The sequence below is a fragment of the Lontra canadensis genome, unplaced genomic scaffold (genome assembly GCF_010015895.1).
Source record: "Lontra canadensis isolate GAN:19392208 unplaced genomic scaffold, GSC_riverotter_1.0 scaffold65, whole genome shotgun sequence".
NCBI classification, from domain to species: domain Eukaryota; kingdom Metazoa; phylum Chordata; class Mammalia; order Carnivora; family Mustelidae; genus Lontra; species Lontra canadensis.
The window spans coordinates 1673542-1955184 of record NW_022631059.1 but is presented as its reverse complement, the minus strand read 5'-3'; the positions used below and the strand labels follow the sequence as shown (position 1 = coordinate 1955184).

The following is a 281643-nucleotide window of genomic DNA, read 5'->3' as shown; positions in this document are numbered from 1 at the left end:
CGCGGTTTGCAATTGTGCGAAACTTGATTCCGTGATGCCTTCCCTCGGGGGACAGCCCATAAAGATTGATTAGACGTTTCAGATGATATTAGAGAGCGACACAGCCTGTGTCTCCTCCTGCCTCTGGCTCTGAGTGTAGCCCACACCCCGCACTCAGACGGCCTCCCCGCGTCGGGTTCACCCTCGCTCCCCCGCCCTGAGGGAAACACACGTTCTCCCACCTCTGGGGAGGAACGCGCGTGACCCCGCAGTCCGTGGGGAGGGCTTGAGTTCTGGTGACAGGAATATGTGTCTGGGTATCACAGTGTCTAAAAGCTTTGGATCTCTTCTCTAAACGTGTCCAGAATGATCAGGGCAGACGCCGACTCTGTTCTCTTGGAGGATCCCAGAGTGTGCGCCACCAGGATCCAGAAAGCGGTAGAGAGTCACTCAAACATTCTTAGGATGGATGAGAAAGGACTCGTGGAGGGAGGGGCTCTGGGGGGCAGGGTGCGCCCAGTCCCCTGTGCAGGGACTGTCATGAACACCAGCAGACCCCTGGGCACTCCTCCCACCGACTTAGAAGGAAGACGGGGAGGACCCTTAGGGTGAAATGGCCAGAGTCCAGACATGAGCTTGGGTGTTTTCTTAACTGAGCCCCAGTGGAGGGCAGGTGGGCCCCAGGGAACCTGCTGTCCAGCATGCAGCCCTGCTGTGACCTGAGGTGCCCATCTGGGGAGCATCCCCTCTAAGAACGTGCCGCCAGCTGCTTGCCCATCAGAGCACCGCCGTTCCCAGCCGCCGCGCACTGACTCCCCAGCCTTCCTGCGCCTTCACGGCTGCACGTGCCGTGGGTGCCTGTGCTGGGACGGGTGGCTGTGGGCCTGCTCTGCTCGCCGGGTCACAGATGCGGAGCCGCGGGGCACGGGGAAGCCGTGGCCGCCCTGTCTCCGCAGCGACATCCCACTCTTGCTCTCTGCCTCCATTTGGGACCTGATGAATAGAAATGTCACTGGAAATTGATTTTCCATTTAATCAAAAGAGAAATTTATCTCTGGGTCTTTCCCAGTGTAAGGTCAACCTTTGATGAGTTAGAATTTTATTAAGTTTTAACCTTCCTGTCGTGTGTCTCTGGGTGTTGTGTTCATGGGTGAGCAGGCGCCCTACGAGCTGTAAACGGATATCCGTGAAGGTCAGAGGTGCCCCGCGAAGGCCCAGGACAGGCGGGCGGGCGGGTGGGGCCTGGCACAGGCACATTCGTGCTTCTTTCCTGGCCCCGCCCTCGCCGGGCAGCTCGCTCCATGGTCTCAGACAGAGGAAGAGAAAGGTTTTCTGTAAAAGGCAGCGCCACCTCCAGCCTCGTAGCCCAGAAGCAACGGCACACAGTCAGCACACCGACGGGCATGGCCCCCTTTCCCTGGAGCCACCGGCGGGCCCGGGCAGTGGGTCTGACGCAGCTTGAGGACCACAGCTTGGTGACGTCTGGTCAGAAAGACCCTCAGTCCTGCGCGACTTCAGCAACATGGCCCTGGGTCGCACAAAGCAGGAGCAGCGTCAAGGCTGTCCGCGAACAGGAACAAAGTTCACGTGCTGGGTCCCCGCGGTCTGCTTATGGTAGACTCGGATGGCTGAGCTCCCGGACGTCACAGCTCAGAGGAATGAGCACAGAGGGAGCTCGTGGAAAGCCGTGGCCAGGACGAGTCTCTGCTTCCACGAAATCCCCACACGCTCGGATGCACGTGGATTTCCAGGTGGCAGGAGCCACTGGGCTCTGGTGGCTGGAGCTTCCCGGATGGACGGCGCGGCCAGAAGCCACGAGGTCTTGTTAACAGGAACGTGCACCTGCCTGAGCCCTAATAGCACAAAGACCGACTCGGGCCCTTCTGTTCTGGCGGAGCAGCTCTAATTCCGGCTCTACGATGACCGTGCGGCGCTGAATTTTAGAAATTGGGCCTCCGAGATGCATCAGCTGCCTGCTGTGCCTTTGCTGAGTGAGTGGCTGTATTACTATCAAGGTAATTCAAAACAAATTTCAAGCTGCGACAATAAAACGGCTCTTGTGGTAAGTTGGGGTTTGCACAGAAGTTGACGGTTAGGTGAGAACAGTTAGGTGTTCACGTTGGAATTTGGGGGGACTCATTTTACTTGCTCATTTTCGTCGGATTCGGATCGAAATTTTACCAAAGTGGTGATAGCATTCTGGGGCCAACAGTGTTTGTCGGTTAATGAGGAAATGGTATCTCTTTCACTCCGACAAGCGGCCGGTGGGTTTTGGGGTAAGATTACCCTGTTCTCCTCTGTGTCCCGGATAAGCGGGAATGCTCAGTAATTCCCAGCAGGAGTCCTGTCCCTGGAAAGAGTTGTCCCAAAGACAGGACCCTCTTCTGGAGATGGTCACGCTGGCTGCACCTTGGTCCCAAAGCCCTCTTTCTGTTCCTCTGACCCGTTTGCAACACAAGCAGAGAAGCTAAGGGCAGACCCCCCCTGGGTCCTCTCTTCCTCCAAGACCAAAGGGGTAGGAGCAGGCACGTCACACTCTGGGGCTGTATGGCTGTCCCCTGATCCCTCACGGGCTGCAGCCCCGGTATCTGCCGTCCGTGCCACACGGAGGAAGGCCCCGCGGTGCTCGTGTGCTGGGAAGCCCTGAGCGGGCCGTGGTGCCAGGACCAGAGTCGCGCTCCCCCCGCCCACCTGCCTCACCAGATGTCAGCGCGCGTCGGGATGGAAGTCTGTGCCAGCCCGGTGTCCTCTGCAGTCGCACAGGTGGCGGGAACTCCTCACTCCTCACCTGACCCGGTGGGGCAGATGCTCTTACTGGCCCCCTTTCCAAATGACCCAGCAGAGGCACAACGAGGACGAACCAGTATGAAGAAGCCAGAGCCAGCGCTGGTGTAAAGGTGCTCCGGCAGCCCACACGGATCTGCCACCCTGCAGGTTCCCTTCCCAACCACAGCAGCGTCCCCCTCACCGCAGGCTTGCCTGAGGGCAGGGTCCCCGTGGAGAGCGTGGCTGCAGTCCGGGTGCACGTGCTGCTGCTGGCCCGGCCTCACTGTCCCCTCGCTGATGAGCCACCGGCCGTGCTGAGTGGTTTTAAAAATGAAATCCTTTTCTCCCTGTGAGCACAACAGGGAAACAAAACACGGTTGCTCATCGGGATGCTGACCGTCTGCTCTGAGAGGACGGAGGACGCTTCGCGTCACCAGCAAGAGCCAGCATGCATTGGGGGGTGGTGTCCACGGTCCTGCTGGCCATTATAGACCGCCCATGTTAAAGACACGTAGCTGGCAACCCGGGGTCCTCTCACTCGCCAGGCTCGTGCTGGCAGGCAGATGCTGGCCGTCCCCGGCAGAGCCGTGACCTGCGAACGCCGCACATCTGACCCACGGCCCATGTCATCCCGGGGCGTCAACTCACTCGCTCCCCAGAGAGCATCTCACTCCCGAGGCTGCCGTCCCTGCTTAGCACTGGGGAGCAGCCAAGCCCCAAGCCTCCTGGAAGAGACGCCCTCGCCACACTCCACCCTCACCCCAGTGATCCCGTCGCCCGGGGAACGGAAAGACTGTGTGTCTGCAGCGCCAGGAGCCACGGGCATCAGCTCCGCGGACACGTCCCTTCTCCCGTCACTGCTGGTTCCTTTTACCAAGTCCCGGACAAGGCATTTCAAGGGCAGCTGCCTTCTTAAAAAACGCGGTGTTTTGGAGCCGCTCTTACCTGATGCAGGCACCTTTAGAAGTTGACCGGTGCACGTAACAGTCGTGGTCGAAGCTGTTCTGTAGATGTATCTAGATGTCCTGTGTCCCGTGGTCGGGAGCGGCCACCCCCCTGCCTGGGTCCACGCTGCTGCCCTCCCGGACTAGCAGGCACGGCCCCTCCGTGCCCCCACTTATTCGTTTGGAAGATGAGGACGGCAAGGCCAGCACCTGGGGGACGGGAGGACTTACGGGCACCTGTCTCTGCCCAGACCACCACCCAGAGAGGTCGCCGGAAGCACCCAAGCATTCTGAGACTAGACCGACCCTCTGCGTCTGGACCCACCGCCCTCCACCCTGCGACGCTGGGTGCCTACAGGTCCTTCTCTCCGCCGGAAACACGGGGGCCCGGTGTCCTGGTCCCACCCTGGGAGCATGGCAAGCACACACGGCCCACACCTGATCGGTGGGGGTTGAGCCGGAACCATATGAAGCTCTCCCGGGCTTAGCCCCCTGGGGCCCCCTCTGCAGCCCTGCCAGGATGCCCGTGTTATGCCCATTTTCCAGATGAGAAGCTACAGCACAGGCCTGGTCCGCGGGTACCTCAGGCCCACACGGCCCGCGGGATGCCAGCCCGCGGGTCCCAGCCCCCATGTCAGCGTGTCGTGTGTGCGATAGGATTTCAGAAGGGCGTCCAGGCCTCGGGACCGTCCCACGGAACAGGGAGGGTGGGCAGGTGGTGGGCTCTGACCACTGACTGCGGCCCAGGAGCCAAGCCCGCCCTGCTGCTGATTTTATAAGTAAAATGGTCTCAGAGTGCTCGGCGCCCAGACGATGAGGGCGGCCGGCAGTGGCCTCCAGGCTCTCTGGCCCTTTACAGAGAACGTCTGCAGACCCTGCCCTAGCAGCGTGGGTAGGGACAGAGGGACAAGCAAAGCCCCACAAGCACGAGTGTCCCCCTCCTGTCTTCCAGAATCCACCGTCCCCGGACTCCAGTGGCTGGAGCCCCTCTTTTGGGAAGTGGCGGTGCCGTGTCCTCCAGCCTGGCCCGCCAGCTGCTGGGGGAGGAGACAGTGTGTGGACTGGGTGCAGGCCGTGCTCTGGGGCTTCCCTGCCTCCCAGGGCAGTCGCTGTCCAGTGGGAGCCAGTCTTGTGCGCCTGCGTGGCTGTCGCGTGCGGTGCGATCGGAGCCCAGAACGACCCTCGGGGCGCGGTGTGCAGAGTGGGGAGTGTGCGCACGGCAGGCTGGGGCTCAGACCTCGTGGGGTCGACAGAGGGACCCAGAACCCACCCAGCTGCTCCCACCTTTCCAGGCAACGGTTGTCTGAATTATTATTTTAATTAAGGGCTTTTAAGCTTTCATTTAAAAGGTTAAATAAGCTGTCTTTATACGTAAATGGTGGCTGAGCCAGCGATCTCCCAGGAGTCCACGGGGGCTCCCATCTGACGAGACACCGTCCTGCGGGCCCCTGGTCCTGCATCCCGAGGGCCCGAGGCGGCAGCTCCGTGTGCTATGGGGGTCTCGGCTCCAGGCAGGGACGCCTTCCCCAGGGCGGCCGGGCCAGTCGGCCTCGATGAGAGCAGCTTCCCGCTTGCCCGAGGCACAGCCATGATGGACCCGTGACATCTGGGGGGAACGGGTGGGGCCCGGAGCCTGGCATCGTCCCCGCCAGCTCTTCTCGCCCAACACTCTCTTGCTGCCCCGGGAAAGCGTCCGAGAGAGAGCTGTTCTCCAAGCACCGGAGCTCATCAAGGTGCGTTGTCTACCCGTCCTGCTCCTTGGCGCGCCCAAGGGAGAGGGTCCCCGCGGATGCAGAAGGCCACAGCAGGGACACCTTGGCCCCATGCAGGCTCCAGCGGCTACCTGCTGCCTCTCCTGGACATGCCCCAGATCATGCTGTCGGCCTTTACCCGGCGTCTGCCCCCGGTTGTTCTCTTCTCTGCCTCTCGGGTAGACAGCCAGAGGCTGAGGGTCTGCTCTGGGGCCGTAGGGCAGCTGCTACGCATCGCCCTCTCAGCCATCTCCCCGCGGCTCCCTGCCCTGGCAGGCGGCCCTGTGAGGCTGCGCTGACCTATATGCACACGCAGAGCCTCCAGAAACCCCTGCGTTCGGGGAGCCTTGGCTGTGCGCCCCCCACCCCGACGCACGGCTGTGTGCCAGCCCTGTCACGACCTGCCCCTGAAGTGCTTTGCACCGCAGCATAGCCAGACGGGAAACTAAGGCCCAGCAGGTTCAACACCTGTCCGAGGCCTGCAGGAGCCCAGCCCTGTGAACTGAGCTCTGGGCAACCTCCGCAGCCTCCCTACCTGCCCAAAGCGACGTTCCTTCTGTCCTCCACCCCTCCTTGTGTGGCCACCTGTCCCTGTGGCCTGAGGAGGCGTCTGTGTCCATATCCTGATCTCCCTTCCCCGACACTGGGTGCAGGGCCCCTCTGACCTGAGCGGCCTCACCCCAAGACCGTTGAGTCCGGACCCCGTGAAGACCCTTACCCCAGACAGCTGCACACCCAGTCCGGGACCCTCTTCGCCCCTCACAACCTTGTAGTACAGTGCGTGACCTTCGGTGCACGGCTCCCGCGAGCACACAGACCTTCGAGAGCCTCGGAGCTGCGGTGTGAAGCCTTCAGGAAGGCAGCAAGGGCAGGTCCGGGGCAGACACGGCGTCCCTCTGGGAACTAAGCGGCAGGTGTCCCCAGACAGTCAAGTTCCTGGGGGTAAAGGGGATGGTGGGAAGTTGTAGATCTGTGTGTTTCCTCCACGTGGAGTCACGCTGAGCCTCTCGGGTGTGGGCGTGTGTTAGCATGTGCTGTTCTGGGCACGAAAGAGCAGGGACCTGAGAACAGGCACCTGAGGGTGGGCGCCTGGCTCACGGGGAGATGCTCCTGGGAGTGGACACCTGGGAGCGGGCACTTGGCTCACGGCTGGGGCACACCTGGGAGCAGGGACTGGCGCACAGTGGGTCTCGCCACTTTACTGGGCTCGCCCCTGCGGCCGCTGTGTCCATTCCCGTCGCTCCTGTGTTGGTGCCGCCATGTGCTCTCACACCGAGCGGTGACTCAGCCCTGCAGAGGCCGAGGGGTGCTCAGTCCCCTGCTCGGTGCTGCCGCAGGTGGGCAAGTCTCGAGGCCGCGGGGTGCCCATCTGACCCGCCCGCACCACCGGCCGCGGAGCCCCTCTCAGCAGGGCCTGCCTGTGACCCACAGCCAAGGGGAGGCACACTCACAACAGATACTGCCCCATCGTTCCCACCATATTTGACCCCGAACGTACCCAGCAGAATTCACCATTTCACCTTCCGGTGAGTTTTGCGTCTTCCAAAGAGCTTGAAAGAAGTTGAAAAATAGCCTTATTTGGGGCCGATCATTTTGTAGGTTCTGTACCGACAGAGAAGAATTGGATTAAAAATGGGCTATAAACCAGCAGAGTCAGTATCCACCTGCTTACAGAGAGCGGGCAAACCCTGGCCATCGCCAGCCCGTGACACCGTGTTATTTTTAACCGCGTCGACTTCCGAGCTGCCCTTCATGGAGACGGATGGGTGCTGTGCGAAAGGGTGGGGGAGGGCAGGCTCTGTCTCTCTGGCATGAGGGCTGCAGTGCTCGAGCACGTGGCCCCAAAGACCTGCCAGTGTCCAGAGGGTGCCCATAAAATCGGAGCAGGGGAGCATATCTACCCAGACCTCCCTAAATCACTTGGTAATTTTCCAGTCATTGTGGGAGAGGCCAAGGGACTGAAAGCCCAGGGAATGACTGAGAAAGTCTGGGTCTGCTCAGAGAAGGGGGTTTCTAGGACCCATGACAGCTGCCGTGCTTGCGGACTCTCTGGGCCTGAGGGGCCGGGTGCCCTGTGCACGGGGAGTGGTGTGAACACAGAGAAAGTCTGCTCTGAACCTGTGCCCTTCAGGGACAGGGCCCACCAGTCCCATGAGTCCAGCCGGAAGTGGCATGTTTCAGACATGCAGAAAAGCACAGAAGCCAGCCGCATGCAGTGTGGGCACAGCATCAGGGAACCCCAGCAGCCCCGTAAGCTCCTTTCTGGGGGCAGGTCACCAGCTGACATCAGTGAGCCGTGCCGGGGCTCACCCAGGAAGAGGCAGAAGGAAAGTGGGCTGCAGACAGATGAGACTCTGTGCAAATCTGTATTTTGCATGTAAGTCACAGGACAAATGAAATAACACAATTAGTGATTACTTGTAAATAAATACTTGTTGATGCAAATCGAGGAATTTAAAAAAATCCAGAAGTGGCCAACAGAGTCCCCTTTGAAATGAAATGAGCCTTTCTTGCTGGAATATAGTGTTGTGGTTATGACCAGACACAAGGGTCATCCTCCTTCTAACGCCTTCTGGAGGGTACTGGGACTGACCTGTGTCTTCCCTGGTTTTCAGATGTTTCACCAAGCCCCTGCCTCAGGGCCTTTGCACTTGCTATTCTGGCTGCCAGGATGGCTTTTCTCCACATGGCCTGCTCCCACACTTCCTTCAGGTCTCAGTCCAGGTAATACCTTCCTAATGGGGCCTCCCTGACCCCGTTACTTGTACTTGAACCCCACTGTACCCGTGGACTGAGGTCTCCTTTGTCTGCTCTGTTTCTCTCCAGTGCGGATGCAGCCCACCTGCTCTGTAGTGCCCTGTGTGTTCTGTCCGTTGCTTTCTCCCTCACTGGAACGGAAGAGGCTGATGGTATCTCCGTTTGGTTCACGGTGCATCACCAGTGCCAGGACGGGGCTGGCACGTGGCAGGTCCTCGCTGAAGATGCATGAGACACATGTGCAACCATGAAATGACCCAGTTCACAGGGAAGCAGGGCAGTCATGAGCCCTGGAGCCCCAGAGCCTCAAAGCCTTCAGACGCTGGCTCTGCCATTGGTGTTGCTGGGTGGGGGGGGAGTGCCACAGTTTCCTCGTCTGCACAAGGGGCCGCTTGCCTCCAGGCAGCCGTGGTGACCAAATGCGGCAAGAGATGTGAATTTCAGAACATCCTGTAGTGTGCGGCCCGCGAAAGGCCGTCGTTGGGAGCTCGCACATGGAAACCGTGTCGGACGTGGGAGATGGGAAAGAGTACACAAAACTCTCCCGGTCCTATTTTCCACACTGGGTTTTCACCGCCGTGTGGGCGCTGCTGCCCATCTACCTGCAGATCTCTCGCCTGTTACTCGCCTGCACCTTGTCTATCGAGCCCCCGTCTGCCTGTCGCCTCTCTTCCATGCATTGGCCTGTCACGAGTGTGTTATGTGTCCTTTGTCATCTGTCACTCATCCGTCTGCCATCCCTCTACCTGTCGTCTCTCACCTATACATCGATCTGTCCGTCCATCCGTCCTTCATCTCTGCATGGTTTCATCCGTCATCCCTCTGGATACACACACCGTGTTTTTCCTGAACCGTTTGAAAACCAGTCGCAGACGTCACACCTTCTACCCCCAAATACTTCGGTGTGTGCCAGCCGGGAGTGGGGATGTTGTCTTCACTGACCCCATCCCAGGTGACCCGGATGCAGAGACTTATCGGCGATACTGAAGGCCCGTCTACACTGCACGCTCCCGTTCAGCCAACCGTCCCGGTGGTGTCGCCTGTGGCCCCCGACCTCGCTACGGTGGGGACGCAGCCCGCATCACTCCTGCATGTGGTTTTCCCGCCCGCTGAGGCTGGGACAGCTGCTGGGTCTGCTCTGCCTCTCCTGACGGGGCTTTTCAGCAGCACAGGCTGGCCGTCCTGCGGGCCCCCTTCGGTTTGGGCTCATCTGATGTCACCTGCCGCAGCCGGTGCTATTTTCAGCAACAACAGCACAGACTCGAGGGTCTCCGCACAGCAGAAGCGAAGCTCAGTTTTTCAGGTGACGCAGGAGTCCGTGGGCGCCCGCGTCTGCGTTAGCTCCGTGCGTGTGCACGTGCCGTTGCTCTCCAGCAGGGGCTCGTTTCTGCGGGGCCGGTGCGTGTGGGGAGTTGCTGGAAGAGTAAGGCGCGAACCTCAGGCAAGTGCAGCAAGACACGGCGGAGGGTCTGGGGCCTGCCCCTTGGGGCCGTCGCGGAAAGATCCGGGAGGCAGTGTGGGCCCGGCCCTCTGCTGGAACGAGCTGGGCTCTGTACCGTTACGGTGCAGCAAGAGAGGACGTTCGTACCCACAGTGTGCAAGAGTCTTACTTAAAATTCAGGAAGCGAGTCTGCAGGTGCCGCGATCGCTCGTGAGCCGGTGGACGGCGTCCAGTCAGGCCGCTTCCCAGGCCAACGGGAGACACGGCCCCCGTCGCGTTCACAAGGGCCCCGCGGCAAAGTGGGTCCATGGCCCTAGCAGCCACTTCAGGCTTGACCTGGTGCTCTTCTCCAGAAGCCCAAGTCTCCGGGGTGCTCTCAGGGACGGGACGAGCACATAGACGACGAGAGGTGGCGGAGGGCATCTGGGCGTTGGGTCTTGCGAGCACGGATGCCTTGTCCCGCACAGTGGTCACGGGACAGACGAGTTGGCTTCTAACGACAATGGCGGGTGGTGGATCTGGAGCTCGAGCTCCAGAGGGAAGCAAGGCGGGAATGAAACGGGAACGCTTCGTTGGAGTGGGAGCCGCGTGGGAACACGGTCTCGAGCTGTGGATGGTCGAGAGGCTACGATAATGAGGCCCATTACGGTCTCTGCCGCCCGTGGGACCACGGGGCTCGCATCTTCCTCCGAGGGCATTGTGTTTGTGTGTGCCGTGGCTACGGCTTCCATGAGTTTCTCCGTGGAAAGCGCCAGGTCTGGGTGCTGACGGGTCTGTGCGCGGGCATGGGCACAGAGACACCGGCGTCTCACTGCCAGACGAGCTGCTGCGTGTCTGCACCAGGAGGAAGCAGGGGTGCGGGGCACACGCACGTGGGGCCGGCAGGGCTGGTGCAGGGCTCTGGGCGCCATGTGGACCACTCCTAGGTGTGTGACGGCCCCGCGGACCCCGAGCTGTCCCACGGCAGCCCCTCTCTCCGGGGAGGAAACCTCTGTCGGTGTGTTCGTTGGTAGGTCTCTACCCTGTTGGTGTCGTATGTGGACCGCAGTCCTTCAGCAGGACCCTAGGCCACAAGCGCTGGGACATTCATGGACACCCGCGGGTGTGTAGCCTCTGTCGGCTCAGGATTATCTATCCTGAGCTAAAGGGCGGGGTGTGCTGGCGTTCCTTTGCTTTTTGTTAGCAACTCCTCGATGGCCAGGAAACATGCCCAGCTCGTCTGGGGCGGAAGGGCTGGAGGCTGGCAGGGGTGCCTGGGCAGGGGTGCACACACACCCAGGGTGGGTTTCTCAGGTTCCCAGGGGAGCTGGGATGCAGGGCAGGAGCCCCACCATCCCTCTGCCCAGGGCTCCCGAGGGACTGCAGCCAGTCTAGGTGTGGGAACGGGGCTCAGCAGATGTGTGGGGTCTGGGCAGGCTCACAGAGGCCCGGAGACCCCCACTGTAGCCAAGGAATATGCTTTAGGAGATGAAAGTAAGAACGAAGTACACTGGGGCAAAGGGGCAGACGGTGGTTTCCTGGGCTCCCTCCCCCACCCCCGCCCTCTACAGGGACCTTACGGAGTCACACGCACCCCAGGGACTGCACTGAGGCGTGTCACTGGGTTGCATCCCCGCAACGTGCGTGGGGGCCGGTGTGTCACTTTGTTACAGAGGGGAACGCTGAGGCACGGGTTCCTGCAGACCTGCAGGTTCTCAGAGCAGAAAGGAGACAGAGCAGGCTTTGGACCAGGTAGATCTGCCCGTAGAGCCTGGCCCCTGGGCATGGGCGTCAGAGAGAAACACCTGCTTGACCAGGAGTGTTCACTGTGGGGCATGTGACCTCCGGAAAGCAGGGGTGGGGGAGGAGGATGCAGACTTGGGAGATGTGAGTGGAACCTCCCCAGGCTTGGGGTCAGTCCTGTCAGCTCTGCGATAAGGCTGGTTTCACTTTCAAATGGGGATTTTCCTACGTCCTTGATGCATGCACAGCCCTGAGATCCCCCACGTGTGTGTCGTGTACTGTGAATGCACACGGACTTCTTCAGTTTTCCAGAATAAAGGTCAGAATTGCCGGGTGACCCGGCACAGGGCAAGATGGGCAGGAGTGGGGTAGGGGAGGGAACAGTGCTCACAGCAAAGGGCTGGGCGATGTGGCTGACGGCACGGGCGCTGAGGGGAGCCTGTCCCCCCTCCTCTCCCTGGGCAGGAGGCACCCCAGGACCCACCCGACACCCACAGGAAGTGTCACGACCCACTCCGGGGCCAGTTCCCGGCAGGTACAGCCCCTCCCCCCTCGCCTGGGCCACCTCTGCTTGTGGCTTCTGGCGGCAGCTCTCAGCTGTGAAGGTAGCCAGTGTCCCTCGTCCCGATTCAGCCTGCATCTCACAGCCGAGAAGAATCACTTCTGGACATAACGCGAACGGTGAGCTCCGGGAAGATAGTGCCTAAAACAGGTGTGAACCAGAGGGCTGGATCTGATGAAAAGTCCTGCATAAAAAATATGTCCTGTTCCCGTGTTCACAGCTGAACGGGTCAACAAAACACAATGTGCTCTGACTCAGCCTCAAAAAGGAAGGACTTCCTGAGCCCTGCTGCTGCATCTGCGGGACCCTTGAGGACATCAAGCTCAGTGAGATGAGGCAGACATCATATAGTGCCTGATGCCACTCGTCTGAGGTCCCCAGAGGAGTCTAGACCACAGACACAGAGCGGAGATGGGGTGGGGGAGCTCAGCGGGTACGGAGTCTGGCTTTGCAGGATGAGAAGGTTCTAGAGACAAGTTCTTCCCCAGCGTGCATTCCTTAGCACAATACTGGTCCTATGCTCTTAGACGTGATTAGTACGGCGAGCCCCACAGTGTGGACGCGGTCAGGACAGTGAACCCCACAGTGTGTGGATGTGGCCAGGGCGGTGAACCCCACAGTGTGTGGACGTGGCCAGGGCGGTGAACCCCACAGTGTGTGGACGTGGCCAGGGCGGTGAACCCCATAGTGTGTGTTCTACCAGTTTTAAAAAGCCTGTCATCGGCAGGTGGTTGGCACGTGGGGCAGGTGGCGTGGTGGGAATGCCCATTGCAGGTCCTAGCTTTGCACAAAATCAGGGACAGCGAGCTGGTCCAGGGGAGGGTTTCCCATTTCAGCAGAGCTCTGGGCCCAGGAAGCGAGTAGCCACCCACAGGGAGCCCACGGAACACCCCCCGCTAACTGCCCGGAGGAGGTGAGCGTCCCCGTCGCTGCATAGCCCGTGACCCCGCCAGTGCCCCTGACTCATTTTGGCATCTGCCTCAAGATTTGCTCATTTCAGACAAGAGCTAAACATCTAGACACATTGGGGACATGCCACCTGTTGTGGCACATTTGAGGCCCGACGCCACTGACGAGAGCTGGGGCTCAGGTCTGGAAAGCGTGTCAGCACACTCGAGGGGTCCCCAGATGTGACCTCAACCCCGTGGGCCACACGGTGTGTGGTCCTCCCGTATCACAGAAGGAGGGCGAGACCCCCAGGTCCTGGGAGCCACGTGAGCATCTGCAGGACCAGGCAGGGAGCCGTGAGCACGTGCCGTTCAGGGGGACCCCCCGGCGGCTGGTGTTCCCTGGAGCGGCACGAGCCCGAGTCGGGCCTCGGGAGCCAGGAGCCAGCCCACCACCAGCCCCGCGTCCGTTTGCCCCTGGTACTGCGATCCTTCCGTGAAGAGCAGAGAGGAAGCCACAGCCTGTGTGTTCTCATGTGGCAGAAGCTCCCTCGCGGCGCGGCCGCCTCAGCGGCACACAGACGCAGTCTCGGTGCGCTTGGATCCAGCACAGATGGGAGGGAAGGCTGTGTGCCCAACACACCCCGAGGGCTGCCAGGAGCCCACCCCTCCCCGCGGCTGCTCAGCCCGCCTCCCCGCCTTGCCCTCGCCCTGGAGAAGCAGCAGGCATGGGTTTAATTGCTACAGCTCCTGATGGGTCAGGACACACTGGGGCCCCGGGAGCCGATGGGCTGCAGCTGGCCGTCCTGCTCATCAGTACCACACACCCGGGCCGTGCTCCAGGAGCCACTTCTCACCAGCCTACCCTCACCGGCCGCCCGTGTGCTCCGCACTCGCCTGGCAGCGGCCGCAAAGGTGCTTTCCCTACCTCTCATGGTGGGAGCCCAGCCCGTACATTAGATTCAAAAGAGCATCTCCTCCCTTGTCCCCATGCCAAGGTCAATATTGTCATTGGGGATCTCGTGCCATCACCATCTGAGCCCGCAGATGCCTGCGTGCTTCTCCAAGCAGGGCTGTGCTGGAAGAGGGCCCGTGAGCCCTGTGTAGCCCACGGAAGGAAAAGGGAGGCAGGTATTTTAATGTAATGGGGAGACCACAGGGCACATCAGGAGGGGCAGCCTCAGCCTGTAAGTCACCGCAGGGAGAAAAATTTTTTTTTCTTTTAAGAGCTTATTTATTTATTTGACAGAGAGAGATCACAAGCAGGCAGAGAGGCAGGCAGAGAGAGAGGGAAGCAGCAGGCTCCCCGCCGAGCAGAGAGCCTGATGTGGGACTCGATCCCAGGACCCTGAGATCATGACCCGAGCCGAAGGCAGCAGCTTAACCCACTGAGCCACCCAGGAGCCCAGGAGAAAAATTTTGTCCACATTTCATATTCTCGGGTTCAGCCAGCCCGCTGCCCCTTCCCTTCCCTTCCCTTCTGCCTTTCTTCCCAGCTGTGAATACCATTGAAATCCGTACATCTTACTTAATTATAAAGAAACATAATTTTCAGTTTAAGCAAAAAAATATATATATATATATATTTCCAAGTTTGGGCCATTGAACTAAGTAAGAGCAGAGGTAAGTTCTGGCCTGAGGAAAACATCCCGACAGTCCTGGGTCACAGGGCAATGGATGGGGGAACGAAGCCTTGAATCTTCACTGAGAGGTAGAGTCACGTCTCTGAGAACGAGACTGTGCTCTTCTCTGTGGGCTCTGGCCTCACCATAAAGGTTTGGACCACACCCAGGGTTCTTAGAGATGTGCCAACTGCCAGATGCTCTGGGCCGTGTTCCAGTGAGAGAGACGCTAACGTGGCAGGGCCTCTGCCCAGGAAAGATCTTCTCGGGAAGTGAGAGACACTAATATGGTGGAGCCTCTGCTGGGGAAAGATCTTCTCGGGACATGGTAGGGGAAATCTTAGCAGCTTGTACGCTTAATAATGAACTTGGGGAGTCCTGCATGTTATAAAATGAGGCACTGGGAAAGCACTGAAATTGGGTCAAAGCTCTGTGTTTTATTAATCAGGTTCTTAACTTAGGACTCTTTTCATTGTAAGTGGCCACAATGACCTCAAATGGCTAACCCTAAAACACTGAGAAACAGAGAAATCCAAGGGACAGCTTCAGGGATGGCTTGATCCAGGGGCTGGAGCAGTTACCACATTCTGTCCACCACCTCCAGGTTGCCTCCTTTTGGTCAGGCTCTTGCCTCATGGAAGCAAGCTGGCAAGGGTCAATTCAAGCCTACATGTTCCCAAGTTTAAGTGGAGGGCAAAGGAGGAAGGTATTTCCTGGTGGTGTTAACCAGGAGGCACGCTTCTGTGTTGCCAGGCTCAGTGCCACATGACACAAGCATCTATTGGAGGGGCCATCATGGTCGGAGGAAGACACAAATTTGTACTCCTGGAGCTTAAATTTGTTAGTGAGAGAAGGACATTCATAAAATTGTGGTATGCGGGAAGGGCAGTGAGAAGAGAGAAACGTGATTTTATAGAGCAGAGGTCTGCATACCATGGTCCTCTGCCTGTTTTGTGCAAGTCTCATTGGAACACAGACACGCCATCCATTTGCATCCTGTCTGTACCGCTTTCCACGACAGCAGGGGTCACGGTAGTGACCGTACCAAAGCTACTCTCTGGCCCTTGCAGAAAAAAGCGTTTGCTGATTCCCACAAAGCATGTGATAAGGCCACGGCCCGCGATGATGGGGGATTGGTGCATGCTCCCCTGGGGCTCCTGCCCTGAGCCCTCGGGAACGAGGGAGACTTAGCCCGTGACGAGGTGGGGCAGGGGCGGGCAGGCTGGGAAGGCAGGCAGGGGCACCCCCTTGGGGGACCCACCCTCCCAGGGAGGGGTTTGGCTCTGAGACTTGGTGCCCCTCTCAGGAGAGCAGTCAGGAGTGGAAGGAGCGGGAGGAAGGGGAAGATGAAGGACGGACACAGGACTTGTGTTTCTGGGTCTGACCCCGTGGCTGTGGGCTCTGACTCGCGTTTGCCGGAGGGACTGAAATAGCCTCTGGGAGCCGGGCCTCTCGGTGTGGATTTCACTCATCTGCGTGTGTGAACGGGAAACAGAGCTTCCCAGACTCGTCCTCACTGGTCGAGTCCTGGGGTCCTGGGCCAGTGGTGTTAACCTGGCTCGCCTCAGTCCTTCCAGCCAGTGGTGTTCCTAACTGGCAGGTCAGGGCCAGGATAGAATGGAGAATCCCTTGGTGCTGAGAGAGCTGAGCCCGGAACGGATTAACCAAACCCTAACCCATGTTCTTGGCCTCGCTACTTCCTGTTTGACCATCCAAGCTGCTTGGCTGCCTCGCCAGCCCCCCAGCAGCCCTGTGTGTGGATGGGGGACACAGCGGGGCATCAGCACAGCATCTCCCCTCCCCGCACCTGAGGCCAGCATCAGCCATCCGTCCCCGCGGGCCACCCCAGCACCGGGGCGAGGGAAGCTTCAGGGATGGAAGCGGCAGGAGGGCTGGCGGACTGGGGTCTAACTTCACGGCCGCAGCACGCGTCCCCCAGGCGCTGCGTTTGGAAGATTGAGAACGCAAATCCGCAATTAGCTTCATTAAGCCGGCGGACTCTAGGGTCTTGGGAGATTCATTTATTTTTAATGCCAGATAAGGATGTCATTGCAAGAGCCATCAGGTGAGGTAGGAAATTAGAACTCATCACGGACAACTCCGCACACGCCGCGAGAGGCCGGGCAACGCGACTGCCCGTGCCATGGGCACCGATGTCCTGCCTGCGACGGGTCTGTGCCACGAACGTACTTCCATCACCGTCTGTGGGAGCTGAGCTGACACTCTCGCCTCCTTGGACAAGGCCCTGGGTCTGGGGTCTGGGTCCCAGGGAGGACGGGCGGAGCCGGCGGGCTGCCCATTCTGAAAGCAGCCTATTGTTCTAGCAGCCCTTCCCAGTGGTGGCCCTATTCCAGAAGCCCTTACTGGTGGTGGCCCTGGGCGGCCCCAGGACCAGAAGCTGCTCAAGAGGAGGTCTGTGTCTTGACATAATTAACGTTTCTGATCACCGTCTTCCCTCCTGGCCCCGTCTCGCAGCCGGATAGCCTGAGGCCAAGCTGCAAGAAGGCAAAGCAGGGCCTCATTCCTCTCTCCTCTCATCCCTTATAATTTCCTCTCCTCCCTCTGCTTCTCTCCCTGCCGGCTCCTGTGCTCCCACAGCCTCTCCCGGCACCGGCGCAGCCGGACTGTGGGGCATCCTGCCCAGTTGGGCCTGCCCTGCCCCTCCCGCCCCGAAACTCTGCTCAAACCCGACGCCATCCCCGCTCCCTCTGTCGTGTCGCCCACAAGGGCACGCCGCACGACGGACACCCTGCGCAGGGGAGGATAGAGGCCTCATCCCCAGCCAAACAGACAGTGTCCCCGTGGTGTCCTGGGCACCGGGCCAGGCAGGGCGAGTCTGGACGCAGGGAAGAATCCGGCCTGAGCTGGGTTTTCCGAAACGACGTAATGCTCGGCTCTGTCAGAAGTTCCCTGTGCTACGGCCCGTGTGACTTCCCCGGCGGTGGCCGCGAGCTTTCTCTGCAGATTAATGCAAAAGAGCTGGGGAGGTTCCTGCCCCACTGGCCGAACTTTGAGCAGGGAGGCGGCGCTACAGAAAGACCATTCACAGCTCATCAGAGGGGAGATTTCTGCGGCTCAGAACCCTACCCCCGACCTCAGGAGGCCACACGCTCGCTCGCAGTCCCGGGGGCCCCTCAGGCCCGCGGTTCAGGGAGGCCTGCTGGGAGTCTCGCCGTGGCAGGCCGCCACCCCTCGCCGCGCACCTGGCTTACCTCGCTGTGCAGCTGGAAGGCTGGGGTGTGAGGGACCCGAGCCAAACTCGAAGTCTGTTCAGAATAATATCCCCAAAATGTTGTTTCTTTCCTTCTTCACCTTATCATGCATTTCCAGTCCTCCGTTTGGGGTCCCCCATACGTGTCCCTGGGCAGGTGTCTGCAGGAAGATGGTGGTCGTGCCGCCCAGACACGGGGAGACAGGACACACCTGCAGCAAGCACTTCTCTGTCCCCAAATCTCTGGACCGGGCTCGAGCCCAGTCCCTGAGCCACTCGGTGGCTGCAGGACGGGCCGAGCTCCCCTGTGAGGCCCACCTGCAGCCCTGGGGGTGCCCCCCTCAAAGACGAGCCCTGAGAATGGGGGTGCGGGCTTCCAGAGGGGGTGCGAGGCCACAGATCGACAAACACACGCTCCTTCCACAAATCCTCAGACTCAGGCTTACGGACCCCCTCCCCTCCCCCCACCTCACCCAGGTCCACTGGGCCCCGAGGCAGAGCACGGGGGAGGCTGTGACAAGTGTGCACGAGAGCTGGGCTGAGCCCCAGGCCTCCACGCCGAGCGAGCAACATTTGCCTTCCTATAGGAACTAAAGGGACACTGGGGTACAGGGCTGGGCAGCTCGTCAACGATTGCAAATGGCCCTCCACATTAGGAGTGATTCAGACGCTCTTAGAGCCAAAACGTACTTTTTTTGGTAAAATAAAATGGCTAATTAAATTGCATACACTTTCTGAGTATAAAGAAAGCTGTAAAATAAACCCGTGTGCCCTTGCGGCTCAGGCAGCGCCTTCCGTGCACACGGCGTCTCCATCAGCGAGGAAACGGCTCATCTGCACAAGCACAGCCTTTCGTGTCGTAAGGCAGCCAGGGTAAAGGCCTTGATTGACAGACTCGTGGCGTACGAAAAGGAAAAAGGGGTCTGTGGGAAGTCAAGGCAAACTCCATCTAAAAAAGAAAAAAAAAAGAAAAGGAACCGAACTTGCCACGTTTTCATTAATATTCCACCTGTCCGTGCGCCCCAGACCTCGCGCACCCAAAGGGCACGCGTGTGGCCCTCCGCAGCTGCTTTCACAGGCCCGGCAGGGGACTCACCGACGGTGAGCTTGGTGCTCGGGACGGGAGATCGCCGCCCCGCACCCCGCTCAGTGTCTTCCACCGTCTGAAGCCTCGTGAAGGGAAAGTCGATGTCTGCAGACTCGTGTCTGTGAAAGGCGGCGAGCGCATGAGGCCAGGTCGTGCATAGCAGTGGATGGCACCCATTGGGCACTGAGAAGTGAGCTGTGGCCCCCCGGGCCCCCCACTTTGTTCCGTGCCTCACTGAGCCCCAAACCACATAATGACGGAGACAGCCCATCGGGGACTCCGAGGGCCTAGGGCAGGGATCCTGGCCTCTGGTCTGCGAGAGCATGTCCCCACAGCCACAAGCAAACGGAGGCCCATGTTCCTGCTGCTCTGAGCTGGAATTCCGGGGCAGGCAACCCTGTGTCCATCCTCCTGGCCAGGTTCGCAGAAGAGAAGGTTGGAGCGCCAGGGAGCTGGTTGGAGGCTGCCGCGGGGTCTGGCCCCGCACACCCATGAGCGGGTGGGTGCATCTGTTTCCTGTTGCCGCGGTGACCCAGGAACGCGTCTGGGAGGCTAACGTGACAGGTGGATGACCTTAGAGCCCCCGAGGTCGGCAGGGTCAGTTCCTCCTGGACACTTCAGGGGAGAACCTCCTCCTTGTTTCCCTGACTTCTGGAGGCCGCAGAGTCCTGAGCGCTTGGCCCATCCACCAGCCACCACGTCTTCCAAGCCCTTTCTGCTCCCCCTGGCATGTATCTTCTCTGAGCCTCCTGCTTCCCTCTTATGGGGAGCCCTGTAATGACACTGGGCGCACCTGGACGACCAAGGACACCTGCCCATCTCAGGGTCCCATTCGCCATAGACACTGACATGTCCACACATTCAGGACTGGAACGTGGACGTCTCCGGGCTGTTGTTCAGCCTCGTGCGTTGTGACTTTCCAGAATGTGGCGGGTATTGTCGGGACTGTGCTCGGTCAGGTGTGTCCGGTGGCCCTTCACAGTGGGATGGTTGGCCTGAGCTCCTACGGCGTCACCAGCATGGTGAACCCAGGGAAGAGACCCTGGTGGCCCTCCCCGGCCCGGTCGTTGTCAGAGATACGTATGTACGTAAGTCAGCACGCGTGTGCACACACATGTACACGCACACGTTTCTCAGCCCCGTCCCCAGGCAGGCCCCCACCTCCTGCCAGCCTGCCGAGGGGAACCCAGGTCCCCATTGTGGTTTGCTCACGGCACTTGTCACTGTCCGACTATCCTGCCCACCAACCTCAAGCATTCACCCAGTCATCCCCGACTGGGTGATCCCCGGGGGCTGGGAGCCCGGTGACAGAGCCTGTCTCTGGTCAACCACCCCGGTGTCAGGCACTTAAGTTGGGGCTCGGTGACCATCCCTGGAGGGGGCCCAGGGGCTGGTCACCTGTGGGGAGGGGCCGTCATCGAAGTCAGTCTCTGGGACCCTGGAGTGCTGCTCTGTGAGCACTGACCCTCCGCGGGTGGGACGCGCCCCGGCTGCGGTCAGTGTGAGTCTGTGTTGTGAGTGACGCCAAGCTCCCATCCCCCGTAAGTTATGACGTCGTCGTTGGAGAACCCTACTGGCCCAGTGGGGCTGAATTCAGTTTGGAATCAAAGAGGGAAGGGCTCTTTCCCATGACAAACAGTCCTCCTGCCCTGGAAAACTAGGACGGGTTCCTTCAGCGTTCCCGGGGCGACATTCCTGGCCTTGTCATGGCCTCATGCCCGCCCTGCTCTGCAGAGCTGGTGCCCAGCACTCCGCAGCGGCCTGGACACCTTCCGGGAGGCTGGGCCTCACCCTGGCAGGAGAGGGGCGCGAGTGTGCAGCGGGGCCACGGAACGTGGGCGACTCTTTTCCTCAGGAGCCAGGCTGGGCTCACTGCCATAGCTCGGACACCGTCTGTGCACCTCCGCTGGCTCCTTACAGAAAGCTGAGACCGGCACGTCGCCTAGACTTCCGTGGGCGCATCTGGGGGAGCTCACCGGGGCAGGTGGACCTCCTCCCGTGCCAACTGTGTGAACACAGCGGCTTCCTCCCCCTCCCCGGAGGCCCTCGGGGCTGTGGGTGGACCGTCTCACGAAGAACACGATGTGTGTAGAGCAGTGCAGAGTTTTCCTTTTCCAACAAGGGCATCTCCATTCCTGGCCATCCCGTCTGGCCAGCGATGTGTTCTAGAATCTTCCGGGACCTGGTGTCAACTCTGGGGCTGCTGTTTTCCTTTCTTTAAACCTCTGCCGGTCTCTAGACTTTGTCTCGAGCGCTCTGGGGTTCCTCAGAAATACCGAGTGGCACATGGCCATGCGTGCACCTCAGCTACCCCCAGACTGGCATCTCAGTGCCCAAACCAGGACGGTTCCCCTGACAGAGGCCACGCCCTCCCACCAGGCTGAACCTTCCAGTTTCCTGCCCGTGTCTCTTTTCTGATCCAGCCCCTGCGCCCAGAGCCTCAGCCCAAACACACAGGCAAGCGAGGTTTTGTTTGATGCTTTGCCTCCTTCGTGGCCCGACCCCACGTCGTTCTCGTCTGAGTGCCCTTGCAGGCCCGCCCCCTCCTCGTTCTCCCAGCCCCACATGTGGCACAAAATGACCACAGGACCGTACAGGCCTCGGAAATAATAGAATGACCTTTTAAACATGCATCAGGTCACGACGGACCTCCGCTTAGACCCTTCCAGTGGCTTCCGTGAAGCTCCTAGAATGAAACCTTTACTCTTCTCGAGGCTCTAAATGGCCCTATCCCGGCCAGTCCTTGAGCTAGCCCTCCTGGGCCTGGAACATTCTGTCCTGGCTCCGGGTATCCGTGGCGCACCTGTCCCTGGAGGTCTAGGCTGAGAAGCTGTGCTCAGAATGGCCCCGCTGTCTGCCTCACAAGCCGGAACGCCTGCCCCATCACCCCGTGTCTTCATCTGTCTTCTCCCGTGCTCTGCTCACACCCTGTAATTGTCTGGTCTATTAGCGGATGGATTTAGAGTCTGTTTCTCCTACTCAGAATACACTCAGGGGAGCGACAGGTCCTGTCTCACCCGTGGTCCTGTCCCCAGGGATAGCGCAGCCTGGCCACCGCAGTGGGAAGTTGGTAACACATTGCATTCGAACAGATGCGCTAAGGGGTTTTCATTAAGACAGTAGCAAAGTGTGGACCGAGCAGAAGAGATGCCCTTGGGAATGTGGGTAGAATGGGGGTGGGGTCCTGGGCCTGCAGGAGGCTGCAGGAGGGTGTGGGCACACAAGCCCAAGAGCATGGAAACAGTGACCCAGAGCCAGCACAGGCGACCACCCCAGGTGGCCCCTCTCTGGGCGCCAACACCCTGAGGCAAACGTTCTGCCCAGGACCTCAGGCTCTCGCACTTGCCTGCCACTGGGTCACCGTGAGATTTGATGAGAAGAGTGTAGAGCTGGAATGGCGCTGTCCCATTAGGAGCAACGGCGTTTCCCTGGGAGGTCGCCTCTGAGCACCCTCTGTCCCCTCCACTCACCTGTGGGCAGCCATCCCAGCACGGAGCTCGCCGCGTGCCAGCGCTGGGCTCACTGCTCCTCTGCCTGCACAGCACAGATAAGGAAAATGGCCCAGAGTTCCGCAGTCTTGGCTCAGGGTGGCCAGCGTGGTAAGCGGCGGAGCTGGAGCCCAGCCACGGGTCTGCTCTGAGACAGTGAAACGATTCTGCAGGAAAACACCATCTGCGTGGGCCAGGGCTGTGCAGAGCGGCGAGGCCCACATCGCAGGGTCTGAGTCCCTCCCGCAGGTCCCCTTTGACGTTCCGGAAATGGTCCTCGCCCCCGGTCTTCCCTGCCCACCTGTGCCTCCCCTTCTGTCTTTCTGTCCTGTCAACTGGGAGCCCACCAGCAAAACCACTTCTGGTTTTCAGGCGCTTGTGTTGGTGCGGCCTTCCTGTTTCGTTGAGCTGTGGATGTTTTCCAAAATGTGTGTCATTTAGCTTATTGATTCCCCCTTGGTTGTCAGTCCGCGCGTTCAGAGGATCGTCTATCTTTCTGAGTATTTGGCCAAATTCAATTCAATGGGACTTTCTTAAAGATCAACTATGAGATCCTCCTGGAAATTGGTGGAACATTAGAGATGGTGGTGAGGAAGATGATGGTGGTGATGATGACGGTGATGACGGTGATGATGATGATGGTGATGACAGTGATGGTGGTGATGATGACGGTGGTGGTGGTGATGCTGGAGATGAAGAGGATGGTGATGACGGTGATGGTGGTGGTGGTGGTGGTGGTGATGGCAGTGATGGACATGATGGCAGTGATGAGGACGAAGACCGCAGCCAACACTTTTCAGCACTGATGGATTCCTTGGCCCAGGCTGAAGCCCGTCACGCACATGAATCCATCTGATGCTCACGACAGTGTCCTGAAGCATCATCCTTCCGAGTCAGGGAACCACAGGCATGGAAATTGGAGTGACTTTCCCAGAGTTGCCCAGACACTGAGAGGTCGCTCTGGAATCTGAACCCAGGCTTCCTGGGAGCACAGGTTATGCTCTGTACCTCCATCACCCCCACCATGGCTTAACCCACCAGGTTATGGGAGATAAGACACACACGAAGCAATTCAATAAGAATTCTAAAATAATCGGCTGTGCTGCATAACTTACTTGTTGAGCAAAACTCGGAGCGCCTACCGTGTGCTGATGACCCTGGGGGTGAGAGTGGACAAAGCAGGCATCCTCCACGGAGCTTGAGCAGAGAGAGAATCCATTCTCCCCATGTCCCGGTCACCCCATGGCCAAGGAAGGAAGAGCGGGGAGCGCGGCTGCAGGGACTGGGGACTGCAGACACAGCTTCCGGGCACCAAGGGTCTTCATCTGATTGCCGAAGGAACACTGATAATCAGAGAGAGTGGAGGGGGAGCGGGGAGGGGAGGGGAGGTGACCCAAGGATCCTGGGACGGTGGAGTGAGAAATCCCCAGGGAAGGTGAGGGCAGCTAGGCAGCCTAAGGGGGGGTGCCGAACGACTGGGCCCAACCCAGGCCGGTGCCCCTAACTCTGCCCCTTTTATTTCTGCTCACGTCCTGTCTGCAGAGGCCCAAGGACACCTACCCCACTGGGCGCGGTGCCTACTCTGCTGGATTTTTCTATTGATTTCCAAATCGGTTTAACCAAGATAACATTGACTCTGAGGCCTGGGAAGAGGATCCCATCATCTGATCAGAAGTGAGCTCTGGCAGAGAGCAAGGGAGGCACCGGCCAGGGAGCAAGGCGGTTCTGCTTCTGTCCCATCTCCGGTCCCTTCCCCCAAGCCGCCCCCACTCCGGCCGGCAGGGCCTGCCCAGGTGCCTGGTGCAGGGGACGTGGCCGTAGGGTCCCCAAAGGCGGACAGCCTCCCAGCCCCCCAGTACTTTGCACGTTTTCTGAAGGACGATTAAGCAGCAGAAAGCAGCTGCTTTCACTGATATTTATTGTTTTAAATTCATTTTTAATTGCACAAGGAACACATGAGTGATTTCCCATTGCTGAGCCATCGAACAGCGCCGTTCAGCCCGCCACCCCCGCCGCCCACCCAGTCCGCAATCGATTCTCCCCCAGAGCCCACCGGCGTTTGCCTCTCTGCCGCCTGCTTTCCTCTGCAGTTAAAAATACAGTAAGGCCGTGCAGATTTGGTTTTCGTGTTAGAAAACTAAGTGGTGTAGCAGCGCCGGTATGCAAAGCTTCCTCGTTTGGCAGTTTGCTCTGCGCGTCCTCCTGCAACGCGGAACTGGAGGAGGACGGAGCCGCGCGCGGCTGGACGGAGTCACGGCTGCAGGAGGATGGAGAGCGCGGCGGCTGTTCCGCGGGCCGTGAGCTTTATTCCATTAATTGCAGCCGGAATCTGGGGAGACGCTGAACCAGGAAACTGGGAGAAGTCCAGGTTTTAGACTGGCCTCCGAGGCGGTCTAACCTAGTTCACGTGGACCCACTGGGAGAAGGATGGACGGAGCTCTCCTACAGCTGGCCGCCTTGGCCTCCGGCCCCGCAGTCAGCAGTTCCGGAAGCAGGGTCTGGGCAGAGAGTGAGGGCAGAGGGGCCGCCGGCGTCGGGGGCTCTTTCCCCGGCCCTTTGCACCCACGCAGAGGACCGGACTGTGCGCAGGGCAGCTCCCGACCCTGTGTAGGGGACACCAACAGCAGAGAGCGTGAGTTCAGGAGGGAGCGGCCAGTTCTAGACGTGAGTGGCTGTGCGGTGCACGTTCCCTGCCCGGGAAACTGAGTCATCCCCTTTGACCAGAGGCGGGGGGGTGGTGGTGGGAGAGGTCCTCCCACCCCGCACACAGCTCCAGGGGCTGCGCTCACTCAGCTGTGCCCAGCTTTCAGCCACTTGGCCCCCTTGTGCTGCTGCCTTTCCCAGGAAAAGCCCACACAGCCTTGCACCTCATACATTTTAACAGGCCTTTCAGCTGATGTATTTCATGTCTGAATTGTTTTATCCGTCTCCCTTTGATGGTGTGCCCTGAGGGCTGAGCCCTGTCCCATTTCATCTTTTGTGCGGCTCCGAGCACACTCGACACTCGCCGCACTCGGGGCTAAAACCACACGAGGAGATAAATACTCGCAAACATCTATAATTGTTGTATTTAGAGCGTCTGACAGTAGATCAGAGGTGCGTGCACCCGCGCATCTGAGACTCAAACGTAATTTCTTTGCTCGTCTTAATCTGTTCCTTGGGTATTAGTAATTTGTAAAACATGATTTATTCGCTTAGAATTTTTCTTCTTAACTTTAAATGTGTGCATAATATAAAGAAAAATGTAATCTCCGATTTCCGATTAACTTTTGCCAAACGGGCTTCCCAGAGTTATCTGTGCTCACGAGGGGACATAAATAAGACTCAGAGCATGTCGTAAAGACACAAGCCTTCTTTCCGCTCTAGCCAAGAGTAGTGTTACAGCAAAAGGGTTCAAGTTGGATTTAAGACAGATTCAAGTCCGTCAGCAGTGACTTCTTCATCTGAGTTTTCCAATGTTTGTGGAAGGGAGGTGCTTCAGCAGGTCTTGCTTTATCCCGTTCACTTAACTCCGTTTCTAACGTGTAAACGCTCAGATCCTTTCCCCCCCGGGAAGGTTGTCTGGGTGAGTATCACACGCGGTGGTGTGGGTAATTCAGTACGTAACACACAGAAACGGAGATGAGCCCACCAAAACGAGCCAGAACTCACTTCATTCTTTCAGAGCTGTCCGCAGGATGCCAAGGAAGGTGCCAGACGACGCAAGTTCAGGGAAGACGGGGTTTCCAGCCACAGGGGCTCCAGGCCTCCCGGGGAGAGAGGTGGCGCACGGGCCAGCCCACTCCATGCACGGAAACTGCGGCCCGCGGCCCTCAGGGCTGTCCGGGGACTGGGACGGCCGTGGCGGGGAGGAGGCTCCCTGGAGGGGAGGCCAGACATTCCCACAGCTGGGAGCACTGGCCATGAGAGCTAGGAAAACGGGCCTCGGGCAGGGGAGAGGCGGGTGCCGTGGGGTGGCGGGTAGGAGGGAGCTCAGTGGCTCCTCGGGTGTGGCCCAGGCCCGGGGCCGTTGAACACCAGCAGCTTCAGGCCAAGAGCGCACCTGCTCCAGTGAGTTGATGCCGTGGGTGACTGTGGTCCATCGGCTGCGGCGGGAGGGTGGTGTGGAGAGACCGGAGGGCGTGCGAGACCAGCCCCGTGCACGGAGATTCGCAGACGTGTGGCTGGAGATGGGAGCAGGAAGGGGCTTCTGACCACGTGCCCTAGAGGCTGGTTTACGTCTACGTTGTGTGTGATCACGGGAGCATTGTTGCCCGCGGGCGGGAGGTGCGGGGCGTCCACTCACACCCCTGCACTCTTCAACTGCATCATCCATAGTCGCTCAGACCCATGCCGACTCAGGGCAGCCCCCACCCTCTACCTGAGCAGCTCCGTGCCCTCATTGTTTGAGGGCGGGAAGTGTGTTCCACGTTCCACTCAGTGGGCCGGAGTCGGGGGCAGAAGCTCTGGCTGACACGCCGTCTGCCGTCCGCCGTCCGCCGTCCACCGTCCTGAAGCTGTCAGGTCCAGGTGTTGGGACATGACGCAAATACTTGATCGTTTAAAAAGCACCGTTTTGGGGGCCCCCCGGGTGGTTCAGTCGTTAAGTGTCTGCCTTCGGCTCGGGTCATGATCCCGGGTCCTAGGATCGAGCCCCATACCAGGCTCCCTGCTCTCCAGGAAGCCTGCTTCTCCCTCTCCCACTCCCCCTGCTTGTGTTCCCTCTCTCGCTATCTCTTTCTCTCTTTCTCTCTCTCTGTGTCAAATAAATAAATATATGAATAATATGTGACATTTTAAAATAAATCCATGTGTTCTGAGCCCTGTCCAAGCCCTTATGATGGGGGAGGGAGTGGGGGGTGGGGGTTTCAGGGTCTCCAGCCCCTGTCTGAGGAGCAAAGCTGGTCACGGCTCTGTGACGCGCCATTCACGGTCGGCCCTGCCCATGCTGAGCACAGAAGTGGTCCAGGACAGCATCCTCCAGAGTCCCAGGGACATGCCCTTTTGTCCCAGGGAGGCCATGGCACAGAGAACTCCTATCCCTCCCTTACCCGTGCACGCCCCCACACTCAGCAAACACGGCCTGCTGCCCCTCCAGGATCCCGCGTCCCTCTCCCTCCCCGCCCCACCTTGCCTGTGCCCCTGCTCGCACCTGCCTTCCGCTCTCATCTGCGGCTCCAAGCAGCCGGCTGGGGGTAGTTGCTGGTAAAGCCCGGCTCAGGCCCCACCCCTGCTCTGATCTGGTTTCCCCGTTCCTCCCTCCACTGAGGGCAAAAGGTGCGGCCCTCCCGGACCTCAGGCTCTGTCCACCCGGCACCCCCACCTGCCCGCTGACCACTTACTGCCCCCAGCCTAGTTTTCTCTCCTGTTGCTGTCACCCTCTGAAGGACTAAATGTCCCCCATTTGTTTGCCATCCACCCCTCCTTCTGCAGGAGCGTGTGCTGAGCCTCATGTACTCACACCCCCAGGGACGTGCCCGGCACACAGCGCTTGCTCATCAAAGAACCTGTCAGAGTGCGTGGCCACATGGGGTTCCCCCGCTCTCTGCACTGGTGCTTGGGGTGGGGGGTCACCGTAGCGCCCCCTTGTTCCCTGTCTTCCAGGAGCCTGCAGTTTGTGATGCAAACCGCAGGGAAAATTAGTGCACGGAGGCTGCTGCGGAGGGCCGAGAGGGCTGTCTGTCCTGGGGAAGCGCTCGTAGGAAGCAACAATTAATTTGATATCAGAAGGGATGGGAGACTTTGGCAAAGCAAAGCACATTCCGCGTCAAGGAAAACAGCCTTTAGGGAGGACTGAGGTGGGCATAGGGCATGTTCCAGGAGCAGAAAGAACCAGAAAGGTTTGGGAGAACCCATGGGTGCCAATAGGGAGCTGGCTGGAAACCCAAGACGTGGGTACCCTCTCTAGGGCAGGAGGTGGGAGTTGGGGGCAGGGCCGCAGGGGCTGGGGGAGAGGGAGGGGTAAGGGGCAGGGAAGTGGGATGGGGCAAGGGAAAGGGGAGGGATGGGGGAGGGGGAAGCACCAGGAAAGGGCAGGGCCAGAGGAGGAGGCAGGAGCCCAGAGCCGAGCACTTAGACTCGCTGGAGCTCCGTGGGGAGCTGAGTCTGAGACACCCTCATGATTCGGGGCCCCTGAGTCCCAGTGTCCAGAGCAGACCAGGAGGGAGCAGCAAGTAGCCCGAGCTGGCCAGAACTCAGGATCGGGGCAGAGGAGGGGCGGCCATCAGCGTCCTTGTCTTAGCAGCGGACGGAAAGTGACAGGATCAGGGAATGTTCTGGAAGGATGGTTCTGGCAGCCCAGAGATGAAGTCCTGAGAGGAGCACATGAACTGGACCCCTCCAGGCTTTGCGTGTGTCCAGGCGGCACAGAGCTACAGGCAACGGCGGGCGCCCGGAGGAAGCTGGCCCCGCAGGGCGCTCTCGGACCAAGTGCGGACCTGCCGCCACAGCCCTTCCCTGGGGTCTGTCAGAGTCAGGGCTCCACGGTCGGTGTGGGGGCCTTCGCGCCCGAGCATCCTTTCTACCTGCTCCGTGTAGGTCCGCTTGGGGCATTTGAAGCGTTCTTCATGTGCAGCTGCGGGAGGCCGGCTGTCTCTGGGAACACGCCCGTTTCCCCCAGCGGATCTCTGTCGCCATCGCTGGTGCTCTCCCGTTGCCTTCCCGTTCCTGCAACGCCAGTGCTCATGCCCCTGCCCACTCCTGACTGTAATCATGAGCATCTTTTCTCTCTTCATATTTGGCCCCGCTCAGGTGTGTCACTACAGAAAAATCAGGAAAACACAAAGGAAGGCAGCAAGAGAGGAAAGGAGAGACAAAAAGCTCTAAGGCATTCAGAAAATGGTTAACAAAATGGCGCTGGTCCGTCTTGTCCCATCAGTAGTTACCTCGGGTGTGAAGGGATCAGACTCCCTTATTAGAAGACAGGGATCAGCTGAGAGAGTAAAACTGAAGGAAACACTAGAATCCAGCTGCGTGCCGCCTCTAGGTCACTCCCGTCACGCCAGACACCCTGTTCTTTTGTAGTGACCTATTTAGATCCCCTCCTCATTTCCCTGTTTGCTCTAGAGATATTTTCTGTGTGGCCACTATCTCAGTTACATAAAACTTCACAAAGTTATAACAATCTGCTTGAAACTGTAAGAACTCAACTTCAGTCCCATTAAAAACTCCTTTACTTCTCTGTCCCCCACTTTGTGTGACCGTGGCACAAATTACCTCTTTTTAACAAAGATGTGAGGTCAACTTGTATGCTTTTTTTTTTTTTTTTTAAATAATATACTAGAATTGAAAGGGATTCATGCTCCTACTTTACACTCTGGCGGGTTTTTTCGTTTGTCTATATGTGTACCTCTCCCAGTAGTTCTGTATTTTCATGTGGTTTTGTATTACTGTTGAACTTTTTATTTCAACGTGAAGGACTCCCTTCAGTGTTTCGTGCCAGGCAGGTCTTGTGGAGAGGAATTCCCTCAGCATCTGTGTATCTGGTAAAGTCTAAGTTTTTCTTTCATTTTTTGAAGGAAAGTTTCACCAGATTACAGTTTTCTTGCCCAAACAGGCAAGTTTTTTTTGTTATCATTTTGAATATATCCCACCCCTCCCTTCCAGTCTGCAAGATTTCTACTGAGAAATCACTGATAGTCTTATGGGAGTTCCCTTATGGGCAGAAAATCACTCTTCTCTTGGGACTTCCAAGATTCTTTGTGGCTTTGTGTTAGATTATGATGTGCCTCAGAGTAGGGCTCTTCAGGATTCATCCTTGTTGGAGTTCTTTCAGCTTCTTGAATGTGCCTGTCCATTTTCCCCCTCAGATTTGGGAAGTTTTCAGCCATTGTCTCTTCAGATCAGCTTTCTGCCCCTTTCCCTCTCACTTCTCCCTCTGAGGTTCCCATAACATATCTCTTGTTCCACTTGATGGTGTCCTGCAAGTCCCTTGGGTTCTTTCAATTTTCTGAGTTTTATTTTATTTCCATTCTCCTGATTGATAATTTTAAATATCCTATCTTTAAGTTCATGGATTCTTTCTTCTGCCATTCCCAAGTTTGATGGTGAACTGCTTCACTGAATTTTTCAGTTCGGTTATTGTATTCTTCAGCTCCAGGATTTTTATTTGTTTCTTCTTCAGTGGTCCTGTCTCTTTGTTTATATCTCATCTTGCTTATGCATCATTTTCCTGCTTTCTTTTGTGTTGTCTTCTAGTTCATTGGCTATCCTTGATGATGATGGTTATTTTGCATTCTTTGTCTGGTAATTCATTTATTTGGAATTCTTTATGGGTAATTTCCAGAGATTTAATTTGTTCCTTTTATTGAGCCATATTTCTCTCTCTCTCTCTCTCTCTGTCTGTCTGTCTCTCTATTTTGTTATCATTTGTTGGGACTTGAGCACTTCTGAAAAAAGCCACATTTCCCAGTCTTTAGAGTCTGGCTAATTAAATGGAAGACCTTCATCAGTGTGGGTGGGTAGAGAGATTATGGAGCCCTCTCAGACTTACTCTGGAAGGGCATCTTCTCTGGGCATGTACACATAATTTCCTCGTTGAGGTTTGCCTGTTTCTACTCAGGATCTCCCCTGACTTTCTGTCTGTGGCATTTGAACCTTTCTGGTGCTAGACTGCTGGGAGATCTCTTTTCTTCTCAGTGGCTTCCAGCCTGACTCCTATACTTGTCAACATTTAGATTCAGGTGAGACAGAAACCAGTCTCTCAGTCTCACACACAGTCCAAAAGTCAGAACACTGGACTGTGTTCCATTCTCCTTTTTCCCTCCAAGGGAGAACCAAGAGTTGGCCATTTTCTTCCCATCACATTGCTCTGTGCTAGGAGAGAGACTATGGAGAGTAAATGTCATGGATTTTCCTACCACTTCTGCTGTGGTTCTTCTTGGCTTATCTGAGATGCAGGAACCTCTTATCTTAACTGGTTTCTGGATTTCTCTCAAAGGCAGTTTATCAATATACTGTTGTAAAGTCATTGTCACCTCAGGGAAAGAAGTCTCTGGGGCTTCCCATTTCACCACCTTGCAGAGGTCACTCCCACAAAGCAGAGTTTTGAACACACTATGTATGAGACATAAAATCATCTTCTGACAGATCTCCCAGCCTGCACGCTCATCCCCAGGGTCAATAGTAGCAGCCAGCAGAGTTGTCTTGCCAAAGGCCAGATAATAAATATGTTCAGCTTTGGTACCCATACCACTCTGTTGTAGCTCCTCAGGCAGGTCTGCCATCACAGTGTGACGCACCCATAGACAACATGTAAATGGACTGGAGTGGCTGTGTTCCAGTAAGACTTTTTTTACAAAGTCAGCTGACGGTTGGCCGGCTGAAGTTTGCTGACCCTGGTCCTTGCCCCACAGGGCAGATTGAGGGATCCCACCGAAGCCGAAGCCAGGGTGCCTCACTGGTCATTCTCAATACTGCAGAGTATCCAAGTTTCACTCGAAGCAGAGTGTGGTCTTCGTAGAAGCCTCCTCATATCCTGATATCCTCACCTCATATCCTGCCCCCTGCTCTTGCCCTCACTTTGTACCGTCCACCTGTCTGGAGCTGTGGCTTAGTCGCATGGGCTGCTCCTGCATTGGGATCTTTGCCCTCACTGTAACCACTGCCTGAAGTACCTCTCCTCCTCATATCTACCTGCTTAAATTCTTCATTCCCTTTGAACACTCTGTGTCTCTCCCCATATTACTCTGCTCAGGTCCCCTTAACAGACCAGGGGCTTAACTGACGGAGGTGAGTTCTCTGACCAACAGGAGGCTAGAGGCCTGAGATCAAGGTGTAGGCAGGTTTGTTCCTCTTTAGCATGTAGATGGCCATCTTCTCCCTGTGTCCTCCTGTGGTTGACCCTCTGTGTATACCCATGTCCCAGTCTCCACTTCTTATAAGGACACCAGTCATTTGAATTCGGGCTGACCCATATGACCTTATTTAATCTTAATCATCTCTATAGAGGCCCCATTTCCAAACACAGTCACATGCTGTGGTGCTGGAGGTCAGGGCTTTGGCATACGGACCTGAGGGAACATGGTTCAGCCCACAGTGCTCCCTCTGAGGCCATACTGATGACCCATCTAGTAGACAGCCCGTCTCCTCACCCCAGTGCTCTGGATGCTCTCATTCTTTTCTTCCCCACTTAGCACCGTCTCTATTGAAATCCCACAGGACATACCAACACTTGCACAACATCCTGTTCTCTGGGATCCTTTATATTCTTAAAAATTATAGAAGACCCAAAAAGCTTTTGTGTATATGGGTGAAATTTTTTGGTATTTACCATAGTAGACATTAAAACTAAGACATCTGAGAAATAGTTATTGAGTACTTCATTTAAAAATAAGAATAATAAACCATTTACATGCTAAGTAAGATACATAACATATTTTATGAAACCTAAACACATTTTTTTGAAAAACAAAGCCACGTTAGTGAGAACAGTAGCAGTATTTTACATTTTTGCAAGTCTCTTTAATGTCTGGCTTCTGCATCCACTCTGTTGTGATGTTTTTTGGGTTGAAAAATATGGAAAAAATAATCGGCTTCACTCAGATGTGTAAGTGGAAAAAGAAAGGTATTTTAATGCCTGATCTGATAATGATGAATTCTTTTCTTTGATACTACACCAAAAGTTAACAGGCATTGGTTTCCTAAAGGTCAGTTACAATGTGGGAGCTAAAACCACTTCATTATACTTTCACATGTTGTTAAATTAAAACCCATTGGTTTATCTTGTTCTTTGAATGGATCTTTAAGACACACATATTTTGTAACATCATGGATTAGTCTTCTGAAATCAGTGGTTTTATGAGTTATATATATCTTCCATTTTATAATATTTTAAAAATTCCACTTGTTAAATATCACCACCCATCTCATGAGAAAAATATTTAATTGTTGGGAAGCTGTCAAGCTCACAATGGCAGACACAAGTTTCCAAAACTCTAATTTTTGCTTGAAAGCTCTAATTTTGTCATTGGCAATAAATATTGTCAGTTGTTTTCCTTGAAGTGACAGACTCACTTTGTTAATTTTCAAGCAAATGTCTGCCAAACATTCAAATGTGACTAACTATGGTTTTTCTGTCAGTTGTTCTTATAAGTAAAAATAATTTTCCATGAAAAAAGTGGCTAGTTCAGCTTGCAACTCACAGTCACACAAGTGTTTTGTACCTGGACCTACCTCGCTTTGATATGTGCTTTTTCTCTGCTTCCCCTTTCCTCATGCCAAGTGATGAAAAAGAATGTGTTTGAGTCAGGATTTAATAAAATTAATTTCTGCTGGCTCTGTTTCATCAACGACATGCTTTAGTGGAATGATTTTCCTCCATAGTAAAGACTTGGTGATGAAGAAGTACCGAGTGCTAATTGCTGTTTGGGGCCCCTGGCTTGGGTTTGCAGTGGTGCCCACCATTCTGCAGAGGCACCATGGAGAAAAAAACAAATAACATCTTTTTTATCAGCTTACTACGATAAAATTCACATACCAGAAAATGTGTACTTTCAAAATGTAAAATTCATAGTGTTTAGTGTTTTCAGAGTTGTGCAACAGTCATCATCATCCACTTCAGAACTTTTTATTGCCCCACATAAACCCCATTCCCATTGGCAGCCACTCCCCATTCCCCTTTAACCACCCCCCACCACACATCTACACACATCCACACAGGCACCCTACACAACCACCAGTATATTTTTTTGTCAAAGTGTATTTGCCTATTCTGGATGTTTTATATAAATCGAATCATAAGGTATGTGGTCTTCTATGACTGGCTTCTTTCAGTTAGCATCCCGTTTGCAAGGTTCACGCAGGTGGAAGCGTGTATCCATGCTTCCTTCCTTTCGGCTGAGGAATACTAATTCACAATATGGGGTAGAAGCAGACTAATCGCCCCCCCCAAGGAGGTCTGCACCTCACACCTGGAGCCACGTGTAATGTCCCCTCACATGGGAAAAGGGACTTGGCAGGTGTGATTCCGTTGGGGACCTCGAGATGGGGAGATTACCCTGGATTATCCAGGTGGGTCCAGTGTAACCACAAGGGTCCTCATGTAAGAAGGAGGCTGAAGGTCAGAGTCAGAGAGGGAGACAGGACAGTGGAAGCTGAGGTCAAAGGGATGTGAGCTAATGGATACAGGTGACCTCTAGAAGCTGGAAAGGGAAAGATGGATTCTCCCCTGGAGCCTCCAAAGGAACCAACCCTGCTGACCTATTTCAGACTTCTGATCTACAGAATGAGACTCGGTTTGTGGTCCCTGGTTACAACAGCCAGACAAAACTGATGTGTGTGCATATATCACATCACATCTTGTGTATCCATCAGTGCATGGGCGTTTAGGTTGCTTCTAATTTTGGGCTGTGATGAGTAGTGCTGTTAGGAATGCACAAAGTGTTTGTGTGGACATACGTTTTCAGTTCTCTGCAGTAGACACCTAGGAGCAAAATGGCCGGGTCATATGGTAAGTCCATGTTTAACATTTTGAAGAACTGCCAAATTATCTTTCGAGGCAGCTGTATCATTTTACAAGCCACGAGAACTATATTAGGGTTCAAATTCATCTAGATGTTCACCAGCACTTGTCATTGAGTCTATCATTATTAGCGGTAGTAGATGTTATTCCTCCATCCTTTCCTCCTCGTAGGCATGAAGTAGCATGTTGTGCCTTTGATTTGCCTTGGTTTTGATTAGTCTGTAATGACTAAGGACAATGAGCATCTCTTCATGTCCTTATTGGCCATTGAGATCTGTTCTTTGCAGAAATATTATTCAAGTGCTTGCCCCTTTTTTAATTGAGTTCTTTATCTTTTATAATTGGACTGTAAGAACTCTCTACATTCTAGACACAAGTCCCTTATCAGGTGTGTCATTTGTAGATATATTCTCCCTGGACGTGGCAGGCCTGTGCCCTGCATGGTGGCGAGGAGGACACCCGGGCCTCCAGCCACGCCAGCCTGGAACATCAGGGGGCTAAGAAATGCTGGGGCCCCTCTCACCTGCCACCCTAAACCGGGAGTTGGAATGACGGAGCCCCACCTCCCTGGTCACACCGGAAGTAGACTTTTCCTCTCACTGACTTGGGGGTCGCGGTGGGTGGAGCTGGTCTCAGCGGAAATGCCCAGACTCGCGCCATTCTTACTGAGATTCAGCACGTTTTCCTGAATGAGTGTTTCTCCGCTTGTTCTGTGCTCTTGGGACAATTCCCAGAGATGTTAAAGGGTCGTTTTTTAAATAATCCTTACCAGCTGTGTTTGTCTCACTGGGAAGGGATCCGTGAGCGTCTCAAGCCTCCATCCCACACATCCCTCAGCGCAACGTCTTCCTACGATTGTGAAGTTCTTGGACAGAGCAGAGCCCCTGAGGGGTCTTGGGGCCCCCAGGGTCAGTGGCCCCACCGAGCACTGGTGAGAAGGCGCTGTAACTGGCATGTGGTTTATCGCAGGTCTCGGGTCTGAGCAGAAGCACCTCAAGGGCCTGTGCTGTTGCTAATGTGTCCCCAGCTCACAGCAGACACTCGGGATTCACCTTCAGGGACCCAAAGCCATGGTCAGCCTTAATGCATTCCTGTGTTCTCCGACCCCTACGCATCTGGTGTGCCCCCACCTAGCCATGCCTGCCGCACTAGGCGCGCAGGAGGGATGAGACTCTGGGCAGCCTTCACAGGCGGTCTCAGCCCAGACCCCAGTGTGGACTCTCCCAAAAGCCACGGGAAGTTGCCCGAGCAGACTCACTGGCCCTCCGTGTGCACCGGGCTGCCTTGCCCAAGGCTCCTGGAACCACCTGCCTTCATCCCAGATGCCCTTCCCCACAGAGAAGCCCATAGGAGGGAGGAACGGACCCCGCTGAGCGGTGGGAATGCCGATTGTCCATGTGTGCCCCACAGAGCAACAGTGAGAACTACAGGAGTTAGCCCTTCTTTCTCAGGAAGATGTTTTTATCAATTCTTCTGTAGTGTTTAAAAGCACGTTGGATGAGACGCGTGTAGAAAGAAAGAAGCAGAGGCTCATTTGGATGCCAAGGACGTCCCCGTCTGTCTGACCTGCACGGCGTATTGTACACAGCAGAGCTGTGTCATGTGGATTAATTCTGTGGGCTATATTTGAGGAGGACACTGCTGGGAAAGACCAAGCATTTGCGGGCTCAGCTCAGCCTCTGACTTGAGAAGCCCACCGCGGGCTTATTTGTTATGAATGTCCCCATAATGGCTTCCCATAAAACCCTCCCCCATATAACGTCTGCACATAAAAATCCAATCTCCATTGGCCCAGGGCAAGGAGAGGCCACGCGATCCCAACCTGACTGTGTGAGCCTGCGGGGGAACGGTCCTGGGGGAACACGCATTCGCTCCGTTACAAAGGACAGCCCAGAGCCCGTGCGTCCTGCAGCGAGCAGGGCAAAGTCTGACCGGGTTGGGCTGTTCTCCGGGAAACAGAACAGCTTTAAGCCCTGGTATCGATAAAGTAGTTTTGACCTCAGCCCCTAAAATGTTCTGTGTGTCCCTCCGGACCACTTACTTCCCATGACCACAAGCAGAGGAAGAGAGGGAGAGTGTACGGACGCGCGAGGACATGCTTCTCAGGAGCGGGGCGGAGCTGCTCCGTGCTTGCCAGGGTGTGTGCTGCCCTCGTGGGGCCCAGGAGGGGCCTTCGCTAAGACACCCCCCAAGGCTGAGGCCCCCACTCCTGGCAGCTGGGTGTGCGGGAGGTTAAAGGCTCGTGCGCAGGTGGCAGGGACCCGTCTCTGAGCTGCACACAGGGTCTCTTTCAGGGGAGTTGGCCTGATCGATCGTGTCTGCACCCGAGGGTCAGGAAGCGGGGGGCTGTTGGAGAGGGAGAGGACGTAATTGTGCCAGCTATAATAAAACCAGTGGCTAACATTTAATTAAAGTCATTTAACATTTAACTTGAGAACATTAAAGTCATAAACATTTCCTGGGTCTTGAGCACCGGCTCGGGTCTGGGCTTGGGGACACAGTTGTGAGCAACGTGGGCAAGGTGCCGGGAGCTCCCACACTTGGTAACGATGATACGGAATCACCCTGTCGATGGGGATGGTGACTCCCTGACCCCTGCCCCCGCCGGCCTCCCGGCGTCCTCCCTGATCTCCCACATCGGCCTCTGCGCCGCTGGTCCTGGGGCAGTTTTGTGCCCTTGTCCCTGTGGGACACCTGGTGCAGCCAGCACTCCCTTCAGAGCAGCGCCTTCAAATACGTAAAATTAGATACATCAGGTCATAGAGGTCCACAATCGTATTGGAATGTGGTTATCAAAACATTAAAAAAATCGGTGACGTAGAGTGTGTTTTCATGGATGTGTTATGAGCAGAGATCCTGTGGTGGTCTGAACGCTGAGTGCCCAGGGGCACTGCCTCGGGGTCTTTCAGACTCTCCCCCACCATGGTGAGGGGTGAGGGATCGCAGGCCATGCCTGTGTTCCCCCTACACCCCCATGACAGGTGCCCTCCCGTCACCTCGGGAGTCCCTCTGGAGGTCACGCACCCCCAGAACTCTCCAGCTCAGGACCTCATTTCCCCCATCCTTGGGCTGCCTCCTGTCTGAAGCCTCCGTATCTTCCTCCTGCTGACCCGGACCCCCTCAGAGGGGCAGACGTGGGCCAAGTGGCCATGAGGGGTGGGATGGCCTTGCAGCCACTGGACAGTGAGGCCAGCAGGACCGTCCCACAGAAACTTGGGTGAGGACGGCACCTCCCTCCTGGTACACGTGGTCCATTCCGGGGAGCGTAGAGTGGGCTTTGCTTGTGTAGAGCAGCCCCGAGCCAGTGGCTGGAGAGCTCAGGCGTCTGGGCGGGTTCCCCCACTTCTCCACTTGCCCCAAGTGCCAGCTGTGCTGAGGCCTGGAGCGGACAGACTTGGCTTTCTGAGTGTCGTGGCTCGGGCACTGACCTCTAACGCGAGATGCCTAAGCATGTCATCCATGGCCAGCGTCTTCCTGGCCGGGGATGTGGGCTGTGGGACTACTTGCTAACCACTGCCCCTGGCTCTGGCCATAGGTGGGGGTCCCACACCTGTGGCACCAGGAGCTGCCACCAGGCATCTGATGCCGTCAATAAAGGACCCACTGAGCGCAGCCATCAAAAGAAATGAAATCTTGCCATTTGCGACAACGTGGATGCAACTAGAGGGTATCATGCTTAGCGAAATAAGTCAATCGGAGAAAGACAACTATCATATGATCTCCCTGATATGAGGGAGAGGAGATGCAACATGGGGGGTTAATGGGGTAGGAGAAGAGTAAATGAAGCAAGATGGGATTGGGAGGGAGACAAACCATAAGTGACTCTTAATCTCACAAAACAAACTGAGGGTTGCTGGGGGGGAGGGGGGTTGGGAGAGGGGGGGTGGGGTTATGGACATTGGGTAGGGTATGTGCTATGGTGAATGCTGTGAAGTGTGTAAACCTGGAGATTCACAGACCTGTACCCCTGGGGAAAAAATATATGTTTATAAAAAATAAAAAAAAAGGGGGACCCACTGAGCACATATTTGTAGGCTGCTGGGGACAGGGACAAGTTTAGGGAGGCGTGAGTGCCCCGTGTCCATTTCAGCTGACCTGGCTGTGCTGACCTCTTACTCTGCAAGACCTGGAAGCCCCTTTTTTCTTTTTCTTCTACTCTGCCCCTCCAGGCCAGGGTGACCTGCCCCTGGACACCCGCAAAATTGTTGCATGAGGACCGGCTTCCTGCCCACCTCCTGTTGGAAAAGGCTTTTCGGGGGGGAGGGTGATGGTGCCATTTTTTACACCAGATTCATGCCCAGCAGTAGCCACAGTCCTAGGACCTAGGGATTTGGACATTTCCCAGGTCTAGCAAGAGGGGAAGAGAACGTGGCAGCTTGAGCTCAACGGCAGTGGCTGGGGAAACTGGGGTACGTACCTGTGTGGGGCTCTGGGTTCCCTGTCCACAGGCTGCAGATGGGGCAGGGGCAGGTACATCTGCTAGGCGGGCAGGTATGTGGGCAGGGACACTGGGCCCTGGGCCCTACGGTTCATGCCGGCGCTGTGCAAACCGCTGTGTGAGTTAATCCATCAGCGTCCTGCCCTGTGCACCCAGCAGGTGTGTGATTAGTGCTTTTTAAAGGCCTCCCCTCCTGATTCTTCTGTGGAGAGCAGCAATGTGTCAAATGGAAACTCGGCCAGAGCCAGCAGCCCCCCTTTCCTCCCCGCCGGGGGAAGGGCAGACACACAGCTTGGTGGTGGGAGCTGCTCTCAGAAACCCTCACCAGGGCGCCACGGGGCACGCCGGGCATCACCGCGGACCCTGTGTCCCTCTAAGACAAGGGACTCCTGTGAACACAAGCCCCGTGACAAACACCAGGAGAAGCATCTATAATCTGCTCTGGGCCTCCCTTCCCCCAAAGGTGCTCGCTCTCGTGCGCGCTCTCGCTCTGTGTCTCTCTCTCTCGCCCCCACTGTCTCCCCCTTTTCTCTTGATGACATTTCCTCTCCCCGAAACCTGCCTCGGTTCACCATGCGTAACACCGGAGCGATCTGGCACTGCTGTGCTCATTGCTTAAAAAATAGAGAAGGGAAGCCGTCTTGGCCGCTGGGTAGAGGAGCAGCCTTTCCCAAGAGATGCCGCCGGCCCCTGAGTCGAAGTGACAGGTACACCGTCTTAATGACGGGGAAAGCGTGAAGGGTTTATTATAATCTAAGAACCATTCTGTGTGACCTGACTCCGCGGAGACGCTTCTCAGTGCGGCTGCTGGACGCCGTGAGGAACACGATCCGACAAGCCGTGGATTCAGCCCAGCCCCGGGCCACAGCCGACCAGCACGGTGGAGGGCTTGTGCCCATGGGCCTCGTGTCCTTTAATTTTTGGAAGGGATGTTGTGGTGAAGGAAGGTGGCAGGTCTGACCGTCGGTTCCTGGATTCCAGCCGTCCAGCTGCAAGGGCTCAGGGTGTCTCCGGCCAGGGAGGACCGGGCTGCATTTCTGCACCCGGCTTCCTGCGGCGCACACGCCCGGAGGGGACTTGGGTGCCAGGCGGTTCCTCCACTCCGCAGCTGCAGGGCCCTGGGCTGAGCCTCCGTTTCCCCGTCGCCGCTGTGGGAACCACTGTGGGGCCATGCGGCCGGGCTGCCGTGACACCAGGATGCAGAAACGCCGTAAGGCCTGGGGCGCGGGGCCTCACTCAGAGGAGGTGGGCGGCCACCACCAACTATTAGCCGGTCTAGCGCCCAGACTTTTTTTTTGACCCTGCTTGGTCCCTAGTGATGCGCGACTCACCGTTCCACACCTTGCTTTTGTTCCTCGGGGCTGTCCCCTACTCCTGCTGCTCTCCTGCCCCACGTGCCTGCGCCCCTGACATGGCCCCGATGTCTGTCTTGCGCCCTGAGGCACTTCTGGGGCCCAAGGCCGAGCACACAGCTTGTCCTGACGGTGCAGACGGGGAAATGGCACAGTCATGCTGTGACCCATTCAGAGGCACCCCCACTGCCCCCCGCCTCCGGTTCTGCCCCAGGCAGCACCTCACCGACTGTCCTACAGCCGACCCAGCCAGGCGGGGGGCAGGGTAAGGCTGAGACCGGCCTCCTTCGCTCACCTCCCTGGATTTTCGCCCCGTTGTGGCCTGTGTTCTGCCCGCTGCCATTGAGCTGGCGCAGGAGAAGGTTGACGCGCCGCCTTTTGGTGGCCGTGCGTGGATGTCCGAGTTCAGATGCGTCGTCCCCGGGCCTGCTAGGCCCACAGCAGCCGCAGAACCCGATCTTTGGGGTTGGGAAGGTGAAGTCGTGCGTCCAGCTGGAAACAGCTTTGTAGAAAGCTCAGTCTTCAGTATTGAATACAAGAGGCAACCCAGCACCCCCCAGTTCCCGCCCCAGCCCCGCCCCTCAGGAGATTCTTCTCCACAACCCCCTGTGTCCTCGTACCCCCAGGACGGAGCTCTGAGTGCGGGGTGCAGGGACCGCTGGGAGAGCCCCCAGGAGAGGGGGCGTTTGCGCTGGGCCGGAGGAGTTCAGGTCCCGTACCTACCTGGAGGCTTCAGACGACAGACCACACAGGAGAGCACTGGGTACCCCTAAGCCCCAGGCATGTTCATAGATACGCATGATTGTGCCAGGCACGTGCACAAGCGCACACGGGCGCGTGCGTCCACACACACACGGACGTGCACTCACACGGGTGTCGGGTTCTTCCCTAAAACCAAGGAGAATCGACCCGCGGCCCCCAGTGCCCACCGGACGTGCTCCCTGCTCCCCCACCTGCTAGCAGAGACTGTGGGCTCCCAGGCCGTGCGCTGACGTCATTCCTTTCTTCCCAATGACGTCCGTGTCTGAAGCTGAGAACTCAGTGTGTTTTAGCTGGGGAGGCTTCCTGAGATGCGCCAGCCCAGGAGGGCGGCCCCTGAGCGGAGGAGGACACGCGGAGATAATGGTGGCGTCTGCAGGGACGGCGGCAGACCCTCTCCGCTGCTCCTAGTCTCTGGGAGTTAGACACTGTGCCGCAGCCTCCGTAATTGTGGGGCCTGCCCCGGGCCGAGATGGGGAAGGGTCGGCAGCTGAAGAAGCGCTTTTCTGGCCTCTCCTGTGGACACGTCCTGGAGCAGAAGGCCAGCAGAGAGCAACGAGGGGTCTCGTGGGGCATTTCCAGCTTTGGGTCCCCTGGGAGCAGTGCCCCCCACCGCCCAGGGCTGGGGGCAGGTAGCAGGGGGAGGAGCCCAGGCTGGAGGAGTCTCTGCCCGGTGTCCTCGCCCCCGCCCTGCGCCTAGTGGAGAGCACACGTGCCCACGCACCCCCCCAACACACACGTGTGTGTTTTTATTACCATTTTTTGGATGAGGCATTTCACAAGCGTGCGGCTCCTCAGCCCGGCAGCTTGCGGTAACGGTCTAATTACCAAGCTCCTGGAGAGCGTTGCTGCGGGCATCACTTGGGGAGACACGGAAGTAAACAGGGGGCCTCCCGTGATTTGGGGCAAATGGGCAGTGGGAGTGAGAGCTCCAGCCCTGGAAGGGGGGTTCCTGTCACCGCCGGCTGCAGGCTCGCGGGTTCCCGGTGAAGCTCCAGAGTGCTTTGTGCTGGAAACTCTGGTGCGAGCAGTGCAGAAGGCGGCCGCATGCTTGCTGCCTATTTTCACTTCTCCATGAAATGCAATTCCACACGGCTGGGAAGATGTCAGCCTTCGGGTCAGGTGATGAGCTTGAGTTACTGTTATTGGAAGTAATGAGTCCTGCCTGCCACTGGGCACGGGTAGGCAGTGAGGCGCTTGCCACAGAGCAAAGTCGGCTTTGGATGGAGGCCCCTGGGGCGCAGGCAACCACGGCCCCGCCAGGAGGGCAGGCACAACACTCTGCTGCCACCTCGATGGCGTGAGGTGTCGTCAAATCTCCGTCACTGTCCCCCTCCACCCTCCTCCCTCCCCTCCTCCCTCTGTGCCTCTCCCTCCCTGTCTCTCACACACACACACACACACATACACACACAGAATGTATGTGCATGCATCCATATATGCACATGTCCATGCACCGGCACGAGCACTCATGCACACACACATGCACACGTGCACACACACATGCATGTGCACGTGCACTCACACTTCTCTCCGCCCGTCTTCTCCCTACTCCCTACTAGAACCTATGACCCGGCGGACTCTGCACACGGATACAGGTTTTGCACACAAACAGAGCATTGTGGCAGCCTCTGGGTCCCTGTGCAGAGGGAACCAGCCTGCGCGGTGGAAGCAGATGCCCCGGGAGGGTCCGCACTGTGGGGGTCACGCAGCAGCTGGGGTGGAGGGAGGGAGCTGGTGACACCCAGGACTTGGACACAATCTGCCATCCGGGATGAAAAGGCCCTAGGACCCTGGGACTCTGAGCCCTGGGACTGAACCCACCTCTTGTTAGGGGAGGGGAGTCTGGCCATGGCAGCGCTAGTGGCACCAGGACAGGAGGGCCATTTGGAGCCCACTGAGGCCAGTGCAGCCGTGTGCAACGTGGGAACGGCTGCAGGCCCCCAGCTGAAGGTGAGACCCCGGTGGCTTGGGCCAACCTCACATCCAGGCAGTGCCCCAGGTTTGCGAGGCCTTCTGTGGCTCAGAACCCGGCCACTTGGCGTATCACGTGCAACCCCTTTTTCCGGTGAGCCCGCAGGGGTCCTGCACGGACACTTGGCAAATGAGGAAAGCAACCCAGGAGACACAGCCACAGGGCCGATGGAGACAAGGGGAGCAGAGCTGGGCTGCTTGGGCTGTGTGCTGCCTCAGCAGCCCCGTGAGGCACGTGTGCCAGCGTCCGCCCACTGACAGGCCAGAAGCCTGCAGCACAGAGACATGGAGCAACTCCCCCAGGGTCACACAGTGGCAAAAGTCTGCGGCAGGACCCAAGTCTCTCCACCGAGCTTGCCTCCTCTTGCAAAGCCCCACAGAGTGGAGCCCACAAGCGTCCATTCTGGGTCGGCCCATCTGAGGGGTCTCTGCTGCCTTGAGGCCCCTGTGTGTCTTCATGTTATCATTGAGGAAGAGCCATGATGCACCAGGGGGTGGGCAGACCTGCTGTCTCCCAGGACCACTTCCCCGGAGGAGAGCCCGGCCACAGTCCTCCTCGTCCATGTCGCATGCACACATGTCCAGTGTCACAGCTGTCATGACCCGTGTGTCATGAATGGAGAGAAACTGGTGTTTAACTGACCACGGTTGAGTGACCCCCGGTGACCGTGTGGGGGAGGGGATGTGCCCGGATGCCATCACCTCCGAAGTGGCTGGAAGGTCCCCAGCTGTGATCATGCGGGGCCCGCGGCGTCCAGAAATTGTTCTCTAACAGGCTCGCAAGAAGCTGGGCCAGAGGCTTCCTGAGCAGCGAGAGCAGGACCGGGGCGGACAGAGCTGCAAGTCTGGCCACGACCAGAGACGGTGATTTGTTCATTTCCTGGTCTGTTAACCTTCACGATCTTGTCTGAGCACCGTTGCTGTTTTAATCTACCTTCGCCACGTGGCCTGAACCCCAGATGCTCAGCTCGGTACACGAGCACGATGGAAAACAAACACAGCCTCCACTGAGGGCCGGACGGGTTTTACTACATCCGGAGGTAAAGGTGGGATTTTCTCCTGGGCCCGGGATGCGCTAACTGACACTGCTCCTCTCCTGTGTTTGTTTGCTTTTTTTTCTTTCCTAAAAGCTCTAAGTAATTCCGTGACCTTCTGGGATGCAAAAAGATTTTTTAAAAATCCAAAAAGCTTTTTGATTCCATTTAAGAAGAAAAAGCACTATTTTGAAAATACGTTGGATGGCCTACACCCATTATTTATGATTTCCTCATAAATTATTTTTCTCCCAGACTTTTTCAAAAATGGACATAAAACCCAACAGCAGTGCAAAAACAGGGGAAAAACACGCAACATGGTTGGTAGCCCTGAAGTCAGTGCAGATGCTGTAAGATGAGGCAGAAATGTGTGACTTTTTTAAAGGGTTTTTTCTAGCATGTGGCCTTAGGTCAGCCTCTGTGCAGCCCGAGGTGCAGGACGACCATCTCTGGGGCCAGAGTTCTCCTCACCCGGGCAGGAGGCCCTCAAGCCCGGGCAGCTCCTGGCCGAGCTTTCATTCTGGCCATGGACAGGTCTTTGTAGGGAGATTTTCGTTAGGAGGAAGAAAGCGTTGTCTTTGGCAGGAGGCTGGTGTGATGTGTTCCTCTCGCGGCCAGCGTGGGGACCCAGGACTGGCTGGCTCTGGCTGACGCACTGGTTCTCTCTCCCTCCTCCAACCCCAGCCCCAGATCAACACCTGCTTCTTCCTCCTTACCTCCTACACTCCTCATTCAGGGAGCTCTCCTTCCCCTGAAAGCTTTTGAGTCCCACCTTGAAGCTGAGTTTCCTAAAAACAAGCCTTCACCTCCCGTGTCTCTCCATCCCTGTCCCCTTACTCCAGTCCCACCCCTGGAGTGTGCCGTGTTCCGGGCAGGTCCTGGGCTGCAGGACTGGCGATCCAGCCTGGATGCGTGCGGCTTGCTAGAACCCTGGATGCTCAGGCCAACCAGTGAGTATAAAGGGGGTGGGGGCAGGTTGACAGGGATCTGTCTTGATCATGTCTGGAAGGCGCTAACACCAAATTTCCCCAGGGGTTTCGGTCAAACGGGAAGGTGCTGCTGCCTTTTTGAGAACAAAGAGAAGCCTGTCAGTGGACACAGCCCATGTAGCACCATCCCTGGCAACGCATGGGCCGCTGGCCGTCCAGATGGGGCTGCCGTGAACCCCGGCGTGTGGCCGCCAGCACCTACTGCTGGAGCCTGGGCCGGCAGCACCATGGACAGAGCCCCCTGCAGGCAGAGGCCTCCTCCCTGGGGACAGGAGCTTCTCGACTCCCTCTTCTCACGCTTTTGCTTCGTGGTCTAGGCACGCTGGACACAGCCACAAACATGGCCCATTGCAGCTTTCCTCACTTCTGATTTTATCCAAGAACTGACCTTGCAGACCTGAGTGCCGGACGGCCACTCTCCCAGTCACGGGTCCAGCACCTGCACTCGTCACTGCTCTGTGGCTGCTGCCTGTGGTCAGCAGGTCCCAGGACTACGGAGAGCTCCTGGGGTACCAGCCAATGAGGGCGTCACATACCCAGCCAGACTGGGTGCAGGCATGACCCTCTGGTTCAGGGGGCAGACGCATGCGCCCACGGGGCCTACGCTGTGCAGCCTCCCGTCTCAGGGCAGTGCTGAGCCATGCCCAGCTCCTCGCATCCCTGTCGGTGTCCCGGGCCAGCTCCCCTCCCCAGCTTCAGGGTAAGCCACGCAGAGAATGGCTTATCATGACTCCCGTCAGGCCTTTACTGGGAGGACCGGCGCTCTGTCCTCCTTCATCGTCGCTGTTAAAACAGACACGAGAGAAGCAAGCCGGTGGCGGGCGTGGTCCCTCTGGTGCTCCCGAGTCCCGTGGGCCCATGTCGGTCTCCTTTCGCTTCCTGACTATTCCTGAATCCACTTCTTTTCTCATCCCGTAGCTGACATTCGCGTCACCTGTGAATTCTCTTCACTCACATCCTTTGCAGTCTTTAAAAAAAAAAAAAATTTATCTTCTTGCCTTTTTCTCGTGGTTTTGCAAAGGTTTGTTGTTGTTTGTTCATTGTGGTTTTTGTAATATCAGCCGCATTGCCGATTTTACACGGCGGACTGCCTGCACGGCACTCGCCCGTTGACTTTGCCAATTAAGGACTTTACAGAATAGAGATCCCTCACGCCAGTGCCGTGGTTCAGACCCTTGGGTCTTATTTAACAAGCCTCCCGCTGCCGTCGAGTCACTAAGGGCCCCTCCGTTTTCCGTCAGCGCTGTGCTGTCACAGGTGTCCCTGAGGTCAACCACTTGTGGGGACTCAGGTTTTGCCTGTGGTGTGAGGTAGGGACGGCCACCCCCTGGGTCTGCTTCTGGAGACTCCCTTCCCCCCCCCCCACAGGTCTCTGGCCCTAAACCAAACTCTTCTGCCTCATTTCCACTGCAGAGAACCCCATTCTCAAGGACCTGTCCCACTACCTCTGTCGTGTGCAGAGCAGAAAGTGACCTGGAAACAGCCCGCTCGCCTCAAGGAGGGCAAGAAAAGGTGCAGCCCAGAGAGAGCCTTCCGTCTCGTCTCACCTCCCAGGGCTTCCTTGATAAGAAAATGGGCTTTTCCTTCTCTCCGTCTCCCCCCACCACGCTCTGTCTGCACGGTCTTGCCCCCCTGCTTCAGAAAGCATCCACACCTGTGCAGGGAGCCGGCTTAGAGACACGGGGCTGCCCTCCCGGCACAGGAAGCCGGAGGCTTCACTCCGAGGACCAGAGCAGCTCTTCGAGAGTCGGGGGGACCTTCTCCCCTCCTGACAGATCCTACCAGACAGCCGCTGGCACATGTCGGTCCGGGGAGAAGCCGTGTTCTCAGGCTTTACTATTTCCCCAGGAACATGCTTGCCTCCGTGTGCAACACACATTTCTTTTCCTCGCTTCCACACTGCCGTAAGGAATAGTCATTTATAAACTCTCCTTCTCTGAGCAGAATCCAGGATGTGATGCCAAAAGGAAAAAAAAATCAGAAGGAAAGGGCTTCAAAAGAACATAAATCTAGTGAACTGGGTACCTAAGCCACCAGAAATGATTAGTTCCAAGGGATTAAACGGAGGAGAGGATGGCTTGTACGAGGGCCGCCTCAGCCAGGTCTGCCTCCGTCCCGTCCTGGCCGCACACCCCGGGCTTCACCCTCAGGCTGGCGGTCACCGGGCTCCTGGGAGCAGCAGACTCCGTGGCCGAGCTCTTTGCGCAATCGTGTTTGTTTCTGGCGTCTGCGAAGCTCCGATGCGGCCTTCCGGAGCCCGTTCGTACCCCGAGACAGCAGCGGGCGCCTTTCCAGACGGGCTGCGGCTTCCACGTATGCCCGTTTTGGGGTCCCCATGACAGCTGAGGTGACCTAGCCTCCCGGGCAGCTCCGCATCCCGCTGTGGGAGCGGGTGGGGGAGGGAGGTGAGACGGGAGGCGGGTGGAGGCAGCCAAAGGGGACGGTGGTACAAGAAGAAATGTGCTTGGTCTTTGTTCCCTGTTCCCAGCACAGGCCTCTGCAGCTGCTGGGACAGCCTGTGGGGCTGGAGTGTATGTGAGACTCACCCTGAGCCTTTCCCATCACCCTGAGCTGGGGAGTGGCCTATGGGGTCCCTCGAGGCCTCAGGATGGGGCTGGTCACCGGAAAGACGCAGGGACCCGAGGGTGGGAACTTGTGGTCCCACCTGCCCGCCTGCAGGGAGCAGAGAGGATGGGGCTGGAGAGCAAACGCCAGGCAGACTCTTGGCTGGGAGACCCGGGAGCCTGGGCTGTGAGCAGAGGCGGAGCTGGGAGGACGTGGGCACAGGGAGGGTGGAGAGGCTCCGCCCCGCCCGCCTTTCCCCCTGCTCCCCAGTTACGTCCGTTATCGCGAACCACAAACCTAAGTGACTGTTCTCCTGAGTTCCGTGAGCTGTTCTGGCAAATTATGGAACCGGAGGAGGGGGCGTGGGAACGCCTGATCTGTGGCCAGGTGAGAAGTACGGGGGACACCCTGGACCGGTGACGGGTGTCCGAAGTGGGCGCCGTCTCGTGGGACCGAGCCCTCCACCCGTGGGGCCTGCGTGAACTCCGGTATCAGCGCCGCTCGCGCGGACCTGCACACCCGGTCCGAGGTTGGAGGTTTGGAGAACCGTGGGTGTCAGAGAAAGCGCCCCGGAGGACGTGAGCAAAAAGCAACGGGAAAATGGACTCAGGTGCTTGTGGGTGACCAGAGCTAACGCTGGTTCCTCGCGCGTCGGTGAGGGAGCTCGTGGCGCCGTCCTGCCCCCGGCACCGCGTTACCGCGGGAGCTGCTGCACCTGCTGCTGGCCAGGGACAGGGCCGGGGGGTGGGTGAGTCCACCCGCCCAGAGGGTGCGGAAGTTGGACACACCTGCCCGCGAGACCGCGTTTCTAGCTCCGTTGGAATATATACCCTTGAAATGGAGACGCATAGTGCGCGTGGGTTTTTCTGAGTGAGCAACTTCCATTTCCCCTGATGAAAAACATTTATATTCAGTTAAACCTCAACGTGATTGCGTGTGGGTTATTTACGAACTTTTAAGTCTGGCATTAATGACACGTAGGGAAAAATAAATTAACGGGTAGCGGGTGGTTGGAAACTTCGTGTTAAATACGCTGCCTGTTGGCTCTCGGATGAGTCATCGTTTGGCATTTTCTCTTGTCTCTCTGGAGTGTCTGAGGGAAAACGTGTGTATCTGGCCCAGCTCTGTTTCCCCACAGACCTTGCCGTTATGAATGTAGGGACCGGAGAGCGGGCAGAATTCACGGAATCTGTATGAACCAGCACCCACAAAACGAGGGAGACGGACTCTTGCATGTCTCGGTCTAGGCGGATGGTGAGGACGAGTGCGGGCGGGCGCAGTTGATCCGGCTGGGGAAGTCCTGCTGCCAATGCGGTGTCCACACCTTCACCCTCTCCGCCCGCTGAGTGGCAGCCCATCTCCTCCGCGAGGACCCAGGGGTGCAGCGCTGGTCTCGGGCCCGCCTCCACCACCAGGACGAGGGGAGCACACCTTGTGTCGCCCCCTTGGCTACGGGCCCGCGTGCGTTGCCCTGCCAGGCCTTCGGGGCGGGGACTCGTGGCACCCCCGCTGCTCAGAGAGGAATCCAAGGCGTCACGCCCATGAGGCCGTACCTAATCTCGGAGAAGCTGCAGCAAGAGGGACTGCGGAGTCCAGGAACATCCTTGCTGGCCACCACAGGCCAGTGCCATCATCTCTGATGGGAGAGCCAGGGCCCCGCCGGCTGTAGCACTCCCCAGAATGAGAGCTGGTCACCAGCAGCCTTTCATCAGGGAGCACTGGGAAGCAGCCTGCCTTTGTGGGGCCAGCCAGGGGTTGGGGAAGGGCTTCATCTCTGAAACCCCATCTACAGTCCCTCCATGTCTTGGGATTGGGGACATCTGTCCAGTATGAACCAAGGTGGGGGAAAGACAAGGTACCAGGAGAGCATTTTCTATTCTCAGATCTCCCCAAAAGAAGAAACCCACTTTGCGGGCTTTGGGGAGGGCCTCCCCGTCCAGTGACCGGTGGCCAGATAGTCATCTGGTAAATTTAACTCTTTTTTGCTCCAGCGTAAGAGAAAACACCAGACACACTGGCAGGTTCCGTGGTAGGAATGTCCCTGTTACAGAGGGAGTCAGAGCAGACAGTGGCGTCCGAGCAGAGATGAGGGAGAGCACAGCTGGGCGTTACGGAGCACCAGGCTCTCAACGAGGGTTTCCGTCAGGCGGCTCCAGGCCAGCAGGGCTCCCACGGGAGGCCCCTTCCTCTCTGCTCTTCTCCCACGGGAAGTCGGCACCCCACAACGGCGTTAGCCCTGCGGCCCTGCCTGGACCCGAGCGAGCTCAGTTGAGAGGCTGACCTTTCTTTCGGTAGCGTCTGCGCAAAGACCCAGGCCTGAAATTCGCCTCTGTGGCAGCCTCAGCCAGGCACACGGGGCGAGTAGGGGCCGAGGTTGTACATCCTTGGCATGTCCTCTGGTCCTCCTGGAGCAGCCGGGCTTGGGCAGCTGCTGGAGGGCAGGGAAGAGATCGTGTCAGGTGGCTGAGTGGGGAGGAGACACAAGGTGAAGAAGGCATTTCGATAGGAGGCACAGGTGTGTGTCTGAGCCTGCCCCGCGTCTGTGGGCTGGATAAACCCCCACCTGCGGTTCCAAAGAACCGGCCAATGGAAACTTCTGTCAAGAGCAGAAGAAGTAAACTTCAGGTCTTAACACCTGTCTGCTTCTTCGTTTCCTTCAAACCAAGCCCTCCAGCCGCCCTGAGATGAGGTTTCGGGACTTTGGTGATGTCATCCTGTCCTGTCTCCTCCCCAGTGGAGAGGGGGTTGTCCTGATTCTGTGACTAGGGGTGGACGTCTCTGTCCCCATGCACAGTGTCCACCTTAGTCCTCCGGGAAGGGGGGTCTCTGCACATGTTGGGCACCCGCCGTGGTCTGGGACACGCGTATCACTGGTCGTGCAATGAAGCACCCGCTTGGGGCGGATGAGGCTTTGGGGTGGGAGGAAAGGAATGTCCCGGGGCCTTGGCTGGAGCCTGACAGGACAGCTGGGAACACCGCGAGTGCACGGGGAGGGAGGATACTGCTTTCTCAGTTAAGACCAACGATGCCGGGCGTCTGGAGCCCATCGTCCTTTCTCTCTTGAGGACGGAGACTTCTCCGCACACAGTGAACTGCAGGGAGGTGACGGACACCAGAGGACCCGAGGAGCGCCCCAGCCTTCCTCCATCCATGAGGTCTGGTCCAGGAGTGTGCCCCGGCTCGGACGCACACTCGCCGCTAAGGCGGGGGAGGGGCAGCAGCTCTACACGGGAAAGTGTAGGTTAGGCTGGAGGCCTCAGGTCACATGCCCTCTTCTCTCTGAGCACGCACACAGTGGCCCCTCCTCAGGTTATGACGGGCTTACGCCAGCAGGTCTGGCCCAGCACGTGTGAGATGCCACCATTGTCCCTTTGTCTGGCACACAGACATCTGCGCCCTCATGATGTTGCAGAACAGGGTGCTTACCGGTTTGCCTGCCCCGTCAGACTCGCACGGGACGAGAACTGAGCCCCCACCCCCGTAGTTCCCGTCCCCTCCCCACCCACGTCCACCCCCGACCTCCCCGGCTACGGCGCTTCCTGCTTCAGCCTTTGGTCTCTCCAGAAGCAGGACAGTATATGTTGTTGTATCCGGCTCGTACGATCCACCTTTGTAAAAATTCAAAGTTATTTTTCATGACCGAAACTGTCTCTAAAAACACAGTGACGATTGATTATAACTGTCTGGGTTCACCCCGAAGTGAGAGTGTGACTAACTGCTGATGACTCGTTGTTGGTCCCAGACCACGCTCCACACCTAATCCGCACTCTGCCTTGGTTTCCAGAATGTAGCGGTATCCACGCAAGCCCAGTCGGGCTCGGATCTGTGGGTGGATCTTTGAATCTCAGGGGCAGGGTCCCACGTCAGGTTCGAGTGTTGATGGTGGACGTGCCGCTGTTTGTGATCCGCGCCACAACTGCGGCGCTGCTGCACAGACGGACGTCTTGCAGGCGAGGCTGCAGGTGTGCACTGGACAAGAAGGCACTCAGGGACGTCGAGAGAGCGTGCTTCCCACACAGCCAAGAGAGCGTGGGTGACACTCGCAGACTGCGCCCAAGGAGGACACGGCCGCAGGTGCTGGGTGACGGCAGGCAGTCAGCTGCTGGGGTGAGGGCCAGGGAGCACGCTGGTGCAGCCAAGTGTGGTACACTGACCCCTGGGCTTCTGGGAGATCCTGGTAGAAGGGGGACAGCAGCTGGTGGCGTCTCTGGCTCAGAATTCAGGAGGAGCCAGGCAGGGAATTGCAGCTGCACTCAGTGTGTGTCTTCTTGGGCTTCCTTGTGGCGGAGTCAGCTGAAGAGGCCATCCTCATGGGCATGGGTGTATAGTGCTTTCTGCCATGTTCACGTTAGAACAGAGGGATGGTGGATGGTGAATGGATGGATGATGGATGGATGGATGGATGGATGGATGGAGAGATGGATAGGTGGATGGACAGATGGATGGGGGATAGATGGATGGATGGTCAAACGGATAGATGGATGATGGATGGATGGGTGGCGGATGGGTGGGTGGGTGGATTAATGGGGGATAGATGGTGGATGGATAGATGGATGGACGGGTGGATGGATGGATGGATGGATGGACGGACAGGTGGATGGGTGGACAGATATATAAACCTTCAACATACCGGATCTGTCTATGTGTTGAGGATTAGAACACACACAATGTATAGCTAGAAGAGTACAGATGAGATTGCTGTTTACTGATGTGCTCTATAATTCATTAACAAAAATGTTTAAGTCATTTCAACTTTAGTCCATTTAATTGATACGTCTTTCCTTTCCCATTAGGGCTCCCTGGAGATAAGTGTTTGTTTATCTGTTTGCAGAGAGTGACCTTAAGTGTTATCATAAGGATCAGATACAAAATCAGAGCATCTCCTGGGCATGCCATCCTGGTTTATCAGAGGGGAATCTCAAGCCTGTTTCACCAGTTCTGTCGTGCAGGGAGGCCCTTCCCCACAGAGGGGGGTTCAGCTTCCTTGTGTCTCTGGGTTCATCCCAGCTTGGTGTGGTCCCTCCGTCCCATCCATGGGTTTGTGGAGATTGTGCTGTAAATGTAATTGTTTGCAAGAGTTCAGGGAAGCCTAAGCATCTGCTTCTGTTTTCCAACCACACTGTTAATATTTGTTCTTGTGAGTTTCTTAAAATGGCACCAATGACATTCTCTAGTCAAAGGTCAGTATTGCAAACCCGAGTTTCTGTAGAAAGCCCATCATCAGGTGGTGTTTGAGGGTAAGAAAGGAACTCTCGAGAGGACCACATCCCAGGCTGGGGCGCTTGGATACCAGGTCATCCAGGAACCCACCCGCCTCGGGTCCTCTGGCCCTGCCCTGCCTCCTGGCTGCACGGAACGTGGCTGCCGGGTCTGCTCGGCCTCCCGTAGCTCCTCCTCACACAACAGCCTGTCTCCTCTGCTGACAGGGAACATGCCTCGAATGAAAGTTCATTAGTCTATTGAAACAGTCCAGTTAATTGCAAAGCTGGTACCCAGAATTGTCAAGTTCGTATTTCCATCTGTGTCTGAACACAGTAATAAAGAAATCTTTTTGGACAGGTTAGTTTGCCTAAAATACCATGCAGTCAGTCAGAGTAACAAAGTCGTTGATGCCTGCATCTGTCAGACGGGGCTCCATCACGGCTGTCCCTGACCTCGCACGGCGGCGGAAATACAGAAAGCCAGCGCGGCAGCCGTGTGTGCAGAAACGGTATTCCGGCATCAAACACCCAGCAGCTAGGTGCTGCCCTGGTAAGGCTGGTGATAGTCCACGGCCTTTTTTGGAAGTAATACGTAGTCCTCGGGACACAAGATGGCTCTGAGATTTAATTCGGATTGTAGATACTGTTTACATTTGTTAATTTTATGTTTTACTTAATCTGCCACAGTTGAAAACCCACCTTGAAACAAAATGTGTGTGCTTCTAAGGGTCCCTAACACACAGAGGTGTTTAACTCAAAAATAAGAATAGCTTAAGAGTTTGAACTGTAATTCTTGAAATGGGCTTCCCTCAAAGCTCTTGCCAGCCACGAAGGCAAGCGTGCTCTGCCGGCTGTTGGGCAGCCGTTAAATTTGCGCCCATCTGTGCCACGCGTGGCTCCGGCTCCTGTGTCCCACTCAGGGCTCACACAGTCGCCACACGGTGAAAGCCAGGATTAGACCAAGTGTCAGGCAGGAAGAGGAAAACTTGATTGCGGTGCTCCCTGTCTGGAGGGCTGGGAAGGCACTGCCACCTTTAGGGAGACTCCGACGTGTCACCAGGCCACCTGGGGACCAGCTGTCAACAGCAGACCCCGTTTTAGCAAGTCACTGAGCACAGAGTATTTTTCTGATACTTGCACAAAGCAGTTCTACTCACTGCAGCCAAACAACAGGTGAGATGTGACAGACGTGGAGTATCCGCCTTGAGAAGACGTGAATTCCAGCCCGTGCTAGTGTCCCTAGGCTTCGCGGTGTTGGAGCGCAGAGTGTCTTTGCCAACAGAAAATCAAGTTCCCTCGGAATCTAAGCAGAGAGAGACCGAAAGACCACCCTCTCGGGAGAAACCCGAGCCCGGGGACCAGCCCTGGGGGCCCATCCCCAGCACAGCACGTATGGCCAGAGTTCAAACGGGGACCGCACACCCCTCATTCTGCACTGGGGACAAGCAGCTAACTCTTCCTGGGGCATCTCCTCGTCTGTGAAATGAGGACGAGCAAAGTTCCTCCCTCAGAGGCTGTCGGGAGGGTGAAACCGGCGCCCCAAGCGCCCGGCATATGTTCTGTGAAGCCAGCCCTCTCGGCGGGTGGACGGGGAGCCACGCTCGCTGTGGTGACATCATCTCGGGCAAAGCCCCTTCGGCGGGCAGGGCGCACACAAAGCCAGACGAGGGTTCTGCAGAGGCTGCATGGCCCCCTCCTGGCATCGGCCATGGCCGCGCTTCTGTGGAACCCGCGGGGCTGGGGCCGGGAGGGCCGACCAGGTGGCCGCAGCCCCACGGCTCACAGGCAGATGGGTGGAGTGTAACCACCAGTCATTGCAGATTAGCTGCGAGACTCAGAATCTGAGTGAGGGGAGCTTTCCTTTCTGACTCCATGCAGACCTTGCTGGGCCCCTGGCCTTGTCCCATGAGGTGACACATCACTGGTGGGAAGTATATGAAAGCTGCTAACGAGACCCGCGAGGGCAGGGCCGGGCACGTGTCTCCCCAGAGGGGTGCCTGGAGCCTCTATGGGGTTCTCCCGATGGTGCCGGGGGCCCGGGGGCATCTAAGCCCGGGGTGGTCACATCCTGTTCACCCATGCTGGCGATGGCAGTGCCATTTGGAACACGTTTGTGTCTCTCTGAGTGTTTAATTCATTGCACATTCAAATATTTAATGAGAGCTTTTTCCTCCCCCGTGACATCAGAAATCTCTGACATTTGCTGAACCAACTTGGCATCTTCATTAAGGATTTGTGTGTGAGGCATCCACCGTTTGGAGCAGCCCGTGTGATAGTCTGTTCCAAAAAGACGGCGTGGGAGGAGGAAGCATGAGAAACAAGGCTATATTCGGGTCAGAAATAATGATCAGCTGCTCATTGTGAGAACCAAGTATCAGCAGATCAAGGAAAACAAATCTGAAAGCAGCGAAAACAACATCACTTAAAAGAGGGAAAAAAACAAGGATTTTGTTTGTTTGTTTTTTTAGACTTGGCTGCATGGCCAGCACCGTTGAGGCGTTCAAGACCTTCGTACCGCAGAACCCGTGGCGGGCGGCAGCGTGCCGTTTCCCTCCCGGCCCCGGGCTCACGCTGGAGCAGGAGGCATTAGGATCATCACCCCCACATCTCAGATAAGGAAGTCAGGGCTCGAGGAGATTTGTGACTTACAGGGTCCTGGGGCTGAGCTGTGGCTTGGCCCCGAGTCTTCTGATCACAAGTCACGGGTCCTGACATCTGTTCCCACCTTAGAGGGAGAATCCAACAGGGCTGTGAGCATGGAAAGTACTTGGTCAGAAAGCATCATGCAAATGTTTGTGCCCCTGCTACGTGTGGGTCAGCGCACGGTGGCGTGCTCTCTGGGAACCAGGCAGTCCGCAGCCCCCGTGCCCCAGTGGACGTTCCTTCATTCTGCACGGTTTGGAGCCCTCCCGTGGTGGCACCCAGGCTTCCAGGTGCAGGGGATGGAGCAGGACCCAGAAGAGACAGTGGAAGCGGCCGTTGCCAAGGTGGCAGTGGGAGAGCTGGACGCAATCAGCAAGCCTCAGGGGTCCAGGGACTAGGGCTGTGGGAAACAGTAGGGGGGCCGGGAGGGGCTCGACTGTGACTGGCGTGGTCGGAGCAGAGGAAACAGTGTGACGGGAACTCCTGCTCCCTTTGGGGGCCACCCGGGATTGAAGAGGCCAGTTCTCTGTGTGTCATTGACTTTTTATGTGTTTTTGTTTTGCTTTGACATGAGAGCGTTAGTGACGTTCGATGCGGGCTTGTGGGCTGAGCGTGTACGCAGGTATGTGCACGCGGGTGTGTGAGTTCCAGCGAAGGAAAGGAGAAACCCTTGTGCTCCCAGAGAGCGAAGGGACGCAGAGGCTCTCGGGAGGGGGGCATGTCCCTTGACCACAGCGACAGAAGCAGGGAAGCTCGCGCTCTCTGGGTGGTGGACACGGGACGGACACTCAGCGGGCTCGCAGGTGTCTGGACACGCCCGTCCGTTCTGATTGGCTGAGCCTCCTGCCGGCGCCGCTCTTAGCGCATCTGCTATCACCTCTGGGGTCAGGCCTAGAAGCTCGCGCACCCCCAGGGGGCCTCTACCAGCCACAGTCCGGGAGCTTTTCTTAAGAGAACAGGAAGGAATGTAGAACCTGCTACCCTTCTCCTGGGTATAGAACTAGAGGAAGGCCGATATTTTTAGAGAGTCCTGAATTTTTTTAATTGCACTTAAAGAAAAATTAAAGATTTTCAGAAAAATTAAACTCAGGGCAGGAAATGCAGTGTTGCTGACAAACACGCTGTTTGCACACTTCTGTTCCTGACGGGTGAGCAAGTCGGGTCTGAAGCCTCCTCACGACTCTGTCGGAAGAGAGGCTCTTCCTGCTCCAGGTCACGCCCTTGGCTGCTTGGGGAAGGGGGTCAGCGGGTCCTCAGAAACACCTGACCCTGCGTCGGCTTGGGACAGTGGACAGGGCGGGCGGCCGGGCCAAGATTCCGATCAAGTGTCCATGACAGGGCTGTGCCCTCTCAGGGAGCGGACCATTCAGGGGGTGCAGAGCTCGGAGCGCCCCGGGCTGGAAAACCTGACGGCGGTCCTGGCCCCCGGCTCTGTCGCGATGGCTCCCATACCAGCCACATCTTGCCAATCCCCTTGCTAAAAACTGTCGCCTGCTGGAGGGAATTTTAAAAAGAGACCCAGGTTTCCCTGTAAGGTCATGAAATTCAGTGCACACTGACAGTGGAGATCCACAGGGGTCCCACGTGACCCCAGGCCCCACCGGGTGTCACCTTCTCTGTCCTGTGGGAGCCGGCCTCAGAGCCAGGCCCGGGTCAAGGGTAACCGTCTCGCTACTTGAACCTCCTGTTTTGACTCTGTGTCGAGATACGCAGGGCCCTGGGTTCCTGCTTGGAGTCCCACATGTTCACTTGTTAGCTATTAGCCCTCCCTCCCTCCTCCCTCCCTCCTCACGCATGGTTTGTGACCATGTCTGGGCTCTGGGAGCCCCACGTCTGGCAGGTGACAGGGACGTTTCCCCGTCCCAACAGGGTTCCCTGCTCTGCCCCTCTTGTTTCCTTAGTGTCCGGGGATCCCGGGGCATCAGCTGTCCGACCACCCTTGATGCTGAGACACCCCCTGCCTGGTGCCGTGGCCAGCCCAGGTGTGTGCAGGTGAGGCCGTGCACCTGGTCTGGGGCCTCCCTTCCCCCGACCCTCCCCGCAGACTCTGCTCACGCACGAGGAGACGATGGAGTGTTCCTGAGCCAGGGGCTTCTCAGAACTCGAGTGGGTCCTTGGGGAGCTCGACAGACCCTGACAGTCCTTCAGATGAGCTTAGTGACATGAGAGTACACCAAGGGTGGGGAACATTCCGGAAGCTCACTGAGGCCTGAGTAGATGAAGGAGCCACCGTGAAGGCCAAGGCTGACATGGCCCCTGACAGGGTTTGGGGGCGGCGCGACCACTTGGAGGCGAGCACGGCCTCAGACGTGGGTAAGGAACAAGCCTCGGCCAGCAGAGCCGGGAGCAGGGAAGGCTCTGGGACGGGTCCCCCGCCGGCTGGCCAGGCCAGGTCACCAAGCTGAGGAGCGGCTGCCTCTGTGGCATGGGGTCTGCCTCCCTCAGGACTCACAATGGGGGGCCTTCCCGATGGGGACTCCCTCCAGACAGGGATGTGGCCGTGGTGGTCAGCTCTCACGAGGCTGACATCGGCTTCTCTGTACCACGTCCCCGAGTCCAAGGTGTGGGGTCGCTCCTGTGTCCTGTGCACCTGCTGCTGGCCCCACTCTGGTCCTGGAGACTTCTGTGATGTTAGCAGGTGCACTGGCCCTTGGGGTACACCAAGGCCTCCCAGCCTCGGCCCTGCATCTCTGTCTCTCCTGCGTTGTGCCCTCTGCCTGGGACCCATGACCACCATGTCGGCTTGAAAGTGCCCATAGGTTCTGGGCCCTGTGTCACCCTTCACACACCAGCACCTGTCCCCAGCACTCACCAAATTGGACACCACGGCCCAGGAGCTCTGGAGGTTGCTTAGCTGCATTCTGGCTCCCCCGTGGGCAGAGAGCTCCAGCGAGCACTCCTGCCAGGTGCCGGGCCAGTCCTCAGATACGAACAGCGCCGTCCGAGGAGCAGCAGGCCCAGCCCCGTGCCGTGAGCCTGGACTGCACCCCCCGCCCCCACCAGCTGGTCTGCAGGTCTGCCACGGGCTTCCACACTGAGCGCGCTCATGCTCGAGAAGCAGAGGCAGAGCTGAGACAAGTGAGCCCACTGGGGAGAGGCCTCCCCAACCCTCATGGTGCTGGCCCCATCGCGGCACCCATGGACAGGGGTGCGGTGCAGTCAGGAGCGGATGGCAGGCCCTGCTCCCCTCTCACGGTCCCGTAGGGCAGGGTGGCTTGGGGACTTCTCACATCTCTCCAGGATTGTCTTGGGCGGGTGCACTGTATACAGTGCAGCTTGATAAATGCTTAATGAGTATGTACCTGCACGGGCTTCTCCGCTGTGGCATCTCACAGACAAGTCCAGGCTGTGTCTGGGGCGCCTCTGCTCCTGACCCAGGGAGACAGAGTCCCTGGGGGAGCCCCCAGGCCTCTCTGCAGGGCTTGGGGCACAGGGCTCCTTCGCAGCGACACAGTACCCAGGACAGGAGCACGGGGCGGGAGGGATGCTCGCTCCATGTGGGAAGCGGGAGGTGAGGGGCTCCATGGCTACCGGTCCCCCAGCCTGACCGAGGCTCTGACCTCTGGCGGGAGTTCCTCTGAGCAGGTGCCGGGGGTGCAGGAGTCAGGAGGCTCTGGGCACTCCCCGATGTCAGGCAGGGAATTAAAACAAATAGTTCAGAGCTTGGACTCCAGGGTCTAGGGAGTAAACCCCCCGAGGCAGAATGAGCCGGAACCAAAGGCATGGCAGGCCTTATCTGTCCCCGACACGCGCTGCCACGGCACATGTGGCTGGCTTTAATTATTGATGTTTCTTTTTAAGTTAAAGATGAATTTGAGACAGCTATGAACTTGGAAGGTTTATCTTCCAATTACAGGGAGTCCTGTTAATAAGGATCACGGGAGGTGGCCACAGATGCCAGGGGCGGGGGGGGGCTACTACAGCCTTGCCTGGATGCACACGCTGTCCACCCCGAGTCCTGCCGAGGGACGGTGCTGTGTCCCTGAGTCTCCTTCCTCATCAGAGCCAAATGGGCCCCCCCCAAGCTTCTCCGGTAGATGCTCTCAGGTCTTTGGATGGGACACCGCTCCTCTTGTGGGGCAGACAGAGGCAGGGGTGAGGGTCATGGCCACCTGTGGTTTCCCCATCATGGAATCGGGGACACGAAGACCTGTGGGGCAGGGGCTCCGAGGAGGGTAAAAGGCTCCTGGTGCCCACAGAGCCCCAGGAGGAGGCAGCCCCATCCCCGGGATGTCCTACAGAGCTGAGCTCTGAAGGCGAATTTGCCCCAGACCCTGGGGAACCCTGGCCACCATCCCCAGCCCAGAACTTTCTCCAGCCCCGCCAGGCGCCCACTGGCTACAGCTGCACCTCATGTCTGTGATGTGTGCCCTGGGTTCTCCAAACGTGTCGGGCATCGTGGCCGTGTGTTTGTTTTTCCTCTTCTTTTTTTAACGTCGTATTTCAAAATAGTTATAAATTCGTGGGGAAGTCGCAAGGCTAGTAGGGAGGGGTCCTGTGCGCCCCCAGGCCCCCCAGCGGTTACGTCCTGCAGAACTGTGTGGAGTCACAGCCAGGAGGCTGGCCCAGTTCCCCGCTGCCGGTAGCCACCACCACGGTCGAGTCACAGAGCTGTGGCAAGGCCACCACAACCCAGCCCTCACTGCTCCCGAGAGCCACCGCCCTCTGTCCCGAGGCTGACGTGGGCCGCGCGGGCAAGCTCGGGGACTGCTAGGTCGCGCCTGGATCCCCTGGGCAGCCCCTACTGAGCTCTGTCTCTGCGTCCTGTGCTCTCCCAGGAGCTCCCGTCCCCCTGCCCTGACCGCAAGCGGCTTGCGGTAACTCAGAAGCTGTCCCGCCGCAGCTCCCTGCTGACTTGTCTAGTCTCCCCGTCCCCTGTCTGTTTCCTCCACTTACTTGTCTTGTATCTGAGCTCATCGAAACCTTATAAAACACGAGCTTCGTGCTCCTTCGGCAGAAGTCTTCCGTGGCACTGTAAGAAAGTGACATGAGGGGAACAGCGCCGTGGCTGGGTTAGCGCCGCAGTGGCCCCTGGCTGCCCCGTGCGGGGAGGCACTGGATGGACACTGCAGGGGCGGCCACGCCACGGTACAGACCATGACACCAGCAGTCCGCAGTCCCCTTGGCTGGTTCCTGGACCCCGAGCCTCCCACACTGTCCCTCGCGGCCCCAACCCCCTGAAGTGTGTGCACAGCCTGATGCAGAAGGACGGCTTCAGGCTGGTGACGGTGGATGCTCCCTCTGTAGGGCCAGGCCGTTCCCTGTTGGAATTGGGGATAGTTTTGTCTTGTTGTGTGTTTGTTTTTCCACTTACAGCTGGTTTCTGGGAGTCTGGGTGGCTCACCCTTCCCATCCCTGAGCTCGGGGCCCCCCGACAATGGGACTCTGCTGGAGGCCTTGCCTTGCTCTCTGCCCCCTGTTTGTAACTCCCAGCTTGCTCCGTCCACGCGTGTGTGGGCTTTGTCTGAGGCCCCCCTCGAAGCGTGTTCTGAGTCAAGCCGCTCTGCGCGGCTGGGGAAACGATGTTAGACGTGCTCTCCAGCGTGTCCTCTGTGAGTCCTCGGTGCCCCGGGGCGTGCAAGCTCTGCGGTGGACGCGCAGCTCCTGCGGCTTGGCCCATGCCCTCCTCTGCTCTCCCAGCCCAGTGCCCCAGCTCCCAGGGCAGCTCAGTGCCGAGGAGCGTGCGGTTGCCACAGCCTTGGCCGGCTGAACAGGCGGGTCCCGTTGCCCGAGTAACAGGGCCACACGGCTTGCCGCGTGCAGGACTTACGAAGACAGGGTCCTGGAACGTGTCCCCAGCAGCCCTCACTCCCTCCCGCGGCCGCCAGCCTGCCCCTTCCTACCCCTGCCAACGCCAGTAGAGCTTGGCTTTCCCCCGACCTCCTCATCTCCCTACATGGCTGTCTTGGTCGCGAACAGGAAGGTGGTGCTTGGAGGCCTGACCTCGGACTGGTGTACAGCGCCAGGGTTCCAGAAGCTTCCAGAAGAGGGCTCAGTGTCCCACCTGGGCGTGGGGTGTGTGTGGCTTCCGGGAAAGTGGACTGGAAATCCAATGACAGGGCAGGTGCGCGTGGTAACCCTTGCCTTACGGAGGGCACAGTTAGAGGAACCCATGGAGGGGCATGAGGCCTCATCACCGATGACCTCGAAGAGCCTTCTGTGGAGGCTGGAGAAGGACACATAGGGATGGATGGAAGGAAGGACGGATGGGTGGATGGACGGGTGGGTAGGAAGAGGGGAGGGGCCCCGCCGGAGGCTGGTGTAAGACAGCCAGAGACAGGAGGAGAAAACAGCATCCCTTGGGGGTGAGTGGAGGGGCAAGCCCCCTCTCTGAGGTGTTGGTCCACAGACCTCCTGCCATCCCCCCAGACCCTGCTCCTGCCTCGTGCCGCCCAGCACCGGGCCAGGCGTTTCCTCCCCACCCCTCTCTGGAAGAGACGTTGAGTGAATGAGTCACACGGGGAAGGAGGGCGGTGATGCGGCTTTCTAAGGAGCCTTGTCCACATACACAGGAAGCCTCGTGCTCTGTGGGGCATGGGGTGGGGGGGTCTGCCCGTGGCAAGCAAGCCTGGGGTCAGAAGCAGAGGAGAACCCCTGGGCCGGCAGGAGTGGGAAGCATTCTGAACCCCGAGGGGCATTTGGGAGGGAGGTAGTGACGGGGAGACAGGATCCAGGAGAGCCAGGGAGGGGCATCAGGGGTGATGCCAGCTATCCGGGGACCCATGCAGGGACAATGGCTCCAGAGAGTCCCGGCGGTGATGGCAGGCAGAGCCGCGGCAGCACAGAGAGGCCTCACGCTCATAGAACAGTACGCACCCTGGCAGGGTGGTGGGGGCAGAAGGAAACTCCTCACATAGTTCACGGCTCATGACATGAACCCACGTGCACCGGAGCCAGCCGTGCAGTTTCTCCCGGTGGAATGAACGCAGGTGTGTGCGGCTGACGGTGTGAAGGGAGACGCACATCCCCGGGAGCAGGACTCTGTCCGGGGGGCGGAGGTGCTGCGGTATTTGGCCGCTGCTCCGGAGCTCACGTTAGGCAATGGATGGAACGTACGGGAGAAGCATGAATTCATCCCGTACCTGACCCCCTTCAACTGTGCTCCTCTGTGCGATTACAGTCTGTGCCACTAAGTGCCCACGGCTCATACCAGCCTTCCAGAGCGTTCCCTCTGCCGTCCTCCTCTGGAGGGGTCAAGCGTCGGGCTCCCTCGCCAGGCACGGCGGTTCAGCATGGCGAGGGTCTCTTTCTCCGACGGTATCAGGCTGTCGTTGCCGCTGTATGCCCGCTCACCATCCGGTGCTCTAAGTTCCCAGCCTGACATTAAACCACGCACAACACTAATGTAAACACATGACCTCAAAGACATGGTAAAGGCATTGGGGGACCGGTCATCTCGATTAACACTGGACGTTCCCGTGGCGGTTGGGAGTCAAGGATAAATCAAGGTTGTGCTTGTCCACGAATGGGCCACGACCCCACAAAGTTCTAAAGGGAAGGGTTGTTTTCCGGAAAGATCCATCTCTGTCTCCTCTGGCAATTTATATTCTGAACACAGAGCCGAAGGCGTGAGCTTCTCGGGAGCTCTCCGAGCTGTGAGCAGCATCTTTATTTCTTGGTGGACTTCAGGTCAGCCGGGCAATTATTTTATATCCTTTTTCCTATTAAGAGCACCGTCGTGCGGAGAGAACGGTCTGGTTGTCTGGTGGTGAAAATGCCCCTCTTTGTCATCTCAGAGCAGCTTTGTCAGACGCTGAACCCAAATGCACTTCTGTTTTGGTCACAAATTGCCTTCTGTTGGGTTTTGAAGTAATTACTTTCTCACAGAAGCTTTTGTTGTGTTATCTCCGTGGCTAATCCACTCGGGAGCGCTGATGGGAGAAAGAAGGCTAGAGATCGCGCTTCCCGTGCACTCGCTGCTTTCATGTTTAGTGGTAGATTTGGATGGAAAATCCCAGAGAAAATAGCGGGATCTCTCTCTCTTGCTGTAGGAAGGCACGTGCTCAAAATCATTTACTTTTCTGGGTTTCTATGACATCCGAACAGCACAGACAAGTCAGCCTCCCTGCGTGGAGAAGTGTGCACCGGCTCATCGAGGATGCCGGGAATGAGTTCACGCGCGTCTCTGTGGCCGAGCTCGCCGCGACTCAGGCGGCCCCACCCCCGCCCAGGGTGTGCGGGGTCCTGTCTCAGGGGGCGCGTGGGAGCGTGCTCTGTGCAGATACAACTCAGAAGACACGCGTGCCGTGAGCCAGGTGCTTACCAAGGGTGGGCCCGCGTCCAGCCCAGAGCCGCCACTGTCTGCAGGACCGTCCGTGGGTCCAGGCAAGTGTACCAGGCAGCGTAATGGGGGGCTGCTGCCCCTACCGCGCGATGAAAATCAGTCTCTATATGTGAGTCACACTCACACCCCATGGGAGGAGGCAGGAGAGGCGTCACGAGTGGGGCCATTGGAGACGGATGTTTCCAGGATCGCAGGAATTCGCTAACAGAAAACTAGAGAAGAGCCTTGAATTATACGTGTTTTTCCTACTGATGGGAAGTTCTGCTTTCATCACTGGGCCCGCGCAGCAGGGATTAATTAAACACGAGGCACTGATTAATGTTTGAAGAGAAGTAGGCGTGTGGGCTACCCTGTTGGTCTGTCTCCGGGCGACTCTCGGTCCCGTTCTACCAACAGCCCCTTCGTACCGCAAGATTCCGCTCCGACTCCAGGGAAGCGAGTGGCCGTCCGGGTCGGGGGCTGAGCCGAGCGGTCTGGGGTGTGCCGGCCTGTGTCTGTGTCCGCAGGAAGCCAGCTGGGTGGCCTTGTGTTTGCTATGCTGCCCGGGCCCGGGTCAGAGCTGGGGGATGTCTGGTGCTGTGCTGTCCCTGCTCTTTGCCCATGTCCCGCTCTTCTGGCCCCGTGAGTGCCGTCTGGGCCAGAGACAGGCCCCGGCAGCGGCCGTAGCAGGAGGCAGGGCTCTTCTCCGTCTCCGAGGCCCTGTGTGGGGTCCAGGGGGTTCCGGAGGCTCAAAAGGGATGCCTGAGAAGGAGGGGCAGCTTGACGGGCAGGGCCTGCCACCAGTGGTTTAGGGGGACATTTCTGGCTTCTTCCCATTTCGTGACTGTCTTCTGGTTGTTTCTGACGGCAGCAGTGGCTCTTTCTCTCTTTCAAGCACGCCCGGTCGGCTGTCGGGCAGCGCTGGGGAAGCCCTAGGCAGAGGGAGAAGGAAGCTGTTCGCCCACAGACCTTCCACGAGGTAGGCCTCTTCCCACAGCCGTGTCTCCCCCGGAGGACCCGCTGCCCATCTTCCCTTCAGGACGGCAGAGCGCCGAGCACACTTGGTGGGGTTTGCCCCGAGCAGTCAGCCGCCAGGAAGCTGTCACCCAGCGCAGGCCGTCCCCACCCTGCTGCGCATCATCTGTCCCCATGGGATTTAACTCCCCAGGTACTGGGGTCTCCGGGCCACTCACACGTAGGGCATGTGTGTTCCTTCAACCGCGGGGACTCAGCATCGCGTCTGTGGCCCCCGCCGGCCATACTCACGCGTCAGAGCCGTCCTGTGAGGCCACTATAGGAGGACTGGGGTGTGGCGACAGTGGCGCGGGCGCTGGGCTCAGGCCCCCGGGCTTACCTGGCTCTGCCCACACATAGGGTCGTCCACTCCGTCCGAGCTCCAGAGACAAGGGCTCGCCCTGAGCTCATGCGTCTGAGCCTGGCCACTCACTGCCAGGAGATGGACAAGGGCTGTCCCTGTCCTGTCCCTGTGCCTCCCTCCAAGGCTTGAGAAGCAGCCACCACCTGTCCCTCGGCAGGTCACCATCAGTGCATTAAGGCCCACAGTGCAATAAAAATCGGCGACCGCATTTCAGCCAAGGGCTGTGAGTTACACGAGGGGAGAAAAGTGTTTCTGCAGGTGTGGAGGCGTCTCCAGCCTGAAACTTTGTGCTGGAACGTTCTCCGGCTCGGGACTGCCGGGAGACCTATTGATGCCCGTCGGCTCAAAACCACAGGTGTGGTCACAGAGGCGTCTGTTCCTGGGGAGTGAAGCTGCCGTCCGTGAGCCCCAGCCACATCCTGTTGTTCTTGGCAAGGATGCAAAACTGAGCACAGAGGGGTTCAGAGGGGAGTGGGTGGCACGGCCTTCCGTGGCCGCCCAGTCTGTCCCTGCTGTCCGCTGGGATGTGGAGCAGGAGAGGGACCTCAACCAAGGCCAGCATCTCCTGGGACATGTCCCAGAGCAGGTGTCTCCGATGAACTCCCTGCAGGGGCCCCCAGTGAACTCCCTGCTGGTCCGGCTCAGCCTTGGGGTGCAGGGCCAGGGTTTGGTTCCACATGTGATGAAATCCTGAGCCACCAGGGTCCCCTGCTGATGCCCTTGGCTTCGGCTCCTTGGCCATCCGCCCAGACACACGTCCTTAGGCTGAGCTGTAACACAACATCCCTTCTCTAGAGAGAATGATTTATTCCAAATCCGCTGTGTCCGCCGAGCGAGGGTTCTGAAAACACGACCCCACAGACTGTGAGACGTCAAGTCAAAGGGTCGAATTGCAAAGTGAACTGAAAACTGCCAGAGGCCGGGAGGGCCTGCTCTGTGTTTACCTCCACGTGATGGAGCGAAGGCACGTGACAGGAGCAGGGCGTGCACCCCCATGCACGCACATCTGTGCACACGCATCTGTCCACATGCTCACGTACACGCATGCACGCTCGCACGTACACAGTTGGCGCTGTGTGTTGCTTGGGGCATCACAGGCAATCGGCCTCCAGTTCCTCCCTCACTTGTCACTCCTGCAAAGGGCCTTGCTCAGGACACCTCGCCATCTGGCCAGAACAGCGGACGGTGTCCTGGGACACAGTTAAATGGGACACCAGACCCGTCCCCACCGTGGCCTCGGCCACACTGCTCATTGGGCTTCCCTGCGCTCCCCCACAGAGGGTGCTGGGCCTGCCACCTGCTGAGCGTGTCTGGTGGGGCTCTGGTGGGCCAGCAGGAAGCCTGGTGGTGGCCACCCGGGTACAGAGGACAAGCACCCAGTTAGCCCACGTTCACGCAGTGGGCTCTGCAGGCTCCAGCTGCCGCCATAATCCCTTCTGAGCCTGCGAGGGTAGGCTGCACGGGCCACCTGCACGCCACCACTTCCCCAAGCAGCTCCCATAACCCAGAAGGGCGATGACCCTTCCACATGCTCGCTTGCTGTCCGGGTCTTCCTGACCCTGTGGGAGCGGGAGTGGGCTAGAGGAAGGAGGCGATGTTCCCCCGTGGGCGCTGGGGAAGGAGCAGGGTTGGCGGGCTGCGCTCTGCTGTGCCTGGTCACAGCCCGCTCTGGGGACGCTGGGACATAGGACCCTGTCTGGGCAGACAAGACTCGGCGCTAACCTTAGGGCTTGGGCCTGGGGATGGCTGAGCTGCATTTGAATCCCAGCACCGCCGCTCTGCTCCCTGGTCTGTAAAGCAGGGAAGGGGTGTCCCCACCAGCCCGCTGGGATGCTGGGGGAGGGAATGCGAGAAACTCATGTTTCCCCTTCTTAGTCTCCATTTTGGGGACTATCTTGTGTCCCCTTTACAACTGGGGAGCAAGGGGTGGGGACGAGGGGCGGGGCATGTAGCACCTGTAGAAAAGTAGCTACGGACCACGCTCCCTGGGCTCCAGGTAAGACCACCCGCCTGTGTTAAATTAGCTGTTCCCCGTGTCCAAGAAGGTCATAAGAGTGCCCTCCCCCAGGGCGGTCCCGCAGAGCAGGCGAGTTAATCCGTGACGTGGTTGGGATCGGTGTTTCCATGAAAGGCCTTTAGGAGCGCGGACCCTCTGTCTCGGGTGACCCGATCACAACCAGAGTCGCAGACTTGACTGACCACCCCCTCCACCGCCGTTCACACGCGTCTGTTTGTGGTGAGGACCTGCAGCCCCCCTGCCGCCGCCACCAGATCTTGGCCAGGAAACAGGTGTGCTCACCTTCCACGTAGGTGGAAACAGGTGTGCTCACCTTCCACGTACCTTCCAGGTAGGGAGGGTGGGGAGGGTGGGGGGCTGGACATGTGTGGCCCAGCGGGTGAGGCCGGCTTGTTTAAAAATCTCCCTCCTGTGTGCCAGTTCATCGAACCCGTTTTTGAGCTTCTGGACGTTGCACATCCTGGTCTCAGTGCATAAGCTGTCTTGGGCGCCGCTTCTGAAGCGACGCGCTGACTCTCTTTCCTGCCATGGAACCAGGAACCAAGGCGCTCTGCGTTACGGACGACGTGCTGCTTCCCGCCAGGAGAGACGTGTGGGCTTGGCGCCTGCCAGGAGTGGCTCAGGGTTCGGCTCCCGCCAGGGCCACTGAACAGGGGGCTCGCTGCCCCCTCGGGGAGATGGGGTGTTTGGAAACTGTAGGGTCACTTTTGAAGGAAGGCTCTGGGTTTGTGATTCATCTATAAGGAAATGGGGGATGGGGGACCGCACACAGCGCTGTGATCCGGCGCTCCCAGGACTCCCCTTGTCTCCGGACCTGCTGGTCAGTTATGTCCTGGACGCCCAGGAAAGGAAGGGCCGAGCACCTTGGCTCAGCAGCCTCAGCCCCAGCGTGCGAAGCGAGGGCGTGGAGGGAGGCCACATGGTGTCCCGGGGAAGCTCCTGGCCTTGCATCCCAGCTCTGACCATGTAACTCATGGAGGACCATTTCCTCTTGCCCGTGCAGCCGCAGCGGAATGTCCAAGTGCCTCCCTGTGCTCCGTGGCAACTCCGATCCCAACACCGTCCTGGGCGGCCGGCCCCTTCCTGACACCCCAGCCTCGTACACCACCTCGTCTCACTCCTTCCAGGAGGTTCTGCTCCTGCAGCTGCCCAGCCCAGCCGTACAGATGGATCATGGCACTGCTGGCTTTGCCATGTGTAGGGTAAAGTCCAGTGCTCCCGTATGACCCCCAGGCCCTCTGTCGGCCCTGACTGCTGTGCCCGGGGCTGCGTCTCCCCCTGGACCGCATGTTTGGGCCTCAGGAGCCCTTTTCTGATTCCCCTGGGCACCCACCCATTCTGTTGTTACACGTGTGTCCTGCAAGATGCATTTCCCCAGGAGACTGTGGCCACCAGAGCACAGGGACTGTGTTTGCCTTACAGCTGAATTCCTAAAGCTGACGGGATGCCGTCGCGTAGGCTGCGACCAGGAAATGAGGCATATACTTGCCGAATGAATGCTGTGTTTTTGTGATTAAATGTCGGCTTTTCCTCCCCCAGAAATACTTACTGAGCACATACTATATGGCAGGCACTGTACTAAGCCACGGGCCACAGTCTGGAAAAAGATGTTCTCATCTCGACGCACAAGCCCCTATATGCTGTACTTACACTGTATTTTAAGTGATTTATTTCCATACTCAAAGGTAATAATAATTACAGGTCTCTGGTGCTGCTAATTCGGAAATAAGTAGTACTTTGTTAGTTTTTCCAAGAGCTACCAATTAGCTTAGCCTCTCTCACTAGTGTGAAATGCATTTCATTTAGACTGTGGCAAGGGTTTCATCAACACATGCACACGTAGGTCGTCTGCGTAATTACATTCCAAAGGTCCTCACGTTTATTTCTACCCACAGCTTCCATGATGCCTTCACGAGGGAGGTTTTAAGACCAGTCACACGGACCACAGGCGATGCTTGGTTCTCCCCTTGTGAGTGACTTAGAGTTACGGAGTGCTGTGACAGTCACTCTGACTATAGGGTCTCGGCCTCTGGGGACAGTCAGTGGGACTTTCCCTAATAGAGGTTTGCGTGTGGGTCCCCAAAGGCAAGTGTCCCAGACTGTGTGGAGAATGCAGGGCCTCCCAAGAACAGAGGAAGGTGTCCAGTCCCCATCATTCCCTCAAGGGCCTCCCCCACCACGTCCCTGGTGACCAGCAACTTACTTGTCGGGAGCCCTGCTTACAGTCAGCCCCTCACGGGGCCGTGGCATCCCACTCGGTGTGTGGGTTCAGATCCATATCTGTGCCAGATCTCTGGCCTTATTGCTTAAGAGCCCCGTGACCTTGGCCAGGCCACCCCACCTCGCAGGTGAGCCAAAGGCCATCTTGTCATCCCTGCTGTTCAGGAAAACTGCCAACCTTCTCTTCTCTACATGAAAGCATGCTCCATTCTGTTTTTAATCTGTGCTCATTTATTTTCCAATGATTTAGTGATCTGAGTACCGTTTCCAGGGTTCTCTCTGTTTCGTTAGTGTTAAGCACAATTGTAGAAAACAGTGAGTTTTTCCTTTGAGTTCCTCAGCTTCTAAGATTGCCGGTGGTACATGTCCAGAGCGTCGTGTGCCCAGGGCACAGACCTCGGCTCCAGGGGTGAAGGCAGGCCCCTGTTACTGTCGCTCTGCTAAGATGATGATCTGTGCAGAGAGGCCCCCGTGAGGAGAGCAGGGGGTGCTGGGGGCAAACACAGCTGGTCTGGTACGTTCTTCGTGTCGCTGGTTAGGAGGGACCACAGCCGCCGTCACGGGAGGGAGGGAGAGCGGGCTGGGTCGGACGGGGTTCAAGTCAGTGTCAGCCTCTTTCCAGCCTTTTCTAAGGAGCTAATATACATTCATGGCAGAAAGAGGTAGAAAATGTGGAAAAGAAGTCAAGTCACCCATAACCCCGGCCTCCGCACAGAATTACTACCACTTCCCGCAGCTGCCCCGTTCGGCGTTCCTGCACGTCTATGCGACGCAGGCGAGTGGGCCCTCGCTGCTGGGGACCGCGCTGCCTGTCAAAGGCAAGGCGCTTGGTTCCTTAGAAAGCCACGTGTCTTTGTCTGCACTATAAATTACACCCTGCGAAGTCACTAAATTCACAATTATGGGGAGACCCTAATCTAACCGGTGTTTCCTGACGGGTATTTGGGTCACTGCAGAGTCTCAACGTTGTCAAAACATGGTGGTGAACTCTTAATTATTTCTGCATTCACCTATTACTTCCTTAGGATATATTGTAAATAAAAAAAGATAAAATTACCAAGTCGTGGTGTGTGGTCACCTATGCGGCCTTTGTTAAATACTGCCACAGTCTCCTTCAGAGAAAAAATGGATTGTATGCAGCTCCACCCTAGCACTGGAGAAAAATCCCTTCAAATCCATGGAATCTTGAATTTAATTTTACCTGTTTATTTCCCCAGGGTAATGCTTAGGACATTGATTCATGGCGTGATTTTTCATTTGGGGAAAAAAATTTCCATTTCCTATAATTATGCCAAAGAAAGTTCAAGAATTTTAAGGAAGCCCTGTGAATTAGTTGTGTATTTATTTACATTGTATGGGAAGCCGTGTAAGTTTTTTTAAAAAACGGTCCTGTGCAAGATTATTTGATCTTTTCACTTTGATTTTTCTGACTGACTTGGTTTTATTCGTTGGCTGGGTCCTCACTTCTGAGATTTGTTTGGCATCAAAAACACCACGAATGTTTACAAAGGACAGTGCGATGGCATAAAACAGTATAAAAGTCGGCGACGCCATGAAAGCGGTCCACGAAATCGGGGGATGGGATCTCAGCGTCTGGTGAGCCTGGAGGGGAGCAGCCAGCCAGCGGGAGGACAGGCGTCTGGATGTCCGCGCGGGGAGCTTGTGCAGAGCAGCGACCACCGTGGCGGGGCCGACCCCGCGTGGTCCGCGGAGAGACGCGCCCCTGCCACCCGTGGGAAAGGTGGCTGGTGCGGGGGCACGCGGGGAACCGGGACGCCAGGAGGGACGGTCATTCTCATTCCCGTACTGCAGTTTTGCTTGTTTCCTGGGCAAGAAGACTACGACGGTGGTTGCATGCGGCCCCGTGCGTGTGCAGGTGTGCAGGCGCGTGCACGCTGGCGCAGGGAAGGGGCGGGAAGCGCACGGGAAGCTAGCCAGCGTCCGTCTGCGTCCCAGTTGGCTGTGCCCTTCGGTGCTCAGTACACACGTTCCTTCTGTAACAGGACGTGTGTGCGCTCAGCCGGTTTGAGAAGTACATGCGCAGACGACCCTCGTGCGGGCCTTTTAGAGAATCAATGGCCAATGGGACCCGGTTCAGAGACACGGCGGCCGCCCCAGCACCGCCTGGCCTCCTTGAGCAGCGGAGCATCCCCCTGACTCGGGAGGACAGGCCACATCCCGCTGGCCCAGCATCCACATGAGGGAACACCCCCCAGCCGAGCAGATCGCGGCCCTTGTCCTCAGGCGCCGGTCCATCCGTTAGCCCGTCCGCTGTGAAGGTGGAGCCCGTCTGCTCACTCGCTCTCTCGCCGACTCGCTCCGTCAGGCGCCAGGCCCCGTCCTGGACACCGGAGCGCCTCGACGAACAGCGAGCACCGGTCCCCAGGGCCTGGGCACCCAGCTCGGTCCCCGGTGCACACTGGGCGCGCGGCACGGCCCAGGTGAACACAGTCAGCTGAGAAAGAACCTCCAGGCCCCAAGGACAGCAAGACGCAGCTTCGCGGTGTGCCTGCCGTGGGTGCGTGGAGAGACGAGGATGGAGCATCACCCTCGTGGACAGTCACGGGAGACCGGAAAGCCGCCCCGAAGGCAGGTGGCCCGGAGGAGTGTGCGCTCGGAGCTCTGGCCCGTCGCAGGAGAACACACGTTTGGGGCCGGGGGCACAGGGACAAAGGAAGGACTTGCTGGAGTCGGCCCCCGTGTGCCCTCGGGCCTGCTCCCAGGAGGAGGCTCCCACAACAGGCTGGGGGATGGGGCAGCTGTGGCTTCAGGAATGGTGTCAGGCCGGGCAGAGGGTGACGGGCAAGCGTGGGGAGCGTGTTCCTCTGACCGTGGCCGGGTCTCTGTGCCGGTACATTTCTCCAGACTTGACCTCTGAGGGCTCCGGGGACCCTGCAGCACCCCCACCCTCAAGCACACGGCTAAGGCCACCATGGAGACAGCCCCAAACCTACAATGTTCTCAGGCCAGAGCAGGGCCTGACAAAGGTCTGCATGGATCTGACGGGGCCGGCGTCTCCCGTTCCAGGTTTCCTGCAGGGATGCTCCATGCACAGGCCGCGTCAGGGGAGTGTCTGCACCTCTGACCCGAGGGCTCGGGGTTCTCTATCCGACCCTCTGAAGGTGTCTGGGCAGAAATCCTCACTCCTGGCGACACGGGGCCGGTGAGCACCCGGCTCTGGCTTATCAAGAAGCAGGTTCTGCTCCCCACACAGGCCGCTTCAACGGTCTCCACCAGTCTCCACCAGTGCGCTTTCTGTGGGTGTGTTTCTGAGTGATTTCTGGGGCTTACGGTCTTACGATAAGTCCATAAGACGGTTTTCAGAGCAGCCCCTGAGTGCCCGTCTTCCACCAGTTTTTACGACCGGTTTCCTGCTTACCAGAAAGCCCTTCTCTAGCACTTCCGATGAGGCAGATGAGACAATTTCCAGTTTCCCGGATTTTAGGAGAATGCAGGGCAGAGGTTTCCGTCACTTGTGCAAGTTCACGGACAAGGGAAAACGGAAGCCGCTCTCGAGCAGGAACCACAGAATGACGTCCTTGTCTTGCTTCTGGCTCGGTCCCTCGGCGTTCTGTGTTTTGCTGAAGGAGCATTGATCAGAGTGTCTTGAGATGAAGATATTTGCAGAACGCTTGATAACATACACACGGCGCTCACCTCCAGTGAATCCGGGCACTTCGTGGGATTGGAGGTAGACCAAAAATCAATAGTGGCAAATCCGAGCCGGATCTAACAGCCATGCTGACGAACTCATGGGCAGCCATCCCGGGGCACGGCCGCGGGGCCAACTGCGGGTGGGTCAAGGGGAGAAACGCCTGGCGGCCCACGGGCCTTGGAGTCGGCAGGGACCAGAAATGGACACATGACAGGCTCCTGGAGCCTCTGCTGGTCTCAACCTGTGGCTTTGAGAACCACCCTCTTGAGAAGCAGGAACTGTCTGCGGCTGTGAAAAGTTAGAGACGTGATTCTCGAGGAAGTTAGAGACGTGATTCTCGAGGAAGCTCCTGGCACAGGGCTCGGCTCACAGCTGGGAGGACGCAGTCCCACCAGCATTGAGGGAGACCCTGAGCCACGAGTCTTTAAAGCAAAGGGAGCCTCTCACTCTGAGTGCCGGTTCCGCGTGCCAGGACCTCCCAGCGCAGGGGGCGGTGGAGGCGACAGGGGGCCGGGAGAGGAAAACGGCCTGTAGGGCAGAGACTCAGATCAGACAAGGAACGAATGAAGCAAAAACGCGATCTCATATTTTCTCAGTCTTGATTGGTTTCATAGAAAACTTTGTTCAGAATGTTAGTAGCAACCAGTAACTCTTGCCTGGCAGAGTTGTTTTCTTAACTAGTGGCAGCATTTATAGTCAGGGTTTACATCTGACTACATCCCCCTGCCCTGGGGAAGCAGGGGAGGGGGCAGGGCCCAGCGGGTCTGGTGGTCTGTGGCTTCAGTGACGTCATACTTCCGGTGCCTGAGTACTTAGCAGAGGTGCCCAGTACTCCATACTTCCGGTGCCTGAGTACTTAGCAGAGGTGCTCAACATGCCCATCACACCACTTCCTCCCCCACCACCCCTCCTGTGACGGCCCGTCCATGGGGGCCTGAGCAGGTCCCCATGGACGGGAGCCTGCACCGTCGCCTCCACCAGGTGGGAAGAGCAGAGGGCCCCGTGCAGGGCCCAGCAGGGGCACAGGCAGGGGACGCCCACGGCCTGCACCAGTTCTCCGAGCCTGTAAGAGGGACTTCACATAAATAAAACAGCACCCGCCTCCCACCCAGGGCTGCTTTGATGTTTCATGCAGGAGGCGCCTGCTCAGCGCGGGGCCGTTTTAATTTGTTCCTTCTGCGTGCTTGACTGCCCGTCCCCTGAACACAGGCGTGAAAAGCAGCCATTAGGAACTTAAACACCTTGAGCCTTGAGCCGTCTGTTTCCCATCCAGGCAGCCTTTGTCCCAAGGCTTGGGAGAGGCCGGGTCCTCTGGGCCCCGGGTGTGGAGCTCCCCCAACCCGAGCACCCAGGCCCTCTGGAAGCCAGACGCTGATGACAGCGAGATGGTGGCGTCTCCCGCCTGCCACGGCTGTCCTGTCGGGGACTTGGCTGTGTGTGCCCCAGTCAGGGGCGCCTGCGTCCGAAGCCTCCGTTCACTCCGAGAATTATCATCTGGAGGTAAAATCCCCACCCGCCAGCTCCCAGATCTGCCACGAGGGCTTAGAATGCGAGCCCCACACAGCAGAGAGGTTGGGCCTGCAGGCACCCCGCATGGGGGGTCCCAGCCTCTCCCCGCCCCCGCCCCCGCTCCCGCCCCAGAACAGGTGTTTGCAGACTGTCCCGGGAGTGTCCATCGTGAGGAGCTCAAGGATCCAGAAGTTTGGACCCACCACCCTGCCCTCTGCCTCCAGGCAGATGCCCCTCACTTTCCTAGTGGAGACAAGGACCCTGGGGGGCCGGGGGAGCATGGTGACACAAGGACGGTGTGTTAAAAAGCTAAGTCACACTGGGAAGAAACCACTCGCTGTTTAAGCCTCTTCCATCTGCTCTGACAACCTCAAGGAGAAAATGACCGTTGTCAGCAAATGTGTCCGTGGAGCTTCTCCTTGCTCACTCACGCGCATGGAGACCCGGCCTCCAGCACAGATCTCCTGCCTGCGGAGAGTGACGGCCTCGGTACAGATAACCACAGCACTGCCATGTCCTTCCTCTCTGCCACACGCTGTTCTGAGCCCCTCGGGGATAAACCCACAAATTCCCGTGACTCCGTGACCCAGAGTTTCTTACCTCCACGGAGGCACAGAGAGGTTAAGTAACTTCGCCAAGGTCACACAGCAGAAGATGTCCAGAGTGGAATTCCAGCCGAGGTCTGTCCCCAGAGCTCCAACGTGAACCCATCCTTCTCCGAGCACTCTCCGCCCAGCACAGCAGAACAACCTCGACGTCTACAATGTCTGTACGTTCACACACGCCTATGAACATGCAGACATGTGTAGACACGCGTGTGTGCACGTATGTATTGGGCGGCTTGCATAGACAGGAACAAAGTGAGTCAGTTTAAAGAAAAATAGCAAGCAGGTGGTCACGGGTGTTTTAACTCAGGAAAGAGCTGAGGTGGTAAAAGAAAATACTTAGCCGTCGGAGGGGTCAGGAAATCTTTCGGGAAATTCCCACGGCTGCCTGTGTTCCCGCGGGTCCTTGGGACAGTACAGAGGTGGGGCTTCCGCTGGGTCAGGGGCACAGCCTCCGAGTGAGTCCCTCTAGCCCCCAGGGTGGTGGGCCCCGCAGAAGACTGACGGGCACGCTGCTGACCCCAGCCCCAGGCCACTGTGCTGCATGCCGTCTGCAAGAGGAGGTCCCACAGGCTCCAAGATGTGCACTGACCGGGCTGCCCGGGTGTCTGCCACCCTAGAATTTCTTGTCACCCGTCTTTTGGGAAGTTGTGAAAACAAGATTTCTTCCAAATCAGACCTGATTCAAATTGCATGTTTCGATTGCATGGAAATGACTGGTGGTTAAGGCGTGCACTGGGAACCTTTCAGAGCTCGCCGCTGGCGTCCAAGAGCTGCACAAAGTCACTCCTGTCAGCAGGTGATTGAAAATGTCCAGGCTGTGCTATTCAATTAATTATGAAACAATCTGTTGTCAACATGCCCAGGCTCGCGTGTAGCTCCGCCTCTCTGAGTAGAGGCGGCCGTGGGGCTGCCCAGAGGGCCCGGGAGAGAAGCCAGCAGGGCGCGGGGCAGTGCACACAGAGGGGCCTGGGGCAGGGTCCAGAGGGAAGGGTGCACAGGCAGTCCCGGGGCTGGCCAAGCAGGGCACGAGGAGGGGACAGGCTACCTCTCCTGTGCAGAGTGTCCGTGCAACCACTAGGTTAACTCTGCAGAGGGAGGGGGACCGTGTGCTGATGAAGGCGTGCCCGCGTCCTCTGGGGGCCATCCCAGAGCGCCTCTGGACCCCAGGGAGAGGCTTGGGGTCACACGCTCAGGCAACCCCTCAGGCCTCCTCTCCACGGTCCACGTTCAGGTGGGAACACCTCTATCTCGGGATTCAGCCCATCCTTCAGGGCCCTCCTGTCCTCCTCTTCCAGGAAGCCTGCTGCCATCCAGCCTGCAGGGAAACCCTGACCCCGACTCATCCCCACGTGCCCCCGAGGGCCACGTGCCCGCAGGGGCAGCATAGATGGACAGCAGTTTCCCCACTAAGATGCATGCTCGAGGTAAGGGGCACGAATGCCACCCCCACCCCCGATGCACGGGGTGAGTGTTGTGGTGGGTTCCATCTCCGGGGAGCGAGCGTCCACAGGGGAGGAAACGAAGTTCCACGCACAGGCGTGCAGGGGTGGGGGGTCAGGGGAGCCTCTCCCAGGAGGGACAGTGCAGGGAAAGCTAACAGAGGAGCCGTGTGGAAATGGAAACCGAGGCAGAGAGCCAAGCTGGCCAGAGGAGCGGCTGCCGCGAACGGGGAGCGCGGCTGGCAGAGGCCGGCGGGGCTCAGCGGCGGGCTGACTGTTACTGGAAGTGCGTGGGGATGCCGCTGGCGCCGCTGACCGTGGCTCTGTCTGTAGCGGGCTCTCCTGGCGACCAAGAGGCTGGCGGGGAGACTGGCCGTCCTCCAGGCGGGAGTCGATGGCGGCTTGGATGAGGCTGCTGTCTCTGGAGATGGGGAGGCTGGAGGGACGTCTGGAGCCACCGGCGGCTCAGAGGCAGGGTCAGGACAGGCAGGGGCTCCTCCCCCTGCTCCCCGTGTGCTGGCTGAGCGTCCGGGCGCCCCATGTGCTGCTGAACACAGGAGCAAACAGATCACTCCCGCCCTGCATCCTCTGGCCACACTGCTGCCCGCACGCTGTCCCTGTCCTGTGCCCACCGGTCTGTGGCCCAGTGGCATCCATGCCGCCTCCTCCTAGGCTCCCCTGCAGGACGCGCCATTCCAGAGGGACAACGTCTCAGGACTGTGGGGTCACTGATGCCAGGGAGGCCCCACCACCTGCCCACGGGGCCCTGAGAGGCCAGCCCCCACTCTCCCAGAGCCTCCATTCAGCGATCTAGCACCCACAACAGCCCACCCTGTCTCCGTGGGGCTCCCCCAACTCAACACCCAGGACAAGGCTCTGCAGGGTGACAGCTGACCCAGGAAGTCCCGGCCCCCCCAACCCTTTCTATGAACCGAGCCTGTGAGAGCACAGACCACAGAGGTGCACCAGGCGTGGGATGAGGCAGGATGGAGACGTGGAGCGCTCATGTGGGGGGCACCCCGGGAACCGGCGTGGGCAGGAGGGGCGCTGTCCAGGGGCGAGCAGGGGCCCATCTGGAGCCGGAGCAGACGGCCCGAGCATGTGGCTTCTCCCGCCCCAGCAGCACAGGGCCTGAAGCCAGTGGGGATGCCCTCCCCACCCAGATGCCGTAAACTGGCCGCGAGAACTGCCCCCGGGGGAAGCGCAGGGCCCTCCTCCCCGCGCTGTGCTCCTTCATGCCTCTGACGTCGGCGGACGCTTCAGCCGTAGTGTTATCCCAGGTGCCTGTTCCCGTTTGCTGTGAGTCTGAAGCTGGACGAGAGTGGCCGGGGGACCTCTAGGCCTGGGCATGGTGGGGAGGGGGGCGGGAGCCAGAAACCCTAGCCTGACGCACAGGGGAGCTGACCTGCCGCCCGCGCTGGCTGTATGTCACGTGCCTACAAACCCCCCCAACAAGCTTGTGAAACATGCGGCCCCACAGGAGCACGGAGCTGGGCCCAGGCATCCCCATAAACAGCCTGGGAAGGTGGAGAGTGGCTGGACCTCAGTCCACGTCGGGCAGGAAACCAGAGGGCAGGCCGTGCATCCGACTCCTGCAGCCCCACCGCGAAGCACCCAGGCCGGGATCCACCCCGGTGCACAGGCGGGATAGGGCCGTTCCCTGGGATCCTTCCGTGAGGGCCACGGAGGCCAGGCTGTCTCCGCTCCCTTATCCCGGAGGGCACTGCCCGCCGGGGAAGCAGCAGACGCCCGCACGATCAGAATCGTTTTGTGGAGACCCCAAGTCCTGCGTTCCGCCGTGAAGACGTGTCTGCTCCGAGCTCGGCGTGAAGACACGAACGGTGTCAACCAAACGAAGTTTCTTGAAATTAACAGTCGCCATCGCCTCTGAACAAAAGCACAGAAAACAAGCTCAATAATCAGAATCATTTCCGCAGGCCCCTCAGTCCGGGGTTGAGTAAATAAGGTCTCTGGTTGCTGAGAGACGGAGACCGCCGGGCAGAGACTCCACCATCAGGAGCGGCTGCTCCTCCGGGGCGCGGCGCCATCGGGACAGTCCTGGCCAGCCGAGTGCTGGGGTGAGCGCGTGGGAGGGCGCGGACGGCGTGTGCTCTGTCGAGCTGGTAGAAACGTCTCGGTCACACGTCCTAAAGGAGACGGCGAGAGCCGTCCCTGCAGGTTTGTGGTGGCGGTGGCTTGCCCACCCAGCAGTACCCCGCAGCTGGTCCTGCTCCTCGCTAGCCTGGCCGGAACCATCATGTCCCCCCTGAAGCGGCACACGCAACTATTCGATCTGTGACCAGCGAAATGACAGCAAAGGAGAAAACAAAAAGCAGCCTGGATTTCCCACTGTGGGTTTGCACGTGGGCCGGGGTGGTTTCCCCATGGGGTCCACTTGTGCGCGTCCGGACAGCGGGTCCGTACCCCCGCTTCTGCCTCCGCCTCCTCCGAGATGCAGGACCCCTGTTGGACCCGCATCCTGAGTGATAAACGCCCCCCGAAGTGCGCATTCCCAGGGCTGAGGGGGCTGGGAAAGTCCAGCGAGCAGTACTTCAGGTGACCGGGGAGTGGGCGTGCCCAGGCAGGCTCCGGTTTATTCGTCTGTGACGGGACGCAGGGAGCCGAGGGCAGCTAAGCTGTCGGATGGCGCCCCCGGGTCCCATAACATCAGATTTAGCTCTGACCTTTGAGTGTCCGCTGTGCAGGCCGGAGCCGGCTCCGCGTGGCTCACCCAGCCCTTTGATACGGACACAGCCCGGCTCCCCTGGAGGGTCTCGGTGTCTGCTTGGTCTCAGCCGGTGATGGGGAGCACAGACCATGCCTGTGGCGGGAGGGAGGGAACCCCAGTGGCCGCATCTTGAGGTCCATGCTGGAAGGCCGGTTGCTAGAGTTGTGTGTTTTTTCCCGTGTGTGTTTTCCCGAACCGGGCAGATGGGACACAGAAGCCTTATCCTAACCTTGTGTGGCTGGCCAGCCTCCAGGCAGGGTGACTGCTCCCGTCCTTCTAGGTCCCCTCTGCCAGAAAGTAGGTAGTCTCCGTGGCATGTTGTCCCCAGAGGCAGGTGCCCCAGCGAGGACCACGGGCTGGGAGCTGGGGGCTGCTTCACGGAACGACCCGACATCCATCCTAAGGAGGCCCATACCTGAGCAGCTGTGGCCGCCACCAGTGCACCCAAGGGGCCTCACCCCACGGGCCCCAAGAAACTCGAGTCTGCCCTTGGAGGCAGAGACGATCATGTTTGTACTATGACTTCCCCCCAAAGGCCCATAAGCTCCAGTGAGCACTTGAAAGGGGATGGAGCACGGGTTGGCCGCCACAGCAGCTGGGGGACATGGTCAGGGGATCATGGGAGACGCGGGGCTGACTCCAGGTCCCCACACCCCTGCTCTCAGCCCGCTGACCTCACACCCCAGGCCCTGAGCATGTTTGCTGGCCAAGCAGGTGCTCCAAAGAGCATGTGAGCAGAGCAGGAGTGGGGGAAGGGGCGTGGGAGGACAGCACACATCTCCGGAGGGAGACCTCAGGCAGGAGTGGGGAGAGCAGGACTGGGAGGGACGCCCCGGCAGGGCGGCTGCATGCCCAGTGTGCTGTTGGGAGCCTGCCCCCAGGGCCCCGCCACCCCCTGCCAGCCCACCCATCAGCTTCACGCTGAGCCGAGCCGCCTTCCTGGGGCCTTAGCTCTGCATTCTGCGGTGCTGAGACGAGAACGGCCCTATCTTCTCTAGGTCTTCGGGTGTCATCCTGGGGAAGCCCGGCGTCTGTGCTGGAGGGGCTGTGCGCGTGTAGAAAGAGCCTCAGTCAGCGTGAGTGTGCAAATGGCCTCACACTATCGATGGGTGTGTGTCCCAGTGTCGACAGCAAGCCCCACACACACGCGTGTGCCAGCATGGGGATCTCTAGCCTGGAAAGAAAAGTACGTGGTCCTCTGAAAGGGGCTGTGGGAAGTAGGGTGAACCTTTGGGTTCTGGAAGCAGAAGCACTGAGTGGGGCACGCCCCCCCCAGAGGTTGTCAGGAAGCCAGGCTCTAGCCTGGCACGTGCATGTCCCGCGGCAATCATGTTAGGGCTCCTGGGGCCACCATGTTCAGGGGAAGCTCCCACAAAGCCATGTGCGATCTCTCCACCCCGTGGGGGGAGGAAGAGCCTTAGGTCAGAGAGGCCAAGTGGTGTCACTGCCACGATTAGAGCCCGGGGCTTTGAAGAAGCTTCCGCCGCCTCCTCCAGCAGTCCCGGGAGGAGGCTGGTCTCCAGGCCGACTCGGCCCTCACTAGACCCCCCTTCCAGAGAGAAAGTAAAGGACTCGGGGAGAACCTAATCCTGATTACATGTGCCTAGGGACAGGGCGGCCCACCCGGGACCTTCCACCTGCAGCCCCTCGTGGACTTGTCAGCACTGCTCGCCAGCCCCTCTCCCCAGCCTGCTCCCAGGGCCACGCTGGGAAGCCATGGAGGCGTTCCAGGGAGACCCCTGTCCTGCGAGACCCCGGGCGGCCCCGTGCTCCCCAGAGCCAGCAGCAGGTTTGGGCGGGCCATTCCTTCACTCTCGGGTAGTGATTACACACCTGCCACAGGCCTTGCCTCGTGGAGCTCACGTTCTCGGGCAACACAGAGTGAGCACGGAGACACCCCCTGACCGCAGCACTGGGACAGCCTCCCTGGGACATGTGGCCGGAGAGCAGAAAATGAGCCAGTCATGTGGCTCACTGCCGAGCTGGCGGCTCACGCAGAAGGCACAGCAAGTGCAAAGGCCCGGTGCAGGACGAGGCCTGGCGTGTCCCCGTGCTGAGAGGTCTGGGCGGTGACACGAGAGGTTCAGCAAGAATCACACTTGAGCCACAGGACGCGGCAAGCATCAGAGGCCAGGGTGCGAACTGTGGGTTTACTTGAAGACTCCAGGAGCTGCTGAGGGTTCTAGCAGGAGGATGGGGCATGGATTCCACTGAACTAGAATGTCCTGTGCTGCTCGAGCCCAGAGGAACTGATGAGCATGAGAAAGCCTAGAGCAGATGCCCCCGACGCTCCCCCGCCCCCGCCCAGAAAGTTACCCTCTGCATCATGTTCCCAGAATTCAAATCTACTGCTAGCCAAAGTGATCATTTTCCCATTAAATGCCCTTCCTTTTGCATGGCCAAGAGTATCCTCCCTCTCTCTCCTCCCCCCCTCAGCCACAAAAGGCTTTAATGAAAATAACTTCTGGCAGCTGTGTTTATAAGAGCCTGCTGCAAGATGGATGTGACATTTTAGTATAAATAAAATGTACAAATCCATATAGGACACGGCTTGAGCCACAGAAGAGGGGCGCCCAGTCCCCACTCAGGCGAGGCCATGGGTGCATCTTGGCAGAGGGGCCTGAGCCGGTCGCCTGGAGAGGCCAGCGCCGCTCTGAGTGGGGGGCTCAAGGAGACCCTGCCCAGCCCACACAGCATCAGAGCCTCTTCTAGGAGGAACTGGCCGCACGGTCATGATGGGCGCACGGCTGCCGAGCGTGGCACGGTCCGGAAGGAGGGCTTCTCTACCACAGACAGTGAAGCAGCTCAAAGAAACTACCCCTGAGACTCCCCAGCGGCATTGGGGAAATCCGGCGGCAGGCATGGCTGGCCCGTGTCCAGGTGGCACCTCCAGAAGCTCGCGGCTTCCCTCCCTATAATCTCCATCCCCACCCAGCCCCTGTCCAGGCTGCTTCCCACCCTCCTGGCTTCCATCCCTACAGTTCGGGATGGACGCTTTCAGCGTAGAGACAGACTCCTTTCCTCTGTAATCCAGGACAACAGCGGGAGTGCCTGTCCCTGACTCAGCCTTTGTGCTGCGTCATCCCTGAGCTGGGTCACAACCACCTGGGCAGTGGGGTCAGGGCAGGACCCTCTGCCCCCTCGGAGCTGTGGGTGAGGAGGTGGATCAGGAGAGGGAAGGGCTGGTTCCTTGCACAACAAGGAACTGTTACCAGAAGGGGGGAACCGTCAAGAACGTTTATCCAAGAAAAGCTAGAAAACACTTGCTTTGGTATTGGAGGCTGATAAACCCATTCAGGAAGAGCAAAGCCAGTGGCCGGCCAGGAACCCTGGACTTGCCAGCCACCCCCGATGGGTGGGCCCAGGGCGTCAGTGAAGACTAAGAAAGTGGACAGGAGACCCGTGAGAAAGTCTGCAGACATTGTCCTCGACTGATATAAATAGAAAGTGAACAGCTGATGAGGGTGGGCCGCATAAGGACCTGTAAAGTTTTGTTGCAGCTCTGCTCTGGGACCCTCTCCAGCAAACAAGGGCCTCCAGAAGTATGACTGAAGACAAGGGGCTTCGATTTAAAATCCTGTGATAATCCATATTTAAGCTGTTGTCCTTGCCCCCAGAGAGTTACAGACCCTGTCAAAGCCTGACTCACAGTCATACTCAGTTACATTCAGTGTAGAAAGGAATCGGTATATGTGTGGATGGAAGGATGGATGGACAGACGGACAGGTGCGTGGATGGATGAGGATGGATGGATGGATGGAAGGATGGATGGATGGATGGATGGACAGATGGGTGGATGGATGGATGGACAGATGGGTGGGTGGGTGGATGAGGATGGATAGATGGATGGACAGACGGGTGGATGGATGGATGGACGGACAGACGGGTGGGTGGGTGGATGAAGGGATGGATGAGTGAATAAATGGTTGGGTGACTGGGTCAATGGATGAATGAGTGGATAATGGAGGGATGGGTGTATAGATAAGTAGATGGCTGGATGGGTGATGATGGATACAGTGATGGATGAGTGTATGGTTGAGTGCGTGGATGGTGGGTGGGTGGATGGAAAGAAGGAAGGAAGGTAGGTCCATCCAAGTGCTCTGTGTATGGCCTGCCTGTGTCTGAACTGGGATTCCAAGAGGAATGAAACAAGGCCTGTTCCTTTATGGCACCATTCTCCAAGTCAGACGCACCGACCCCGGTCAGGGGTTCATACTTGGCCCGAGGGCGAGGACATCTGTCTAGGTACTGTCCTCGTGCATGTCACTTAAGCATCCAGCACCGCACTCACCCCAGTAGGGGCTCTATAAAGAAATGAGTCATGGCTCGGTGATAAAATGGGGAAACAGCCACAGTCAAGGCAGCACATGAGACCATGAGAGGGGTGAGAGCTTGGAGCTGATGGTCTCTGGAGTGGACAACAAGGCCATCTAGCAAGGATGAGGGTGGCTCTGAGCAGGTCGTTGGGGTCAGTGGTGAAGACGAATATTTGTTGAGAGAAACAGGAGGGGTTCAGTGGAGAAGAAGCAAGAAGACGGCAGAGCGCCCGAGAACCCAGCAGGCTCAGAGACCGAGCCCCGGTCCCTGCTGAGCCGGCTGTCTTTCCTGGCTGTGCCCAGCAACCCCTGTGGGGGCTGAGAAAGGAAATGAGGAGGCTCAGGTGTGGTGGGAGGTGAGCGGGGCCAAGGAGGTGGCGTGCAGCCAGCCACCAGTCCCGGCAGAGGAAGGAGGAGCTCAGGAAGCACGGGGCTCTGAGTGAACGGGGCGTTAAGGTCGCCCACTTTGCAGAGGGAATGGGCTTCTGTGTCGTGGCATCTGCTTGAAATTAGACGTGACCAAATGCCGCCTCAGTGTGGCATCCAGACTCTGCACATCTGAGAAGCCACACGTGGACAGAAGAGTGGCGCTCAGCGATGTCCACGTCCCACTCCCCAGCAGCTGCAAAGATGTCACCTTCCGTGGTCAAAGGGACTTTGCAGATATGAGCAAGTTAAGGAGCGGAGTGGGGACGACGGCGGTGTCTGGGCGGGCCCTAAACGCAACCTCTTCCTGTGCGGGCAGAGGGAGGCAGGAGGGTCTAGGCGGGAGGAGGAGGCAGCGGAGGCCAGAGAGGCAGGTGCTGTGCCACCGGCCTTGAAAACGGAGGGAGGCACCGCGAGCCGAGGAAAGCGGGTGGCCTCTGGCGGGGACGCAGCCCTGCCCACACCTTGAATGCAGCCCAGTGAGGCCGGCCGGGCCTCCGACCTGCAGAACTTCGAGGTGATGCATCCGCATGGCCGTGGGCCCCCAGCCTGTAGCCATCTGTCCCAGCACCCCTGGGGCCCTCCGCACCGGTCAGCCACGGCCTGCAGCTCCGGGGGGGTCTCTAACCTTGAGGAAGTGGGGACGAACAGCTCAAAACTGGCCTCGCTTTCTCCAGCGTCTTTCCACTGTGCTCCGAGGGAAGGTGGGTGGGGGGTCCCTGATCGCTGCCGCGCAAACGGGGGCTTGAGCTCCGGGGTCTGTTCCCCCCGCGCCACTGGAGAGAAGCAGCCGCGGGGAAGCTGGACGACTGGTCAGCTCCCAGCAGCCGTGGGGACAGCCACATCTTCATTTCAGTCTCATTATCTCAGGGGCACGTGGCCGGGGCACGGAAGAACCCCAGTTTTTCGTATTTCTCCGTCTTTTCCCAGCCTCTCGCAGGAGGGGGCGTCTGTCCGTCCGCACCGAGCTCATTAGCTGGATTCCGGTGTCTTGGGGCCGCGGTGCTTTCAGGAGACACCATGAAGTAAATTCAGAACAGGTCACGGAGAGGCCCGCAGAGGGAGTAACGCGCAGACCACCTGCCGCTAAAGTCATGAGTCTCTTCTGATGGTGTGACCGAATGGGACAGGAGTCGGGGCCGATGTCCTTCAAGAAGCTGAGGGGCCCGCGTTCTGCTTCCCGTGACGATCCCCCTTTGAACTGGCACAGGTTCAGGCCACAGTTTTCAAACTTCACAAAAGGACGATCTCAGAGGGGCTTGACCAGGGGACAGACCTGTGTCTCGTGCCCCTCGAAAGGACTGTCGCGTGGGTGGGCATGTGAGCACTGCCTGGTTGTATCGCTTCGTCTACGCCGACAAATCTCCCACAGACATTCCCCAAGCTTTCTAGGCGCGGTGCAGGGAAAGAAGGAGGTCCCCACCCCCGGGACAGAGAGAGGTGACCCCACAGAAGCAGACGGGCTGCGGAAGGGAGGGGTGCGGTGTAAGGGTCAGGCGTGGCGGGTCTCTGTGCTGGCCGGTGGGCAGCACATGGCTTCCCTGCAGGGGTGGGAGCTGAGCTCAGGAGAGTGGGTGTCCAGCAGGGCTGGGGGCTCAGTGCACACACGCATCCGGCCAGAAGGAGCAGGCGGCAATCACGGGAGCGGGAGAAGCAGGCCCCCTGCCGGGGTCCACACGGGGAGCAACCCTCCAGCAGAGCTGACCCCCTGAGGCCTCCTAGGCCAGCGCCGTCCAGTGGAAACAGAATTGGAGCCCACAGGCAGGATTTTAACTTCCGAGCAGCTACGTTTAAAAAATGAAAATAAGCAAATGAAGTTAATTGTCACCCGTTTTATTTAACGCAATATGCCCCAAATAGCGTTTCCAAGTGTGGGCAATACAAAAGTTTATTAACAAGAAGCTTTTCATTCTTTTTTCTCATGCTAATTTGTTAGTTCTATGCTGATTGCTCAGCTCAGCTCAGACTGGCCACGTTCCAAGTGCTCCGTGGCCACATGTGGCCAGTGGCCGTCACACTTAACAGTGCAGCCAAGTCCCCTAGGCCGGGGTCAGCACGCTGCGGTCCTTAAGCCAAACCTGGCCCTCCATCTGTTTTTATAAATAAAGTTTTATTGGCACACGTGCCCATCACAGACTGCTGCTGGGGCCCCTGCGGTGGGGAGGGCCCAGGTGTTTGAACATCATCCATCAAGTTCGGGGGAAGGGGGGCTGGTGCTACGGCCAGAAGGGAAGCGCTGGGGCGGCGGGGGCCTAGGTGCCCAATGCAGTCTGCAGCCCCAGGGGCCCTAAAAGGGCAGGAAGGAAAGATGCTGAGGAGCTCCCTCATGCCTGGGGTACTAGACAGTGTGTGGTGGCCACCTGAGAGCCAGAGGGAGGAAGGAGACAGAAGACAGGACCCCTGCCCTTGAGGGCTGCGCAAGAGTGAGCAGGTGCCCAGCTGTAGCACCACACCAAGCTGGCCCCCAGGGAGCTCAGCGCCACCTCCCTGGAGTCTCCTGCCACCCCCCAACCTTGCCTGAGGCTAGAGAAGGGGCCTCCCCATCCCAGCTCGGTCATGGCCCCTCCTGGGCACACAGGATGTCAGGTGGCGGCGGTATGTGGGCCTGGCCAGGCTGAGGGACGTTGATGCCAAACAGGGTCTAGAGGCCTCCTTCTGCAGGGGACAGGGTTCCCGTCCCCGTCAAGGCCGGTGCTCGGTCCTGCATGGAGCTGAGTCAGGGCCTCCTCTGACCGAGAGGAGGGATGGGAGGAAAACGCCACCAGGATACCTCTCCCAGGTGTGGGGAGTAGTAACAGACCAGCCCGGGGGAAGCCCTCCCTGAAGGCAGAGGCCATGAAACCAGGAGGAAAGTGGCAGAGAGGGAGGACAGGCAGGCAGCCGAAGGGGTGGAGCAGGGACAGCGGCGTCCACACTGCGTCTGCTCCTGCCGGTAAGAGTCAGGGCACCAGAAGTCGTGTTGCTGTGTCGTTTCTGACGTGCTGGTCGAACCCAGACTCTGAAAGCCCCCGTGATCTCAGTCTGGATGCATCCCTGCTGGGGACCGCAGGACGTAGCGGCTCAGCTGACGTCGTCCTCCCGTGACGCACAGCGCGGTGTACGGCGCCCACAACGGCCCTCGCACCCCTGCCCCGTGTCGGAGTCCTCTGACGGCTTCTTCTCATCCCAGGTCCGTCCTCCAAGGGCCGGCGGGAGGGGAGTCACCTCCCTGCCAGGGAGACTCAGCACAGGGCTCTGTCCCCTGGAAAGTGAGGAGTGGGGGGACAGCGTTCCCTCTCCTGCCCCCTGTGTCTGACCCCACTGCTTTGGGAGGACACGTGGGTCACTTCCCAGAAAGAACAGTGTGTTCGCTGCGAAGCGGCCTCCCTGATTCCCACGCAGTCTGTACCTCTGCGAGCCGGTGACGGACGGCGCCACCGGAGGGAGGGAACGCGGGTCCTCTAATATCATCCAGGACTTGGCAGCGACGGGGAGATACCCGCCCACACTCCCGCACTCCTTTCTTCCCTCTTTCCGTCACGCACAGGCGAATGTGAGACATAATTTGATGTGAATTATCTACAAATTGTGTACAGCACTTCACAAATAAGTAGCTTTTCTCAGGGCTCGGTATGAATTTTCTCTTTTGTCCAAATCATACAAAATACGCTTTGTGAACTGTTCAGGTTCTCTGCCGTGCATAAAATAAGGCTTAAGTCACCCAAAAGGTGACAAGAATGCGTTAGGCCATTCTCAGGACTTGATAACTGCGATTACCCTTGAGGGAATCTGTTGTTTCCCCGGCCTCGTTCCCAGAGAGCGGTGAGATAACGGGGTAACCGCCCGCAACCCCCGCAGGGGTCAGGAGGAAAATGCAAGTCCTCCCAGAGAGAGCCCAGGACACGCTTGGACCAGGCGCTGGGCTGTGGTTCGCAGACCCCCAAAAGAGCTTCCAGGGTATTAGGAAATCGGGGTGCCCTCTGCAGCCAGGGATGGGGTGCATTCGGAGCTCCTGCCGTAGGAAGCTCTGTGTCTGCGTTCGCAGACCGTTTCTCAGTTAGCATGCCTTCGGTTTCCTGGCTAGGGAGCGGGCAGAGGGCGGCTCCGTGTGTCTTTGGAGGGTGTATGCCGGGTGCGTTGGGGCAGGTGGACGGAGTAGGAGATAATGTGCTGCTTAAGCTTGGGGCCGCGACTCTGCACACACCACCAGTGACCCCAGGGTGTCAGGCGTCCATTTGTGTCCCTGCTACAAGGGGCTGCACGTCCCAGGATCCGCTGGGCGTGTGCTGTGACCTGCACAGAGGGACTACGCACCAGGCCTGCAAATCCCCACCGACACCCACCCCCAAGGGCCCAGACCTTAGGTAAGCAAGAGAGAGGGCCAGCGTTCCTGCCTAAACCATCGGGCCAGCCACACCTTGGTGGGGCTGTGGGACAAAGGAAATGAAGGTCACCTTGTCTTGGAGGAATTAGGACCGTGGCCCCTCACTGGGCATCCATCAGTCTCCCCTGGGGCTTGTTGGAACGTGGATTTGAGGGCACCGTCCCTAGTTTCTGATTCAGCTACAGCCTGGGAGTTCTCCCCATAAGCGGTTCCGAGCGTGTCGGGCGTCTACGGCTGCCGTAGCAAGCGTAGGGACTGAAGACCCGGTCATCTCACAGTGCTGGAGTCAGGCGTCCACAGCGGGTCTCCCGGGGCTGAGATCAATGTGCTCCTTCCGGAGGCTCCTGGCAGAACCTTTCTCAGCCTCTTCCAGCTCTGGAGGCGACCGCAGTCCATGGCTCCTGTCCCTTCCTCCACTTCCAAACCCAGGATCTTGGCATCCACTGACCTTCTCTGACCCTCACGACCTCCTTCCACTTGGAAGAACCCTCGATGACATCGGGCCACCTGATAATTCAGGATCATCCTGCCCTCTCAAGACCCTTAAAGGTCACCTCCCCAAAGTCCCCTCGGCCGTGGGCAGGGGTCTGCTTGCGGGGTTGGGGGTCAGAACATGGACATTCCTTAGGTCTTCTGGATTCTGCCCCCACACCCATCGCTGCTGCTGCTGCTGCTGCTGGTCTGGGACCACGCTGAGCACCGGGGTCTCTGGGTGCCACCCAGACAATGTGATGCGGGTCCCATCCTGGTTTTGTTTCTGGCCATCCGTCCCGTTCACTGGTCAGGTCACCACGCAAATGGGGCACCCAGACGAGTCCCTGCCTCACCCCATGGCCAGTGTGGTTCCCCCAAGAGCAAGTGCAACCCTTATCTGAAGCAGGGGCTCCGCAGGTGCATCTCCCTGCGTGCCGTCCTCTCCGGGGCTGCCTGCGTTTGCTTGGGACACAGAATGTGCAGCCTTGAGGCGTAGGGCCGTGCGTCCTGGTCTGGTACATCAAGACAGTCTCGGTGAGCCTCTGCTCTGGCGTGCTTATCTAACAGCTGCAGCATTGCACCGCCCGATTACGAGGACAGCCCCAGCAATGCTCTCTGAGCTCCAAGCCGCCATGTGGCAGCAAAGCCAGGATGCCTGAGCCCCAGTAAGACGCAGGCAGGGCAAGGGGTGTGGAATGGCAAAGTGTCCATCGTGTCCGCAACCCCGTGCTCCTGCAGCGCCACACACTGCCCTTCCCAGTTTGAGGAAGTCCCCAAGGCAACCCGACCCTCCTGGGCTTTTGTCACTTGAAGGGCCCAGTGGCAGTTCAACTCAGCAAACACCCCGTCTGCCCAGCTTCGCTGCTGACTCCTGGAGGCCCGAAGAAATGAGGAAGCAGAGCATGAAAGGCACATCGGCACAGAGAGGCAGGAGAAGAACCAGTGGGTGTCAGTGGCTGGTGGAGGGCCGGGGATTTAACACCTCTGGTCAACAGACAGCGGCTGGGCATCTGCCTCCATTCTGACATCTGGGCGGTTCCCTGCCTTTACAACACTCACCTTCAGTGGGTGTAAGAAGGTGGATGGATGGATGGATGGACGGACGGACAGACAGGTGGATGGATGGATGGGTGGATGGATGGACAGGCAGATGGATGGACGGACAGACAGATGGATGGATGGGTGGATGGATGGATGGACAGACAGATGGACAAATGGATAGACGGATGGATGGGTAGATGGATGGACAGGCAGATGGATGGACGGACAGACAGGTGGATGGGTAGATGGGTGGATGGATGGACAGGTGGATGGGCAGGTGGGTGGGTGGAGAGACAGAAGGAAAAGAAGGGGAGAACCAGGCATTAAAGTGTCCCTAAGAATAAAACAATAGCTGAGAGCAGTGTGGGTTTTAGCCCCGGAGGGAATGGCTGATGTTTCCCGTGTGGTGAAGAGGAACCTCGCACATTTCCAGATGATACTGATCTGTGTGACACCGTATCCCTCTCAAGTCTGTACGTTTATGGCATTTGTTATGGGAACATTCTTCACTTGTGGGTCCGTGTGCCCGTACACAAATATACCGGAAGGAGGTGTTAGCGGCTCCCTCGTCCAGCCTGTGATGTGACCCTTCCTGTAGGAAAATGCATTGAGAGAAAAGATGCGAAGGAACCAATCGCGAATGTTCTCTCTTGGCTGGTTTTCCAAAAATTCAGCATCTCTTTAGAAAGACGGAAATGACAGACCGAGTCTGTTCGAGTAAGCGTGAAGTCACCACGCCGTTCAGGGCTGGCAGCGGGACGTCCGTGATTCTAAGACCCTGTTTCCTCCCCGGTGTGCGTTTGTGTGAGTTCATTCGCTGAGTCTGAGCGCAGGACGGGAAAGAGCACACGCAGCTGCATTTCCCGCGTCTATGTGGGGCCGGGCGTGCGATAAATCCTGAGATCCGTATGTTTGTCTTACAAAATCCTGATCGCTGAACATAGAGGGTAGTCGCATCAGGACGGCAGAGGGGAGCAGCCGTCCAAGAGAAAGTGCCCCGTCCTGGACCGCTCCTGCCACGCAGAAGACGTGTCTGGCCAAATCTTCTCTCCTGTCCCTCTGTGAGCTGCCTGCGCTGGCTTTCTTGGAGCTGTCCCCACACACCGCTGGTGCCCCACCCTGGGGACCCTGGAGGCCAGCGGGCAGGTGCCCCGAGGCGTGTGGCCGCCGCAGGGACGGATGCCTGCCCGCCAGCAGCGGGAGGAGCGGCCGCACGGCGAGCTTGGTGAGCGTTCTCTGCGGGAGGCCGGCCCTCCTGAGCCTTCCGTGCAGCCTCTCCCTTAACGGCGTCGCAAAACACGTACTTTCTGTAATAAAATTCAATCTTCAGATCAAATATTTAAATGTGTTTGCTCGCGCACAGTGAATCTGTCTGTGGAAGACTGAGCTCGTGGGACCAGCCCCAGCCACGGGCCGCTTGCTCGAGCCAGGCCCTGCGCTGATGAACGACCCTGATTTAAAGCCCTGTTGTCAGGAGGAGCCTGTCTCGGTTCAGCCGGGCCTCCTGCCCACAGCGCCCGCCGGGTTCCATCACGGTGGAGACAGACAGCCAGGAGACGGGCGCTTCCGGAGGGCACCTGGGGAGGCGGGGGCGTCTGGGGACGTTGGCCAGAGTGGGGCATGCGTGCGGTTCGTGCCCTGGCTGTGGGTTGTTTAACAAGCGGGAGTGACACCCACCGTCGGCAGAGATGGAGAGTCCTTCCAGAGGAGGCCCTGCCCTGAAGCCTCAGGACGTTCCAGAAACCACCAAACAAATGAATGCATAATTTTGGAAAAAAGCAAACCGTCAGGAACGCGGCTGGTGCGGGTGGGGACTGCTGGGAGGGGCGGGGGCACCAGGGAGGGACACCCCCGGAGGTGGCCGTGGGGCTCTGCCTGGTGGAACTTCCTCGTTAGGGAAAGAGCAAGCCCGCAGCCTGTGGCCCTGAGCCCCGTCGTGCTCACTCGGATCGAGCGCGTGTGGGCCGGGGTGCAGCTGGTAGGGAAGGGGCGTCTCGGACCCTCTCGTACAACATGTTTTTTACAAGCCGTTTCCTCACCCGAGAAGGGATCAGACCCGCGCTAATACGGCCCCCGTCCCTCCGTCCCTGCAGGCTCGCCGGCTCCGGACAGTTCACGGGAATGCCGTCCTGCCCGCACGGCGGCCACCACGGGCTTCTTGTGCCGTTTCATGTATTTTTCAGTTCACGTCGTTTCTTGAGAGCCGGCCGTAGAGGTCCCGGCATCCTGTGTGTGTCCACTGATCTGTCGGACCTTCAGCTGTCCACGTATGGGAGGGGCCACAGTACAGGGACTGAACAGGACAGCTGTACACCGCCCTCCTCACTGGACGCCTCGTGACAACGCGCGGGACACGGGGGTTTTCCTGGCAAAGGGGCCTCTTCGGTCGGGCCCAGACACCTGAGCCCCGACTCCGCTGAGCCCTGCCCCCGTGCTTCCCACCATCTGCTTCCCTTTCCAGCGGGGGCTCTCCAGCCTTGGACGCCGTGGGGCCAGCCAGCCGCTGGAGCCCCCTTCCACTGTCCCGAAGAGGACCAAGGTCCCAGCCCTCAAAGGGGTCCCTACCCTCGTCCTATACCCACCCCAGCCACCTTCAGAAGCCTGGAAAGTGCCCGGTACATGAACCTACGTTACCGCAGGCAGGACCAAGCAGCCCACAGACCCCTCCCCGGTGGCGCCCACATGCCTTGACATTCGGGTGGAAAATCCTCTCCTCCCTGACCCCCTCCTTTATCAGAGGACGTTTTGCAGTTCTTGAAGATTCCAATAAATACAGACGACAAAAATAAGATCCGTTCTCGCACTAGCCGAGGTGGTGGGACTTTTCCCAGTGAAAATAGACCAGTGGCATCTGCACCGATCATTTTACATATTTTCCTGCCAAGAGAATGGGGTCTTGCCAGCTTTTCCTAAAAGAATCCGAATTTCCGTGAAAGTCCTGGAGCAGCACACACTGTTCACAAATTTGATGGCCGTGGGTGGCTGCCGAACGGCGTCCCCCGCTCAGGCCTCGCCCGTCCCACATCTGCTCGGCTAACGAGACCTGTGGGCACAGTCCAGACAAACGTCCCAGAAAAGGCAATGCTGCGTCCCACCCCCAGGGTGATGGTGTGAGGAGGGGGCCCTGGGAGGTGCTGGGGTCCGTAGAATGAGGCCCCCATGGAAAGAGACCCCAGCGAGCTCCCGCACCCTCTCTGCCCTGTGAGGGCTCAGCAGGAAGAGGCCGTGTCACCAGACCCCAGTCTCGATGTCAGACTTCAGCCTCAGAGCCGTGGCGACAGCCCGCCGGCCGGAGACGTGGCTTGCAGCACCAGAACAGAGCAAGCAAAGGGCGAGCTCCGGCCGTCCCAGGAGACGCGGCAGCCCCGTGCGCACGCGCGTCAGCGTGCACGTGCGGGTGTGGGCACCATGGGGGTGACTAACTCCTTACCTCCCCCCTCGAGTCCACCCACAGCTCCCTCGGAGCCCACCAGACACCCCACCCGACACCAGCCTCCCTCGAAGCCCACCAGACCCCTCCCAGACAAGGGGTCCCTCGCTCCTACCATCCTCGCACCCCAAGAGCACGGTGGACTGCGCCATCCCTGGGAGCCCCTGTTCAGGGGGTTCACTGCAGGGGTAGATGAACAGGGTCACCCCCGCCTGCCCCAGCCAGCCCTGTCCCCTGCAGCGTGCGAAACCGAAGGGAGGCCCTCCTTTCCCGAGAGCCACTCTCTCCGCCAGGCTCCTCTCCCCACGCTTCCGCTGACACCACACAGGACCCGCTGGGCGGGACTGGTCAGTGTCCTTTCCCCTGCGGATGCGATGCGCTCAAAACGGGGCCCCTGTGGGTAACCGTCCCCACGCGGACATGGCGGGGTGCCACGAGAAACGTGGGCGTGGCCTCCAGGCGCACAGCAGCATCCCCACGGCACCCCCACTCCTGTGGTCAGGGAGCTGGTTCCCGATTTTCCAAACCAGCCGGAGCCATTTCTAGGAACCGTTCTAGGCACAGAGAAGAGCCCTCCCTAAAGATCACTTCGACAGTGGAGCAGGCGGGGACTTCTTCGGGGCAAACAAACTCCCTTAAGGTCTCTCAGGCTCCCACGTCCGTGATCGGGAAATGCTCGCTCCCTCCAGGCCTGAGCCGAGGGAGGTCTGGGCAGGAGCGTTTATCTCGGGAGGCCCTGATGACGCCCGCAGTTCTTCAGAGATGGGAATGTGGCCCGTGGTTACCGTGGGCCCAGAGCATGAAGTGTCTTCTAGTGAGAGAACGTGGCAGCTCGTGGCCACGGGGGGCGGCGGTGGGGGTTCGGGTCCCGTCTTACACGGAAATCAGTCCCGTTAGTGAAGCTGCTCATGGGGCCACCACTTCGTTCTGACATTGTCAATGCTTCACTGAGATAATGTTGACGTTCACCACCCCTTCCCGGGGGCCGCCCTCCACGTGCCCTGCACCCTCCCTCCACCCACCCTGCACCTGCTCCGCACCCTCCTCCCTGCACCCGCCCTCTACTGCCCTGCACCCGCCCTGCACCCACCCTCTACCCTCCCTGCACCCGCCCTCTACTGCCCTGCACCCGCCCTCCACCCTCCCTGCACCCACCCTCCACTGCCCTGCACCCTCCCTGCACCCACCCTGCACCTGCTCTGCACCCTCCTCCCTGCACCTACCCTCCACTGCCCTCCACCTGCCTTCCACTCTTCCTGCACCCGCCCTCCACTGCCCTGCACCCTCTCTCTCCTCTCCCTGCACCCACCCTCTACTTTCCTGCACCCACCCTCCACCCTCCCTGCACCCACCCTCCACTGCCCTGCACCCTCTCTCCACTCTCCCTGCACCCACCCTCTACCCTCCCTGCACCCGCCCTCTACTGCCCTGCACCCGCCCTCCACCCTCCCTGCACCCACCCTCCACTGCCCTGCACCCTCCCTGCACCCACCCTGCACCTGCTCTGCACCCTCCTCCCTGCACCTACCCTCCACTGCCCTCCACCCGCCTTCCACTCTTCCTGCACCCGCCCTCCACTGCCCTGCACCCTCTCTCTACTCTCCCTGCACCCACCCTCTACTTTCCTGCACCCACCCTCTACCCTCCCTGCACCCACCCTTTACTGCCCTGCACCCGCCCTCCACCCTCCTTGCACCCACCCTCCACTGCCCTGCACCCTCCCTCCACCCTCCCTGCACCCACGCTCCACTGCCCTCCATCCACCCTACAGCCCCCGGAGAGCTGTGTCACCCTCTACTAAGCGGGACTGTTGCTTTAACCTGTCAGCGTGACCTGGAGTGTCTTATTCTCAGGGATTGTCTCTCCACCGCACCAGAGGAAGCTTTCATTGTTGTGCAAAGAGTCACCAAATCAAGTCAAACTGACTTGGGGTCCTCCTCTCTTCTCTCCACTCTCTCCATTCTTCCCCGACCCCCCTCTGCCCTGCCTTGCCCCCACCACCCCGCCACACTGCATGGCTTCAGGCCTGCATCCCAGCGACTGCACGGCTCCGCGTCACCCCAAAATGCCTTCGAGGGCCTCCACGGGGCGTTCCCGGGTAAGCCCCGCACTAGCATCCGCAGGACCCGGGGCTCCCGAGGAATCAGTTAGCGCTTTCACTCGGGTCTCCCTTGACTTGCGTTTCCTGGTGCAGGCCTGGGCGTGGGTGGCGTCCGTGGGGAAGGGCTCCCGTAACCTTTGCACTGAGGATGGCTGCCGCGAGCTAAGTGGTGCTCCTCGGGGACCTCACCTCGCGTGGGGAGAAACCATACCTAACTGTGATGCTTTCGTTTTTTCGAAATTAAAATCCCACCGGGCGTCCCCTGCCACATGCTGCTCCCCGCTCCCAGGGAGTCTAGGGCCGACACCCACGCTCTGTGTTTGCCGAGCCACCCTCGTGCGGGGCCCACGTGTGGGTGGCCGTGACCGGCTCGCACAGCCTCGTCAGGGCCCCGGGGCATTGCACTACCTCCGCCGGACGAGGATGGAGGCTGGTGGCTGGGTGAGCCGCGTGAGCGCAGATGGGTCCGTGCCGGGGCCAGGTGACGGCCGCGGCGGATTCCTGGGAGGCTTCCTGGAGGTGGTGCTGCTGCACGTGATCAGGCTGGCCAGGCCGTGGTGTGCTTGAGACCGGTTCCTGGCCCGCGGACGGAGGGGAGCGGAGCAGAGGGCGAAGGAGCGACCATTGCCGCCGGCGGCCGCTCATGTTCCCTTGCCCCAGCCGCTGTTCTGCGCGGCTCACTGCATCGCGTCGTCGAACTTGTCTCGTGCGGTTCCCTGTACTTGCTGCGGCCGCGGGACCGGAGCCTGGCCGGGGTTCCCTGGTGCACAGAGAGAGGGGCCGAGTCACCGCCACTGAGGGCCCGTCCCTGGGGCCCCACTCCCACGACGGACAGTGACAGCTCAAGCCCTGGGGTTTGCTCTCAGTGGGTCCCTCCTGGCGGAAGAGCCCAGAGAAGCGGCTGCAGGTCTCCCAGGGCCTGTGAGGTTTTCGGGACCGGCCGGGGCCCAGGGGCAACGTCTGCCCAGATTCTGGGAGTGGACAGGGTCCCGGGGCCTTACACACAGGCTCCACAGTGCACGGTGGGCCCAGCCCTCCCTCCCAGACATGGACTTCCCGAGTGACACGGTTGCTGGTGACCCTCCTCCCGAGAATGACTCCAGCGGCAACAGTCGCTGACCGGCAGGCTTGGTCTCCCTCCTCACCTCTGCCCTCTGCCCTACGACCTCACGAGTGTGTGCCCTGCCACCAGTCTAGGTCAGAGAGAGCAAAGAATAAGTGTGTGTGTGTATAAATACACAAATTCTTGAACCATTACAGGCTTCCTAGCATTTCTAAATAGTATGAGAATCTGCAAAGAAATGAACCCCTTTGTTCCTGCCAAGGAAAATTCTTCTCCTTGTCTTGGTGCAAAGAAATTTCTGGGCATGACAGAAAGTGAGGTGGATGGCGGGGGCGGGAGGTGAAGGCGTGCGTGTGCACACATGTGTGTGACTTCCCAGGTTCTCACCACCTGTGGCCCCAAGTTTAATCACGGAATTCATCAGAGGAATATTTGTTTATTTCCGAAGCATCAAAGGCATTTTATTTTCCTTCTGGCCCACGTATTCCTGAAAAGATCTGTTTTAAATAGACAGACCGACCTCACGCTAATCTCCCCTCAGGCTTAAAAGAGAAATAAGAAAAGACTCAGCATCTGCGTGACATCACACGCGTTGCTTAGCGTGGCTATGTTTTATGCCGCATTCCCTAATAAACATTTATTGATTGAACCAGGAAATTTCCTCAGATGTGCACCCGCCCCAGCAAATCCCCGAGCACGGGAGTGTGCGGGGTCAGGGGGCAGATTTATAACAACTTCGCACCATCGCAAAAACCCATCTGTGCTCCACAGGACTCAATTTGCTGCCACTTATGCACATTTCTGCTGCAATTGATCAGAAAAATTGATTTAGGTTCTATTTTAATGCGCTGTTTTCTACCAGCAAGGTAGTGGTTTGATTTATTTATTTATTTATTTATTTTTTACAAACACCAGCTAGGGCCTCAGAAATGCCCATGTGGATATTGGTCAAAAGGTAGCACATGTTCCTGAAAGCCGTTACGCTAATAGTGTCGGGAGGATATGAAGGAAGATTTCTTTTTTCAGTTATCCAATTAAAATGATCCATGAGGACAGCCAGCCCCAGGATGGAGACTAGGAGAAATGGCCTTTGGGGTTTTGAAAGGCAAGTTTGGGATCCAGAAGAACTCGATTAACCCTTCACCAGATCGACCGGCCACAACTTACCTGCTGACCCCCCGATGGACAGGCCACGTGCTGACACAGCTGAGGTTCCTGGGATGTTTCCTGCAGGGAAGGCGGGTCAGGCGGGCCCAGCAGGGCCTGTCACCTGGTCATTGTTTTGTTCCCAGATTTTGTGGATTTCCTGCTGCGTGCTGGATGCCGTGTTGGAAACTCGCCAGGAGCCCAGGGAGTGGGCAGGAGGGGTGGCCAGAAGAGCTGGGCTCGTCCGCACGCGGGGGAAGCTTTTCCTGATGGAACTGCTTAGCCCTCGGCTGGGGCAGCCGTGCTGGGGGCTCGGGCAGCCACGCGCACACTCGCCAGGCTCCCTGTGCGTGAAAGCATCTGGCACGTTCCTTCTCTGCCCGTCGGGGTACCTACCCCATGGCAGCCCTAGCCCAGCCACACCTGTGCACTCACCTGTGTCGTCTCCCAGCCCGTCGCTCTCCGAGCTGTGTGCGAACACTCAGTTACTTGGGATGTCGGCTTCCCGACTAGAATGCTCCGGAGTGTCGGTACCCCCACAGCTAGAACCGAACCGGTGAGCCGCAGGTGCCCCTGGTCAAGTGTAGGGTCAGGGATGGGCTTCCTGGCTGCACGTGGACAGCAGAGCTCTGTGCCATCGGTGAGTAACTAATACTGTCCCTCGTAGCCGCTCGATGTCCCCCTCCAGCTCAAAACCGTCTCGGACACGCATCAGGGCTTTCCTCTGTAAACCTGCGAACCCTCGGGAAGACCCGTGGGGCTGGCGGAGACGGGAGGGACTGCCTCATCTGCTAGGCGTTTTGTAGGGCCGACGTGCTATGCCGTGCTCTGTGCTTCCGCCAAGGGAGCCAGACGTGTTCATTCTGTGTCGGTCCTGGCGGCATGTTTGCCTCCCGGACCCGAACAGGGGATCCACTTCTCATCCAGGGCAGGTGGAAATACAGGAGTGTGCCTGTGGGGGAGATGAGGCCACACGTTCAGATAGTCCTTCCCGGGGAGACTGGACTGGGATTTCCAAGGGGAGTGTGGGCATGTTCCCTGAAGGATGTGCTCCTGGTGAGGGGTGCGCCGAGGGCCCGCGGGATAGTGAGCTCAGGAGGGGGGGACTCGGCGGGGACACTGGGTGTGGGCGGCCGCTCATGGAGGGGGCGCTCCTGGGAGCCCCACAGATACGCACCTGGAAGGGCCCCACCGCCTCCATCTTTGCAATCGTCCGCAGCCTTTGCCGACCACGAACCAGCGCCGCCCCCTCCCCGACTCCGTGAAGAGATTAGCTCACGGTTTCCTCCTCTGCGTGGGAGCCCCCGTCAGACGTCCCCGCCGCGCACGGCCACACGCCGCGAGAGCGCTGACAGAAGCCAAGGTGACATGTCGTACTCTCAGACCCGCCGCGCGGCGGAGGACGGGAGAGCGGCCGGTCGTGCTTCCGAGACTGACAGCTAAATCCTTCGTTCTTTCCGCTCCCAGCATATGGCATGAAGCAGGGTGTGAAAGATAGATTTCTTCGGAAAGGTGCAGAAAATACGCGCAGCGTTTCCCCTGCTTGGCTGCGCAGGAAGATCAAAACAGCCGTGCTTTCGGAGAGCAGAATGCGAAGGCGCGAAGCCTCCAGGTTGGCGATGTGGATGCAGAACCAACACCGACGTACAGTAATTAGCGCGGGATGCGGCGACGCGGGCCGCGGGCAGGGGGAGGCGCAGCGCGCCCCAACCCGGACAGCCGCTCGCGCGGGCGGCACCGTGACCCTGGGTTTTCCCTGCGGCCCTACTCAGGGCGCTCCCGCCAGCGCGCTCAGGCCGGGGCTGCTGGCCTTGCCCGGGGCTTCCAAGGTCTGGGAGACGTGGGTCGTGGGTGGCCGCCCGGCCCTCCCGCCCAGCCCCTCGTGTCCCCGGGGTCGGAGAGCACCGTGACGCGGGGTGGGGTCACGCGTTCCGGCTCTGGCCACAGAGGAAATGTGGGGGAAGCAGGAGCCGCAGCTGTGGCCCCAGAGAGCAGCGCTGGGGAAACAACCAACCCACCCTGTTTAGGCCCCGCGAAAGCTCGCCTCCCCCCACCGTGTGCTGACCTCGTCCGCGGTTCCGCAGAGGGAGGGAGGTGGCCGTCCCCGACCCCCGACCCTGTGGGCTTCTCCTCCTTGTTCTGACCTCGCCAGCTCTGCCTGCACCCTGGCCTCAGGCTGGCCTGCCTGGCACTCGTCTCTGGGCCAGTCGGCAAACCCGGCCCTGGGCTCCGTGCAAGGATAGGTTTCAGGAGGAAGGCGGCACTGCCTGAGACAAGGCTTCCATGGCCCTCCAGCTGCGGAGCGTGCTTGACAGAGACAGAGGAAAAGCTCACACCCATCCCCAGAATAAGACAGGTGCAGAGCAGAAGGATAGCTTGTACGACCTGCACGGGGTGAGGCCACGGGCCCGTGGCTGCCACGTCGGATGGGTGCAGGTCAGTGGGTCCCCACCGTCACACACAGTTCCTGGCAGGTTCCTCGGGGCCCTCCCTGCAGGCCAGGCACAGGGCCAAGGGAGCCCCTGCAGGTGCCCCGCCGGGCCAGCTTCTGTCCCAGGCCTCGTGGGTACCACCAACGACGCGGACTGAGACTTCAACCCTGTACTCTCACATGGTTCAGCTTATCCAAAAATGTTTTTCTGTGGTCTTTCTGGCGTCTTGGAGACCCTGCCCATGGAATCCCAGCCCACAGGAAGAGTGTCTCGTCTCTCCATAGCGGGAGCGGCCTGAGTCGGCAAGCCCGCGAGCCCGGAAGGAGGGAGGGCCTCTGAGACCCGACAGCCGGTCCCTTGACCGCCAGGATGCTGGAGCGGAGACCGAACCGTGGGGTTTTCACTGTCGTGTTAGGGGAACACACGGAGCACGTTTCTCAGCCTCGACGCCACTGACGTGTGGGCCAAGCGACAGAGGGCGGAGGTGGGGCACCTTGGCCACCGGGGGCTGCCTAGAGGAGGGGCCCCTCAGGCAGATGGAACAAGGATGTTCGGCCTGTCTTGTTCAAGGTGACGGGGCCCAGGAGGTCCCACAGTGTCCGTCCCAATCCCGAGCAGGTCGGGATTCCGTGGGCTCCGTGGGCAGCTCCGTGGGTGGGCCTAGGCCTCGAGAAGCTCCAGAGGTGGGGGGTGAGGCCGCCGTCTTCTCTCAGTCATTTAGGCCGATGTCCTCACGCCGCCAGCCGCTGCCTGGACTCCTCTCTGTGGCCCCTGTTTGCCGAATGCAGAGCCGTGTGGACGTGGGGTTGCCGAGGGTCCATGCCAGGCCTGTGGCCACAGCGCTTCACTCCACAAGACCACGCAGGAAGCAGGGGGCTGTGTGCACCTGGGCGGCAGCTCTGCTGACTGCAGTGTTTGGGGAGAGAGGGAAACGTCTGTCCTTGCATCATCCAACAGCTCCCACCTAAGCAGCCAGACCCTCGAGGGGGTGGTCCGTAGCCCTGGCAGTGCCCTACGGGGAGCCCAAGGAAGCCACCCCATCACCCTGTGTTCCTGAGAGCTTTGCCTTGAGAATCATTTTCCAGGCTTTTGTTCTCTCCCAGGGCTCCCGCTGTCCCCTCAGCTCTGTCCAGCCATCGCCAGTCTGGGAGTTCACCCAAGAGCTCCTACGGAGGCTCTGCTACCTCCCACGAAACCCCAGGCCGCCTCGTGGAACCCTTTCTGGAAACCCAGGTGTTACCGAGAAGCGTGCAAAGATGGCTTGTGACGGCCATTCTCCCCACCTTGCGGGAGCCACAGCGCAGGGAAGGAGCGGTTCGGAGGCGGGTGCGGGGTCCGGCCGTGCAGGAAGGAAGCACGCAGATTGCCCTCCAGGAGTGTTCTAGACAGAACCCCGCAGGAGCTCGCTTCATGGAAGCAAGGCAAGGCCCAGCGCCCCCTGCGCGGCCGAGGTGGCTCATTCTGCGAGAGGGTTTCTGCGTTCTGTGTTGTTGCAAATGCTTGTGGGCACCTTGGGGACGCAGCTAATTGCCCGGCTGCCCACAGACCGATTGTGACCCGGATTCAGGGCCGGAGCTGAAGTGGGCAGGACGGCGGCCATGAAAACACTCCTGCTATGTCTCTGATTGTGCGTCTTGAAGTCACAGCGACCTTGAGTCGGAGCTGCAGTTCCAGGGGCTCTGGGGACCTGGGCCGCGCAGTGCCGCCCGCGGGAAGGGCTCGGGGTGTGGGTCTGGTTTAGGAGGGGTTTGCAAAGCAGTTGGAAGGACTTTGCGACTGACCTGCTGTCCCGTTCGATAGAAATTTAGATTTCTTGACCGACGCCTGTCACCTGCCTACAAAGCAAACCGGGCCTGCTGTGCCGGACAACGCACTCGCTGCATGAGGGGGGCCCGCGGGCGTGTGCAGGGCGGGAAAGCGTGTGGGCGTGTTGCACGCGGACGATGTCCAGAGTCTTCTCGGCTGACCCGTGTTGGTCAGGTTCCTCTTCCCGCGGACGGTGCCGTGTCTGGGGCGGAGCATGAACACGCTGGAGGTCACCCCCCCCGCCGTGGAGTTTACAGTCAGGGAGCGCGGGGGGAGCGCGGGGGCCGCACCGAGCTCCCATTCGTGAAGGCGGCAGAGGCCACGCCGACACTCAGAAGCGGGGCCCCCCGAGCGTGCTGGCACCTCAGCCCTTGGCCATCGTCTCCGCCTTCCCCGCGTGGGCGTGAGCCCCTCTGGCATGCAGGTGCCACTCGGCGCGGGGAGTGGGTGGAGGAGTCCGCAGACACAAGTGCGTCGGCCCCATGGGAGGCCACGGCAGTGTTGGAGCGCGATCGCCATGGGCATGGAGGCGGTTGCTGTCTGAGCACCAGCGGAGGCGCGGGGAGGTGGGGAGTTCCATAAGGGGGGCTGGGGGCGGCGGGAGGGCACTGGCCTTGCAAAACACCAGCCTCGTCCTGAAAAGGTGTCATCTGTCCACACCCAGGAATTGGTGGGGAAGGAGGGAGGTTAGGGCATGGGAATCAAAGCCCCTGTGTCCTCTCCGTGGGTCCCCTCCCCACGCCACCCCTTCCCGGTGCCTCCGGAAACCGGCCACAAGCCCAGCGGGCTCATGCATGCAGCCATCTGGTCTCCCTAGAGAGGGCAGGTGTGTCCCCTCTGGACCCTGCGTAGGGCTCCTCTGGGTGCTGGGGGGGGACACTCTCCATTCCCACCAGCCTGGGGCCTGGTTGGCCACCCTCCCCCTGATCTTGTCCTTTTTGTTTTAGTCTGAAGCACCCTGGACAGGCTCTGGACTTCAACAGTATTTACTCAGAGCTCTTCACTTTGTATTTTTCATTTGGAAATATTAATTGTGACCTTTCAGAACTCCCAATTAAACTTTTCCAATAAAAGGAAAGGTTTGAAAGGCAGGAGCAGGGCGGGGTAGGGCGGATGTGTGCAGTGGAGACAGAAGGACAGAGTCCTTGCGTCTGCCAGCAGCCGGGCAGGCAGCCACCCCTCTGAGCTCCGGGGAGCCTGGTCTCAGGCACAGGTGCGGAGAAAAGACACCCCTTGGTTGGCCAGGCTGGGGTAAGGGCCAGTCCTCCAGGTCTGTTGCAAAACCAGGCTGTGAGCCTTCTTGGCTCAGCCCATCAGAGGCAAGAAAATTAACCAGCTGGGATCAGGAGTCAGTGGCTGAAATTAATTTTCATGGGGTCAGAAGCATTTTAAGTGTGTCCTGGAGCCTCTGGTTCTCCCTGTGTGGCCGCTTTGGTGCCCGGTCTCAACGGGCACCAGGAGGGATATTAACCCCATGGGGTCCCCGTCTTTTTTCCAACGGGAATCTCCGTGGGGGCACGGTCCCTTACTCCTGGCGGTGTTTGGAATGAAGGGACCCGGTGTCTGCCAGCAGCACAGGATGCCTGTCTGCTTTGTTTCCAGAACACTGCCAACTTTCTTGGACACCCAGCTCGTGTGTCCTCACGAGAGGACCGCCGCCTGCTCCCAGGTACAGCCACCTGAACACCCGGCCAGGGCCAGGTGGTATCCAGCAGCCTCGGGTTCAGGGCAGTGAGGTCAAGCCCGGACGCAGGCAGGAGGGAGCAATGGGCATGGCCGTCCACGGAGGGGTGATCGCGTCTCACGGCTGATGGCTGCTATGAAGAGGGCTGCCTGTCCCCAGATCTTTTGAATTTTCCTGACAAGCTGAAAATCTGGATTTCTATGAATGTGGAATTTCCCAATATCTGGTATCTGTCGCCTAGACTGGGGTCCTGAGTCTCAGGACATCCCCGCCGTGAACCTGTCGGTTGTTCAAGGCTTTGAAGGATGGTCAGCAGGGTCCCTAGCCTCTGCCCCCAAATGTTGTGAGTAGCTCTTCTCCCAGCTTGTGACCCTGAGACATCTCCAGACACTGCCAAAGGTCCCCAGGGGGTCAGAACCACCCCCGGCTGCGAAGTCGGACCGGACTGGGAGCCTCCGTGGGTGAGCCCTGTGACAGACGGACCCAGAAGGCCCCTAGATAAGTGAACGGCCAGGCCAGACGAGCGCGGGGGTCTCCCAGGCCCCCTCACGCACCCGGGGCTCCTGCCTCATCCCCGTTGCCTTGGCCACACCTCAGCCACCCGAAGGTGCCTCCCCTCTTCGGGGCCACGTGGGCCTGCCTGAAGCTGGCCTGCTCCCCGCAGCCACACTTGCTGGCCAGCTCTGAGAAGCGGCCTCACGGGGAAGCGTTCGCTCCCAGTCTGTGAAGGCGCCCACATGGGGCTCACCGCACGTCCGCTCGGGGGCTGCTGGGACGAGTTATCTGAAAGGAGCAGTGTCATTCGCCCCTGCCCTGATGAGGCCAGTGGGGGACGTGGTGGGGGACGGCCTGTTTGTGGGACTGGCCCTCCCACCCCACACTTTGAACGTTCAGTCCTGAAGCTCCAGCTTCGGCATTTGGGTTTATGTGTGGCCCTGGGGCGGCCGCTGCGGCGTGGCAGGACCCTCAGAGACATCCCCGACCCCGTCTCCACCAGTCTGGGTGCCCGTGGCCCACGGCCATTCATAGAAGCCACGGCAAGTCCTTTCCCCGCCGCTCCGGAGAGACCCTCCGACACAGACACCCTCGCGGGTGTGCTCCGGGCCCCACAGGCCTGCTGGGGCCGTGAGGAGCAGGAGGACGGCTGTGTGCCGGGCCATCCGCCCCAGCTGCTCCCGCGCCCGCCCCTGCTCTTCTCTGACAGCAGACGCCTCGGTGAGGCTCTGAATTAGGCAGAAGCCTGCAGAGTGTCCCGAAGGCTCCGTTCGCGAGGGACTTGCTGGGCTCGTCTGCACACACATGTGTCAACAGTGAAAAATTGCATCACTAACAGTCAAATCAAATACCCCCATTGTGTCAAGTTTCCCCCGATGGGATGTGCAGAGCCCAGAGCTCCTTGTAAACGCGTGTCACTTCCTCTCCTTAAAGGCCCCAGGCGCCCAACACCCCCCCACCCCCCACTCTGGTCAGCCACTGAGCTTTGGGACGTGCTCTCCCCTGGGGCAGAGAGCACAGGGCCACACCGGCCCACACCTGGGGGTGATGGGGAGGGAGGGAGGCCCACCTCTACCTCCCAGTTCTCGTGGGGGCCCGGGCACCCATCTCAGGGATCCGGGCAGACTGCTCTTGAAGGAGGCAGGCGGGCCGGCTGCCATGGGACTTTGAGTGTCCTGAAGGGGCTCCACCCAGCCCAGGGGCGCCATGAGGGGCCCAAAGACCCGGCCCAGCCGCCAGGGCTCCAAGCCGGAAACCCCGACAGTTGGCAAAAGGTGCAGAGATCCACTTCTCTCAACAGGACCACACACGAACACTGTTTCTATCGCTAGGACAAAGGGGACGGTTTCTCAGGGTCAAAGCGCAGCCACCCGCAGACTCCAAGAGAGGAAGGACGGACAGAAAGAGAGGCTCCACCTGAAGGGGGTTTGCGAGGACGAAGACCTGGTTGTTGAACCTGCCGGACAGATCATCTCCCCCAGACTGCCCCGTGCCCTGACATTTGGAAACGCGCGGCCAGCTTCCCCATGCCCTCTGCTTGCCGTGGGGCTGGAGCGCTTGGCTTCGGCACAAGGCTTCCGGCGGGCGGCGTGTGAGCGGTGAGGCAGCGTCGGACAGAGACCTCGGCCCTCAGCCTCTGACTAACCCTGGAGCCCCACGACGGTGGCCGCGGGAACCTGGGCCTTTGACAGAGAGAAAGGATATCCTGACCCAGATGCGGGCTGCGCACGGCTCTCGCAGCCCTGCGCCCGGGCACCGCGTAGAGAGACATGAAAACAAATCAGAGGAGGACAGACTGGTGTCCCCTCCCCGTCACTCACAGCATCCTGTGCTGATAGGTCGTGAGAAGATAGCTCCGTAAAAGGGGGGACACAAGGCAAGGGTCAGTGACATCCCCTGGGGCTCTCGAAGCTCGGCGCTGGAAGGGGTCAGAACCCTCCAAACAGAGCAGATGGTGGTCCAGCAGCAGGGCCTGCTGGGCTGGGGGCTTTGCAGGAGGTGGTCCCCCTCCCTGGGCGACCACCTGGAAGGGTGGTGGGCAGCACGGCTCTGAGAACCCTGCGGCCCCAGGTCCAGGCAGAGAGTCCGCCTTCCCTGGGAAGCGCCTGCCGTGGAGAGGGAGCCAAGTCGTGTGCGCTCCCCCACCCCCCAGGAGGCAGCGACGGGATCCAGAAATAGCGGCCCATTCCCGTCAGCGTCTGTGGAGCCTGCTTCACACCCACACCCACGCCCGCCCGCAGGCCCGCCTCGCTCTGACAGCAACACCAGCCCAGGCGGCTTGCTCAGGGTGCTGGGGTGGCCCCGGGAGGGGGACAGAGCCCAGGCCGAGCCCGCACCCTGGGTGTCCAACTCTGCGGCCGCAGACGGCGGACCGCAGACACGGTCTGCGTGAGTGTGACTCTCCTGCCCCGCGGACGCTCAGCCAGGCCCTGGGAAAGGGACGCCGGACGTCACCTGCCTCTGCTTCGAAGGCTGTGAGCTTGGATCACAGATAAGGCTGGGGAGAAGGCAGCGCCAGCTGGTCAGAGCCCCTGACTCCCAGAGACCCCCAGGCTGGCCTCCGGAACCCTTGGGGCCTTCCAGCTCCTGGACCCCCGTGGCCCCCAGCCAGCCCTCCTCCCACCCCCCTGACTCCTACCAAGAATGGACAGACCTCTTCCTTCTCAGGCAGCTCCCTTGGAGAAGCTGAGGCCTTCCCTGATGGCACCTGCTGCTGCCACTCTGTGTGTGGGCACGCTGGAGGGCCTGGGGGGACGGGCAGTCACCGCCCAGGGCCCCCCAGTTCCCGAGAGCTGGAGGAGTCACAGGTCATGGGGGTGGGGCAGGGCTGGCTCCCTCTGCGGTGACGGGTGTGGCTGTGTCTGAAACTCCTATGGGTCAGGCACTGGCGGGCTCCCGGACGCGGTCTGGGCTGTCCTCCACAGCACCCACCTCCAGACCCGCGCCCCGATGGCCCCCAGCCTCGTCCCAGGCGCACTGCTCCCCTCCACTGCTCTGAGCTCCTGCACACTCTTCTCCCCCAATGTCTCTTCTCTTTTCCGAACGTCCTGTCTTCAGCGCAGCCAACCGCCCCCAAGGAAATCACAGCAGTGAATAAGTCGGCCATGCCCGGCACACCCCTCCGTTGCTCCCTGGCTCCGCCGCGTCCACAGGGGTGCTCCCGATGGCTGGGCACTCCTCGGGAGCAGGTGAGCAGGGGCGGTCCCTCCCCTCCCTAGCCCTTTTCTATAGGAGAGTCAGAAGTTAAACTTGGAATTCTGAGTCCACAGGAAGCTAGAAAGAAGGCAAAACAGTGAATTTGAGTTGCGTACAATAGAAAGTCCTGACCTTGTCCGGGACGCTGCGTTTGTACGCTGTACAGCCTCATCAGAGTGATGATTTTATTCATCTGCAAAACTAACTCTCACTAAGATGTTAGTGGTTGATAGAGGGCATGTATCCTCCAGGACACATTGTTACACCTGAAATAGTATCACCCTAAGTCCAAGGGTCTGCCCACCACGATAAGCTCCCGGATAAGTTAGTTTGGCAGTGGCTACACTTGTGTCCAAACGCTGGGAACATGCGGATGTGGGTGAGTGCCAGTGGCCTGCCTGGCAGGAGGTGGTCTGTGAAGGCGCGTGGTGGGAGTCGGGAATGGGGCCAGGGTCCAGGAGACCCTAGTGTCCGTCCGGGGGCTGGCCTCCATGGTGGTCCCATGAGGGGAGGAGGTTAGGGAAAGCGTTGAGCTTGCCTGGCCTGGATGGACTTCTCTGCCTGGCTTGTCCTTGGGGACACTCCCCTTCTTCCTCTGAGGGTCCAAATGGCTAGATCCATGCCCGGGGCCGCCAGCTCTTGCCGTGATGCCCACAGCACCCCCACCCCCAGCTCTGCCAACTTTCCCCTAAACATGATTGGAAAACTATTTAAGCAGAGATGCTTTCCAGGGAGAAGCCCTGAAGGCGCTGTGCTTTCTTGAGGCCGCGGCTCTGGGGCTGTCAGGGATCATGTCAGGGGCTGGTTGTCCCCTAGATTGCTACTGGTAGGGGCTGCCTTTCTCAGATGAGACCCCTGGTCTTAGTCAACCACCTCATCACACTGTTCTGTGGAAGCCTCCCACCTGCCGGCCCCACAGCACAGCCCGCAGGGATGGGCAGACCAGAGGCAGGAGGCATGCAGCCGGGGTGGTAGAGAGGAGGTCCTGGAGGGGAGTATTTGCCTCGTCTCAGAGGAGAATGGAAGCTTCGTTGGGGGGGAGTGGAGTGGTGGGATCTTACCCTCTCCCACTCGGAGCCTGAGACCTTTTTGCAGCCAGCAACGCCCCCATCTCATGGCACGTACCCCTGGGGGTAGTGCTGTGCAGCCATATAACCCAAGTAAAACATCACCCCCAAATCTGGTGGCTTCCGACAATGAGCACAGGCCCCACACAGTTCCGTGGCTCGTGAGAGCAGCTTACTTGGGTGCTGGCTCAGGGTCCCCGTCGGGGTGGAGCCCAGCTGGTCCCAAGGGCTAGACACAGCTCGGGGATCCACTTCCAACATGGCTGGCCGTTGGCAGGAGACCCCGGTTTCCTGCCAGGTGGACTGTCTTCGGGGCTGCTTCAGTGTCCCCACAGCATGGTGGCTGTTCCCCAGACCGACCCCAGGGGAGAGGGCAAGGTGGAAACCCCAGCATGCCCATGGCCCAGCCTCAGAAGTCACGTGTGTTCGTTTCTGCCATGTGTCTAGTGGCTACACGGGGCAGCCCTATTCAGTGTGAGTGGAGAGTCACAAGGACTGGCCACCGTGCTGGGGTTGGTCACCATCCATGGCTGGTCAGTGGAGTCAGGACGGAGCAGCTGTGGATGTGCCGCCAGCACGGTCTTGGGGCTGCTCAGGAGGAAATGCTCTTCTGCTGTCATGTCTCCTCTTCGGTTCCACCCATGCCCCTCAGTGCCCCCACCCCAACACCTCGCCCCCATGTCAGAAGGCCCCGTGCATGCCCTGAGCTCGGCTCCAGGACGTTTGCTGGGTTTACTCCCACTGTGGTGACCCCTGACATTATGCAGGAGGATGCCCGGGCAGGGTTCTAGCCCAGAAGCTGGCTTTGTGAAGGGACCCGGCTCCGGATGAGGGGCCTGAACTGGGGAGTGGACAGTGGAGTTTGCACCGGCTGCTGCCCAGGGAGTCTGTCCACTCCGCGTGGATCACTGTAGCTTTCTAGCAGGTTTGAAGTCAGGTAGTGTCGGTCCTCCAACTTGGTTCTTCTCCATTACCGTGGTGGCTATGCTCGCTCTTCTGTCTCCTCTCCATGTAAACTTTTTTTTAAAGATTTTATTTATTTATTTGACAGAGAGAGAGATCACAAGCGGGCAGAGAGGCAGGCGGGGGAGGGGGGAGAGCAGGCTCCCTGCGGAGCAGAGAGCCCGATGCGGAGCTCCATCCCAGGACCTGAGATCCTGCCCTGAGCCAGAGCCAGAGGTTTAATCCACTGAGCCACCCAGGCGCCCTTCCATGTAAACGTTATATCAGGTTGTGCACGTCCACAGAAGAGCTTCCTGGGGCTTTTATTGGGACTGCGGTGAAACTCGTTTGAAAGAGCTGACATCTTGACAATAACGAGTCCTTCTATCCATGAGCACGGACTCTCCGTCCATCTATTCTGTTCTTCTGTGGTTTAATTCATCAGCGTTTTGGAGTTTTTCTCATACAGATTTTATGTACGTTTTGTTAGATCTATGCTTAAAGTGTTTCATTTTGGTGGGTGCTAAAGTGAATGGTATCGTTCTTAATTTCACGTTCTTCTCGTCCCTTGCTTGTGCATAGAAAAGCAATAAGCTCTCGTGTATGAAGCTTGTGTCCTGGAACTTTGCTGTAATCCCTTGTCCCAGGTTTGCAAAGACAGTCTTACTTCTTCCTTCCCAAGCAGCATATCTTTTGCTTCGTTTTCTTGCCTTAGCGCATTAGCAAGGACTTGACGTGTGTCGTTGAGAAGCATTGGTGTGAGGGGCCCTCCCTGCCTAGTTCCTTATCTTAGTTAGGAAGTTTCGAGTTTCTCACCATGAAGTGTGACGTTAGCTGTAGGGTTTCTGTGGACTGTCTTGATCAGTTGAGAATGTGACCCCTATTCCCAGTCTACGGAGTGTTTTTATCATGAGCAGGTACTGGATTTTGTCAAATGCTCTTTCTGCATGTGTTGACAGTGACCCTGTGATTTTCCTTTTCAGTCTGTTGATGCAGTGGGCTACGTCATCAATTCCCAGATGTTGAACCAGCCGTGCACACGTGGGATAATCCCACTTAGTAATTGTGGCATACATTTTTTTATACATTGCTGGATTTTATTTGCTAATATTTTGTTGAAGATTTTTGCATCCGTGTTCAGGAGTGCTGATTTTTTACCCCAAATCAGACGTGCCAAACACCCAGCTGACCCAGATGTCCCCTCCCCACCCAGCTGACCCAGATGTCCCCTACCCATCCAGCCTCCCCACTCCCAGTCCAGTAGAAGCTCAGTCCACTGGCCTCCTCAGCAGGTTGAAATGATACTACCCTGTTTCCTGTGCCCCCACCTGGGCTGAAGCCACCATCATCCCCCACCTGGTTGACAGCAGTGCCCAGAGCCCTTCTGCAATCAGGGGGCCTGTCTGTCCCTATCTGACACCCTGGGCACCCACAGCCCCCCAGCTCCTTGCCTGGATACCCTGGTCCTAGCTCCCATTCTGGCTTTGCACAGCCTTCGAAGACGCTCCTCTGCCTGGAGCTAATGCCCTGGGTGTTTGCAACCTGCTCCTTCCCATCCTTCAGGTCTCGTTGAAATCTTGCCTCCTTCAGGAAGCCCCCCAGGATCTCCTGGCCAAGGGCCCCTTGTTCTTGCCCCTGGCTGCATGGCTCTGTTCTCCCAGCCCTCACGTGGGGCATGCCACCTTCACTGTGGGCACTTCGCAGAGTGGGATCGTAGTCGGACCCCGGACTGGGCTGCTTGGTACCAGTCAGGGCCAGACACGCACAGAAATCAAGCATGAGCTTTTGGAAACTTGCAGCAATGCCTTGCCTGCTGTTGTTTCCTGGTAACTCATTTTTGTTGTATTTTACAAAAGCATCAGTGCGTGATGGAGATTTGATTGAAAAGCAAACTGTTGGTCTTTCTGCAGATGGACTGGACAGCTGGACGGGTCCCTGCCTCAGCGCCTTCCTTCTCCCTCTGAACACAGGCTCCACGCACGCGGCAGGCAGGCCTAGGCCAGCACCACTCCCAGGACCGTACCTGCCCAGTGGTTGGGGCACAGAGAGCGAGTGGCGCTCACGGAGAATCCCAGGCCCTGGTCCCCATCCCCCGCCACCCTTGCCCCAGACCAAGGGCCAGCTGCCCAAGCCACGCACCCAGAGCGCAGCTGCCCCTCCCTCCAGGAGCGTGTGAGCCCCTGTGTGACACCAGCCGGCCCGCAGGGCCTCTTCTAGAAGGTGGCAGAGCTGCTGTGTCTTGGGTAGAGGAGAGCACAGGAGCGCCACCGATCGCGACGTCCTTGGCCGCACTCCCCCAGACCGCAAGGCAGCTCTCCGTGTCCCCAGAGCCGGGAGCAGCGAATGCTGCAGGCAGGAAGGGTGCTTCCCCTTTTCCCTCCTCCACAGATGGTACAAGCTAATCGTTCTCATCTGTGTGGCACCTTACACCTCTGTAGATCTTCTTCAAAATGTTGGAAAACAGATGATCACGTCTGTTTTTGTAGCCGCGTGAGAGATTTTCATTAACAGGATCGGGCAGGACCATCTGTGTATTTAGTGGCAAGTTTGCCACCAGCCGAGAGTTTAGAACTTTGAGATGGTAGTTGAGGGGGGGTGGGTCTCACCTGTCTGCAGGCTGCCTGGGAGGGCTGGGGGGCACTGAGTCTAGAAGGCAGGGCTGGCTGGGCCTCCAGCGGCCCTCAGAGCTGCTCAGCCGGCTCCCCTCCCCTCTGCGGTTTCCACAGCCCAGATTAAATGGTAACCAAGACAGAGAACTTTCCAGAAAAATTGGTAGCCAGAAATCTCTACTGCCAGCTGGCTGTGCATCCTCAGACAAGTCAGTCCACTGCTCTGAGCCCCAGCATTCTGGAGAAGCTGCAGCTGGCGAGCTCCCGGGGCACCCGGTCCTCCAGGGCATTTAGCCAGGATGGAAGGTTCCGGAGGATGAACCGAAGTATGGTAAACCCGCAACCAGGACAGGCCCTGCGTCCTCACGCTGCGTCTGAGTCAGCTGTCCTGTGGCGGAACCCCCTCCTGGCAAGCTTCAAGTGGTATTTTTGCACGGTGTAATTAAAGCAAGTCGATGAGCAGGGACGTCACCAAGTGAGCTGCACAGCCCCGGCCTCTGGGGCTCTCCTGCTCCTAAGGTGGCAGCCTGCGGAAAGGCTGGGGGGCCCTGGTGAGGCCGGGCGGGGGCCGGGGGGAGCCAGGGCAGGCGGAGAGCCTCGTGCATCCGACAGACATGTGCTCGGCACGGCCGACGCAGTGAGCCGCCGGGTGCACGCTCATTCACTCGCTCAACAAACACACGCCGTGAGCCACCTACTTGCTGGGCTGTGTGTAGGGCTCTGGGGCTCGGGGGTCCTGGACGGCAGGCCCACCCTCCCAGAGCGTGCTTGCAGGGGGAGGCATCCTGGGCCTGCTGTAATGCACACACGCCTCATGGCTTAAAAGAACGGAAATGCATGACCTTACGGTTCTGAGGTCAGAGGTCCAAAATGAGGCTAAAGCCAAGCTACGGGGGGACCAGGCGGTGTGTGGGGCATCTGGCCTCGTCCTACACTGCAGGGCTACCCCACCTCTACTTCTCACACCCCTCCCTGCACCCCTTCTCACTCAATCCCGTGTCAGGACCTGCTTGTGCAGAAAACAGTCCTCCTAGCGCATGTCTGGCCCTGCTGAAGGGTCCCCTCCCAGGGACAGTCCCCTCCCAGGGATGGCCCCTAAGCCCACCGCAGGGTCTGGGCGGGGGAGGGGCAGCAAGCGGTGAGGAGGATGAGGCCCAACATGAAGGAGGAGGTGGCCGCAGTCACAGCAGGGCTCCTCGTGTCCCGCCCATGCTGGACGCCAGGGCCCCAGACACCTGTCCCCCAGCCTCCAACAGAGTGAGCCTCTCGGCAGTGGCCAGAGGTCTTGAATGGGCAAGAAGTCATATTTTTTTAATGTTAATGAACTAATGGAAACAAATAGCTGAGCCGTCCTCGGCTCACCAGGGACGTCCCGGGCTTTGAGACTGAGCAATTAAGGCCAAGAGAGGCGCTAGAAGCTTCCGTGCCGCCAGGGTCGGTTGAACAGAATTGTTTACCTCAAAGCCTGCCCTGGACCCCTTTTCTCACCCTGACATTTCAGAAGAGCCCGGTCTTCACGCTGTCTGGCCAAATGCACAAAGTGCTCACACGCACGCAAAAAAGGCTTTTGAATGTGCTCAGCAGAGGCCCGCCTCGCTGCCCCTGGGCGTTTGCAGGGTTTGCTGAGCTGGGGCCACGGACTGGCCACAGAGCCCGAAGGTGGTCTGGCCCCGAGCGAGGGCTGGTGCAGGATCACTGGGTCCTGCTGCCCTCTCTGCGGCCACAAGGGAGAAGGGCTGATGCTGCTAGGCTCCTGGGGAGGCACCAAGCTGCTCCTTCCCCAGATCCTGTGTGAGTCGCAGTCCCTGAGGCCAAGCCACATCCTGTCCTTGTTCTTTCCTACAAGGCGGGGCCACAGAAACAGGCCCTCGGGGTGCTAGAGGACACATTTCGGGTCACACCCAGCTGTAGCAAGAGGAGGATGTCCATCCCCCTAGACCCCCTGCTGGGAGCAGTGCCCGGGCTGCCTCACCCCAGATCCTGTCTGTGGAGTGGGACACCCCACCCCAGGCACTCACAGCAGAAACGGCACCATGCTGCCAGCCCTGGGCACGGCCAGATGCCCGGGGACCCTAGAAGAACATTCGCATTCGTGCAAAAAGTGGAGGTGCAAAGCCCTGTGCCCTCGGCTGCCCGGGTCACCAGATGGTCCTGGTGAAGCCTGTCCACCTGCCCGCCGCCTCCCATTGCCCCTGCTCGCCGACCTGTGGTCTGGCCTCAGAGATCATTGCCTCGGGAATGCTGGGGTTTCTAGAAGCAGCTGGCTCTCAGATGTCGTGGTTCACTGGGTTAGGTCGAAGACAGTCTGTCTCCTCGCTTTGACGCCACCATTTCCAGCACTGTGGTTAGTAGGAAATGATAGCACCCGGGGGACTCGCAGGGCCCCTGGACTCCCTGAACCATGTAAACATGGCACTTGGGGGGTGCCTGGGGGGCTTAGTCAGTGAAATGTCTGCCTTCGGCTCAGGTCATGATCCTGGGGTCCTGAGATCGAGCCCTGCCTCGGGCTTCCTGCTTGGCAGTGAGCCTGTTTCTCCCTCTAACTCTGCCTACTTGGGCTTTCTGTCTCTCTCTGTCAATTAAAAAAATTAAAATTTAAAAAAAAAAAAAAACTTAAAAAAAAACACAGCACTCAGCAGCCACGAGTGGCCTTAGGTCCGTGGAACCTGGTGTGGCGCTGCGTGGGGGCTGACGGGGTTACGGCAGAAGCAGGTGACCATATCGCGTCCAACTTCTTAATGTTCCCTGCAGCCCAATGGCTTTGCGTGTGAAAGTAGTACGCGATCGTGGGCTTCCAGGGGTTCTAATCAGAGGGTTTTTTTAAGTCATGGCAGTTTTCTATCGTTACGAGCGCAGGGAAAGCCACAGCCAGTGGGCAGGGCCCAGAAGCACAGGAGCGCTCCACGCCGGGGCTGGCGGCAGGGTCCTCCAAGACACGCCCGCCGCGGAGGCCTGTCGGGTTTTATTCCCTGCTCTCGACAACACAAGCTGTTTTTGCCCCGGAAGAGCATGTAATGTGCAGGAACATCAGGGATATTGCAAAACGGTTGTGTGACATAACTGGAAATATTTCACCAAAGCATTAACCTTCCCTCGCCGCCTTCCCTCCCAACCCAAGGAGATCATTTCCCCCGTCTTTATCTTGTTTCTCTGTGTAATTGCTGCTTTACATCACAAAGCCCTGCGAGTTACAAATGCAGAATGCACACGGAGCCTCGTTGAGAGCCGGGACGCCGGGCGGGTGCAAGGAGCAGCGTCCTCGTCCCCGAAGTGCGTGCGAGCGCGGCGCTAGTGCTGTCGGACGAGAGGGGGCCGTGACTTTCCGTGGCCGTCTTTGTTCTTTCCTTCTGAAGAATGGATAATTCCTGTGAGCTGGTGTTTCACTCATTATTGTTTTTTAAATTAAGTTACACTTTGCAGCCCTGAAGGTTGAGATAAAGACGGGGCTGGTGGGGAAGCCCCTTGCTTTTGTTACGGGGAGGGAAGGTGGTAAGACCTGGCTCGCCCTCACTCGCAGAGTTCAAATGCCCCCGTGGCCCCTCAGTATCTTGTTATCGTGAACCTCGGCGTGGTTCTCCCTCCAGCGGGGCGTCCCCGGAGGCGGGAAGAGGCCCCATTCCTCCCGCTTCCTGCAGCCTCCAGGCTTGGCAGTGCTCGAGCTCGTGCCTGTGCCCACGGCCTCCGAATGCCGGCCTTCGTGCGGGGCTTCTCCCACTGCATCTCACGTCATTCCGGCAAACACCCTTCAAGCCAGAGCCGGGTCTGAGAGAACGACCATTAGCTCGGCGACTCCCTCCGGGCAGCGGGTCCAGAAATCAGACTCTGGGCCATGGGTTCAGGTCGCGTGGTTGGGGGTGATTGTGCTGGGTCAGAGAAGATGCTCAGAGACGTTTGCAGGCTCGCCAGGGCCACACAGCTTCCCTGCTGGCTCCCGGGCCTTAGCTCTTGGCAAGGCGGCAGACCGCATGCTTTGTACCTCGGTGCACACAGTAGGAGCTGATCACATAGTAGGGACCCAGTAAGGCAGACTGGGGCCTCCTGCCCAAATCTCTTCTCTCAGCAGCCAGAGAGTCGGGTCCGAAGGCTGCCTTCTCTGCCGGGTGTGTCTTCTTTCTAGGGAAGGTCCAGGAACCTTCCTTCACCGTCTCGGAACACACACTCAGCGGGAACAGGGCTCCCTGGGCACAGACCGAGTGGGGCCGGTGAGGGTGGCCGGGCGGGCAGGCCAGCCAGCCCGCCCCGGCGCGAAAGCTCGAGCGGCCGTGGGTGATGCTGGGGTTCTGCCCCCGCCTCCAGGCTCCTCGGCGCTCATGTTTAAGTCGTCTGAAAAAAAATCACTCCTGCTTCGTTGACCTTTCTGCGAAGTTTAGTTTACACTCAGGAGTAAAGTGTCATATGATCTTACGGACCTTCTCCGCCGCTGTGTTAAACAACAACTCTTTATCGAGATTTCGTGTCGGACTTGTACAAGGGGTAACTACCTTGGGACAAACACTTCATTTGCTCGATGCTCCCCACGGGACGCTCTTTGGGGCAGGTCAGCAGTTGCTGCGTTTCTCTGTGAGGGGACGTCGCGAGGTCCGGGGATCGGGTCAGGGACCCTGTGAGGCCAGCCTCCAAAACGGCTTCACTAACTGGCTCTTTTTCCTGCCTGAGCAGAATCACCAGAGACGGGCAGGAACCTGCAGAGACACAATTCTGCGGCCCCAGCCCCAGGCGAGACTCCGCCCCGGGGGGTGGGGATTCACGGCAGAGAAACGGGGCGTGTGACAGTGTGGGTCCCTCTTCTGCTAGAGGATAGAAAGCGGACACAACACGGCCCGTGCCTTCGGGAATCCTACACCGAATGTGGGGGGAGGAACACACCAGAACACACCCCGAGAGCCTTGCAAGGCCACGTGCAGGCGTGCGTACCGGGCCCGGGAGAAACGGCAGGCGGTCTCGCAGGCGGTCGCTGCCATGGTTGCTTCAGGTGCCGGACCTGCTCTGGGCGTGGCTCTCTGAGATCCGTCGTATTTACTGTGGGGAAGACGCTGTAGTTCGGGAGAAAAACAACGTCTCTACATGTTGTGGTGGGAATGCCCAGCGGCGCTGATGGTCACACAAGCCGCCGGTGGGAACCTTGCTGTGACCACGTTAACTGTTAGAGACACGGAGTCCCTCTTCTGTCCTCGGGACACATGGCAGGGTCTCACTTCCTCACGACTTTGGTGTGAGGCTGACCACGGGATTTGCTTTGGCCGGTGTGATGGGAGCCGAGGCAGGCTCGTCCCTCCCAGGAGGGGACAAACAGCCAATGAGGAATCCCTAGGCAGAGCCCCCCACCTGGCCCACGGCCACATGTCCCATGGCTTGGGCGCTGTTTGTTACTTCTGCCTAGCCGAGCCTCATGCTGACTGATACCCAGGAATTGCCAGCACCCCGCGTAAGCTATGTGGGTCTCCTGGGCCTTGCAGGACAGGCCCTCCACCGCTGTCACTGTTCCAGAGGGACACAGAGGGACACAGACAGGAAACCGTCTCCTTGCCCTGCCCCCCAGCTTGGACCTGTGTTTGTTGGGCATTTCTTCGACAATGACGTGATGCACACAGAATGTGTGGCCGGGGCGCTTGGCAGGCTCAGTCGGTAGGACACGTGACTCTTGATCTCAGGGTTATGAGTTCCAGCCCCACAAGGAGGGCAGAGGTCACATTAAAGAAAATTAAAAAAAAAAAAAAAAAAAAGAATGACCACGTCCTTCTAGCTCTTTAAGAAAGAAGACTGGGATCAGGACCACCCAACAGATGCTCAAGGCCTTTGCTTCCCTGGGGTGACCTTTGACTGAGGAAGAGGGGAAGAGAATGTTGCCCAAAGACAATTAAAAAGAGGAATCATGTGTTTTCTTTCCGTTATCCCTCACGGAAGCGTGTCTAGTCATGAGTCCAACAAACGTGTCCCCAAGCCCCATTGCTCACAGAGCCCACCGTGTAGTCAGAGGCCCGTCAGGGAAGGAGCTCACAGGGCACCATCCGCAGCCCCATTTTTCCTGAAGAACCTCTTCATGGCACCACATGACACCCCCACGGCCTTGCGGAGCCCCAGCTGGGCCCAGGGCACAGTGGACCCTGGGCCTCTAGGAGACTGTCCGAGGGCATCCTAGTGAGGTTGGACTGGCCCTGCCCTCTGTCCAGGCTCCTCCTCCATGGGGATCCGTCTTCAGGCCTCTCCTGGGGCACTCCTAGGACCTTGCGCCACCAAGTCCCCAACAGGCCGCTATTTTAGATGTATCTGCACGTCTGCCGAACCACCTCAGCTCACTCCCTTGCCGCATGCCTGCACTTTACCAAAGGCCGGCTCACCCAGTGGAGAGCAGGGGCCTTAAGGGCAGACAGCAGACACTTCCACACCCTTGGTTTATGCCGCCACCCCCACCGCCAAGGGTCTGCTCATCTCAAGGGAGGGGGTCCCTAGATATCTCAAAGCCAATGTGAGCCCCAGGTCTGATTATGTGAGACCCAGGGATGGAGGCCCAGGCTGTGGGCGTGATTGAGAGAAGGGAGACATGTTTGCCTTTCTCTAGTCCTTTTTATTTACTTTAGAAAAATGGCTGGCAGCTGGCCTGGGCGTATTTATAGAGGGAGCAGGGTGGTCAAGTTCAGGGTCGTGTTTACGTTCCGCCCCAGCAAACCGAAGCTGGGGATGTGCTGGGCGCGTGGGGCCGCCGGCGCCCGGAGGGCGCGCGTGGAGGTCTGACCGTCCCGACGCCGCGCTGTGTCGAGCCATCCCCGCGCCTGTGGAGAGCATCCCCGTCCCAGCGTGAGAAGTGTGTGCACCCTGGTGTGTGGGCACTGGCAGCCCAGGTCTGCACCGTAGCCGCCCCGCCGCTGGCTGGAGGCCACCACCATTGCAGCCACAGAGCTCAGACCCTCGCGTCCTGCCCAGACCCTCGCGTCCTGCCCAGACTCTGGTCAAGACTCCTCCCAGAACCCCGAAGACTTCGGCATTTGCGAGGTCAGAGCCATGAGAAGAAGTCCTTAGGCTTCTGGGTCCCGGGGTGCCCACGCCCTCCCACAAAATCCAGTGGGGCCTGTCCCTCTGTAGCCCGCAGTCAGCCCTGGCCCAGACGTCCGGCGCCCTCCCATCACAGCAGCAGGTGGGCTCACCCCACACTGAAGGGACTGTTTGTGGTCCACGTTGTCCACCTGGGAGCTTGGACCTGGAGGGTTCCACTTTGAGGCTCGAACCTCTAACTGTCCATCCTCGTATGTCCATCTGCAGCCCAGGGCAAAGGGTAAAGAGTGTTTTGTTCATGTGCATGTTTGTAACTGACACGGTTAGGCCCAGAAGATGTTCTCCAGCACCTCTGGGGTGTAGGTGAGAGGTGGGGAGCTGTGTTCCCATCTGCACCATCTGCCCCTGCAGACACCCAGCTGCAGGGTGCCAGGGGCTGGCGGAGAGCACGTGCATGCACGTGCCAACACACTCCCATGTGCACGTGCGTGTGTGTGTCCCCTGCCCAGTTCCCTTTGCTCAGAGCCAGGAGTCTGCCTTCCTGACCGTCCCTGCCCTTCTCCTCTCTGTCTGCCTTATGCCTCTCCAGAGCTCTGAAAGCCCCGAAGCCATCCCATGACATCCCCTTTTTCTGTCCCCCCCAACTAGAACGGCCGCACCATGACAACAGGGCGTAGGCTTTGCTCACCTTGTCTCCCCATTTTGGAAAACAGAGGTTTCCCAAGGTGGCAACATGGGAGGGCAAGCTAGGCCAGGCAGTACATGGACGAACACAGCAGACAGACAGACACAGCAGACGGACGGATACCTCCCATGGATCTGCTCCTTCATCTGCTGGATGCTGAGCCCACAGGGGCCACCGTGGCCGCAGACCTCCCCAGGGTCCATGGCGGGGAGGAGCGCGGCAGGAGGCCGGTCCCGCACTCAGAGCCAGGGCCCCCCCTGCGTTCCAGCTCAGTGGGGGCGCCGTCCCAAACCTTCCCGGGGCCCCAAATACCACGTCCTCCCCTGGTATCCGGACAGCGCGGTGGTGGGACGTGTGAGAGGAAACTGAGAATGGGTGGGGCAGCCAGAGCAGGGAAGCTTCCGAAGAGTAGCCCCAAACTGTCCTTCTGGTGAAACGGAGTAAACTCATAAGCGGGTCTGGAGACCCGCAGGGGGGGGAGGAGTTGCAGGGAGGTGGCCTCCGGGGACAGGAAAGAGCCGTCGCTACCTGGGCCATAACTACAAATGATTTCATTAGCTGCGTCCTGACGAGAAGAGGCTGTTGAGGGGGAGCCTGGAGGTTCTAAAAATAGCCGGTCCTATGTCCTGGGCTGTGGAGGGCACCCAGACCCGGCTCCCCCGAGCCCTGGCTGTCAGCTCCAGCGCCTCCCCCCAGCACCCCTCCCGTGTGCGGCGCTCGCCACGCGACAAGAGACCTGCCTCGTTCCCTCAGCCACAGGCATGCGTGGGGCCCGGCCGCTCACTCCCAGCGTCGGAGCGAGCCGTCCAGCCTTGGGGGCGAGGCATCCATCATGGGGGAGATGAGCTGTCCGTCCTCGGGAGGCAAACCGTCCATTGTCGGGGGGCAGCCGTGAGCCGAGCTGTCCATCATCGGGGCAAGCCGTCCTTCGTGTGGAGGGTGTCACCACAGGTGGGTGCAAGCCGTCCATTGTTGGGGTGAGCTGTCCAGCGTGGGGAGCGGGCCATCCGTTGTGGAGGGTCGGGGGGGCGGGTGGTCCATCATCGGAGGCAGTCGGTCCATCACGTGTGCTGAGCAGTCCATCGTGGGGGGCAAGCCGTCCATCATCTGTGAACGGACACCCGTGTGTGGCTTTCACGCGTGAAGCTCGTCGTAGCGAGACAGTGGGAGGACAGAATATCGTAACCCTGGGAAACCAGCCAGCCCATCCTGCGCCCAGCCCGTCACTCAGGGATGACCGCCGCCACCTCCGGAATAGAGGGAAGGGGGTGCTCCTGTTGCACAGGCCTGGGGGTTAGGGAGCAGCAGAGCCAGGAGCCGCCGTCCACACCAGCTCTGCCACTGGCTGGCCGGGAACTTCGGGGGGTCGGTGAACCTGCTTCTTCAGCCTGTTCTTCTGGAAATGAGAGTCACGGGGTTCGCCAGGATTCAGCCAGGGACTGGACTCCCGGTGCCTGGCAGGACACCCGAGTGGACGAGCGGGTCAAGATTGAATGAGTGAAAGAAAGAAAATTCAAAAACATGTTCGTCCGTCGTGGTTCATGAAATGTTAGTCTCAGATATTCCATAACAACATGCGCTTCTCTTCTTGATCGTCAAAAATCACCCGTTTCTCCAGAGAATCAGATGGACTCCCAGAACCTTGGGTGAGAGGGCAGGGGTCCAGACAGGGACGCCCACCCTCTAGGACTCAGGGAGCCCCATATCCGAGAGCACAGCCCAACGTCTGTGGCCATGAGGATGACTCCCACATCCCCACACGGGGAGGTTTGCACCGAAGGGCCCTCCCTCCCTCCGGAGCCCGTGCCCTGGCCTCCTGGCCCTTGCTGGGAAGCACGCCCCCCCCCAGCCCTCCTTTCTAGAGTGGGAATGACCAGCAGTCAAGGCCACGAAGGACGGCATCCTCCGGGGCGGCCTGTCGCGCCCCCAGCCTGGCTGCCCGTGCCTCGGTCAGGTCCTGCTCGCCCCCGCTGCGGGTGTGGGAGGGCGGGTCTTTGGAGACGTCCCCCAGCTCAGAGTCTCCGTGCTCTGTCCTGATGGGCGTCTGTGTGGCTGACTAATGAGGAGCCCCGATGGCGGTCTTGACTGCCGCTGGGGGAGGGATCGGCGCCACAAACAGCCCCCGCGTCCCGCATCTTCCCCCGCCACCCCACTTCTGCATCTGCATCCCTGGCCTTTCTTTTCCTCCAACAAAGGACAGTTAAATAGAACCAGAACCTAGAGAACTCGTCAGGTCCCAGAACGGGTCCCAGACTTGTCTCACGCCCCTGGTCCCCCCGCGGGGGCCGCGCATGCACACTGCTGCAGTCACGGGGACACCACCCCTCCCCGCGGTGCCCCCGGGTTCCATGCCGCACCATAGATGTTAACAACAGTCGCTGAGAGCCTCCGGGGCAGTAATGGGGCTTGGGGGTGTGCTGGAAGACATGGGCCACTCAGACGAGGGCACACGTCTGTCGCCGCCTCGGCTGATGTTTCTTGGACAGGAAGAATGTCCTCGGAGAAATGAAGTCAGTGATGGTTCCAGCGTGGCGCTCGATTCATGAGGAAGAAAGCCCGAGGGAGAAGCAGGTTTTATGCTCCTGCCGTAAATGAAATGGCACGAGAGAGGTTTCAATGTTTTGCTTTCAAATGGGATTTTTAACATTTCAGAGCCTGTGTGTTTTCTCTGGAGAAAGAATGTCTAACGGGTACTGAATATCCATTTTTTAATAGACCTTTTTTAAAGCAATCTTAGGTTTATGGGAAGATAAAGCAGAAAGTGCAGGGAGTTCCCTCCCCCCACACAGGCGGTTCCCCCGCCACTCGCACCTTGCGTTGGTGAGGGGTGTTACCGCCCACAAGGCCGTGTCGATGGGTGGTCATGAACTGAAGCCGTGGTTTGTATTAGAGTCACTCCTGATGGTGCATTTTCCGTGGGTTTGGACAAACGCGTGACGTGAGCCATTGGAGCGTCACACAGAGCATTCCCGCTGCCCTCGGACTCCTCCGTGCCCCACCCGTTCCTCCCCAGCCCCAGGCAAGCACTGGTCTTCGGCTGTCTCCTGGGCTGTACTTTTTCCGGAATGCCGCAGCGTTGGGTCCCACAACATGTGGCCTGTTCGATGGTCTTCATCCACTTAATAATGGCATCTGGGTCCCCCCGTGTCCTCTCAGTGCTGCTCAGTTCACTGCACGCTCATGTTTGAAGCTAAGGGAAACGGGACGTGTGCATCTCTTCCAGCCACATCCCCCAAGCACCCACCGGGTGCTGGGGACCCTGAGGGTAGGTGCTGGAGGTGGCAGGGCAAGGGAGCCCGAGCTTGCAGACTGGCAGCAGTGGCTGGAGCCGTGATGAACCAAGCAGGAAGGCAGCCTTGGGGACAAATGGGACCGCGGCCCACAAGCTGCGGGGACAGGAGCTGGAAGGGTGGCCGGCACCGAGCAGGAGAGAGCGTCCCAGCCCACACCGTAGCGGCAAGCTAGTGCCGTACACTGTGGGACAAACAGGCCCAGGGGGGCTGAGCCATGGACCACGAGGAGGAGGGACAAGCCGAGTAGCCAGCACGGTTGATGGTGGAGATGCCTACGCCACGCAGGCCCCTGAGGGTGTGCACCCCACGCTCTCCTGGGACACTGGAGACGGTTAGGCGCAGCCGGGAGCCCGATGCATGGGCACACTCCGTGCACAGAACAAACCTGGGTGTTAGTATTCGTGCTCAGACAGGAAGGACTGAACTGATTTGGAATGAATTAGCTCCGCTGTGTGTCCCCACCACGGCTGGTGTGGAGACGAGGGGCAGGAGGAGGGCGGAGGGGCCCGTATCTGTGGTCCGAGGTTTGCAGGGGAGGCTCTGGTTCTTGTCGGAACCTTACAAACAGCCCGGCAGGGAGTGGTTCCAACGGGAACAACAGACTGAGGGGTCACCAGGGACCTGGGTGGGGGCTGGGAACTCCGAGGGCCCAAGGGTCAGGGCGTCTTCAGGCTGGGGAGGAAGGGTCGCCTTTGGTTTGAACATACGTCAGTTTAAACCGGAGGAAGTACTGAAAGCCATCACAGTGGGGCCCATGGTGGCCACTTGGCCATCCTTGCCAGGACATTGGCTACACCCTCGGGTTCACATCCCTGAGGCACAGGTCCCTGCACAGGGGGCCTTCCTCCAGAGAGTCAGTGGGAGAAGAGTCAACCTGGGGGCACTTGGCCCAGAGTGGTCCCCACCAGGGCCCCTGGTGGGTGGGCCCTGACCCCCTTTCAACCTTGATCTTCACTCCAAGTTCCTGCTGCCCAGGGCTGCCCTGACCCTCTCTGGCTCCCCAGCACCTGGATGGTGCCTGGACCATGGAGGTGCGGTGAGTGTCGGATGGAGGGAGGGAGGGCTGGCTGGGCAGGTGAGCGGAGGAAAGAAGGGATGGATGGATGGGAGGGGGTGGGGAAGGGAGGACAGAGGAAGACAGACTGTTGGGTGAACTTCCCCCAGCACAGCCCCAGCTACAAGCTCACCTCTGGCTCATTTGATCTTTCTCAGTTCACCTAACAAGAAAAATAACAAAAAGGCGTGTTTCGTAACCACAACGCAATTTCCAGTAGGAAACACAGCCTCCCGCCCCTATAAATGTCAGGCGGCCCCTGCTGGCGACAAGGGGTCCGCGCGCCCCTCGCTCCCGTTCCCTGCTCGCCAGCACCCACCTCGCTCCTCTCACCCAGCGGGCAATTAAAAGTGATGAGGGTAAAGGGTTAAACGTGGAGCCTGGCAGTGCGGGGAGCTGCCACGCTTCCCGGTCTCCACCTCCGTCCCCCACATACGAAGCCGATGAGCCTGGCTGCACACGTCGCCATCGTCAGCGGCGGAGAGCCCACAAGGAGCCAGCGGGGCCAGGCCAGAGGAGGGGATGAGTTTTGAAGCAAGAATTTTGCTCCATCCTGGAAAAACAAAAGAAGCTGCACACGGTGAGCTCAGATTGTCATGGTCTTCAGTTTCAGAACTGGCCAGAGCCCGGAACCCGGGCCACAGATCCCGGGGCTTGGGAAGGATGTGAGATTCGCACCAGCTGCAAGTTCCACGAATGCACTAAATCCTAAGAAAAACGTGATAGCATCAGGCTTGCTGCGAGCTTTGCATTTGGGGCACTGATTCAGGAAGCATTCAGAGTGCCCGGGGCCCACAGGGAGAAGGATGGCGTGTCACGGGGAGTCAGTAAGGGCCTGTGGAATTACTCAAGTAAATGCATGCATTCCCGACCGTAATTAATTGTCTTCTGGGGAGTTCGGTCAGGTTGCACTACAGTGGCGGGCTGGGGCAGTTCATTTTCCCGGCATTCTGTCTGTTTGGGACACTCCCGGGAAATTCTGGAAACTCGGAGCCACGCAGCTGTCCGCACATGGACACAAGCAGCTCGCTCAGATCTTAGGCAGTCATGCGAGTAGCTTCTGGAATTTGAGCTCAGATGTGGCCTCCTTCACGTAACGTCCCTTAACACCCGCGTGCCCTCCCTGCCCCTCACTTAGGACCCTGGGGTTTTGCACCTTGTACGTGGCCGGAACGTCATGCACCTTTCTCAGCCATGTCAGCGCCTCTGTCCCCCTCCCGCCGTGAGCACTCTGGTCTGTGCACAGGACAGGGAAGGTGAGAGATGGGGCGGGAGAGCGACAGGGAGGGAGAGGACCACATCCCTCGGGCTGGTCCTAAGGTCGCCGGGACAGAACAGGCCCTTCCAGGGAGATCCTTCCCCGTCAGTCCTGCAGGCAAGAACTGGGAACTCAGGGAGCCCCAGAAACTGTTTTTAGGGACATAGGACTCACTTGCTGTAGATTTCCCCTTTTCGAAGTGAATAGCCCAGTGGCATTCAGTGTGTTTGCGATCTGGAGTGGTCACTGCTGTGTCATTCCAAACATCTTCCCACGCCCCAGGAGACCCCATTCCCGTCAGTGGCTGCTCTTTCCTCCTCCCCCAGCCACCATCCGCCTTCCAGCTGTGCTGGCACCAGCTCCCCCTTGTGTGTGGGCAGTGGGGATGGTCACCAGATGGCCTCATGGCAGGACATTTAGGGAGATGTCATCAGGGGCTGCAGCCAAGCCAGACAGATGACCCATGCGAGGTCCTCTCGGGGGTGCCAGGACAAGGATGGGTGAGTCCTAAGGTCCCTAGGGATGACCTCACCTCCCATCGCCCTGGATGCCTCCCTGCCCGGGACCCGGGACCAGGCGTCCCTGCTGGGGGACCCTCACCCACACGCCCTGTTCCTCTTCCTTCGTGCCTTCTGTTCCTGGTTCTTGAAGTTCTGTGTGCCCAGTGGACGGGTCTGTGGCGGACACTGGAGCCTTCTGCTCAGGGTCCTGTGATCCACTCTGTCACTGGGTTTTGAGGGAGCGCCTCTGAGGTCACAGCGCTGGGCTCCCAGCTCCGCTCACTGGGCTATTCCTGTGGTCAGAGGTTGTAACCCTCTCTTAACATTGGCCCCAAAAAGGGATGTCACGTCCACTCAGGATTCTGCTGCGTGCCTGGCGGCCCTTTCCCCTGGGGGGGGTGCTCCGTGCAGGCATGGATTACCAGGATCACCAAAGGTGGGTGTCCTAGGTCAGCAGGCTCGGAGACCCCTCCCTCAGCCTATCCCTTGGAGTGTGGGGCCAGTCTTGCTTACCTTCTGGTCACCTGCAGCAGACCCTGCCGCAGTCACACTAGTTCTTGGGTCCTTGAGACCCTGAAATATCTCTGCCACAGGACCTTTGCACGTGCTGCTCATGTAGCCTGCCCAAGCCTCGCGGGAGCACTCTCATCCCTCGGTTCTTAGGGGAAGCACTCCCTGCCCCACCAAGTTCAGGTCGGGCTCTCACAGAACCTGGCTCCTTCTCCACCGGCGTGCCCCCCTTGGGAGCCTTACATTTCTGCGGTAACGACTTAGTTAATTTCTGACCCGCCCCCCACTCCGACCTCTCCCTGGCAGTGACTGTCTTTGGCTTCTGCTGACGTTGCGTCCATGAGCGAATCCTGTCTGTAAATGGGGGTGAGGGGGGCTGCCCACCTGAGCTCTGGTGTGCGGGGTCACCTCCATCACAGGGCAGGACCCCCTGGTGGGGGAGCAGGATCCACGTGGGCTCCGGGAGGTGGCGCACACAGGGGGTCCCCCTGGGAAAGTCCAACCAAATAGGCCCCCAAGTGGTCCTCGGCCAGTACGCCCAGACGGCGGAGGCCAACGTGCATCCAGCACAGAGGAGACCCGCATGCATGACAGGAGGTGGCCAGGGGCACGCCTGCCGCTTACCGCACCAGCGCGTCCCAGCCAGAGCACGACGGGCCGGGAATGCCCACCAGGCTCCACTCGGCTTGACGGACCTCCTGGCGAGGGGCGGGGGCGGTGGGGGCCGGCCGTGGAAGTGAAATGCTGAACTCCTTCACATGCTGAGTAGCTCAGCCTCCCCGGGTCCAGCCGGGGCTCTCCCAGCCCTCGAGTTCCGCTGGTGTGTCCCGACGGGCCTTCGCAACCGCTGAGGCGGATGCCGCCGTGCCTGTGTGCGCTTCAGGAGCAGGATGGACACCGCGGGCAGTGGGCAGAGTGGCCTACCTTCTTCTCTGAGCATCTTCCTGGAACAGAACATGGGCTTGAAAATCAAATCCGTGCTGTCCAGGGCCTGCCCAGCGTCCACAGCCAGACTCCAAGGACTGCCGCTCCTACGCTCGGAGCTGGGGAGGGGGGATGGGGCCCCCAGGGGGCGGAGACAGGATCCCACAGGGTCAGAATCCCGAGTGCCGGCTGACCCCACTCATCCTGCCGGGCTCCCATCCCTGCCCCTGGGGACCTCCAGCCGGGTCTGGGCCCCCTTCCTTGCTGACCCCATGGAAGCGTCTAGGACCCAAGCCACCTCCTTGTCTCTCTCCATTCACCTCCCAGATGAGCCTCCAGTCTGTTATTCCCCGGGAGACCCCAGGGCCAGGCACCAGGAGGACCCCAGATGTTTATGGAATGCATGACCCTGTATGATCTTGGCCAAGAGCCTTTGCTCCCCTAGGCCTGTCTCCTCATTCAAAAGGGTCATGGGCATCCCGTCCAGTGTCCGACAACCAGGCAATTACCCGTCTGTCCCATGCCGGGCAAGGCTCATCCTGGCCACAGCAAGGACAGGGAGAGAAGCTTGGAGAGGCCCCTGCTTGTCAAGCACAGACCTGGGTTCAAGCCGTGCCCCAAAGGGGCCTGGGCCAGTGTGGGCATGGCTGCAGCACACACCTGCCCCATGGCACCCATGGCCAGGACCGTGTGTTGACATCGGTGGTCCCCAGCGTTTGCAGCACCAGGCACGGCCAGGTGCTGGCCCCCTCACCCTCCCGGGGCTGAGCCTCGAGCAGACAGACGGGAGCTGCCCACGGGCCTCCTCCCTGGCCTCCCCGCGCCACCACCGAGGGACCAGAGGCAGTGGGGCCATGGCGGTGTGTACTTAAATGATTGGATTTCATGTCTCTCAGGACTCCTGTCTCTTGTCAAATTTGTTTAAAACTGATGGAAGTAATTAGCAATCCACAGAGAGCCGCGGGCAGCAGGAGCACGGCTATCCTGCGTCACGGCCCAGGACACAGAGGAGCTCCCAGGCAGGTCGCCTTCAGGGGAGCCCGGGAAGGGGGGGCCTTTCCCCATGGGTGGGGCTGGGGCCACCGTCCAGGAGGGCCGGGGCACTGCGGGGTTGGTGACCAGGCGCAGGTACCGACCAGGGCCGGTTTCTCCAAACAAGGCACAAAGTGTCCTCTGGAGAACCGAGGTGCGCACAGAGCCGGACATGGGAGTCTCCCAGGGGGCCCATGGGGGCACACTCGGCTGAGCGTCTGACTCCTGGTTTCAGCTCAGGTCATGATCTCAGGGTGCTGGGATCGAGCCCCCCCTCGGGCCCCGCACAAAATCTGCCTGGGGTTGTCTTCTTCTCCCTCTGCCTCTCCCACTCGTGTTTCCCTCCCTCTCTCTCTTTCTCTCTCAAATAAATAAATACAATCTTAAAAAAAAAAAAAAAAAAAAAGGAGGGTCCCCCTGCCAGCTCGGCGTGGTTTCAGGAGCCTGCAGCACCCTGCCTCCGGCTCTTGCCAGCTTCAAGAAGGTGCAGAGTGTCTCCGGGAATCAGTTTCCTCATCCGCAGAATGGGGACGCCACCGGCCAGCTGTGCCCAGCAGAGCGCCGGCGCCCGTCCCCGGAGAGCGCGGGGCGGAAGCAGGATGGATGCACGACCTGACTTTAATCAGAGCTGGAGCTTCTCTGCGTTTGCCGGTTTGCTCTGAAACACTGAGGGAAACGTTTCTTCCAGAACCTCATGGGACTTCAATTTTTTTCTGAAAACTAAGGGAGAAATGAGATCAAAAACAAATACATCGAGGGAACTATTGACAGGACGTGTTAACGTTGGGAGGCTCACCCTCGCGGCCTGGGGTGCTGACACAGCAGCGGCGTGGGGGGCTCTTTCCCACGGGGACCCCTTGCATTCAGGTGGACCAGATGCGTCTTCTCGGCCCCAGAGATGCGGCGGGAGGCCAGGACAGCAGCCCTGTCCTCGCACACTTGGCAGTCCAAGTGGGCACGGGCAAGACACAGAAAGAGAGAATTCCAGACAGAACGCAGTGTGGCCCTGCGAGGGCCAGGGAGAGGGGCTGCTGCAGCCCCGGGGTCCGGCTGCTTCCCAGTGAGCAGGGCCGACCCTGCTAGAAACCCAGAGTCCTGACCACACCTGCCGTCACACAGACCATGGTTCCAAAGCTTGGGCGCCCCAAGTCCTGTCCCGAGCCAGTCTAGAAACCCACATAGGGTGGCGGCCACGCTCTGACCTGGGGCTGACCTGGTCTACACAGGAGCTGGAAGGCACGTGGTGCCCGGCGGCAGCACCGTGGCCCTAAGGGTGGACAGGACAAGTCGGTACTCTGGGCCACGTGGAGCTGGCTTTCCAGAACTCTGAGATCGGCAGGCAGAAGCCCCATGCGGTGCCCGGGCCTGCGTGGTGGGGTGGCAGGGGTCCAGGTGGCAGGGCCCAGTGCCCGTCTGCACTCGTTCTCACGCGAGCACCGTGTTATCGGGCGGCCCCTCCGAGGGAGGGAGCCAAGTGCCCAGCGGCTACAGCCATGCTCTTCCACGTGCCCAAAGGGCCCCCAGGGGAAGAGGCGGCCTCCCCCCCCGACCCGCAGCCCTGCTCTGGCGAGACCGGCCAGTCCCTGACAGACGGGCTGGAAAGAAGTCGACATTTAAAGCCCACGAAGATCTTGTGCACACGCGTGTGGGGAAGCACCGGGTTCATCCCGCGGGCCTGACTGCTGCGGGCTGCACGTCCCGGCGCTTTCGATGGCGCCATCTTCACGTCCTTGAGGGTCTCCCCCACCTCCAGGGACGTGCGTCCTCTAAAGGGTCCCGGCAGACAGGGCTCCAGATTTCCCACTGGGGCCACATCTTTGCATCCCTAGACTTACCCAAACCCTGTGACTTCGGTTTAAATACAGCGGTGTCGACGTCCAAGTCCTCCTGCCACTGCCCGAGGCCGTTCGCGCTCCTAGAAATTCACACGTAGACAACAAGGAGCTCGTTCATGTACGTGGGGCTCATCTCCCAACATTCATGGACCCGTCGTGTTTGTCTCTGCCGTGACAGTTGGGCGTCGGGAATGACTGATCCGCTCCGTTCATTGCTGATTTTAATTTGCTGTCGGGGCGTGTGGTGGTGGGAGAGTGGTGTGGGATTTTCTAGTCACTTGAAAGGAAACACAGTTATTCCCTCATGGGGGGTGCTTTCCTGGAGCCACGACCCGCCCAAGCCCCAGGTGCCCTCAGTGTCCGAGGGCCAGGACTATGAGCCCAGCGGTCCGCGCTCCTGTCCCCTCGGACTGGACGGGGCAGAGGCGCCTGGCGTCCTCACGCTTGGAAACATTTTTACAGCAAGCCCAGGAGTGGGAGGCGCTGGCAGCGGGAGACGTGTGCGTGAAGTAGGTGAGATCCAGGCCCATGCGCCTCATTTATTATTTCAAGACGACAACAAAAGGTGAACACAGGGGAGAAACACTTTATCAGATGTAACATCGACGTGCTTTTTTTAGTTTCTGGAATAAATAGGAATTAAATCATGGAAGCTGTGACAGTGACGTTGCTTTAAAAACCAATCCTCCCACTGCACGTGCCGAGAGACCCGCCCTTCTATAAATATCAGGTAACTTCCTCCACCGTTTCTCTCAGGGAATGTGACACCGGCTGCTGGAGCCCCCCCTTTTAGCACGGCACTGGCGACATCTGCACGCACACTTGGGTAGGAAACGCACTGATGTGGTCCCGGTCAACGCCGGCTTCCGAGGGGTCCTTCCCGGCATCTTGGTTCGATGGAGTCCTCAGCAGGGCCCATTGATGCGGTGCCTAATACCTGCGTGGGGAGCAAAGCTGTGCGCCGGGGTATCGGGAAACCCGCGGCCCCCACTGCCCCGCGTCCAGGTCCTAAAGCCCCCAACTGCCCCCAGGTCCTGCCCCACCTGCCCCGACCCAGTCTGCGGGGGTCAGGTTGGGTCGCTGGGTGATAAGAAGCACCAAGAACACAGCAGATTGGAGCCCCAGTGAGAACACCGCCCTCCCGGCTCCTTCTTGGGGTGGAAACACACATCCGTGGCGGGCAAGCGAGCGAGCTGGCAGCTCGGGGTTTCCCGGGGCTGGGGGGCGGCTGGGTGGGCCGTTCTCAGGCAGGCAGACCCGCCGGGCCACTCACAGACTCGGGGATACGGGCGGAGAGGTGTGTGTGCGGGGACGGAGCGCAGCCAGCTGCCGGCTAGAACGGAGAAGGGCGCACCCTTTGCGGTTTTACGTCCTGCGACGGCCGACAGCTAATTCCCCGGGGCAGGAGAGATGAAACCCAATACCTAAAGGTCAAAAGATCAGTTACTCATTATTTTCCCCGCGTCGCTCCTTGGGAGACCAAGAACCTGTGGCTTAACGGCAAGCACGTGGGCACCCGTGTCCCCTCCACCCGCCGGCCCGGTCCTGACCCTGTCTCCCTTCCCACTTGCAGTTGCATTCATCCGCTGTTGGGGGACCAGAGGGACACAGTACGAGACCAACAGCACGGACTTCCAAGTCGAGGCAGACGGGACGGTCTTTGCCACCCGGGAGCTGTGGATCCCCTCCGAGCAGGTGGCGTTCACCGTGACCGCATGGGACCGCCAGACGGCCGAGCGATGGGACGCCGTGGTGCGCCTGCTGGTGGCCCAGCCCTCGTCTGCCCGCTCCGCACACAAGGTAAGATGTGACTTCACACGGAGCTTGGGGCGCATCCTCCCTCCCTCCGCAGAGGCTCCCCGAGAGTGGGACATCTCAGCGGGCTGTGCCAGCCCCAGGGGACCCTCTGACCTGCCCCCTTCCTGAGGGACGTCTGCCTCAAGGTCGGGCGCAGGGGCCCCGTGCCCGCGGGAATGCACGGCACTCGCCCTCCAGACGGTCTTACTTGTTCCCTCCCGTTCCTCACTGGGCGCCTGAAATTCTGGGTCTCGCCTGCCTGCAGCTTGGGCCTCAGGCCTGGGGCTGGCAGGTGAGCAGGGAAGCACCAGCCCGGGTGGGCCTTACAACAGGTGCCTGGGGATCAGCCCAAGTGTTGAAAGCCTTTCGGGTACCAGGGGGGCCCGGCGGCCATCAGCATTACCGTGATGCGTGTGCCATGCGTCAGCAACCGAGAACACGCCTCTCGAAGCCACATCCTCCGCGGCATCCCCGGCATCCCCTCGGAAAAGAGCCCTGGGAAGCAAAGGGTTAAAGCAAGTCGATCAGATTCCTTTCTGTGGATTTACCCAGAGCCTCACGTAATTAATATGCTCTGGGAGTTGCCGGGGGCGGGGGGGGGTGCAGACTGCAAGTTTCCCAAGCCTGCTGGTCAAGGAACCCTCTTCATGGAACATCTTGTAAGGCAGGTGTGCCAAGGAACCCACTTTGGGAAAACAGTGGCCTGTGTTGTGTTTCATCTTGTTTGTAAACAAAGTAGAGGCGGTTTACGGTAGGTAAGAGAAAGCCGTGACTCTGGTGGGTGGCTTTGCCCGCTGGTGATGAGCTGATCCTGGGGAAGGACGTCAAGTGCCCTCATGGTGTGTTGATCTGGGGCCTCACCTCGAAACCAAGTTCCAGGCCTCCCCGTGTGGGTGCTGAAGACCTTAAGACAGACGGTCGTGGGTTCCATTCTTTCGTGAGGGGTGATGACCAGCCCCGTGCCCGTGAGAAGGCAGCTGTCCAGGCGGGCCGGGGGGCGACCCCGGGATGTGGCCCATGGAGCGGGGGGTCCTCCAGGCGCAGGGCCAGGGGCCGACGGCCAGTGCCGGCTGTGTCAACGCTCATCTCCCTGACTGTGATGCGAAAGCCAGGGGCCTGTGAGCAGAGGACAGAGGTCCTGAAAGTCCGCGGAGGCCCCATATAAGAGGCACTAGTTGAAGCATCACGACACCTTTCATTAGGCTGTTAATGATGCGGTTTCTGACTCAGTTTCTCCCCTGACGCTCTGAAGGTGACTGCAGTTAGACGGTCCTCAGTCAAGGGCCCTCCAGCCCACACCAGGCTGGCCCATCCACACCCAAGGGTTGAAAGGGGAGACAGCGAGTCCATGTCCCAGGCTCAGGCCATCCCGTGAGTCCAGTGGCCTGGTGCTGTGGGGCCGCACCCCTGTGTGTATGAGAGGTGGGCAGCGTCTCTACAGCCCACCCAACCAGCCCTGCTCTATCTAAGGTCACCTGATGGGCCCTTGTTTCTTCTTACTTTCAAACCCAAATTTCCTTGTCCTAACGTTTTCGAATGGTACCTGGGCACCTCCTAAAAGGCATCCACTCTTCTGACCCTCAAGTGGCTCCTGTCACTGCCCCCACTTCACAGATGGGGACGCTGAGCCATGTGACCGCAGCCCCTTTGCTGCAAGGGAGAATTGGTGTTCTAGAAAAGAGTGAGACTGGCTTTCTAGGTATGGCTGAGCCCAGCTTCGTAAAGGACCCTGGTTGCACTTTGTAGCCAAGTATCCTCCAATCTACAGGTTGATGCTCTGGGACAAGTCACATGACCACTTGGATTTACTGATCTGGAAAATGGGATAACAAGAGTTGTCACAAGTATTGTATGAGATGATGTGTCCTACACATTGCAGACCTGCAAGAGCCCTGCCACAAGGATGCGGTTCTTACTGCTGTCGTCAGCATGGTCCCAACCCTCAGAGTCCTGTGCCCATCACAGCCACTGAACCCTCCCCAGGGTGGTTCCTGGGGGCAAGAAGGAGGGTGTGTGTGAGACACTGAGTCACTTAGTTGACATGTCCTTATAGAGACCAATGCCAAGCTTTGAATAACGTCACTGTCTATAAATAGATTAAGGTGATGCCATATTGCTGTTATCCCTAACCACCTATCAGAATCAAATGTAAATCTGCTCTGGTGGAAGGTATCTTACTGGGCCTCGGGTTATACCCATCTTCTCTTATACACAATGTCTAGCACTCAGCTGAAAATGACTGGGCACTCAGTGGAGAAGGGACAAGACCCTCAGTGACACCAGGTGACAAAGTTATCAGACATAGATATTATAAGATCTCTGCTTACTGTGTTTAAGCACATCTAAAACAAGATTTTGAGAAAGAATTAGAAGAATAAAAAAGAATTGGGCAATTTAGGATGAAAAATATAACAAACAAAAGAAAAAGCTCACTGGATAGATACATCTACAGATTAGACACAGTTGAAGAGAGTATTAGCAAAGCAAAAATTGTCAGAGGAAACATTCAGGCTAAATCACAAGGAGTTAAAGAGAAGGAAAACACAGAAGGAAGAGTAAAGGCATTGGAAAAGTTGCAAGAAGTGCCAGCACATGCGTGTTTGGAATATGGGGTGGAGGGGGAAAAAAATGGAGCAGAAGTAACATTTGAAAAGATAATGGCAGCAGACATCCAGGCTTCTCTCCAACACACCCCACGAACTCTACACAAGCTAATAGGAAGAAAATAGCACTCAGGCATGGTCTTTGTCCATTCAGGCTGCTGGAAGAACATACCGTAGGCTGGGCAGCTTGTGGACAACAGACACGTGTTCCTCACGGTTCTGGAGGCTGGAGCTCTGTGATCAGAATGGTAGCGTGGTCAGGTCCCCAGGTGGGTCTCCTGCCGACTGTTGTCTTGGCTGTCTTTTATCCTCCCCTGACAGCAAGGGGACAGAAGAAAGTCACCGATGGAACCAGTCCCATTTCAGGAGCTCCACCCACATGACCTCCTCTGATCCTAATCACCCCCAAGGCCACACCTCCTAACACCATCACCCTGAGGATCAGCTTGGAGCATAGGAATTGGGGAACACACACAATCAATCCATGACAGGCGTTTTATGGTAAAATGTCTGAAAACCGAAGTCTCTGAAAGCAAACAGAAGCCAGCTCCAGGGAAGGCACAATGGTGACATGGGAGCTGGCTTCTCGTGGGGACCATGGGTGCCAGAAGGCGGTGGGTGGTAACAGACACGGGATTCTGTTACCCAGTAGGAGTCCCCTTCAGGAAGCACCCCAAGAGATTCTGCCACAGGTTGTGTTCATCAGGCGGAAACAGGGTGCTTGGTGATAAAAGTCCAGAAGGAAAAGCCATGAAAAGATTAAGTAGATGCAGAAAGCCGTGAGCACGGCAGGTGACACACTTCATGGGCAGGAAAGCAGGCATGGAGTCAGAGGGCCCAGGCTGCTCACATCATCCTGGAAGATGATGGAAATCAAATTAATACACAACTCGGATAAGACAAAGACCCCTGTTCCAAGGTCTTGGAGAATCAATACAAGGTCACGGTGGTGGACACATCACTGGCCAAGGGAGGCAGCCCTGCAGGTCAGAAGTAAATCTGAACTTGAGGAGGGACCTAAAGTCTCTGTAGTGTCTGACCTTGCACACAAGGGATAAAAACCTGTCATAATAACAGATCTTCATCCTCCCATGGGATTCTCACAGGACTTTAACATGATTGCACAGGACGTGTTCTGCTCTCACCGGGTCGCTTAATAATGTTGGGTCCGTTATCAAAGGAATGAGACTGAGACAAAGTTACGCAAAGCTTTATTCTATGCCAAGCATTAGAAGTTAGACTGACCGGCCAGGGAAACGAGGCTGAGACAAAGTAAAAGTTACGTAAAGCTTTATTCTAGGCCAAGCATTAGAAGTCAGACTGACCGGCCAGGGCCGCCTCCAAAGAGAGCGACGCCCCTTGGCCTTACAGGCTAGTTTTTATAGGGCACAATCGCAGACCTCTACATATGTGGCTTTGGCTGATTGGATGTCTCCTACCTGTGTGTGTTAGTAACGGTTACCTGGAACCAATACTAGTAACTGTTGAGGCGTTTATTTAAACAACAAAATGGCCTTGTTTTAGGTATGTGTTTTAGTATTAGTTACCTGAAACTGATATCAATAACTGTTGAGGCATTTATTAAACAACAAAATGTCTACCTAGGCAACATGGAGTCACTATGGCTAAGTAGGCCCAGGCAGACCCTAGGGGGTTAACATGTTTTAACGTGGAATCGACCCCGACAATAACAACCAGATCCAGGCAAAGGAGAGCCAAACCCTCCCGCCTCCTGGGTGCACTTGCTACGCAAAGGTTTTCACCTCTTCAAGTCTGCAAATTTAGGCAATATTTTTTTTAAGTGCCTTAAATAATAATAATTTGTTCTTTTCCTCTGTCAACAATGTGGATTTTCAAGCAAGTAGTCTTTTTTTTAAGATTTTGTTGATTTATTTGAGATAGAGTAAGCAAGAGAGAGAGCATGAAGGGGGAGGGTAAAGGGGAGGGAGAAGCAGGCTCCCCATTAAGTAGGGAGCCCAAAAAAGTAGACCTTCATAAAAAAAAAAAAGTCATAAGATCGTTTAAGTTCTCACATACCAGATGGGAAAGCAGAGTACTAAAACTTAGCAATCCAAAAAAAATGGAAGGAAAGGACAGAGGAGCTCCATGTTTCTGCTTGAGAAAGCTGTTGGATTTGCAAGTATAGATCAATTACAATAAATGGAAAAGATGAGCTTTTGTAATTAAAAGGAAACAAGTTGACAGATCAAAGACAAACCCCAACTCTATAGAGGTCACAGAAGACAGATCTAAAAAGGGCAAGGATGGAGAAAAAGTGAAAGTAGGAACAGGCAGGGGAGATACCACACAACTCTCAGCAGAAGGGAGCTGGGCGCTCGGACCCTCGGTTGCTGCACGGTCCTGAACTGTGGGCTTCAGATACTAAGGCAAAGGTGGTGGAACTGAAGGAGAAAGAGACAAATATTCGATTGTAAAACTTGGCGTGCTCCTCTGAGTACATGAAAGCAGACGGAGTATCAACAGGAAAGGAAGACTAGACCCACACATCTAGTAAGTCTGGGCCTCCCGTGTGAAACCCAGACCCCACCAAGGCTGCGTCCGCGTCATTTAAGGGACGCCCAGAGCCTGCGTGAAGCGGGCCCGACCGGAGGCTGAACCTCCAACCACAGGCTTAGAATCCGAGCGACGAAGCTGGGAATCGGTCGCAGGGAAGGTGACCGAAAAGTCCCCATAGATTTGGACGCCGAGTGAAGAGCCTTCCGACGGGCCCTCGGGTAGGAAGGAGCCACGTGCAGGGTCCAGAGTAACCTGGACTGAGCACGGACATCGGCGGGAGGAGCCGAGGTCTGGGCCGGCCGGACAGAGCAGCCTCCAGATGCCTAAGAACAGAAGCGAGGTGGAAACGGCCGTCTGCACGTCCGTCCAAGAAATTAGGGAAAGAAGTGAGTGCAACGAAGTAGAAAGAAGGAAACAGGAAAACCAAGAGGAGAGGGTAATGGAATCAAAACGGTAGAATTCACAGACCAGAGCTGACTCTAAACTCCCGGGTGGATCGGACGGAGAAGGGAAGCCGCCAGTAACCCTCACCCACCGTGCAAACGGCGTCGTGACCCGTCTCACACGTGGCTCCGTGGGTCACGTACCACTTACGCCGACGTACGGGGGAACATCCCTGGAAAGATAACGTTGCGGGAATGTCATCAACTTGCTGAATCTGACGGGAGAAGAAAATCAGAACTAGTTGTTATTACGGACAAATTTACATTCAAACCCGTGTCCCAAGGCCACGCCCACATGCCGGGGGGGCCGAAGGTGTGCGCAGTCTCGGCCAGAGACCCCGAACATGTGCCTTGTCAAAACCAGCGAGAACCCTAAGGGGCAGGAGGACGGCGGGTGGCTGCGCGCCAGGCCACTCGTAAATAGATGAAAACAACACGTGAGCAAAGCAGTAACGAGCTCAAGTGAACCCGTGTTTGCAAGGGACAAGCCACGGCTGCCGTGGTCTGTTCCCAGAGCCAAAGATGGCTTCGGCGCTGGAAAATGGGTACGTGTAATTCAGCACAGAGTAAAGGACGGATATCCCACGACCGTCTGAACGTCCGTTGTTAAAATGGAAGGTAACTTCCATTCAGGAAGAAACACCCAGCAAGCTGGGAAGAGAAGGGGCCGTCCCTAACCTCGTCCAGGGCACACAGCACACAGCCAGCAGCCCGGGGAATAGGAGGCCTCCGTGACGTCCGAAATAGCACGAGGACGTCCTCGCGTCCCATGCCCGAGCCTCGAGCCCACGAGGTCAGGCAAGCAGAGGAGAGCGAGGAAACGGAACTGGCATTAGTGTCGCTTGCAGGATTACGGATGTAGAAAATCTGAAATGACCCGCAGAGAAGCTGGGCTGGCTGAGTGAGGTTCGTTAGCGAGAGGGCTGGGTGTGAAAGCAGTTACACCTCCGCGCACCAGGAGTAAGTAGTCACCAAATGACATCTGAGTCGGGTGCCGATGACAGCAGCGTTGAAGGTGATCACATAACCAGGAATGAACCTAACGAAACCTTCACGGGACCCTTCCCTGTCGCTGAGAACAACCAAAGACCTTGAAGACCCGAGCGCGCCTGCTCGTAACTCAGAGGCTTGGAGCCGGTGACATCTGCTCCCCCAGAGGCTCCGTAGACTCAACAACACAAAACCAACAAAAACCACGGCGTGTCTTGTGTGCTTGCTTGTTGATAGAAGGGCGGACGGAGGACTTCAAATTTTTTTCAAGATTTATTTGTTTGAGGAAGAGAGAGAGACAGCAGGGGGATGGGGCAGAGGGAAAGGGAGACGCTTGTGCGGACTCGGCACTGAGCAGGGGCCCCATGCAGGACTCGATTCCAGGACCCTGAGATCCTGACCTGGGCTGAAGGCAGAGGCTTCCCCAGCGGAGCCACCCAGCAGGCGCCCCTAGATGACTTTAAATTTTTAAATGAAAGCGCAGAGGACTGGGAATAGCCCAGAGCAGCATGAAGATGGGGGGGTTGTATCTGGGACGTGGTGAGGTGTGTGTGCAAACCAAAGCCGTTTCTTCACCTCTCAGCACTGCTGGAGTTCAGTCTGGATCCTTCTCCGTGGTGGGGTACACTGTCCTGCACCCCATAGGAGGTGCCACCGGATCCCCAGCCCCCACGCCCACCACCCTCACTGCCACCAAAGCTCTCTCCAGTCTTTGCAAAATGCTCCCGGGGACAAAACCGTCCCCGTTTGAGATCCACTGAACCACGGTGATTAAAATGGGGTGATTTGGGAGCCTGGGTGGCTCAGTCATTAAGCCTCTGCCTTCAGCTCAGGTCATGATCCCAGGATCCTGGGATCGAGTCCCACATCCGGCTTCCCGCTCAGCCAGGAGTCTGCTTCTCCCTCTCCCTCTGCCTCTCCCCTGCTTGCGCTCTCTCTCTGTGTCAAATATAAAATAGAATATTTTTTTAATGGGATGCTTTAGGAGCAAAGTTATCAGACAAATGGAGCAGAATGGCAAGCTCAAAAAAAATACTTAACGTTCTTTTAAAAATCATCTTTACAGAGGTATGATTTTTCATACAGTGGAATTCACCCACTTCACATAAACACGTTGCGGACACTTGATTTGTGTAAGACCGGCACCCTGGAGCCAGAGGCAGCGCGGTAGAGCCCGCAGCCAGGTCTGACCTGCCACCTGCCTTTTGATGGCCTGCGAGCTAAGAACGGTCTCTGGACTTTGAAGGGGTCGTGTAAATATCCATGGTGACCTCGTCGCTTTCACTTCTCGGCCTGCGATGCCTAAACTCCTTAACTATCTGACCCCTTAACAAAACGTTTGCAGAGCCCTACCCAGGACAGTGGAGGAACGACGGGCTTTGCAGTCCATGATATGCGACCGATGGGGTGTCCTTAAAGAAAACAGGTGAAATGACCCCAGCCCACCCCAGCCCCCCCCAAACTAGGTTTAATTTAGCTCTAGGCGGAACTTTTTTTAATGCGTGCCGAGGGCTTCCTGGCTGAGTTTGGGGAGGGTGGGGAGTTCAGACGGGGACACAGCGAGCAGGGGTGCCGCTGGCAGAAGGTCCTAGACACAGAAAGCCCCTTCTCCAAGGGAGCAGAGTCCTGGAAAGTCCCAGGAAGCTCTTTGCCAAAAGGAGCTTTGAAGCAAATCCCCAAGGACCAGCGCGGGGACCCCCTAATTTCCCGGTTCCGTGAATCCCGTTTCTCTCGCACCCGGGTTCCTCCAAGTGCAGCCTCCCCGCCCAGGCTTTCAGCGACCGGTGGAGCTGGACAAAACTGACAGCTCCCCAGTGAGGTGAACCATAAAAATCTGGCAAGTTTTCCCCTTTCCGTTTCCTCTCTTAGCAACGATTCAAAGGCGGCCTTTCTGTGGGTAATACCAGCCGTGCTGAAATCTGGAATAACTTTTTTTTGTGCAGTCTTGCAGGAAAGCTGATAGCAATTCAATTAGAAAATGCAAATGAGGTCACATATTTCCCACCGGAGTGCTGGATCGCCCCCGGGGACTCGGAGCGACGTCCGGCCTAGCAGCAAACACTGCAGATGAAGCCGTGCGCTCACGTGGGGAAGGGCAGTGGGGCCTGTGGGTGTAGAGACCGTTGTTCCGGGGACGAATCCCTGCTGGTAACACGCATGTCAGCATGTATGAGAGATACCCGGTGCCCGGTGGCCGCCGTCCCAGGTTCCGCGCAGTTTGGACTCCGCGATCGGACGGGCTGAGCGCGTCCCCCGGAGAAGCCCGTGTTGGGCCCTGATCTGCCGTCGCTTGGAGCGGGACTGAGCTTGTCACAAGGGCTCAGTGGACCTATTCGTTAAGGTGCGGTCCCTCGAGCAGATGTGCACGTGGAGGACGATTCCAGGCACAGACGCGTGTGGACACAGCACCGTGAAGGGGAAGGCAGAGAGCAGGGGAGGCGGGCATGGCCGGCGAGCCACCAGAGTCGAGGAGAGGGGCCTGGGGCAGACTCTCCCCCACGGCCCTCGGCGGGAACTGACCCTGCCCACACCTTGACCTCAGACTTCTGGCCTCCAGGACAGGGATAAGAAATGTCTGCTGGTGACACCGCCCAGACGGTGGGGCTTTGGCTCATTGGCCCCACGACATGCTCTGACCAGGCCTGTAGCCTCGCCTGCCTGCTGAGGGAGTCAGATGGAACCCGTGTCCCCCCCCCTCCAACCCAGGGCTCCAGATGCCCTCAGGTCCTGGTCATACAGTGGCTCGGGTCCCCAGCACAGTGAGGACAAGTCTGGCCAAGGCCCCTAGCTTCAGGGCTGCAGTCCCTCAGCCTCCCTCCCCGTATTCCAGTCCCCCTCCCTCTCACAGCCTGTCCCCCATCCCCATGTCCATCCCACCTCCCTGTCACCGCCTGGGCCCCGTCCCCACGGTCCGTGCCCCCTTCTTCTCACAGCCTGGCCCCCATCCCCAGTCTGTACCCCCTCCCTGTCACGGCCTGACCCCCTCCCCACAGTCTGTCCCCCCTTCCTCTCACAGCCTGACCCCCGTCCCCACGGTCTGTGCCCCCTCCCTGTCATGGCCTGGCCACCGTCCCCACGGTCTGTCCTCCTCCATCCTGAGAGTGGGCAGGAGTCGTCACTGCTATCACCAAGGACTCCCAGACTGGTCACCAGACAGTGGACTGGAGAGGGCCTGCTGAGGACAAGCTCCTGCCATCCACCTGTCCCCCTGAAAGCTGAGGCCTGCGGGGGAGGCCAGCGGAGGCAGGGAAGGCCCCCCGTGAGCACAGGAGGCTGGTGTGCCAGCCCGAACCCTGACACACGGTGGTTTTCACTGAAGGCGGCCACAGGGGCCTTTCCACGTGAGGTGTCGCCTTGGGCACAGTGCCCAGAAGGTCGTTAGGTGCTGCCAGAGGGATGGAGACTTCAGAAAGCAGCAAGACATTCTTTTATCCTTTCCCAGGACACAGACGGCCAAAGTGCCACTGAGCAGCAGCAAACAGTGACGGGCACACAGCGGGCGGCCCGGCACCTCAGAGACCCCCACAAACGGCTGGGCGCAATCCCTTTCCAGAGGCTGAGGTCATGGCCCCCCGCTCAGCGCCTCCCTCCTGGAGCTCAAGAGATGAGCCAAACTCAAACCCACGGCGGCTTTTAACCCTTGGTTGGCATGAAGGGCACGAGGGATTGTTCGGTCGGTCGAAGGTCATCTTGGCTTCTTTGTCCGTCCCTCGTCTTGGAGAACAGCCCTGGGCCGGGGCGGACGTGTCCCCCCCGACTCGGCCTCTCCGGGCCGGGGTGAGCAGGAGGGTCCCGGCGCGAAGGTCAAACTCAGACGCTGTTTCAGGCTGCAGACAGCCCTGAGTGCTCGGGGGCCTGGGTCAGCCCTTCCTTCGGCAGGGGCGGGGGTGAAGGGTCGCCTGCAGAGCCCCAGGGAGAAGCCACCTGACCCTGCCCAGCCTGTCCCAGGGGATGTGCCCCAGGCCTGCGGATGGCGCGGAGCCTAAGGAGAACCCTGGGGGGCTTGCTGGTGATTGACATGGAAGTCGTGTGCGAGAGAGCCTCACCGCCAGGCAAGGAAGGTTCTGGGCCTGTTAGCAGGGAGACGGGCTGCACGGGTCCTGTTTGGTCTCCAGGAGCGTGATCACGAGTGTGGACACAACAGGCAGGGCACCCTCTGAGAAACCTGGGGTCCCATGAGTCCGACAGGCCCCAAGTCACTCTCCTGGTTCCCCGGGGGAGTGACCACTGAGGGCTGCTGCGTCCCCACCGGACACCTGGCTCTGTTAAATGATGCAGGGGCACCACTGGGAATTAGGGAGGGGTCCTGAGCAGAGGTCAGAGGCTGCTGCCGTGTCCAGGGGTCAGGAAGGTGACCTCTGGACCGAAGACTAAAATCGGAGAAGGAGCCCGCTTTCCAGACAGAGGCCTCGTCCGGCTGCGGCTTCTCCTGTCCTGGAGTGAAATCCTGTCTCAGCCCATCTGAGTCTGGCCGGGGGTGCAGGGTGGCCAGCCCTGGGGGACGCTTCTCCCGGGGTCCAGTGAGCTGAGACAGCACAGGCATGCGTGCACGCGAGCTGTGAGCCTGGCAGATGGGCGTGAGCCGGGGTGTGCGTTGCTCACCCGCCCCCAGGGCCTTTAGCTCGTGGCGGGGCTGGCGGGTGTGTGTGCACACACGAGCCAGCATGCGGGGGCCTCACGGAGACCACCGCCTTCGGGAAGTGGGAGGCACAGGACATCCCGGCTGCCCTCCTATGGGTGTTTGAGTGAAAATCAAACTGGTTTCCAGACCAACACAGGTTTGTGGTTCTGTGCAAAGCCCTGGCTCCCACAGTATTTGGTTAGGTATGAAATCCTTCTTATTCCTGAAGATGTTTGTGGAAACCACAGTGAGGTGGCCGCGGGCATGTCCTGCCTTGAGAAGAATGCCCAGCAAGCTCAGGGATGCTGGCGTGGCCCAGAGCTCGTCCTGGGGGCCCCACGTGCTCCGTGGACAGCAGGAGTGACCGTGAGGCCACCTTCCAGAAGGAAACATGATTGAAGTCTGGTTGAGTTAAAATTCTCAGGCAGACCCTGATCACGTCCTCTTCGAAGCTTCCATCAACGCCAACGACGCTGACCATTTTTCTCACTAATTGACACCAATGTGAAAGATTCATTCAGTCCCACTGCTAACAACTCCGGAAGAAAGTAACACTGTTTGGCTTAACTCGCTAATTTAATTTAATTTTTTTTTAACTGCAATTGTATTATTTTTTTCTGTAAGATGAAGAGTAATTTCATTTAAAAATGTTTCCAACCAAACACAATTTTCTTGGTTCTCTCCAGCAAGCTCTCCACCCAGGTGGACAGAGAAGCCTAGATTCACTGTGTGGTCACAACCCGGGGGTGGGGGCTGGGGAGGGAGTCTGGCTTCAAGTGGGTGGGGGTCGGGGACACCCTACAGATGCACAGGAGGCCACACCCCTGAGAATGGTCTCTTTCCAGATGTCGGCAGGTGCTGAGGCTGTGGTCTGGGGACAGGTGTTCGGCGAGCTAGGGAGGCCAGGACGGCCGAGCTGCCTGGCTGGCCACATGGACGCACACAGACGCCTGTCTGGATGTAGTGGGGTCCCCCATCCTGCACTTCTGTGCGTGGGAGCTGGCCCGCGAGTGTGCTGTCTGCACACATAGCTGCCCTGCAGGGCACACCCCATCCCTTCTGTGCCCGGGTGCTGTGCCATCCTGTGTCCTCTTGTTAGAGGGGGACAAGGCTAAGGAGGACAAGCGGGGAGCTCTGGGGCCCTCATCAAGAGAACTGTGGTTTTGATGTCAGTAGGAACAGCGTGACCCCTTCCCAACTATATGAGCCCGACTGGTAAAAGTTCCTGAGCAGCCACAACAGAACTCCTTCCCCAGGGCTGCTCACAGCTTCCGGACTCCAGTCTGCCCTCTTGGCTCCAGGTGGGAGGGGGTGTTGGGACCACGCTCTGCGTCACTGTGACCAGCCACAGGGCAGAGAGGGGCAAGTGAGTTCAGGCCCCAGCCCCACAGCTGCAGCCGCACGACCTGGGCCAGCCACTGCACCTGCCAGGGTCTCTCCCTGCCCAGGTGTGATCGAGGACCAGCAACGCCCGCCCCCCCCCCCCGCCCTGCCAAGCACCCTAGGCTTGAGGGAGCGACTAGGACTTTCCTCCTGAATACATACACGAGGGATAACGATGCCATTCCATTCAGGAAACCTTCCTTTGTACGATTTCCATGGGAATTTGCAAAACCTCCCCTTCCTAGAAGAGATCGGAAGTCAGAAATACTGTAGTGAGGGGGGTGGGGGTGCAGGCAGACGCACCTGCGTCCGCTCAACGGCATTGTGGACGCAGGAAAATCCACTCAGCACCTCTCAGATCCAAACTCATGCAAATGTTTGTTTAGAACGGCTCGCGTGTTCTATTTGCTGAAGAACGGAGATGTTTCTCCGTTGTTTTATTTCGTGTTTGTTAAATACCATTTTACTCTATCCGTCCTCAGCTGCCATGGAAACCAGCCAGAAGGCTGCAGATAACAGCCTCGTTAAACATTCAAATATACATGCTTGCAGGCAAACAAAACATACTATTTTTCAAATGTGTATTGAAAGGGAAGTAGCAGGCAGAGGAATGAACTGTCAGGACAGACTTTAGGGCCACTTTTGTTTTTAGGGATCGGATGATGTTCCACGGAAATCAGTGGCAGGTTTGACACTGGGGGAGGGGCACGTTGTTTCCTTTCCGGGAGCACCTGTAGCCCAAAGAAATAAGGACATAGTGAGAACAGGAAGGGACAGAGGAGGGACACAGGTGACACTCGTGTTCAGGGAATAAGCCCTCACCACCCCTGTCTGATCACGGGCATAGGATGGCACGTCACCTCCTGCAGGACCCCTGACCACAGACCCCGGTACAATCCGTGATCTCAGAACACCGGGCCTCCCTTCATCGTGCTTTTATGCCTCAGATTGGCCACTTACCTACCCAAACGTTAGGGCCGTGCAAGGATGGGCAGGTGAGATGGTGCCAGTGGGTCTGCGGTCACTCTGTGCTAGAAGTCACAGGGGCTGCTAGAGCCCGCACTGGACCCCGGCCGAGGCAGGCTGCCTTAAAGGGAAAGAGGGGCCGGCTGCCTTCCCAGCATCTGCTCAGTGTCGTGAGAGGGAAGGGTTGCTTTCTCTGTGCAAGTGGGAAAAAAGAAGCTTGTGCCCTTACCAGGGCCCCCAGAGCCCTCCACCCTCAGGGTACGGGTCTCCCTGTCCCCGGAGGCTGGGGTGTCTGACCCTCGGCCCCGCAGTGACCACGCAGAGAACAGCCCAGCCGGGGGGCAGGAGAGCGGGTACAACCAGGGAGTTAGAACCCGTCCCTTCTTGTCGTCTGCGGAGCTGATCACAGCCCCAGGCTCCGCCCCTGAAGAAGCCTCATCTGGGCACCAGGGGTCTGCAGGCCAGTCAGAGAAATAGGCAGCACTGGCCCAGGCGATGGACACCGACGGGGAGGGGCCGGGCAGGCATCGTGACCCCCCCGCGCCCCCGGAGCCCCTCGGTTAAGAAGCCTCGCACATGAGCAGAACGGCGCCCACGTGGCATGGCCCACAGGAAACTAACTTGAAATTTTGTACGTAAATTCCTTTCTCAAATCAGATGGGTTTGTGCCCATGCCATTTCCCCGAACGTGGAAGGAATTTGCGGTGGTGAGGAAGCATCCAGCAGGTCAGCCCAGGACCTGGGGACGGCGTGGGGCGGCCTGTGTGGGCGGCAGGCTGTCTGTCATCTGTGACCCCATCTTCGGGGTCTTAGAAATGTGCTCTTGGGATCTGGCATAGGGGGATTTTGAAGCCGTTTCCACATCAGTTCTGCCTCTGAGGGGAGTGACCGGAGCTTCCTCTCGGAGGAAATGGCTGAGGCTCCGTCCACTCACTGCACTTGGCAGAAGCTGTCCCACGAGTAACGACCGGGGCACACGGGAATGCGGTCCCGGCCCCCGCCCCCCCGCTCCCACCGTGGCCTGGCGGGTCACAACCCTCTTCGCTTGGCCTTGTCCATGCGCGCCCGTTCTCTAGTGTCCCTGTGCCCCTGCGAGGCATTTTTATCACGTCTACCGCACTGCGGAGCTGGGGGTGGACCCCCCGCACCCCCGGGAGCAGGTGCACCACGCAGACCGCTGGGCCCCACCCTGCAGAGCTCGATAGGTTGGGTCAGGAAAGGGTGCGGCGGGACCTGCCATCTGCATCCCTATCACAAGGAAATAGGGACATATCCACCCCAAGCCCACCTCCAACCAAGATGGCGGGGCGGCACCCAGGGAAGACACCGGAGCTCCCACACCAAAGACAGTCCCTGATTATTTATGTCCCTTGTTCGCCTTCCCCTCGATGTCTGTGCACCAGCCCAGTTACTCAACAGCCGGTGCCCACACTTGGCTCTTAATAATTCTGTGTCCCTAACAGGCAAACGGTTAGATAATAGAAAATGGGATGAATTATAACTTTTTGCATGTAGATGGGAGGAGGTGTGTATGATGATAGCCTTCCCCTGACACTATTTTTCTTTTTCTTTCTTTCTTTCTTTCTTTCTTTCTTTCTTTCTTTCTTTCTTTTTTTTTTTTTTTGCTTTAAAAAAAAAAGAAAGAGAAGGCACTAATTTAAATCCTGCCTCTGGTCAGTTTTGCATTATTCATCTTCCGCTGGTGAACGGATGATGGAGGGGAATGACCCAGCTTCTCGCTCGCCGCGCGGAGTCCCTAAAGACCTCACCTGGGAGTCGAGCTCCATTACACTCATAATCAGACACAGAGAACCGCCCTCCGGTACAGGGAGAGCAAGACTGGGTGGCCCAGAGCCGCCGGGAGCGTAGGAAATAATGTGCCGAGCGAGGGGCCGGCGGGGCAACACCAGCCTGCGGACTGTGCAGCTGGAGGCTGTTGGGGTGCAGGGTGGACGGACGGGGCCGGGCGGTCCTGATGGCTGTGCTCGGCATAGAGCTCGCACATGGACGGATCAGGGGCCTTGATCTCGGTGAGACGGAAGGCTGTCGTCATCGAGGTTTTGTCCTGTTCTCAGGTCCCTTACCTCCCACCCCTTTCCCTAAAAGAACAGCCATGTGCTGAGTGCGAGGCCTTCCCCACATTATCCCAGAGATCCTGCCAGGAGACACCTGCCAGGGCCAGGCAAGATGTCTCGGAGGACCTTAAGGCCACCCGTCCTGCGTCCCTCAGGCTCCCAGGTGCCGTAGGTGGTCCGCAAAGGGCCCGGCTGGACAGCGTGCACACGCACGGGATGCCACTCTGCCGTGGCCAAGTCAGCATCTGGGCTCCCGCCCGCGGCAGGGTCACCCTTCCCCCAGTGCAGCGAATCAGGTGCTCGGGGCTGGTGCCTCAACCCACTGCCCCACACCCCAGCTGTCCAGGCAACCCCAAGGCACAGAGCTCGTCCAGGCCCGGGAGTGGGCCTCCACGTGAGAGTCTGACCTCTGTACCCTCTGCACCCCAGAGAGGCCAGGCTCCACACCCTTCATCTGCCCCTTTGGGGAGATGACCCATCAGTGCACTGGGCAGGGCGGGCTGTCTGGGACACCCTGCCACCCAGAGTATGTCCAAGGAGGGACTGGCTCACATGCAGCCCGAGCCAGGGCACGGCTGCGATGTGCAGAGGGGAGGGAGGGAGTGCGGTGGGAGGCAGGTGGGGAAGGGAGGTGGGACTGCACCCGTGAGGCCCGGGAGACAAGAAGCCTGAGGGAGTGAGGGGACCGGTGGGGCCCCCCTCCCACCCCACCACACCCTTCCCTCCTACAGCCTGAGGTTGTGCCCTTCCCTTCTTGGGGGACCCCCATGGCCGGGGGATGCCAAGTTTGAGTGCCAGGGTAAACTCTCATTCCTGCCCGTGGCCAGAGAGGACGCTAAACCCTGCCGCAAGCTTCCAGAATGGGGCCGTGTCTCCTCCCTGGGCTGGGTCAGGACACCCACCTGTGCTCGCTCCTGCCTTCACTGGGCTGTCCCACACTTCCCCCACCCCTGGCTCAGCCCCTCCCCCACTAGCCAGGCAGTTTGGACAAATTCCTTCTCCTCCTTGTGCCTCAGTTTCCTTCCCTGGGCTATAAGGTTATAGGATACCCCTAAGCCCACCTGCCCTCAGGCCTGCCCCTCTGAACTCTCAGGGCTCATTCCAGGCCAGGCCACCACCCCAGGTGTCCAGGCTAAAGCCTCCAGTACCCTCTCCTCCCTGCGCCCGTGGGAGTCCAGTCCAGCCTGCAAATCCCATCCACCGGGACTCTTCTTGGGCTTCTTCTCCCCACTGTGAGCCTGACAATGGGGCTGAAACCCCCAGCCACCTGCCCAATGCCCTGGACATCACCTCGCTGCCCACACTATCCCCCGGTAAGAGCCTCCTCAGTTTACAGAAGAGGAACCAAAGCTTGTGGGGCGGGGCGGGGCGGGGGGTGCAAGACAAATATCGATGGGGCCGGTGGAGGACTGGCTGCATGAGAGCAGCTCTCCAAACCCTGGGACGTTGCCCCTCCATCCATCCCACTTTTCTCTAGGCCCCAGACAGCCCTTTAAATCAATGACAGCGTCATTGGTATGTGGCACCTGTGGTATCCTGCCTCTGGTCTGCCCCTTGGCCATTCCCTCCCAGCCTCATTCCCCCCACCAACAAACTCCTATTCACCCCTCAGTACCCTGCCCAGGTATAATATCCCCCACGAAGCCTTTCTGCCCTCCCCAGATGGATTGGATTCCACATAGCTGGGTGCCAGTTTGAACCCTGTTAGTCCTGGCTCTGTGCTGATCAGTGCCCCATGGAGAGAGTGGCCATCCTGAGGACTAGATCGGAGAGAACCTGGGCCCGTGGCTCCCCATGACCTGTGGCAGCCATCACTGTCATCAGGTCTCCCAGTCCCGCACTCCACGTGATTGCCAGAGGCCGGCGGCTGAGCATCACTTGTTTCTTGGCGCTCAGGAACCGTGTGAAACCCCACGTTTAAGTCTGTCCACAGCGTTTGCTCCATGCCAGGTGGGTGGGCCGTGAGGTCCTACATCCTCCTAGACGGGGCAGTGCCTCGGCCCCCAGGGCAGGGTGGGAGGTGTCCTGCCTGGACAGGGACAGGAAGACATAGAGGTCATCGGCCTCTGGGCCTGAGCTGACCTGTTCTGGGAACTGAGGGCACAGGCAGACTCTGGAAGCTCTTCTGTGTGCACAGGGATGCCTGGGGAGAGCGCTGGGGAGGCTTCCAGAAGGTGGGACGTGAGATCTGAGTCCATGCAGGCGAGAAGGGCACCAGGAGGAAGAGTGGATGAGGGGGCAAACTTCCCGTGGGGGTTAGGAATAGGGGCACAGCCAAGGGTGCAGCCTGGCCTCTGTGTGGACAGCATGGCCAGGCCTTTGGCCCCAAAACGCAAGACGAGCAGAGCCCGGATCTGGCCATGCTGAGGCCAGGGGCTCTGGAGCATTCTCAGAAGGGGTCTGCAAGCCGCCTTCAGCTCCAGGATCTTAACCCTTAACCACATCTTCTTGGATACCCAGTAAGAGGGCAGCACAACCAGGTGATGTCCTCGGGGCTCTCTGTCCTGTCATTCTGCAGTGGTGAGCCTGGTGGGATCCAGAGGCCAGTTCAGCAGCCAGGACCCTCCCTGCACCTCCCCAGTAATGAGACCTCTGGCTTGGCTGAGCTGTCTGTGATGACCGGGTGATGGGGTTTGGCTAGCCTGTCATGATGCCAGGCTTTGCGCACATTATGACATGTTATAAACATGCGCACGGATGTGTAAACACGTGTGTGTATACACAGACGAGTGTACACATGTGCACGCGTGTGCCTATGTACATACACGTGGGTCTGCACATGCACACATTCACGCATGTGTGCGTGTACGTCTGTGCGTGCACACACGTGCACACGCGCCTGTATGCACCTGTGTGTGTGCACTCGTGCACATAATTGTTAGTTACAGGGGCGCAGAGGCCACGTTCATTTCGTTCTCCCGCACTTAGCCAGCATTCACTCAGCAGTACGGAATTCGGAAGGTCCTGGGAGCGCAGAGGTGTCATCCGTTAGGAGGGAGGGAGTATTTGTAAATACTGGAAACATCATTAAGGGTTAACATAATCGTGCACCAGTGTTAGGTGCCACGTTCTGAGTGGGCTGGGACTGCTGCGTGTCCAGAGCGACCTGCGGGTCCCCTGGGGTTACCGATAACCCACGTGGACGTCTCTCCCCGGAGAAGCGGGTGTATCTTCCAGGCCAAGGCTGCACGGGTCTGGCATTAATTTTCACAAGATTTTGTTATTACATGTGTCTCACAGCTTTAAAATAGTGGCAAATATGTGCAATTTATTTAAACAACACTAGGGAAGTTAACGCCATGCGAGCTCATCCTCAGCAAATGAAGAAGCAGCTCAAAACCAAAGCGGCGTTATGAAAACGTGTGCAGTCCTGAGCCTGAAACGCAGGGAGCCCAGCTGAGCGTCTGCCCATGCTCCAGCATTTCCCAGGGTCAGGGGAAATCTGTCACTGGGAGAGGCATGGGGGAAGCCATGATAGCACCCGTTCCCCGAGGCTGTGCTCGTGGCTGGGGCTCCCTGTCTACCCAAGTCTCCCCAGTCCAGCTGGCTGCCCTCAGGCAGACCCCAACCCAGCCCCTTCTGCTGGGGCAGGTACCTGGGGGCCAGTGAGCTGGTTACCTGTGGGTGGGGAGCCCCCAGACAGGAGAGTGGAACACACCTGTCACCTGGAGGCTCAGTGGCACAGACTACCGGAGTTCTCATGTCTTCTATGGGAATAGTGATTTGTGCCCAGTCCACCACACACCTAATTTGAGGACAGGTAAAGGGGATGTGACCTCACAGGCAAAGAGACCCAGCCATGGTGGCACTCAGCCAGGTGCTCTGGCCTCGAGGTCTGACTCCTAGCATTCAAATCCTGTCTCTGCCTACTGAGCTGTGTGACCTCCGGGAGTTACTCAGCCTCTCTGAGCTCCCCCTGCCTCCCTAGTAAAGTGGGATTGAGGGCACTTCCTACTGAATCAGGGAGAGGGGGTCTAGGTGGAGACCGCGTGGGTCGCTCAGTGCCCAAGGCATCAGCAGCTCCCAGAGGCAGGGAAGGCAGTTGCCTATGCCCTGGCTGTGTGGGAACAGTGTGGAGCCAGGACTGTCCTAAATGCGTCCGGTGAGGCTCCTCCAGCAAACAAGAGACGTGACCCTATCATGTGTCATCTCGAGGGCCTGCAGATGAGTCACGGCACCTGTTAGCTTGACTTGAACAGAAGCTGGTATCACGTCACATTGCGTAGACATCGAGGCCATGGGGATTTGCCACAGGGATGCACACAGCTTGTGTGGCTCCCCTCTGATATTGGGGGGCGGCTATGAAAGGCTTTTGGTTTTCAAACCCTTGACTGCAGGAGCTCGAGGCCCTGAGCCAGCTGGGACCCTGGTGGGGAAAGTCCCAGTGGGGAGCTCCGTCCAGTGCAGCTTGTCCAGCTGGGTTTTCCCGTTGATTTGGCATTTGGAGCGGATACGAGATTTCATTTCTCATCGGTTAGGCCGTTTTGTCGGCGTGTATTTAACTTACTCCTACGCAGCTCTTCTGCAAAAAGGAGTGGGCAAGGTTCTCTGTCCACAAAGGAGAATGGTAAGACCGCCCAAGGCCATCTTGCTGGATGGACCTGGAGCTCAGGCAGAGTGGGACCCGCCATGGTTGGAGTCAGGAACACCACAGCCAAGTGCCATGGGCTGTCCCCGTTGAGGACTCTCTTCACCACGTGAGTTCTGATGTGCAGCGTGGGGGGGCTGCCTGGGCGCCGTGCCTCTCTGTGGGGGCCTTGCGGGCTCCGTGCCTGTCCGCGGGGGGTCCCCTGGCTCCTCTAATTGTAGAAAGTCGTATACATTGTAACATTCAGAGATATACAAAGGTGAAAGGAATAAAGTAAAATAAAATAGCGTAAAGCTCACTGGTCGTCAGAGAAAACCACAGTTGACATACTGATGTATTTCCCTCCAATCTTTTCTCTGTCCTTTAAAAAAAAAGAAAGAAAGAAATTGGGGACTTGGTTACATGTACGCTTCAGTGTCATTCTCCACTTACCGTTATCTTACGGGTATTTCTCCACGTCCTCGTCTTCAAAGAGTAGCTTTCAGTGACTGTGTAAATTTCCCAAGAGATGAACACAGCGTAATGCATTTGACTAGTATTTCCTGCTGTCAGATCTCCAGCGGTTATTTCCTGATATTTTTATTATTTTATATATACATAACATTATTACAAAAACATCGGCAATGAGCGTTTTTATAGAGAGATTTTCATTTACAGAGAGTTTCTTTGGGACAGTTGTGGAGCTACTGGGTCAAAAACGAGGACCTTCCTTTTTTTTTTCGTTGATGAACGGTTGATGTCGAGGACAATTTTCAGGCTCTGGGTGGTCGCCGGTGCACAGCTGGCAGAGGGCTGTGGTCAGCGCCCAGCAGTGGTGAGCCCCATCAGCCTCCAGTCCCAGCGGCTGCCCCGCAGGCAGGGGCTCTCATCAGTGTAATTGCCATAGCAACCCTGTGAATCTAGTGCTCTTATTGCCAGCCCCGTTTTATAAAAGAAGCCGCGGGAGTTCAGAGATGAAGCTCTGTGCCCGGAGTCAGTGAACCTTCAGACGCACGTCAACACTTGCTGAACGCCAGGTGCCACACCCTCCACCATCCCTCCTCCTGACAACATGACGCACTCCACAGGCCTGAGGATCCGTTCCGTTAGTCTTGTCAGTTTGATAGGTGACGAGGATTTATTACTTCAATTTGCATTATTTGATTACAAGAAGATGTGTACATTTTTAATAAGTTTACTGATTTTTATTTTGCTGTTAATTTCTTTTCAGACCCTTTCCCTGTTGTCAAAAACATTTAATTTTTTTATTGATTTGCAAGAACTCTTTACATAGTGGGACTGTCAACTCTTTGACAGAGTTTAAAGATCTGCAAATCACGTTTGCTGCAAATCACATTTGCCAAATTCATCAACTGCTTTTAGGGTATGTTTTCATAAACCAGCATTTTAAACCAAATGCTTTTTCCTTTGTGAGTTTTTTCCCCTGTTCTTCCAGGATTTAAAAGCTCTGGTTTGGTGTTTTTTAAGATTTTATTTATTTGTTTGACAGAGATCACAAGCAGGCAGAGAGGCAGGCAGAGAGAGAGGGGGAAGCAGGCTCCCCGCTGAGCAGAGAGCCTGATGCGGGGCTCGATCCCAGGACTCTGGGATCATGACCTGAGCCGAAGGCAGAGGCTTAACCCACTGAGCCACCCAGGCACCCCTAAAAGCTCTGGTTTACCCTACGACGTATTCTTCTGCTTTTACGGTTTCTTTCCCCCACCACGTAACTCTGCAGTCCGTTTTGTGACACAGGTGTGTAGCTTGATCTTTTCCCCTAACTCGTAGTCGCTCCCCCAAGCATCACCCAGTCTTTCTCTGCTGATGGAGAACAGAACAGATTCTCTGAACAGATGCCTTTTCCTCTGCGTGAAACTTACCCAGACTTCTTTGGCTCCTCTCTCCCCTCTCCCGGCTACGGCTGCAGAAAGGAAAGCAGAGTGCGGCTCCAGAGAGTGCGGCTCCAGACACCTCTCAGCCCCCGAACGACACGCTGGTGCCGTGGCCCCAGCACCAGCACGCCAACGGGCTGCGGAGGCAGAAACGCGACTGGGTCATCCCACCCATCAACGTGCCAGAAAATTCCCGCGGGCCCTTCCCACAGCAGCTTGTGCGGGTAAGTGGAGACCCCTCCCGAGGGTCTCGGCTCAGTGCGCCCTCTCCTCCGGGATCTGGCAAGTCAGTCCGTGGGCTTGTGGGGGAAGGGCCGGGCTTGCCGGTCGGGAGCGAGCAAGGGACAGTCTGCAAGGGACAGTCTGCACTTGGTGGCGTCTGAACCTGTTCAGTAACAAGATGACACAAGCCAGAGAAAGACGGGAAGGGCAGTCATACCCTCCAGGGAAGCTGGTTCTGCTGGACGTGGGTCATCTCGCCTGTGCTGATGGGAGGGGGCAGGGTGGCCACTTGGGTCCTGGCCTTTGACCTCTGACACCTTTCCTTGCTCACTGTTTTCCAACTGTGACTGCGACTCTGGAGGGTGGAAAGACAGTGTGTCTGTGAGGGTGACGGGGATATTGGCAAGAAGCTGGAGGTCTTGGGACTGAGGCTGTGACCCCAGATCCGGCATTCTGGCAGCCTGCGGGGGCTCCTTCAGTGCCCCTGCTCCCAGCCCCCACCAAAGGGGCTTTCCCAGGGAGAAGGGAAGCATTCGGTTTACAGATTTGTATTTCAGTAATCCGGGCCATCAAGTAGCGTTCCCTTCTTCCCTTTGAAGAAAATTGCAACCCGGTCTGGGCAATAATCTGATAAAATGATGGTGAGGACCCATTAAGGAGTCGCCCATGCACCGTGGACCGCCTCGCCCCCCTCGTGGAAATGAGGGTCGGGCGCTTCCTCAAGGGCTTGCTTTCCTTCCTCTGACCGATTAGCCTGTTTTGTTTCCCACTCCACTCCACACAGAAAGCTGGGGTGTGAGTTTAAAATGCAGAGATGGGGAGGGGGCACCTGGGGGGGCTCAGTGGGTTGGGCCTCTGTCTTCCGTGTCTGCTCTTGATCCCAGGGCCCTGGAGTCAAGTCCCGGGTCAGTCTCCCTGCTCAGCGGGGAGCCTGCTTCTCCCTCTCCCTCTCCCTCTGCCTCCTGCTCCCCCGTGGATTCTCTCTCTCTCTCTCTCTCTCAAATAAATAAATAAAACCTTTAAAAAATAATAATAATAATAAAATGGAATAAAACGCAGAGACAGAGCAAAACTAAATAGGGGGACCCACGTCAGACAAACCGCCACACACACACCACACCCATGGTGACCGGCCTCAGACTTGCGCAGTGCGTGGGATGTGGGGATTGGCACCAGGTAGCCTGTGTTCCTCTTCCTCCCCAGACCCAAGCCCCTGAAACCATTGGGATTTCCGGAAGAGTTGAGAGTCCTAGAGCGGTCTTTTGTTATTTTAATGGCATGACTTTTGGCAAGTCCCCCGAGGAAGGGGGCTGGGGGCCGGTGGGCTGGGGGCCGGTTGCCTGGGGAACGAGCCCAGGGATTAGAGGCGCCCACGTTCACCCCCATCCTCACCCCCAAATGCTCGGTCGAGGGAGGGGATGGAGGTTGAGTCAGTCACCAGTGGCCAATGGCCAATGATTTAATCAGTCCTGTCTGAGTGAGGGATCGTCCTTAAAACCCCAAGGGCCGAGGTGTGGGAGCTTTAGGTGCGGCCTGGGGAGGCGCAGGGAGGCTGTTGCCCCACCTGGAGGGGGCTTGGAAGCTCTGCGTCCCTTCGCCCTCCTTGTCCTTGTCGGGGGCTCTACTCTTTACAAAAAACTGATTATCTACGGAGCAAACGTGGGCTGCTCCAGCAGACAACTAAGCTCTGCAAGAGAGGTCGTGGGACCCTCCCATTTACAGCCCATCGGCCAGGAGCACGGGGACACCAGGGACTTTTCATGGGCACCTGAGTGGGAGCTGCCTTGAGGGACAGAGTGCTTCCCCAGGGGTGCACGCACGCTCCAGCAGCTAGTGTCCGAATCCAGTTCAAGGCAGGCACCGGCAGGTGTCACAGAATTGTTTGCTGGGGAAACCCCCATCTCAGGTGGCTGAGGCCTCTGAGAGTCTGACCTCTGACCTTGGACCACAGTCCCCCCCGCCCGGGATGGGGAGCTACCCAGAGCACCGCCCCACCCTGGCCGCCCTGGCCGGAGGTCCCCTGTGTTGAGATGAGGCACAGCCTTGAGCAAAGCACTCAAGGCTTGAACCCCACCGAAGTAGATTCCCAGTGTCCGGGATCCGTCCGCCAACCCCAAGCCACCGACAGGAGGGGGGCTCCGTGGCCCCCTGTGCACTCACCACCCTCAGGGCCTTGGTCACATCTGACCAGCACTTGTCATTTACCTAACACTTCCCATTAGTGAGTCACTCTTAAGATAAATACGTTTATTTTAAGAGGTGACCTTACATCAGCTCACAGTTGGAAAGCTGGTGTTGGTGATGGACCATCAGACAGCATAAGGCGAGGAAAACAGAGTTGACGTCTGGCTGTGTACTGTCCCGTCGGAGCCTGAGGACTGCCGGGGAAGTGTTTACAAGAGGAGCCGTGAGCAAGTACCAGAGTGTTCTCAAGATGCGCGGGGACCAGAGGCTTCCTCCTGAATGTCATCAGGATCAAAAGCAAATTGGAAAGGGAGCAAATGTTTCATTGTGTGAGTCAGTCTTTTTCAAAGGCTTGTGCTCGTGCTAGTCAGAAATCAGCTTAGGAGAAAACTGTTGCTGTAGCTCGGCGGCTGGGGGGTCTGCAGACTCCGGAAAGGGCCAGATCCTTGATATTTTAGGCTCTGCTGACAACCAGCCTCTGTTGCAAATACTCAGCTCTTTGTAGTGCGAAGCTGCCCTAGACAATGCATACGCTGTTGCTGTGTCCGTGTTCCAATAAAGCTTTATTGACAAGAACAGGCAGCGGGCCAGGTGTGGCCCGAGGGACCTAGTTTGACAAGTGCAGATCCAGCTCATTTCCCAACCTGTGGGAAGGTGTGCCCCTGCCAGCCTCACCGGCAGGAACATTACAGTGAGGGTGTGAGCTTGAACGCCAAGGGCTCTCTTCGGCTCACAGCCAGCAGGTAGACACGTGACCTTGGGCCGGCATCCCAGCACTCCTGGAGTATTCTGCTGCTGGATTTCCAGATTTCTCAGGTCAGTGATCCTAGTAGAGAGGCACGAAACTCCCCTCTCCTGCGCGCATTTGCACACGGGCCTGTAGGAGGTACCAGGAGGGAAAGCGGGTGCAGGCAGAGCCACTGGCCCTCGAGGACTCCGAGTCTGCCTCCTGCTGGATGATGGAGAAAAGGACACTTCTGTACTTTCCGCCCCAGGAGCTGCAGTGGTCTGGCGCTGACTGGTCGGAGCTGGCGGCAAGACCAACACGAGTGCGAAGTCCTCCCCCAGCCAGGGCCTTGGCTCCCACACGGCCCCACGGACATGAACATGTCACACAGACATCTGTGTGCTCTGCTGGGGGCGGTCCTGCATTGCCTTCCGAACAGCTACAACACAGGGTAACTTGCCCTCTCCCCAGTTAGCACCAACCTCGCGGAACCTGGCTTGGGAGAGCAGCAGCTGGCGGCGCTCTGGAGCCCCTGCAGACACGGGGTCCCGAAGACGCACCCCCACCCCCGCCGCCGGCCTGACTGACCGGGAACTCGGGGAATGGGTACGCGGCCGCAGGTGTCAGGAGAGAAAAGCCGGGAAGCAGCAGCACAGCCCTGCCGAGGGGCAGCCTCTCCTCCTTCCTGGTCTGCCCGTGGCTGTGTTGGGAGCACGTGTGTCCTCCGCTCCTCAGAACCCCTGTCGTGTCCAGCAGCCCCCGTGGGGACGGCGCCTCCACGCCGGGCTCGCCGGCTCCCAGACAGGCTGTGAGCAGAGGGGAAGCGTGTGGGTTAGTGTTAGCTGACTGCCGGAAAGGGCATTCCCGAAATTTCAGAACTGAACGCAATGGAGGTTATTTCTTGCTCCTGTGAAAGTCATTTGTGGGAGGGATGGCTCCCTACACGGCCATGCAGGGCCCCGGAATGAGGACTGCAGGAGGGACGGGGCTCGGACATGGCCATGCCTGATGGCCAGGGACAACAAGAAACACAGTTCAGCTGTGCCTGGAGGGAAGGGCATGTGTGAGAAGAGGGGCTGGTCTGTGCCCCAGCAGGTTTGAGAAAAAGGTACATCCTGCCCCCGGCGCCCCCGACGGCCCAGCTGTGCCAAGGACCCCGCGGCGGGCGAGCCGGCAGACCTGATCGTGCCCCCTCCTCCAAGCCTGGTCTGACTCCCGAGCTGGATTCTTGGGGGAGATCGATCTTCAGATTGGGCTTTTCCAAAGGGCCTCCAAGTGATTGTGCAAGAACTCAGCACAGAAATACAGAGGCACACATGTGTGCACACGCACGCACGCCCCGTCCCACTTCATATGCACACGCACGCACCCTTGTTCTGTGCTCACTCCCGCCTCCTTGCCCTTCCACCCATTAAATTCCTACCCAACACAGACGCGTTTCGGGGTGCGTTTCTGCCCCGTCTCTGCCTGCAGGAAGAGGATGAGTTTCAGGCCAGTGTTTTGGGGGAGGGGCTGCTCCTGAAAGAAGCCTGAATCCCAGCAAGTGTGAATGCAGCTTGATGGGGTGGGACGCTGCGCGTGGAGCCCTTGGAGGTTCAGCTGGGATCAGCTGCAATTCTGTGCTCATTAAAGCGTTTCATTCTGATAAAATATGTTAAATGAAAAAACGGGCGGGAGAGAAGGAGGCAGAATGTTCTTCCCAAAAAGCCTCTGTTAATTACAGGCTTTTTCCTTGGAAGGAATATCACGTCCCTCCATAAGCACTAGTTAGTTCTGTGGTGCGGGGAGAGCGGGAAGCCTGCTTGTGTGGGGGAGAATCCTGAGCAGGGAAGGCGGGTGGCGCTGACGGGCTGCGGGAGCGGAGAGCGTCCTCCGGGTGTGCCCACTGGAATTAGACCAGGGTCTAAATTAAGTGGGGAGCCGGGAGATGGAGCACTCACAGAGGCTGTCCCTTCTTCAGAACAGAGGGGGACACATTCACAGGCTGGCTGATCCCCTGAGAAGCAGGAAGGAAGGTCTTTTGTTATGGGAAGTGGCAGGAGGGGACCTTCCCTGCTCTGAACATTTAGCTCTGAGTTCTGGAAGGAGTCCCGTGGGGCCATGGGAGGGTGCCAAGTACCACGCAGGCCCCGGAGATGGAGACAGGAGAGGACTGGCGTCCTTTCACGGCTCAGGGGATGCTAGGCTGGCGGCTTGCTGCTTGGCGTTCAGAATTGGGTCCCTTGGCTACCAAGGTCACACGTACGTTAGCGGAGCGTTTTGAAAAGCCACTTGCTTTTCTAGCATGTGTGTTTGGTTTGACTTCTGGCAAGATTCAGAGTGAGGGTAAAATCAAACTTTTTAAAAAGTCTCATAAAAATTCAGAATTTGTTAACTTGAGAGGCTGTCTAGGGCGACTGCGGGAGCCGGCTCACGGTGATGAGCAAGGACGTCGTGCTGCTCGGAGACAAGCCCTTTAATTCTGGAAGTTGGTATTTTAACAGACAGGAACTCGTGCAAACCTGTACTCAGAGCGAGGCCTGGGGAAGGAGCTCTGAATGTCAGCTTCTGGGAGGAGACGGTTACATAATCGCTTAGCGTCCAGGGTGGCCACGTGGCCACGCTGAGCAGGAGGCCGTGTCCAGAGCAGGGAGCTCGTGAGAGCACAGCTGCAGGGTCTGGGAAGGATTGCAAGAATCAGCTTCCACCAGACCACCCCAGCAAGCTCGAAGTGTCTGACATCCACGGCTTGTTTCCTCGGGAAGCCTGGCTGCCATTTTGTGCCCCTACGCCGCTCTCCTTCATGTCCAGGCACAAGCATCTGCTGAGCTCCCGTGTGGACCTGGATGGGCTGGGTCTTTGGGGCACCGGCTCTGGAGCTCGGTGAGCAATGAGATGCGCCCCGGGTCAGGCTTCGCTCTGAGCCATGTGTGACAGGGATACGGTGAGTCACCCCTTAGCTGGCCCAGGACGGACTTTCCATAGATGCTGATCGGATGTCTGCATACGTTTGATGCAGCCGGCTGGGTTCTAACTCACTGTTATCCTCCAAAATGTGTGCTGGGTGACCTCACGGTCCGAGCGTCACGGCAGCCACCTAGGAACCTAGTGTCTGACTCTACGAAGGCATCCATTCATGCGGGTATGACCAAGCAGCCATTAGTCACCATCTCATGGAAGTCAGGCAACCTTTTGAAATGTGATATGCGTGGGGTTTTCCCCTTCCTTTGTTTCCTCACCGTCTCCAGGACAGGGCCTCACTGCTCAGCAAGTCACCCAGGCCCTCACGATCTGACACTGTCCGTTAGTGCACCAAACCCGAGTCACTTGCCCATGGGTCACACCCTCGGTTGCCTGGAGGCCTGTGTACACGCTCTTCCCTCAGCCGGGACTGTTCTCTCTTGGCCCCCGGAACCCCCGGCCTGGCCACTCCCACCTCCGAGAATGGATGGGCAGAGGCCCTCCCTTGGGGAGCACGCCCTCCCGTGACCTGCTGCCGTGCGGAGTTTTTGACAGTGTTTTGTCAGTGATTATTGTTCTGTCTTCCCACTAAACATGAAGGTCCCTGAGAGACAGCCCACTGTCAGACACTGGGGACAAAGTAGGTGTCACTAAGTGTTTATCAAATGAAGGAGTGATACAGCACTTGTGCTCGTCTCTACCGGTTAGCCTCTCGTGATCATTTTGACAACTGTTAGGTTAACTATACAACACTTGAAAGTAATCACATTCTGCTGCTGGTTAACAGTGGAATACTTTGTCTCAGACTAACACTTCTGAAATAAAAATTATAAAACTTGCTAGAAATTTTCTCCAACTATTTGAAGTTGCTGGAGAGTGGCCAGGAGTGGACAGGAACTGCTGTGGAGTTCCTGTCCTTCGAAAGAAGGAAACAGCACTGGTGAGATCTTGTTTATATGGCTTTCCATCTGAGCACACTCTCCCTCCCATCAACGGCTGGCTAGATCTCCCGTGGAGAGCGGTAGTCTCTCTGGTCAGAGGAGCTGCAAGACAGACTCTAGAACTGACAGAGCAGTGGAATGTGAGGAGGTAAATCCTGTAAAATATGGAGTCCCGGATGGAGACTCCCATATCGGCTTATAAGCTCTGCCTGGTCAGGGAGCTGTGACCAGATGAAGGAGACTCCAGAGAACCCAGGAAAAAGCAACAGCAAGAAGATTGAGAGAACTGAGCAGAGGTTTCAACTACTATGTACTGCAAGAGAAAGAGACTCAGATTTGGGTCCAGCCAATTAACTCCCGCCTTCACAAAAATCCACACCCTTCAGAGGAATATAACAGGACCTGTCTCGACCATGTATCATCACAATGATCAATGCACATGCAAAAATTACTAGACATGCCCCAGAAAATGGAATGAAAACAAAATGTGACCCACAGTTAAGAGGGAAAAATCACCCACAGACTCTAACTCTGAGATGACTTAGATGTTAAAATGACCAGCAAGACCTTTGAAATATCCCTTATGAATACGTTCAGGAACTCACAGGAAAAGAAGGTCAGAATGAGTGAGTACACGTGGAATCACAGCAGAAAAGGGAAGCTAATAATGTAGCCTGTTGAAGTGGTGAAGCTGAAGCATCCCGCGTCTCTAGTAAAGAGCTCACTAGGCTGGCTTCCAAGTAGGCGGTAGAAGCAGAAGAGTCCGTGCACTTGAAGACAGGCCAGTGTCAGTCATCTAATCTGGAGAATGGCAGAGCAGAACCAAAACACAAAATTCCAGCTGGGCAAGAGAAACAAGCTTACAGATCCAAGAAATTTCGTGAACCTCGAGTAGGGTAAATACAAAGAATGCCAAACCTTGATTATTGTCAAAATGGTGAAATTCAAAAAACTAGAGAGAATTCTTGAAAGCAGAGGGAAAGAGGCAATCTGTCACAGGACAGCAATGATGAGGGCTGGCTTCTCTGTAGGACACCACTGGTGATGGAATGCCATCTTCAAACTGCTAAATGAAAAGAGAAAAAAAAAAGAAATAAACCTATCAATCAAGAATTCTATATCCAGAAAAAAGTGTCCTTCAAATTTGAAGGTGAAACAAAGACATTTCTGATAAGCAAAAGGAGGGCATTCATTGCTGGCAGACCTACAAGAAGTGGTAAAGCACACTCTTCAGGCTGAAAAGAAAGGGTTCAGGTTGGAAATTTAGATTTACAGGAAGGGATGACGAGCACAGGAAAAGGTAAATTTGTGGATTAAGATAAAATACTGTATTTTCTCTTCACTTACTACAAAGACAGCTGACTGTTTAAAGCGAAGGTGTCACACTGTATTGCGGGCTTTATAATTCGTAAGATCTAACAAGTTCATGGAGATGTCTCCCCTGTCTTCACCGTGCAGTCTGCTGCTCTGACCGTCCCCAGAACGGAAGGAACCCCTCCAGGTTCATTGACAAAGACGTTCTGAGTGTCCTCAGCTCAGCCCCAATGGAAATATGCCTCCTTAGGGATGTCCTTAATTATCTAGTGATTTTGCAGTGAGTCAGGGTGGTACTCCCACTCGCCCTCTACCTGCAAGGTGGGGCCTGCCTCTTCCCCAGCTCCCTGTGGGGGTGGGGTCAGGCTCTGCCCACCCCAGCGTGGGTCCTGAAAGTGCGGCCCCAACATAAGCACCTCATTCAAAATCTCCCACGGCGTCTGTCAAGTCGCCCTGTAATTAGACATCGTGCTGAGACCTGGGGGTGATTCTATCCGCCCTTGCTGAAGCCAGAGGGCCATGAAGAAAGCGGTCATTTGGGGATTCAGCTGCCTTGGGTCCTGCGATTTCGTCAGTCATGTGAAAGAGATGTGCAGATCCTTTGTGTTTACTGTTCCCTCATCGGAGCAGAAAATGTTCCCTTTCTTGAATTGCTTTAATGGCTGTATTTATGCAGCTGAGAGTTCCTTAAGAAATGAAAGTTGAATCGAATTGCTGCAAATGCTCAGATAATTTATCGGAGAATATTCAATTAGAATATATTAATATTTTAGATTTCCATCGTTAATTTAATATTCAGAGATTTAATGTAGTCATTGAATCGCTGAAGCACCCTGGGTGGGGGGGTGGTTAGGACGGGGGCTCCGAGCACCTGCCGTGAAGGGCCAGCTCTCAGCGGTGCTCATCACAGCTTCCCCCTGCCCGATTCCTGCCGCAGCCACCAGGCCTCGGGTCTGCAGACCGCACATGGTCTGCAAGTGTGGGCACAGCCTGAGGGTTCCGCCAGGCCTCGCTGTGGGGACCAGGGAGGAAGTCAGACTCACAAAGCCTCAGAATATTCTGGAGCTTGAAGAGCACGGCCCCCCAGTCGTGGGAGGAGGTGGCTGTAAGCTTACTGTTCTTCTAGTCCCACCGCAGGGATAATTTGGATGTTACCAGGGAAACCGACTTCCTGTCCCCTCTGGTTCCCCTGGGGCTTCTGTAGGGTGGGGCTGGCCTTTGGACAAGTTCCAAGAGGATGTAGAGTCGTCAGGGTGTATTGGGGCACGGTTGCCAGGGGCCCTTCCTGGAAAAGGGTGTCCTTCTTTCTGTGATGTGGCTTCCTTTCTTGTACGCAATGATGGTAACAGGAGGTCGTAGTGAAGGTTTTCTGTTCATTCATCACAGTTCCTTGAGCCTTTACAATCTGAACGCTGGCTCTCTGCTGTCCCGGGGGAAGAAGCACTGAGAACAGACGAGGCAGAGTCCCAGCATCCTGGAGTCAGGGTTAGGGTCGGGGAGATGGATAAGTCAACCCAGAAGAACCCACCAGGGGCCCGAGGGTGTGGGGTGCAGCGAGGTTCCCTGTCCCATGAGGTGGCTTGGGAATCACTCCGGGGTGAGAGCACATGCCCTAACAGAGGCACCACGGCGTGCAGACAGGAAGAGCAACCCTGCGGGGGAATGGCACAGTCTTAGAGGAAGAGCCGGAGGTCACAGTGGCTGCATGGAGATGGCCAGAAAAAGGGCAGGTGGTGAGCCAGTGTGGAGGGCGGCAGGGCTTGGTCATGAGGGCGCGTGTGGCCGCGGGGAGGACTTGTTTTCCTCGGAAGTGCAAGAGCTGTTGTGACGAGGCTTAGATTCACCAAGATCCCTCCGGCTGCCACTCAGGGACCAGACGGAGCAGGAGCAGCGGCAGGAGGAGGAGACAGCCTGGTGCGGAGGCTCCTGCCGTGGTGAGGGTCAAGGGCGTTGTTTTAATGCCCTTGCTCAGCACAGTAACAACGTTGAAAACCTCGACAGATCCCTTTTTCCTTTGTTCAGTTTCCTCCTCAGTGAAATTCTGGATTTAGGATCTGTTGCTACTCTGGGACTTGCAAGACCCTTGGGTTCTTCCCCTCTCAGAGCCCAGGGAGAGGCCCTGGGCTCTGAAGGGAAAGAGGTCATCCCTGTGCAACCCTCCACCCTGTGCCCCTCCCTCCCTGAGCGCCAAGAGCAGCCAAGGTGCCCAGGCCTGGCCCGTGCGGGGTAGACCAGCAGCCAAAACGGGGTCAGCGTGCAGGTGTGTTTGGTGTGACCTCTGTGGAGTTCCGCCGAAATGTGGGTTCGTTCCCAACATTTAAACCACGAAATGCCCATCTTCCATTCCCTAGAGAAAAACCACAGGCAGAAGAATTTCCCAGAGCAGTCAGGCCAGCTGACGTGGAGGGGCCTGTCCTGTCCTGGGTGCAAGCTTCGGCAGGCCCCACGCGCTGCGGCAGGCCACGATTGCCACCAACCGCTGACGTCTCCCTCTCTGCCCACATGGCTCACGGACAGTCCAGCTGGGGCCTGCGAGCATTTGGCTTGTGTCCCAAAGCTCTGGGTCCTTCGTGTCTGTTAAAAGCAAAATGAAGCAGACAACTAAGCGTCATCTCTGAAGAGCCCAGAGCCCTGTGGGCCGGGCAGGCCACACCCCTCGCCTGCCGCCCATCTCTCCCCATAGCGCGTCACCAGGACAGAGCAGGAGTGTTCACCTGGAGTGGACTCTGGTCAGCACTGAGGTACGGGGCGGCTACAAAGTCCTGGCCCCATCCTGTCCTTGAGCACTAACAGCCGGTGGGGCAGACAGACAACAGGAGAGGAGTCTGAATTCAGAAGGAACCACAGAGAAATCAAACACAGGGATGAGACCAGCTGGGACCGGCAGGTTGGGGAGGCAGCAGGTGCTTTCGGTAGGGCGTGTTGGTGAAAGTTTCTCCGAGAAACCACTGTTGAGCTCCCGCAGGATTAGAAACCATCTGTGCCAAGACCAGGCAGAGAAAACAGCAAATGCAAAGATCCTGGGATGAGAGTGATCCTGACACACCCAAGGAATGGAGAAGTTTTTGCAGCCAGAAAGTGGCGAGCAAGGAAAGATGGGAGGGCAGCCCAGGAGGAGGGCAGGAGCCCAGCCCCTCCGGGTGTCCAGACCGATCAGGAAAGCTCTTGTCCCTCCTCTATGCTGAGGAGCCTTTAAAAATGTGGCATGTCTGTGAGGTGCCTTGGGCTGCCATTGTTGGTGGGCGGACGGAAGGCTAAGGACCAGAGCTGCACCAGAGCCCCAGGCAGAGGGAGCCAGCCCCAGGGGAACAGTGGCATGGGCTGGGCAAGACAGAAGAGGGGCCTGGTGAGGAGTGGAGCGCTGGGGAGCCCAGATACGCTGGCGTTAACTGCAGATCCCTAAGCCCTGCTGTCCTAACTGTGCTGGGACTAGTGGGAGTCCCTGAGGCCTCTGCATTCCCAGCCACGCTGGGCTGGTTTCTGGGCTCCAGCCCCACCCTTGCCCATGAGGACCTTGCTCTGAGTGGGCAGCCGTGGCCCCCCAGGATGCCCAAGTGGGTGACAGATTCCCTCGCCACATCGTCACTCAGTCCGCACTGGGGCCCTGGGGCACAGAGCCACTGGTGGTGGCTTGGTTTTATTCAGTCTCCTCCTGCTCCTGAGGAGTGACACAGCCGTCCCTAGGCATGACCTGGTGCCCCAGCAGCCAGTGGCCCAGTGGGACTTGACATCCAGGCCTCCCCACACCCCTCCGTCCCTAGGTGGACCTGGCCAGCTGGTGGGAATGGTGGCTGCCCCCAAGATGGGACACCAGCAGCTCTACCGAACCGGGCTCCACCTGCCATACCTGACACCAAGCACAGGCCTCCCCAAGTCCACCAAAGCCCTGGTGCGCGGGCGCACACACACACACACACACACACACACACACAACCTGGATTCCGCTTTGTCCCCGGACGCTGTGACAGCCCGTGAGTACAGAACACACCCTTCTGCCACCGCGGGTGGGGACTGCGGCTCAGAGAGGCTCAGAGACTCACCAAGGCCACACAGCCAGGAAAGAACAGAGCAGGATACCTGCCCCACCCCCATGCGAGGGACCTCACAGCTCAGAGCTGCTCCCTCGGGGCCAACGCACAAAGCCGTGTTGGTGGCCCAGCCGACTGTCACCCAATGCATTGCCTGCAGCTTGGGGCTACCCAGGAAGACTCCCAGTTCAGGTTCTCCACTCAGCTCGTCATGCCGCAGCCCCTTGAGCCCACGCCAGACTCCTGCCTCCTGTTCCCTGGAAGGGAAATCCTACAGGAACAGGCGAGGTCCCGCTGCCATCTTTCTGGGCCCCGCAGACAGCCTGCTTAGGGGAGGGAGGACTATGGGAGGAGTGGAACCCCAGGGCTCCTCAGGTGGCCAGACCGGGCTGGGGGCAACCAGAGAGCACCGCTGAGGTTAGGGGCTGGGTCTGGGGGCTTCACAGGGGCTCCGGCAGCCCATCCACCGCAGACAGAGAGCTCAAGACCCAGAGGAGGAAAAAATAGCACTGCCGAGCAGAAGCCGTTTGCAGGGGCTTGTGCTAAAGTGGAAAGTGCTCCTCCTCACCGAGAAAGTGAGTTTCACACCGCTTTCCCCACCGCGACAAGCCTCACGCCTGTTCTGGCTTGCCACAAGAGCACCATATGGTACCAACTTTAGCAAGTCGACGCGATGTCCCCAACAGGAGGGCCCCCCTCCCTTCTGGCTGCAGGAAAAACGGAGGCCCCAGCCAAGGGCCTGGAGGGGCGGCAGGTGTGTCCTCTGCGGGGCTGACCCAAGGGGCCCTGCCACATTGTGGTACCATGGGCCAGAAGTGGAGACCACGCGGGTCCCTCCTCTAGTGCAGGAAGGACGTGGATGTCCGCGCCGGTGAGAAGAGCGCACATCACCACGGGTCCTTCCTGCGGTGTGGGGCTGCGCCCTGAGCAGGGAGTGGCCAGGAAAGAGGCCCAAGCTTCGAAGCCGACAGGGGCACATCAGTGGTCCTTCTCCTCGGCCCCGTGGAGTCAAGCTCTGGCTCACGTGGGGCTGTGAGCACACTGAAAACGAAACACCTCAGGCTGGACAGAGTGATGTGACCTCGCAGAGCCCTGGGTTCCAGTCGGGAGGGTTGAGCGGGTCGCCACAGGCCTCCGGTGGGTGTGCACCAGGATGCAGACCCCTCATGCTTGCACCAGGGGTTGCCTTAGGATGTGATGAAGAACTCTGGGGACCCTCGGGCTCACTCGGCCTTCCTCTGCTGGAGGAGGCTGTCCAGCCAGGAGCGAAGCCCTCGGGATGTCCACAGTGAGTGTGTCTGCCCGTTCTCCCCAGAAGCTGGTCCCCAGCCGGCCCCGAGCCAGAGTTCTCAGGGCCGCTGGCAAAGCACCCCTTTTCCGCTCGGCACAGCCCAGGGCGCACGGTTCGCAAGTGTCCCCTGTGGGATTCCAGCTCAGACGGCACAGCTCTCAAGCCAGGAGCTGGGACCCGCTGAGCCGTGGGTACCAGACCACGGAGAGTCTGGGCCCTGCAGTGGCACGTCTGCCGCAGCCTCCCCCACACCCACCCGACGTGGACCTTCACCGGGGGGATGAGCAAGGACCAGGCGAGGGCGGTGGGCTGTGGTTCTGCTTCGCACTCGAATTCTGCTGCCGGCAATGGGGAGTCTCCCCTGGACACACGGGTCCCAGCACCTCGTACCACAGCCAACGAGGAATTGGGATGGGAACGGTCCTCATCCTGTCCAGACCCCACTGCACCGGTCCACGGCCACAGGGCGCCGAGCTCCAGGATCCCCATATCCACAGCAGTAAGTCCCTCTGGAGGCCGTGGGATCCCCAGGAAGACAACGAGTCATCAGAAGATGCTGGTGCAGAGGTGCCAAGGGGAACCTTCTGGAAATCGGACTGGATGGCACCACACACACCAAAGCGCTTCATTCAGTCTCCTTGCTCCAGGGGGAGGGCGTTCAGGGACATGGGCAGGCGAGGAGGCCAGTAGGGACACCAGGGGCCCTGGACCACCTGCTTCCTCTCCCATGCGGAGGAGGGGCCTGGGCCAGGCAGGGAGGCCTGGGCTCCTGCCACCCAGGGTGCTGGCAGTGTTCTTCTGGTGCCGTAGCCATGTCCCTGAGTCGGACCACTGCACAGCCCCGGGACCCACCTCCGGCCCAGCTCTTCTCGTCATTGACTCTGTGGCCAGTGCTTCCTTGCAAACCCGCGCCAGTGACAGTTACGTCAGCTGACCCTGTCTCATTTGGAACCAGAAGCCAAGGGCTGGTAACCAGTCCATCCCGATCAAGGGTCTCCTGAGACCGCTCCAGGCCCCAGGAACCTCCCCGAGGCCGCTCCAGGCTCTAGGACCTCTCAAGGCAATTTTTTCAGCTTTCTGCCTGTGCTAACTGCGCACCAGCTTCTTGTCAGCGCAGCGGCATTGAGGGTTAATTTTATCATTGCTACATTTCTGATCTACTGCTACTTATAATTAGCCCCATAAATGTTTCTAAGTAATCAGTTAATATTTGAATAGCTTAAATAAAGTACGTAACTGCCTTATTGCTTTTATCCAGAAATTACACTTAAATTGCTACGAACTGGGAGCGTCCCAGGCAGGTCGGCGCACCAGGCTGGTCTGAGTGTGGGTCTGGCTGACAGCCAGCTGTGACACTGGGGGGCGGGGGAGGAGAGGTTAAATCTGTCTCCGAATGTAAAGGGATTATTTTAAATATTCCCATGAATATCAGGAGAATTTGAGCAAGCTCCAGTACACCTGAGCAAATTCTCGGGAGCATGGTAGGATGTCCCCTCCTGTGCCCAGCAGCCCCCTGGCCAGTGTCCCCAGCGGGTGTGGGTGGCCCTTCGTGGTTTCTGGAGGGCGGGCAGCCGGCCCCAATCCCCTGGGAAACATCTGGGGCTGCGGGGTAAGTAGAGCCTGGGGCAAGGGGCTCAGAAGTTTCTCAAAGAGCCTTGAGCTTAAAGGCAGGAGCTTGGCAGGCTGACAGTACGGAGGGTTTCAGGGAACATCGAGACCGAGTCTGCTGGAATTTCTTACATCATCTTGCTGGATCCGTGAGCCCATGAAGGACCCTAGGCCTCAGAACCTCTGGCACGTGGGGCCTCACTGCTTCCAGGTGAGAAGGACCAGTGTCCTCTCTGTGGCATTTTCAGGGCCCACATGTCGGTACGGCTGCCGGCCCCACTCTGGCCTCCATACACCCTTCCCCAGGCAGCTGGGGGAGCAGGTACTGACCTCCTCTTCTCACTTGGGCGCTCTGGGCCTGGTGGTGCCAGGTTTCGTCAACACTGGGAGCTGTGGACCCCCAAATTGTGAGGAGAGGTCTGGCCCGCAGCCCCGGCCCCGGCGAAGGTGGTGGCCACCTCGGGCCTTGCTCATGCAGGGGACGCCTCGGCCTCTGAGCTCAGCAGAGATCGGAGAGCAACCCCGATACCTGGAGACTGGGGGGCAGGGGGCGGGGCAGCCCCTGGGCCCGGCAGAGCATCCCCCTGCTCGAGGGTGGGGTGTCTGTGACAAGCCATGGCAGGTGCGGTCAGAGCCACCACCCTCGGAGGCCTGATGACCAGACCCCGTCCCCCTCTGTCTCTCTGAAACACAGAAGGGCCACCCCCCCAACCCCGGGCTGCTCTGGCGACTGTAACAAACCACCACGAAATTGCAGCTTAAACAGCCCCCTGGTCCGCAGACAGAAATGCGGCCGAGTTCTGGACACAGATTTTATATCCTGCCGCTCCGCCAAACTCCTGTATCGGTTCTAGCACTTTCTGGCGGAGTCTCTAGTGTTTTCTACGTAGAGGATCATGCCGTCTGCTAGAGTGAGAGTTGGGACTTCTTTCCCGATTTGGATGCCTTTTATTTCGTTTTGTTGTCCGGTTGCTGGGGCGAGGACTTGCGGTGTTCCGTAGAACGGCGGTGCTGAGAACGGACATCCCGGTCGTTCCCGACCTTGGGGAAAAGCTCTCAGTTTCTCCCCATTGGGAATGGTATTTGGTGTGGGCCTTTCGTGGATGGCTCTTACGACATTGAGGTATGTTCCCTCCGTTCCTATGGCTCCACTCACATGTGGAATTTAAGAAACACAACAGCGGACAGAGGGGAAGGGAAGGAAAAATAAAATAAGAGGAAATCAGAGGAGACAAACATAAGAGGCTCTTAACTCTAGGGAACCAGCCGAGGGCTACTTGGGGGGGTAACCAGGGGGTGGGCATGAAGGAGGGCACTAAACTCTACCTCTGAAACTAATTAAAAAAATTAAAAAATGAATTTAAAACGACAGCCCACGTTTACTCTCTGCCAGCTCTGGAGGCCAGAGGTGTGAACTGTTCCTGTGGGTCAAAATCAGGGTGTGGGCAGGGCGGTGGTGTCCCTGCAGGCTCCCAGAGAATCGTTGCCCGGCTTCTCCAGCTTCCGGAGGCTTCTGCGAGCCCCGACGCATGGCCGCCTCACACAGCCAAGGCCGTCCTCTGGTGGCTCTGCAGACGCTCCTCGAATCCCCGCAGCCGGAGCCAGACCTCCCTGTCTCACAGGACCTGCGACTGCAACCGGGGCCGCCCGGTAACCCAGCACTGTCTCCTGTCTCAAGTCCTAAACCAAATCTTGCCAAGCCTGAGCCGGTCTCTGCCTTGTGAGGTGACATCCACGGGTCACAGGACTCCTGTGAGAGGAGCCAGATGGAGGTTCTGCCTCAGGCCTGTGCCCACCGATGACGTCCTCGCCCTTCTCTCCTGGAAGAAGGACACTGGCTACAGCTAACAAGTGTCAGCCCTCGGAGGGGCCAGACCCCTGCGGGCACGTTCCCGGCTCTATTCAACACCCCTGCAGAGCAGCCTCTGGGCCCCGCGGGGATGACCAGGCTCAGAGAGGCCACGCTTCTCACTCCAGGTCACACAACGCTGGGCTTTGAACACGCGTGGTCGCTTGAAGAGCCTCCAGCCACCGGCTGTGCGTGGCCGCCACCTCGCAGAGGTCGCTCATGCCGGGCAAATGCCGTGGGGGAGCCAGCCCCCAAATTCATGGGAGCGGCCCCCTCCTCCCTGTTCCCACCATCCCCAAGTTAGTTTTAAAGGGACGGATTTCTTGTGCAGAAGACTGCTTTGAGGGAGAGCTGACGTGGGAGAAAACAGCGGCTCTGCTGGAAGGAATGGAACCTGGGCGTCTGCTTGGGTTTGCCGCTTGCTGCCGGAAGCCTGACGGCCGCACACGAACAGACAGAGAGAACACCAACCGCACCTGCGGAGATGCTGGGCAGCGGGGCGGGGCGGGGGCAGCCACCAGAGCCGCCGGCTAGGCAGGGAGGGCACAGGGACCCGAGGCGGCACCAAGGGCCGGGCCTCCACCCCCATCCAGGCCTGCCCTCCTCTGGCTCTCAGGGCCCAGCTCTGGGACGTGGCTGGGGGGCCACTGAGCGCCCTCTACCACCCCCACCCCCCAGGGGAGGACGTTGCGGAGTGGGTCTCCAGCTCCCGGAGCAAATCCCGCCCGGAGGGCTTTCTCCACCACCCTGTCTGTCTGGTCCGGTGTCTTCCTGTGCGGTGGCTTGGGGGAAGGGGGGTGGTCACGGCCAGAACCCAACTCTCTGGATGGCAAGGACCCTCGTCCCACTCCACTTCCCGCGCCCTCCTCCCACACCCATCCGCTGAGCAGCGGCCGGCACAAGAGGCGTCCCCCGTCTCTCGGGCGAGGCCTCAGCCGGTGCCCATGGAGGGCTTCGGGGTCCCCCCGGAGACCCCGCACAGGCTCCAGCCTCTATCCTGATGCTTCTGGACCAGCGAGGGATTTGCTGGCCGGGTGCTGGGCGTGCGCATGCCAGTCCTTCCAAGCCAGCTGTTGGCGGTACCAGAGACCCGTGCGGCCAGAGTCTGTCCAGACCAATTTCCCCGGGCTGGTGGTTTCAGATCCCGAACTCCTGGAGGCAGGCGCTGTTTCATTTCAGTTTGGTTCCCAGACGAGAGCTTCTCCTCTGACCGTCCAGCTGTGCTTGGAAACATGAAGCAGTACCTCGATTACGTGTTCGGGAAACTTGGCTGGGGTGACCCTGCCATCTCGGGCTCTGAGCCTGTCCCCGGACTCAGGAGTCCAGCCAGATCGGGAATCCGCCCGCTGCCCATGGTCCTCTGCTCTGGCTCCGCAGGGTCCCACTGGTTGACACCCTCAGGCCACAATGTGGCTTCACAGCTGTGTCAGCCATGGTCCAATGGGGGCACCTCCCAGCTCCTTGTTCTGCCCCCGAGGAGGCTCATCTGGAATTCCGCAGCCTCTACCCAGTCCCTCCATGACTGAACTGTCAGAATGAAAATCCGTTCTAAGAGAAGCTTCCGTCTCCAGCAGTCCACAGCTCAGAGACTGCTCGAAGCGAAAAACCCTGAAGACGGGCCTCGTGCGGTGAGAACAGTGTCTGGGAGGAACGGTCCTCAGGGTCCGCGCTGTCCGCATCTGCAGGAGGCGTCCCAAAGGCGGGCAAGTTCGAGGATTCACAGAGACTGAAACCTTTTGTTTTTAACACAAGTCCCTCGTCGGGGAAAGGGCCCAGCCCGTGAATCATCTTGCCGAAACAGAAGCATGTGCTCTCCGAACAGGTTTGTTTTCTGGAAGGGGGCCGTGGGGACAATAGAAAAACAGCAGGGGGGGCTCTGAACGAGAGTGAAAGTCTCATTTGGTGAAAGCCGCAGCTTGCACACTGTCCAGCCTGCCCGAGGAGTCGTGAGAGCCGCCTCGCTGGCAACACTGAGGCCCCCTTCACCCGGGGTTCTGTAATGACTCCGGGAGGTCGATGTCGGAGTTGAACTGGACTGTAGCCCACACACTTGTTGGCGTCAGGAGAGCTGGAGAATTCACGGGCGTGGAAACGCAGATCAGACGCTGTCCCAACAGAGAGAGACGGGCCGTGCACCAGCGACACAGACAGACATCCATTCAGAGTGACCAGGATGAGCAGTGTGTGATGGGGTGACTGGAGGGGGCCATGTCCTCTGGGCAAAGCAAGCTGGGGGAGGGTCAGCAAGGACCAGGGCCACAACTGGAGCCATGTTCAAGCGTCCCGAAGGCACGGTCATTGCAGGGTCCAGACCGGGACAGCTGCCCGGCCCTCAGACACTTGCCGTGTGGTGAGAAACAGAGAACCCAGCCCCGTGGGCGAGGACTGGCTCTGGCCCAGAACCACTTGGGACACCACCGTGCACGGGGCCCCTCAGCAGCTGGCCGTGGCGTGTTTAAACTCCACAGGCAGGGCTGGGAGTACAAACGAGGTACTGAGAGAGGCACGAGCTCAGTGGTCGACTAGGAAGGCACACAGGGAGCCGTCATCCCACATGGCCACCGCTCCGTGCTGGCCAGGGCCAGGAGGGAGACCATCCAGCCCTCCAGCGAGACTGTTGGCACGGCTTCTGGACAGCACTTTGGCGGCCCTCAGGAGAAGGACCTCTAACCGCCAGAGCGGAGCGGGCCCTCCAGCATTCCCGGACCTCAGAGCCTTGCCTCTCCCGCCGGCGGCATCACAAGGGTCTGGCCGGGCCGGCCGTCCCAGCCACATGGCGTGGCCACGAAGGCAGAAGGAACAGGGCCACCGGGGACCCTATCTGCACAGCAGGCCTGCGCCCTTCGTGTCCAAAGACCAAGAAGGTACTACAGGACGCGGCCAGGATACAGGATAATCGCTTCTAGGAGACAGGAATTGGGGGCTTCTTATACAAGTCTTGTACTTGCTTATCTTTAAAGCCTTCCTCCCAAAAATCTGTGAAGAGAAACAGGCAGATGGGCGGGCAGGGGGGCAGCCTGGTTAGGAGGAGGAGCACCTGCCCGGGGAGGAGGCGGGAGGACGCGGGGGAGCCCTCCTGGGGAGGGACCAGCCAGGTGCTGGGAGGGGCGCTGTCCTGTGGGTGAAGGGGGCTGGGCCCGGGGGGCAGGGACCCTGCCGCTCAGGCTGCTTCAAGGAGCTGCAGGTCGATCCTGGAAGCATCAGGAAGGATGCAGACTCGAGGACTGGAACCCTCAGCGGGGCTCGGGGCCCACGATGCACTGTTCTCGCGGGTCTGGGGGCGGCCCTAGCCACGGCGAGTTCTCAAAGCAGGGCACAGCCGAGGTTGAGAACTGCGGGCCTGGGGCACAGCATTCCCCAGTGCCTTCCGGTCCTGCGTTGTCCCTGGCTAAGGCGCAGGAACCAGGGCAAGTCCCCACCCGTCCTGACAGCCTGTGGTCATGATGCCGTCGGGGTTCGCACCCTGCTGTCCAGGCAGCTGAGTTTTGAAGAGCGGCTGTGGCGAAGCCTGCGGCTGGGCTGACAGATGTGCCGGGATGCACCCCGCGTGGGGCGAGATGACACCCAGCAGAGGCGCCCACGTGGCCCAGAGCCCTGTTGTGTTCTGTCGCTCGTCCTGGAAAAGAAAGCCTGGGTGTCTCTGGCGGTGTCTTTCTAGGACGCGGCCACATGGGCGCGGCGCCAGCCTGGTCAGTAAGACGGGGAGCTTCTGCCTGGTCGCCATCCATGAGCTGGCCTCGGCCGTTCTCGACCTGTGGTCCCCATGAAGGGACAGGCGGGCTCAGCAGCCCGAGCGCCACCTGGGACTCGCGTGTGCGGGCCCCTTTGCAGGGGTGGCCCTCTCTTTTCTTCAAAGAGCCCAGGAGGGATGCATCCCTCCAGGGAATAGGACAGCGGCTTCTGCCGCTAAGGAGACGCACCCCCAGCTCCGGCCCAGGACTGACAGGCCAGGCCCCGCCGCCTCCCAGAGATTTAGAGCAGTGGACGGAGGGTGTTACCCTGAAGGAGGGCAGCGCAGGTTGGGTGTTAAGAGTGGGCAGGGGGAGGCGAGCGTCGGAAGAAAGCTCCGGAGCCCCTCCTCAGAGCACGCGCACGCGCCAGGCCCCGTCAGAGCCACAGCACCACAGGGGCGGGGGGAGCGTTTCAGTGCAAATCAGCTTGGGGGCTGCTGGGGAAACGTTCCTTCACTTTTCACTTGGAGGCTGTTTAATTTCTGGGGCGGGAGGTGTGGCGATGCGGGTGGAAACCTTCAGCCCAGCAGAGGCGGTGGGGAGGAGAGCCCATCAGCCACGACACGCGTGTGCCATCCTACGCGTGTGTGGACTCTCTGAGTCCGTGCACCCCAGGCCAGGCTGGGTGGGCAGAGTGGAGCCCTCTGACACCTGCTCCTGTCCCTGGGGACAGGCCGCAGCCGCGCTGGCCCCGAGGACGTCGTTAAGTGCCATCCCTGCCCAGGTGACACCCGACGCCCGGCACAGAGACGATCTGGGTTTCTCTAAACCACAGCCCCACTTTCAAGAGAGGGAGATCTTTTTTTAACTACTGAGAGGCCCTCTAATAATGGGTTGCTAAGAAACCGCCACAGTAGATGATTTTGAAAACGTCTTGCTCGTCCCTGGTGTAAGAGTTCCCAGGGCTGTGGAAACAACGCGCCCCGCAACCCCCGCACCCCGCCCCCCACTGGAGCACCGTGGGGGAGGCCCCAGGAGTGGCTGCGGGAGGGTCTGGTGGGATTGGCCGCCAGGCCAAGGAGTAGCTTAGCTTGTGGAGGGGGCTGCCCTGGGGATGTGGATGACAGAGAGGCTGTGGCCAAAGCCACGGTCATGGTCACAGTCACGGGGGGTGGGGGGTGCCCCCGGAGTCCTCAAGCAGACTCAGAAGAGTCTGGGCTGTAGAGCAAACTCCTGCTCCTGCTAACCGCCGTCTGGGTACCTACAGTGTCTGCGTTCAAGGCTGTGAGAGCTAAGTCTGGTCCCTGTCCTCCCCTCGGGAAGTCGTCCCAGTCTCTGTCCCTGACCCTGGGGAGTCGGCACCCCCCACCACCTTCCCATCCCCATCCCTGCCCTCAGGATATCACCCCCCATCACCGTCCCTGACCCCTTGGGAGCCAGGAGACCAGTCTCTGGGCCCTGGTGAGGTTCGGCAGTTGCTGTGCCGGCATCTGGGAGGGAAGGAGGCCGCGGGAAGCCTTGCCGGCTGTGATGGTTTGTGCGAGGCAGCTACACAAGAATGACCAGGTAGCAGCTGGGAAAATAAACAGATGCCAGAGGACAAGTGGAGAAGCTCCTGCTGGCCCCTTCAGCTCCGATGACACGATGGAGCAAACCAGCTGGGGAGGCGTCTTGCGTCAGGAGGTGGCAACCGTGAGGTGCAGGAGGTGACGGGGACTGTGGTCTGCGCCAAGCACTGTACCAGCCCTCAGGACGTCTCGAGCTGCTCTGCAAAGCCTGAGAGCTCGCGGCCAGTACCGCCATCGGCCCTGATGTTAAATACCACCCACCCCACGGGGGCCGCACGGGCACAGGCAGGGCAGAGGCACCGCCGGTTCCAGAACCTCGCTGGGCAGGCCGGGCCGGGCGCCACCTGGAGCAAGCCCGCCACGATGGAGAACTCCAACCCCAAACGAAAGCGAGCTCAATCCTGGCCGACGCCGTGGGCATGCTCCTGCCCTGTTAGAGACGCACGGCTCTCGTCGAGCTGAACGTTGGGTCTGCCTGTCGGTCGTGAGCCGCAGTGTCCAGAAACCGTGCCCGAGCGAGGGGACAGGTGCGGGAGTCGGGGAAGACACGGTTCCCCGGGGTCCCTCCCCCGCGGAGCTCTCAGTTCGAGAACACCGCCTCTGCCAGTCACCAAAGAATGTGCACGTCCAGAGTCTGGACTTCGATTTGGAACCTCCTGGACACATCATCTGTCTTTTGGACTTGTTTCAAATGCACCGACGCCAGCTGCATACAAATATATAGCCTGGGCTCTGTGCAGACACATTTATAACCACTTTACCCTATAGTCAGGGGGAAAGCCTCCATTTAGACCTCATTTTGAAACTCTGGACACATTAAGGACCAACTCTAGATCTTAATGATGTGTAGGGTTTTCTCCGGTCCCGACTCGGCCCCTCCTCGATCTCACTGCGTCTCAGAGCATTAAGGGGAATGTATGCAAAATTCATTCCTAACGTGATTTGAAGCAGAAGAGCCATCCGGCACCTCCAAGCGGTTTCTGCAATGCCACGTCTCCCTCCTGATGTTTTAGGGCCTCCTGTTTGCCTCCCGAAAGTGGGAGCCGTCGGCAGGCACGCTGCCCTGTCTGTGGTCGGCCCGCGGACAGGGCAGGCCAGCCAGGCGTGTCCTCGGCCACCCCACTGTCATACTACACGCCTTTGGCTCGACACCACGTACGTAATTATCTCCCTGATGGTGTTATTTAAATCAGCTCACAGTTTCAACTAAATGAGTTTATGCTAAAGAACGTTTCACATAACCATTATTTAATGAAAAACCCCCATCACTAGGCCTAAAGGGAACGGCACTCCCCAAAATGACAGCAAAAGGGCGTTATTGTGTAAACTCAGTCTGCTTCTGTCCACCACCGAAAACCACCGCAGATCACAGCGAGGAGGCACCTGTCTCAGGTTGGAAAACGCCAGGGCCCATAACGGTCCACGTGGTGGGAGGCCCTGCGGGCTTGAGCCTTTAGCTTGGAACGGATGTGCCCCTGAGCCCGTTCCACCGACAGACAAGGTGCAGACGCACTTCTGGGAGCGACGTGCCGCGTGAACCAGCCCGGTGTTTCTGGGGCGGCTGGCGGGCTGAACGCCCATGACATCTCAGTGCGACTCCAAGACCAAACTGACTGTGGTCTTAACTGTTGCAGCAAATTTTCAGTGACACCCGGGAAGACAGACTTACCTGCCGTCGTTTCAGTTCCCTTCACGAAAACCAATCCCGCATTTGGAGGAACCTGAAATCAAGTGACAGCTCGTTAAAAATCGAAGCCCTAGCAAGCCGGTGATTAAGTGTGATTATATCCATGCAGACGTGACACCAGAACTAATTGGCGTTCGCACGTCGAGGAGGGCGTGTGCAGTCCCCGGGTCCCGTTGGAGATGATGGATGGGGAGAACAGAGCTGGGACTCGTGCTTGCTGACCCCGGGGGCGCTGCTCATCTCTCCTCGCTGGCTGGTGTCGGCAGAGCCTGGAGCACACAGCAGCGTTACAACCAGCAGACACCGAGGACGGGGGCAGGTGTCTGTGGGGCGTGGGCGGGCAGCAGGGTGGTGGAGGGGAGCTTCCGGCAGGGCCACAGTGCGGGGTGGGGATGCTGTTCTGAGTCTCATGGGGCTGCTGGAGGCTCCCTCTGAGCTGGGACAGGATCTGGGTCTCCTTTGGAAAGGTCACTGTATCCATTGCTACAATAGTCCTGGGGGCCAGGCACCTGTGTGATGCTGGGCTTTCTCGTTCCTCCCCTAGGCAGGGGAGGGGGTGGGGGGATGCTGGCAGGGGAACGGGGGTTGGCCTCAGGGGAGAGCCTCACGTTCTCCAGCAGGAGCTAGGCTTGTTCTCTAGCACGGGGACAGGCAAGGCCAGATGCCCCCCGGGCCAGGCAAGGCAGTGGCCAGCCCGAGGAAGTGGGGAGAGGCATGGACACAGGGATTGGGGCAGGACTCGGATGTCCTTGGGATCTAATTGTTGCCGCAGAGGGGAGGGGCATGGGCTGCGTTGTAACTGGCGTCACTGCTGGCCCTCTAGTGGTTTCTGCAGACGGACCCTGGCCAAGGGTGGAGGACAGAGGGCATCGTGCGTGCTTGAGGTGCAGCATTCCGGTTTTGCAAGATGGAAAAGTTCTAGAGCTCTACTGCCCAAAATGGAAATGCACTCTCCGCTGAACTGTACTCATAAAAATGGTTAAGATGGTAAATTTAACACTGTGTGTTTTTTAGCACAATAAAAAAGAACTGCTATGCAAAGCTAGCTAGGCTCAAAATAAAATCTAAGACCCTTTATTTAAAAAAAAAAAAAAAGGAATTTGTCTTTTAAATAGGAATTACTGAACCAGACATGAAGCTTATAACTTGCAAGTTTATCGAAAGCATAATTCACGGTAACTCTGAATTACAGTGAGTTAGAATTTAGGCCGAAACCTGTTTCTTACATGAATGCAATAAAGGGGTGCTCTGCAACCCTACTAACTGAGGTTGAAATCAAATAGAGATGTAATAAATAATTTTTCATCATGTTCCCCCAAAAAACCTGACCTGGAGAGTGTTCCTGGCTTTACTTCTCAGACCCAGGTTTGGACCTGTGTGCTCACTCCATGTGGGGTTTATCAGGGATCACGGAAAGTGGGCCACACCCGCTAGAGGTCAGAGTCTGGGTGCCCCCATCCCATCTCCCTTCCCCCACCCCTCACCCCCCCAACCCCCTCGCCACCCCCGTGGAGCCAAGAACAACGCCAGAAACTAAAAGTGTATCTGACATCATCGGTCTCTGCAGTCAGGCAGCACCAAGTGGGGGCCACATCCTCCAGAATGTCCCTCTCTCCCGCCCCCCGGGGTCTCACCGGAGCCGTCACCCTTCCCCAGTGCTAATCCGGGCTGGAGCCCAGCCCCACTGGCCCTTGCAGGTTCTGGGCTGGGTGGGCCTGCCGGAGCTCCCGATGCCACCCTGCTCTTTCCATCAGGCCACACGGGGAGCGGGAGCTGGAGGGAAGTCAGTCATGGGAGCTCAGCGCCTCACCCTGCAGAAGCGGCGGGATGTGCTGACACCTGCTTCATCAGCAGCCTCGTCGCAGCCTGTCAGACGTGCCGTTCTGGAAGAACACAACAGAAATCACAAAAACACAAGCATCCCCAAACCCTTAGGGAGGAAAAAAAAGACCACCGCTTTCTCCGCTGGGGCGGGATCCGGGGGCAGCGGGAAGCTGCTAGGGCAGACCGGGCGGAGCCAGCTGCAGAAACGGGTTTGCCTGAGGCCCAGGATCCCGACGCCCGCATCCCAGGGTGGCTGTGAACAGGGCTGTGGGCCGAGCGCGAGGCCCCCACGATGCCTCCGGAAGGGAGAGGGCTGATCGCTGCTCACCTGTAATAAAGATCAAAATCGGACGAAATCAGTCTGCAGCTCTGTGCCTTTGCCGTGAGAAAGGGCAGCTCGCTGCACAGCCATGAGCAAAGCAGAGGGGAGCCGCGAGCGGAAAAGGAAAAACACGTTGAGGAATGGACGCTGCCCCGTCCAGGCGGTCCTGGGCTCTCGGGTGCCCCACCTCCCCCGCGTTGCCGGAGCCCACCTCCTGTCTGCTGCCCGCCAGGGGTGCTGCCTGCAGCCCAGCCGTCCAGCCTGAGGACTATCCACCTGGGCTTGCCGTCCACCCCAACTTCGCATTTTGGGGGGGACCCCTGGCTTGGGCCCACACAGTTCATCTGCTCTCCAGGGTGGCCGTCTCCACTTCCTGGGATTGGGGGCAGGTGTGTCGGGGGCAGGAAAGAGAAGGATGTGCTCTCGGCTGTCTCTGCAGCGGGGAGCTGACATGCCGTAACCTTGGCCCTGGCCCTGCATTCGTGCCCCCAGTGGCCACTGGCTGTGGGGAGCACCCAACTTCCCATGTGGCAGGGGTCCTGATGACCAAGGGAGCTCCCCAAAGAAGGGGGCGGCTCCAAGCCGCTGGAGGTAGGCTGCCCTGCCCAGGGAAGCAGGTCTGGTGCCGACTGCATGGACACGGCTTCTCCTTGTCCCCTACCCGGGACAGAATTTGCTCTGCTCCACGTGGCCAAGGTTTCAAGTCAAACCGTCCCAAACATAGCCTTGAAATTTCGTGCTGACACTGCCCACTCTTGGTCAGCAGCCAGCAGACGCCAACTGTGTTTGTGGAGAAAGTAGCTCCCTCCTGACCCAGGCCCTTTGGGAGAGGCCGGGCCCTGCAGACCGGGGCGTGCACACCTTCCAGGTCTTTCATGCCTGCGGAACTCATACAGCCTCCTACTGCCCCGTCCCCCGAATCCCCACATGTCTGGGAGGAGTGACCCGTCTCTGAACTGCCACTTTGCTCCTAGCCTGGGACAACAGAAAGGAGCCCCTCGGAGCAGGTCAACTGCGCTCCCAGAAATAGGTCAGGAGAGATCACACACACAGAACCGAGTGTCTGACCCAGCAGGACGGCTCTGGAGGCCCAGACCTGCCGGCCAGGGCCCAGTCTGAGGACAGGAAGTCACGGCGCAGAGACCCGCTAAGATCCACTGGCCCTGCCTCCCTTCGCAACCAGAGTAAGGTCTGGAATTATTGCTGCTGCAGATTTCAAACAGAATTTCTAACGTCCTTGCAAACCCCTTCAGTTTTGAGCAGTAACAGTGTAAACAGCACGGCAAGGGGGATGCTGACACCGTGTTCCGAGCTCCCTCCAGCACTTCAGAGGCCCCCAGCCTCATCCCTCATCTGCTAATGAGCCAGGATTCCTACCCATCCCACCAGGCCCTGTGCCTCGGGAATCTTCGTTCCTGGTCAGGGAGTTCTGCCGGCAGTGACAAGGCTCACCTGTACATCCAGCCTCGTCCCCATCTCCCCAGGCTGTGGGGGGTCGGCCTCTCAACACCAACCCCAAGACCCTTCTCTTTCACAGGTCAGGAAAGGAGCTCAGAGAGGCCAAGTCACTCGCCCAAGGTCACACAGCTGGAAGGCAGCAGCCTCAACCCAGGCCTGTCTGCTTCCAAAGCCCTAGAGTGAACCCTGCGTGGGGAGCCCTGGTACCCTCACCCCAGCAGGTGGAGCAGGGGCCAGACTCTTGAAGGACAAGGGGGGAGCGTCTGTCACCTGCTGCGGGCCTTTGCGTGCTTGGTTCCCTCCACCCAGACAACGGTGCGACTCCCACTGCCCCAGGCAGCTCCTGGGCACAGCCCCCCACAGCGTCACTGACTGTCCTCTCCAGCGCGGAGATGATGGTTACCACTGACTCCCGTGTCACCGGCCCCACCGCACCCCGCACAGGGGCATGGCCTGTGGGTTGTCTCTGTAGCCCCAGGCCTCAAGCCAGCATGCAGCAGGGGCTCAGGGCGTGGCCACACTCCCAGGACACAGTCCACAGCTCCGGGCTCAAACAGGAGCCGGTGTGGGAATTGGGCTCGGGAGGCAGAGCCTGGAGTCGGCTCAGACCCAACCCGACGGAGGTCAGGAGCAGCTGCAGACCTCATACCCCAGTGCCAGGGCCAGGGCCACATGGGGACAAGAAGCCACCCTTGGGGCCGCAGAGTGAGGAAGGCTCGGTGTGTCTGAGCTGCATGACTGTGGCCACCCGCTGGCCCCTCCTGGGCCCCCTGTCTCATCCATCACTGGAGGGTGACAAAGCCAGTCTCACAGATGGTGTGAGGCCTGACATCCCTGAGAATACCCCAGGAGTGAGCTCGCCTCACCTTCACACTGGTGCCCCCATTTCAGCTGGGCAGAGTGAGGCACAGAGACTGTAAGTCACTTGCCTGAGGTCACACAGCCCAGATGTAAGGGCAGGACTGCATCTCAGGCCATCTGCATCTCAGGCCATCTGAACAGCCCTGGGAACACACCCCCGGGGGACCGAGGCTGGCTGGTCCGCCCTGGAAGCCACGTCCTCATGGCCAGGGAGCCGGCGCGTGCCTGACCTCTCACACCGGAGGCTCCCGAAACAGCACGCCGGGACCCACAGTGCAAGAAAGGACGTGCGGTGCACGGGTCGGGAAAGAACTTCTGCCGCGTGCGATGACACCTTGCTTCGCAGTGACAGGAAGCGACCTCAGCAGGCAGATCGAGTGCACTCGGCACATATGGAAGACGCTGGAAGGCGGCACCATCCTGGTCCTGAGTTCCGGGCCTGCCCTCCCGCAGGAACGGCCCCGCACGGCAGTGAGCTGCTGCCTCTTCATTGCCAGCACCTGCGGGAAGCTCTTCCCACCTCTGGAGCCCCGGGGCGAGTGGGGACGGATTACAATGTTGCATCGAGCCCCCACGCCACCCAGTGAAGGTCAGTGCTCCGGGAGCCCCCAGGAAGGAGCCCCGTGCGCCCCAGCCCTCCTCCAGCCCCGCGGTGCGGGGACTCCTTGCTCTTCCGCGCAGGCTTTCTAGCACTGGCGGGACCCTGGGAGGCAGCTTGAGATCAGTCTCTTCTGGTCCATGAACTGAGGATTCCCTGCCTGGTGTTGCAGCAGCCCCGGATCTCCAAGAAGGTTCCGGAGAAGATGCGGGAAAAGTCTGCGGCCCCGTGCTCTTGCGCTCCTTCTGATTGTTAGGGCACGAGGCGTGTGCCTGGGGGCACCCGAGCCTGGGAGAGGTGGCGGGCTGTGCCCTAGGACCCTCAAAGTCCTAACCCAGACTCTGCGAGCCCAGGCCTGCCACGTCTACCCCAGAGAGGCCGCAGCGCTGTGGCACTCAGAGTCACGGGCCAAGAGGCCATAGGGCTGCGGTCGTGCTCACCATGTTTGACCACCAGGTGCTTGTCCAGGCCCCGTAATTCCAGCAACTTCTGCACTCATGAGCTAGGAGGGCGGCCCTTTGCCGTTTTCCAAGCGACAGGAGCTCCCAGCCCGCCTCAGCCGTCGGCCACCTTTGTCCAGAAGTCTCTGGGTACAACCGAGTATGGCCTTGAACTCTGACCTCAGGGGGGTTAAATGGTCTGAAATTACACTCTTTGTCCCTCAGGGGCCCAGGAGACCCCTGGTGGATGCCCCACCCCCCAAAAGTGGAAGCTTACTTCACTGCAGTCCATCTTTCCAGCTGGGTGGGAGTGGGGGGCTCGTAAAGGCTTAGGGATGGTGTCCTCAGGGGCCGGAGGCCACAGCCTGGAGCATTCCCAGCTAGAATGGAAATAAACCCAAGGAACACTGCCTTTCTGATTTTAAAATCTTTGGAACTGTTAATCCTAGATTATTGAATGCAGAATACCCCTGAGCCGGAAATGAGACGCTCCGGATGGCTGAGGTTTGGTGCCGGGAGCTGGGCTCTCTGTCCCCAGCTGTCCTGGCTGCTTCTGCGCGCCGTGTGCGTTTACAAACCCCTCTGCTTCTCTCCGCTCGAGAAAGAAGGCTTAATTAAGGAAGAGGACATTCACTTCGCCTTGGCACAGAGGAGCTTAAAGCCTCCCAAAACCTGGGGGGACGCAGGTTCTCGGATCCCTGGAGCACACTGGGCCCTTGCAGGGTGGCTTGCTTGCGCGTCTCCCAAGATGCTCACGTGGCTGGTCGTGGCGCTCTGGAGCCGACGTCCCAGGAGAGGGCCGTCGGGGTCCCTGAGCTGTGAGCGGGAAGCTTGTCCTGCAGCAGCCCCGGGAGGACGGAGAAGGCGGGGGGAGGCGATGTGGGGGAGGGGTCCATCTCTCCCTGCCCAAAACTGCACTTAACACCATTGTTGGCTTTCACCATTATCTGCCAAATGACTATGTTCCTAATGTCACAGGGTAAAATGCACGCAACGTTGAACAGCTCTCTCAGTTGCTCCCTGATTTTCTAAACACAAAAGTAACAATTCTGATGGCTGAGTTCAGCTGAGATTCTTATGGAAAATTCTATTTTCCGCTTCTTTAAACACCAGATTTATTTTCTGTTATCTTATGAGATGTTAATTTTTGTAAAAACAGAGGCCGTGGTGTTGCCAACCGGAGACCGACCGGCTGGGCAAAGTGGCCGTTCTAGACTCAAATGACTGCGTGAACCCAAATACGGCCTCTCGGCTTCCTGCCGTCGGCGGGCCATCGGTGGAAGCCCGGAATCGGTCCCCAGGCGGGTGGGAATTGGGCTGGAATCCAGGCATGACCATGGTCGTCTCCGTTTGCCAACAGGACGGAGGTTCTCCTAACAGACCCCGTGGGCTCCCGGCAGGTGCCCTGTGGCCCCGGGATGCTCTTGTTCCCCCGCCCACTCTGTTTCCACAGGGGGACTGGGCTCTCGGGGGCCGCGTGCTTGTTCCTGGCCCCATTTCTGCCGCCCACATTGTTTCCGTACTGATTTCAGCATCATAGCCGCGGCTCGTCCCAGAAAGGGGCCAGAGAGGGCCACACGGCAGCCGGTTTCCAGGGACAGCCTGGCCTGTGTCCGAAGAGCATCTGTTCAAGTTCAGACGTGATGCTCGCTGTCTGGGTGAGCCACACTGATGGCTCCGCCCTTCCTCTGACCTTTGTCTCCCCAGCCCCCCTCCAGGCTCCTGTGGAATGTGTGACCACTGGATCCCCCGGGGGCCTCTTCCCCTGCCAGGCCCTGGGAGACTCTGAAGACAGAGAGGCTTCTCTGTGCCCCTGGGAGCCGGGGGTTCAGTGCGAGCGAGGCAGAGAGGACTGTGCAGGAGCCTGCATTCTTAGGAAGGGGAGAGCTTAGTCAAGCAGGGTGGGCTTCCTGGAGGAGGAGGGCTTCGGAGGCAGTATGAAAACCAACACCAGAGGAGTGAACAGCTCTCGCTCTGGTCCCGCACAGGGTGCCTCCTCAGCCATGCCCGCGCGGCTCGTTCCCCAGTCTTCCGGGGAGAGGGGAGGTCGGCCTACAGAGGGATAAAGGAGGTGGCGGGGGACCAGGCCACCTGATTCTTGTGTCTGAGCCCCAGATTTCTGATGCATGTGAGTTCTTGGGGGAGCAAGACCGGGATCCCAGAGCAGGTGAGTGTCCCCCACATGTCAGCAGGAAAGCCTCTGCCAGGGGATTTAGGAAAATGTGGGCAAAGCAGATACCAGGGCGTTTAATGAGCCCCCACGAGACAGACCGTCCTCCACAGAAGCTGCTGTACGGGGCAGAGCTGTGCCAGCCCACCTTGCCCAGGACCAGGCCTCACTCCTCCGCAGACGCAACCAGCTGTCCCCAGGCCAGCCCCACAGGCCCGCCTTCCCGCAGCCAGGCCCCCAGCGGCTCCTCCCAGCAGGCCCAGGGCGCCTGCCTCTGCCTGTGATGCCCTCTCCACTCTGCTCCCTAGACCGTGTTGCTCATGCACTGCTCGCCTCCTCAGCCCCCGCCCGCCCCTGCAGGTTCCTCTGGGCACGTCCCTCGTCCCCGGCCTGCCTGCAACCAGCACTGAGTGCCCAGCTGGGAGCGCCCTCTTTCACTGTCTCCTGCACTGGGCCATGAGCTCAGAGGCCACAGCTGAACCCACAGCGATCATCGGGACCCAGCCTATGGCCACAGGCGGGGGATACCTGGCTGGACAGTCCATTCCCAATTGCGGAAAACAGGCCAGGCCACCTAGAGCAAGGGTATGAACTGCAAGTCAGGCTGGAAAGTGGTTAAGAGACAGGGTGGATGCCTGGACGTCCTCCCGCCAGGCCATGGGGAGCCAGCAAGGGCACGTGAGCGGCCCAGGAGGTCGTGAGAGCTCCCGGCCAGGACTTAGGACCTTCAGCGACCCACAGGTTTTAGCTCACAGGCTTAAACCAACAGACGCCACCCTGCACACACATACTTTCTTCTTTTTATATATTTCACAAATACCTTCCAACCTTCCATGGATGGTAAGGAGGACTGCCTAACTCTGGGCCAGGGCGAGAACCCTCACGGCCCCTCCCTGAGGCCAGGGTCCTTGTCTTCCCCAGCCTCCCTGTCTCCAGGTTTTGGTCTGTGAGGACCACCCTCCAGGGCCCCAGGTCCAAATTACCAGCTCTGGGAAGTTGCCTTTGGGTCCCATGTGGGTCTGGGGTCCTCTCTGGGGGACCCAGGCTCTGCAGGTGCCCAGCCCTACTCCGGGCTCTCTGAGCAGCTTCTCTGCACATCTGCGTCCCCCATAAGCAGACGCCTTGCATGTAACCTTATTAATGACACAGTTTAGTAAGTTTCCACTGGTCACTCTGGCCCTGGCCTGTGGGGCTGCTTATGAGCAGCACAGAGCCATCTGGGGGCCCGCTGCATCCTCCGGAGAACGGCATCGCTGCAGGCAGCCCAGGCCTGGGCACGCTTACCAGAAAGGGGGCCCTGCCGAGGTGGTGGCCAGGTCCTCGCCTCTGTTCTCAGCCCCGCGCCCAAGGCAGGGATTTGGGCCCCGCAAAGCCTCGTTCTCCCTCCCCAGGGAGGCCTGCCCTGGGAGCGGGTCTTGGCGGGGCCCAGAAGGGACGAAGATAAGCAGACACATGGGAACATCAGAGGCATCCATGGGGGCAACATGGACCGTGTTTCCGAAAGGGGGACCCAGAGACTGAACAGGAGCCTGTCACTCTGTGCACCTGCAAATCGTTTTCAGATTCGTTTACAACACATTGCTCACTTCTCCTGAGGAAAATTCCAGACGCAGGCCCTTTAACTCGGTGATTTATTGCGGCTCCTCTGGACGCATCATCGAGATGATCAGCTCGGTTAGGGAGGCAGCCGAGCTGGGCCCCCCCCCCACCTGACGAGGCTGGGCCCGATCTGGTACTTGGGTACATCAGTCAGGAGAAAGCATCACTTCTGGTATCCTTGTGGGTTTCCCCTCGGCCACGGACTGGGATAATTTATCAGAAGGCTCCAAGGCCCCTGTCGGGCTGGGACCGCTTGGGACGCACACATAAGTACCAGCCCTTCCCCCCAGCTCCCCGCACCGCGAGGACGGAAGGCGACTCCGAAGGAGGTCCTCCGGCTGTGCCGCTGAAACGTTCACTCGCTGGGGGGTGCGCTCAGTCATCGAGCTGTTTGTGTATGGCACGCGGGGTTCCAGGGGACCGGACAAGCCAGGACAGACGGCGGGGTGATGGGCAGGAGGGCCTGTGTGACTGACGTCACCCTGTGACCTCGAGCGAGGTTGCCTTCAAAGGCCTTGGGCCAAACTCCTCGGGCACAGAGTCCGGGGATCTGGGCTCGCCTCACCTTTCTCACTCGGGACCCGCCGTTTCTCGCCGGGGGCCGTCTCTGGCCTCCCTCCTCCTGCCACCAGCCCCTTGGTGGCCCCTGGAACGGTGACACTGGGCACTGTTAGGCCTTTGCCACGCCCGCCACAGTCCAGTGTCCTCGGGCCAGGCCACCAACGGAAAGAAGGTGGCATGAGCCGCAGCGCAGGGTCTGGGACTCCCGTGCCACCTCCAAGTGCTCACATGCAGAATCCGGCCGGACGGACATGGCCTGGGGCTCCTCGGCAGCCAGGCACCCACAGCCTTTTATGCGTGGTAATTGTCCCTCCCTCCTCACGCATCCTCAGAGTGTACGCTGTCGGGGTCCCCTGTGCAGCACAGAGGGCCGGTGACACGGGGAGTGGGCAGGCACGGCCGAGATCCAGGTGTCCGGGGACAGACGGAGCCCCCGCCTCTGGACCGCCTCCAAGCCTCACTGAGCAACATGGCTGCAAGCAGAGCCCACGCATCCTGACTTCCGAGCCCGTCAGATTTGTCTGAACCCGACTCCGAGGGTCTGAGTGAGCCACCGCACTGGAACCCCTGAGTGCCTGCCTGAAGGCACGGGCTCCTGACCCGCCAGCGGGTGAGGGAGAAGCGTCCCCGCTGCTCGTGTCCCCCCATCAGGGACAGCAACCTGGTGGCAAGGTTCCCGGCAAAGGGGTTGTTCTTCTGAAAGTATATAGTGTTTCATGGAGGTGGGGGGGTTAAGTACAGAAAAATGAAATAAGAAGAGAAAAATGGTTCCTACCCTCATTCACCATCACTGACCTTTTGTTTTAGGTAGAACACGTGAACACACTTAGAATATCTTTGCTTTTCTGTAAAGTAATACCAACAGAAAGTAAAGGCCTCCCCTTCCATCCGCCCGCTCATAACCATTTCTGATTTCCATCACAGAAGAATTAGCTGATGGGGCTGCGCACAGCCATGTGCCTCGACGTGGAGACGGGAAATGGGGGCTGTAGGCTCTGCCTCTGCAGCCCCTCGCCTCTCCCACGCTAAGCACACTTGGGGACCCCAGGGAGAAGGCCCAGCAGAAGTCCTTTTGGGGTGGCCAGAGGCTGCAGGTGCAACCCAGCTGAGTTCCCAGCCCCCACAGGCATTAGGGGGCTCCCTGCAGCACCTCCGGATCCCAGCACCAGGGACCCACAGCACCAAGGCATCTGCCTTCAGTACCCAAGACGGACACAGGCATCTCCCTTCCCCTCCTGTCAGTCATTCCTCTTCTTCCATGCTGAGGGGACCCGTAGGGGACTCCACACACAGGGACCCTCGTCCACCTTGGAAGCAGGCCCTGGGACTGGCCAGCCAGCCCCTGCTGTCCCTTGGGGCGCCCCCTGCCTCAGGGCAAGAACACCCTGCTCCTCTGTATCCTTGAGGCCACTTTCCTTGCAAGGGAACAGAGCACCCAGCCTGAGTACTGGACTCCTTATTTCATATTCTGAGAAGTAAAGAGAGCGTGGGTGATGGGTCACGGGCTAGGCAATACTCAAGGACTCAAAACCTTTATTTCCTGACTCTACCACCCTTAGCTGTTGGCTTTATGTCCTCATGGTTGCAAGAAGGCTGCCAGTGCTCCTGCCATCTTGTCTACCTCAACTAACGACAGGAAAGTAAAAACACACCAGGATCCCTTCCCTGCTGCAGACTTACCCTTATGCCAATTCAGAGATTGTTCTCAGACCTCCCTGAGCTGCAAGGGAGGTACAATTCTAAATTCCTGTTGGGAGAAGGGAGGAGGAGGGAACTCGGCTGACCATCCACCACGCCACGCAGGGAAGCTTCTCGGTGGGTCCCTTCCTGGCTCCTTGGGCTTCAATAGTGACTAGATGTTTTTCCCTCTTTAGGGAGGAAGGTGGAGTTTATGATTATATTTTTAGATATCTCATTAATAATTTACTTATTTGCAGTGACTGTGCCTTTAGCTGTAAGGTCGGTGCTCTAATGTGTTGGTGAATTATGTGTTCATTACTCGAGTACAGCATAAAAAGCATCTTGATGCCTAGAAAAATCACTCATGTAATAAAAACCTTTGTGATTTTTTCATTTCAATACAATAACCATCTTGTCTTGTGTTGTGAGTGTTACAGAGCCTCTGATGACAGCAGTAGCATGAGGAGACAGTCATTTTTATGGAGCAGAGTTATTGCCGTGTTTAGATTATCAGCATTTTTATTAGGGTGCTAAAACGAAAACCAATAAGGGGGGCTGTGGGCTGACACACCTGTAGTTTGTGGTGTCCGTGAGACAGAGGGCTGACCAGCCATCCCTCGCCACGGTATACAGGGGCGCCTCCTGGGTGCACAGCCCAAGGACAGAGCTGGTCAGTGGAAACTTCTCTGAGGAAGCACTAAAGGGCGTGTCCCCCCGAAACCCCCGCGTCCCCCACAGAGGTTGTCACTGGGAAGTGGTCCAGGTACAGGGCTGGTCGAGACGGCCAGCTGCCCTGCCTTGTTCTTGTCCCGCCTGGCTGAGGGCTGCCTGCCCGCGGTTAGACCCAGGACATGGCAGATACGGCTATGTCCGTCTGTGATCTCTGAGCGTAACGTTGCCGGAGCAGCAGGCTGGACATCATGCATAACCCACCCGGCAGCCGGCACCACCGTGCCGTCGACATGCCCGCGGGGGTGGGAAGAGAGCACGGGCTCTCTGCAGGCTTCTCTGGAGAAACAGAACCAGGAGGGTCAGAAGGAGCTGCAGGCTGGGGACTCGGGAGCACGGGGAGGCGGACAGCCTGCAGGCCATCTGCGGGAGAAGCCCCCCTGGCTTGGGGAAGACCCATCTTTTTGTTCGAGTCAGATTTTGGCTGGCTTGGGGAGGCTCCCAGCTTTAGGGATGACCATTCACTTTGCCCAGAGTCCCCTGATTTAAACGGGAATCGCACCCAGAAACACCCTCCCAGAAACACCCAGAAGAACGTTGGACCAAATACCAGGACGCCCCGTGGCCCAGATAAGTTGATACACAAAGTTAACCCACACAGGTGGGGCTCGGAGTCCCAGGCTCCGGGAAACTGGCTGCAGTGGCCCGTCCTAGGTCACTCATCCCTGCTCCATTCCAGAAGGTGGCGTCACACTGACGGTGACTGGTTTGGCAACAGCCAGGTAAAACACGCACGAGGTTCTGATGGACAATGAGCCCTGCAGTCTGCTGGGGAAATTGAACATCTCCAGAGATGGCCTCAATAAAGATATGAAGTGCAGAATGAAGGAGGTGAGATTCCGTGCCATTCTGGCCTGACAGCCCATGACTGGCATATTCTGCCGAGTTCCATACAGCTGTGGCACAAGTCGAACAATTCTGGTGTTTGGAAGGGCTTGGACAGGGTGCAGTGGGGGCATGAAAACAAAGCCATGAAAGAGGTCATTGGTGGACGGAGAAGGGGTGTGGGGTCACCAGACGCCAACTACACCCTCTGACAGGCTGTCAGCAGGAAGGGAGTGGAGAGGAAGGCTCTGACAGCTGGGGTGTCTGCAGAGGCAAAGGGCCCTCTCTAGGGACCGAGTGGGGCACACAGGCCACCCTGGTCAGGGGCACTGTCCAGGGATGTGCGTGTGGGGCCAGGAGGTCAGGTGCAACTGCTAAGGCCCCCACAGCGCGACCATCCCCGATGCTCTGTGCAGACGCTTTCTGCCTCCCTGTCCGAGGCTCAGACCAGTCACAGCTGAGAGCGCTGCAGGGGACAATGGCCCATGGTTTCTCCAAACGTGAGAGAGTGCGGAAGCTAGAGCAGTGGTGGTTTTGTGTTTGTGTGTGACCTGTCACGGTTCTGAGCTCCCCTAGTCTGCGGCCAGGCCCCTTCTGATGAGCTCCTACAAGGCCAGCTTCCCTCACACAAGCTGCCACTCATCTGGGATTAAACCGGAAAAACCGAGAGGCTGAGGGGATGCACCGGGGGAGTCGAGGCGGCTGCAAGCTTCCTGTTGCAAGGTCAAGTGCCTGGAGCCAGTCTGGGTGTGAGACAACAGGGTGTAGTGGGGATCACAGTGGACAAGACAGCAGGTGCCCGCGTTGGAGAGCAGACCGTCTCAGGCCCCCTGAATGCTACCATCAGCCTAGTGTGCCCAGATGTCCCAGTTTTTCAAAGAACAGCCGAAAATCCGGCAGTGGGGCAAAGGCTGTCGGGAGTGCCTGAGTCCCTGGGACCGCCGGGCTTCTGCCTCTAGGTAGGAAACAGGAGTGACCCCATCAGGCTTCACAGGGCCTGAGAGATCCGCTATTCCCGACCACACAGCTGTTCCCCTCATGCCCCGTCTCACGCTCCCACCACGGTGCCCCTGCAGTGGCTCTGGCTGGGCTGAGGTGGCCGGACAGAGAGCCCATCCCACGTGGGCCCCTGGCGCAGAGTCCGGGGACAAATGCAGCTTGCACCCTGAGGCCTCCAGGAACTGGGTCTGTTCTGACCTTCACAGCCCTGCCCTCCTCGAGGCGGAGACTGGGCACCGATTGGGACAGACACGGCACTGCCATGCCCTCGCACACGCCCTGACTCAGCAGCGACTGTCTGCACAACTTGCTGTCAGAGCCGCCCAGAGTCCAGCACAGCCCCATGGCCACTCCCGGTAGACTTGCGGCCTCTCGGCCTCCCCTGAGAAGGCCCGTTGTCTCACTGCCCGCCACCCCCTCCCCGAAGGGGAGCGGAGCCTTTGTCTGTGACGCGCGTGGAGTTACAGCCGGGCCGTCTGAGTTAAAGCCAGTGAAGGTCACTCCAGATTACACTGTCACTTGGATACCGGGAGAAATAAAGCCGGTCTTAAAACTTCCTGCTTCAGAAACATGCACTGGCCGCTGAGATGTATCCCTTTCTTTTTTCCCCAAATTTGCATTTTGTGTCATCATAAAAGCAGACTTTAGAAGTAAGAGAGGTGATTTACAGATAGTTTGATCCAAACCCTCACTTTCTGGGCCAGGAAACGATGGGCCAGTGAGGTGAGCAGACTTGCCCAGGTCGCTGGGCAGGTGTCACTGGGTGAGCATCTCAGCCTTGGGCCCTGGCCCACAAGGCCTCCTGCCGGATCCCAGGACACATTCTGGGGCCGCTGTCCCTTGTTTGAGGCCCTGTCGAAGTGAGCGAGAGCCACCGGGCATCCAGTCCACCTGGCGACCTCGCCGCCCGAGCGCCGGGGGAAGGCCCCTCTGAGCCACCTGGCAGTCTCCTGTGGGCAAACATGTTGGCCTGCAGGTACGAAATAAAGAAAATTCTAACTCACCATGGAAGGGCTGCATGTCCGCCATTTGTGAGAGCATCTAGAGTCCTTGAGAAGTGTGAAGCCTGAAGCTCTGAAAACGTTCAGATGCCCTGAGTCGCCCCACAAGTCCTCTTAGATACGTCTATTTCTGGGTTTCGTTGGTTTTCACACTGTGGTTAGGTGACATATTTACTGTGTCTCTTGCTGTCCCTCCTTTTAGGCAAGTGAGCATACTATGATGCTGGTGTTGACAAGGTTGACAGTGCTGGTGACGGTGATGGCGGTGGTGGTGGTGATGGCAGTAATGATGGTGGTGAACTTGATGATGATGGTAACAATGACGAAGGTTATAGAGGAGGAGGAAATTGCAACCACCCTATCTTGAGCACTTTCTATGAGTCTTCTAAGTTATAAGCATCTTCGTTTTGATCCTCTGGACGATGTTTATGCAGTCTGCGTCCCCATCCCTTTATAGATGAGGAGACTGTCAGGAAGTTCCGACTTATCCAAAGGTGCGCTGGCAAGTGTCCAGGTGAAGGTCTGAACCCAGAACTATTGGCCTCCCAAACCCATGCTTATCATTGTCCATATGATCTTTTCACCACGAATGTGTGTGTTCTGTACTCACCTGAATAAATCCCTTGATGGCCACTGAAATGTTTGGCAGCAAAGAATAAACACATGTAACACATTTACGTTACCAGCTCATGTAAAGCCTTTAAAAAATAAGGCATGCTTTTCTCCACTAAGTAAATTTTATGCCAAAGCACGGCCTAATCAATAAATACTCTGCAGTAAAGCCATGTTGTGGGCCAGCTTTCTTAGGTGTAAAAAGTGTGTTTTATTGAGATTTCAAGGGACAATGTCTGTAGGGTAGGGAAGAAATTGCTGGAAGAAGGCGCATCTCAAAGAACCATTATTCTCTTTGCCTTAGTTAAACACATCGGCTTCTTTTCTTTCATTGTCATTTTTCACCAAATGTCTGGAGCAACAGCTCCCCCAGAGAGAGAATCGCATTGTCCTCTGGAGATCCGAGATTGTGGCCCTATTCCACGCCAGCTTTCCTCTGCACCTCAGGGTGGTCCCATCAACCACGGCTCTGCAAAGCCATGTCCACTGCTATATACCGCCTCCTGGCGGGTAGCTGGATTCATGGGTAACTGATACGGCTTGAAATGGGTAGTGGCCATCGAATCTTACAGAGGTGGACAAGAGTACAGAAAAGATGGTCTCCCTCCCCTCTGCCCCCACAGCATGCATTCAGTGAATTGATGAGGGTAGAGAGGCGGGACGGAATTAAAACAGAGAGACTCCTGGGGAATATCATTATAGAGCCACAGGTCTTACCTAAGGAGACAAAAGTCCCATCATTTTCTTCCCTAAGCTGAGCTATCCGCCTCTGTTATGAAAGCCTGTGTGCACATGTGTTCATATTTCTAACACTGACCTCATTATTTTATTTGGAATTAACCAGCATGAAAACTTGGGAGAAAAAAAGTCTTGATAAGAAATAGTAAGCCAGTGCCAGATAAAGGCCCAGGTCACATTTAATCCAATTGTGGGGATATTTAGAAGGGAAAAGAGTCCTTTCATTTGAAGTCTCTTTGATCTACAGTCTTCTTCCCACTTATACTCATGAAGGAACCATTACATTGTGTGAGGATACTGGGGCCGCGTACGTGGTAAGAAAAGGCCTAACCCTCCTAAAATCGTAAGATGGAGTGGAATCTTCTGAGTGTAGGCAGCTTAACCACAAGGCTTCTTCAAGCAGGTTCTTTAAAGGTTGGGTCTCTCCAAGATCTACCCTCTCCTGAAACGCCGTGGTCACTTTCATATCTAACAGTTACAGTTATAATGTTTGAGTTTACGGCATAACAGCTGATTTTTCTCACTTGATTTGCAGATTGATTTGGTGAATCCTTTCCTTTCCTCCTTCATTTATTTCTTTACCCCATGACTTATCCCAAAACTCTCCATATGATGACACTAATTATAGGTCCAGCCTCTGACTCTCACCTCAACACCAGACTTGCGCATAAGAATTTTATTGAGCACTTACTGTGGACAAGGCACTATCCACATGCTTCACATACAAGACCTCTTTAAAACTCACCCAAACTTTGGATGCAGGTACTATGTGTATCTCTGTTTTACCAATGGGGAAACTGAGACTGAGAAGTTAAGGAACTCACCCAAGATCAAAAGGTAGAAAATAGCATTTAAACCCAAGTGGTCTGATCCCAGAATTGACTCTTACCCAACTAGCTCTGTGGCATCTCCATTACATTGTCAGCTACCCACTTGGTTCTCAAACATACTTTTACTATCATCATGATCATCAGTGTCACCATCTCCATCACCACCATCATCACCACCACCACCATCACCACCATCTCCATCACCAACATCACAATCACTGTCATCACCACCATCACTGTCATCATCGTCATCAACACCATCACCACCATCTCCATCACCAGCATCATGATCACCGTCATCATCACTGTCAACACCACCATCACCATCGTCATCATCAGCATCACCGTCATCACCATCAACACCATCATCGTCGTCACCGTCACCACTGTCATCACCATAAGTAATAAACAGGATAAACAAGGCACCATTCTGTGGCTCTCCTTACTGTCTGAAGGAAAAGGAATTGGTCTACCTTTCCATGTTATGCACAACTACCAACACAAAAATTTGGTTTTTAAAGTAGCTTATGAAAAGCGCAGTACAAGCAATTCTCAGGTACTTGAGAGAATCCGATAACTCGAAAACGTGAACAAGGAAAAACACATCTGCGTTTGTTTAGGACTACACTGTGCTGATTTTTAATAAACCATTTTTTTAAAGATTTTGTTTATTTATTTGACAGACAGAGATCACAAGTAGGCAGAGAGGCAGGCAGAGAGAGAGGAGGAAGCAGGCTCCCTGCTGAGCAGAGAGCCTGATTCGGGGCTTGGTCCCAGGACCCTGAGATCATGACCTGAGCCAAAGGCAGAGGCTTAACCCACTGAGCCACCCAGGCGCCCCCAATAAACCATTTTTTTAATGAAAGCTTATTTCATAAGGGCTTTTCCCAAAGTATGTCCTCCAGAGCAACCATGGTCAGATAACGGCTGTTTTGGTGGGGTCAGCAGGATGTTGACTGGTCAGATTTCTTTGGCAGATGCTGGGTTGACCAGAGTGAAGCAGATGTCCCTCCTGGGGAACTTCTCGGGCCTGTAGCATGCTCCCACCTAGTGTGCATCTCTGAGATGTGTGTCTGGGAAGCATAAAGGAGGGGACGCATAGTCAAAGCTGAGGGGAGAAGGCCTCGTAGGGCATCCGCAGAGGCTGGGGAACAGAGTTACTTGGTGTAGGATACACAGCAAGTCCAGGAAAAATACCCAGGTTGGCATCAGGTTCAGGGTAAGACTTTTGTTGATAATCTCTCCCCACCTCCTCCCAGCCAGCACTAGATTCTCATAGCCTGAGAGCCCTGGAGTAGGGATCAAGTTCCCAGGGCCAGAGACCAAGGACTAGCCATAGAGCCAGAGCTGGCCTGAGGCAGCCAGTGGGAGGCACGCGGCCTCTCCGCCTGCCTACGAGGCTGGGCCACTGGGCGGTGCACCGGAAACACGGCACAGGCTGATTCCTAGCAGAGGATCTGGTTCTTCCTCTCTTGTGTCCACGTCCTAACAAACCATGGGAAACCACCCAGAGATGGGACGGTTATTTTCTAGAACTTGGTTTCCTTCTCCCAATTCAGGTCAAGGCCATTATTGCTCATAATCCTCTGTTAATCACCCACTGTATGTTGTTTCCGAGCTTAGAATAAACTGAGATTAATGGGGAAGACACCCGAGAGGACTTCACAGTGAAACCCTGTGTGCCAGTCCCTGCAAGCTTCTGGGGTCCCTCCTCTGACCCTGATTCTGAGCCGCAGCAACCCCTTCCCCACCAGGACCTCTCCTTGTAACAAACAACCTGTTGTGCGCTTCCTGCCTCTCTCCTTCTCATCTGGTAGATCTTTTTTTATAAGACATGAGAGAAGAGAATGTATTTAAAAGCTCTCTCTGCCTGGCTACATAAATTACAGTGTAATCATGCAATGAGATGCTGTGTGCATCCCAAAAGAATAAGGCCCACAAGGAAGAATTCATGCAGAAAGCACTTCAGTGGGTGAAAAAGAAAGAGCAACACAAACAGTGTGACCTCATCTATGCGAATAATTGCGAGAGCTCTGTACCCACACCTGCCCGTGCACGTGCTCCTGAACCTACATCTATACCTGGGCCTACAACCACCTCTAACCTACCCCGATACCTCTGTCTGCACCTGTACCTGTAACTACCTGTACCTGTAATTACACCTGTACCTACACCCATACCTCTCTCTGCACCTGTACCTCCGCATCTGTACCTGTAACCACCTACACCTATACTTCTGTCTGCACCTGTGCCTACACCAGTACCTGCACCTGCACCTGTACTTATCCTGCGGTTGTACTTACACCTGTGCCTGTACCTACCTAAGCTTGGCCTGGGCTGAGGTCAGCTGTGGAGACTTCACTGCCCAGAGCCCCCAGGAGCCCCCCGGGGAGGAGTGCACAGAAGGTTCTGCAGGGAGGGGTCCTTAGGGCAGGGCACTGAGCAGCGGGTCCTGCCAGCTCCGCCCAGAACAAAGTTTCAAGTGCCAAAGTCGACCCCCAGCGCCCCACGGAGGCTTGGAGCCTGACATCAGCTGGACGTTTGTGTTTTCTTGGTCCAAGCAAATTAAATCCTCCCTGAACTGCAGAATTGCCTGCCCTGAAACAAAGACCACGGTTGGGTAAGTAGGAGGAAGCGTAAGAGGGGCACTTAGTTCTGAATGAGGTGTTGCAGGGTGATGGGCGCCGGCGCCCAGAGCTTGTGAGCTGGGGCAGAGAGGGAAAGGGAGCGGTTAGAATGGTGGGGGGCTCCCTTTAATTGGCTGGAGTCAAGGTGCAGAACCTGCTCGCTTGTGGCTTTCTAGGGAGCAGGAGTGGGTCTGCCTGTGTGGGCTCCCCCTGCTTGTTTCCCTCGTCTTTGGAAGTGCCAAGAGAGACAAGTCAGCGACTCCCGGCCGCTGAGACCACCGGCTTCTGGAGCTGGCTCTGGGATAGCGCCCGTCCTCACCTCCCGCTCGTCAGGGCCCCGAGTAAGATGGGAAAGGAGGTGTTTCTGGGCCCTTCTTTCCTCTAGTCCAGGCGGAGCCGGTGAGCTCAGGGTTGGACAGCCTCGAGCCAAGAGAGCTAAATCAGGAATTCTCAGTGAGGGGAGACTCTTTCCCCCGAGGACACTGGCTGTGTCTGGAGACACCATTGTCACGCCTCGGGGCGGGGGTGCTACCGGCATCGAGTGGGCAGAAGCGAAGGACCCCACATGCCCAGGACGGCCCCACGACAGAGAAGGAGCCAACGCCGCTACGTTCTGCTCCGTCAAGGGCCCCAGGAGCGCTTGTGGGTTTTATCGTCCAGCCGCTGGGGGGATGAAGCACAGCTACCCCCTTCTGCCTTACATCAAGAGATGCTGAGCCAGAATCTGGGTCCTCATCACCATCCCATCGGGTCCCCACGGCCCGCGGAGCGGCAGGTGACACGGGCCGTGCTGCTTTCCCGGTCCTTAGTAAACAAACAGGAGGTTTCCACAGCATGGAAAGGGGACACCCAGGTTGCCAGCAGGTCGGCCTGTGTGAGGACTTCAGGCTGCCTCCCCCGGTCTGCTCAAGGGACACCTGTGTCCAGAGGTTTGGGGACATGTACATAGATCAGGAAGCTGTTCTAGAACTTTCTGAATAATGGCATCTCTGGCCTACCCCCCTCCCCTTTATGGCGGTAAGATACACACGACACAAAATTTACCCTTGAGGCATTTAGTGCATTCGCAGCATCGTGCAACCGTCACTTCCACGGAGTTCCAGAACATTCCCTCATCCTAGAAGCACTCAGCCCCCGCTCCCTCTCCCAGCCCCTGGCAACCACGAATCCACTTTCTGTCTCCAGATATTCACCTAGTCAGGCCGTGGCATGCAGGAGGAGGGGTAGGACGCGTGGGCCCCTGTGTCTGGCTTCTCTCCCCGAGCCTCGCGCCCGTGCGTCCACCCACCTTCGAGCAGAAACCCATGCTTCACCCCTTCTTTTTTTTTTTTTTTTTTTTTTTTTTAGATTTTTTTTTTAATTTATTTATTTGACAGACAGAGATCACAAGTAGGCAGAGAGGCAGGCAGAGAGAGAGGAAGGGAAGCAGGCTCCCTGTTGAGCAGAGAGCCCGATGCGGGACTCGATCCCAGGACCCTGAGATCATGACCTGAGCCGAAGGCAGCGGCTTAACCCACTGAGCCACCCAGGCGCCCTGCTTCACCCCTTCTTACAGCCGAACAGGACTCAGTCACACGGCTGGGCCGCATCTCATTCATCCTTCCATCCGCGTGGGGCCGCGTCCACCTTCAGCCACCGGGAGCAGCGCTGCTCTGACCGTTTGTGCCTGACATCCCGGCCGCCTGTCTCCGGTCCCTGGGGGGGTTTGCCCAGGGGGACCACCGGCTCCCGTGGCGACTCTCTCCCTTTTGAGGAAACGCCAACCTGGCTTCCAGGTAGCCCGTGGGCCTCCCGTTGAGCTGGCTGGCAAGTGAGTGCTCCCTCACCAGGACCCCAAGTATGTCCTGGGGACAAGCCACTGGGGTGGGCATGGGCTCCAGGAGCCCTGAGGAAGCAGCCCCAGTGTGGACAAGCATCAACAGGTCACTCTCCTGGATGAGAGGGGCCCCTTGCTCCTGCCGTGACAGCGGGGCCACACTCGCAGTTTTGGGGGGTTGATGGCTCTGCCTTTCCGGGGCCCAGCACAACCCGGTCCTGTCGGACCAGGGGCAGAGCCCACTTTCTCTGCAGGCCCCAGCTGGGCGGGGATGGGGGGACAGGGCTCCACGGCAGGGGTGCAGTGAGCACTCGGGTCAGTGTGCTAAGCAAACAAACCGAAAGTGCCCTAAGATGCTCGTGGGAACCCTGAGTCCTTGAGCTCTACAGCGTTCTCCTGCTCATGCAGAGCAGGAGGAAGGCCGCTCGGGGCCCTGGAGTTGGCGGAGTTAGGGTGGGGAATGCCGTTCAGAGATGCCCAAGGCATGGACCCTGGCTCCGAACATGAATCAGGGACCCAAGGCAGTGGTAGCTGGGCCTGAGGGGGACACGTGTCCTCCAGGGGCGGGGAGACCCCAACTCCGTAGCAACCAGCGTGCTGACCACCTGCTCCCCGAGAATGTGTACGACACGGGCACCGTTGCTCTCAGGTGGAGACTTCAGTGCTCCTGGGGCCCCTCCGAGCAGGAAGAGCGCTGCCACAGGGAAGTCTTGGCTCCCTGTTCCTCCGGGCAGAGGACGCACTCGGGCCGTCCCCCCGGGGGCCTGGGGGCTCCTCGCTGGTGCTCCTGCCGAGCGCAGGTCCGGAGAACCCGTGTGTGCCCACCGGGTGCGACCCCAGGAGATGGGGGCGGAAGCTCCAACTCCTGCACGAAGCCTTCCAGGCCTGCCGAGACCCGGCTGGTCCCGTTCCTCCCCGTGCCCAGAGAGCCCAGGCGTTGTAGAGAGGAGACCAAGCGGGGAGGGGATTGGCGCTGCTGGCGCTGGGTTCGCAGCCCGGCTCTGCCTCCCTGACCCTTGAAGTCTTCATCTAAAGTGGGGTTGGCGCTGTCTGTCCTGGGGTGTCTCAGGGGTCAGTGAGGTGAGCATGCACGAGAGCTCAGGTTGGGGCCCGGTGCCGAGCCGTGACCCCACGTCCACCGGAGACGAGAGAGACACAGTAAGTGTGGACTGGCGTCCCTTGGGGACGGGCCTGCCTCTGTGTCTCAGACTGGGTCTCCGGGGCCAGTGGGGCCTGCAGCCCTCTTCACCCTCCCCACCCACTCGCTCACCGTGCAGTTCTGGAGCCGCTGCTGCCCCCTGAGCTCTCCCGGGAGTTGGGCCTCGCAGCGTCAGGGCCCCTCGGAGGGGAGGCGGGCGGCAGGTGAGGCAGCACAGGCTCCAGGTGGTCGTGAGGGTTTAGAGATGATCCTGCAAGAGGGAAAGGGACGGAGCGGCCCGGAGCAGGGCGGTCAGGGAGGGCTGTCTGGGGAAGGGGGGTGTTGGTCAGAGATCTGAAGCCTTCATGGGGAGGGAGGGGGAGCCCCCAGAAGAAGGTCGGGTCTCGAGCTTTCTAGAGACGCTGCTGTCAGCTCTTACAGGGACCTCTCTGTGAATGGGTTTGCTTCCAGCGCTTCCTCCCTGGTCCCTGCCGTGGCCTCCCACACGCAGTCCCCTCGAGCCACCGTACAAAACTGTCTGCCACCCTCTCTCTTGTGGACTCATCACACTGCCCTATCGCCCCCCAGGAACGTGCAGCCCTCCCACAGTTGAGAATAAAGAGAACATGGGATTTCAGCTAAAAGGGTGAATTATGGTGATGGGTTCCTCCTTGTGACCCTGGAGGCCCGGCCTCCCTTTCTGGACGAAATCCCGGTTATAGCCGTGTCCTTTCAAGGTAGGCAGTCCTGGGCGGGGCGGGGGTGAGGGGGCATAGAAACTTAGGGGGAGGGCACCTGGGTGGCTCAGTTGGTAAAGCAGCTGCCATCAGCTCAGGTCATGATCCCAGAGTCCCGGAATCGAGTCCCACATCAGGATCTCAGCTCCACGGGGAGCCTGCCTCTCCCTCTGACCTCCTCCTCTCTCATGCTCTCTCTCACTGTCTCTCAAATAAATAAATGAAATTTAAAAAAAAAATAAAACAAACCTGGGGGGAGAGTCCCAGGGCCCCTGTTTTCAGCACCTTGGCTCAAATCCCTGCATCTGAGCAGGATGCCCCCCTTCTAGACGCGCGTGCCCCCGTTCCAGGGCAGAGTAAGTCCGTCCGCTGGCAGCCAGGCCTGACGCCCGTGAGTGGGCTGTGCCGGCCGAGCTCGCTGGGGCGGTGAGCCGGGCAGGAAGTGCGCCCCCGCACCCCCATGTCTTACTAACGCCAGCTTCTCTCTCGCTCCCCCGTTTGCCATCTTTGCCTGACCGACACGACGAGTCCCTGTGCTCATCAGACTGGGGCACCCACACAGCAGTGCATTCCCCCTCCTCGGGACCCCAGCCCACCGTGCACTTCTACCCTCCCCTTCCTCAGTTCCCCTGGCTCCCCTGGCACCCCGTCCCTGCCCCCCCCCCCGGCATGGGCCCCCTCCAGGTTCCTGGAACAAAGCAAGAACTATGGAGAACTCTCCCTTCACTGCACCACAGAGGCAGAGGAACTCCACCACTAATGGGAGCAAGGTGGTGGCACCATGCGGCGCCCCCCATTCTGAGTCTCCGGCCCCGCAGACATTTGCCGGCACCCACACGAAGGCTGGGGGGCTGGTGGCTTCCAGTCATTGAGATGTAGCACCGGGCGCACAGGGCCAGCCCAGGAGGGGCCAGCCTGGGTGGGAGTTTCTGGGACACACCTGGCATCCTTCTCCCACAACCTCGATGTCACGGGGGGGGACCTCCTTGCCCATTCTTGGTCACACAGATGGAGGGGCTGCTTTCCGCTGTCATCCCCCAGCCTGGCGAGTCCTCCCGTTACCATCCCCAGCCATGGCTGCTGGATGCAGGATGGGAGGGGGTGTGGGGAAGAGGTTTCTCCCCTGCTGAGACAGCACAGAGCACCAGCACTCAGGCTCTGGGAGGTGGGTGACGACCTGGCTTCGGACTCAGTTCAGGTGCATAGGAACCAGGGAGTTCCTAAGTAACCACTCCTCTGCCTCAACTTCCTCGTCTGTAATGGGGAAGGGTCTTGGCACTGCTTTTAGAGTTTTACGGGGAAGAAATGAGTCTCTGTGGGTCAAGTATCTTGCCTGGCACCCGCGATCTCATTCACCAGCTGTTGTTACTCCAATGGCACTCCCGTGCCCTGCTTCTCCAGTGCTGGTGCTAGGGCCGCTGCCCTCACTACGGGATTGTTACCGTCAGGCTGTCCCAGCGACTGCTGGGTGCCTCTGCTGATAGGATGTGACCATGGACGTGGGAGGAGAGAACCTGGGGGTCTGAGTCCGCGCTGGGACCATCCCTTGAGCCATGATCCAGCTGTACCTGAAACCCACACCACTCCCAGCCGGGGGTCAGTATGTCGCCTCGCTGCCTGAGCCAGTTCGAGAGTGATTTCTGACACCCGGCAATGGACAGGGTTCTAAGGCACGGCAGTAGTGAGGGGGCACCGAATCCCCTTCTCTGGGGTCCTCCGGTCCTTGGTTTGTTTGGTCACCTGCCTCCCGTTTGCAGAGCCCTCTGCATGTGTCGTTTGCAGAGCCCTCTGCGTGTGTCCGTAAGAACGCCGGGCTCTCTGGAGGGGACTCGGAAACACCAGGCACCATTATCGGTAAAGTCTGATACTCAGCCCAGACTTACAACACAACAAAATGTTCAGTCCCCGTTGCTGGCAATGCGTAAACTCAGCGGGGCTCAGCGCTCAGCCCTCACTAAGCCGGTGTTCGGCCCTCAATTCACAAAGCACAGTACTCAGTGATCGCTTATTTGAGGAGCTCAGTACTCATCCCTCAGCCCTGGCTGAACAGTGTTCGTTACTGCTAAACACGGTGCTCAGTACTGAGATAGCACAGGGCTTACCCTTGTAACGAAGCACAGCACTCACTACTGACTTAGCATAGTACTCAGTACTGACCAAACACGGTACTCAGTACTGGATAAGCACAGTACTCCACTGTCAGTATAACAAAGCACAGTACTCTGTCCTGGGTACGGACTAAGCACTCTGTAAGATACTGAATAATCACAGTGCTCGGCCCGCAGTGCTGCCTACGTGTCCGATACGATACAGTCCCCAGCTGCTGTGTCTCGCACGCTCTTGACGATCACTGTGCAAGACGCATCAGCATCCCGTCTCCAGAACAGGACAAGGGAACAAGAGGGCCAATGACTTGACCAAGGCGGAGAGCGGGAGAGGAGGGGAGGGCCCGGTCCTGTGTCCCTGTGGAGTCCTTCCCAGAGGAACAGGAGAAGCAGAATGAGGAGAGCCGCACGCCGGCAGGAATCACTCCCGCTGGGGTGACGTGCCCTTCCCCGCACGGATCACTGGGTCCTCCCCACTGGCGGGCGGGGGTGCACCTCACAGACACACCCGGGCTGGCGGCAGCCTTGCTGCCACATCTCAGCCTGCATGGAGCCTCATGCCCCCTCGCTCGTGGTCCCCAGACGCCCACAGAGCCACCGATCCTCTCCTTCGGGGGCTGGGGGCTGGTCTCCTTCCCACGGCTGGGACATGCCCCCCGGGGCTCCCACCTGGGGCCCGGGTGCCATGGCCTCCGTCTCCCCACCCTGCCCCACATTCCCCAGGACTGGATCCTGTCTGCTGTGTCATCCCTTATCCCCCACCCAGGGCTGGGCCACGACAGTGGCCGACGCGGCCTGTTCTCCTGGAACAGAGACTGTGTGGACAGGGCCTCCCAGAGACAGGCAGGGACACGCCGGAAATACTCACGGAGCAGAGTTCCCGCCCAGAGCCTTGGCTCTTCATCCGGAGACCAGCCTGACAAGCAGCAAGGTGTGGACAAGTCGGAGGGAGCACGGAGCCCGCAAGCCCTCCTGCCACGTCATCCGTCCCGTCGGTGCCGGGCTGGATCAGACCCAGGCAGAAAGCCCCGAGAGGAACCTGTCTCACCGTGGACTCGGCTCTGTCCTGGGCTCCCTGTTCCCGGCTTGAGTCGCCAGAAGGGAGAGTCTCTCTGTCCTGCTTCTGCGCCGACGACAGCCCTTGTGAGCACTCAGGGTGGAGCAGCATCCGGGAAGCCACGGACATGCCCCGGGCCGCCCCGCTCGGAGCTGCTGGTTCTCCCAGGAGGCGTCCGCCACCTGCTGTTGACTGAACACGGCCCGAGGCCAAGGGCTGCGCGGTCACTGGGCGACCCTCTCTTCTGAGCATCCAGGCTGCTGGGGACAGGAAGAAGGCGGTCCACGACAGCAGAAACACACTGGGAAGAGCCGGCAATGACAGGGCCACGAGGACGATGAAGCTGGGTGTAGCCCGGCTCCTGGTGCTGCTCAGGTCCCCGGGGGCCGGCGCACGCCCTCCCGCACTGGGTCGTGCTAACAGTTCACAGCCGGACACCTCCACGGAGGGCTGGCCACGCCGCACTGGGAGACGCCTGGGAGGACCCCCTCCCAGCGCCCGCTCGCCCTGGGCTGGTGCCCACAAACTAGCCTCCGGCCCCCAGGCTGGACCCCTCTGCTGCGGGTCACGCCGCAGGACGGCACCCACCGGCCCCTGCACGATGAGGCTGAAGCCAGACCCCAGCTGACACCACGTCTCTCTCCTCCCTCCTGGCCCTTCTCCTCCTCCCAATCACTCACCTAAGCATCCTTGTCTCGGTCTCTGCCATACGGAACCCCACTGCGACAGCAGGATGGACAAGTCAGGACGGACGTCTGTGGGCGGTACCACAGGCTCATACCTGAGCAGCCCGGTGACCTCCCGTCTGCTTCGCACTTACCCGCCCGTGCTGAGTGACGGCTCTGCAGACGGCACGGGGGCAGGCAGAGGTTCGACCACAGGCAGCGGGGAACCATCCAGCTTCTGAAAGCAGAAAGAACATGGCAGGAGATCTTGGGCTGCTGAGGACTGGCAGGGAAGGCGCCCAGACAGGTGGCTCCAGGGCTCTGGGTCTTGGCAGAGAGACGGCGTTGTGACAGTGGAGGGGCCCCGGCCAGATTGTCCCTCAAGAGCCACATTTGAGGAGCGCCCAGCTGGCTCAGTCGGTTAGGCATCCAACTCTTGGTTTCTGCTCAGGTCATGATCTCAGGGTCGTGGGATCGAGCCCTGCTTCCGGCTCCATGCTCAGCTTAGGACCTACTTAAGATGCTCTCCCTCCCTCTCCCTCTGCCCTCGTCCCAGCTCACACTTGCGCTTGCTCACTCGCTCTCCCCCAAATAAATTAATGTTTTAAAATTCTTTTTTTTTTTAGATTTTATTTATTTATTTGACAGACAGAGATCACAAGCAGGCAGAGAGGCAGGCAGAGAGAGAGGAGGAAGCAGGCTCCCCGCTGAGCAGAGAGCCCGATGCGGGACTCGATCCCAGGACCCTGAGATCATGACCTGAGCCGAAGGCAGCGGCCCAACCCACTGAGCCACCCAGGCGCCCCAATGTTTTAAAATTCTTAAAAAAAAAAAAAAGATGTACATTTGGGAACGAGAAGCCGATTGGCCGCCTTGGCCTGCGGGCCTGCCTGTTGGTTAGGGGAGGGCAGACCACGTTGACCGTCTCCCCAGCACCACTCATGATGGGCAACGATGACTCCCCAGAGGAAATCAGGCCTCTGCTCCCAGAAGAAGCAGGCGTGGACACTGCGGGGTCCCCGGGCCAGCAGAGCCGCCTTCTATAATCCCAAACCACAAATGAAGCAGCTGTCTGTCTTCGTTAATCTGAGCCAAACCGAAGGGCGTTTTGAGAAGCATCTAACGCTCCTCCCCACCAGGCAAATTCTGTAGGAACATATTCGTGGCTTTCATTAGTATTCATGCGGGTTTGAGGGTGTTTTCATGATTTGTAAAACTCCAAGTAGCTGTGAAAGGTCCCGTGTCCGTGTTGCACGTCGAATCCCTTTTCCTGTCGCAGTCTGGGTTCTTCTGTTCATTACAAGAACCGGACTGAAGACGATTGAAGCTGGATTTTGTCACACACACGGAGAACGTGCGATAAAATGCAGAAACGCAAACATCCTCAAGCCTTTTGTACCGTGACGGCGGGAGTCGAGGGGGCGTGGGGGAAGGTAAGGGTCCGGCCTTGCGCAGCGCGAGTTTGTCCCGGTAACTTGAGAACAGTTTGATGTCGTCGGTGACGATTTCGTCGCTTTCCCAAGCAGCTGGAGTGAAGCTCTCAGCCTGGACCTCAGAGTCACGGCGCTTCTGCGGTCCCCACGTCCTGCGGGAGAGGGGCAGTCAGGAGCGTCACGATGGGGGTCGCGGAGACCTCCGGGGCTGTCCCCAGCCTTACTCTGCAGCTGTGTTTAGAGGCTCCTTAGCAAGGCAGGTGACCCCACTCTTGGTCCCCGGTGACTTGTGAAACCTGGTCCCACTGCTTTGCCTCTCTGGTCCTCGGCGGCCCCGTACGCAGAACGGGCAGGATAAGGCGGTCTGGTGGGGCTGGACATTCTGGGCGTCCTCTTTAGCAATCTGTGATGAGTTCTGGGATGGGGGAGATTCCTGACGGTGACGGCTTTTGAGGCATTAGGACGTGGAGGAGGAGGCCCTGATTTGGGCAGAGACGAACTCAGTCAAGAGTGGGTGAAGGAAGGGCAGACCATCCCAGGGCCAGCCACGTCCTGCCAGGCCGGTGGGCGAGGGGGGAGCACACCCCACCCTCTGGGCCAGCCCCTCCCCCAGCCTCCACGGGGCCCTTCCAGAGGCCAGAGAAGGCAGAGGAGGCCACACCCCCGTTCTGGCTCCTCCCCAGCCCCCCCAGGCGCCAAGAGGTCGCGGCAAGGGCAGTGTAGGCGGCAGCGGACCTTCCCAGGAACCCCCTTCTCCTCTGGGCTCCACTCCGGGGACGGTGAGGAGGGACCAGAGCTCTCCTCTCCCCGACTCGCCTCTGCCATCTCATTCTCTGTTCGTTTCCTTCCTCCCTCGTGCAACAGCCCATGAGGCCCCCAGATGGACCTTCTCTCTCCCACCTCGGGACCCTTGTGCTGCCCACCTGCCCCTGCCTGAGCGCCCCGCAGTCCTTGCTCCCCACATCCCGCTGCACGCTTGCTTCCTCATCGTGTGGGGCTCCGAGAAGCCCTTCTTGCCACCCACCCACCATGGCCTTGGGCTTCCCTTGGGCACCTGGCAGTGACCCTGGCCATCTGCGTCTGGATCTGCCCGCCCCCCTACTGCCAGGCCGTCTGTCCTGGTCTGCTTTCATTCCTCCACCCAGGGTGTGCCGGGCTCCTGCGGCGTGCACGGTGCCAGGCCCGCACGCGCCGTCCTAGCAGACAGACCTGCCCTGTCTGTGTTCCTCTGGCCCAGAGAGGAATGCGGCCTTTCCTTCGTGCTCACACAGGGAGGGAGGACAGGCAAGCGTTCATGCAAAGCAGATAGGACAGCAGATACATAAGCCTGAGGTGACCCTGATTCTGTCAGCATGAAAACTGCAAAGCCCAGTGGGGGCCCACGACGGCCACACGGGAGCTACAAATGCATCCAGTGAAATCGTCCTCTTACCTCTGGGCTCTGGTGGGAATCAAGTTTCAAAAGCAAATCGCCTCTCTCAGCTGCGGCGCTTGCCGAGTGTCCGTCGTCCCGCCTGCGTCCTGCACGGTCCTGGGGCCGGCCCGGGGTGCAGTTGCCATTAGGGCTCCGCGCTTCTGGGGGTCGGAGAAGTGGGGACCACTGCAACTCCGGTAACGAAAACGAGGGTGCGCCATCTGTTTCCCTGGGAAAGTCTCCAGGTTTAATCCCAAACGAGGAGAAGGAGCTGGTACACTTCACTGAAGACTTACATCCTCCTGGAGAACGTGACACTAAGGACTTGGAAGCAGCTTTGAAATGTTAGGGCGAGAGTCTCAGGGAGGCCACAGTGGCCAGGCGAAGCCCTGGGGACCCGGAGCCGGTGCCCTGCAGGACGCGGGCGGCACACAGGGAGAGGGCTTCAAGCTGTGTGTGCATGTGTGTGCAAGCATGTGTGTTTGTGTGCGTGTGTGTGGGTGTGTGCACACAGGCATGCGTGTTGGGGTGTGTGTAATGTATGTGCGGCGTGCACGTCCAGTACTGTACAAGGCAGTGCACAAAACCAAACACCCAATGAGAACCTTGCCTCTAAGCTCTTCCCCTGGAGCCTCTCAGACACTGTTCCTTCTCCAACACTCTCCATCACACTTTCTTTTTGTGGACTAAGAGAGCGTCACGTTGTTGGGTATCTCTGACTCCACTGGCCCACAAGCTGTGGGAGGGCAGGGCAGCATCCGTCCGGTGCAGGGCCTGGCCCACAGCGCAGGACGGGGTTGTTGAAGTACCTCGGCCTGCCAGGGGCAGGGAGCAGGGGCCGGGCTGGGGGCGCAGCCTGAAGCCCAGGGTCCTCCCCGGTTGGCGGGTGCCTCCGTCTCCTGGCCTAGGGCTTTCTCTGCTGGAATCTGGACGTGATCCTCTCCCCTTTGATGCTTCAGGAACAAACCCCCAAGGTGTTTGCAATTCAAAACCACACATGGTGACTTTTCTCCAGTTTCAAGTTCATTTGAGATTAGGCAAATATCTCCTCCTTGGGGAAGATTCTGCCAGAATCCTTCATTTCATCCGGCCTTTCCGAAGGACGAGAGCCAGCCTTCCAAGCAGAAGTCCCCGGGCGAGCACAAGCGCCCGCACCGTAAGTTTCTTTAATGTAGACGTCCCTTTAAACTAACCTCTTACCATCTGTTCTGTCCTTTAATAACAAATGCAAAGGAGCGCGATTCTCCGCGGCATCATAAAAGCGAGGTGGGTGATGGAAATGCCTGTCTGTGTTCTTTATTCATGGCTCTCTCGCACGCTGCTGTGATGTTTCTCTCATTTTCCAGACACAAATCAAGGGGAAACTGCTCTCCCCTGATCTGCTGAATTCATTTGTACAGTATTTCTTCTTAATGTGGTAAACTGTGGGAGGCTCAGAGCGTCCCGAGCCGGGGCAGAGTCCCGGACGCGCACGGGGAGAGCACCGGGGGATTAAGCAAAGGCACCGGTGGTCAAACGTAATGAGATTCCTTTGCAAAAAATAAAAACCTCTTTAAATATGTGGTGGGTCCTTTTCAGAGGTTTTGTGATTAAATACGCCCGTGAAGGATGGGCGGTCTGGCCCACAGGACGCGGCAGGGGCGTGCCGGCGGGTGGGCAGTACGGCAGCCCCGCATCCGGAGGACCCCTGGCTCCTACCCAAGGGCCTCCTCGATCCGCACGGCTCCGCCGCTTGTCTGGGACGAGCCGTGTACTCGAGCGCAGAACTCACCGACCTTTCTAGAACTTTCCTCGCTCCCAGGAGGCAGACGGGTGCTTCTCAGGCAGCTGGCCTTGAGCTTTTCCAGTTAATCACACAGTCCCCTGTCTCTGCAGTGGGGCCCGACCTGCCGTGACAAGTCCCACACACACAGCAAGACCGGGGGCCCGGTTGGCAGAACGGGGCTTCCTCTCTGGGACGCAGACTGTCACCACCACCCCATGTCCCCGGCAAACACACCTTGGCACGGTGTCCCTCCCGTGGGGTCAAAGAGGTGGCTCTCCTACGAGGGGCTGCCCTCCTGTGAGCCAAGCCCTGGGGCTGGAGCCGGGTGGCCAGACGAGCACCTGTCCTCCTGCAGGGCGCAGCTGCCTGGGCGCGGCCGCCGCGCGGGGCTGCTCAGCCTCTGCTGCTCTGTCTGACAGACGCCACTTGGTAGGCAGCAGAGGGACGGGGGATAAAGACGGAGGGGACACCTGTGCTGGGGGGCCCAGCGCTGTTAGCGAGCCAGCAGGCAGAGGGTGGCAGGCTCAGGGCCCAGCGTGTCATCATCTGCAGGAGGTGGAGGTTACTCCAGCGCTTCCACGGCCCAAGAGGACGGCACAGAGTGACATGTGTCCCCGGGCCTGGCCCTTCTTTCAGCGGCCTGGCCTGAACCCCTGTTGGGTGCTGCTGCTCAGGGCAGAGCGAGGGAAGCCAGGAGGGGGAGACAGGAACAAAGATGGTCCCCACAGACTGGGGGGAGGCGTGGGGGTGGGGAGGGTCTGTGGAGGGAGTGGGGTGGGGGAGGGGTATGGCACTGAGGGAGGGATATGTGGCGGGAGAGGTTAATGGTGAGGGAGGGGTATTCAGGTGGGGAAGAGGCACGCAGGTGGGGGAGGGTCTGTTGAGGGAGGGGGTACGCGGAAGGGAGGGGTATGGAGGTGGGGAATGATTTGTGGAGGGGGTGGGGAGGATGGGAATGAGGGAGGGGATTGCAGAGGAGGGGCTGAGGGTGGGGGAGGGGCCTGTGAGGGGAGAGTGGGAGTGGAAGGGTGTGTGGAGGGAGGAAGGGGGACATTTCCAAACCGTCACCCAAGATGTCTACTCAGCCCCTGTCACCTTGCATGCGTACAAAGCAGACTTTCTTATGGAGACAACTTTGGGGACAGGCAAGGATGCAGTAGAGTCCCATGGGCTGTGGTCACAGAGCCGTGCTGCACACATGTGCTGTCCCTTCGTTTGTGACTCATTTACTCCAGACCGGGAAGTGGGCCCCGATGTCACCTTCTCTCATTTCGCCCACCCTGGGCCCCCAGCTCTGGCGAGCACCGGTCTGTCCCGTGTCCGTGAGCTCGGGGGCGTCTGAACGAAGAATGTCTGGTCGGCTCTGCTCGCAGGCCAGAGGATTTCACTGTGGTCCATTCTGTTATAAAATGTTGTTACGATCCCGCTGCTTGATTTCAAAAAAAAACAAAAACAAAAAAACTATTCTGTAAAGGTGTGTGTTTGACCGTGAACAACGCAGGGTCGGGCACGGCCAGAAACCTGCATGTTAACTTCCGGCTCCCCAGAGCCTGACTGCTGAGAGCCGTCTGTCGGCCAGAAGCCTTGCGGACCAGGTAAACGGGCGATGAGCACGTATGTCCTATGTTAGGTGTGTTGCAGACTGTGAGCTTACAGCACAGTCAGCTAGAGGGAATTCTGTGTCGTTAAGGAAATCATAAGGAGGAAAAAATATACCATATTTACTGGAAAACCTCTGTGGACAGACGGACCAGCATGGGAGAAACCCGTGTCCGAGAGTCGGCCGTAGGCAACGTTGAACTCCAGTCTGTGGGTCAGACCTCGGCCTCCACACCTTCTCAGTCTCCGGGATTTACGTTCCCCTGGCTCAGCAAAGCCAGTTACCTTACAGCTGGTGACCCCGTTCCCATCAGGTGTCCCTTGTTGTGACAAGATCTTTGCTTCCTCTAATGGAAGACGCACGGCCCATTTTTAAATTCTGTACTGAAGCGTGGCTCCCGTAGGGTATTATGGTAATCTCAGTTGTGCAACACACACCTGGTGTCGGGCAACTCGAGTTATTTACACGACGAAACGCTCGCCGCGAGGAGCACAGTCACCATCTGTCACCACACTGTTCATCTCGTTTTTCATTCTACTGCTGTCCTTCCCGTGTCCCCAGGACTGCTCTTCCCGTCCCCCGCCCCTGCCGCCCGGAGAACACGGAACTGTGTGCTCGTCTCACTCCTCAGTACCCCCCTCCAGCCCCCGCTGACTTCCTCCCGAGTTGGGAGCCACAGAAACATTATTAAGTTGCTTTTTCAACAACACCCAGCTTCTCTGCGCGAACACTTCTGTGTGTATGTCGCACGGTGGCCATCCTGACGACAGGCTTCACGGTGAAATCTGTGTCTCCAGGCTGGTCACGGGGCCTCCCTGCCCCTCAGGGACCGGATCCTATCCCTGGTGCCTCCATCGAAGGAGCGAAAAGGTGGGACACAGGTGAAAATTTAGGGCACATACACAGGCCGGGTCCCAACCTCTCTTACCTCTGGACTCTACGGCAACTGCTCTGTTGTCCGTCCTCCAGTCTGATGGTGGACGGAAGGATCGTTTGTGTCAGGGTGGTGGCCATTTTCCACCATTGCTTCCAGGCTTCCTCAGCAGTGTTGGAGGTCTCTACCCCGTGACCCACGCTCCCTGCAGAGACTTTACCTTGGAATATTGTGTTTTATCTTTCCCCGTTACCTGGTGGGCCACTGGACGTGTAGTTACGACTCCCAGATCTCAGACTGACCTTCCGGTTCCCAGTGTGGATAAAGTGTTAGGTCCCGAAGTACCTCGAGATGGCCAAGTGCAAGGAAATTCGGGGCTGGGTGAGTGTACGTTTAGGGAGCATAGCCCCTGCTCCCCACGGCAGGCTGACATGCCTCTCCTCCGGCTCCTCCTTCCAGATCCGGTCTGACAAAGACAACGACATCCCCATCCGGTACAGCATCACGGGCGTGGGCGCTGACCAGCCCCCCATGGAGGTCTTCAGCATCGACTCCATGTCTGGACGGATGTATGTCACTCGGCCCATGGACCGGGAGGAGCGCGCCTCCTACCACGTGAGTACCTCGGGCCTTGGGTTCCTACCTTTGGAAGGAGAGCTCGGCTCATAGTTTAAGACTAGGACCTCTTATGCATCCCACTTCATCTCGCATCCAACCATCCATCCATCCATCCATTCCTCTACCCATTCCTTCTTTCATCCACCCATTCTTGCACCCATCTACACATCCATCCATCCATCCATCCATCCATCCCCCATCTACTGGTCCATCCATCCATCCATCCATCCCTTCTTCCATTGATTCCTTCCTTCATCCAACCATTCTGTCATCCATCTTCACATCCATCCATCTACTCATCCAACCATCCACCCATCCACTGATCCATCCATCCATCCAACCTTCTGTCCATCCCTCCATCCATCCCTCCACCCATTCATTCCTCCAACCATCCATCCCTCCATCCACCCATCAACCAATCCATCCATTCCTCTGTCCATCTGTCCATCCATCCATCCCTCCATTCGTCCATTCCACCCAAGAATCTGTCCATCCACACACCCACCCACACATCCACCCATCCAGGGAACATTTCTCAAGGATCTAGCATGTGTCAGGCCCTGTGGTTGGCAGTAGGCCTGCAATGATAACATGAGTAAACACGGCCTCACTCTGGGGGAGCTTACACTGTACTGGGATTAAGAGGTATCAAAGCTCCTTGACCTGAAGCCCCTAAGAAAGGCTGGGTCCCCCAACTCTTCAGCAGCCAGACCACAGGCCGTGAGAAGAGGGGGTGTGGGTACTGACCCACCTCTGCGTCCTGCCCCAGAGATGCAGTTGGCAATGGGCCTGTGGCTGCCCTCCTGACTGCCTCTTGGACAGTGGGGGCCAGGGTCAGGGAGAAGGAGATGTAAGGGAAATAGGTTGTCTTGTCAGCTGGTTGGAAAAAGAGCTTGTCGTGGATCCCGAATATCTAAAGGAAAATCATCATATCCTTTCTGAGGCAGACTGATGATTGTGTTTACAGGGCTAGGGAATGTGGAGGAAAACACACATAGAGACCCCAGAAGCAGCCAGCCGCTGACAGTCAGGCACACTTCGCCGCCGGCTTCCAGACAGGTGATTTCAGGGGTGCTCCCCCCGGAAGGCGCTCTCAGGGGCCTTCTCTGAGTGAAATAAGGCGTGGGCGTTCCCACACCAGACACTTACCAGTGTCCCAGTGTCCCCAGACGCTGGGGACGCACGACCCCTCCTCCCTGCTCTTCTCTCCCCACCCCTCCCCGGTTTGTCTACCTTCCCAGAGGCACCTGCCCCTACTAGAATGCCTTGTTCCAGGCATTTGCGCCCCAGGGTCTACAGGGATGCTCAGCCAGTGGTGGAGAGGAGTGAATGTTTCCAGTGAAGGAGCAGGGAAGGGGGAGGGGCTGCGGCTGACTCGCTGCATCGCCCCCCTGGTCGGGGTCCCTCTGTGCTGCAGTCCGTGTCCCTGATCAGCTGATGACCTGGAGATCCTCCTCCAACATCGGGGGCTTTGTCTCCAGACGGCCCCACGGAGAGGCCACTTGCTGACGCTGGGGTTCACCTCATTCAAGATTAGACAGATCCATCTGTAATTATCACAGTCGCTTGGAGAAGCCCCTCCCCCTGGGCTTGAGGTGCTCCTGCCCCTCCGGAGGTCCCCAGGCTGCTCTGGTGTCCGCTGGAATGCTGGAATGTCACACCGTTGCTTCCACCGTTTAGGGAGTGGGGAGCTCTCGGCAGGGCTCCTCTCCTGCCTTCCTTGGGGCTCCAGCGACCCCTGCTGTCCCCAGTATGGGTGTCTTCTCCGGCTGGTTCTTATGGACCTTCTGGACTAAACGAAAGTCTTCGTCGTTACCCCTGGGCCGGGCTGCCCTCCCGTGCCTGCGGCTCTGCATGCCTGGTGAGCCTGGTGGGAAGGGGCCACCCCAGGGCGAGACCGCTCAGCTCCTGACGTCAGGACAGCTGCAGAGTCCGGGGCCCGGTGCCGGATAAAGCGAGCAGCCCCCATCTGGACTAAGGATTTCAAGGCAGTGACAGCAGAGCATCTGACCACTCACGGCCCCTCCCGAGCTTTGGGCCTGCAGGCTGCGCGGTCCCAGGCCATACCGCGGCCCCGCGTGCCTGGCCTGCAGGCTGTGGCCCTCTTCGAGGACGGGCAGCGCTGGCGGCCTGTGCGCCAAACCTGCTTCGAGGCGGATGCAGCCCCCCGCCCACGGACCGCCGAGCCACCCCTCCCACACCCAGCGGGAAGGCTCTCCCTTTCACTGTATTTTAATTCCTTGGAAAACCTTGAGCTCAAAAGGAGACCTGGTTTCAGTGTTTCTGGTTAACTGTTTCCCGGCAACATTTCACACCAAAGTTGGCACTGGAATTCTCGGCTCCCTGGCAAGTGTCCGGCTCCACCGTCCAGCTGAGACATCTCAGCCCCGGGGGACAAGGGCGTAAGGGGGCGTCTGAACACTGATGTCGTCTCCAGGGAGTGAGTGTCACCTGCCAGCCCCCTTTGCTCATGGGCAGGCTGGTCGACCCACCAAGCACCAAGGCAGCAGCTGGTGTCCTGCCAAGGAACATGGGCCCCTGCGTACCTCTCGTGCACACCCCGTTTCTGTTTGTCCTTTTTGCCCCATGTGACTTCAAGGCCTCGATCAGCACCAGGCTCTGCCCAGGAGACATGTGGCGTCCGCAGCTAGATGGCTCGGTGGCAGGCCCGCTCAGGAAAGTGGGGGTCACGGGCTGGCCATCCCGTGGGATCTGGGGTGGTGTGCTGGGCCTGGGTGGCAGACCCCTGGTCCTCTCCAGGGACGCCTGTGGACCACAGCCCCTCCTCACTCCAGCTGACCAGAGAGGAAGCAGAGAACTTGGCCACAGGTGGTGGGGGGAGGTGGGGGGAAACGTCCACCTGTCCCTGCACACTCGGCTCCATGTCTGGGCCTCCAGGTGACCCGCTGACCTCCGGACAGCTGGCGCGCCTTCCCTCCCATCGCCCACCGCCTCCCGGGGCTCCATCTTGGGAGATGGGAACCCACCACGACACCAGGAGTTAAGTGTCCCCGCTGGCTCTGTGAACTGGGAAACGTGCTCCGGGGACTGCACACCTCAACCTCTCAGACGCGAGGGATGTCTCCCAGGGCCAGCCCTGGCTGCCGCCTCCAGCAGCATCACCCCGAGACCCCGTGAGGTGACCGGCTGCAGGGAGACCACACGGCCCGGCTAGAGAAGCGGCCGGATCCATTTGCACAACTCTGGAGTGAAAGCTCGTGTTCCGTCTTTCTGTTCTCTGTCCCGCCGCGGAGAAGCCGTCGAGAACTGTCCCGTCTTCCCCAGAGCTGGGAAGCTGCTCTGGGCAGTCCAGACACAGACACGAGCCCGCACAGGACGCCCACCAGGGCCTTCGGGGCAGCTGGGCCGGCTGCCGGGGTGTTAGCCCTCTCTGCCGCCTACCAAGCGAGCGCAAACCGGCTTAGCACAGCGCCCGATCCAGGCTCGTGCGTCCCGTGGGCTTGGAAATCAAGGTGACCTGCCTGCAGGTGTCTGCTTCCTGCTCATCCAGATCCCCTTTCCTCGCTGGCCGCCGGCCGGGACCCTCTCACCCCCTCTCACCCCAGCGTTCCACGGCACGCGGCCCCTCCACTTCCTCCAGCAGCTCTGAATCCTCCCTCCCTCCCGACCCCCGGGAGGGCACCAGCCGGGCCACTGTGTCCCGCCCAGACGCTCCCCCCCATCGGAAACGTGGCCTGATCACGGGGCGACCCCCCATTGTGTCCACGTCTGGGGCTCCACGCCCCACGTCCTCAGGCACCTTTGACTCCGTCCCCACGTGAGAGCGAGCAGATGGGCTATGTACACGGGTCGCTCTGAGACAACCAGCAGCACATCAGCGTTCAAATGCACAAAACAGAGAGGAGTCACCTTTGCTTTGCAGGATGATCTCTAGAAGGTTCTTTATAAAGAGGATTCCATAAGTAAGACCTGCTACTGAGTCCTGCCATGGCTCTCATCTTGGGCAAATTCCCAACTCCTCCTGCACCTCCCTTGGCCCATCTGTAGAGCAGAGATCGGGACGGTACCAGTCTCGCGGGTGATCCCAGAAGCTCAGGCCATTACCCGACACAGGCGCCGGGGCCTTGCCCTGCCCTGAGCAGGTGTGCGGCCGGTGCTGGCCATGGCAGGAGTCCCCGGCACCCAGCGAAGGTGCTTCCAGGGCCCGTGTGGAGTGCTCCGCGGCCCCAGGAGGAAGCTGGTGGCCCGCAGTTAGGACACCAAGCAGCGTGAGCCTAGAAGAGGCGGCAGGTGGCTCTGGTTCCTCCCCGCTCCTGTCCCCATGGGGACGCAACACCAAGCTCCTGTGCTGGCGTTTCCCTGTCTTGCGCCCATGTGGTCCCAGGAGGCGCCCACGGCTGGTCCCAGAAGGACCAGGAGGCGCCCACGGCTCCCCTGGTGCCATCCTGTCTCCGCATCAAGACCAGATACCCCCCCCCCCGCCAAGCCCACAGCGTGTGCCCAGCCTGAGAGGTGGGTGACGGTGGGGAGCTTAGAGACTTCCTGCAGAAGCCACGAATGTCATAAAAATTGGGGGGAGGGGGAGGGGGGAGACGGGAGGACCCCCGGCCCTCCCTGCTGGGCCACCGCTGCCCTTCCGCAGACTGTGCCGACGCCAGCAGCGTCGCTTGGTGAGAAGACACCGCCTCTGACCGTGGTTCACAAGGACCTTTCTTCAGCGGCTTCTTGACCTATGGGCTGCCACTGGGCTGTATTTGACAGGATGAAGGGTCCCCTGGCCACCACTGGAAGATGGGGGGCAGGGCGGGGGCCGAAACAGCGAGGGACGCGTCACGGCCCTTCTGCTCTCTGCTTAGAGCCGAAGCACCAAGTGTGCGGTCACCTCTGGCACATGGGCTGAGGCCCCCCAGGAACTGGGCTCATCGGTGTCCTTGCCACAACGCAGGCCTCCTCCCAGAGGAAGCCGGCCTCCAGCTTCTCCTCAAACACCCCACTTCAAGGGTAAACTTGCACTCGGGGCCAGGCTGGTGTGGACACCATTGGCCAGAGCCTCCCGGGGGCAGGTGTGGGATGCGGCCTCCTCCTCCCCCTTCCCAGAGGCTGGTAGAGGCCATGACACGAGGATTGTGCAGACCCCCCAGCCCGGAGACACTTCTCGCCCCAGGCCTCAAGCGCACATTCCACTCGCACCCTTGGCGTGGCGCTGTCTTGCGGCACAGACCTCGAGTCCGATGTGCGCAGCTGAAGGAGACCAGGTGTCAGCAGAGAGATGTGGGACAGTCACAGTTCTGGCGTGGGCGGACCTCGGGCAGACCCCGCCCCTTTCCAGCCCTCGGTTCTCCCCCAAATCCCAGGTCTCGCATGACCCTCTCCAGCCCCGCTGCTGCCCCCACGCCTCAGCCACTCCGTGTGCCCCGTGGGACCTCACGCCTGTTCTTCTCCCTGTCCCGTTCGTCAGGCCACAGCGCAAATGTCACCTCCTCTGAGAGGCCTGCCTGGCGTCCTCCCAGCCCCAGCCAGTCACTACCAGTCCACCCAATTCCCTGTACCTTCTCTTCCCTCTTGGTGTCCCTCTCCCTTCTCCGTGAGACGCCCCAGGGCTGGGTCGTGTCTGGGCCACGGAGCAGGGGCCCAGCTGGTGCCTGTGCCTGACAGATACTGCTTGAGTGAGTGAATTAATGAATGAATGGCGAATGAGTGAATGAACAAAAAATCCAAACAATCGGGTGCCTGGGTGGCTCAGCCGGTGAAGCGTCCAACTCCTGGTTTCAGTTCAGGTCATGACCTCAGGGTCCTGGGTTCGAGCCCCACGTGGGGCTTGTGCTCTGTGAAGGGTCTGCTCGTCCCTCCCCTCCCCTGCTTGCTTTCTCTCTCTCTCTCAAATGGATAAATAAATCTTTACCAAAAAAAAACCAAAAAACAATCCAAACATCGAGCGTCCTCTCACAGCCCTTCCCTATTTCCTCAGAGGGAGCCCCGAGGCTCAGAAGAGTGTCCTGGCGCGTCCCAGGCCCGACCCCTGCCAAGACGGTCCCCTGAGGGGCCCAGGCCCTCACGTCAGCGCCAGCCCAGAGCTGCGGGCCGGCGGGCGCCTGTCCCGGGCTGTCCCCAGGCTGACCATGTCTGTGCCGCCTTCCAGCTCAGAGCCCACGCGGTGGATATGAACGGCAACAAGGTGGAGAATCCCATCGACCTGTACATCTACGTCATCGACATGAACGACAACCGCCCCGAGTTCATCAACCAGGTCTACAACGGCTCCGTGGACGAGGGCTCCAAGCCAGGTGAGCCCCCGGCCCCTGAGGAGCGGCGAACAAGGGGCAGCCAGTCAAGGGGGCCCCTGCTCGGGGAGCCGAGACGGCCCCAGGAGCCTCCCCCACCCACGGAGGCGCCCGTTCATCGGGTCACTGCCTCACGCCCGCCGCAGGCCGCGCACGCCCCCCGGGAGTAGGGCCCTGTGTCACGGGCCCCGCGGTGCAGAGGGGAACGCAGACAGAAGTAGGCAAAAGCAACTACGTAAAGCCCCATAACGGACAGTGAGGCTCAGAAGGGTCCCGGGGCGCTGAGAGTCATGGAGGCGCCTGTAGATCAGGGAGGGCCCCTCTGCGGAGGTGACCTGTAGGCCGAGAGCTTGGGTATGACAAGGAGCGGCTTGGAGAGAAAGTCTGGGGGAGTGGTTGGAAGGGGGCGTGGGGAAGGGAAAGGCGTGGGCAGAGGTCCTGGGGTGGGAGACGGGGTCAAAGAGAAGACCCGACATCCAAAGTCACTGGCAGCACACTTCCATTTTATTCCAAGCTTCGTAGGAAGCCCATGAGGAGGCCAGACCCCCACGGCCCCAAGAGGTGAGCCTACATACCCGCAGGCCTCAGTTCCCCTCAGAGTTGACCCAAGGGCCGGTCTTCCCCCAGACTTCAGTCTGGCATAAGTGACGTCGGCCACGTGCTCGTGTGCCACAGCCCCTGCTAAGCCGTCTGCCGGAAGTGGGCCCCCTCCCCATCCCCCTTAGCAGAGACAGGCCTCAGGTCCCAGGAGGTGGGGGCGGCAGCACCCCCAGCTGAGACTAGCCCAGGCCTGGGGCGCAGCAGCAGCCCTTGGGAACGTGGCAGAAATCTAGACGCGATCGGCGCCCCTGACCCAGGACTCGGTGTCGTAGGTGGGACGTGGGTGTGGACGGTTTTCTGCCCCAGTTCTAGCCGCGCAGCCCAGCACGGCTGTCTCCTGCGGGCATGGGCGGCGTCCATGGCCGGGGTTGGGCAGGTGGAGCCGAGCCGAGCACCCCCCGGGCCTCCAGGAAGAGCCACTGGGAAGCAGGACGCAGGTGGCACAGGCAGGTCAGAGCAACGGCCACTGCCCCGTGACCTTTAGGTCCTCTGCACTTCAGCGGCGACCCCGCCCGGGCAGCCTCCGAGAACCCCGTCCCCAGAGGGCGCCCGGGCTCCTGGGAAGGCCGGTGGCTCTGGGCACACTGACGCTCCAGCACCCGGAGCCTGGAGTCCAGCCGGCTTCCCGCGTCCCCAGGGGCAGCACCGTGCTCTGAGGGGCCGGCCACAGCCACGGTGGGGCGGCCAGGCAAGCGTTTCTCGTCACCTCTCCTCCCGGAGCAGGTTGTCATAGCTCCGTCCCCAGGGCAGGCTTCTCAACAAGGTGAATTGTGTTTTCGATTGATTGTCTCGGAACCACGAGATGCCAGCCAGCCTGGTGTCACTGAAGGGAACGGGAGGTGACATTATTTTGGCCTGCGCCTCGGGCAGCTCCTCCCCAAGGTCCCTGAGGAGCAGGGACAGGCGGCCGGCCGGTGGGCAAATTAGCTCCACGCAGCCGGTCCCTAGGCAGCCGGGGTGGGGGCATGGGGGTCGGGCAATGGGGGGGGCTTTCTTGTTAACCCAGATACGGGGAGCCTTTGTCCCCACGACCCAGCACACTCTGTGAAGGTGCCTGGATATAACAAATCAAACCTCCCATGTCTTATTTTAAAACAAATCGATCAAGAAAGTCTTCCCAAATGTGTAAACGGCTTTACTCATTAGGAAAACAAAAGCAGCAAATTGCTGTGCCTCCTCAAAATCCTGATAAGCCTTTAAGCCTGGGAGATTGCAGCAGCGCCCCCACCCCACCCCCACCATCGTCCCAGCTCCACAGAGCCACGGGGGATGCTGAGCACGGCCCAGAAGCCTGAGAGGCTGTGTGGACCCGGGACGGGTCCTCTTTTCCCGCTCCCTGCTGTGTCTTTCATGCACTGTTTGCATGAGGTACCGACTTTCAAGGGACCCGGCTTCTGCCTCTGATCCCGGGACAGTCCTCAGAGCGGAATGGGGACGCCACGGCTTGGTATAGCGCCAGGGACGGAGCGACACCACGCTTGCTGCTCCCTGGAAAGCCTGTCCGAGGCAAGGTGGCCCCAGACAAAGCATGTCGGGGCCTCCCGAGGCAGGGCCCCCGGGGCTCGGAGCCAGTCTCCGCCAGGCCCTGCCCTCCGGCAGTGCATCACCGTAATAGAAGGTTTCACACGGCGCCTTTGCGGGGTAAGGAAAACCTATCACCAGAAATTAGTCATTATTCTCTGGCATGATGGGCTGAGGAAGGGTTTCAGGTGCACATTCTAAGGGAAAACAAACAGAAAGAGGTATTCAATATTGACTCACCCAGAAAAACTTTTAAGGTTAGGGTAGTTCATTTGGGGACAGTAGCACAGTGACTCAGGGCTGGGGTCCCTGGCAGAGCCCACATCCCGCCCACCCTCTTTCCCCAGCCCTGGTGTCTCACTGTGGTATGAAATCCTCTTTGTCACTGCTGGATGAGACCGGCTCTGAGGGCATGAGAGCCGTAGGGTGGCCCGTCCCGTTTGGCACAGACATGGTCATTGAGGTTTGGGGCCAAGAGTGTCCACTACTCTGATCTCAGCTGTTAGATCTCCAGGTCTCCAAAACCCACCTCAAAACCCCCCTGGGAAAGGCAACACATTGGCTCACGTAACAGCCAAGTGCAGAGACGGGCAGCAGCCTCACGTGCTGGGGCTGGAGTGGGACGGGCCAGGGCCTTGCTTACCTCGGTCCGACTCTCCCCTCTGCTGCCGGCTCGGTCTCAAGGAAGCTGTGGACAAGATGCCTCAGCAGCTATAGACATGACTGTGTGCTGCAGACAGCCCTGGGAGAGGGACCGCTTCTTGCTGGAGACCAGCAGGGGTGCTGGGAGACCCCATGATCTGGCCTGGCTGGTCCCCACGGCCAGGGCTCGGACTGCGAGCCTCCGTCAGGCACAAACAGAGTCCAGTTCTAGACCCCTCCGATCACAGGGTCTGAGCCGTGGCTGGTGTGGCTCCCCCAAGGAAAACGGGATCACTGCTCCGGCAAAGGGGGCTGGACACCAGCTAAGAGCAAACAGCAGGTGGGCACCATACACGGCTGTAAGAAATAGTAGAGACACCTGTTTCCGCCGGCGGGAACCATCCTGCATGACCACGTCAGGACAGTGACAGTGACGTGAAGCACGGACCTCACTCACCCGTCAGCCAGCTGACCTGCGTGTGCCCACACAGGCATGTACATGCGTGCTTCTGTGCCATCTCACCACGGATGTACGTTCCCGTGAGCGACTCCCTACGGCATAAGCACTTTTCTTCTCCCGCTTTGAAGATAAGGGAACAAAGGCATAGAAAGGAGGCCAGATTTAAAGCCAGGCAGTCTGGCTCGAAGCCACAGTGCTAACCATGGTACAAACTGCTTCCTCTCTCCAGTCTATGTCAGGAAGGCGTTTGGTCACAAGTCACAGAAAACCCAGCTTATACCAGTAGGGATTTGGGGGAGAGCTTGAAGCTGTCCATGCCTCCTTCTTTGGTTTCTCACCCCATGGTCACAAGATGGCTGCTGCACCTCCAAGCATCACATCCACTATCAGGCAGAAAGAAGGAGATGGAAAGAGGAGAAGGACAGAATGTAGCATGGGCAGTGTCCCACAGAAAAGCACGTTATATGTGAGAGGGCCTTTCTCTATATAAACCCCACCCTCAAGGAGTCCATCGTCTAGTTGAGGAACCCAGAAATCTATATGCTACCTATGTGCCAACAAGGGATACAAAGGCACACCCCAGCAAAGGCAGAGAAGCAAACATCCCAGGCCTTTGGGAAAGGAAAGCATTTTCCTGCCTCAGGGCCTTTGCACATGCTCTGCCCTCAGCCCGGATGTCCAGGCCCATGGATGCTCCCTCAGCTCACATATCACTCCTTCAGGTGTCTGCCCTGCCTGCCTCCCATCCATCCCGCATTACTCATTGAGTTAGTTACTAGGTTTGTTGGTCAGCTTGCAGCACTGAGCAGAGATCCTGTCAGTTCTTGTCACCCAGACGAGGGCGGGACTCCATGGACCCCCAACCCTCCCCTGACCCTCTGGAGCCTACCCGGTGCTTGGGACAGGCCTGGAGCTCTGAGCTGCTTGGCCATCAGCCCTCCCAGGTGGGCTTCTTGAACCTCGCAAGGAAAGGGTAATATTCCACCGTGATTGTCTTTTAACTAAAAAAGGCTTTAATTGGAAATCCTGATTTCCCTAACCCCTTGTAACTGTGTGAGGGCCTATATTATAAATTCTGAAACTAATGTCACCTTAAAATATGAAATAGCAGAGAAATATATATGCTGAAAATGAAGTGAGAGAAACCTTCGTCTAGATAATGCAGAGTTTTTGCTCAAATAGATTATTCCATCAGTGGCCCATTTATTTATTTTATTTTGGTGCCGGCGGAGGTCTTGCCAAGACGAATGCCACGGACTAGTGCTCAGATGGCGCCAGATACTTGAAAGTCATCTGAATATTAAGAATTTAAATCTTTAGCCTCAGTGATTTGAGCAGAAAGCCAATTATGGGGCTGAATTAGTTTTCAAATTAAACTGCAGTTTAAGGCTTGTGAAATTAATCCTTTAAGGCGGACGGCAGCGCTCGAACATGAATTCCGCGGAGAGCCGACCCTCCGCTCTCTCCCCCGTTCCTGCTGGTACAGCCGGCAAGAGACGCCCCGTACCTCGGACGGCGGGCAGCATCCCCGCTTAGATGCAACCACGATCCCAATCTTCTGTTTCATTTGCCAAGAAAAATGGAAACCTTGCTGCTGGCAAGAGAGGCCGGAGGCGGCGCCCAGGGAAAGCCCTGGAAGGATGCTTCACTCTAGGCCCGGGGAACGGGGATGCACCTTCACGGGCCCGCGCCTGCAGACGTGAGCGGCTGGTGTGAGCGTCTCCTCCATGCCGGCACACCCGGGACCGCAGCCAGATGGCTTACACCGATACAGCGTGGGACACACCATGTAACTGGGGCTGCTGGGGCTCAAGGCTGTGTGTGGACGCGACCCGACTAGCCGGAGGAGGTAGGAGAGCTGGAAGCCCACCCTGCAGGCCAGGGCCACACCGTCCAGCCCCTCAGGGACAGGCCCGGCTCACACCCTAGACACCAGATCCCAGGCAGTTCCTCTGTTTCCCCCAGGACCCCACAGCAGATGCCCACCTTCCAGAAGAGGACTCCCAGACTGTAGGGAGCTCAGTGATGATGCGGCAGCCGGGGTCTGATCCGGACGGAGCCCTCCCAGGCCCGCCCTGCGCCCAGCTTGGCCTCAGAAGTCATCCAAGGCCACAGAAAGGCATCTGGTTGGAAAAGGTCTCTACTCGTGCCTTGTTAGCCAGGGGTCAGCAGCCCCCACCTCAGCCCCAGCTTAATCCCTCTACTGGGTACAATGATGACCTCCCAGATTTGGGTCCCCCGAGAACCTCAGAATGCGGCCATACTGAGAAAGAGGACCTTTGCAGACGTAATTAGTTAGGACGAGCTCTGATCCACTAGGACTGGTGACGCTTTTAAGGAGAGGTTAGGACTAACTGAGGCTGACACCTTGATTTTAGACTTCTGGTCTCCAGAACTGAGAGATGATAAAGTTCTCTTGCTTCGAGCCGTGCCCTTGGCCTGGCACACTTTCCCAGCCCTCTTGCACCTGCCCTGTGCCCAAGGGAAGACCACCCACCCTGCCGAGCCTTGTAGGAGGGTTACAAGGTCATGGCCATCAGCCACTGCCGGTCAGGGCCCTAGCTCTAGGGCTGGGCATGGGGTTCATCCACCCAAACCGCAGCACGGAAGGGTACGGAGGAGGCCGCAGAGACTACTGCAGGCTGTGAGGACCGCCAGGCCTAGGGGAAAAGAACACCGGGACCAAAGCCGGAACAGGAGTCTGAACGGGAAACCGTCATGTGTCAGGGGCAGACAGAGGCAAGGGAACCCACAGCTCAGGGCCCTGGGCAGGGTGCAACCCAGGTTAGAACCCGGCCCCAGTCACACATCCTGTGCCCACTGGGTGGGCGCACACAAGTGAGGTCTAGACTACGTGCAGAGAGGAAGAGAGGCCACCTCCCCCAGAAGGCCCTCCAGGCTCTCAGAAAGGAATTCCTCCTGCATCTTCCCCTCTCCTCTGGCCCCAGCTCTGCCCTGGGACCCTGAAAGCTCTTATTTCATCTCTTCTGTTCCACAGACCTAGTCCCTTTCCCACGCATGGCAGGGAGCCCCAGTGACATGCGTTGGCCCCTTGACCATGGAATGGTGGTACAGCCGGGCTTTCGGAATCGCTCCTTCTTGGGAGAAACCAAGTCGTGATGTAGGCTCTCAACACAAAATCACATCTTCTGTTTCTCAGTTGCCTTTTTTCTTAGTTTCTGTTTTCCTTTTTTTTTTTTTTGGTAACATTTTACCTTCTGATAATCGAGTGAGAGCCTTTGAAGGACCCGTGGAGGATACAGAGACAATCCCAGAGGGAAACACATGCGGTACAGCACCCGCGAGGGCCCGCCCGCCACACGCCCTCTGGCCTCCCCTCCTTTGCATAAGCGCGTTGCTGCTCTAGAGACTGGGGTCACGCTGAACCGTCTAGAGGCCTCGTTCTCTTCCAGTGAGCCGCACATATGTCATGAACATTTCAAATACCATTAACTGTCCTTCTACAACGTTTTAATGGCTTCACGCTAGTCCACGATCACGAGGTTATAACAACATCATAATTTATTTAAGCAACACCCGCTGTCCTGCGGTTAATATCGTCTACTTACCAGTTATGCCCGTGGCTTGTCCACACCACGGGACAGGGGCCTCCCGGGTCAGGGGGTTTCCACGTGAGGTTCGTATTGGAGATCACGGTAGACACGCACGCCGAGTGCAGCCGAGGACAGAGCCCCCACACCCTTCGGTCCCCTGACGGTGACGTGGACGTGAGCAAAGCCCACCCCCAGGAGCTCTGCTTATCCAGAGCCGGATAAGGGCATTGCAGTGGGAAAGGGGCTGCTCGGCTGTGCCCGGCGGGGGCTGCGGGCTTGGGCGAGTGGCAGGGGGCAGCCCGTGTCGCTGGCTGGAGGCACACTTCTCTGGCCGGTCCTGAGTCGGAAGCTGGGATGAAAACTGCGGAAGCTCTCAGTTGCTGATCAAGTCCCCGCAGTTCTGGGCCAATGGCTGCGGGATGACTGTCTGACTTCCTCCAGGCCTGACCTGCAGGGAGCTGCTACGTCCCCCGCTGGTGCCCGCGGGCGGTGGGCGGCCCCCGGGCTGGTGCCCGCGGGCGGTGGACTAGCCTTCTGTCTTCGCCCCGGGTTGGCTGCCGGGAGGTGTGTGTTCCGTCTCCCAGTCACGTCTTGGCAGAACCGCAGCACAATATCCCAGCCAGGATGTTGGGGTTGACAAAATCAAGATACAGAATGTTCCATCCCGGGGGGGGCCCTCATTCCGGGATTTAACAGTCACACCCACCCGCGCACCGGGGACTTTGTTCATCTGCTTTGCACGCGGGCGTGCGATGCTGAACACGGTGCTTGGCCCGCGGTGGGGATTTAATAAATATCTGTGGAGGATTTGGGGCTTTGCTCTCAGGATCCGAGCCAGCACGGCCGCTGGGGGCGCAGACCAACCCTCCGTCGCACCTCGGTGATTTTCCCACAGGACGAATTCCTAGAGGCGGATTTGTCAGGCGGACACGTGTTTAAGGCGTGTGGGTCTAGACGGCGAACCACCCCGAAGCAGAGGCCGTGAGCTGCCTGGACGCTGTGGGGGGCGGGGGTGCCCCTCCCCGTATTTCCCTGCCAGTCTCCAGCGTTGTTATTTTCAGAGAGTGTTTGCCCTTCTGGAACGTGAAAATGCCTGACTTTCATTTCTTGGATCAGTAGTAAAGTTGTTGTTGTTTCAAAGAAAAGGAGCCAGACGTGTGTCCGCGGTAAAGTTTGAGATTCAGGCTCCGCGACGGGAGCCTGAGCCGAGCGGCCACGGCCGGTGCGTCAGCCGGCGGGATCCCCGCCGGCTTTTCCGCCGTTGTACCTGCTGATAGTTTCCCGTGACAACGCGCCGGGCTCCGCGGGTGTGTTTCATTTCCGCAATCAGAAAAGAATTTCTGGAAGTCTCTCGTCTGGTTTTTAAAAGCAGACTCCTGAAGGCAGTAAACAAGCTGGATGCCTGCACGTAAGGTGATGTTAGGACGAGCCCAAGACTGAAGGACGAGTCTTGCTGCCAGACATGCAGACCCGAGTCCTGCACGCCCAGGGCCCAAGGGCGTCGTGAGGGACGCAGACCGGCTGGGCAGGCTCTGGAGACCAAGAGCCTCGGCCACATCCAGCCTGCACACACTCTGCCTCCAGAACTTTCTCTCAGAAGGCCCCAAATTTGACACCAAGCCTGAGATTCTAAAGCTTTGGGAATACTCCGCCGCCCCCCGAAACTGATTCTCTGGTTTGCCAGTCAGGGACTGTGTTGGGAGCAGGGACCTCGTCAAGGAGTTCATGAGGAAGTTGAGGCCCAGCTGAAACGGGGTTTCTGGGTGTGTAGAGCCCCTCCCCCTTCCCTCCACCATCCCCTTCTCAGGCCTGAAGGCCGAGCTGCGCAGTTGAAACCCCAAGCCCAGTTCAGCCCAAGCTTCAGACAGCAACTCCCAAGAAAGGATTGCATCAAGGCAGGTGGCCACACTCCCCACGCCCCTGCAGGGCCCCGGACAGCACGTTGTTCTGGAGCTGGGAACTGAACTAAAAACACTTGCTCAGGACAAGGGCCTCCAGGCCCAAGACTCCAGTAGAACAGGGCAGAGTCAGAACACTGGGTTGCAAGTGACAAAAACTCAAATTAAAATGGCATAAGGTGCAAAGGGAAGTCATGGGCTCGATTATACAAAAAGTCTATAAGGTAACTTCCCCTAATTTTGCCATTAACCTAAAACTGTTCTTTAAAAAAAAAAAAGTCTGCTTATTTAAAAATCTTTAAGTAATAGCTTCAGGAGCAGCTTGATCCAGGGGCTTCCTAGGGAGAAGTTGTCACCTAAGTCCCTCTTGAGGCTCTGAGACGGCCCTGTCCTTCAACCCTTTCAATTGTGGCCAGAAAGTGACCATCGTCCCCAACCTCACTCACTGACCCTGGCAGACCCAGTGGCAGGCACAGCATATTGGATTCCCAGAAATCCCAGCAAACGTGGTTATTGCTGACTGTGATGGATAAGGTGCCTGTAGCTAAACCGATCACTGTGGCCGGAGGGAGGATGTCCTGACCCAACCAGGGCCTCGCAAGGCAGGGAAGGGTGGACACCACGGGACCTGCAGGTGCCGCCCTCAGAGGGTGTGTCCGTGCTAGTGCCACCACAGAGCTCAGCCCTGCTCGTGGTCGGGGAAACAGACACTGAGCTATGGGGCGGCTCTGGAACACAGACAGCCACGTGTCCCACAGGCACCCCTGCACGTATGCTACCCATCCCTGCCGTGTGCACAGCCTCCCCTCTGGGGACTCCTGTCAGCTCCTTTTCTGTGCGTCCCTCAAGCACGTACTCCCTGCCTTCCGGAGAGCCGCCCCATGCCCGACCCTGCTCCATCTCCAGGAGCCTCCACGTCCCTGCCACACCACACCCCACGTGCTCTCGGCGGAGCCCCGGCAAACACTGAGAGCCGGGTCTTGAACCGTGTGGCTTAGGGGAGAGGGCGCCGCGTTCACAGCCGGAAAAGCTGATCCTGCAGCCAGTGGCGCTCTTCCCTCCTCTCTGGGCCCCAGTCCCGATGCTCTGGACCTTGAGCTCTGGAAGGTTCCCCTTGGGGAAGTAGGGGCGGCAGGTTTGCTTTCTAGCCCCTCCTCCAACAATGTGGGCTGTGGGAAGGGTGCACGGTGACCGCATCCCCTAAGAGACCGAGATCGGCTGGCGAGGTCCGCCCCGGGTGTGTGCGCGGAGGCGATGGCGGACACAGCAGATGCTCCCGTCTGAGATGCATTCTCTGTCCCAGGCACCTATGTGATGACCGTCACGGCCAATGACGCAGACGACAGCACCACGGCCAACGGGATGGTGCGGTACCGCATCGTGACCCAGACCCCGCAGAGCCCGTCCCAGAACATGTTCACCATCAACAGCGAGACAGGGGACATTGTGACCGTGGCAGCTGGCCTGGACCGAGAGGTGAGATGGGGGGCATTGTGGGGACCGGGGGAGGGTGGCCTCGCCCCTGCAGCCTGTGTGGGAGACGCTGACCCCAGCCCAGGTTGGGTCCCCCGGAGGCCTGTCTCCTGCAGCGCCTGGCCCAGAGAAAAGAGCTCAACAAAACCGTTCCTAAGTGTTGGGCGCAGCCCTTCGAGCGAATCTGGGAGCAGGTCCTGCACGCGGTTTCCCAGCAGGCGCGGCTGGTGTGAGTGGGGCCGAGGTCCGACCCTTGTGCTGTTCAGGAGGCGACCACAGCAGGGTCCCAGGTTTGGGGGCCGTTAGCGACTGTCTGGGAGTGCGAGGACTCACCCCTGCCTGGAACACCTGTCCTGCGTCTGATGCTGGTGTTCCTGCCCTGATGACACGGGGCACACAGACGGGGTGGCCCTTTCCACTCGGGCCAGGAACTGTCAGAGCCAAAGTGACTTATTTGGTGCCAGGGACAAGGGCTTCCCAGCTTCACCAGCACCTGTGTTGTACCCCCTTCCCTCACCCCATCCGTGTGGACCCCAGTGTCCACCCCACCCAGAGCCAGACCCTCAGGAGAAGGCAGGATGAAGAGGCTTTGCTGCTGCGGCGGCCGGAGAGGCGTTTGCCCACCAAGTCCAGGGCCATGCCCAGGCACTGGGCCACATGTTCCCATCTGGGTCAATGACACTGTCCTAGTCACCTGCCTCCGGGACCCCCAGAAGGGTCACCAGCAGCTCTGGCTGAAAGTCCCCGGCTGGCGGCTCTGAGCGCTCTCCACTTCCCGGAGGAGTGTCATCTCTCCTGCCTCTGCGCCTCCATGACGGCCTCCTGAATGCTCGGTGACCAGAGGCCAGTCTGCTCTAAAGAGTACGGGAGCCAGTTTACCCTTGAAAGTACTTGACTCCCAGCACTGGGAGGAGACCCTGGCTGAGCTCAGAGCAAACAAGTTGTGCTTCTCACTCCCCTGCTGGGGGCTCGTTTGCAGACCCTGTACCAGCCGCTTCTCAGAGGAGGTGACCTTGCTCTGAACCTTGGGGGCTGGTAGAACTGGTCCTATTTGTTGCCCTTTGGGAGGAATGACTGGCACCCACTTCTCCCGAGTGACGGGCAGCACACACGCAACTTGTCACAAGCAGTCACAGACACCGCTCAGCAGGGTCCTTCCTTCAGTCAAAAACCTCGGGCCGCCTGGGTGGCTCAGGCAGTTAAGCATCTGACTTTGTCTCAGGTCGTGACTCACGGGTCCTGGAATTGAGCCCCACGGCTGGCTCCACACTCAGCAGGGAGTCTGCTTGTCCCTCTCCCTCTTCTCACTCCAACCTCTGCCTCCGGGCCGCACGTCTTCTCTGGGTGTCTCTCTGTGTCCCCTCTTCTCATGGGGACACCAGTCATGGGACTTAGGGTTCATCCTAATCCAACGTGACTTCACCTTAACTCACAAAGACCCTATTTCCAAATCGGGTCACATTCTGAGGTCCAGGAGGACATGAATTTGGGGGAGACACTAGAGGCCTGACCCGCCTGTCTTGGGGTTCCTAATTGTAATGGGCATCTTCAAACTCAGGGATGATCAGGAGGTGGCCTTACGAGAGCGGGGTCTGGGTAGCCCCCTGCCACGCACAGTCATTTAAACTTCAGGCTTTACCATTATGTAAAATCGGTCTTCACTTCTGCCAGCCACGTGTCAGGTGCCCCGCAGCCTGGGCAGCATCCCGGGACCCACCCTTGGTGGCCCTATGTCCGCGGGCCCTCTGCTCCATGTTCCCATGGGGCTGCCGGCCTCACAGAGCCCCCAGAGACACAGATGCTCATGGGCTCGCCTGAACTGTGACGAGAGGCCGAAGGAGGGCCAGTCTTCCCCTTGGGGTGCCCGGGGTACACCGCTGTCCTCAGCCTTCGGCGGGTGGCAGACAGACAGGTGGGCAGGACGTCGTGCAAGGGGCAGGGGAGGGGGAGTCGGGCTCTCTCACCAGCCAGGACCTCAGAGCTCCGGGCCCCACCATCTCCACCAGGCTTCAGTGCTAGTGACACCGCGCGCCCCCGGCCCCCGACTCCGGCCCCAGCAAAGCCTCGCCCTCCACAGAGGCTTCTGTTCAGTATTTCACGAGCGCGGACTTCAGGCGCTGGAGACAGAGAGGCAGGCGGGGTCCATCCCGCTCAGCTGTCACCTGCTCTGTCTGACGTCATACACCTCCCCCCACCGCAGGACCAGCTCAGAGCTGCGGCTGGCGATGCCAGGCCTTCAGGAAGGTAAGAGGCGTTTTTGGAGCCTCTGTCCGGACGACCCGTCCGGCTGCAGAAGGAGGCAAGGCCTCCCAACCATCAGAAAGCTCGGAGACGCTGCTGGCTCTTAGCCGCACAGGTCGGGCTCTGGAGGGCGGGCATCCGTTCCCTCCGGACCCGCTCGGCTGCGCAGGGAGGGGAGGTAGGGGTCGGCCTGGTTTTCGTTTGTTCATGAAGGAGCAGCTTCAGGCCACGGACTGACCTCCTGCCGCCCGAGTCTCCAGCCCCTCCTCACCCAGCATGAGGCCTTCCATGGCCTCCTTTCTCACTTGCAACAAAACCCAGAGTCTTCCCCTCGGCCCCAGACCCCAGCTCCATCTCATGGTTTGCTCAGCCCAGCTCTGTCCACACGGGTCCCGTGCAGCCACACACAGCCTGCTCTCAGGACCCGGCAGCCTTGTCTGGGGCCACGCCAGCCCTTGTCCTTCAGCATGAAGCCAAGTCCTCAGTCCTCCCTTGACCTCCTCCTTCAGCCCTGGGAGTGGACTGTGGAGATCTGAAGCCACGCACTTTCTCAGGGGACTGATGGGTGCAGAATCCCCCAGAAAAGCTACATGGGTTCCCCTCCCACCTCGAGTGGGGAGAGCCCACGCACCTCAGTGGAGACAGCCCCCCACCCCCGGGCCCCTCCTGTCCTGTCTGAGCCCCCCGTGCCACCGTGTGCCCCGTACGCCCCACCCTTGCTCCCCACGCCTGGCCGCAGGTCCCGTGACCCTGATGTAGGATGGGCCCGCAAGCACCCCATGGTCTAGCCTCTGCCCTGCGTTCTCAGGAACTTCTGGAATGCACCAAGCTGCCCGTCCGTCGTGCAGGGCCCGCTGTGTGTCTGCCGGCCTCCTCTGCCTCTCAGCCCCTTCCCACCCAGGGGCCTGGGCCTCTCCTTCGGGCCAGCTGCCTCAGGGTCTGCTCAGCGGCCAAGGGCCCCTCGCCAGCTGCCCCTTCTCTCCACCCTCCCAGAGCAGATGGTCTCTGAATCTTAAACAAGTCAAGTGAAATAATTAGACAAAAGCTGTCTGCGCTAATTAGCACGTCCGCAGACCACAGGTTGTGATTGTCCGGAGACAGCTGGTGGACACTCCCTGCCGCTGCCGGCGTCCCGCGGCACAGCCTTGCGTGTGCACCAGGACTGCATGGACCCCAACTGGGGAAGCGAAGGTCCCTAGACAGAAGGAGCGGCAGGGGGTCTGCTGGAGGGAGCCAGTGCCAGAGACGCGCCAGGCACCCTAGCACCTTGGCGCCTATGCCGCCTGCAGCCCCCACCGAGCTTCCCACTCCTCCAGTGCTGAGGACCGGCCCACCCCTCCACTGCCTCCTTGGGCCTCTCTCCTGTCCCCAGGTGCTTGAGGCCCCAGTTCTTCCTGTCTTACCAAACATCACCCTCAGGAAGGCCTCCGTGATCACTCTGCTTGGGGCCTGTGCCCTCCTCCTCCCTGAACCAGGCAGGTCCTTTTCCTCCCGCTCAGAGGAGACCGCACGTGAGCTTGTTGGCTCCTTTACTGCGAGTTCCCCTCCCGACACAAGCTCTGGAGGGCAGGCCCAATCTGTTCAGGCACCACTGACTGCCCAGTGCTCGGCTGGGTGCCTGAGGCACTGGAGCGGCTCAAGAAATGTGTGGAAATATCAGAAGGGTGGGCATAACAAGGGCAGGACCGGCAGACGGGCAGACCCAGGGGCAGGGAAACAGAGCTGTGACCCCTGCCACCTTGAGCTCAAAGAGATCAATATTCGCTTTGACTTTCGCTTCACAGCTACCGAGCCATCCAACCTAGGTGTCCTCACTCTTCGGCGACTTTTATACTAGATTGCCACAGTCCATGAAAGATCATACCCAAAATTTTATACTAAAGTGTGAATGGTTGATAGAGGCAGGACAAGATGGCTTGCTGTCCCACCGGCGGGTGGACCCTCAGGCCACTGGGCCCAGGCGCTAGGGCTCCAGCCCTGCAGAAAGGTCATGTTTCCCCACAAGACACCTGCACAAGTCTGCACCTTTCCCCTCGTCTCCCTGTGAGAACACTGATCCCCACGCCCCAGGGAACATCGGCATCCTGGGGGAGAAACGCTGCAGATGACCTCGGAGCCAGCGTCTGGGTGGCAGAGCAAGCCGTCTTGACAAAGCCAAAATCCACAAACGGAAATGCCACTGTGTCTAATTAGAGCTGTGTAGACAGAGCATTTTTACATGACTAACATGTCAGGAGAGGCCTCCTTAAGGGGGAGGGCTCTGGTGTCTCCTGTGTGCCCAGTCAGAGATGCCCTGCCGCTGACCCACTCCCCTGCACGCTCCCTGCATGTCCCCCATTACAGTGGGTTAGAGCGACCGGCCCTGCGAGGACAGCTTTCCACTCCCGCCCCCGTGACTGTGCCACGGGTGTCTCAGACCCAACGCTGCCTACCCTGGCGGAGATCCCCGGGTCACTGGGGACCCCACTACAGGCTCCCTGTCCCCACGCACTGACCCTCGCCAGACCGCTTCCTCAACTTGAAATGTGCCCTTTCACGAGTGGGACGAGTGTCTCGTGGCCTAGCGGGGTTTTAGGAGCAAGAGCAGGACTGTCCTGTCGTCCTCGAGACCCTCCAGCGGAGGAGGAGGTTCCCCCCACCCCCCGACAGCGCCCCAGGAGGCTTGCGCCAGCGCGACGCCCCTCGCGGCCACTGGCCTGAACCGGGTGCGCGCCGTCCCCGTGCTCGGCTTCGGGGAGCGTCCGGCAGCGGCGGGCCTCGCGCGTTACCCTCGCGAGCGTCCGGACACACGGAAACCCTGACCCCGGGAGAGGCCGGCGGGCGGCGGGCGGTCCGCGCTGGCTTTCAGGGCTGCTCCGGAGCCCCGGGCGAGCTCCCAGCGCCGGCCTAGTCGGCGGGGTCGGGGACGGCGGACACCCCGGAAAGGGCAGCAGAGCAGACAGGAAGGCGCGAGCCCGGCCCGGCCTCCTTGCTCCTGGGTCGCACGCGGGGGCGGCCAAGGGGGCGCTGGCGGCGGGGCCCCAACACGCGCACCGGGCGGGCGCCCCCGCTCGATCCCCAGACGCCAGGCGGGACGGCAGAGCCCCCCGCGAGCCCAAGCCCACGCGGCGGCCTCTTCCCTCTTGTCGCAGCAGCGCGCGGCGGGGGGCACGAACCGCACCAGGAGGAAAACCGCAGCCCCGCCCCCAGAGCTCCGCCCCCTGGAACTCCGCCCCCAGCTCCGGCCCTGTGTTCCGCCCCCCGGAGCACCGCCCACGCTCCGCCCCTCGAGCTCCGCCCCCTGGAACTCCGCGGGGTGGGGGGAGCACAGGCTGGTCCTGCCTGCACCGGGCTGCGTTCCCCGCGTTACAGATGAGCGGTGCTGACGGACACCGCACCCTCAACGTGGGAAACCCTTCTCCCGCAGCGCTGCCCCGGCCTCCCGGTTATCCGTGCTTGGCATCGGCCAGACCCTCTCCTGGCCTCTGCTCCTGCCCCTACATCTGTCCTCACTTAACAGCCAGGCGATCCTGTCCAAGCACAGATCTGACCCTCGGTCTTCTCAAAACCCCTGTGGCTTCCTGTGTCCCCCGGAGTGACGTCCAACGGTAGCTTCTGCTCCTCTCCACCCTCTGGCTCACCCTACCCCTGCTCACTGGCCTACCTTCCCTGCCGCACAAGAGTGCCTGCCCCAGGGCCTTTGCACTGGCTATTCCCTCTGCCGAAAACATACCTCCCCTGGATACCCACCAGCTTGCTAATCAAGCATCTCCTTAGCAGAGAAGCCTTGTCTGGCCAGCTTATATAAACCAGCAGCCCTCACACTCCCAGCGTGCCCCGCCCCCTCTCCCGCCTCCCTTACCTTCACAGCCCTTGTCACTACCTGATGGGACAGGTATTGCTTGTTTATTGGCTGTCTCCTCCCCTAGAGCCATGCTTCTCAACCAGGGTGATTCCCTCCCCACCGCAGGGACACTGGATGTCTGGGGACAGTTTCGGTTGCCCCAACTTGGGGGAGATGCCACAGTGCCCAGGACAGCCCCACCCAGAGAACAATCCAGCCCCACAGAACGCTTGGCTTCCAGAATTAGGGCACATGGCTGCTCGTTGGGCAGGTGTGAGGTGTGTGTGCATGGCCATGCCTGTCCCCGCCCTGGGCAGCGCAGATGCTATGTCTGTGGGTGGCCAGGAGGGGCCCCGAGGAGGAGACACGCCAGGATTCAGGGACCAAGGCAGCCCCATCTCCCTGGACAGGACACCTGTTCTCATTCTTCCCAGAGTCTCCAACCCCTCAATCCCCAGTGATCATTCCTGAGAGCTCATCTCTTATCTGTGCCTGGCAGAGGAAGGGGGAGAGAGGCCAGGAGGGTGGGCGCCAAGCACCTCACTCACCCAGCACTGTAGATCAGAACCCAGAGCCCTTCCCGCCTCACTCCCCACGCCGACCGCAAGGGAGGACGCCATCCCTGCCATGCTGGCGTTTTCTCTTGATTCACCCGGGTCTGCGGGTTCATGCAGCAGAAAGCAAACGTGGTGGTGGGGGCAAGGAGACGGGGTGCTCTGAGGCTTGTCAGGGGCACCACAGCGTCACACAGCCCTGGGCAGGGCAGGTGTCCTCAGGCACCCCGAGTGTGTGGAGAGCAGCAAGGCACTGCTCCACCTGCTTCCAGGGCGGTTTCATCCCCCTAAAATGACTGTCCCCACTGGCAGGCACTCCTGCCTCCCAGCCCCCGGCCCCCAGCGACCACTATCCCACTGTCTCAATGGACAGGCCAGTGATGGACGTTTCATTTCGGGGGGCCCGGGAGACTGTGGCTTCGCGTCTACTCCCTCAGCGCCGTGCTGTCGAGGTCCGTGCATGGAGTAGTGAGTGTCCGGGCTTGTCCCTTCTCCTAGCGGGAACGGTGCTCTAGTGTCTACTCACCCGTGGCCGGACGCACGGGTGGAGTGTCCCCACCAGTGGCTGTGGTGACCGTGCGGCAGTGAGGCCTGGAACAAGCATTTGTCTGGACCTTGGCCAGCTCACTTGGGCCAGGCCCAGGCACGGGGTCGCTGGTCTCGTGGTGAGTGAGTGCTCAGGACCTACGGCCCGTTTGCCTCGGCGCCGCACCCCCTCCTCCCACAGCGGCCACCCCAGGCGCCCTCCTGCTGGCTCCCAGGGTCAAATCAGACACCCAGGTGTTGAGCGACAGGAGCTCTAAGTGCAGGAGGGAGGCCCTGAGTTGACTCACCTCTCAGCTCCCGCAGTGACATCAGTGACAGGCAGGAAAGCGGGAGGGGGCATGTGGCCCAAGGCGGGAGCCTCAGGACACTGGCATTGACCCAGCGAGCGGGAGAACCCCACCCTGGGTCAGGGAGGAGGGACGCCGACAGGTTCTATGCATTGCATTGTGGACACTGGGCTCTCAGCCTCAGTCTACACCCACCTTCCAGCCACCAGCCGCCACTACCAATGCCCAGTGTGGGCAGGGAGACATGCTCCTAGCAGGGCAGGTGACACGGGCCCGGGAGCGGGGACACCATTCTCAGACTGGGTGGCAGCCCAGGCTCCACCAGCACGTGGGCATCCAAGCCACAGGGCCATGCGGGAAGCTTTGAAGCTTTTCTAGGGCAGGTCAGCCGGCTGCATTATTGATGGATGTTCTGAAAAATTTAAATGCTGAGCTATGGGGAGGAAGCGAAAACCCCAGGGACCACCACGTGCAGTTTTCTTCCCTTCTCTTGAACTTGAAAATGGGCAGATCACGTTTTAATGAACTCATTGCGGCGGTACTGCTGCTGAGCAGGCAGAGCGGGGCTTCCCCTGGGCGGCAGGCGGGCTGGCCGGAGGGGCAGCTGCACACCGGTGTGAGCGGCTGTCGCCAGCTGGCCTCCAGTGGGAGAGGCTCCGGAGGCCCAGGCTCGCCCCCTCTCCCCACAGCCACCTCCTTCCAGCTCCACTGCGGGCTGTTCCGGAGGGCAGAGGCCCGCTGCTTAATTCAGCCCGTGGAGAAGACGGCAGTGGGTCCAGAGCTGGGTCCAGGGTCATCTCTGTCCCAGGAGAGCCGGGCAGCAGGCTTCAGGGACTCCAGATGGCCAGTCCCCAAGCACACTGTCCACCAGCCATGCCCCCCCAACAAGGCTGTTTGATCCACTACAAAGCAGGGAGGGCTGCACCCCTGCACCCCAGGGGCCGCTGGGAGGTAGAAGCGCCACAGCGAAGGTGGTCTGTGGGGCCACCACAGCGCTAGATTAGCACTGAACACCATCCCACGCTCCATTGGGCCCCCAGCTGGGCCTCACGTAAATGAAATACACCTTGGGCAGAGAAACAAGTTTAATCGATCCGTGGAACCTCTGAGCACACCGGACCCTCCTGCTAGGCCATGATGGGACGGTCACGTACAGGTACCTACGTACAGGTACCTGCGTCCAGGACTCCAGCGACCGGCAGCCTCCCTCTGAGTCCAGGACACCCGCGACTGGCTGCCTCCCTCAGGATCCACACACCGCTCCAGAGGGGATTTGGTACAAGAGAGAAGGTGACCATCCCAAAATCCAGGTGTCAGCAGGGCTGGTTCCGTGTGGAAGGTCGTCAGAAGCACGCCAGGCGCCCTCCGGCCTCTGGAGTGGCTGGCACTCCTGGACACCAGGGCTTGTGTCCCCACCACTCCCCTCTCTGCGTTCGCCTCACCTGACCTCCGGCTAGAACACCTGTCACGGACTCGGGGCCTGCCCTGCCCCAGGACAGCCTCCCCTTCCCTCTGTCTGCAGAAGCCCCTCTTCCACGTCCCAGGGCTCCTGAGGACTTGGGTTTGGGGGACACTGCCAGAACCCACACTCGGAGTGGGCCCCTCGCCCTGTTGCTCACTCTCCCCAGAGGACAGCCCCTATGATCTCCACTCTCGCTGGCTCAGGCATGACCCGGTCAGTGCACAGCAGCCTGGGCCGGGTGGTGGGCTCTCGAGCTGCGGACCCTCTGTGCTTTGTCCCCCATGACGCCCAGCAGAGCCCCCGGCACAAAGCTCAGACAGTGGCCATGACTGGTGAGCTTGTGCACAGATGGCAGGCCCGCTCTGTCCCTCCGGCTCCTGGAGTGGCCAGAGCCTTCCACTCGGGGGCCAATAGCCATAGGGGCTGAGCTCTGTGGGTACCCGGCAGGGGACTCTGGACCCCTCCACCCTGCAGAGCCAACACGGACCCCATCCCAGGCCCCCATCCTGCCTGCTGTGTTTTGTCCTCTGGCTGCTCTGGGGACGCCTCGCAGACTAGGGGGGTGGGGTCAGCCTCAGGGGTGTCCCCAGTGTCCAGCCCCTCCTGCACCCAGCTCCTGCAGTCCTCCGGGATGGAACTGTTCACGCCACACCCCCCCCGCCCACCTCACTGCTGTCCTCAAACCAGGCCAGTACTCGGCCCAGCTGGAAACAAGCTGAAGGTGCTTGTGGCCCAGAGCTATGCCCGTGGATGGTCACCCATGCCTGGGGGGGGGGGTGGCCTTGTCCCCACGTCAGGTTCTAGACGGCAGAGAGCGTGGCGAACATGACGCACGGGGCTCTGGCGGCCCTGCCTGTGGGGTGGCAGCAGGCAGAGGACCCACCACGCTGATGCGGAGAAGAAAAGCAGAGTCTCGGGGAAGACCAGGTGTGGGGTAGGGAAGGCAGGTCCAGGAGGGGACCAGGTGTAGGAGGAGAGCAGGGGTGGTGCGGGTGCGTTGGTTTCCCACCGAGGAGGAGGAAAGGCCTGGCCGGTGGGAAGGGGCAGAGTTCGGGGCAGACAGAGTGGCCTTCAGCAGCCCTGGGGTGGGAACGTGCTGGAGAAGCAGCAAAGTTGGGGAGGGGAGGAGGTGGGGGGAGGGGCCAGAGACGCTGCCCCTTCTGGAACTGGCAGGCCTCTGCTTCCGCCCGGAATGGAGCCAGGCCAGGCATTAGTGGGGGAGCAGGGGAGCCGCTGGCTGTAACTGGACCAGCCAGGGGACCGGGCGGCCACTCAGCCTGTCATAGTGCTCGCCTCTGGGCCTCAGTTTCTCCTCTTTGTCACGAGAGGTGATGGGGAGGCCCCTCCAGCCGAGACATTTCCTGGCTCGCAGACGTGCTTTGAGGGCTGGGCCTAGTTACTCACGGGGAGACCTTTCAAGCCACGCCCTTGCGTTCAGAACCGTTCCTGTTAGGGCCGCGGAGTGGCAGCTGCAGGAACCTCATTTCTGGTGTGTGTATTGAAGCCCAGGAAAGCCTTCGGCGCAAGGGGTAGTGTGACGACAGAGCCTCGCGCAGGGCTCGGCCTGGGACTCGGGGGCCCCCGCGGGCCCACAGATGAGGATGGCCAGGCATGAGGTCACAACAGTATGGTGGTGGCCCCGGCGGGACCTCGGGTGTCGAGGTCCAGGGATCTGTCCTGCAGGGCGGCCCGGGGAGCGGGGTGGGCGTGGCTCCCACATCACCGGCTCCTGCAGGCACTAGGTCCCCCAAGAGCACAGGCGGGGACCTTCTGAAAGTAAGACCGAGCGCTCGCCGTGGGCTCAGCACAGAGCCCATCGGAGCCTGAGTCCCAGCCCCCGCAGGGCCGACGCAACAGGGCGCTGACGACACCTGGGGTACACGCAGCCACCGGCAGGGATGACAGTGGGACACGGACACAGACAGGGGACGCCCACGTGCAGGAAGGACGCTGCTGAGATTCTCGGCACCAGAGACAAAGTCGGCCACAGGAGGGAGAAGATCTGATTAAACAAGAGAACGTGGGGTGAGACGGGAAAACCACCTCCAAAGCTGGCTGCCCGCCGCCCTGTCTGAAAATCAGACTTGGTTCTGCTGTCCTCCCCGGGGAGGGCACAGCGGGGACGGAGCCACAGCCCGCGTCGAGCACAGGTGGAACGAGGTTTCTGGGGCAGGACCGCTCGCCGAGGCCTGTGGCGACCCGGGGCTCGGATCCAGTGTGCCTGCCGCCTTCCCGTTAGCACGGGTGCGGTCCCCAGCACGACACGACACAGCAGCGTCCCTAGAGGAGGCGGAGCTGCGACGTGAGAGAGGGAGCCGCTTCGATGGCCAGGAAGGCCGGGCGTCATCTTTCCACCCGGGGCGGAGCATGGGGTCAGGCCTGCTGCACAGCGGCGGGCCTGCGGGCAAAGGGGAGTCCCGAGCGGGCTGCTGTCGGGGGCAGCCCCGCTCTCCGTGCGCCGTCCACCCACATCCAGAAAGAGTCTCCACCGTGTGGCTGTGTGGGCTCCCCTGGCTCCGTCTGCACTATGTGAGCGACAGAGACCTGAGAGCAGGGAGTCCCGTGGGAAATCCCTGCCGCCGCTGCCCCCTGCCCCAGGGCGCTGTGTGTCCCCGGGGTGACCCTGTCACTCAGCAGTCCCAGCTGCGACATGAGGCAGGGCTGTGTGCTGGGCCGGCTTCCCTCGGACACACGTTCCCGCTGCTCGCACCGCCAGGGTCCCGGGACCGAGTCCCGCATCAGGCTCCCTGCTCAGTGGGGAGCCCGCTTCTCCCTCTGCTGCTCTGCTGCCACTCCCCCTGCCTGTGCTCCCTCTCTCTCAAATAAATAAAACCTTAAAAGAAAAAAAAAAAAGAAAGAACCAGCTCTGAGCACCTGCAAGGGAAACACTCTACCCCTTCCTGCGTCCCCTCGCGCCAGAACAGATGAGAGGTTGTCGGCCGCCTCATGACAGAGTGGTTCACCTGACCCACGTGACAGGTGGCTGGAAGGAGGGAGGGGCCGGGGCAGGACGGATGGCGGTGGGGGGGGTAGATGACGGTCGGGGGTGGAGGAGTGCGTGGGTCCGTAGAGGGATGGGCGAGTGGAAAGATGGTTGGGTGGAGGGAGGGACGGGTGGGGGATGGAGGGATGGAGAGTGGATGGAGTAATGGCGGATGCATGGATAGAGGGATCACAGATAGAGGAAGATGGGGAGAAGATTAAGATTAATTTTTTGAGAGAAAACTTGAAACAGGACGCAGCACCCAGGCAGGACCTGTTTCTATTATTTTTTTCACGTCTCCTTGGTTGCAAGTTCTACCCATTTTCCCAAACGTCAGCTGTTTCAGACACTTGCTCAATCCCCCTCACAAACGGTGCTGCAGGGCCTACCGTGGACTGGACAGCGGGCCAGAGTCCCATCCACAGCCCACCACGGGTGGGGACCGCTCCACCGCCCTCCGCTCGCGTCCAGCACCGGGGGGCCTGCTGAGGGGCCCTGTCCCTGAGGGCGCTTCCCCACGACCCAGCCCCCAGCTAGTCGTCCCCTTGAAGGAGAGACCCAGGGGCCACGGAGAAGCTGAAACGACAGCCGGGGGAGGCAGTGGGGGAGGCTGGGGCAGGAGCAGAGCCCCGCAAGCCCCCGCACACCCGGCCCCGGTCACGTGGGACCGTGGGCTTGACGGGTGAGCGGAGGAGAACGAGTCTAGGTGAGAAAGTGTGTGACACTCCTGAGCCCCGAGCCCCACCCCCACCCCGAGCCCAGCCAGACTGCCCGCCCGGCTGGGCCCCGTGCACCCTGTCCCCTCCAGGCAGTACATCCCTGCTCTTCTGGAACCTGCCCTGCTTTCCCCAGCCCGGGCTCCCCGAAAAGTTCGTGGCGTCCCTGCCAAACCTGCCCTCGAGCTTTCTGGCTGACACTGCCTGGTGTCGGGGCCCAGGATGACACGCGTCTTCTGTAAAGGGCCCCACGGTCCATGTCCCCGCTCTGTGGGCCACGTGGTCTCTGTCACTGCCGCTCACCCATTGTGCAAAACAAGCGCAGGGTGTGGATGAGTAGACGTGGTCCTGGACCAGCACAACTTTACTGCCAGAACTAAGCAGCGGCAGGTAGATGTGGCCCGCGGCCTTAATGAGCTGACCCGACCCATCGTACACACGCGTCGGACCACGTGATTTCCCTCAAAGTGACTCCCAACCATCCACAAACACCCAGAGGTCGTGTCGGGCCCACGGGACCTCGGCAGGCAGTCTCACCATTCTTCAGCCTCTGCGTTGTCACCGATGGTCACGTAGGAACACATTCTTTGAGCACCTGCTCTGTGCTGGGCGTGGCCGTCGGCTCTGGGGACACGGGGTGAGTGGGGCAGTGTTGGTCTCCCAGAGCTCAGTTTGGGGAGGGACAGAGAGGACGATGAAGTGACAGCAGGGACCAGACAGTCAGAACTGGCGTGGGAGCCACAACCGCAGAGACCAGTCTGAGGGCAGGTGACGGGGACCTGGCCCGTCTGTGGGAGCCTCCCTCTCTCCAAGTGTCCGTCCCTGGTTTTCCAAGCCCCAGGCCACACGGTGCTCTCTGGGGACCCCCATTCTCCTCCTTTCTGTCTTGGCACCAAACACCATCTGTACCTACCACAGCCGGGCCCTGAGGTGAAGGCGGCCAGGCTTCTCTGTGCAGCGCCGTTGCCCACAGCCAGCGAAGGAGCGCGTCCTTGCACCAGGGCAGTGACCAAGAGCTGCCAGGGGCCCTATGTGCCCATCCCGCCCGCAGGGGCCCGGCCTCGGGGAGCGCGTGTGTTGAGGGAAAGGGGCAGCAGCCTGTAAACTGATGCGCTCTGCCCTCCCTTCCCGCCCCTTCCAGAAAGTCCAGCAGTATACCGTCATCGTCCAGGCCACGGACATGGAGGGGAACCTCAACTACGGCCTCTCGAACACAGCCACGGCCATCATCACGGTGACGGATGTGAACGACAACCCACCAGAATTCACCGCGAGCACGGTGAGTACTCTTGCCCCCGGGTAGCCGGTGCCGTCGGGGCCGCCGCTCTCCTCGCCGCGTCTGCTGTCAGGAACTTGACCGACAGCGGCGCGCCCGTGGCCCTGGGCAGCAGGAGGCTGACACGGAGCACAGCCACCCCAGGAGTCCCCAGCAGGAGGGCGACCGGAGGAGCTGCCAAGGAGCTGGGGTCCTGGGGGGGCAGCGGGCATGTGCTGTGATGTGGCCCCGGGAGGCCTGACACGGAGCGACCGTTGATGCCCTGAGAAGTGCCCAGGACCGCGTGGGCTGGACACTCTGAATCCAGAGCCGACCAGGGGTGTTGGGGCTCAGCCACGTTTGGAGCACACGTGCGGCTGTGTGCACCGTGGGACCTGCTGGTGGATGCCCAGGTGGCGCCTCGGCCGGGCACGGGCTGGTCCCTGCAGGAGGAGCTGGGCCGCGCTCCACAGCCCACCGCGTGCACCGGCGGAGAGGGCAGGGACTGGTGGGCTGGTGGGCTGGTGGGCTGCCGCTGAGCCCCACACCCGGTGGCTCTGGACCTAAGTGACCCAGGGCCCTTGGTGGACATTCAGGCTTGTGCATTCGGAGTCACAGGGACGCTGGGAGGTTATGGCAGCCCCGAGGGTCTCGGGGTCGCCTCTCGGAGCTGCCGCTGGAGTGCCGAGGGGATGAGGGTGTGACAGCAGGGACAGTAATAGGCACAGCACAAGCCACACCGGGGAGCCCTCCCCTGCCGAGCTCTAGCCCCCCAACCTGGGGAGGGTCGGGGGGATGCCGAGACTCAGAGAGGCCAAGTCACTGGCCCAAAGCCACCCGCTAGCCTCTCAGTGGGAGCAGCTGGGATTGGACCCCAGAAGCCGTGCTGACTCTGCAGCAAGGAGCAGGGAAGGAGGGAGGCTGTGGGGACAGAGGAGACCCCGCCTGCTCCCCGGAGCTCCCCAGAGCCGCTCACTGCCGGGAGGGCATCTCGGGAACCAGCCCCCCACCCCGGTGTCCGGGCATCCCCTCATCACCCTGCGCCCTGGGGTCTCCTGCCCCCAAGTCAGAGTCCCCAGACCCCATCCCCCACACCCGCGCTCCCCCACCTCCCGCACGCCGGACCTGGCGCGGCGACCTCACCTGCGGGTGCACAGCGCCATCTAGTGGGCAGATGGCAGATCGCATGCAGGGGGAGCGGCGCAGCCCCAGCCCACCTGGCTGGGGGGACACGGCTTCTGCCTCCTCCATCAGTCCTGGGCCAGTGGGCAATGGCAGGAAAGGCTCAGGGCCAGTGTCCTGGGCATTTTGTACATGGTCGAAGCATCTCCCTAGGGACCTGGGAGAGTAATGATGCCAAGGCCCAAGCCCCCAGCAGGGCCTCATCCATGCCTGGCCGTGCCGACCCGCTGTCCTTCCGTCCATCCTGCGCCTCTTTCTGTGATGACGAGAACACATGGCTGTCCTTAGGACACACGACACCTGTGCTGGTGCGTGGGGGCAGCAGTGCAGGTGGGCACCCATGCAGGAGACCTCCCCCAGGTAACATTGCAGTGGGGATTGGAGCATCGGCCCTGGCAGGTGGGGCAGGGGTGGGCACCTCAGATGCTCACCATCTGCTGAGTCAGGGGTCTCCAAGGGCGCACAGCTGTTGCCCAGCTGAGAGGACACTGTTCCCAAGGACATGCTCTTGTCCTGGTACTAGCCTGCAAATTCCAGATGTCCAGAGAGCAGTGGCACCAGCCCTCTTGCCCACCAGGACCCCCAGTCCCCCTGGGAAACAGCTTCAGGACCTCCACTGTCACCATGGAAACCAGGGCAGAAGGAAACCAAGCCAATTGTCCCTGATGGGAGTGAAGGATGTGCCTTTAGGCATGAGGCAACGTGGTGACCGCCGAGGTAAAGGACTCTGTCCAGCCCTGCTGGTCACCTCTGGCCACCACTGGATTAGGAGAAAAGCACACCAGTGGAGCGCTGAAGAAGGCATTGCCAGGAGTTGGGATTTGGCTAAAACCCGCAGGGACTGGAACAGGATGCTCACAGCCCCCGCCTGCCTCCCGATCCCGGTCCAAGCTTGCACCTAGGCTCTCCGGAGAAGGTGTCACCCACCAGGGAGGGCAGGCAATCACACAGACGCCAGCAGCTACAGTGACGGGCCAGAAACCAGTGGGCTCCGGCGAGAGGCAGACCGGAGCCCTTGCCCACCCTACGGCCCCCACACAGGTTGACTCCTTCTTTTCCCAAGATGGTTGGCTGGCGTCTAATTTACCAGGACCTGAAGTAAGCACACCCCATCCGCTCTAAGACACGAGCTCCCAGAGAGACCCTGTGGGTCCCCTGCTTCGTCAGAAGGGGTCTTGCTCATTGTGTGACGGGAATGTGGTATGACGCACACATCTTCCAGGAAACGTTCCCACCAGGAGCCAGGAGCAACCTCTTGCCAGTCCCCAGAGCAGCCCCCCGACAGCGTCCATTGCCAAGGCGACCTTCGCCAACACTCCAATCTCGCCCCGTCACACGGATGGCGTCACGCAGAGCACGTGATTCTGTGCGGTCCAGCTTCTTCCACCCAACAGAGCGTCTCTCCCCCATGTGAGTCTGCTGAGTGCAGACCTCTGGGCCGTCCGTGAGCAAACCCACGGCACCACCGACTTCACTTACTCATTTTCTCCCTTTTAAAGATCACAGGAGTCCTCGGTTAGATGACTCACACACCGGTGCAGAATTCAAACGGTATGAAGTGACCGACCGTGGCGAAGGCGCCCCTCCCACCCCGCCCGCCTCCATCCGTGGCGAAGGCGCCCCTCCCACCCCGCCCGCCTCCACGGGGCGCTCCCGCCCAACGCGTGCTGTCGTCTGGGAGACTCCCACATCCACAGCGCCTGCTGGGGATAGTGCAGGCTCACGGGAGAGCGGCTGGGGCGGGAGTGAGAAGGACAGCCCCACGCTGGCACGGGGGGCGGCGTCCTGGCCGCCGCGCCTGCCCCCTCTGCCGCTGTGACCGCAGAATGCCGCACGGCTGTGACAGTCAAGTGCGTCGTGGCCCTCACGTCCAGAAGCTTCTGTGTATTTCCTGAGAGGTTTCCCCTGACGTGGCCGTGGAGGCTGTCAGAGCAGCAGCCACCAGAGACAACTGAGGCCCAGAAGGCTAGTTCCAGGTGGCCCGAGGCCACACGAACAGTCAAACCGAGGGCGCCTGTTCCTCGGGGCACCCGCTGTGTGCCATACGGCTCTCCTCCCAGACCCCGAGCGAGTCTCCCATCCCCTTCTGGGGTGGAGCGTCTTCTGCAGCTCCCGCGAGGGCCCCGGGCTGCCCCACACCTGCTCCTGGAGGGCGGGCCTTCCGCCCACTGTCCCAGCCCCGGTCCAGCTGTGACCGCCGGTCCTCCGAGTCTGGACGCCGTCTTCCCTTCCGCTCGCGGCCGCGGTGAAAACACCTGCGGGCCCCCCGGAAACACCCATCCTGGGAGCGCCCGCCACGGAGCGAAGCAGGGAGGGCAGCGCGACCGTGGGCTCCTGCCTCCCTCCGCCGGGCGTCCCCACGAGGGCAGGAACGGAGCGCGTCTCCTGATGCACACACGCCTCTGCGGACGGGACACTGTCTGCGTGGCACCAGTGGGGCGGGTGGGGAGGCCGAGGCCGGCCACGGCCTGCGCGCGGCCTGGCTGCTGTTATCAGTCTTCACCAAGAACGATCAGCAGAAGCTGCAGAGAAGAAGGGGATTCGCACGGTCCAGTTCCCGTCCTTAGATGTTGATTCAAAGTTATTTCCCTTTGCCTGCGCTGCACGCGGGGTACAGGGCAGCCTGCCACGGGGCCTCCGGGCCTTTCAGCCGGCCCACTCCACACTCTCTCGGGGGTGAGCGCCGGGCTCTGCCAGGCTAGGGGCTCAGGCCCCAGGACACAACCTGCACTCTGCCCCAGGAGCCTCCTGTTGGCCTTGTCTGGGGCCCTAGGGGAGAATCCTGGACACCCAGTGTCCCAGGCTCCTTCCACCAGCCCAGCCCTTCACACGCCCTCAGGAGGGTCTCCTGGAGTCCGGAAGCCCCTCATTAGCCCCGCCTCGGCCCCTCCTAGCTGTGTGACCATGGGCTGATAGCTGGACCTCTCTGAATGTTTGTCCCCACTCCACCCTGAAGTGACACACAGTCCCGAGGTGAGGTCAGGAGCATCCGCTGATGTCTGTGAAGAGTTTATGCCTTGAACAACGCTGTCCTCTGCTCTTGTAAGTGCCACAGACAGCAGCCAGCCCTCCACCACCGGGACCTGAGCAGAATGGTTAGACCCCGGGCTAGCCTTGGAACCTTCCCAGGGACTGGCTACCCTGGCTCCTACCCTGGCTGCCTGGGCCCCTGCTGCCCCAAAGCAGGCCCTCTGTGGCCCTAACCCTGGGAATCCCCAGTACCCTTAGCTTTTCAACTCATCCACAATCCGAGGAGAGGAGAGAAATTCCAGCTCAGCCTGAGTTCCTGAGAGTAAGAATCTGGCATCTCAAAGTTGCAATGGACTCATGGCCCTTAATTGTGCTCAGGCACTCGGTGTGAACCTCTGCTGTAGATAACCAATTGGGACAGCATCTCCGAGCACCGGGGAGGCTGGAGGCCAGCCTGACATCACATCCCACTTTGAGCCTTTCCTGCCAGGCCAGTGTCCACTTCCCAAAGATGACACTTTCCTCGACCCCCTGGATCCCCAGACTCTGTGTCTCTGCGTCATCACCTGAGAGACGGGGGAGCACCAGCACCTGCCTGGGGGGTGCACACTCACAAGTGGGTCAGGAGCACGTGGCTGGAACACGAGGAGACTTGATCAAGACAGCGAGAGTGCCTGGCGCTCGGCTCTTAGCGTGGATCCTCCCTGGGCAGGAGCAAGCGGCTCGAACCTGTGGCCCGGTCTGTGGTCAGCAGACGCCTTCTGTGAACTCTCCCTGGGGAGCGGAGGGTCCGAGATACCGTGTTAACCAATTGCTGGGTCCTTTCCCATGAGCTGTCCTCGGAAGGAGCACTTTCCCATGTGTCATCTACCCCGACACGTGCCAGCTCCGTGGAGTGGGAGGAGGCCCAGAGGGGCTGGCCAGAGAATGGCCTCCTGGCCCCAGACCTCAGGCCCTCCCTTGTCACACGCAGGGTCAAGGAAGACTGCCTGTGGTAGCTTCTGGTTAGGAGCCGCTGATCCCCCCATCGGATTCTGATCCTGGACTCACTCGGGACAGAAAAGTAAATTTCCAAAAAAAAATTGATAAAACCATCGCAATGTACAGAGGCACATCCATACATTTTCCAACAGAAGCCACGGATGACTGAAGGAACAGTGCTGGGGTGTCTCCTGGGAGAGACACCCCTGGGACCCCTCCCCCGGCACACCCCCAGCCCCCACAACCCCCCACCCTGCTCCGAGGCCCACAGAGGCACAGCTGCGTCCCCACCAGGCGGGCTCCCTCGCCAGCTCTCAAGGCTCTGCTAGTAACAGTGATGGGTCCCTGAGCTCCAGGTCGGGGAGGGCGCCTCCTCCCAGGGAGATGCCAGCACTTCTGCAGGGGCCGCAGGCCAGAGGGGAGAGTGCTGTCCCGCTCACCGAGGGGCGGCTAGGGGAGGGTCAGGTCCTGCAGCCCGAGTTTCTGTTCTCTTGCAACAGAAACAGAAGCGCAGCCTCGGGTCCTCGTGTGTCCCGTGTGGCGTGGGCGCCTGGACAACTCATGGGTCCTGCTTGTGGACAGGCTGTCATTCCTGGTCCTCTCTGGATCCTGACTGGGCTCCACTGTTCTCACCCTAATCCTCCTCTATGCTAATGTGACCTTCCCCTGGGAGCTCTGCGGATTCTGGCCTCCGAGCCGGATTTGTGCTAGACGAAATCCTCCCTGTCCCTCGGGCAGCTACGTTTGAATTCGGGATTACCATCTGGGCGAGACACTCTGTTCCAATGATCTTAAAATTCCTTCTTTCCCAAATATCTGTCTTCACCTCCTGTGAGGCATGGGAGAGGCTTTTCCTGTGCCTGAAAATCTGAAAAAATTAAATTAAAAACTCATTACGGCCAGGGGAAAGTTAATAAGAAAATCCTAAGCCAGATGTATCAGCTTAAGGCCCTTCTTTGTGAACCTTTATTAAACTTGCACAAATTAAAATAGACTCTTGGAATAAACTTCACCAGAGTGTATGAGGAATTGGACTCTGGGACATACAGGTCTCCCCCATACCATGAAGTCCAGGGAAGGACGCCCCCCCCCATTCCGGAGCAGGCCAGTGTGGAGCCCAGGCCCAGCGTGCTACCCCTCGGAGGTGCACCCGAGAGACTCGGCTCTCAGGTGACCACACCAGGACCCACCCAGTTGTCTGATCCAAGAGAGAAGTGCCCGGAGGATGCACGCGGTCACGAAACCTGAGGGCCAGGGGTGTCAGGCATGGAGCCTCCACCAGGAGCAGCCCCTCCTGTCACCGGCACCAGGTGTAAGGACCAGAGCCCCTGTGCCCCACATTGGGTGGGACACTGCCACCTGCAGATGCCAAAGCAAGAGGCCTCTGCCTCACTTGTGAACCAGTCAGGCAGGCGCCTCTGACTAGCAGGTCCTAGGTCACCTGACCAGCTCATGGCTGGAGAGGAAGTTGAGAAAGCAAGTCCTGGAAAATAAAGATGGGAATTCCAAAGGGGATAGACAGCCAGGCAGCCTCACAGCTGTCCCCTACACTGGTCCTGCCAACTTAAACAGAAAGGAGACACCTCATGTCTCAGAAGCTGGAAACGTCTTCAACTGGAACACTGACATCAGGTACAGTTGGATCCAGGCTCCCACAGCCACCAGGAGACTCCACTGAGCCGTGCTTCTTCTGAGCCAGCGGCATTCTCATGCTGTGGATGGCAACCCCACCCAACACCTTCAGGCAGGTGTGGGCACAGCACCCACGCCAGAGATGGGGGCCACCAGAACTATGCCCCGATCGGCCAGTGTCGGCTACATGCCCACTTCTGAATTACTGCAGTGGGGGGTTGAGGGGTCTAGAGCAGGGATCCACAGTCTTTTCTGTCAAGGACATAGAGTCATTATTTTTTAGTCCGGGGCCATATGTGCTCTGTCACCATTACTCAACTCTGTTACAGATACTATGTCAACGAAGGGGCATGGCCCTGTGCCGATAAAACTTTATTAACAAAGTAGGCAGTACCCTGAACTTGGCCCAGGGGGTTGCCAGCCCCAACGCTAGCTCTCCATTCCCTCCAAGCCCCTCAGGAGAGTCAGGTGCTGTGGCCCCAGGCCCACATTTGGTGAGCCTGGTCATCCCTCCCTCTGCAACAAGAAGCTGGGCCCTGGAGCCCGGAGCCTGGCCAGGTCTGCACACCCCCGCACAGAAGGCCCGACATGGGCCAGGAGCTTTGTGTGCGGTCTCCTCCATCCCCGAGCCCTCGGAGAGATGGGGTGCCCATTCTGTAGACGATAAAACCAATAATTCTCATTCAGCCCCAGTGGAGACGGCCTCCTGCTCTGGGGACATGGTGACGTCCCTGCAGAGGGAACGGCCCGGGGCACAGCAGGGAAGGGCTGGGCAAGTTCTACCAGCAGGAGGCAGGTCTCTAGGACGGCTCCAGTGACCCAGGCTTGCCGCCACCGTGAGCAGATGTGTCCCAGCAGGGCTCTGACCTCGTGGCCCTGCCAGCCGCTGCAGTCACCCTGCCCCCCTCACTCCCACAAATGCAGAGGGGCCGCGTCGCAAGCATCGTCTGCCTCCTCCAGGCCATCCGGGGGACAACTCTGGAGGTTTGCAAAGCCCCCCACTCCCAAGGTCCTTCCACCCCTTCTCTGCCCAGCTCCCACTCCCCCGAGGACCACTGGAGGGCATCACCCCACACCTGGGTTCCTCCCGAGAGCTCCTAGGGACCAGGTCACCCCCTTACCGACATACACACACTCACAGCCCAAAGTGGCCCTGAGCCGCCCCGGGCCCCCAGCCCCCAGCCCTCCCTCACACTCCCTAGGTGCCTTCCAGAAGCCTGGCTGGGGTGGAGCCCAGTTGCCAGCCTGCGGCTCCCGCTGGCGGGTCAGGTGCGGGAGGACAGCGGGGCACCTGGGCCGCTGGAGAAACGGGAACGGCGACAGCAACGGGCAGGCCATCAGCTCGGGATGATCGCGAGCGCTGGTGCTCCCAAATCCCACAACGGGGTCTCGGTGCTGCTGAGTGGGACTGAGTTGGAGGGCCGCCGTCCCATCCAGCACTGGGCCCACTGGACGAGATCCCACCTGGGATAAATTCAGTTTTTCCTGCTGACAAGGTGATGGTATCGGCGTTAGAAGGCTCGCCCGTGCCAGGAGACAGATGGGGGCTGTTGTCTGCGCCTGCGTGGTGGGCTGTGGAGTTCCCTGTGGAGCAGGGAGGCCGGGGGTCCAGTCCTGTGCTCTGGCCCTGGAGGCAGCCGGCCTTGTGGGGGCTCGCAGTTCCACCCTCGCTGACCATCACTGCTCTGGGCGTCGACTGCCTCATCCACTCGCCCCTACCACAAGCCTGGGGACCAGGGCCCCCCGTGCCTCGCTCACAGTGGGGGACAACAAGCCCACACCGGTCCTTTGGGTGAGTCTGCACCCACCTTCCCTCCTTCTCACCAGCAAGCGTCTCCGGGAACAGAAGCTGCTGGGCCTCGGCACCCCCATCTGTCCGTGGACGGTCTGCCCAGCAGATGCCATCCCTTGGACACACGTGCCAGGTGGCCGTCCTTCAGCGCCACCCAGCACAGACAGGACAGGCTGAGCTGCCATGCTCTGACCTTGTGGAAGCCAGAGAAGGACAGAGCCACCAGCCTCGATGTCTCTGACACGCAGCCACTGATGCCACCCTCGGCCTTCTGGCTCCCGTCCCTGGAAGTCAGGCCCCTGTGTTCAAGCCATGGCGGCCCAGTTTTCCATGCACTGCGCCCCAGAACCCCTCCCCAACCACCAGCTGAGGCTTGAATTAGTAAGTGTTCAGGGCAGAAAACCATCACAACCATCAAGGCCCAGTCTCTCTGGGAGGTACCAAGCTCCCGACAGAGAGAGCAGGAAGCCTAGACGCCACATGGAGAGAGGTCCCGCTGCCTGGCCCCGTCTCGCCCGCAAGGAGAGGGTCCCCTGTGAGCCGGCCCAGCCAGCCAGGGCTGCACGCAGGGCCCCGAAGGGCACATGCAAGGGCTCTGGGCAGATGTGTGTAGGGGTCTGGCCCTTGGGCTGCAGTCAGGGCTGGATGTGTGTGAGGGACCCCGGATGGTGGCTGCGGCCTCAGGAGCCCCTCTGTGGCGGAGGCCACGTGGCTGGCTGCCCCACGTGACCCTCGCTCAGGGGCGGGAGCTGGTTCTGGAGCAGGCAAGGCCCAGGCCTGGTGCCCTAAGCGCACAGGAGGACCGTCTCTGGCTAAAGCGGCTCCATGTCTGTCCTAGGGCGTGCACAGGCATATTTGGGTCAGAGCCCCCACGTGGGCACGAGGCAGGGTGGCTGTCCTGGTTGTGACCAGGAGGCTTTGTGCCACAGCAGGTGCAGCAGGGGCGGGGGGTGGGAAGATGAGGCTCGGAGCCAAGCTGCCTGGGACATCGGCCAAGCCCGTGCAAACGCCTTCCTCCCCATCCTGTGACCCCGCCGCCGTGACTGGGGGCTGGATCCTTAGAGCTGACACTGGGCGCCCCATTGTGGGCCCCAACGTCTCTTAATCTCTCTTGCTTCATCTGTAAAACGGGGATGAGGGCGGGGCTACCACGGGGAGTGGGAGAGGTAATGCTCCGGCAGCGCAGGTCTGGGCGCCCACACCTGGTGGCCGCTGTCAGCTGCGCCACCGTAACCACAGTCAGACACCCGAGATCTCCGTCCAGACTCTGTCTGCAGGCTTTGTGGTTCGAAGCCACACTGTAGGGTCAGGCCCACCACACAAACTGCAGGACCTGGTGCGAAATAAGGAACTGGGCCCCTAGTTTGCAAATTATTAGGAGTTTCAAGACACTGAGACCAGAGCGTTCAGGCAAACTCGGGCCCTTCCACAGGGCCACGGCCGCACGGGCCGCACGTCAGTGGGGCCGGCCCTTAGCAGTGATTCTCACTCGGAAGGGGGTGCCCAGATTGCTACCGGCACCCCGACTCTCACACACACACACACACACACACACACAGCATCTTTCCCTGCACACAATCAACTCAGCCACGTGAACCACAACCACTGACGGGGGTGGGGGCGTTCAGCAGGAGAAAGGGCTCTGCGTTTGGTATCACACATCGGTGGCTGCAGACCCCAAGCCCTGAGCTAATGGTGGGACCGCCGGGATGGCCGGACCCTGGCCAGGACCATCCCGGGGAAGGCCCCCAATGCTCTCCAGCTCCCGTCCTGCAAATGTTGAGTTTCTCCTGCGTCGCCACTGTTGCACAGGCCTCCAGGGCACAAGGGGACAATCTGGGGGCTTGGGGGGAGGCCAGTGGGCATGTGTGTGTGTGTGCAGGTGGAGGCTCCGTCTGGAGGTGGGTGGTGGGCACAGCTGGAGGAACCGGAGCCCTCTGGGGATACCACCATGCCCACGGAACGGGTGTGGGAGTCCCTGTACAGAAGCAGCTGGAGACTGAGGGCATCCCGCAGGGGCTGGTAGAAAGTCCCTCCTGACTTCCCCAGGCTCCCGCAAGGGTTGAGGACACTGTCTTTCCTTATGTTCTGCAGTACGCGGGGGAGGTCCCGGAAAACCAGGTGGAGGTGGTGGTCGCAAACCTCACCGTGATGGACCGAGATCAGCCCCACTCGCCCAACTGGAACGCCTTCTACAGGATCATCAGCGGGGACCCCTCCGGACACTTCAGCGTCCGCACGGACCCCGTCACCAACGAGGGCATGGTCACCGTGGTGAAGGTGGGTGGTCTTCCTGCCGGCCGTCGCGGGTTCTGTCCCCTGCCATCACCCGGGACATAATGGACAGAAGCGATACGGCTCAGTGCGAGCCACCCGACGTCTGGGCGCAAAGGACTGCGCCCGCCTGCTCGTGTCAGAGGCAGGCTTCACGAGGCCTGGTCACGCGACCGCCAGGGACTCTGCGGCCTGACCTGCCCCCTCCCCCAAAAGATCACTTTCCCGTGCCCTCCCGGAGGGTTGTATTTCCGCCTCAGTCCACTAATGCGTGAAGGCCATCGAGAGCCTGTGCCATGTCAGACCGTCCTTGCATTCCTGAGATAAACCCAGCTCAGCCGGGAAGGAGCACGTCTTCGCAGTGCACGGCAGGCCTTATCTCTCTGAAACTGAAGACCCCTGTGCTTTCCTAGGCAGCAGAGGCCCCTACCTCTCCTTCCCCTTACGGCCTTTATCCAGCACTCGGTGTCGAGACTATAGACGAATCTCGAGAAACGTGCTGGGAACAGGGGTGGGATGATGAGGGGCAGGGAGGGGGGCTGGGGGACTCCCACCTCTCCAGCGTGGCGGTGGAGACATGCGCTTGTCACACGTCACAGATGAATCCCACCCTACAAGCGCTGGAACCCTGAGCACTGAGAGCATGGGCGGCCGTGCTGTCCGGCGGAGACTGGACCCCATGTCCGAGCCACACTCACCAGCTGGGCCACATGGCTCTGTGTTCCCTTTTCTCCTTGTTATTCCACACGGGCTTTTCTCTGAACTCCGCACTTAAAGTCTGTTTAAGGCAAGATGCTTCGTCTTAGACGGCATTTCGGGTTATTTTCACTCCCTCCGGTGGAGACACGGTGTTTTCAGACATTACCTTCCGGGGGGGGCAGGAGGGGGCATGGGAGGTGTGAGGCGGTTGGGGGAGTCTGCTGCCGGCTGGGGCGGGGGGCATATGTTCTTGGGTTCCCGGGTGGCTCTTCACTCACTTACCCCTGGCATGGGCCCATCGCCCTCTCTGTGCCCCAGATGCAGGGCCTATGCCCGGGGCTGTCGCTGACATTATAGCGGGCCCTGGCTACAGATCTGGTACAGCACCCGGCACATGGTGACAGCAGAGCTGACAGAAGCAGCTCCTGTCCTCACTGTGAACATCGTCACCGTGGATACGGGACGGCTGTGCTCCCACGGGCTCCCCAGGGTGCAAGGAAGGTCCCTTCAGTCCCACCAGGATCCCCGGGACCCCCAGAGGAGTCGGGCCACCTGCCGTGTTCACGCTCTGCCACCGGGGCCCGTCACTGCCCCAGCCTTCCCGTCATCACACAACCTGCTGCTGCTTCCAGCCCCCTACCCCAGGTGGAGGGACTCCTGGACCGCGGCCTCCGCTGCTCTGAGGGTGGAGAAGACACTGGGTAGACGTGTGTGTGGTCAGCCAGGCCCTCGGCTACCTCACACAGATCCTGGCTGCGTCGTCTGTCAAAGGCAGTGCCCGGTCACCTCAGGCGGGTGTTCCTGACCCCTGCCCTGCCCCCCACGCCCCTGAGCTCCATCCTGCCCCCCATGCTGGCCCGCCACCTCTCAGGCTCTAGCCAAGCTGGGGCACAGCCACTCTGCTGTCAGACCACCGGCCCCAGTGGGCGTGGGCCCCGTGCCCAGCCTCCTCAGAGCCCCTCTGCCACCTCCCCAGCCTCCCCCGCCTCCAGCCACGACACCACCACCTCTTCCAGGCTCAGACCAACCCCAGGCCCTTTCTCCTGCCACACACCTGGAACACAGCCTTGAAGCAAGCAGCGTCTTTGGAAACAGAGGACAAGCTCCAGCCCCAGGACCTCGGGGGGGCGGGGGCGCTGGCAGTAGCCCCAGGGAACAGGCGGGCCAGAGGCACCCCCCCCACCAGCCCAGCCCCTGCAGTCCTGCTGTAACAGCCCCAAGGCAGCAGTGCACGGGAGCTCATCGGTGCCTCCCCGCCACCCGCCCCAGCCCTGCCCCGCACAGCCTGCCCCCGCCGGGCAGCCTCTCCAGAGGCCGCAGACCAGTCCCTCGCCTTTTAGCGGAGGGTCCTTGCCGCATCTGGGGAGGGGCCCGGCAGAGACCGGGCAGCATATCCGGCCACTCTAACTGAAACTGGTGGGCCAAATTACCTATCGATTTCTCCATTACAAATATGTTTTATTTCACCCTCCTGTGGACGTTAATTGGCCATAATAGTCTTTCTGGAAGGTCTTCTCACTCGGACGGGTGACACGGTCTTAATGCATGACACGCAACATTATTCCGTGTCCCCCGGGGACATGAACCGATAAACAGGGAGAACGATTACTTCCCTTGGGTGCTTTGTTCGGAGGGAAGAGCCACCACGATTTTATGAAACCGTCCACTGCCATGGAGAAGCCCCGTGCCCAGACGGCTCTCTGAGGGCGGGGGGAGGGGCCAGTGGCGTCAGCCGCTGTTGGTGTTTTGGAGACCCGGACACATCGGGGACGCGGGGGCTGATGTGGGGGCATCTGTGCCCAGGATGGCGGAGCCACGCCACCCCTGTGGGAGCGGCCCCCGGTGTGCGGCCTGAAGCCCCAGGCGCTGTCCTTCAGTCCTTCGGCTGCCAAGTCACCCCACACTGGGTGCCTCCTCAGACGGGCTGCCCGCTTGGGCCCCTGAGGGTCCAGCCTGGGCAGCATGTGTGGGCACAAGGCGTGCCGCACACGCACCTGAGCAGCGCCGGGCCTCGTGCTAGGGGATGAGCAATGGGGATGGCCCAGGGGGGTGTCCTCCCCCAGGCTGACCCCCAGCGGCACCGCACTGATATAAGGGGCAAGCAGCCCCCTTCGCAAGGGGCTGTCAGGGCAGGGGAAGACATCAGCACGACAAGGTGTGTGCCACAGAAGGACGTGGCATCTCACGGCAGGACTCCAGGGGGCCTTCGGGAACCCCCCCTACTCAGGCGGACAAGGAGATCACGCCCGGAGAGGATGACGGGGGTCAGCCCGGAACCCCGATCTCCAGAGGGCATCGGCCTCCAGACCCTCCTGTCGGGCTGGCATCGGGCTTCCGGGAACCCCCGGCCCCATCCCCTGTCATCATAAAGCCCTTCTTCTCGTACTTAATGCCGCGTCTGTAGCCGCACTGAGAAGGCAAAGGGTCAAAGCACCAGCTGTAAGGTCTTTAACGCTCACCCAAGCCAAATGCTGAGCAGCTGGGGGACCCCGAGGAGGCTGGGGTTCGGGTTGGTGGGGAGAGGCGCCGCCGGCGGCAGGCACGGGCTCCTGACCCCGCAGATCAGCTCCTCTCCAAGCAGAAACACGCTGTTGTGTGCGTCGTGAGCACGTGCGGGCGCCCAGCAGACAGAGGGGAGGGTCCCGTCCGCACCGCAGTCTGAGCTGTTAGCTTGTTCCGGCCCATCTCCTCTCCATTTCTTGCTGAAAGAGGTTTTCAACTCCCAGACCTCACGACCATGCATCTCTATGTAAGTCGGATGCGTCCCACTCAGTAATATGTTTGGCCTCCGTACGTGCACGCTGTCACAGCTGTCACACCCCTGACGAAAGCAGCCGTGCGCCCTTCGTATCCTCGGATGCGAGTCTGTTCCATGTCCTTTAACTTTCCTCAAAGTGTCTCCTTGCCGTGGTTCTTCAGATCCGGATCCGAATAGGGATCATGCAGTTGGTTGAGCACCTCTTGACTCTCTCATAATCTAGAACATTCCACCCAGTGTTGACCTGTCACAGACACAGGTCAGTTGGCCTACGGGAGGCCGCATGTGCCGGACTGTCCAATGCCTTCTGCCTGGTAAATCTTGTTCCTCGCTCTCCCACAGTTCCTGTAACCTGGGATTAGACCTTGAGGACAGGCCTTGTGCCTGGGGCTGGGTCGCATCAGGAAGCCCGTGGTGCCTGGTTGTCCCACTCTGGTCATCCAGGACCAGTGGGCTCAGGTGGTGACAGCCAGTTCCCATCATTCCCATCATTCCCATCACTGACTCTTCCCCCTTATGATCAGCCAGTGGTCCGAGTACGATGCTTTGTACCTACAAATATGCCCTCTGCCGTCAGTCTCCATCCGGTTTTGTCGTCTACTGGTGACCCTTGTGCACGTAAATGTCTTCATTAGCGAGTCAGAATGGTGCATTTAAAATTCTGTCCTTCCTTGGCTGGAATTGTGTGGCACACGCTTAGCAAGTGTGAGTCAGGTAAGCATTCTGACACAGGTGGTCACCCCGGGATATCCAGGGGAGCCCTGGGCTCACAGCGTGTCTGGGAGAGGGAGGCAGGAGGTCAGGGTCCTGGGAGCCGTCGGGAAGAAGCACAGGTCACAGAGGGCCTCCGAGGGGCCAGGCCGCCGCTCTGCAGGGGGAGGCGGGCCCAAGAGCACGGGGGCCTCCCAGAGCCTCCAGGAGGACCCAGCCCTACCCACACCCGACGGCCCCGGGATGCTGATTTTTTACCTCTGACCTCTAGAACTGCAAGATGACAAATTTGTGTTCCTCTAAGCCACAAAATCAGAACGGGAAACTAATACAGAGTCCAAGAGAAAGGCAGAAGCTTCTTTTGCTGCCTTTACTGGTCCATTCAGACCAGCAGCTGTCCGCGTTCTCTCTGCTTACGGCGACTGCTGTAACCATTTGCGTCAAGCTGGGCGTCTTCACACAAGACATGACCCTCTCACACTTCTGGAAGTCGAGTCCAAAAACGGGCTGAAACCAGAGAGCACGCAAGTTTGTGCCCCACCCCCCCGGGGCTCTGGTGTTTCCATTGCTGGCTTTTTCCAGGTTGGCAAGCCACGTCCTGACTCCGTGGCTGGTCCTCCGTCCTCAGAGCCAGAGCCGTCTTTGCCTCAGTCCCCACACTGCCTGCTGCCTTGCCGAAGGAGCCCAGCCCCCCTTGTAAACGCCCTCGGATGCTACTTCAGGCCACCTGGGTAATCCCAGGCCGGCCCCCAGTGCAATACCCCGAGCTTCATCAGTCCACAAAGTCCCTGTGCCGAGGAGGGCGACACAGTCACAGAGTCCAGACCTTTGGACCTAGATGTCTTTGCAGGCCATCTCTCCAGTGAGGACGGGTCCTTAGAAAGCAGCATCCAGGCCCCAGAGGTGCTCGCTGCTCACTATGGTTGGGCCCCGTCTTCTCGGGGGCAGAGCCAGGAAGCCGCACGGCCCAGCACGCACGGCCCAGCACGCACCCACCCTGACCGTCTCCGTCCCTTCCACCGATCCAGAGGGTCATTCATTTCAGATTTAACTCCAGAGGCGTTTACTTCCTTCTGATGACGTCATACTTGTGTTTCTTACACTGAAAATCTTACTTCCTAACCACATCATCACACGTGTTTATTTACTTTACCCTACGTTATACATAAAAAGCTTTAAAAAGTTAACAAACCCCAAATCACTACCCTCAGGGAGAAGGCCAAGTGAGCCGAAGTTTCCTTTGCATTGATTCTTGTCCTTAAAATAAATCGTGTCAGGACCTACCATCTAAGCACTGTGCCCTGGTCACCTAAAGCCGTTCTTTTCCTGGGAGTTACGGTAGACTGTAGACCCCTTCTAGCATTTGTCAGTCACAGTCCTGGAGCCCCAAAAGGGTGTAACCAGGAATCATGTTCCTGCAGGAGCCACGTGCAGAGGGAAGAGAACCCACATTGCTGGTGAGGGAGAGCCTGGGGCTGCTGTGCCAAACTACCAAAAACTGGGGGGGGCTAGAACAACAGAAGAGACTGCCCGCTGCACCCAGCAAGGGGCTCCTAGACAAATAGCCATGGGGCCTTGACCTCACCAGCCTGGAGGGAGCAGCACCTGCTGAGAGCTGGCAGTGGGGAGGGGTGCCACCCCCTGGGGGCTGGAGCCCCAGGAGCCCAGCTATGGCCCTACCAGGACACGATGGGAAGGCACAGTAGGGTCCCTTACCCCAAACTCTCCTCCCATTGGCAAGCCCCATGGGAAGCCAGAGACAAAGGAGGCTGGAGGTAGCTTCCCTTGGGACCAGCATCATGGGAGGAGGGGGCGCCGACCCAGTGACCCACGCACGGTTTTCCCCTCTGAGCCCACCCCGCCGGTACCCGCGCCCGCTCACTCCTGCGGGCCTCTCTCATTCCAGGCAGTCGACTATGAGCTGAACAGAGCCTTCATGCTGACTGTGATGGTGTCCAACCAGGCGCCCCTGGCCGGTGGGGTCCAGATGTCCTTCCAGTCCACGGCCGGGGTGACCATCTCTGTCATGGACATCAACGAGGCACCCTACTTCCCCTCGAACCACAAGCTGATCCGCCTGGAGGAAGGTGTGCCCACCGGCACCGTGCTGACCACGTTTTCGGCGGTGGACCCTGACCGGTTCATGCAGCAGGCTGTGCGGTGGGTCCGGCCTTGGGCCACAGGAAGGGGCTCCCTCCTACCGTTGGGCTCCCTTGCTTCCCACGCAGAGGATTCCCATCCTGCCCAGTGACACCTGAACCCCAGGAAGTGCCCGACCTGTGTCGTCCCTCCAGGCAGGGAGCCCCAGGAGCCCTCGTCCTGGGGACAGCCGGAACCCCCGTCCCGCGGGATCCAGGCGGTCAAGGCGATGCCACCGGCGCTCAGCCAGCCACGAGCACCGCGTGGTCGCCGCCCAAGAAGGTGGAAGACCTTCCCGCACCCGCAGCCGTCTCGCGAGTCAGGCTGGTTCTGACCTGGCTGGTCACCAGCTGTGACGCTGCAGGCCACCTACCCCTTCTGTCCCTCAGTCTCCCCGTCTGCAGAGAGGGGGCAAGGAGGGCATCTGCCTCCTGGGGTCCTTGTGAGGGTCGGGTGGGCAGGGAAACCTCCCCATGTCCAGGCGGGCGCCCCACAGTGGGTGGAGCTAGGGGCTCGGGGCCACTGTCCCCCTCACCACCTCACCTCCTCCCTCCTCAGATACTCCAAGCTGTCGGACCCAGCAAACTGGCTGCACATTAACACCACCAACGGTCAGATCACCACGGCCGCCGTCCTCGACCGCGAGTCCCTGTACATCAAAAACAACGTGTACGAGGCCACCTTCCTGGCGGCTGACAATGGTGCGCCTGGGTCTAGGGGGCTACGGCCGGGGGCACGCCCAAGCCTGGGCTCCATGGCCGGGAGACAGAGGGAGGCCCGCCCCCAGCCGGAGAAGCCAGAGGAGGGAAGCGGGGAGGCGGGCGCCACGCACGTGCCGCACGCAGAGCCCTGCCCTATCGTCCCTCAGCGCCCCCGCAGCCCCCTCTCTGCAGGCCTCCGAGCACAGCCGCTGCCTGACCACCAGGCTCATGTGCGGGTGCCAAGCCGTGCCCCTTCGCTCATGCGTGACGCTCCCCGTGGGCGCCAGGGAGCCAGGGTGGCAGAGGCGGCGTGACGTTTGTCCAGCCCTGTCTTGGCTGAACGAGACCCAAGATGCTTCTCAGCTCCCCACCTGGTGAACGGAGGGCAGCTGACCACATCCACGTGTTGCCCGAGCAGCCCCGTCACACTGACCACACACTGGGGGTGGGAGCTTCCCCTAAGCAGCCCCTGGGACGCCGCCCCCTGTGGCTCTGACCACCCATGACCCCTGCAGCCCTCTGTCAGAGCTGGGGATGGGAGGGGACATGAGGGGCCCCAGAGACTGGGCAGGCACCGTGAGAAGCCACACACCAGCAGCACAAGCCCTGGGAGCTTGGAGAGGGTGATGGTGAGGCCCCCGAGCCAGAATGAGGAGCCCTGAGGAGCCTGGGGCTGCGGGGGTGACAGTGAGCCAAGCAGGGGTGAGGAGGTCTGGGCAGAGGTGGCAGTAGTGGGGCCCACATGGGGCAGGAAGAGGAGTTGTGAGCATTGGACCTTCCAAGGGATGTGGACAGCATCTCCACAAGTGGGTGCTAGGACTCCAGGCCCTGAGGCCACTCCTCCCTGGACCCAGGGCATCCAGAAGCTGGTGAGGCCCATAGCCCCAAATACCCAGCCAACTCTGCACAGGAAGGGAGAGGGAGTGAGGGAGAAGGTTCTAGAACCAGGGATAAGTCCCAGCATCACTTAGTGGTGGAAAGAGATCTGACTGCTCTGTGCCTCAGTTTCCTCCTCCGTTGAGTGGGGACAACTCTACCCCCTCCCCCAGAGCTATGAGAATTAAGTGCTCCAGTGTCCTCAAAAGGATGGGGAGTGGGGACTGGCCCAAGTCAGCCCACTGGCCCTGCTCTCACTACTGCTGAGCTGCTCTGTGCCAGGCACAACCCATCAGTAGTAGACAGACCCAACAAAAGTCCCTCCCTTGCAAGGCTGACGTCCCCAGGGTCTGTGTGTCAGCTAAAACTAGGTTCAACTGTGTAACAGTGATAGAAATTTCAACACAATTGCAGCTTATTTTCTCCCACATAAAAAAAGACTGGAGACAGGCAGACCTGGGGGGCTAGGGTCAGGTTTGAGAAACCAGGCTCACTCTGGCCATGAGTTATGGCATGGCCCAAAATGGCTGCTGTTGCTCCAGTCATCACGACCACATTCTGGCAAATAGGAAGAAGAGCAAGGAAGGCAGGGACATGTTCCTGCATTTCTAAGAACGTCCACCCCCAGCTCACAAAAGCCAGAACTTAGCCATGAAGCCTCACTGCACTGCAAGGCTTGTTGAGAAATGTAGTCTAACAGCTGGGCGGTCACGATCCCAGATAAAATCTGGGGATCTGCTTCTTCTATTAAGGACAAAAGGGGAAATGGATATTGAGGGACAACTCAGCAGTCTCTTGTCCCAGTGAGATGAATGAGAAACAAGTCAACCAGATAATTTTAGGGAGTATGTTCTGGAAGAAAACAAAACAGGGTGTGGGAGGGAGGGGCTGGGCTTGTAGCTGTGCTCCTGGCTGTGAAGCGCTGACCGTGGGACCAGAAGGAACAAGCCAGGGGAAGAAGGGGCAGCAGGGGAGTCCCAGAGTTAGGAAGCGGCATGCGCAACAGTCCTGAGGTAGACTTCTGGCGGTCTGCTGTGGCAGGTTCTAGGACAGCGGTGCGCCTCCTGCTCCAGGAGCAAGAACAGCAAGAACGCTTGCACAAAGGTTCATTGCATAGCAAGTGAAAGCCAGGGCCTGGTAATCACCCACCAGCCTCCCTCCTGCCTTCCCCGACCTACAGGGTCTGCTAAAGCCCGGTCCTGAAGGCTGGCCAGGAGGTGCGCCGGCCCTGGCTGGAGGGGAGCTGCTGGGTTAGAGAGTGATTTCAAATGAACCCATGGCCAAAGCAGCAGAAAGCACAGAGGACAGAGGAATGGGGTGCAGGCTACTGGGCTCCTGCACTCCCCCCGACGGTGCCTTGATTGAGGGCGTCTAGCTTCGGGTATCGGGCTTGGTGGGGCTGGGGGCTGTCCCTGGGCAGGGCACTGGGGCTGGGTCTTCACCCAATGTGTATCATCGTGTGCCTGAGGTCGTGGGGGAGCCGCTTCTTTAGGATCACGCCGTGTCTGTCCCACAGGGATCCCCCCAGCCAGTGGCACCGGGACCCTCCAGATCTATCTCATCGACATCAACGACAATGCCCCAGAGCTGCTGCCCAAGGAGGCGCAGATCTGCGAGAAGCCCAGCCTGAACGCCATCAACATCACAGCGGCCGATGCTGACGTTGACCCCAACATCGGCCCCTATGTCTTCGAGCTGCCTTTTGTCCCAGCCACCGTGCGGAAGAACTGGACCATCACCCGCTTAAACGGTGAGCCTGCCTCACGCTCCAGGAGAACTGGACACGCCTGGGGTGCCGCACCTCAAGGGAGCCCATGGAAGAGTGAGCTGTGGAGACGGGGCCCTTTTCCCCCATGGGGTCCCATGAGGCTGGGGCCCCTGGCCATGTGCCAGTCCATCCCTGGAGGGTGCTATGAAGGCAGCCTGGCCCCACTGTCAGAAGGAACACAGCCATCAACACCTACAGCCCCAGCCACTCCTGTCTCTGACTGCTTCCTGCACTGGCCACTGACTGATGGGACCCCAACCGATGTCTTTCCGCAGGGTACTTCCCTAGATGCGGCCTTTTGGTATAAAAGGGCATCCAACTCCTAAAGTTTTCTAGCACTGTGAGGTTGCATCTAGAAAGGTCACGCCAATTTCTAGCTTCTCTGGGAATACAAGAGAGCACCTTGCCTATTTTTCTTTGGGAAGGTTTTTTTTCTAATTGATTTAGTAGAACTCTTTATATATTAAGGAAATGATTTCTTCATCCAACAAGTTGCAGTTGCTCTTTCCTTGAATTGCCAATGTCTTTTCACTTTGTGGAGTGCTCTAACGTAAGTGTGCATATATGCACGTGTGTGTGCGTGAACCAAAGAGGTATAGATTGTCATGCTATCAGACTCCGTCTCTCCCTTCGGATGTCTTGCTGTAATGGAGTGCTAGTTGTAGACTGAACAAAGCCTGTCCTTTCACTCTGGGCCAGGTGACTATGCCCAGCTGAGCTTGCGCGTCCTACACCTGGAGGCTGGCGTGTACGATGTCCCCATCATCGTCACCGACTCCGGAAACCCCCCGCTGTCCAACACGTCCATCATCAAGGTCAAGGTGTGCCCGTGCGATGAGAACGGGGACTGCACCACCATCGGCGCAGTGGCCGCGGCCGGTCTGGGCACCAGCGCCATCGTGGCCATCCTCATCTGCATCGTCATCCTGCTCAGTGAGTACGGCCCCGCCGCAGGTATGCACCCCCGCCCCCCACGCGCATGCGCACCCTGCTCACCGCGTGGCCCTGCCCCCGCAGCCATGGTCCTGCTGTTTGTCGTGTGGATGAAACGCAGGGAGAAGGAACGCCACACCAAGCAGCTGCTCATCGACCCCGAGGACGATGTCCGCGACAACATCCTCAAGTACGACGAGGAAGGGGGCGGTGAGGAGGACCAGGTGAGGCCCCCTGCACCTGCTCCCGCCACGCTGGCCCAGGGGGACCTCTCTCCCGCGGGCTCTCCCCCCCCCCCCCGCACCGGACCTCAGCCCCAGCGGGGGCTGTTGGGTGATCCAGCAGCCACGCACGGGGCGCCGGGAGTGTGAATCCAGGGGGCTGCCTGGCTGGACGGCAGGTCTGCGCTGCCCGTCAGGGGACTCGGGGCAGCTCCTGACTCCGCTAAGGCTCCGTGCCCCCTGAAGACAGAGGGGTGGGCGCACCCAGGAACACACGCACCATGGGAGCTGGGGTGCTCTGGGGCGCATCAGACTGGCGAGAGCGGCGGGGCACAGACCCCACACGAGCCTCGCGGTCGGGCTGACGGGGGCGAATCAGGGTAGGGCAGACCAGGTGATGGGCCAGGACGCCAGGCATGCTGGGTGCCCGATCACAACAGGACACCCCTGCTCCCCTCCTCGCCCGGCTGCCCCCCAGGACTATGACCTCAGCCAACTGCAGCAGCCGGAGGCCATGGAGCACGTGCTGAGCAAGGCGCCCGGCGTGCGGCGCGTGGATGAGCGGCCCGTGGGCGCAGAGCCCCAGTACCCCGTCAGGCCCGTGGTGCCCCACCCCGGGGACATTGGGGACTTCATCAATGAGGTGGGTGCTCCGGCGCGGGGGCAGGGTGGGGGGGCTGCGCAGGCCCCCCCCCGCAGAGAATGAGGTCCCGTGGCCGCATCGCGCTGGGACGGCGGGGCAGCGATGAGGAGGCCCCTCCAGGCCTGGGCTGGGGACCGATGCGGTGCGGCCACGCCCCCGAGACCCGAGTCCCTACCGCCTGCTCTCTAACGCCGATGGCGTCTTGAAGAGGGTCGGGGCGCGCCCCCACTACCTGCGAAGCTAACTGGAAGGGGACTGACACGAGCAGGTGGAGCCCCGGGTCCGGTGGAGACCAGAGAGACTCCGCGACCCTGGTCCGGGGCCGCAGGTCAGAGCTCGAGGGCACAGGAGCTGAACGGCTGACACAGCGCTTCCGCCGGGCCGGACTGAACTCGGAGCCCGGACGCACGCCTACTCGGTCGCGAATCGAAGGCCGGTTTTCAATACGGCTTCGAGAAAAGCCAGCCATGCCCACCGCGGGCGGCGAGGGCGCCCCTTCCCAGGGCGGGGCTGGGCGTCGAGGCGCGTCCTGCTGCGAGGGACTGCCGCGGGCACCCCGGCCACCGCTCGTACCGCTGGCACCGCTCGGGGACGGCCCAGAGCGGGCAGGAACGCGCGCCCCCCAGGCGCGGGGGCAGGGTGCGCGCACCGCCACGGTCACGGGGACCCTCCTGGGGCAGAGCAGGCAGGGGCGCAGAGGGAGGGAGGGAGGGAGGGCCAGGCCGCACAGGGGGTGGGGGCGAGAGGGGCCTCCAGCAAGACCTGCTGCGCCCCCCAGTTTTGTCCATGCGGATAGTGAACGCTGGAGATTTCTGGCTTCTGCCCACCTCAGGCTCATGTTCTGTGCTGCAGCGACAGGAACTCTGCCCCCTTAGGAGGGGCTGCACCTAGCCCCGCCACCCCCTCAGCCCTCGCGCCTCATGATACTGGCCTGGCGGTGCCAGCATCTGTTAGGTGCCTTCAATAGGCGGCCCTTTCCATAAACCCCATCCCTCCTCGGCTCTCCCAGAGGCCCCTCGGTTAAACACGGGAGCACTTACTGACCACCTACTGTATGCAAGGCCCAATAACGTCACCTTCCTGGCCTGCTTCCCCAACTCTGCTCCTGGGCATCCCTCCAAGCCACATTCCGTCAGGCCCTGGGCCAAGAAAGCACGTTCTCCACCCTAACGCTGTGTCCTTGTGACCCCAGGGACTCCGAGCCGCGGACAATGACCCCACAGCACCCCCCTACGACTCCCTGCTGGTCTTCGACTATGAAGGGAGCGGCTCTACGGCGGGCTCCGTCAGCTCCCTGAACTCGTCCAGCTCCGGGGACCAAGACTACGATTACCTGAACGAGTGGGGGCCCAGGTTCAAGAAGCTGGCAGACATGTACGGCGGGGGCGAGGACGACTGACGCCCGCGGAGCGGCCCGCGGGGGGTGCCGGGCTTCCCAACTCCCCGCGGACGTGTCATTTAGTGGTGTGTTAGGGGGTCCCTCCCCGCCCCAGCCCCCCAACAGTGAGCTGTCTGGCATGAACACGTCTCGCCCCGCGGCGCGCCACCCACCACAGTAGCTGACTGGCACCGAAGGACAGCGAGAGGCACTCTGTCTTAACTTGAATTTCTTAGAACAGAAGCACTGTTTTTAAAAAAAAAAAAAAAAATGAAAGTGCCTTTTGGTACATGTATCAGATTCCCTCAAACTCAGGAGTGACGAAAAGCGAGCAGACAGACCACGTACGTCCCCCCAACCCCAGTCCGGAGCGCCCCCAGCCCCAGCTAGTCCCAGCTCTGACGACACCAATTAAGGAATCGGGGAGAACATGTTTTTTTTTTTTTTTTACTTTTATTAAGAAAGAAAGTGGGTGATTTGCTTAACTAAATTTACAAAGAAAACGGGGTCCAAATCCCAGTAGGCCTTCTGAGTCCGCAAGCTCACTGTACACAGTTGGGGTCTCCTGGGCCCGCGCAGCCCCAAGGCTGGAGGGAGGCCAGAGGCCCAGCTGCAGGAGGCCCCCTGAGGGCAAGCCCATTAGGTCTACTAAGGGCAGCACAGTGCGCACGTGGCTTTCACCAAGTTTTTAGCTGCCCCCCGAATCCTGACGTGCAGGTAGCTGGGGTGGGAGGGCCGGTGCCCAGGGGCTTTCCTGATGCTCACTGTCTCTGCCCTTGGCTGTCCCCCGGGCCCCCCTGGTCAACCATTGGCCTCCCCTGGAGACAGATGTCACCCCAAATGCCACACTGGTCCTGTTGCCTTTGGTCCAGAAGAGTACGGCGTCCCAAGAAGCCACAGCCCAAACCAGCCAGTATCCTCAAACACCCTGACGTGAGCCCCCCAACTCCTCAAGGTCAGACTCCTAGAGGCCCCCGTCAAAGGCCCAGTGGCCCCGAGGGCTGTGCGGATGGCAGGGAGAGCTGGGAACACGCACCCCCGTCTCCGGCCACTGGCAGCCTCTCTCCCGGGCCCTGCCCCCTGGACCTAAGCCTCTGATGCTCATGAGCAGACGTGGACAGCCAAGATCTGCTCCAGGCGGCCAAACCGCCTGTCGCTGCTGTGCCGTCTGTCCCTCGGGTGTGTCCGGACCGCACCCACCTGAAACAACTGTCTCTCCTCTTCTTGCGACCCAGGTCAGCACCGAGCAACTGCTCGGACCCTCGGAAAGGAGCTGCCCTTTGCACGGGGGTCTGACACGCTCACCGTGTCCCAGGGACCCGCCGGGGAGGCCCTGCTGTGTGGGACCACTCTGGCCTGTTCACAGGCTCCCCAAGAAGGGGGAGGAGGGGTGTTCTGGCCCTGGGCAGGACTTGGCATTGGAGTGCCCTTGGGGAAGCGGCTTGGAGCCCCATCCCAGAGCCCTGCGTCAGGAAAAGCCCCGAAAGCCTGGAGAGGTGGGAAGGGCCGGGCTCAGCTGGCTCCTCATGCTCTCGGCCTGGGGGTCTTTGATGCAGTCCTCACCCTAGGGCCTGTCCCCGTGGCTAGGGTCACCCTGTTTTCCAAACAGCTTTGGCCTGAGAGGCGTACATGAGGGTAGGTGCGTGTGTGTAGTAGGCATGGCTGTGTCCCCACTGGGTGTCAGGACTCCTCCCCAGACCAAACTCCTCACTGACTCTACGGTTCTTCCAGAGCTGAGCCGGGCCTGTGGCCTGAGGGCGGGCCTGTAGCGGGCTCTGTCCCTGACCCCATCCAGACTGCCAGGCCGGAGGGACGGAAGAGGTCACCACGTCACATGCTGGATGCCCCTCCTTGTAGACCACCATCTGCGCGTCAGGGGATGGGTGGCCCACTGAGGGGAAGGGGCTGGGACCCCTGTCCAAAGTCGTGTTGTGCAGGTGCCTCAGGGCCAGGCAAGGACGGCCATCCCCGCATCTGGGGGCCGCCATTCCAGGGACTGCTGGTAGGGTCAGGGCTGGTGGGGCGTGAGCTGGAGTCTTCTGTTTCGTGTTTGGAAACTCCACCTTCCCGTTGAACTTCCAAGTGTGACCATGGTCTGGGAGCGGAGGCCGCTGCGGACTCTGAATTTTTGAGGCCCCCCGGGTCCCCAGGGCACTGGGCCTGAGAGGACAGAGGTGCCAGGCCTGCCCTAGGACCTGACCTGCTGCACACCCATCCTGCAGAACCCCATGCAAGTGCCCGTCTCCCCTGCCGCCCTCTGGCTCCTCACCCCGCACCCCTGCCCCACACCACCGCCAGGCCCCTGGTGCATTTTGCCTAAATCATGCAGGCTGAGGCTAGGGGACACTGATGGGGGACTTCTCGTGCCCGTCCCTGCTTCCAGACAGCTAGACAGCTGCCCCTCTCGTTTGCTCCAGCAGCCCCTGGGGGCCAGAAAAAGACGGGGCTCCCACGCCCTCCCACACCCACCTCGGAACCCCGTTCTGAGGTGAAGTTAGCATTAGCTAGATGCACAGGCGGTGTCAAACGCCTCTCTCACGTAGCTTGTAGACACACGTCCCTGTGAGCGGGGACCTCGCTGGCAAAGTGCTGGGGGCACAGCTTAGTTTCTGTAGGGAGTTTCGTTCTGTGAACAGGAGAAACCCTGCGCCGTGGGGCGGGGCAGCACGGACGCGGCCTCGTGGTCCCCAGCCGAGGACCCCCGTGTCAGTCTGGGCCTCACACCCCGCTCCTTGTCTTTCCCATGTCTCAGCAGATCCAAGGGCTGGGCCCCCCGCCACAGAAGGGTCAGGGTAACGGCCACACGTCAGCTCCTCGACATGCCTTGGTTTCCCTGGGGTGAGCACCGGCCCACACACCTGGTCCTCTGAGAGGGCAGCTCTGTTCTCTCCAAGGGGGAAGGTTAGCGGAGTCTCAACTGTTGTTGAGGCTACAAATAGCACCAAAAACCCCAAACACGCCTCCCGGCACAGAGCATCCTGCAAAGTCACTCGCACAGCGTGGGGCACAAAAGACAGGTCCTGCTCGGGCGACACGTCCCCCGGGGGGCCACCTCTGTGTATAATTGGAACGCGTTTCTTTTCCTTTCCTCTCCTTTTTCCATTCTGATTTTTTTTTTTTTTTGCATGTTTCTTTTTGAAAATGGACAAACTGTGTAACAGCCCCCGCATGACTGTGGTTGTTTTGGGGAAAGGTCCTGGAGTCCGACGCATTCAGGCTGCAACTCTGAGCATTGTGCAGTTAGGCAAACGTCCCAACTTTTTTTGTAACCGTCAACAGCACAACTATTTTGTATTGTCGTTTGTATCATTTTGTACCAAAAAAAAAAAAAAAAAAAGGAAAAAAAGGGAAGCGCGTCAATGTTTCCTCCGTGTGTTTTTCGTGCCAGGCAGTCTTGGTTCCGAAGTGAGTAGCAGCTTTGCCGAGTTGTGTGCCGGTGCGGAGCTGGGCCCTGGCGCACTGCTCCCCAGGAGTCAATAAAGTCCCCCTTTTAAAGAGTCAGCCTTGCCCTGGCTTGTGTGTCTCCGTGCACCCACAAAGCCCCCTGGGCTCATGGACGGCACGTGGGTGCCCGGGGGGGGTGATGTCGAGAGTGGGGCCTGTCAGTCCACCCGGCCTCTCTGGAGCCCCTGCTTTGTTCCAGATGCCGTTCTGGGCTCTGGGAGCACAGCCATGAGCCCTAGCAGGGCAGCCTCTGGCGTGTGGGAGGCGCAGGGAACCGAGCGACGAAGGCCGGCGTGCCGCGGGTGTAAACGGTTCAAAGTCCTTAGAAGTCCGTGGCTGCCGTCTGGCCCAGCTGCGACGTGGCACGGTCAGGCCCAAGTGAGCCACAAGTCAGGTGCTCCCTGCACCCCAGGCCCTGGCGAAGCTGGGTCTTCCGACTGCCTCTCCCCACGGACGACCCGGCCTTCTATTAGGAGCACATTTGCATCCACAATAAGGTGCGTAACAAAAAGTCACTCACACGGTTAATTATGGGTGCAGTTGATAATTACAGGCACAATTAGCCACTTGCTAATTTTGAGAGTGCCGAGCAGCTAATTACATGCATAATTAGGCAACTGCTTCAGGGCTGAGACAGGCAGTGGGGGGCGGGAGGGCACGAACTCCATCCTCAGACCCCTAGAGGAGGCTCTGCAGAAGGACACCCTCCTACCCGCAGATCCTGGTCATCCCACAGGCACAGTGTAACCACAATGGCCAGCTGGGCCCTCAGGGAGGCCAGGAGGCGCCTTCCCTGGAGACCCTGAGGCCTTCTCGAGGGTCACTTCACCGGACAGAGGCTGCTGTCCCTGTCCCTGCCCCAGGAGGGGCATTCAGACCCGTCAGGGCACAGGGGTACAGGGGCACAGCCCCCCGTGGCCTTGACTCCACCCGGAGATGACAGCCCACCCTCAGGGCCCAGGAGGCTGGGTCCTGCTGACCAGGGCACCCTGGGACTGGCCCAGGGGACAGAGGGAGCTGCCCAGATGCACATGAGACCCCAGGACACCTCACAATGCCACGGCCACATGGTCCGTTCAGCCATCAATCCAAAGCCCGCCTTCACGGCAAGAGGTCAAGGCCAGCCTTGCCAGGGAGAGGACAGCAGCCCCAAGAAGGACCCCTTGATCAGATTAGGAAGAGCCGGGGTTTGAGGACAGACAGAGGGCAGGAGCAGAAGGAAGATGAAGCAGTGTGCGGGGGAGGGTGGGGGTTGGGGGGCCGTCCCAGCCCCGCCCCGGGCGTGGGGAGATTTCCACTTGGCTCTGGCTGTCTTGCCGGCCATGCCTGTGGACACCCCCACAGAGACCCACGGGACCACAGCCAGACCGTCTAGAGCTCCAGACGAGGCCAGTGAGCCCAATTTGGGCCCAATCAGGGCATGGCTAAGAGTGGACACTGTTGGAGGGTGTTCGAAGGAGAAGGGTGAGCACATGAGACGCAGGACCCAGCAAGAAACGGCCACGTTTCGGATCACGGTGCCATAAGCCACGGCCCCTCTTCCAGCGACCATACGGTGGACAGATGGGCAGGGGCACCCTCGCCTCAGTCCCAGAAGGGCCACATGGAGAGAAGCAGACCCCTACTCAGAACGTAATTCGAGCAGATAGGCACAGACTGCACACTGCCTCGTGGGAGCCCAGAGCGTGGGTCCCCTCCTCCTCTCCCGTCTCACTCCGGACCCTGAGTGCCCTGAGAAAAGGGCATGTCCCTGGGGGCCGCCGTGCACCGGAGAGCACAAGGCCAGGCTGGGGCAAGGGCGAGGGTGGGAGAGGCGGGTCCCTGGAAACAGTACCTTAGCAGAGACACTGCAGGGACCGGGGTGGCAGGAGGGGACCAGCTGATTGCAAACCTGCCCCACGAGGGATGCCTTGATGCGGCGTCCCATGATGAGATGCCCAGGACGCACTGTGACCCCAAGTGCCCGGAGGACGACAGTGTCTGACTTTCTGAGACCACCTGGTCTTTCTCCCATTCAGAGCATGCTGAGCCCTGAGCCCTGAGCCCATGGCCTGCAGTGCCCCCACGACAGCCCTGAGGGCATGAAGGGGAGCCTGCTCTCACCTGCAACTGAGCCTCGGTCAGCTGCCCTCTCAGGACCCTCCCTGTGAGTGAGTGGGGGTGCTGGCTGGTGGACCTGGGTCCGGCCCCACAGCATCCAGCATCCAGGGCCCCTCTCTACCCACAGCCCAGTGGCACCTCAGACCCAAGACTGGTGCTTGGGCACAGGCAACCATCACTCAAGCCCCCCAGTCTGTGGCTCCCAGGAGCCTCACAGGAGAGGGAAGTGTCCTCGGTCACTGGGTCCACAGACGGGGGGGGTGGGGGGAGCCAGCCCCCTCCACAAGTGGGACCCAGGCCAGAGGCTCCCACAGAGGACCCATCCCACAGTGTCCATGCCCTGCACCTGCTGCCCTGTCCAGTGGACTCCCAGGGCCTGGGTGGCAGTGACCGTGTCCTGACTCAGGCCCTCAGGGGTCTTATCGGAATGGGGCAGCACTTTGGGGACTGAGACCACGTAAGCATTAAGTCATCAGGACAGCATTAGACCCCACCAAAAATTGGTCCTCAAGCTTGACGGGGAGTCTGGGGCCCCAGACACCCACCATAGGGCAGAGGGAGTGGTCTGTGACCACGTGGCTGGGGCTATTGAAGAGGACTGGGTCACGAGCTTCTCCCTCCACCATCCCAACATCACGCTCCATCACACGCCCCCAAACACCCACCAAAGCACCCCTCCGCGGCCCCAGACGCTCACCTAGAGATGTGCGGTCCCCACACCGCGCTGCCCACGGCCCATGGTGACCCCCCAGCTGTCCAGTGGGCTTCAGGAAATGCCCGCAGGCAGTTCTGTTTAGGATGAATGGTCTCCCTGAAAACTTACCTCAGAGACCACAGTGAGCACAGGGAAGGGGGAGGTGTGGCCTTGCTGAGCTCCAGCTGCGGGGACCCTGTGGAGCCTGGCAGCGGACTCCCAGGGACTGCACCTGCACAGCCTCCCAGAAGGCCCGTGTGGTCCTGAATCTTCAAACTTCCCTGTGGGAAAAGCTTTCCCGTTTCTCCGGAGCCTTCCCAGGCTCTCCTCATGGTCCGTGTTTGCTGCTTTAGACCAACTTAGTGATTTAATGTCCACGTGCTGTAGCTCTAGCCTTCCCGTGGTCTGTCTCCCCATCTCGGCAGGGCAGCGACCTCCCTGGCTGGCTGTGTGGTGCTCCGAGCACCTGTCAGCGTGTGGCTGGGGGGAGCCCCAGTACCAGTCGAGAAGCCCCACTAGCCAGGCCCCTGACCTCCCTCGGGGCGGCAGCAGGAGTGCGGCCAGAGCCTGGCTAGTTAAGACCCAGGGTGTAGTCCACTCTGCCCCTCTCGAAGCTCGTGACCTTGGCCAAGTCCCCTAAAGGTTTCCAGGCCAACAACAGCTGGCTGTGAGCAGGTGGGAAGACAAAGTGAGATGAGGCAGAGGCCAAGTGCCCTTGGGGACGGTCCAGGGAGTAGGTGGGCACTGGGGGACCTAGCTGCCTGGCCAACCCTCCAGGCCATGAGCTGCTGTCCCCAAGCAAGCTGTGCATGGGCGTGAGGTGTGTGTGTGCAGAGCGCGCACCCTCCACCCTCCAACCCAGCAGCCAGTGGGCAGGTCGCTCCTGGGGCCATGGGCGGCAGCTGCGAAGGGGCCGGTCTCCTTTGCTGAGACCACCGGGAAGGAGGCGTCATCCCTGCCCTCCAGATGCAGAAACTGAGGCTGATGGGGGCATCCGTCCCAGTGTTTCCAGGAAACCCACATCAGCGAGCTGGGAGAGTAATGGCATTTGTCAGCTCAGTAGAGTGAAGACTGGCATTGACTTCGAGCCCAGCTGGCTCCACACCCCCCCAAGCCATCCCTCCCTGTTCGTATGGCCACCAAGACACCCACAGTGGCTGCCAGACCTGTGCCCCACAGAGAGTGAGGGGCCTGGTGTCCCCCGCCAGCCGCCAGCCCTCTCCTGCGCCAGCCACAGAGCCGCTCACGTGGCCGCCAGTCCAGGTGGACCCCTTCACAGGTCCACCCGGAGGGGCAGGGCGTCCCCCCAAGGAAGGGCTCTGGCAGGGGGTGGCCACGCCGGGAGGCGTGAGCTCCCTTCTCCTGGGGCCGGAGCGAGACTGTACCTGCCACCACCTGGCCTTCTCCTCTGGGATGGCTGTCATGGAGACTAAGAGGCCGCTGGTCAGGAGCAGCCCCGGAGGTGGGGACAGAGGCGCTGGCCGAGGGCACAAGTCAGTGGAGCCTGCTGGGAAGGCCCGGTGGGACAGTCACAGACCGGTAGGGATCCTTCTTGGCACCGTCCCCTCTGCCGTCCTGGCAGCCTGTGCTGTGACCAGCCACACGAAGTCCTGTCCCTTGGTGGCCTGAGAGTCTGTGGGGCTGAAGTCACTGTGAGGGAGGGGCTCTGTCAGGCAGGAAGCCGAGGACAGGAGTGCCAGCTGGGATGAGGCGTTCTGGACAGGGCTGAGGACCCCCGAGCCACCCTTTGGAGGGGGAGCACCGGACAGCCGGGTCGGCCCAGCCGCAGTCATGGTCCGACCGCACGGCTTGTCTTAAGCCCTGAGCTGACTGCAGCCCTGGGGTTCCGTGGCTGTAACGAAGGGCCACACACTGGGTCGCTTACAAGTCAGACTTATTTTCTCACAGATCTGGAGGCCAGAAGTCCGAGGCTGGTATCGCCAGGCCAAAACCCCGCTGTGGGCAGGGGCAGGCTCCCTCCGCAGGCGCTGGGGAGGGTCCTTCTCGCCCCTTCCAGCTCCTGCTGGCCCGGGGTCCTGGACTCGTGGCCACATCGCTCCACTTTCGCTCCCATCCTCACGTGGCTTCTCCGTCTGACCCCCTCGTACAAGGACACGTCACTGGACTGGCCACCCAGGTAAGCCAGGATAGTCTCATCTTACCTTGCTGACCTCTACAGAGACCCTTTATCCAAATAAGTTCACACTAACAGGGTCCAAGGGTTGGCACCTGGACTTTTGGGGGCCATTTCCAGCCAACCGCAACGGCTGAAAAGCCAAGAAATTAAATCCCTCGCCACCTCTCCAGCACCATCAAAAATAAACTCTGAGTTTAGGGCTCCCTCGGGAAACTGCAGGCCTCTGGGCCACCGATCAGGGCTGTGAGGTGCCTGGAGCTACAGAGTGGGACCCATGAGGGGAGGGGTGGTGACCCCGAAGGAAGCCGATGGGCCTCTGTGCCCCAGCAGCCACGTGTCCCCACAGACGCAGACACGGCAGGCCCAAGCTTGCCTGGAGGCAAGCAGGGTGCCGAGGCTTAGCCCATGTGAGCCGCTGGTAGCAGCAAGAGGGTCCCTGGTGACCCCGGAGCCCAGCAGCCCCAAGGGAGGGACAGGTGCCCGGGGCCTGAGGACTGGCCAGACACCCTTCTCAGCCGAGGCAGCTGCGGCCTCTCCACACAGGAGGACCGTGGCTCCTGCTTCCCTGCCCCGGGGCAGGGGGAGCCTTTGCTGGATTCTGGGGTCCTTCCTTCACACCTTCTGCCTGGAGGTAGGTTGGAGGTATCCGAAGAGCTCCGTCAACACGGCTGCACACTCGCGTGCCCTGACAATGTGCCAGTTGCTGTCCACAGTGTCCACAGTGTCCACAGTATTCCTGGTGTAGAGACCTACCCCCACTCCACCGCGGCCTACCCAGGCCAGGCTCACAGGCCGCCCCGCTGCACACCAGCTCAGGGGACTGGCTGGCTCTGGGCTCCAAACCCAAGGCGCCTGCCCAGTTCCCACCCTTCAGGAGGTGCGGACCGACCCCACGCTCACAGCAGGGGGACTGGATCAGGGTTGGCAAGGATGCGACGCGGTGGGGGAGCGTGAGGCATGCCATCGGCCAAGGATGTGAGCAACGCACCTGAGCCCTGCCATCACCCCTGGTGCCCCCACTGGCACACAGCCCCTCGCCCCTGCCCACCAGCCCGCCAGACCAGGGACCTGCACCCGGGCCCCGGGCTGTGCAATGCCCACAGTGAATCAGCCTCTCTGATCACCCCAGGAGGGACTTGGTCCCGGGAGCAGCAGTCAGGGCTCTCCAGTTCCCCTACAAGCCACTGTGGGGTTTGGGTGGGGTGGGGGTCATGCTGCTACTGTCCCCGAGTCAGACCTGGGGTAACAGAGGGTAGGAGGTCATCTTTGTCCAGAGGACGACAGGTGCTTTCCGTTTTACTCTCACTCATTTTTGCATCTTGGCGGTATTTCTGATTTTCGGCAATGGCACAAGATTACCGCGTCCCACATGCTGAGTCCTAACGCTCGTGCGCACCCGTGAAACCGTCTGGGGTCACCCCGTGTCTCCTCGGCCTCTCGGCAGGCCCCCAGGCCCCAGGCGACCCCTGCTGGCTTCCAGGCTGCAGGGACACTGCGCTTCCGAACCCCCCACCCCCCACCCCCACCCCGACCCCGTCAGGGTGTCGCGGTCTGCGGGCTTCTCGCACTCATGCAGGGACTCAGCAGGTGCCCCTGGCTGTATGCGGTGCAGACCCAGGTAGCCGCTCGCCCGCCCTCGGGCAGCTGTAGGGCTTCTCCAGCTCCTCACCGTCCCACACAAAGCTGCTGCGAACATGGCCGTCCACATCTTGGCGGGGACATCTTCCACTTCTTGGGGACAAGCGTCCAGGAGTGCGTGGATGGGCAAGACAGTGGACAGGCTGGCACATGCCACACTTTTCCAAAAAAAGGCCCGGGCTGCACGACCTCCAGCCCGGGGCTCCGGGTGCGCCCCAACTAGCGGAGCGTGCTGGCGTCTTACTGTGGCTCCTGAGTTCCAAATAAGCACAGGAAACTTGTTCCCACCGTCCTCTCCCGACGCGCCCAGAGGAGACTGCCCGCGCCATCCGAGTGCACCCTGCCATGGGCTCGCCCGCCCGCCCCCTCCCCCCAGGACACTTCTCCCAGCCCGAGCCCTGTCTGGCCTCCTCCGGGGACTGTGCCTTGGCCACACCCGCCAGCCCCTTGGAAAGGCGCCCGGCATGTGCAAGTGCTCGTTGACACCTGCTGAATACATATGTTTTTAAAGACAGGTGCGTGTCCGTTCTCCTCAAAAATAGAGACTTTCTGGCAACCAGGACAAAGCCTGAGGAAGAGGCAGTTTGATTCTTGGAAAACAGGTGTGATTTGTCTCTTAAGCAGAAGGACTACGTTGCTGGGGCTGGTCTTCCCTGGGCATGCGTGGCCCAGCTGTGGCCCAGAACGGCCCAGAGGAAGGGAGGGGCTGGCAGCCCGTGGCTGGAAAGTCCCCTGCGGACTGTGGTCTAACTGCCCGGCCTCCCCCATGACAGCGCACACTGCACGCAGGATCCGGAGGCCCCAGTGGGTCCCAACGCTGCTCGGACACACCAGAGACCAAGACAGGTGCCTTGCCACCCGGCTGTGTGCGCCAGGCAGGGTCGGGCTAGGGGCAAGCCGGGTCCTGATGCGGGGATGGGTGAAGAGGCTAGGTAGACCTTTTTATCTATTTATTTAAGACAAAACTTATATTTAAAGACCACAGTCTGATAAAAGGAAAAACTAGTTAACACTCAACTAGTTCACCAGCGACCACAGGTGATCTCAAGGCGACCACGAGTCGCCACCAACCCCAAGACACGCACACTCCTCTCGTGGGCTCCTCTCGTGTGGCCCCAGATCCCATGGGGCCAGGCGACCTGCCCGGGGGGAGCCCAGGTCCGGCCCGGAGGCGTCCAAAGCCAGAGTCGTTTCCCCAGGTTTCACTGCGGACCTTCTCCATCTGCTGCCACGCAGACCTTACCTGTCAGCCCGTCTACACTCACACACCCGCGTGACCGCCACCCAGACGGAGACAGAACGCTCCTGTCAGCTCCAAGAGTCCCGAGGCCCTCCCACCAGCCCCCGGGGCAGCCACACGGACTCCCACCGCCCCTGGGAAGCGTCCTGTCTTGAGCGTCCTGCAGCTGGAACCGGGGCTGGGCTCGTGTCTGGAGCTTTCTCCGGGTTCTTCAGAGACCCACCTACGTTACTGAGCGGCCGCGCAGCCTCGCTGCTTTTCGTCCCCAGTCATATTCCACCGACAAGCCCTCGACGGCGCGTCTGCAGCCGCCACCGGACGGACAGGTGGGCTGTTCCCACTTCGGGCCGCCGGTGACAAGCGCCACCTCGAACGCTCCCGTCGGCCCCGGTGGACAAAGCCTGTCTCGAGGAGCTGCGCCAGCGGGAGATGCGGGGTCACAGGGTAGACACGCGCTTCCCTTTCTTCAAAGCGCAGCAGGTCCCCGAAGTGGCCAGCCCGCCCGGAACGGCCAGCGGCGTGGGAGCGCCCGCTCCTCTCTGTCCCTCGGGGTCCCCGCGGCGGGTGGGCGGCGGGCTCGCCCCACGGCTTTCACCTCCGTGTCTCTGCTGACCCGTCACGACGGGCAGCCTTGGCACCCGCTCACTGGCCACCTGCAGGCCTGCCACACGTTTCTGCTGAGGTGATTCTTGCTCTCCTGCGCCTGTGGGTTCTGTTGGGTTCACCTCCCGGCCTGGGGCTTCCCCTCCACGCTTCCGGGCATCTCCAGCGGAGCACAGACTTCGAGTGCACTTGGCCACCCTGTTCTTTCTGGGCTGTGCCTGCCCAGGCCAAGGTCGTAAACGTCTTCTCTGACGCTTTCTGCTATGAGCTCAGGACTGTCCCTCGCACTCTCAGGCCTCTGATCCGCCTCCCACTAATCCGTGCGTGTGAACACGGGGGCAACACTCACTGTCCTCCCACAGGCCACCCAGCCACACAAGCAGCTATCCTGCCTTCGCCACTCTGGTCTCTATCTGACGCCCCATGGCCGTAACACCCAGATCCGCCGCCTTCACTGGTCACACCCGCCCTCGCACCAATGCCACACCGACTCGAGGACACGGCTTTACAGGACGTCTCGCAATCCGGGGGTGTGGACGTTCCACGTGTGCTCTGTCCTACACGCCTGGGATCGGACCGCCAAGGTCAGCGGAAGCCCTGCTGGACGCAAGCGGGGCGGCCGGGACCAGTCTGCACACACGGCGCGAGCTCCACGCAGAGCTTCTCGCTCCTCCAGTCGCAGCCGAAGGGTCTCCCGTGTCGTTGCTGACATAGTCCGAGGTACCCCAGCGTTCCCGGTCCCATCGTGCATGACCCGTTTTCACTTTCTGGCCGCTGGCTGCCGAGATCACAGCTCATTCTGGCTACTGACCCCGCTCCCTGCAATTTCACAAGATTCAGACCCGTTTCGGGAACATGCGTGTGGATTCTTCCGGACTTTCCAGGCACAAGGACGTCATCTGTGATTTCTTTCTTTGCCTTTTTGCTTCCCAAACTTCATGAAACTTCCTGCCTTACTTCTCGTTCCTGCCCGACTGCGAACAGCGCTCTGGGGAACGGCGCGGGGAGAGCAGACGTCCTGGCCCACACCACCCAGCCCTCGACCTCGCAGCCCATCCAAGCTCCCACAGCGGACGCCGGGCAGCTAACTGCACAGCAGGTAACTGTCCCCCGAGGGGAAAACAAGGACAAACCCGTGCGCCTGCCGTGCAGGGCCTCCTGCCCACGTCAGAGGCTGCGCCTTGGCTGCGAATGTCCGCGGCAGAGCAACGGGACCCAGGAGGACGTGCGAGAAGCTGACACTGAGTCGGTCACACCTGCAGAAATCCAAGTCCGACTGTCCTCTATCCACTGACCTGATTTTTTTCGGGCTGAGAACGTCGCAAGAGACAGCGTCGTCTGGTTAGCAAGTGCAAGTGGGATCTAATCACGGATAATCACGGAATTACCCCAGGCCTCTCACGTGGGCGGAGCCTCCAACCCTCGAGTGGGGGGGCTTCCCACAGGGGCTCGGGCCTGTCGGCCTGTGACGGTTGAGTGTAACCCCCTACAAGAGGTCTGTGCAGTGCCAGCCCCTGGCACCTCAGAACTTGACCTGATTTCGAGACGGGGTCATTATGGAAGTCAAGTTAAAATGAGGTCACCGCCAGCAGCCTACTCCGGTGTGACCTGTGTCCTGGAGTTTGCAAGGGGGAAATTCAGACACAAAGACAGATGCACAGAGAGAAAACACCACGAAAACTCGGAGGGAATGTCCAAGATGGCAGCCACCAGCAGCAGCCGGGGGAGAAGCCCAGAAGAGACACCCCACGGTCTCGGAGGGCACTGACCCTGCCGAGCCCCGACCTCAGACTTCTGACCTCCGGAAGGGGGACACGGGCCTCTACTGCTGAAGCCCCCCAGTCCGTGGTGCATCCAGGAGCCCCAAAGACGCGGGCACAGGCTCCCGAACGAGAGTGGTGTTTGCCAGCGTAACGTGCAAGGCAGCCCTCGTGCTGCTGGGTATCGTCCAACTAGTTAAAGTCAGTGTGGAAACCCCAAGCCCAGCAGGCCAACGACAGGCGACCTACAGCGCTAGAGAGGCAGGGTGCTGGCCTGCCCCGATGGGAGAAGCCAGAGGAGGTGGGGCCTCCCGGAGACCCTGTCTGTCTCCATCACCGTGGGTCCACCCCAGGCCGGGGCCATCGAATCGCCCCGCAAGGCTCGCCAGAACGCGTGTCCATGTGTGGACCCCCTGGGGTCTTACCTTGCCTCTCTCCGGGGTGCCCCGGCTGCGTGGGCAGGTACCCCGGCATCCCTGTGTCCGAGGCAGGGTGACCCAGACGACCCGAGCATGTGGGGAGCAAGCTCAGTTTTGGGCCCTCGGATGCCACTCATGCCAGGCCTCACCCTGCGTCACGGAGGTCCTGTCCTTGGAGGTGAGGTCGTTTCTACATGAGTCACCGGGATTTCGATACGGATTCTAACAAGCGGTTCATAAACAAAGACCTCAGGGGAACCAGAGCTGAGCCTCTGATGGAATCTAACCCTGGAAAACCGGGAAAAACAGCCAAAACGGGTACAGATAAATTTGTTTTTAATAAAGGAGTTAATTTTCTTTCAATCCTATATAAAACAATAGCAATTAAAAACTTCATTTTTGAAAGTAAAATATTTACATATGAACAAGTAACTGTGCAAAATTTACATGAAAAAATGGAAAGACAGGGATTTCCTAAAAGACGAAATAAAAGGTGTAACAGTTTGGGGGTGTAAAAATACTGATCCGCGTTCGGTTCACACTCGCGCGAAGTCCGGTCTGGCGTGAGGATTCACACGGAGAAGCCAAAGTATTTACAGTCATAAAAGTACTAT

At 59.1% G+C, this 281643-nt stretch overlaps 1 protein-coding gene across 1 annotated transcript; it reads left to right on the top strand.

Moving 5' to 3' along the window:
- Nucleotides 1–130995: 130995 nt before the first annotated feature.
- Nucleotides 130996–267265, top strand: CDH4 (cadherin 4). The gene is made up of 15 exons (XM_032878710.1): nt 130996–131170; nt 131673–131899; nt 153989–154177; nt 212921–213076; nt 219180–219324; nt 229300–229472; nt 243223–243360; nt 253988–254173; nt 260242–260495; nt 261033–261175; nt 263568–263801; nt 264519–264752; nt 264837–264976; nt 265452–265616; nt 266809–267265. The coding sequence occupies exons 1-15, from the start codon at nt 130996–130998 to the stop codon at nt 267013–267015; spliced, it is 2766 nt and encodes a 921-aa protein (XP_032734601.1). The 3' UTR covers nt 267016–267265.
- Nucleotides 267266–281643: the final 14378 nt, after the last annotated feature.

Excerpts from the sequence above, each read along its gene's own strand:
- CDH4 (XM_032878710.1), top strand. The coding sequence starts at position 130,996 with ATGGAGTCCTCAGCAGGGCCCATTGATGCGGTGCCTAATACCTGCGTG. Across the intron at positions 219,325-229,299 it reads GGACGAGGGCTCCAAGCCAG|GCACCTATGTGATGACCGTC; the intron begins GTGAGCCCCCGG and ends TCTCTGTCCCAG. Across the intron at positions 265,617-266,808 it reads TTGGGGACTTCATCAATGAG|GGACTCCGAGCCGCGGACAA; the intron begins GTGGGTGCTCCG and ends TTGTGACCCCAG.